Source organism: Camelina sativa, chromosome 10 (assembly GCF_030686135.1).
Source record: "Camelina sativa cultivar CO46 ecotype springtype chromosome 10, ASM3068613v1".
NCBI lineage: Eukaryota > Viridiplantae > Streptophyta > Magnoliopsida > Brassicales > Brassicaceae > Camelina > Camelina sativa.
In genome coordinates this window covers 11115714-11384588 of record NC_141889.1, presented here as the reverse complement: position 1 = coordinate 11384588, position 268875 = coordinate 11115714, and the positions used below count along the sequence as shown (strand labels likewise).

The 268875-nt window shown below is 38.2% G+C and overlaps 44 protein-coding genes, 2 long non-coding RNA genes, 1 other non-coding gene and 14 pseudogenes across 79 annotated transcripts in view; 27 read left to right on the top strand and 34 right to left on the bottom strand.

Annotated features, from left to right (window-relative positions):
- The first annotated feature begins 4249 nt into the window (after positions 1-4249).
- LOC104718654 (protein SUPPRESSOR OF npr1-1, CONSTITUTIVE 1-like) lies at positions 4250-10079 on the top strand. The gene is made up of 5 exons (XM_019230580.2): positions 4250-4853; positions 6139-7216; positions 7327-7635; positions 7717-8193; positions 8621-10079. The coding sequence occupies exons 1-5, from the start codon at positions 4393-4395 to the stop codon at positions 9770-9772; spliced, it is 3477 nt and encodes a 1158-aa protein (XP_019086125.2). The 5' UTR covers positions 4250-4392; the 3' UTR covers positions 9773-10079.
- LOC104718655 (uncharacterized) lies at positions 10034-13384 on the bottom strand. The gene is made up of 9 exons (XM_010436435.3): positions 12927-13384; positions 12636-12700; positions 12473-12534; positions 11272-12381; positions 11105-11183; positions 10900-11013; positions 10692-10817; positions 10529-10614; positions 10034-10398 (listed from the first exon to the last, which is right to left on the bottom strand). The coding sequence occupies exons 1-9, from the start codon at positions 13069-13071 to the stop codon at positions 10173-10175; spliced, it is 2013 nt and encodes a 670-aa protein (XP_010434737.1). The 5' UTR covers positions 13072-13384; the 3' UTR covers positions 10034-10172.
- Positions 13385-13852: 468 nt separating this feature from the next.
- Positions 13853-15883, top strand: LOC104718653 (uncharacterized). The gene is made up of 4 exons (XM_010436432.3): positions 13853-14168; positions 14453-14574; positions 14928-15038; positions 15459-15883. Exons 2-4 carry the CDS (start codon positions 14458-14460, stop codon positions 15711-15713), a joined length of 483 nt encoding a protein of 160 aa, XP_010434734.1. The 5' UTR covers positions 13853-14168; positions 14453-14457; the 3' UTR covers positions 15714-15883.
- A 416-nt stretch (positions 15884-16299) lies between these two features.
- On the bottom strand, positions 16300-19712 carry LOC104718652 (general transcription and DNA repair factor IIH subunit TFB2). Of its 2 annotated transcripts, none has more exons than XR_015568448.1 (15): positions 19201-19708; positions 18867-19034; positions 18696-18764; positions 18504-18597; positions 18279-18379; positions 18149-18194; positions 18015-18074; positions 17867-17930; positions 17651-17734; positions 17446-17529; positions 17265-17350; positions 17085-17175; positions 16839-16919; positions 16622-16696; positions 16300-16534 (listed from the first exon to the last, which is right to left on the bottom strand). XR_015568448.1 is itself a non-coding variant. In XM_010436431.2 (15 exons), exons 1-15 carry the CDS (start codon positions 19311-19313, stop codon positions 16397-16399), a joined length of 1359 nt encoding a protein of 452 aa, XP_010434733.1. In that variant the 5' UTR covers positions 19314-19712; the 3' UTR covers positions 16300-16396. The 2 variants fall into 2 exon arrangements, 1 of the variants encoding a protein (XP_010434733.1); XM_010436431.2 differs by having other exon boundaries at positions 17862-17930; positions 19201-19712.
- A 201-nt stretch (positions 19713-19913) lies between these two features.
- LOC104718651 (expansin-like B1) lies at positions 19914-21539 on the bottom strand. Its single transcript, XM_010436430.3, has 4 exons — positions 21304-21539; positions 20847-20956; positions 20437-20748; positions 19914-20334 (listed from the first exon to the last, which is right to left on the bottom strand). Exons 1-4 carry the CDS (start codon positions 21434-21436, stop codon positions 20137-20139), a joined length of 753 nt encoding a protein of 250 aa, XP_010434732.1. The 5' UTR covers positions 21437-21539; the 3' UTR covers positions 19914-20136.
- A 3899-nt stretch (positions 21540-25438) lies between these two features.
- LOC147936001 (ATP-dependent Clp protease proteolytic subunit-related protein 4, chloroplastic-like) lies at positions 25439-29099 on the bottom strand. The gene is made up of 8 exons (XM_087469083.1): positions 28764-29099; positions 27807-28010; positions 27598-27653; positions 27266-27392; positions 27020-27097; positions 26582-26695; positions 26379-26488; positions 25439-25669 (listed from the first exon to the last, which is right to left on the bottom strand). Exons 1-7 carry the CDS (start codon positions 29028-29030, stop codon positions 26417-26419), a joined length of 918 nt encoding a protein of 305 aa, XP_087325209.1. The 5' UTR covers positions 29031-29099; the 3' UTR covers positions 25439-25669; positions 26379-26416.
- Positions 29100-29539: 440 nt separating this feature from the next.
- Positions 29540-29875, bottom strand: LOC147936000 (uncharacterized). The gene has a single exon (XM_087468552.1). The coding sequence runs from the start codon at positions 29873-29875 to the stop codon at positions 29540-29542; it is 336 nt and encodes a 111-aa protein (XP_087324678.1).
- Positions 29876-30065: 190 nt separating this feature from the next.
- LOC109126841 (uncharacterized) lies at positions 30066-32726 on the bottom strand. The gene is made up of 6 exons (XM_019230712.2): positions 32605-32726; positions 32325-32465; positions 31894-32183; positions 31555-31724; positions 31083-31262; positions 30066-30971 (listed from the first exon to the last, which is right to left on the bottom strand). Exons 1-6 carry the CDS (start codon positions 32724-32726, stop codon positions 30066-30068), a joined length of 1809 nt encoding a protein of 602 aa, XP_019086257.2.
- Positions 32727-33489: 763 nt separating this feature from the next.
- On the bottom strand, positions 33490-36745 carry LOC147935999 (uncharacterized; annotated as a pseudogene).
- Positions 36746-38753: 2008 nt separating this feature from the next.
- On the top strand, positions 38754-39062 carry LOC147935998 (uncharacterized). Its single transcript, XM_087468551.1, has one exon. The coding sequence runs from the start codon at positions 38754-38756 to the stop codon at positions 39060-39062; it is 309 nt and encodes a 102-aa protein (XP_087324677.1).
- Positions 39063-44355: 5293 nt separating this feature from the next.
- LOC104718647 ((S)-ureidoglycine aminohydrolase) lies at positions 44356-47554 on the top strand. Its single transcript, XM_010436427.3, has 13 exons — positions 44356-44526; positions 44626-44754; positions 45215-45302; positions 45408-45484; positions 45766-45805; positions 45908-45974; positions 46110-46195; positions 46287-46368; positions 46489-46545; positions 46628-46666; positions 46799-46869; positions 47077-47130; positions 47278-47554. The coding sequence occupies exons 1-13, from the start codon at positions 44490-44492 to the stop codon at positions 47345-47347; spliced, it is 897 nt and encodes a 298-aa protein (XP_010434729.1). The 5' UTR covers positions 44356-44489; the 3' UTR covers positions 47348-47554.
- A 13563-nt stretch (positions 47555-61117) lies between these two features.
- LOC104718645 (cationic amino acid transporter 6, chloroplastic-like) lies at positions 61118-70083 on the top strand. Its single transcript, XM_010436426.3, has 5 exons — positions 61118-61642; positions 67770-67992; positions 68134-68467; positions 68647-68875; positions 69360-70083. The coding sequence occupies exons 1-5, from the start codon at positions 61291-61293 to the stop codon at positions 69965-69967; spliced, it is 1746 nt and encodes a 581-aa protein (XP_010434728.1). The 5' UTR covers positions 61118-61290; the 3' UTR covers positions 69968-70083.
- A 5686-nt stretch (positions 70084-75769) lies between these two features.
- Positions 75770-77858, top strand: LOC104718644 (ankyrin repeat-containing protein BDA1-like; annotated as a pseudogene).
- A 223-nt stretch (positions 77859-78081) lies between these two features.
- LOC104718643 (protein FIP2 pseudogene) lies at positions 78082-79944 on the bottom strand (annotated as a pseudogene). Its single transcript, XR_015568449.1, has one exon. The product of XR_015568449.1 is annotated as a protein FIP2 pseudogene (transcript).
- Positions 79945-80045: 101 nt separating this feature from the next.
- On the bottom strand, positions 80046-83103 carry LOC104718642 (uncharacterized). Its single transcript, XM_010436423.3, has 5 exons — positions 82316-83103; positions 81962-82060; positions 81466-81510; positions 81226-81363; positions 80046-80554 (listed from the first exon to the last, which is right to left on the bottom strand). The coding sequence occupies exons 1-5, from the start codon at positions 82709-82711 to the stop codon at positions 80201-80203; spliced, it is 1032 nt and encodes a 343-aa protein (XP_010434725.1). The 5' UTR covers positions 82712-83103; the 3' UTR covers positions 80046-80200.
- A 3294-nt stretch (positions 83104-86397) lies between these two features.
- On the top strand, positions 86398-89352 carry LOC104718641 (uncharacterized). Its single transcript, XM_010436422.3, has 3 exons — positions 86398-87802; positions 88365-88623; positions 88776-89352. Exons 1-3 carry the CDS (start codon positions 86676-86678, stop codon positions 88941-88943), a joined length of 1554 nt encoding a protein of 517 aa, XP_010434724.1. The 5' UTR covers positions 86398-86675; the 3' UTR covers positions 88944-89352.
- Positions 89327-90044, bottom strand: LOC104718640 (putative small ubiquitin-related modifier 4 pseudogene; annotated as a pseudogene). Its single transcript, XR_015568450.1, has one exon. The product of XR_015568450.1 is annotated as a putative small ubiquitin-related modifier 4 pseudogene (transcript).
- Positions 90045-90135: 91 nt separating this feature from the next.
- LOC104718639 (uncharacterized) lies at positions 90136-90695 on the top strand. The gene is made up of 2 exons (XM_010436420.3): positions 90136-90273; positions 90399-90695. Exons 1-2 carry the CDS (start codon positions 90167-90169, stop codon positions 90505-90507), a joined length of 216 nt encoding a protein of 71 aa, XP_010434722.1. The 5' UTR covers positions 90136-90166; the 3' UTR covers positions 90508-90695.
- A 28-nt stretch (positions 90696-90723) lies between these two features.
- Positions 90724-93354, bottom strand: LOC104718638 (beta-amylase 3, chloroplastic). Its single transcript, XM_010436418.3, has 4 exons — positions 92480-93354; positions 92171-92381; positions 91955-92065; positions 90724-91811 (listed from the first exon to the last, which is right to left on the bottom strand). The coding sequence occupies exons 1-4, from the start codon at positions 93010-93012 to the stop codon at positions 91020-91022; spliced, it is 1647 nt and encodes a 548-aa protein (XP_010434720.2). The 5' UTR covers positions 93013-93354; the 3' UTR covers positions 90724-91019.
- Positions 93355-94173: 819 nt separating this feature from the next.
- LOC109127018 (uncharacterized) lies at positions 94174-97280 on the top strand. 2 transcript variants are annotated; one of them, XR_015568451.1, is made up of 3 exons: positions 94174-94235; positions 94344-94395; positions 95565-97280. It is a non-coding gene; the product is annotated as an uncharacterized LOC109127018 (long non-coding RNA). The 2 variants fall into 2 exon arrangements; XR_002033712.2 differs by lacking the exon at positions 94174-94235 and having other exon boundaries at positions 94261-94395.
- LOC104718637 (uncharacterized) lies at positions 95512-98151 on the bottom strand. Its single transcript, XM_010436417.3, has 8 exons — positions 97870-98151; positions 97690-97770; positions 97398-97451; positions 97109-97156; positions 96931-97002; positions 96221-96829; positions 96057-96128; positions 95512-95952 (listed from the first exon to the last, which is right to left on the bottom strand). Exons 1-8 carry the CDS (start codon positions 97984-97986, stop codon positions 95716-95718), a joined length of 1290 nt encoding a protein of 429 aa, XP_010434719.1. The 5' UTR covers positions 97987-98151; the 3' UTR covers positions 95512-95715.
- Positions 98152-98990: 839 nt separating this feature from the next.
- LOC104718635 (uncharacterized) lies at positions 98991-122348 on the bottom strand. Its single transcript, XM_087469082.1, has 63 exons — positions 121948-122348; positions 121294-121397; positions 120881-121015; positions 120748-120798; positions 120564-120658; positions 120360-120477; positions 119875-119976; positions 119588-119776; positions 119336-119496; positions 119029-119199; positions 118758-118850; positions 118353-118674; positions 118157-118261; positions 117986-118081; positions 117489-117556; positions 117287-117407; positions 116996-117202; positions 116703-116906; positions 116505-116605; positions 115934-116030; positions 115671-115769; positions 115382-115537; positions 115235-115309; positions 114734-115153; positions 114298-114627; positions 114050-114181; positions 113818-113931; positions 113561-113745; positions 113294-113402; positions 113012-113155; positions 112648-112932; positions 111492-112136; positions 111212-111403; positions 111025-111128; positions 110607-110896; positions 110444-110528; positions 110079-110360; positions 109289-109648; positions 108709-109198; positions 108472-108635; positions 108146-108308; positions 107749-108018; positions 107256-107450; positions 106831-106873; positions 106596-106720; positions 105521-106408; positions 105350-105423; positions 104918-105266; positions 104733-104831; positions 104512-104664; positions 103977-104158; positions 103369-103887; positions 103089-103266; positions 102860-102996; positions 102607-102733; positions 101983-102204; positions 101549-101908; positions 101172-101330; positions 100798-101082; positions 100304-100522; positions 99989-100041; positions 99729-99837; positions 98991-99550 (listed from the first exon to the last, which is right to left on the bottom strand). Exons 1-63 carry the CDS (start codon positions 122042-122044, stop codon positions 99191-99193), a joined length of 12567 nt encoding a protein of 4188 aa, XP_087325208.1. The 5' UTR covers positions 122045-122348; the 3' UTR covers positions 98991-99190.
- Positions 99445-100139, top strand: LOC147935997 (uncharacterized). Its single transcript, XR_015568452.1, has 2 exons — positions 99445-99582; positions 99700-100139. It is a non-coding gene; the product is annotated as an uncharacterized LOC147935997 (long non-coding RNA).
- Positions 122349-123876: 1528 nt separating the features above from the next.
- LOC104718633 (uncharacterized) lies at positions 123877-127450 on the top strand. 8 transcript variants are annotated; one of them, XM_010436412.3, is made up of 13 exons: positions 123877-124586; positions 124667-124748; positions 124856-124959; positions 125059-125185; positions 125271-125365; positions 125520-125643; positions 125745-125825; positions 125928-126026; positions 126124-126309; positions 126540-126674; positions 126757-126813; positions 126899-127027; positions 127106-127450. In XM_010436412.3, the coding sequence occupies exons 1-13, from the start codon at positions 124519-124521 to the stop codon at positions 127334-127336; spliced, it is 1518 nt and encodes a 505-aa protein (XP_010434714.1). In that variant the 5' UTR covers positions 123877-124518; the 3' UTR covers positions 127337-127450. The 8 variants fall into 8 exon arrangements, with proteins under 8 accessions (XP_010434714.1, XP_010434713.1, XP_019086057.1 ...); XM_010436411.3 differs by having other exon boundaries at positions 123904-124586; positions 126896-127027; XM_019230512.2 differs by having other exon boundaries at positions 123915-124586; positions 124667-124752.
- Positions 127423-129456, bottom strand: LOC104718632 (ras-related protein RABB1a). The gene is made up of 6 exons (XM_010436410.3): positions 129362-129456; positions 129103-129271; positions 128848-128987; positions 128551-128633; positions 128120-128324; positions 127423-127787 (listed from the first exon to the last, which is right to left on the bottom strand). Exons 2-6 carry the CDS (start codon positions 129146-129148, stop codon positions 127650-127652), a joined length of 612 nt encoding a protein of 203 aa, XP_010434712.2. The 5' UTR covers positions 129149-129271; positions 129362-129456; the 3' UTR covers positions 127423-127649.
- A 561-nt stretch (positions 129457-130017) lies between these two features.
- On the bottom strand, positions 130018-131903 carry LOC104718630 (ras-related protein RABB1c). Its single transcript, XM_010436406.3, has 5 exons — positions 131768-131903; positions 131381-131520; positions 131054-131136; positions 130608-130812; positions 130018-130376 (listed from the first exon to the last, which is right to left on the bottom strand). Exons 1-5 carry the CDS (start codon positions 131811-131813, stop codon positions 130215-130217), a joined length of 636 nt encoding a protein of 211 aa, XP_010434708.1. The 5' UTR covers positions 131814-131903; the 3' UTR covers positions 130018-130214.
- A 175-nt stretch (positions 131904-132078) lies between these two features.
- LOC104718631 (glucan endo-1,3-beta-glucosidase 5) lies at positions 132079-133857 on the top strand. Its single transcript, XM_010436409.3, has 2 exons — positions 132079-132478; positions 132562-133857. The coding sequence occupies exons 1-2, from the start codon at positions 132147-132149 to the stop codon at positions 133664-133666; spliced, it is 1437 nt and encodes a 478-aa protein (XP_010434711.1). The 5' UTR covers positions 132079-132146; the 3' UTR covers positions 133667-133857.
- A 330-nt stretch (positions 133858-134187) lies between these two features.
- Positions 134188-136446, bottom strand: LOC104718629 (farnesyl pyrophosphate synthase 2-like; annotated as a pseudogene). The gene is made up of 11 exons (XR_015568447.1): positions 136295-136446; positions 136166-136190; positions 135961-136076; positions 135662-135866; positions 135498-135586; positions 135357-135408; positions 135119-135214; positions 134980-135024; positions 134800-134889; positions 134624-134695; positions 134188-134478 (listed from the first exon to the last, which is right to left on the bottom strand). The product of XR_015568447.1 is annotated as a farnesyl pyrophosphate synthase 2-like (transcript).
- Positions 136447-136643: 197 nt separating this feature from the next.
- LOC104720290 (putative F-box protein At4g17200 pseudogene) lies at positions 136644-137818 on the top strand (annotated as a pseudogene).
- A 208-nt stretch (positions 137819-138026) lies between these two features.
- Positions 138027-139952, bottom strand: LOC104718628 (putative WEB family protein At4g17210). The gene is made up of 2 exons (XM_010436404.2): positions 139638-139952; positions 138027-139552 (listed from the first exon to the last, which is right to left on the bottom strand). The coding sequence occupies exons 1-2, from the start codon at positions 139821-139823 to the stop codon at positions 138158-138160; spliced, it is 1581 nt and encodes a 526-aa protein (XP_010434706.1). The 5' UTR covers positions 139824-139952; the 3' UTR covers positions 138027-138157.
- Positions 139953-143142: 3190 nt separating this feature from the next.
- LOC104718625 (uncharacterized) lies at positions 143143-144041 on the top strand. Its single transcript, XM_010436403.2, has 2 exons — positions 143143-143509; positions 143605-144041. The coding sequence occupies exons 1-2, from the start codon at positions 143335-143337 to the stop codon at positions 143868-143870; spliced, it is 441 nt and encodes a 146-aa protein (XP_010434705.1). The 5' UTR covers positions 143143-143334; the 3' UTR covers positions 143871-144041.
- A 158-nt stretch (positions 144042-144199) lies between these two features.
- On the bottom strand, positions 144200-147030 carry LOC104718624 (microtubule-associated protein 70-5). Its single transcript, XM_010436402.3, has 10 exons — positions 146799-147030; positions 146614-146699; positions 146392-146457; positions 146114-146284; positions 145698-146024; positions 145473-145619; positions 145314-145385; positions 144813-145244; positions 144592-144743; positions 144200-144490 (listed from the first exon to the last, which is right to left on the bottom strand). Exons 1-10 carry the CDS (start codon positions 146857-146859, stop codon positions 144463-144465), a joined length of 1542 nt encoding a protein of 513 aa, XP_010434704.1. The 5' UTR covers positions 146860-147030; the 3' UTR covers positions 144200-144462.
- A 1575-nt stretch (positions 147031-148605) lies between these two features.
- LOC104718623 (scarecrow-like protein 13) lies at positions 148606-151559 on the bottom strand. Of its 3 annotated transcripts, none has more exons than XM_087469843.1 (2): positions 151331-151559; positions 148606-150543 (listed from the first exon to the last, which is right to left on the bottom strand). In XM_087469843.1, exon 2 carries the CDS (start codon positions 150447-150449, stop codon positions 148851-148853), a length of 1599 nt encoding a protein of 532 aa, XP_087325969.1. In that variant the 5' UTR covers positions 150450-150543; positions 151331-151559; the 3' UTR covers positions 148606-148850. The 3 variants fall into 3 exon arrangements, with proteins under 3 accessions (XP_087325969.1, XP_087325970.1, XP_087325971.1); XM_087469844.1 differs by having other exon boundaries at positions 151308-151395; XM_087469845.1 differs by having other exon boundaries at positions 150886-151379.
- Positions 151560-154912: 3353 nt separating this feature from the next.
- Positions 154913-158108, bottom strand: LOC104718622 (uncharacterized). Of its 3 annotated transcripts, none has more exons than XM_010436397.3 (5): positions 157530-158108; positions 156588-156682; positions 155797-156356; positions 155557-155712; positions 154913-155453 (listed from the first exon to the last, which is right to left on the bottom strand). In XM_010436397.3, the coding sequence occupies exons 2-5, from the start codon at positions 156601-156603 to the stop codon at positions 155106-155108; spliced, it is 1080 nt and encodes a 359-aa protein (XP_010434699.1). In that variant the 5' UTR covers positions 156604-156682; positions 157530-158108; the 3' UTR covers positions 154913-155105. The 3 variants fall into 3 exon arrangements, with proteins under 3 accessions (XP_010434699.1, XP_087325207.1, XP_087325206.1); XM_087469081.1 differs by having other exon boundaries at positions 157069-157745; XM_087469080.1 differs by having other exon boundaries at positions 157065-157594.
- Positions 158109-158262: 154 nt separating this feature from the next.
- LOC147935996 (LOB domain-containing protein 32 pseudogene) lies at positions 158263-159169 on the bottom strand (annotated as a pseudogene). Its single transcript, XR_015568236.1, has 2 exons — positions 159119-159169; positions 158263-158807 (listed from the first exon to the last, which is right to left on the bottom strand). The product of XR_015568236.1 is annotated as an LOB domain-containing protein 32 pseudogene (transcript).
- A 1886-nt stretch (positions 159170-161055) lies between these two features.
- On the top strand, positions 161056-161492 carry LOC147935995 (uncharacterized; annotated as a pseudogene).
- A 239-nt stretch (positions 161493-161731) lies between these two features.
- On the bottom strand, positions 161732-164940 carry LOC147935994 (uncharacterized; annotated as a pseudogene).
- A 404-nt stretch (positions 164941-165344) lies between these two features.
- LOC147935993 (uncharacterized) lies at positions 165345-166237 on the bottom strand (annotated as a pseudogene). Its single transcript, XR_015568235.1, has 3 exons — positions 165809-166237; positions 165542-165724; positions 165345-165482 (listed from the first exon to the last, which is right to left on the bottom strand). The product of XR_015568235.1 is annotated as an uncharacterized LOC147935993 (transcript).
- A 9367-nt stretch (positions 166238-175604) lies between these two features.
- LOC147935992 (uncharacterized) lies at positions 175605-176343 on the bottom strand. Its single transcript, XM_087468550.1, has 2 exons — positions 175982-176343; positions 175605-175872 (listed from the first exon to the last, which is right to left on the bottom strand). Exons 1-2 carry the CDS (start codon positions 176341-176343, stop codon positions 175605-175607), a joined length of 630 nt encoding a protein of 209 aa, XP_087324676.1.
- A 986-nt stretch (positions 176344-177329) lies between these two features.
- LOC104720288 (LOB domain-containing protein 32 pseudogene) lies at positions 177330-178479 on the bottom strand (annotated as a pseudogene). Its single transcript, XR_015567765.1, has 2 exons — positions 178427-178479; positions 177330-178110 (listed from the first exon to the last, which is right to left on the bottom strand). The product of XR_015567765.1 is annotated as an LOB domain-containing protein 32 pseudogene (transcript).
- Positions 178480-186091: 7612 nt separating this feature from the next.
- On the bottom strand, positions 186092-187259 carry LOC147935991 (uncharacterized). Its single transcript, XM_087468549.1, has 2 exons — positions 186939-187259; positions 186092-186664 (listed from the first exon to the last, which is right to left on the bottom strand). The coding sequence occupies exons 1-2, from the start codon at positions 187257-187259 to the stop codon at positions 186092-186094; spliced, it is 894 nt and encodes a 297-aa protein (XP_087324675.1).
- Positions 187260-197076: 9817 nt separating this feature from the next.
- Positions 197077-207959, bottom strand: LOC104718621 (uncharacterized). The gene is made up of 6 exons (XM_010436396.3): positions 207766-207959; positions 198405-199054; positions 198103-198306; positions 197887-197955; positions 197703-197786; positions 197077-197628 (listed from the first exon to the last, which is right to left on the bottom strand). The coding sequence occupies exons 2-6, from the start codon at positions 198903-198905 to the stop codon at positions 197443-197445; spliced, it is 1044 nt and encodes a 347-aa protein (XP_010434698.2). The 5' UTR covers positions 198906-199054; positions 207766-207959; the 3' UTR covers positions 197077-197442.
- LOC109126838 (uncharacterized) lies at positions 204439-206578 on the bottom strand. The gene is made up of 2 exons (XM_087468547.1): positions 205141-206578; positions 204439-205073 (listed from the first exon to the last, which is right to left on the bottom strand). Exons 1-2 carry the CDS (start codon positions 206576-206578, stop codon positions 204439-204441), a joined length of 2073 nt encoding a protein of 690 aa, XP_087324673.1.
- LOC104718620 (RING-H2 finger protein ATL79 pseudogene) lies at positions 207022-207647 on the top strand (annotated as a pseudogene). The gene has a single exon (XR_015569054.1). The product of XR_015569054.1 is annotated as an RING-H2 finger protein ATL79 pseudogene (transcript).
- Positions 207960-208490: 531 nt separating the features above from the next.
- LOC104718619 (uncharacterized) lies at positions 208491-210987 on the top strand. 2 transcript variants are annotated; one of them, XM_087468180.1, is made up of 2 exons: positions 208508-210491; positions 210620-210833. In XM_087468180.1, the coding sequence occupies exons 1-2, from the start codon at positions 208618-208620 to the stop codon at positions 210687-210689; spliced, it is 1944 nt and encodes a 647-aa protein (XP_087324306.1). In that variant the 5' UTR covers positions 208508-208617; the 3' UTR covers positions 210690-210833. The 2 variants fall into 2 exon arrangements, with proteins under 2 accessions (XP_010434694.2, XP_087324306.1); XM_010436392.3 differs by having other exon boundaries at positions 208491-210987.
- Positions 210988-211327: 340 nt separating this feature from the next.
- Positions 211328-212991, top strand: LOC104718618 (L-lactate dehydrogenase B). Its single transcript, XM_010436391.3, has 2 exons — positions 211328-212150; positions 212408-212991. The coding sequence occupies exons 1-2, from the start codon at positions 211533-211535 to the stop codon at positions 212849-212851; spliced, it is 1062 nt and encodes a 353-aa protein (XP_010434693.2). The 5' UTR covers positions 211328-211532; the 3' UTR covers positions 212852-212991.
- Positions 212992-215348: 2357 nt separating this feature from the next.
- Positions 215349-217117, top strand: LOC104718617 (L-lactate dehydrogenase B). The gene is made up of 2 exons (XM_010436390.3): positions 215349-216359; positions 216539-217117. Exons 1-2 carry the CDS (start codon positions 215619-215621, stop codon positions 216980-216982), a joined length of 1185 nt encoding a protein of 394 aa, XP_010434692.2. The 5' UTR covers positions 215349-215618; the 3' UTR covers positions 216983-217117.
- A 1416-nt stretch (positions 217118-218533) lies between these two features.
- Positions 218534-221409, top strand: LOC104718615 (putative MO25-like protein At4g17270). The gene is made up of 11 exons (XM_010436388.3): positions 218534-219119; positions 219258-219419; positions 219505-219623; positions 219738-219812; positions 219978-220071; positions 220179-220238; positions 220345-220413; positions 220520-220618; positions 220703-220747; positions 220917-221019; positions 221117-221409. The coding sequence occupies exons 1-11, from the start codon at positions 218991-218993 to the stop codon at positions 221191-221193; spliced, it is 1032 nt and encodes a 343-aa protein (XP_010434690.1). The 5' UTR covers positions 218534-218990; the 3' UTR covers positions 221194-221409.
- Positions 221379-223172, bottom strand: LOC104718616 (cytochrome b561 and DOMON domain-containing protein At4g17280-like). Its single transcript, XM_010436389.3, has 3 exons — positions 222290-223172; positions 221942-222196; positions 221379-221860 (listed from the first exon to the last, which is right to left on the bottom strand). Exons 1-3 carry the CDS (start codon positions 222920-222922, stop codon positions 221558-221560), a joined length of 1191 nt encoding a protein of 396 aa, XP_010434691.2. The 5' UTR covers positions 222923-223172; the 3' UTR covers positions 221379-221557.
- A 780-nt stretch (positions 223173-223952) lies between these two features.
- On the bottom strand, positions 223953-224033 carry TRNAL-CAG (transfer RNA leucine (anticodon CAG)). Its single transcript has one exon. It is a non-coding gene; the product is annotated as a tRNA-Leu (tRNA).
- An 898-nt stretch (positions 224034-224931) lies between these two features.
- On the top strand, positions 224932-228587 carry LOC109124560 (asparagine--tRNA ligase, chloroplastic/mitochondrial). Of its 2 annotated transcripts, none has more exons than XM_010436383.3 (14): positions 224932-225381; positions 225485-225553; positions 225663-225773; positions 225875-225979; positions 226249-226386; positions 226523-226603; positions 226694-226771; positions 226853-226921; positions 227014-227088; positions 227194-227277; positions 227377-227463; positions 227746-227916; positions 228000-228126; positions 228217-228587. In XM_010436383.3, the coding sequence occupies exons 1-14, from the start codon at positions 224989-224991 to the stop codon at positions 228330-228332; spliced, it is 1704 nt and encodes a 567-aa protein (XP_010434685.2). In that variant the 5' UTR covers positions 224932-224988; the 3' UTR covers positions 228333-228587. The 2 variants fall into 2 exon arrangements, 1 of the variants encoding a protein (XP_010434685.2); XR_015568004.1 differs by having other exon boundaries at positions 224943-225381; positions 227014-227081.
- On the bottom strand, positions 228559-230412 carry LOC104718614 (protein NONRESPONDING TO OXYLIPINS 2, mitochondrial). 4 transcript variants are annotated; one of them, XR_756412.3, is made up of 4 exons: positions 230095-230387; positions 229837-230010; positions 229024-229068; positions 228559-228781 (listed from the first exon to the last, which is right to left on the bottom strand). XR_756412.3 is itself a non-coding variant. In XM_010436386.3 (4 exons), exons 1-3 carry the CDS (start codon positions 230241-230243, stop codon positions 229049-229051), a joined length of 288 nt encoding a protein of 95 aa, XP_010434688.1. In that variant the 5' UTR covers positions 230244-230387; the 3' UTR covers positions 228559-228781; positions 229024-229048. The 4 variants fall into 4 exon arrangements, 3 of the variants coding, with proteins under 3 accessions (XP_010434688.1, XP_010434687.1, XP_010434686.1); XM_010436386.3 differs by having other exon boundaries at positions 229892-230010; XM_010436385.3 differs by lacking the exon at positions 229024-229068 and having other exon boundaries at positions 229892-230010; positions 230095-230412.
- An 87-nt stretch (positions 230413-230499) lies between these two features.
- Positions 230500-239487, bottom strand: LOC104718611 (protein SWOLLEN 1). Of its 2 annotated transcripts, none has more exons than XM_087468188.1 (17): positions 239310-239487; positions 239078-239177; positions 237336-238948; positions 236746-237156; positions 236427-236594; positions 235789-236120; positions 235278-235684; positions 235103-235155; positions 234927-235028; positions 233112-234814; positions 232921-233029; positions 232499-232679; positions 232300-232367; positions 232076-232191; positions 231171-231992; positions 230979-231076; positions 230500-230895 (listed from the first exon to the last, which is right to left on the bottom strand). In XM_087468188.1, exons 3-16 carry the CDS (start codon positions 238936-238938, stop codon positions 230987-230989), a joined length of 6165 nt encoding a protein of 2054 aa, XP_087324314.1. In that variant the 5' UTR covers positions 238939-238948; positions 239078-239177; positions 239310-239487; the 3' UTR covers positions 230500-230895; positions 230979-230986. The 2 variants fall into 2 exon arrangements, with proteins under 2 accessions (XP_087324314.1, XP_087324315.1); XM_087468189.1 differs by having other exon boundaries at positions 239105-239177; positions 239310-239485.
- Positions 239488-241832: 2345 nt separating this feature from the next.
- Positions 241833-243306, top strand: LOC104718610 (alanine--tRNA ligase-like). Of its 3 annotated transcripts, none has more exons than XM_010436381.3 (3): positions 241833-242042; positions 242495-242733; positions 243069-243306. In XM_010436381.3, exons 1-3 carry the CDS (start codon positions 242003-242005, stop codon positions 243075-243077), a joined length of 288 nt encoding a protein of 95 aa, XP_010434683.1. In that variant the 5' UTR covers positions 241833-242002; the 3' UTR covers positions 243078-243306. The 3 variants fall into 3 exon arrangements, 2 of the variants coding, with proteins under 2 accessions (XP_010434683.1, XP_087324077.1); XR_756411.3 differs by having other exon boundaries at positions 241836-242377; XM_087467951.1 differs by having other exon boundaries at positions 241836-242006.
- A 1379-nt stretch (positions 243307-244685) lies between these two features.
- On the top strand, positions 244686-246559 carry LOC104718609 (putative aquaporin TIP2-2). Its single transcript, XM_010436380.3, has 2 exons — positions 244686-245864; positions 246064-246559. Exons 1-2 carry the CDS (start codon positions 245487-245489, stop codon positions 246436-246438), a joined length of 753 nt encoding a protein of 250 aa, XP_010434682.2. The 5' UTR covers positions 244686-245486; the 3' UTR covers positions 246439-246559.
- Positions 246560-251078: 4519 nt separating this feature from the next.
- Positions 251079-253239, top strand: LOC104718607 (VAN3-binding protein-like; annotated as a pseudogene). The gene is made up of 6 exons (XR_015568615.1): positions 251079-251580; positions 251753-252146; positions 252231-252407; positions 252506-252555; positions 252637-252694; positions 252772-253239. The product of XR_015568615.1 is annotated as a VAN3-binding protein-like (transcript).
- LOC104718608 (formyltetrahydrofolate deformylase 2, mitochondrial) lies at positions 253206-255390 on the bottom strand. The gene is made up of 8 exons (XM_010436379.3): positions 254949-255390; positions 254755-254867; positions 254450-254600; positions 254289-254362; positions 254048-254207; positions 253798-253896; positions 253608-253694; positions 253206-253529 (listed from the first exon to the last, which is right to left on the bottom strand). Exons 1-8 carry the CDS (start codon positions 255102-255104, stop codon positions 253383-253385), a joined length of 987 nt encoding a protein of 328 aa, XP_010434681.1. The 5' UTR covers positions 255105-255390; the 3' UTR covers positions 253206-253382.
- Positions 255391-257089: 1699 nt separating this feature from the next.
- Positions 257090-259344, top strand: LOC104718606 (uncharacterized). Of its 2 annotated transcripts, XR_756410.3 has the most exons (8): positions 257090-257498; positions 257591-257761; positions 257844-258008; positions 258092-258256; positions 258352-258486; positions 258664-258740; positions 258847-258944; positions 259014-259344. XR_756410.3 is itself a non-coding variant. In XM_010436375.3 (7 exons), exons 1-7 carry the CDS (start codon positions 257304-257306, stop codon positions 259192-259194), a joined length of 1110 nt encoding a protein of 369 aa, XP_010434677.1. In that variant the 5' UTR covers positions 257090-257303; the 3' UTR covers positions 259195-259344. The 2 variants fall into 2 exon arrangements, 1 of the variants encoding a protein (XP_010434677.1); XM_010436375.3 differs by lacking the exon at positions 258664-258740.
- Positions 259345-259803: 459 nt separating this feature from the next.
- LOC104718605 (DNA mismatch repair protein MSH4-like) lies at positions 259804-264827 on the top strand (annotated as a pseudogene). The gene is made up of 22 exons (XR_015567781.1): positions 259804-259972; positions 260155-260358; positions 260442-260477; positions 260572-260684; positions 260779-260824; positions 261012-261058; positions 261159-261266; positions 261400-261475; positions 261639-261711; positions 261820-261965; positions 262066-262151; positions 262288-262427; positions 262512-262651; positions 262742-262792; positions 263078-263141; positions 263260-263403; positions 263501-263568; positions 263744-263802; positions 263894-264050; positions 264201-264253; positions 264330-264428; positions 264516-264827. The product of XR_015567781.1 is annotated as a DNA mismatch repair protein MSH4-like (transcript).
- A 367-nt stretch (positions 264828-265194) lies between these two features.
- Positions 265195-266787, bottom strand: LOC104718604 (large ribosomal subunit protein eL15z). The gene is made up of 4 exons (XM_010436374.3): positions 266666-266787; positions 266374-266540; positions 265830-266027; positions 265195-265635 (listed from the first exon to the last, which is right to left on the bottom strand). Exons 1-4 carry the CDS (start codon positions 266667-266669, stop codon positions 265390-265392), a joined length of 615 nt encoding a protein of 204 aa, XP_010434676.2. The 5' UTR covers positions 266670-266787; the 3' UTR covers positions 265195-265389.
- Positions 266788-266890: 103 nt separating this feature from the next.
- LOC104718603 (E3 ubiquitin ligase PARAQUAT TOLERANCE 3) overlaps positions 266891-268875 on the top strand; it is a 6396-nt gene continuing 4411 nt past the window's right edge. Inside the window, exons 1-6 of one of the 2 annotated variants that reach the window (XM_019231375.2) lie at positions 266891-267332; positions 267524-267699; positions 268201-268297; positions 268453-268525; positions 268612-268769; positions 268864-268875. The exon at positions 268864-268875 is cut by the window's right edge and continues 65 nt beyond it. In XM_019231375.2, the coding sequence (XP_019086920.1) occupies positions 267534-267699; positions 268201-268297; positions 268453-268525; positions 268612-268769; positions 268864-268875 (506 nt within the window). In that variant the 5' untranslated portion in view covers positions 266891-267332; positions 267524-267533. The remainder of the gene's footprint in view (positions 267333-267523; positions 267700-268200; positions 268298-268452; positions 268526-268611; positions 268770-268863) is intronic. The other variant, XM_087467950.1, reaches the window with a different exon arrangement.

The following is a 268875-nucleotide window of genomic DNA, read 5'->3' as shown; positions in this document are numbered from 1 at the left end:
TGAAACTCGCGATCATTTATTTTTTACCTGTAGTTTCTGCTCGGGGATTTGGCAAGCCGTTGCAAAGGATATTTACAAGACCCGATTCTCAACGAACTGGAACCCGATAGTAACCTCAGCTTGCAGTAACTGGCGGGATAGGACTGCATCTTATCTAGCTTGTTCTGTAGTGCAGACGACAATTTACACCATTTGGCATGAGAGGAACAGGCGGACACATGGTGAGCACTCGCAGCCTGCTTCATACCTCATTAAACTCATCGACACACAGATGAGAAACCAACTCCTCGCTATTGGTCTCATGGGGGATCGACGTTACGAGACGGGTCTGATCAAGTGGCTCGAGACTAGATACTGACTCTAAATCTTACTCTGAACTCTGTTTTTCAAACTCTCAAAAAATGATGCAATAGTTGTAAAAACGTATTTTTGCTTGGAATATAATTTAACATTTTATTCAAAAATAAATAAATAAAAAATAAAAAATAAGCTGTCCAGCTAGGATTTTAAACCACCAATAGGGATCAGACACCTAACTAATTAACTTTTTTTAAATTTCCAAAATTTTCTATATTAAGAATTATTTTAAACAACCTATAAGGATTTGACATGTCATTCATTAACATTTTTTAAATTTTCAGAATTGTTTAGAAAAAGGAAAATTTTAAATTTATGGAAATAAAAAAACTATGCACAATATCTCACATCGGCTAGAAAATTTTTAGACAATGGTTAAGAACCAATATAAATAAGATTAATATGCTTCCAACAACGGATGAGCATGAAAGCTTGATTTATCAGGCGTCCAAGTTTAAAAGTTTTATTCGGTTTGATCCAGTTTTTTATTTGATCAAGTTAAAAATTTAAAAAAATATATTATCATATTTAAAATTTTAAAAAGTTAAAATATTATAAATATTGAAACTTTTAAAAGTTCTTAGCTTTTAAAAAGTTTTTAAATATTATAATTTTTAAATTTTAAAATTTTTAAATATTATAAATATTGAAACTTTTTAAAAGGTTCAAATATTATATTTCGAAACCTTTTAAAAGATTAATATATTTTATATATTGATTTAATAATTAAATTATCTTATTTATCTAAGTTTGTGCTTTTTATTTCTTATGATTTTATAGATGAGTTGATATTCTTTCATTAATTTTTTATTTTTTATCTTATGTTTTATTTTTATGAGAAAAGAAATTATTTTGTTATTTGAGTTTGATTAGTTAACAAGTTGTGTGGTACTCTAAAAAAGGTTTTTCAGTGGAAGAATGTGAAGAAGTTGACGAGGAAGAAAAAATGGTTTAGGATATTTGAGGTCATCAGTTTGATTCGCCTCGCCTCGACGTCGAGTTAAATTCATGATTTTTTTTATCAGATTTGATTTTATAACACTGATTTTTATATTTTAAAAAATTGTGTATCTAAAATTTAATTTCTTTACTTAATACTAATTTAAATTTTTTTATAAGATAATAATTTATTACCGTCATCATTCATATATAATTTTCATCAAAATATATCAAATAAACCCACGTTGGGTTCAAAATCAAGTCTATACTAAATAAAAGTAGAAACTATAAGCTCCTAAGACTGTCCACCTAAGATTTTAAACAACAATAGAAATTCGACATGTCAATCTCCATGTCAACATTAAAATTTTGGTAAAACTAAAATTTAGTTAATTAAACTCTTTCCTTAATCTATGTAATCATAAAAAGAAAATGCATAAATATTTTTGTAAACGTTCCCAATTTTGAAATGCCAAATTATGCCAAATTTCCTATGATTATATGTTAATATCATTTTTAGGTTATATAAGTAAATTATAAATAGAATAAAATGTTAAATCGTCCATATCGGCTACATCGTTCAAATAAAAATAAAAATTTACAAATTAACAAAAACCTGTATAAATGTTAATCTTAATATAAGAAAATCTAAGTTTCTAAAAAACTCCTTAACAAAAACCTGTATAAATGTATATGCTTTTGTTGAGCCTTATCCTCCTTTCTAGTATTCAATTTCCAGAATTTTGTATATTCAGATTTTTTAGACAATGGTTAGGAATCAATATAAATATGATTAATATACTTCCAACAACGAATGAGCAGGAAAGCTTGATATATCAGGTGTCCAAGTCTAAAAATTTTATTCGGTTTGATCCAATTTTTTATTTAATCAAATAAAAGTTTAAAAAGTTTCAAAAAAATATTATAATATTTAAAAAAATTAAAAGTTTAAATATTAGAAATATTGAAAGTTCTTAACTTTTAAAAAGATTGGAAGTATTATAATTTTTATATTTTAATAGTTTAAAATAATATAAATATTGAAACTTTTTAAAAGTTTCAAAAATTATATTTCAAAACCTTTTAAAAGTTTTAAATATTATAAATATTGAAACTTTTAAAAGTCTTAGCTTTAAAAATATTTCAAAATATTATAATATATAAATTTTAAAAATTTGTTAGCTTTTAAAAGGTTTTATGAGAATTATAATTTATAAATTTTAAAAGTTAAAAATATTATAAATATTGAAACTTTTAAAAGGTTCAAATATTAAACTTAATAGAATGTTTAAAAATATTATAAATACCTCCATAAAAAGTTTAAAATTTTTAAAATATTTAAACTCTAAAAAAAGTTTAAAATATTTAAACTACATCTAAAATTTAAAATAATTTAAATAGTTAATCACTACTAAAAAAAATAAATTTTAAGAATTACTAAATATTATATATCAAAAATTTTAATATCTTGAAAATATCTTACTTATCTCCGTTTGTTCTTTATATCTCTTATGAGCTGTTAAATATGTTTTATTTTGTGTGTATGACTTTAGAGATGATTTGATATTCTTGCTGTAAAAAAATTATTTTTAAGTCTAAGAAGGAATGATTGACGTCTCAAGACATTGATTTGATGTTATTTGAGTTTAAAGAAGAAGGATCGACGAAAAGCACAAATATTGTTTTAACTATACATGTGTTCATATTACTTTTCTGCAAGTATGGATTTTGGTTTGAAAAGTTTTAATATGTGTGGATCTAACACAGAATAATATGGATGAAATTATGAATAATATGATGGTCTTCATGAATTGCACAAATTTTATGAGAAAAAAATGATTTTGGTATTGGAGTTTGATGGGTTAACAAGTTGTGTGGTAGTCTAAAAAATATTTTTCAGTGGAAAAATGTGAAGAAGTTGACGAGGAGGGAGGAGAAGAAAAAGAGTATAATGAAGAACCAGACTTTAAAAGTAACGATGAAAATTACCATAAAATTTGACAATGAAAACGACAAGAAAGAATATGAAGAATAAGAAAAGAAAAACATGAAAACATAGGTGGTAACAATCAATTAAATATAGAAAACGAGATAAATTCATGGTTTTCTGGTAGTCAAAGAAATGGTTTACGATATGTGAGGTCACCAGTTTGATCCGTCTCACCTGAACGTCGAGTTAAATTCATGATTTTTTTAATCAGATTTGATTTTATAACACAATTGATTTTTACATTTTTAAAAATTGTGTATCTAAAATTTCTTTTTTCCTTTAATACTAATTTAAAGTTTTATAAGATAATATTTCATTAAAGGTCATTAACCATATACTATAATTTTTATTAAAATATATCAAATAACGCGTGATTCAAAAGCTAATGTTAGAAATAAATGATACCGTATAAATTAAGAGGTACGACTGATTAACACCACCTCTTCGTGGAGACAAAAGGTTAGTCTCCTGATCTACTATCGCCCAGTTGTCATAGACAAGACTTTAGAGACGCTAGACGTATAGATGTGTGGCGGTATAAGAAACAACAACATGCATCGCTTAACATTCCCGAATAAAAGAATCGTTCTAGGCTGAATATGCTTGTGCTTTGTGTACACGGTTTATTGGTTTGAGATGTTGTAGACAGTTGTCAATGTTGAAGATTTGTGGGGGTTTTTTTTTTAATTGTCGACTTTTTTTTTTTGACAACAAGAGGACAAGATTGGCTCAAACAAGCCAATATAAAGTAACATTGTTTACATAAGTAAACTATCTGTGGAACTGTGCGAATTCGTCGCGCAAGATTATCTGCTTTACCATTGTGAGATCGAGGGACGTACACCAATGAAAAAGAACCAAACTCCTCTTTCATTTAATTTAATTTCATTTCATTTAATTTAAATTCTATCAATTTAACTCTTTGCTAAGTTTTTAATTAAAATCCAAGAGTAGGAGAGAAATAGTCTTTCGCCGGCCAATTTGCTGATACGAGAAACCTTGAAGGTTTCTTTTCTCGCTCTTTATAATTATATATTCAACCATGAGTTGTCAGTAAAATCATCAGAAATTGATTTGTCTCTTCTATCTCTCTATCTTCGTCTCCCATGGCTTCTTCTTCTCGCAGTTGGAGATATGATGTCTTCCCGAGCTTTAGAGGGGAAGATGTGCGCAAGTCATTCCTCAGCTACCTTCTTAAGGAGTTCGATCGCAAGTCAATCACTACATTTGCAGACCACGGGATCATGAGAAGCCACCCAATTTCTCAGGAACTTTTATTCGCAATAAGAGAATCGAGGATCTCCGTCGTTGTGTTTTCTAAAAATTATGCTTCTTCCACGTGGTGCTTAAATGAATTGGTCGAGATCCACAACTGCTATATGGAGTTTGGTCAACTAGTGGTACCAGTTTTCTACGACGTTGATCCTTCTGACGTTAGAAAACAGACAGGGGACTTCGGTAAAACCTTTATAGAGACATGCAGGAATAAAACAGATGATGAGATACAACGTTGGATTCGAGCTCTGGTAGAGGTAGCAAATTTGGCTGGAGAGGACTTGCGGAACTGGTATGTTGTTTCTGATTCCGTTATTTAAGCATATATTGGATGCTAATTGTGATTTTCATTGTTGACATTATACTGTTAAACTAGATTAGGACCCGCGTACACGGCGGGACAAATTATTTATAGTTAAAATATTTAAATTATAAGTTGTATTTATAAGTTTAAACCATATAATACTGAAGTATAATTTATTTTTTACATAATATTTGTTAATCAATTTAATTATTCTCGGATACTGATAGTGTTAACAAAATAATGAAATGATATTTTACTCGTTTAACAGCAAATTCATGATATTTTAAATTTATATAAATATCAACAAAACCCGTCCCGCTATATAACTCCGTCCCGAGATATTTTAACTCGCACTATATAATCTTAATTTTTAATATTTATTGTTTTGTATTGTCAATATTAGATTGAGTTGATATGTTATTTATTAAGGTTGTAACCATTTACATTTTATAAGATTGGCGTTTCTTATAAAGTTTAAATATTTATAATACTTAGAACTCTTAAAACGGTTGAGTATTTCTCATATTTGCAGTTTCGTAAAAGTTTAAATATATTATTGATATTTTAAAGGTCTTCTAACTTTTTTTTAAAGTTGAAATATTTATACTATTTAAAGTTTATAAAGTTTAAATATTTATAATATTTGAATATTATTTATAAAATATTATTAATATTTTTAACATTTTATGATGTTTAACTTTCTAAAAAATATAAATATTTATAATATTTATACTTTTTATAAAATATAAATATTTATAATATTTAACTTTTTAAAATTTTAAATATTTATAATATTTAACTTTTAAAAATCTTTAAAATAAAGAATCGGAATAAACCAAATAAAAGTGTTTTAAGTTTGAATGTCTGATAAGTCAAACTTTCTACTCATTTGTATTATGAATCATTTTGGTCTCTTTTATATTATGACTTTGAACTATTGCCTAAATTTTTAAGGCGATGTGGGATATTATACCCGTAATTTTATTTATCTATTGATTAATATATATCCGTTTTAAAAAAATTGTATTACATCATATGCAGGAAAAATCACAAATTTTATTAACTAAATATATTATCGAATAATTCAAAATAATTTAAATATAAATTCAAATAAAATGAAAGAGAATCATATATTTATGTTTGAATGAAATACAAAAAATTTCTTATTTTTTTAAATCTTACTTATATTTAACTGCTGCAAAAATACTAGTATAGTATAGATTTATGGTCGTCAGGGTGGTGTATGCCATAATGTTTCTCTTGTATTGGTTAGGGATAACGAAGCAAACATGGTTGAAAAAATTGCAAACGATGTGTCGAATAAACTTATAACGCCTTCAAACAGTTTTGCTGATTATGTTGGGATTGAAGGTCATATAGAGGCAATGAATTCAATCTTGTGCATGGAATCTGGGGGAGTGAGAATGGTGGGGATTGTGGGGCCTTCAGGGATTGGTAAGACCGTTATAGCAAGAGCTCTTTTCAACAAACTCTCTAGCCAATTCCACCATCGAGTTTTCCTAAATGACTATAGGCGAACCAACGGGGATGAGTACGACACCAAGTTGTGTTGGGAACAACGTTTTCTGTCAGAAATTCTTTGTCAAAAGGATTTAAATATAAATTGTTTTGGTATGATAGAACAAAGGCTAAAGAACCGGAAAGTTCTTATCGTTCTTAATTATGTGGATAATGTAGAACTACTAACGACTTTGGTGGGACAAACTGCATGGTTTGGATCTGGAAGCAGAATAATTGTGATCACTCAAGACAAACAACTTCTTAGGGCTCACAAGATTGAATATGTTTATGAGGTGGATTTCCCATCTGAAGATCTGGCTCTTCAGATGCTATGTCGACGTGCATTTGGGCAGAACTCTCCACTTGATGGTTTCACGGAGCTTGCAGTTGAAGTTGCAAACCTTGCGGGTAAACTTCCTTTGGGTCTCAGTGTATTGGGTTCATCTTTGAAAGGAAAGGACAAAAAAGAGTGGATAGATATGCTGCCTAGGTTCCGAAAGGGTTTGGACGGGAATATTGTAAAAACATTAAGAGTAAGCTACGATGGGTTACATGATGAAGATCAAAATGTATTTCTTTACATTGCTTGTCTATTCAATCGCCAGGAAGTTGGTTACATCACAAGTTTGCTCGGTGTTTCTGTTAACATTGGGCTAAAAATGCTGGCTAATAAGTCTTTGATACGTATAACACCGCACAACATTGTAGAGATGCACAATTTGCTAAAGATCCTGGGTAGAGACGTTGTTCGTGGAGAGTCCAAAAATCCCGGAAAACGTCGTTTCTTGGTGGATGCTGAAGATATCCGTGAAGTATTAAAAAGGAATACCGTAAGTGTTTTAAATTTGCGTTTCATGCTGACTAATTATGAGTTTTATGTTCAGCATGATATTTGGTGCTTAATAAATTGTTAAAGTCTTGTTGATGATATTTTTTCTAGGGCACAAAAAATGTTCTAGCCATAGATTTTATCCCATCAAAAATAGTAAAGCCATTTACTATAGACGAAAATTCGTTCGAAAGGATGCACAATCTCCGATTTCTAAAATTTTACCCGGGGTGGTCAATGGAGACTGGTGAAGTCCTATCTTATTTACCTCAAGGCCTTGTTTCTTTGCCACGTAAACTTAGATTGCTAAATTGGAGTAATTATCCTTTGAAGTATATTCCCCCTAATTTTTGTGGGAAGTATCTGGTTGTACTCGAGATGACGAGTAGTAAGCTGGAGAAATTATGGGAAGGGATTCAGGTACTATTTAAAGTTTTTAATTCTTTATCTTCAGTGTAAAATTATTATACTATACTGTTTGTGTCCCTGCTTTGCTTTCAGCCACTTGGAAGCCTCAAGAAGATGAATCTGGCTTTCTCCACAGATTTAAAAGAGATTCCCGATCTTTCTAATGCAATAAACCTCGAGCAGTTGATTCTTTGGAGATGCTTATCTTTGGAGTCACTTCCTTCCTCGATCCAAAATCTCAATAAATTGATGGAGTTAGATATGAGGGGATGCTCAAAGCTCGAGGTTCTTCCAACTGGTTTCAACTTGCAATCTCTTTACTACCTTAATCTCAATGGATGCTCACGGTTGAGAAGTTTTCCTCAGATTTCAATGAACATTGAAACACTCTTTTTAAATGATACCGAGATAGAAGAAGATTGCTTTTGGATTGAGAATATCTATGGGCTCGCTAAATTATATTGGAACGGTTGTCTGATGAGATGTATGCCTTCTAACTTCCCCACAGAATATCTCGTTGAACTGAAAGTGGAAAACAGCGAGCTTGAGAAGCTATGGGAAGGAGACAAGGTAAAAATTTCTTAAAATCCATGCATGGTCTCATTGTGTGCCTAGGATGTGGAGACTTTTTCTTAATTCTTGCTATGATGATTGATTTCTGTCCCAAGGAAACTAATGGCTTCTAATCCAAATATAGTTTTATATGTATTGTCAAAATCATAATATAGGCTATAGGTGTTAACGTCTTGAATCTTGATAGTGTTTTTGAAACGGTACTTGAACATTATATTACGGGTATTAATTTATCTGTTTTGTACATTTTAGGTCCGCACGTTTTTCCTTTTTTTTTTTTTTTTTTGTAAAGAAAACTTAAAGTTCCGTACGTTGCATGGGTGTTTGATGTAATCAGTGAGGAAAAAAAAGACTACAAATTTATTCACTTTTCAAACTCCTCTCTCACATTAATGCATTATTTTCCTTCTTATATATGTTGAAGGGGCTTGGAAGTCTTAGGCGGTTGGATTTGTCTGGATCTGAAAACTTGAAAGAGATTCCAGATCTTTCGCACGCCCCCAATCTCCAGTATTTGGTTCTCATAGGCTGCAACAGTTTGGTTATGCTTCCATCTTCAATTCGGAATCTCCATGAAATGATGGATTTGAACATGAGTGGATGCTCAAGGCTCGAAGTTCTTCCAACAGACGTCAACTTAGAATCCCTCGAGTTCCTCACACTCAGTGAGTGTTCACGGTTGAGATTTTTTCCTAAAATCTCAACAAGGATTCAATATCTCGATCTAAGCCACACTGCGATTCAAGAAGTTCCTTGTTGGATTAAGGATATCTCTGAGCTCGCTGTACTATCAATGAGTGGTTGCAAGAGGTTAGAAACCATCTCCCCAAACATTTTGAAACTGAACAGTCTTCACATGGTAGATTTTTCAGACTGCGAAGGATTGTTACCAATGGCCGAGAAGGCAACGTTTCCTCGTACTGAATTGCATACAAAGTGTTGTGAATCTCTCCAGGGTACACCTCACTCCTCCCACAATCCAATGACTTGCCTTGAAGACCAGAATTGCTTCAATTTGGATATAGATGCAAGGCGATCCATCCTACAACTAAACAACGAATATTCTCTCTTACCAGGTGGAGAAGTACCTACATATTTCACGCATCGAGCTTCCGGAAGTTCCCTAGTTTTCCCTTTACACAAGAGCTCTCTCTCTAAAGAGTTTCTGGGATTTAAGGCTTGCATCTTGCTCGAATCCTTAACTAGCTGTTGCCACTATACTCCAGACATCGAGGTACGCTGGTACTTCAGAGCCACAACCGGTATGTTTTATGTAGACGCTTACATGGACTCATGTAAGATGGATAAGCTGGCTTTGTTCCAAATTTGGCTCCCTACTAAAAATATCAATGATCCTCCAGCAGAGTTGGACTATAACTATTTGGAATTTCATTTTTACTACCGTAGCAACAGATATTTCCATGAATGCGGCATGGATAACTGTCCTTGTTCGACTCAGAGGATAAAAGGATGCGGTGTACGGATCTGGGATGTTCCTCCTTACCCGGATGTTAATGATAGAAGCTCTGAACAGTCTCCATGCGATGTAGAGTGGAAGGACATGAACATTGGATAAACTATATTCACCAGAACAAATCCACTTGATTTATTGTGCAGATGACAGATACCTTCAAACTTCTTACCATGTGACCAAACTGTGGTGAACACAGGATTGACGCTTTGACTTGGAAGTTTAAGGTACTAGTAATGTATCGTTGTCTTCTGCCTCTTCGAGCAACTTCTTATGGAGATGAAACACATCTTTGTATCTTTTCCTTTCTCCTTTTTTTAACTCTTATTAAAGAAAAATCTTTGTGTTTGGGATTTAACAGCTGAATTTTCTTTTGTATCAATCTGAAATACTGAGCAAATAATTACACACACTAAAACAAGCTCCATATTGTTAATTCTCAAAGATCAAAAAAAATTACAAGATTCTCGTGTGAATTAAACCACATATATTTCAAAAGACGATCTTAGACTTGTGATGCCACTCTCTTCGTACAGCTCTTAGGGATATGAATACTGTGGAAGTTTGGTCCCTTTGGGACAGTTGCATGTCTTTTCTCCCCTGAAGCAATAGCACAAACAGCAGGTTTGTTGATGATTGCAACTTCCTTAGATTCTCCATTCACCTGTGAGGTTTCCTTCACGGTTTCAACTCCTTTCCTTGCCACTTGCTTCTTTCTACCTAATGCAACCCTGAGAAAATGCACAAAATTTTCAGATTACATTGCGAGAAAAGGTAACTGCTACAACAAGTCAAGACTCGTTTGCCATTTTCTCTAAAGTGAGAGAATAAACATTTTCTTTCTGATCAAGCAGTTTTTACCTCTTGCTATTAATCATGTTTTCAGAGACAAGTGTAGTGGATGTTCCTCTTGGAGCTTTTAGCCGGGAAGTTATGTTTTTTTCTACCTGCAGATTGGAGATTATTATATCACCAAAAGAAACACTCACGCGATGAACATTGATATGCTTCACAAAGAACTTACTCGAACAGGCTGATGTTTTGGACCCAAGTTTTCACCATGGAACCCCATAATGCTTGCAGTTTCTTCTTTGGCAAGAGTACACTGTGGTTTCTTCTCCGTGTGTGCTTCCTTGAGAATTTGTCTTTCCTATAAAAAAATTCTACCATCAGAAATAAAATAACCAGAGTTGCATATGAGAGAATATATCTTTGATTATTGCGCATCATACATCAGTTCGAAGTCGAAAAGGCTTTGGATTCGTGAGCTTAGGTTTCGTATACTTCACACGAGTACAGGCCGAAACAGTCTTGCCGTTGAAACATTTATCTGCTGCTGTCATAACCTGGTCCAAACAAAAGCATATAAATACACAATAGATAATAGTAGAGCCCAATTAATAAGTATACAGAAGGTACATAGGCTATGCAACATACCTTTTGAGTAGTTTTAAAATTTTCTTTCTTGCCAAAGACTTTCTTTCTCAACAAAGGGTAGGTGGCTTGGTCGACTTTTCTGCAAGATTCACACAAAACAAGTATATCTGTGAGGTGATGCGTTAAAGAGAACCCAAAGTAAAGCAAGCAAACAACATTTTCCTCACCTGTTATTGTCCAAGGCTGAAGAATTTTCCTTATTATCGCCTTCTCTATCAACCACATCCGTCTCATTAGTAGCATTTTCTTTGTTCCCACACTCCAATGGTAATGCATTTTCCTTGTCTTCAATCTCCACAGCCTCACATTGCTTTGCTTTGTCCAGTCCACTCACCTCTATTACAGAAATATCTTCTCTATCGACAGCCGCTGCAATAGTAGCATTTTCTTTGTCCTCGCAGTCCAAAGCTAATGCATTCTCCTTTTCTTCAATCTCTGCAATTTGATATTGTTTTGCCTGTCCACTCTCCTTTATTACAGCAGGATCTTCTATGGCCTGGAGTTGAGCATTCATGTTAACCTTCAATGTGTTTGTTAATTCTTCACATTTGTTTTCGACCATGAGATCTTCATCTCCACTAGTTTTTTCAGTCTCTGGCAAAGATTGATTCTTAAGTTCCTTGCCATTAGCTTCATGAGCTTTAGAAGCATCAGGGGAAAGCACAGGCTCTTCCTTTTTCTTAACCCTCTTCTTCAAAGTACTGACACATTTGGTTTTCTCATCGTTCTGTTTCTGTGACCGCACAGAATCAAACACTCGGCTCTTCACCTCTCGTGTCTTTAGCGGTCTTCTAGATGGAACTGAACTCCCAGCCTTATGATTAAACCCTAAACCGTTGCTTTTTTTCTCAATCTCAAGCTTCCTCATCCCATTACACAACTTCTTCACCGAGGAAGAAAGCTCCACAGATCTCTTAAGTTTCACCAACTTCTTTGGTGATTGAAACACCAAAGCCTTCGCAACAACTCTGTTTTCGGACACCTTGATTGTTGCATTTCTCGGAGGATTCTGTACACTCCTAAAAGCGGCTGGACTATGCATTTGCTTCTTTCTCTCAGTTAACGCCTTCTGAGGAACTGATGAGATCACTGATGACTCTTTCCCTTTCACCTTTGCCTTTGGAGTTGCATTCTTGTTTGTGGAAACTACTTTTACTTCTTTTGACCTGATGACATTACCATTACCCTTCTGAGGAATGGATGAGATCATAGCCAATCTAGAAACGCGTGATCTCGAGGGCTTTGCAGGAACCGTGTTGGGGCATTTAGGATCAACACTGTAACAAGAAAAGTATGTAACACACATTTCAGTGATGATCTCTCTTAAGTTAAAAACACATTTCTCATATACAATTTGAATTTAATTACCTGAAATCCTTTCTGTAAAGAGCTTTTCGAAGACGAACACTTGGACTCCTAGCTGCCATGACCTAGTAATGTTGATTAACATCAAAGTTGGTGAATTTATTCTAAACAAAATCAAAATAAGGAAGAAAAGAATTAAAAAAAAAGTTTAGATCTTTCAGCTAACCCGAAGAAGGAATGTTTTGTAGATTGCTTCCGAATCCATGAACTCTTCATGCTTCTGATCACATCCTAAGGTACACACATTATCACCAAGAAACCAAAAACGGATCAAAACACGTTCCAATTAAAAGTCAAACCAAAAAAAAAAAAAAAAAAAACTGTTCACTAAGAACCCTAATTTAGCAATTTTCAGAAAATATCAAAATCGAATTTCCCAGATCTCTGGAATATAAATGGTATGATTCAAATTTCCGAAAGGAAAAAAAAAACAGTAAAATGTAAAAATGATTCAGACCAACTCTGGAACAGAACCAGTAACGATCATCTCCTTCAGGGCGATGATCTGGTGCGGTGAGGTCTACAAACTTGGGAGCTTCTATCGTCTCGTAGAAGTCTTCTTCGGTAAACTCGTCCACTATCATATGCTCGAATGCCTCCATTTACACTAAAATTATCAATAAAATTAGAGATTCACTGAGAGAGGAACAGAGAGTGAGAAAGAGAGAAAGAGTTGTGTCTAATTTGGTGCGTGTCTTTTTTAGCTCAGACAAGATGATTGATGAAGGAAACATTCACAAAAACTAGCCGTTAAGTGGAAAGGATTGTAATAATGGTCTCTTCTCAGGGTTACTTTCGTCACTACTTCGATTTTGAGCATCTCTCTTTCATCGTGAATAAAGTAAATCTGAAGGAAAAGGAGGATAAAGAAAGAAAGAAGAAGCAAAACCGGTTCTTTTAAACCGGCATTTCCACAGAACCAAACCAAATCCCGTAATGCAGGCATATATTTCTTGTTTCTTTACAAATTTTTTTTTTTTTTTTTTTTTTTTTTTTTGTAAACTTTACAAATCATTTTTGCTTTGTATTCTTCGACAGATTCAAAAATGATCTGTATTCAATTTAATTGATCAAAGTAATTATACCGTAATACACAACATTTCTCTTCTATTTTTTTTTTAATTAAAGACGTCAGCGATCTAAACATTCAATATTCATCGGTATTTCAACCAAAATAATTGGTTGAAATTAAAGAGTTTGGAGCCTAGTAATAAATTTTAAAATTGAAACAAATAGGAATTGATCAATAGAATTTATTTTCAACGGCTACTTGTGAGACAGTCGAGAATCAATCAACGGCTACATGTGACTGCAGAGCCGAAGCGCTAGAGAATTTTATTTTATTGGCACGACATATCGGGCCGGTTAAGCCCATTAAAGCCTGCTTCAAATTAAAAGGCCCGTTTATAGCCCACTAAGGGAGAGAGAAGCAACATATTTTGGTATTATCCCCCCTTCTAAGTCAAGCGAGAGAGATCGGTGACGGAGTTTTCTTGCCGCCGGAGCCGGAGTTCCTCATCCTCAGTCTATTGTAGAACCAATAACAGATATTTTCGATCGGAGTATCTCACGGAATCCTGAATATTTTGTTCTTCGTCGCTCGCTTGTGTGGTTTGTGTGGCAGAGTCAAGTCTTTTGAGTTATCATCTCATTTCAGCAATCCCGTCTCTGTCGATCGATAATTTAGTTCCTAATTGAGGTTCGTTTACACTTTTGCGTGATTATCATTTCGATTCCCTCTGATTTGCTGTGAATTGAACCTACGATTTTCGTCATTTCGTAGTCTTCTTCGATGCGAATGATATAGATCTATATAGTTTGATTCTATTATGTATCGGAGGAGCTTATAATAGTTATAAGCTGTCATGTTCATTTGATGTATTCATAGATTGTTTATAATGTCATCCTCAGCCAAAGTGATTTGTGATCAGAAGGGTTTTTGCTATTCATTGATTGTTTGGAATAACTCGTGATGGTTTGCAGGAAAGATGAACAAGCTGCTGGAATATGGGAGAAAAGCAATGTTCTATGTGAGAGTCCTCTCTGGGTATGAAGAACGGAGAATCCGGACTTACAGGTTGCAACTCGAAAAGCGTATCCAGCAGGTTTCTTTCTCACCATGCCTTAGTATGAATGGTAGAATAATTAAGTTGATGAAACCCTAGTTTCTGACTTTTCTTGGACCAAAGTTGATCGTATACTTTTGAAGAACCTTTTTTCTACTTGATTGAGGATGAGACATTGAAGCAGCTTGTATGTCTATAAACTTGTGTGCAGAATACTTACTTCAATATTGTACATTTGAAGTGTGATGAAATCAGATTTTCCTTCAGTTAGAGTTTCCTAATCATATATAGACTTAGGTGTTATATATGTTCAACGAGAGTTATGACTTCTAGCTTCTAGCAAGGGTACTCATGGATACCTTTTTATCTGATTCAAACCATTGGTCTTGCAGTCCCAACAAAGGAAAGCTGAGATAAACAGACTCCCAGAGCAGATTGTATTATCTGAAGTCCGCCGTATGGTTGAGGAGATGCAGAATTTGAATAAGCAGATTGAGAATACGGTTAGTCTCTTATCTTTATCCTCAGTCCCCAACTTTGCAAATTGTTTGCTTTACTCCCATCGAGTTTATCACTTTCTTAATATCAGCTATAAGCCTATATATGTACATTAAGTGTCATCAAAAATGTTTGTGATATCGTGTCTGCTAAGTGCCTTTTTGATCCAAAGCATTCAAAGATGGGAAAAAGATTTTAGTTTTTTTGGTGTTTGAGATTTTGATAGCATAACGTTTTGGAAGGAAAGACCGAAATAGCGAAACGAGACCAGTCACCAGAGCTTGTGTTTCGCAAATTAGAAAGCTTTCCATCTTTGTTTTACTTTTGTCCGTGTTAGGAGAATTTCAAGTCTTTTGTCCAAAAAAAAAAAAAAAAAAGGGAGAATTTCAAGTCTTGAGTTTGTTTCGGGTCTATTACCAATACAGGAGGCTCAGATTGAAGACTACTTCAAACCGATAGACAAGCAAGCTGGTACCATAATGGAGATTCAGCTCGAAGGAGAGAAGAAAACGATGGGGACAATGATGAACGCAACACAACAGGAAGCTATAAGAAAGATTGAAGAGGCTGAGAGACTCGCTCGGGCACGTGGAAATGCAAATATGAGTGCAGAGGCAAACACGGGAGAGAAGATCCAGGATTCAGAATCCTCAGCCAACGAAAAAGCTCAAGCAAAATAAAGACTGATCTTTGTCTTCATGTTGACACATAATAGATTCAGAGTCTCTGTACACATCCAACGGTTAAAATTATCTTACTTGATTAAGCTGAGATCGCAGCCTCGCATTTGCAGGGTTTTAATAATTTGGAATTTTGTTGACTGAATAGAGACAAAACCGAGTTTCTGGTCTGTCTACTGTCTAGCGTGCAAGAACTTGTAGAGGTGGCCCTGGTTGGATTATCCCAAATATATTGTTTTCAAATAAACATAAGATCAACTGAAGAATATTTTGAATTAAGTTATCAGTTAACACTACTGCCAAATAAGTTTGCCGTGTGCGTTTAAATGTAGAAAAAATATGACGAGTGTTTGTGCATAGTATTGGAAAGATGTGTAGTTTGCTTCAGATTGATATCAACTGTAATCTGTAAACTGTTTTACCGGTTTTACAAAACCATAAAAATGGGGCATCTCTCAGACTATATATGCATCAGTGATTTTGACATGATTGGTAGGTATATTCCTAAAGCTGGTAGCAGAGTCCACACGGCACAAAATGGGTTCCCAGGATAAGAACTAATATAAAGAAACAAGACATCTTTCTCTTTCTGCTGAAATCTTACGATTTATATCTTTTGTAGTAGCAAAACATGAGGTTCTGGTTTAACCAAGAAAGAGATCAAAATGTGAGTTCCTTACTTATTATTTGCTTTGGGTATGAAGAAACTCACGCATTTGATTGTGAACTTCAGATTTCACAACAAGTCGCATTCTCTTAGAGTCTTCCCAGAGAAGGCCTCCCCATTCCCGAGCAAAGTCACAAGCTGCCTCAAACACATCCTGCCAACATAATGTTGCACATTTTTGGTTACTGGGATTTCCTATATAACGCATTAAACAAAAATTAAGAGGATTCAAGTTTGTTACTTTTGAAGGAAATTCATCGTAGAAGTGGGCCTGGGTCATCTCGATTCTCTTCAGATCACCCTCCCAAAGCCGTATCTGCCAAAAACAATACATTTAAATTCATCAGCACAAGCCTGATATATCAGGTAGCAGAGATAGTACACACCTTTCAAGCTATAAACCAATCCTATACACATTTTAATACAATTGACACTAAATGGAAGGAGGGTGTATAAACCTGGTCTGTGACATTTTCTGGAATACATGGGACTCGATCAGCACATCGTGGATGAGCATTTTGCTGGAGAAAAGTTATGATCTGTGACAGCAAAAAGAAAGGGAAAAAAAATGATCATTTAGTAACTTTTAAGAAAAGCATCAGCAATTTGATCACCATCTTATGGACAGTATGGGTCTGGTCAAGTGTAAGCATAAGTAATTGGATGGATACTTCAAAATGTTTTTCAACTGAAACCAAAGGTACCTGGTCTGATGTGATGCCATTGTCAAATGCATTGTACAAACTTTCCTTTGTGATTGCACAAGCAATAAGGTTTGGAAGTTGGTACTCTATCCTGGAAAAATAAAGCAGCAACTACTTAGACCTGAAGGATTTCAAAACACAGATGAGTAGAGTTTCAGGTCGATGTTCAGGAGCTACTACCTCGCAAACAAACGTAAAATTTCACACTGTAACTTAGACGTTGAGTACGCATACATCCTGAAGTTTGTTTCCATCACGACGAATCCCTGATGAGGAATAACAAACAGCAATGATACTCAAAATCAAGAAGATGTTGGTAGTATGTAGAAATGGACAAGAGGGGGATAAAAAAAGGTGTGACCTCTTTTCGAGATGATGAATCTGCCAGACTGACTGATAAATTTGTAGCCAGTTTAGTAGGAATAAACCAACTGTCTTTCATTCCCTTTAATAATTAGAAAGATTAGCTCCGCTTATGATATAGTTCTATAATCTCTCTGATTTCAACTATTGCAAAGTTTTTTTCTTTTGCTATTTGGTAATATTACAAATGGTCCAAGTCTAACCTGTTGAAGTTTGACTAATCCCAAGTCTTCAAGGTCCTTGAGTGTTTTTCTTTGAACCTCTGTCAACGTATTTGAGTTATATGCCTGCAATGTGTATAAGATGTTTGAGCTCAACGAAACAATTAACAAGCTTCCAGCTAAATCAAGTAAGAGTGAAAAAAAGAAAGAACAAGAACGCTTGAAATGACTTTTTTGTGAAGTTCAATTATACCTCACCAGTAACATGGAAACTAAGCTCCAACAAAAACGAAATCAAGTCTGCTGGTTCTACATTTCGTTCCTGAACAACAATTTGTATTGGGTTATTCATTCAGCAAAATAGAGATTTCAACTTAACTAAACCTTGTTAAGGCATGATACATACCTCGGCATTCGATATGTATTCTCGAATAATGTACCAAAGCTGGGCATTTGTATCCATCAGCTGCAAATTAGGGTCAATAAGGTTACATATATATATACAAGAAACTGAAGATCACTGATTCACATATTGCATACCAAAAACTGAAAGCCACTCTCAGTTAATCTTGGGCCATATTTGTCTCTGCAATATCACGTGAACTGTGTTCAATAGGGAGGCTATATGCCACTATTATGCATCTACAGACCTGTATAATAATAACATTACCTCTGACTCAATAAACCTCGCTGGAAGATTTTCATCATAGATTCACTGATGCCAGTTAGCTTCTCACCATGACCCGAATTTATGAGTTGTAGCAAGAAACTCTGAAAAAAATTAGTGCACATCATCAGATACAATCCAAATTCATATTGAAAAGAGATTTCTTCTTTACAGTTGCTTCCATCTTACTAGTATTATCAATAAACAAAATCAAGAAAATACACAGACCTCCCATTTCTTATGGGCATAGGCCTCGAGTTCTTGTAGACTTGGAAGCTTAATGGCATTGTCGGAATTCATAGGCTCTCTAGGTAAAACTCCACTGCAAAATTCAATTTTTGGCTCATCAGCATCTTCTCCAAAAACCTAGAGAAAATATAACGAAAAAGGACTATAACATCAACGTAACAATGCCTTTACCCGGAAATAATATGTTTCTGAAGATTGTTCTGAAATGTACGGTTGAGGCTGTAACTGGTTCCCCTTTTCCTGCAAAAGTAGGATTTTTAACATCCAACGTCAAGAGAATATATAACATCTGAACAAGTCTTTAACAATGATAGTATCAATAATAGAACCAAGAACGCATACCTATCTACAATTTCTGAAAAAATGCGTAATTGAATCAGTCGATCAATAGCAACTCTATGCTTAGATGCGCCATCTGCAAGCACCCACTCCTCTATCATCGTAGAAGGTACAGGAACATCAATGTACAACATCTGCAGTACATACTTCTTTGCAAGAGGCGGCAAAGACCTGATAACCATCTCAATTAATTAAGTTCCTCAACTTGTTTTTTTTCTCCAAATGATCAGCAACAAAATCCTCTAAAACACACACTTCATAACTACTCTTACTGGTCTTCAAATCATATAAAACTAATCTATGTTTCAAAACAAAAACAGACACATAAAAAATTAACCTGAGGATGGCTTCGCAGATGAAGGCATTGTTGTAGAGCTTGTCAAGCTTGATGGCGGGAAGAGACGCCACCATGTCCATAAAATTCTTCGCGATGATCTTAACTTGAGGCATCCTTTAACCAATAGGGATTTCTACTCACAGGACCACTTCTGAAAGAGTGTACTAACTGTGAGCTTCCACTTCCACAGTGTCCACGAAATTAGGGTTTCTGCCTCAATCGACGCAAAACTAGATAAACAAAAGCATCAACCCAAAATCCAAAAACAGGACTGAAGAAGAACACTCCAAGGAAGGTGTTAAATTAGCGAGTTTCTGTTATGAATTTAGGGTTTGAATCCTCTACTGCTTGTCTCGAAGAACTCCAGAATCGATTATCACCTAGAATCGAAGAAAACTGACGAAATCGATCGAAGAAGATGACCAGGTTCAGGATTCGAAGATGAATGAAATTAAGAAGCCACCTCCGATTTTCTCCGGTTGGTTCAATACTTCAATTGCATTGTCGTAATTAGAAGAAGAACCTACGTTACGGTGTCGTTTTTATTTCTAATGAGAATTTAACGGGCCCTAGGAATACTGATGGGCCTATATGTGTGTTAGAAAAAAACTCGCGCCAATTTTGTATTCATAGCATGAAAAGAGGTTGACTATATTTATATGATTATTGACTGACCAAAAATGTAAATAATGCTTACGCTACGTTTGATCATCTGTTAAATTTAATATTTTATTACTGATTTATTCCATGGAAATCGAACTCATACAAATCATTACATTTTTCTTTAACGGATACAATACATAAACTATATGAATCTATACTACGATTGTTTTATTATCATTGGTCTAGGGGGGCATTATTTAAATATACGTATTAGCCATTACATAGAGAAACCATACATAAAAATATATATATATATAAACACTGATATGGAATTTAAGTAAGTAGAATGTTGGAGTCGTAAGTGGCTCCGGCTGTCCAATCGGCGGGAATAGCGTTTGGTGATTGGACCCAATTGATACCGGCGCTTCCGTAGACTAAGAACCTCAATGTGAGAGCACCTCTTGGTGGGTTTTGTAAATCGTGAACTGCACCAAACACTCTTCTCATACGTATCCACTCTTTGCAATCCTCCTAAAATCATGCATACACAACCATATATCATATATTAATTAATGTTTAAACCATAACATACATATACTTGTTTTGTTTTGTAATAATCTTAGATTAAGTTACCTGCCAGACTTCAACGGCGAGGATGTCATTAACACCACCAACGTACAAAACAAGGATGGCAAGATAATGAGGATTATAGCTTTTCTCATGGACCTTAAACACCAGGTTATACCCTGCGTACCGGCAAGGGATCCTCTGGTACTCAACGTCCACCACGCCGAAGGAGTAGAGCTGATTCTCTGTGCCTGGTCGGGCCATACGTCCGTACGCCTTAGGGCTTAAGATGAAGTCCGTACCATGTCCTTCGCCGGAGTCCGTAGCCACTACGTATACTCCTTCCTCGCTGCAGTGTGGTGGTATTTTGCACCTCACCTTTGTATAGTTCATTAAATTATAATATCAGGTTACTTAGTGATGGACATAGTTTAATTAGCATGATGAAATATATAATGAGCTTGAAATATATAAACCTGGTAACAAGCACCACAGCCGGTTCCATTGTTCCATAGTCGCCATGAAACACCACTCACTTCACCATTATTGATATCTCTTCCGAATTCTCCATATCCACAATGTCCTCCTGCATATATAATAGTCAATGATAAACATATTTTTATTCTCGTTAACAAATAACATTTTTTTTTTATAGAAAGTACTAGGAATTTTATCCAATACTTACAGATTATTGAAAAAGGTCTACTAACTAATTACGTAATAATGTCATACTCGAACTGATGATATGGACACTCTTAATTAATGGAATCGTTTCAATTCTATATTAAGAATTTGGATAAAGAACCTATACGTAGATAATGCATAAATTAATTAGTGAAGGTTCATAATGAGATGTTACGTCGTACTATACTAATGAAAAACTAATAATTAAGGACCATAATCTATATAGCAATAACTGATTAAAATACGTACGAGGATTTGCTTTGCAGTCCGGGCTGCCATAATAAGTAGCTCTAGAGCTAACAAAATCGTCGGATAGACAATGGAGAGGCAAAAGAACAATGACTTGAACGAGTAGAAGAAACAAAGCGTGAGATTGCTTCATAATGCTATCTTATCTATAAAATATTGTAAGATTATGTATTTCCGTTTTCTCAACAAGCACGATAGGAAAAATAATATAATTGGTATAACAAAAGATATGTGGAGATAGAGGCAAGGCTTAATAGGGTATTTATAGTTGAAGCTAGAGTGCTTATTAATATTATACAATTGATTACTATTTGTTACTTTCCACTTGGCAAAAAGCTTAAAGCTAACTCAAATTTATATTAGCTATAACGCGTACTTGCATTACGCAATTTTATAGTTTAACTTGATCGGCTCAAATGTTAAAATAAATGTTACATCATTCATATGCCAATGTAGCTGTAGAGTTGGCATCAACCCAAAAGATTCAAAATAGATATTTCTTATTATATACGCACTTTTATTCTTTGCATAGATCTTAGTCTTGGTTACCGAATAGTATGGTACTAAATTATTAAATATCAAGTATGAATATCTGTTAGTGGACTAGAACACTATCTCTTATAATCTTGTCCATTTTATCTTTTAATTGTGTAGAAACTGTAAAGAGAAAATTATTAGATGTGCTATGAATAATGTCTAAACTTGTCAGAGATGCCATTTTTGCAAAATTCTTTTTCCGGGTGCTACAACCTTAATTTAAAATTATCAAACTTTCCTCTTTCCCACCCTCTCAATTGCAAAAACCTAATCTTATCCCACTTTCTTTTATTTTTTCTTTTCATTTTATTCCATATCTTCTCATCTCGTTAGTTCTTCTCTCACATCTCTCTTTCCTCTCTTTCTTCTACAAAATTCCGTCGAACATACCAAAAAGAGCTGTTAAAGCTGTAACCTTATAGTAAAGGAGTTGAAGATTTGATGGAAGCGCCAGAGAAATCAAGAAAAACCTCCGAAGATTGGTTTCTGCAACAACAAGGCCATCAAAGGAGATGTTGACAAACTCCTAGAACTCACGATGAGATCTGATGCAACGCTGAACACATGCTGCTAGGTTGGAACTTCGAAGGACCAGATCCAACGCCTAGCCAGATTTGTCCACCACAAACTTGTCCTTCAACCTATTTAGTGGACCAGACCCGTTTTTCTTACGGACAAAACTTTTCCTTATATTAGACCAGATCCGTTTTTTGTTGACGTATGAAGTTTATTGCAATTGGTAGTTTGACATTGGAGAATTCACGGAGGATGACAATATGATTGACAAAAGAAGGTATCTCTATGGACTAGTTTTTATCTTTTTGATCCAAAGTATGCTTACTTTTGTCTATCCAACGATGTTGTCTATTAAGTTCTTGATAGACAAATTTTTTTTTAGTAAATAACATTAAGTCCATCACACTAACATATTTGTTGTCTATCACACAAGTCTAAAAACGTTCAAGATGACATTGGTGAACTCCTGAAGGACAACAATGTTACTACACAAAAAATGTATGTCTCTTTAGACAAGTCTTATATTTGGTTTAGTCCACTGCATTTTCATTTCTGGACCATAATACGCTTGCTTTTTTTCTATCCAACCATGTTGTCTGTTAAGTTCCTGGTGGACCACTTTTTAGTTTAGAACATTAAGTCCATCACACTAACATGTATGTTATCTATCTCACAGGTCTGAAGACGTTCATATTGACATTTGAGAACTCCCGGAGGACAACAATGTTACTACACATTGAAGGTATGCCTCTGTGGACCAGCTTTATCTTTGTTTTGTCCACTAGATTTTCATTTATGGACCACTTACTTTTTTGTCTATCCAACCATGTTGTCTATTAAGTTCCTGATGGACCAAATTTTATTTGAATATCTTAAGTCCATCAAACTCTTGGAGGACAACAATGATACACAGAGAAGGTATGTCTCTGTTGGTGGACCACAATAGGCTTACTATTATCTTTCCAACTCATCTTGTCTATTAACTTCTAGATGACCAATTTATTTAAAAAAATATTAAATTCATCAAACTCACATGTTTGTTGTCTATTGCGCAGACTTGAAATTGATGAATTCTCGGAAGACAACCATATTATTGACCTGGAGAACTCCACCAACTTCAATCTCTTTTATATCTACATGTGTATAAACAATGATAATTAAAAAAAAAATGTTTGCCCAAAAATTAATGATTTTTTTTTATTTTCTTTCCTTCATTATTTTAAGGGGTATTATAGTATTTTAATTCTATAACATAAAAACAGCAAATGACATAATTAAAAAGAAAATAATGAAATAGCATTTCTCAAAACTTTAATTCTGAAAATGGAACTTCTAACAAAATTCCCAATTGTAAAACCTGGAACATTGAAGACCGTGAACCATAACTATCTCCATTTTCTTATAACTGGAGATTCACATACCGAGCTATGCTATTATTTTCTGGTTGATGCATTCTCACTATATTATTTTTTTTCAAAAAAAAAAAAAAAATCTCGCTATATTGTGTATTGAAGATATATAATGGGGATTGTTATTGTAGATTTCTTATATATAAAGTTATCTATATATAGTGCATTAAAAATGAGAGTGAGGAAAATATCCAAAATATGTGATGCAATAGACAATGGTGGTGGGGGCATGTAACTTTTGGTCTAGTAAATTATCTAAAAAATGATAGGTCGTGCCTCCAAAATGAGAAGTTCATGACACCTAATACTTTTTTTTTTGGTTAAATGACACCTAATACTTAATAGATTGATTTGCGACTAACTGTTTGGTCTTTGGTGTATTGGATGCATGAACTCAATAGAATATGCCAAGCGTGCTATTTTTTGAATCACTAAGCCTTCATTGATTTTTTCACAAGAAGGATTTTCAAGATAACATTTTTTTTCCTTATCTAATAAAGACATGCCCTTGCAAGTTGTAGCCAATTATATATTTTGACAGAAAACACGGTTCGGTCATTTCCCCGAAATTGTTTTCTTCTATAGCATGTTCTTCGAGTTAGGATCCGGTAAGCCTACGTCTATACGATTTTACGACCAAAAAAAACATTTCTAAAGAGTAAGAAACACACAAGTTGCTACTAACCTACCACTGCATCTATAAAATATGGAAAATAAAAAAAAGCGCTTTAACTTTCTAAAACTCATAAACTAAGGTAAAATAAGATAAACACACCACGTAAGTAGCAGTTGCTCTTAGGTGTGTATATATTAATTTTAGTGATGTCAATAAGAGTACACATTGAGTGGTAGGATATTACCAGCAGCCTAGCTTTATATTTGAATAATAAAAAAATTGTTGTTATAATACAAGTAAGCTTATTAGGAGAAGATTAGAAAGACAAAAAGGATGCTATAAGTCTAGTTCGAATAGAAGCTAAGTAGAGAATTCACTGAACCCTTTATGTTGTTGGTTTGGTTGTAATCCACTTAATGGTATTTGATTTTTAGTCCCCTAAGGCTCCTAGATATAATTCCCTTTGTCACAGATTATATAATATCCCTCTGAATGAGATTCACTTTCAAGGGAAGTTTATATACAATCATCATCTCTACCACAAATATTTTTTTCCGACGGTGTTTGTTTACCAAAATTCAGATTAGTCTCATGAGTTACTAGAGTCAGATAAATAATGATGCCTCGAAATCTGACATGTAGAGAACCGATGACTGCACAAAAGAAAACCAATATCTGATTAGATTGAACCCTTTTTTTTTTTCAACGTTTGGTTATGATAAAAAATGCGTACCCTAAGTCTAAAATCTAAATCTAAATGATGGTTTCACTGGACGACTCATATTCGCCGGCACGTAAGGAGGAACCGGTGACGTCATTAAAACTGTTGACTGACTCATGCAATGAAATCAAATCAACATTTGCCTGTTTGTGACAAATGTGGGCTTTTCATAGGAGAAAGGGATACAAAGATAATGGGGTGGGTGGAATTTATCATAATGTCATCGCTCATTCATGCCTATCTCCATCTTATTCCAGAAACGGTACACGTTCTTGCTTGGTGTGAACACAAAGCAACATATTGGTTTGTAACACATATACACATCCGCATTAGGGGTGAGCAAACGAAATTGATTCATTTTAAAAGATTAAAAGCATATACTATTGAAATACACCAATCCATCCTGTTTCTAGGCATTTGACAAGCCTACACATATGGGTTTGTTTAGCACTAAAAAATTGCAGCATTACCAGTAACATTACTAACATGTTTCCAAGACTTTACCCCACTTTTGTGCTGGTGAATGGTTCACCGATTCCCCCTTTGATCAGTCGTCAAATCTCCAACCTGAAAAACACAGCGAAATGATAATGTCATAACATAATGATTATAACGTCATAACAAAGTAAAAACTATTAAAAGGAGAAGCCAATAGAATTAGAAGTCGAATGCTTTTAGTCACGAAAGATGTATCAATGGTTGGTGTTAATAGGCAGACAATCAAAGAGGACAAGAGTTTGAGTTTGAGATTTAATCATTTGTTAAGACAACCAACGATACGAATTCTAGTGTCTGAAGGAGCATAACCCTTGGATAGGTGTCGGCCATCAATAGTGAAATTTGTTATAATGGGCAATGAAAATGATATCACTATAAAATGGGTCCTAAGAGAGCAACAGAGGGAAATGGGAAGTAACTATTTGAACTAAAGGAAACGCAAAACTAGAAGATACGCATCCACTATAAGCATGTATTCGTCGGGTTTCTTCTATAAGGCTATTGCATGAATGCTGAAGTAATTATTATAAACCATTTGTGAGGTGTAAAAAGTATTTCGACTTTTACAGGTGTTCCCTTTTGTTAGTAAATGCTCCTACAATGGGATAATTGGTCCAAATGTGACAGAACGAAAGCAGTACATGATTCCAGAATATGTCCCCGACAAGTGTAAAATTTATGCTTTGTGCAATTATATAGGAGATTGAAGTCCAAAATGCAATTCCATAATTATTATAATCGATATGCAGAATGAAAGCGAGTAAATTTTAGCTTTAACCTGTAAATCATGGGGGATTTCGGAAGACAATCAGACATTTAAATGAGTTGCGCCTTTTTAAGGTCGGACACAACTCCTCTGTCTTGGCTACCCCTTTCATTGTAAACCACCTGCAAACGTAGCACATGAAGAATAACTCAATTGTGCTGATGGAAAACAAAACCACTAATATGTTTTTCCGATTTTTCTGTCATGCACCATACCTTATCAATGATCCCGTATTCAACAGCCTCACTGGGACTAAAATATTTAGGGCGTTTCATATCAGCTTCAATCTGCTCCGGGGATTTACCGATATGCTTTGAATACAGCTTGACCTTGAGCACAACAATACATAGAACAGAGACACACCTTTTCAGATATGTTTTATGATAAAAAGGTGAAAAGTATCGGAAAGAGAATGATAGCATGATTCCAGATTCGCTAGCAAGCACATACAGTTAAAGGCTAGTTGATGCATATTAATATGTCTGCAAGTATACACCCTGCCTACATGTTACATATATTTATATTTCCCCATATCTCATATACAACTAGACACTATTGCATAATGAAGATCAAACTAAGATATTCTATGTACATCACAAGGGTCAACACTTATTTCACTACTATGTGAACTTATATCAAGTTCATCTTCTCACCATTTCTGTCTTTATGTGCTTGATTTCTTTCCTTGCAATTTCAACATCGGTTGCTTGGCCTTGAAATCGAGCAATGGGCTACAAAGTTAACATACAAGAGAAAATATATGGATGAGTAAAAGATGCTTGAACAGAAATTAGGAATCATAAGCCTTAGTTTCTTCTAACTCGAATAAGAAATACAAAAATCTTCTATGGAAGGGAAAAGACGCCACCTAAGATTTAAAAGAATGATCAGAAAAGAACCTGCTTTATCATAATAGTTGACGAGGGCAACGCAGAGCGATTTCCTTTTGCACCAGCAGTCAGAAGCAACGCAGCTTCACCCCAAGCATTCCCGACGCAAAGAGTAAAGATTGGTGGTTTGACATACCTGAAGTCAACGAAAAGATAAGAGTTCATTGGTGCATGGATAACTGGTTGGTCTCCCAAAAATAGGCATGATATGAAAACTGTCTCCAAGTGCAATTTTAAATATTTGGGAAGGCAGTTTCATGATTCAAGTCCAGTTACCAGCACTATTAGGGAAAACATAAGTGAAAGAAGAAAGTAGTAGAAAAGGAATGAAGATTAATTACCCCATGACATCATAGATTGCAAAAGCCTCAGTATCATAGCCTAACTTTTCACCATTCTGAAATGGGAGAAGTAAATTCTCTTAAAACATTTTAAATAAATAGGTAATGATTTGTAGACTTTTCATCACTCATTTGAAACAAACCACAACTTCAATTCTACAATTCAGCATGCGTTGATAATATGAAGGGCGTTCCATATGGAAGCCTACCTTGGTTGTCCCTGTCGAGTTTATGTAAAGGTAAATAGGCTTTTCCTCGTCTTCATACTGAAGGTAAAGAAACTCTGCGAGTATCAACTCAGTAACTGAAGGTACAAGAGACATTCCCAAATATACAATTCGGTTTTTGAACAAATATGATGCCAAATCAGGGGGAGGTTGTTCGTGTGCACTTCCCTTTGAGAAAGGTATAACCTGTTGATAAGAGGGAAGCACGATGATAAGAATCAAAGAAAAAGAAAAGGCTCACCAACAGTGAATTGATCAACCATAAATTTCAGCACAACTAAGATTAGAGAAGACAGAGAAACTGTATGTGAAGAATACAAAAGCCTCCATATCCTCTATGACAATTGACAGCCAAGGATCCTGATCATAATCAGAGAACTTGATGCATACTGTAAGTAGCACACACTAAAAGAAACCTCTGCCACATAATAAGTGACAAATACTCAACTTCTTCTTTACCAGGCAATCATATAACATATAATTTCTATCAATAAACATGTACCATCTCCTATCAATAAACAACAGTAATATATGAGCATTCTTTAATATCTGACTACATATATCTAGAGTCCCTCTAAACCACAGATATCGCTGGTTCAAAACTAAGTAACAACAGCTGGTCGAAGTACGAACGACCAATACAATACAATCTCTGGAAATACACAAGCATAGAAGCACACATCTCAGAATATAAATGAATGAACATTCTCCCCCCCCTCCCCCCCCCCACTTTGCAATCTAATTCCCTATATCTAGAGTCACTCTAATCAATTGGTTCTAAACTAAGGAACAACAATTGGTGTCTCAACCAATACAATTTCTGGGAATTCACAACCACGGGAGCATAGAGCAGAAATATCAGCTACAGCCACGAAAACCTAAGAGTGGAGACCTCAGCTAATCAAGAAACGATGTGAAGAGTATAGAAAATTTAAGTACCATAGTGACAACTCCGCGCTTAGGTTTGGAGCTGGACAAATTTAACGGATTAAGCGATTGCGAATGAAGCTTAGCGCCGTAAAAGTCACTAGAGATGCTTCCTCCGGTATACGGCGAGAGAAAGCCATTAGAGAGAGAAGCTCTGAGAGACGAGGAAGAAGAAAATCTCGCTTTAGATCTCAGGTTACGTGTAGAAGACGGGATTATCGCTGACGTACGAGCTCGGAGCGTTGTGAAGCTCGTCGCAGTCGCTGCTGCTACCTCCATTTTTTCCCTTGTTGCAGAGAGAGAGAGAGTGGCCGATAGACCCCGACATTATCAGAGAGAGAGTGATCTGAATCAATTCGGGCTTCATAACATTATTAATGGGCTCAACAATAACTCAATAAGCCCACTAGTTTTAGTTTTTTTTTTTTTTTTTTTTTTTTTTTTTTTTTCCAATAACTTTATTATTAAGATTCACAAGCAATATCATTGTTTACATCAGTAATCAGAAAATTTGGACAGAAAGAATACAACATATATGGATTATTATGAACTGTCGCCGCTTTTGGTAAGAGATCTTCGCATATGTTCTGTTCTCTATGATTGAAGGTGAATTTGATGGAATCAAACGCTCAACACCATTGCTTTATTGTATGGATATGGTGTTGTAATCTCGGAGTTCTTGTATTGCCATTGATTAATTGTATGACAGTAGAATTGTCCCCAGTGAACTCCACGTTTTGAAATCCTAACGCCTATGATGATTGTATTGCCTCTAAGAGTGTTGTACATTATGCTTCTTGTATTGTAGGACGTCCTTGAAATTTGCCCATTCCGCCTTCAAGAAAGATATCTGAAGAATTCTGAATTAGCCATCCTAAGCTAGAGACACAGTCACCTTCATGATGAGAGCAATCGTAATTGCACTTCACCCATCCATAGTCTAGTGGCTTCCATTTTTGGCGCCAAGGTTGAAATTGTTGCCTAGTAGGATTCAGATCCACTAGATGAGTTTTAGTATTCCGCCATTCTTCTGTATCAAGCTTCACATGTTTTGTCGTATCATTGTGCTCAGTCGCTTTCCTGTTGATTTCCAATTTATTTTGGCTTTTCCAGATGTGCCACATTATCCAGAAGGGGAGTGTTTGATTAAGCTTTGGAATATTGGTGTCTCCATGGAGTTGTAACAGGTATCAGAGTTTATCTTCTATTGGAAGATTTTTGTTACCGAGGACATGCGTAGGTATACCAGCTGATCGCCATATTGGAATGACGTGGGGGCATGAGAAAAAAATATGTTCACTGGTTTCCAGATCATCAAAACATTGAGAGCAATACGAGTTTAACTAGTATATTCCTTCTTCTTAAGTTGTTTGCGACTCCAACTGCTCTGGAAGCAATACGCCATAGGAAATGCTTGAGCTTGGGTGTTATATACAGTTTCCATATTCCTTTAGCAATATCAGGGTTAGTAGCCAACAGAGCTTTTGGTGTGTTGTCGCCCCTTGCCAAGGATAAGGCCTGCCAGTATCCTGATTTGACAGTGTACTGTCCATCTTTGGAACAACTACAGAGATAATCATCTGCTGTTGGCGTTGAAGGGAGATATATATTGTGTATCAGGTAATGATCCCTAGGATCAATAAGCCTTTGTATCTCCATATCATCCCACTGTGGAGAAGACTCATGGATTAATAGCTTAACACTCTTCTCCATATCATTCTCATTAATCAATCTGGGCGGTCTAGGAGGATTTGTTGGAAGCCAAGGGTCGACTCCCATCTTGGTGTTGTTCCCATCTCCAATATTAAATTGAACTCCGGTGGCCAGCAGGTCTCGTCCAAATCTAAGAGAATTCCAACCATATGATGGTTTGTGTCCTTTTGTCGCGGAGAAAAAAAATCCATCTTCGAAATATCTTGCTTTGAGTAGACGATAGACAAGGCTATCTGGTCTCTTCATAATTTTCCAGATATGGTTAGCAAGAAGTGCTTGGTTAGAGAGCTTAAAATCGCGAAATCCGAGGCCACCTGTGTCCTTTGAGGTGATTAGTTTTTTCCAAGCCACCCATGAGAGTTTCCGTTTATCCCGTGTAGATCCCGACCAAAAGTTTGCTATTAATCTATCTAGCTCTGAGCACAATTCGGCAGGAAGCTGGAAGCAATTCATCGAGTAGACCGGCATAGCGTATGCCACGACCTTAATGAAAACCTCTTTACCCGCCTATGATAAGAATTTATTCTGCCAGCCATCAGTCCGGTTCTAGACCTGGGTGTGTATATATTGCAGCATCTGTTTATTTTTTTTCCTTCCAAATTGTTCTGGTAGTCCTACGTATTTGCCACCTCCTCCAATATTTGGTATGTGCAATGTATGTTTAATACGCTCTCTTGTATGATGGTAGACTCTGCTCCCAAATGTTATTGAGGACTTGTCGAAGTTGATTATCTGTCCGGAGGCTTCCCCATATTCATTGAATATCTTGAGTAGATTGACACTATTTCGGTGATCCGCCTTTAAGAAGAATAAGGATTCATCAGCAAATAAGAGATGGGAAACTTTTGGTCCTCCATTACTTATTTGAATTCCTTGGATTGTCCTAGTCCGTGTAGCTTATATCATTAAAGAGCTTAGAATATCAACACTTAAAATAAACAAGGAGGGAGATAACGGGTCACTTTGACGTTATCTCCCTCCTTGTCCTGAAGAATCCATAAGGACTTCCATTAACAGAGAAGGAAACAGAACGTACACATGCCATTATCTATTTTATCCATTGAAGAGCGAAGCCTTTCTTAACTAATACCTCTTCTAAAAATGTCCACTCAATGCGATCATATGCCTTACTGATGTCAGTTTTCACAACCATATATGAGTTAGCACAACGTTTACGAACCCTTAGTGAGAGGAGTACTTCATGAGCGATCATAACATTATCAATGATGTAATGTCCTGGAATGAAGGCTATTTGGCTTTCTGAGACAATTCCAGATAAGACATTCTTCAATCTCTTAGTTAGTTTTGGATATAATCTTATAGGTAACATTGTAGAGGCTTATGGGGCGGAAGTCCTTCATTGTTTTAGGCTCCGTAATCTTGGGGATGAGAGACAGGTTAGTGTGGTTCCAATCTACTTGCATTTCGCCTGTAAGAAAGAAGTGTCTAACTTCGTGAATGATGGCAGGGCCTACAATATGCCAATAATGTTGATAAAATGCAGCATTGAATCCATCAGGGCTAGGAGCTCTCGTCCCACCAATAGAGAATATTGCTGTTTTAATTTCCTCCGTTTTGATCTTCGATAATAAAGTAGCATTCATCTCCTCTGTTACAACATGTTGAATATTAAGAACGACAATGGAGGGAGCAGATTGAGTACTACTAGAGAAGAGATCACTGAAGTAGGTTATGGCCTCTGAAGCTATATCCTTATTCCTGTAGATCGAGGTATCATGTGGGTCTTGGACTAAAGTTATGCGGTTTCGTGCAATTCTGTTTTTTGTTATAGCATGAAAGAAGCGGGTATTGCGGTCTCCATGATTTAACCATAAGTTCCTACTCTTCAGATGCTAGAACTTTTCTTCATCGCGATATGAATTGGCCAACAAGCGTAGTAGGTCATAGATCTGAGCAAGGGTAACAGAGGTATCGGTATGTGCAACATCAAGCTTTTGGGTTAACTCTTTTATCCGAATAGCCGAATTAGTTCCATTGTTCCTTTTTCAGGCAAATAATTCTCTTCTACAATACCTGATTCTCTCATATAAAGAAAGATGTTGTGTGTCTATACCATTCCAGCTTTGTTCGACCACACTTTCAATATCAGGATTTGTACACAATCGTGTATCAAACTGACTTAACACCAATATCAGTTGTTCGTCTAATCTTATTGATGGCTGGGCGATGATCATATTCTACCATTTCGAGGTAGACGACTTCAGAGGCTGGATAAGTAGCTTTCCACTGGTCATTAGCCATTGCACGGTCAAGCCAACACAACATGATATGCTTTCGTTTCTTCCCCGCCTAAGTCATGTTAAATCCTTGGAAAGGAAGGTCGGAAACTTTGCACATATTAACCACGTTCCTGAAATCTGTGAGGCTCCAATTTTCTCGAACTCTTCCACCTCTTTGTCATGCTTATGTAAGATTTCTTTAAAATCACCACACATCAACCATGGACCATTTCTATTGACTGCAATTCGTTGTAATCGTTCCCAAAGAAAATGTCTCAGTTTACGAATTGGGTGACCATAGACACAAGAGAAGTAAAAGGAAACTTCTTTATTATTGATTTTGTAGTCGATGATTTTCTCATCAACTTCATAAAAACATACAGAAATAGTCTTTTTCGAAAGTAAAGCTAGACCACACCCAATACCCAACGGAGATACACACTCAATATAGTCATAATCTAACTGAGCAGCAACATCGCGGATGACATCATCGGGATTCTTCCTTTCAACTAGAAAGAATAGGTCCGAGGAATAAGTTGTCTTAATCCCTTTTAGGCGTTGAACTACCAGGGACCCTTTCAAGCCCCGGTAGTTCCAAAAGCTTGTATTCATGGCAGCTCCAGTGGATTATGGCTCACCGTACCTTCACCATTGGTATTTGGGTTGGTCGGAGTTCCTCTCCTTGTACCTCTTGGTGCTTGCTCGGGTGTGTCCTTTGGAATCAGAAACCAGTTACAAACCTCTAGAACTTAAGACTGACGGATATTACGCTTCGCATAGCATTGTTAAGTCTGTCGCATGTCACTGTAAACCAGAGGGAATTCAGGCTGTTCTGAAGAGGTTGATGCCTCTGTTTTCCTCTTCTTGGATGCATTTGGATTACCTTCTGCGTCAGTTGACGCCGAGCTTATTTGGCGGATGGGTGTCGGTGCCTCAGGATGTTGGACGTCGTAGCCTTCTGGGTTGTAGTCGGGATCATCATCATCCTACTCTGGTGGCGGCGGAGGAGGGTGAATGCCAGAGGGACAATTAGAGACATCATGGGTCAGCATCCCACAAAGCGAGCAGAAATTCTGGAGTTTTTCGTAACAAAATTTCAAGATACAATTCATGTCTCCAAACTGAAATTGACGTTGGAAGTGGAGTGGGGTCTCAATGTTCCACAATAGTCGTACCCGAACGCCATCGACCATTACTGCATCGTCACTGCTGAACTCTGTTTCAATGAAGTGACCCAAGGATTCTCCGATGTATGTAATCATTCGGAGAGTGAGGAAATGGACTGGAATTCCTCTGATTTGGACCCAAAACGGAATTGTCTTTAGATCAATATCAGTATGCGTTGGGTTCCAGATTTGGGTCACACATATCCAATCATTAAAGACCAAGGTCCCCGGGTTACAATCGCCGACATTGATTCCTCTGATTGGAATAAGAATTGAATTTTCTTATTCTCCAAGATCCGCCCGTAACATCGTCAGACAACGCCCCACAGCCTGGGCAGAGTGGTAAGCGGAGCATGAAGGTTTTGCTTACGGAGATTGAATGGCTTCACAATCAGACTAAATCGAGTCTCTCAAATCGCTTCTTCATACAAATCCCCTCTCTCTCATTTTTTGAAAGCCATCACTAGTTTTAGTTTTTTTTTCTCTGGAAATTTTTTGGTTTTTTCCGATTTTAATAGAAACCAAATCAAACTGGAGTAAAACTGAGATTCCCATTTTTCAAAAAAGTATACTCCCTCTGTTCCACAATATATGATGTTTTGAGGAAGTTTTTTTGTTTCATAATATAAGATGTTTTCAAGTTTTTGTGTAACTTTTAGATTAGTTTAATACTATATATTATGCCGTCTTGTTTATAATTGGTTGGACTTTTTTAAAGTAGTTATTTTTTAATATGCTGCTTTTACTCAAAACATCCTATATTTTGAAATGGAGTGAGTATAATTTTATGAGGCTACCAAACAAAAACATCTACTGGCCACTTCAGAGAATCATATGTCGTATTCTGTTTTTCCTCAGATTTTTTATAAACATGAACAAATAGAGAAAGCATTGAACATGAATCGTTCGACTAATTCCCAGCAAAAATGTGATCACTTCACTTAATCGTCTTCATCATTATCAGTAAGTAGGATTGTTTTATGAATCTATATATAACTTTTTTTTGCATATTGTATGAAACTAATCAGAACTTTGTTATTTGTGTTGATAACTTCAAAAAAAGGTCTTGTTAAAGCTTCAGAAAGCGTTGATGGGTTTTGTTCAGCGCCTTCGATTGTTGAATCATATGAGAAGACGAAACCCAATTATTGGTAAGCAACAAATCCAACTCTCTCTCACACCTCCAAGGTTTTTATATGTTTCCTTTACATCACTCGTCTTTAGCTTCGTATCATTAAAGTTTGATCCTTTTGTAAGTTAAGTTCTATTACTTTTTTGTGGTCGATTCTGCGAGGTCTTAGTGAATAGGGTTGATTTTGAATTCTAGTTAGAGAGATTAAGTTATTGAAAAGTTAGGATTACTTGAATTAGTGTTTAATCTGAGAAGGTTTATGGCTCATGCCTTGCGAAAATCTCTTAACTTTTTCTCAATTAGGTGCTGACATAGAATTATAGTAGCCATGGAAGCATTCAAGTTTCAGTTATGTGGATTGAGATTAATCATCTCTTTCTGATAGTTGTCATTTTGTGTATTCATATGGGATTTCTGATAACTTGTGTAATTGATAATTCTGCTTTTGGATCTTCGTTATGTTTTTTTAAGCATAAATGTTTTGATTCTGTTGTTTTGTAGACTTGCCTGGTTTCACAAGAAGTGTATACAAATGAGATCATGCGTTGATAACACCGGAAAGTCATGTATTCAACCCTTTACCTGACTGGTACATTACATAACACTATTTTATTTACAATACTTTTCTTCATCTTGTAGTTACTAGAGTCTGCAAGTTTTGCACTTATTTGTTTGTTTCTCAAATTTGCAAGAGAAACACATTAGGGGCATATTTGATCACACCGACAACAGGTTCCCATTTTGTTATGTACTTGCAAAAATGAAAGGTTTGGAACCAATTTATTCTCACAAACGATGAACATCAAGTTCTTGGGATTATTTTCTTATATTCTTCCATAATAGAGTTACTCTTGAGATGTCAATGTAATCTTTTAGGAACTAGCTTTGTGTCCTTGAGTGCGATGCTACACCAATCTCATTGTTATTAGAAGAATTCCTTGTTCTTGTTCTTATTAGTCGAGTGATTAAGGATTGAAGGATTTGCGGTATTATAAAGGTCAACTCGTAGGAATTGCTGGCATCTAGCTGAATTAATTGTCTCTTGCAGAAATGTCAAGTTCAAGTTTGCCTCCACAAGACAAAGAGCGGTATTGTTACTTATATGAGCTCTCTCTTTAACATATGCTTGTACTTATGATCACCTGCTTATTAATTCCTTTCAATATTTTAATTTTTTTTTCAAGTCTTGTATTTGTGGTTGAGGGTGCTCATTAGGAATATACCTACCAATCTTGTTAAGATAACTGATGTATATAGTCTGAGAGATGCCCCAAGATTGACGCTTACCACACTCATGGAGAGAAAAGTACGCTCATGTTGACTAGAGCCTTCAGAGAGAATAAATGACAAAGACATGTGTCAAAAAAACAACCAAAACATCAATCTTTCCTTATATGATATATATTCTCAAACCTTTGGACATAAGTTAGACTGACAAACGCGGCAATTGACATGAAAGACACACTCAACGTCACCGGAAAAACAAAGCATGTTGCAATTGGGACCAAGACACTTGACAAACTTCAAAAGAGGTAAAACACAAAAATTGTCAGAAGTTAAGAGAAACAAGAACGAAAAGAAAAGCTCTGGGTGAGGAAAAATTACCTTCTTATCAATCATGAATGAATAAGTTACAATATCACTGTAAAGACGTCTACTGGAGTGTCCAAGATAGAACACACATGTGTGATGGCACAAAATCAATTTCTCATGTTTATCAAAATCTGGCAAATTTTCCCCCATTTTGTCACTGTGGAGCTGCCTACAACAATACCTGGGCTCGTACGCCAACTACTAAGTATTGTTGGACATGGGCTGCGCCTAATATGCAACTCGGCCCAACAAGACTCATTAATTGTGATTTCGGCCCGACAAAATTGGGAAATCCGCGTTGGAAACCCTAGGGAGACCTATAAAGGAAGCAACATTTATTGGGATCACCATCTTGACCCCTAGACATGACCCGGAGAGCAATACTTTGCATCGTTATTTGTTATTGTTTTCTGTGTAATTCGTTTCCACTCTCTAGCTCGTCATTATTAGCTTGTTAGTTCTCCTGTGAACAGACGAGCTCGATCTTTGACTTTCTGTTAGTGACGACCTCATGTTTTCTCGTTAGTAAAAGAACTAGCTTCACTCTTTCCCTGAAACCTTATTTACTTAGCATTGTAAAATCCCCAGTACAAACAATCGGCGCCCACCGTGGGGCTAGAGTAGAGCGCTTCTTTTTGACGAATCAAGACCGACGGTCCGCATTTGCACGAAGATACAAGACTCATGACGAACTCTAATGAAGATCTCAACATCACGTCCGAACAGACAACAGAGCAACGATGGGGGCAAACAAGAACACGCATTGTCCCGCCTCTACCTTCCACGACGACCTCAATCAAAGGCTCCTTGCCGAACAACACAACCTCTCCGACAGTGCCCGACGCGCCCTCTGAACCTCTCGTCGCTGCACACGCCGAGCCTGGGCTTGTCGCAGAACAACAGGTCACCAACACTGCTGCTCTCCCAAACGTCTTGCCCACAACACGAAGGAGCGAACTCGACGACCTGATATAATTCATACTCGATCGACTCGACGACCAAGAAGTGCGTGTATAATCGTAGGATCCGTCGATAGACGCAGCAGAGAGGAGCCAACTGACAAGCAGCGGGACAGCCGGGACCGGCGGAGCGGGAGTCCCGTGACTCCAACAAGCCGAGCCGACAGTCTGACGGAGATCTCTAGGACGAAATCATACGGTGTTTAGAGACGATGGTCCATGAACTCTCCTCAAGAGTCCACCGAGCAACGAGGTCCGCTCCCAATCTTGATTGAATGCTCGAGGAACTCCAACGCTCGCCGGATCTCCCGTGTTCGCGTTCGTTACGTTAACAAGTTTAAGTTTATCCCATACAACGGATTGGATGATCCATAACTATTTTTAACTTCAATGAGCTTTGCAATTAGCCGAGCTCATTTCAGCGAAGAAGAAAACAAAGTTAGCTGCTGCCAGTTGTTTGTCGAGAATTTAGTCCATGAAGCTTTAGGATGGTTCGCCCGGCTTCCGCCGAACTTGATAGGAAGCTATCACGAACTCACCACCGCTTTTCTCCAGCATCACTCTACGTTTATGATTAGAGGTGCCTCGAATGCTGATTTTTGGAATATGTTCCAGCAGAATGACGAATCGCTTAGGAACTTTATGGAAAGGTTCAAAAGGATCGTTTCGAAGCTTTCAATAGCCGACGATACGACAATCTCTGCCCCTTGTAATGCTCTTGCTCACAGATCCCAATTTAGGGAAAACATCATAATCCACGAGCCTTTGACTTTGGACGATGCATTGCACCGCGCAAACAAATACATCGAGGAAGACGAAGTAAGGGCATCAAGAGCAAGCTGTCAAGAGTGCCGCACTCTCTAGTCCGTCTTGCTCGAGCGACGACAAATAGCAGCCCACAAGAACAAAAATCTGAGTAAGCGGTACGACACTACCCTCGCGCCACAACACAGAACCTGCCCCTGCACCAACCATTAAAAGAAACCTCGAGCCGCCTGAAGATGCAAACGCTCCAGCCCCGCGCCGATGAATTAATATGATCATGGGCGGTCTGTTCAATCAAAGCTTATCGGCGGTGACTGGAGGTTAAACGGGAGTGGTTAGCTCAAAGTACGCAGCCTACAACAAACTCGATCGTATTTACTGAGGATGACACAGCAGGTCTAACTGGACCGCACAACGACCCACTGGTGGTCGAGATGGAAATTGGGGAAAGCATGGTCACTAAAATCTTGATCGACACAGGCAGCTCGGTCAACGTTATTTTTATGGATGTGCTCATCCAAATGGAGGTTGACCTGCAGACGGTCGAGCACGATGTCCAACCTATCACCGGATTCGATGGTGACACGATTATGACGGTGGGCACGATCCTGCTACCGGTCTATGTTGGCGGAATGATGCATTGCATCAATTTTGCTATCGTCGACAAGCCGATCGTGTACAATGTCATTCTCGGCACGCCCTGGCTGCATAAAATGAAAGCAGTGGCATTGACTTACCATTAATGCTTATAAATTCCCGACCTCTAGGGGAATATTTACACTACAAGAAGATCCACTGGTAGCGAGAACCTACTTCATTATCGAACGACAGTAACGCAACGCCCGGACGTTCGCCATAGCGGACTCAGCTGAGCGGCATGACCTTTCCGATGCAACTTGTTGCGTGGGGATCGGTGCCGACCTGCCACACTTCATTAAGGACAAGCTCGTGAAGTTCCTATGTCAAAACGCCACAACCTTCGCATGGAACATGAGCAACATGACTAGAATCGATCCCAGCATAACCTGCCACGAGCTAAACGTGGATCCGACATTAAAGCCAATCAAACAAAAACGACTAAAGCTCGGTATAGAGCGCACTACCGCCGTCAACGAGGAAGTCAAAAAATTACTCGATGCTGGATCCATTAGAGAGGTTGAGTACCCCGACTGGTTAAACAATCCGGTTGTAGTAAAGAAAAAGAACGACAAATGGCGGGTGTGCATCGATTTCACTGATCTCTACAAGGCGTGCCCGAAGGATAGTTTCCCCCTACCACGAATAGACCAACTAGTCAAGGCAACCGTGAGGAACGAACTTCTATCGTTCTTGGATGCATACTCAGGGTATAACCAGATTATGATGCATAATTATGCATAATTCGTTGCCTTGCGGATAGCGGGGAGTAGACTTGCTAAAGCGAATTCTCAACTTCGCACAGAAACCTTCAAATTGCAGTGAAGTGATCTGCGTGCCATTATCGGTGACAATCTCAAGTATTTTTTGAAGAATTTGCATAATTATGCATCATAATCTGATTATACCCCGAGTATGCATCCGTGAACGATAGAAGTTCGTTCCCCATGGTTGCCTTGAATAGTTGGTCGATTCGCGGAAGGAGGAAGTTATCCTTCGGGCACGCCTTGTTAAGATCAGTGAAATCGACGCACACACGCCATTTGCCGTTCTTTTTCTTTACCACTACTGGATTGCTTAACCAGTCGGGGTACTAAACCTCTCTAATGGATCCAGCATCGAGCAACTTTATGACTTCCTCGTTGACAGCGGTAGTGCGCTCTGGAACGAGCTTTTGTCGCTTTTGTTTGATTGGCTTGAATGTCTGATCCAAGTTGAGCTCGTGGCAGGTTATGCTAAGGTCGATTCCAGTCATGTTGATCATGTTCCATGCGAAGGTTGTGGCGTTCTGACACATGAACTTCACGAGCTTGTCCTTAATGAACTGTGGCAGGTCGGCACCGATCCCCACGCAACAAGTTGCGTCGGAAGGGTCATGCCGCTCAGGTGAGTTCGATATGGCAAACATCTGGGCGTTGCGTTGCTGTCGTTCGATAATGAAGCAGGTTCTCGCTACCAGTGGATCCCCTCGTAGCGTAAATATTCTTCTAGTAGTCAGGAACTTTAAGTCCTGATGATAAGTCGATGCCACTGCTTTCATAGTATGCAGCCAACACGTGCCGAGAATGACATTGTACACGATCGGCTTGTCGACAATAGCAAAATTGATGCAATGCATCGTTCCGCAAACATAGACGGTAGCATGATCATGCCCACCGTCATAACCGTGTCACCATCAAATCCGGTGAAAGGTTGGACATCGTGCTCGACTGTCCCCAGGTCAACCTCCACTTGGATGAGCACATCCTTAAAAATAACGTTGCCCGAGCTGCCTATGTCGAATAAGATTTTATTGACCACGCTTTCACCAATTTCCATCTCGACCAGCAGCGGATCGTTGTGCGGCCCAGTTAGACCCGCTGTGTCAACCTTAGTAAATATGATCGGATCAGAGTTTGTCGTAGGCTGCGTACTTTGAGCTAACCACTCCCGTTTAACCTCCAGTCTCCGTCAGTAAGCTTTGATTGAACGGACCGAGTATCGGTAGGTCGCCAGACTGCCCATGATCATATTAATTTGTCGGCGCGGGTTGGAGCGTTTGCATCTTCAACCGGCTTGGGTTTTCTTTTAAAGGTTGGCGATGTGGGCAGAGGCAGGGGCATGGTCTCGGTTCCGTGTTGTGGCGTGGGGTATTGTCGTACCGCTAACTTGGATTTTCGTTGTCGGTGTTAAAGAAGTGGTTGTCCTTGTGGGCTGCTATTTGTCGTCGCTCGAGGTTGACGTTGATTTGGCCCTCTTTCAATTTGTCGAGCAAGACGGACTAGAGAGTGCGGCACTCTTCTGTTGAATGTCCTGCTCGTTTGTGATACTCACAATACTTGTTTCCACCTTTACCCGATGGGTCCCGGACCCACTTGTTATTCCAAGGTTTTGATGAGGACGCTTGGGGATTTTGGTTGCTAACAGCGAATGCTTGAACTTTCTTTCCTTTTTCTAATTTATCAGAATACTCTTTGTCAAGTGTTGCCGAGGCTCGTGATGCTCGTCCTGCACCTTCTCTTTTCTTTTGGCCGATTTGGAGGTCGGCGGTTCTGGAAGGCTTGCACTTGATGCCTTCTCTTCGTCTATCTCGATGTATTTGTTAGCGCGGTGCAATACATGGTCCAAAGACAGAGGCTCGTGGATTATGATATCTTCCCTAAATCGAGATCCGTGAGCAAGAGTGTTACAAAGGGCAAAGATTGCCATATCGTCGGCCATTGAAAGCTTCGAAACGATCCTTTGGAACCTTTCCATAAAGTCCCGGAGTGATTCGTCGTTCTGCTGGAACATATTCTAGAGATCAGCATTTGAGGCACCTCTAATCAAAAATGTAGAGCGATGCAGGAGAAAGGCGGTGGTAAGTTCATGATAGCTTCCTATCGAGTTCGGTGGAAGCCGGGCGAACCATCCTAAAGCTTTATGGGCTAAATTCTCGACAAACAATTGGCAGCAGCCAACTTCGTATTCTTCTTCGCTGAAATGAGCTCGACTAATTGCAAAACTCATAAAGTTAAAAAATGGTTTCGGATCATCCAATCTGTTGTATGGGATAAACTTGAACTTGTTCACATAACGGACGCGAACGTGGGAGATCCTTGCCGTAAACGGCGAGCGTTAGACTTCCTCGTACACTCGATCAAGATGGGGGGCGCTCGTTGCTCGGTGGACTCTTGAGGAGAGTTCATGGACCATCGTCTTTAAACGCTGTATGGTTTCGTCCTTGAGATCTCCGTTAGACTGTCGGCTCGGCAGTGTTGAAGACGGGGACTCCTACTCTGCCGGCCCCGGCTGTCCCGCTGCTCGTCAATTGGCTCCTCTCTGCTGCGTTTGTTGACGGATCCTACGATTATAGATGCGGGGCGGCGTCTGTGGCTCTCGTATCGATCTTCCACAGATAGCTGCGGAGGGGGAGGAGGATTCTCGTTTTGATCGGCAGGATTGCTCTCATTTCGGTGCTCGCTCCTCCTGCGCTGGAGCCTGCTGATCTGATTCTGGGAGGCCTCCTGTGCAGCTGCAATCGCCTTGAGCCGTTCGTTTGTTCGCACTTCTTGGCAGTCGAGTCGATCGAGTATGGCTTGCATCAGGCCGTCGAGTCCGCTCCTTCGTGTTGTGGGCAAGGCGTTTGGGAGAGCAGCGGTGTTGGTGACTAGTTGTTCTGCGACAAGTCCAGGCTCAGCGTGTGCAGCGACAAGAGGTTCAGAGGGTGCGTCGGACGTTGTCGGAGAGGTTGCGTTGTTCGGCAGGGAGCCTTCGATTAAGGTCGTTGTAGAGGCGGGACAATGCGTGTTCTTTTACGCCCCCCATCGTTGCTCTGTTGTCTGTTCGGACGTGATGTTGAGATCTTCACTGGAGTTCGTCATGGGTCTTGAATCTTTGTGAAAATGCAGATCGTTGGTCTTGATTCGTCAAAAAGAAGCGCTCTACTCTAGCCCCACAGTGGGCGCCAATGATACTATAACTGATTGTAGCCTAATACTTAGTAGGCTGCTCTACAATGATACTATAACTGATTCATTCATAATTGATAAGAATGTAATCTTTTTTCACTCGGAGCTTTTCTTTTGTTCTTGTTTCTCTTAACTTCTGACAATTTTTGTGTTTTACCTCTTTTGAAGTTTGTCAAGTGTCCTGGTCCCAACTGCAACATGCTTTGTTTTTCCGGTGACGTTGAGTGTCTCTTTCATGTCAATTGCCGCGTTTGTCAGTCCACCTTCTGTCCAAAGGTTTGAGAATATATATCATATAAGGAAATGCAAAACTAGAAGATACGCATCCACTATAAGCATGTATTCGTCGGGTTTCTTCTATAAGGCTATTGCATGAATGCTAAAGTAATTATTATAAACCATTTGTGAGGTGTAAAAAGTATTTCAACTTGTACAGGTGTTCCTCTTTGCTAGTAAATGCTCCTACAATGGGATAATTGGTCCAAATGTGACAGAAGGAAAGCAGTACATTCCAGAATATGTTCCTGACATGTGTAAACTTTATGCTTTGTGTAATTATATAGGAGATTAAAGTCCAAAAAGCAATTCCATCATCATTATAATCGATATGCAGAATGAAAGCGAGCAAATTTTAGCTTTCACCTGTTAATCATGGGGGATTCTGGAAGACAATCTGACATTTAAATGAGTTGTGCGTTATTAAGGTCGGACACAACTCCTCTGTCTTGGCTGCCCCTTTCATTGTAAACCACCTGCAAACGTAGCACATGAAGAATAATTCAATTGTGCAGATGGAAAACAAAACCACTAATATGTTTTTCCGATTTTTCTGTCATTTACCGTACCTTATCAATGATCCCGTATTCAACAGCCTCACTGGGACTAAAATATTTAGGGCGTTTCATATCAGCTTCAATATGCTCCGGGGATTTACCAATATGCTTTGAATACAGCTTGACCTTGTGCACAACAATACATAGAACAGAGACGCACCATTTCAGATAAGTTTTACGATTAAAAAAAATTCAAAAGTATCGGAAAGAGAATGATAGCATGATTTTAGATTCGCTAGCAAGCACATACAGTTACTGGCTAGTTGATGCATATTAAGATGTCTGCTAGTATACATCCATTGCCTACAGGTTACACGTATTTATATTTCCCCGTGTAGAAGACGGGATTATCGCTGACGTACGAGCTCGGAGCGTTGTGAAGCTCGTCGCAGTCGCTGCTGCTACCTCCATTTTTTCCTTTGTTGCAGAGAGAGAAAGAGAGAGAGTGGCCGATAGACCCCGAAACGATAACGAAGATCTGTATCAGTTCGGGCTTCATAATATCATTAATGGGCTCAACAATAAGCCCAATAGATTTTTTCCTGGAACAATTCTGGTTTGTCGATCGAACCAAATCAAACCGGACTAAAACCGAGATTCCCATTTTTCGAAAAGTATATAATTTTTATGAGGCTACCAAACAAAACAATCTACTGGCCACTTCAGAGAATCTTCTGTCGTGTTCTGTTTTTTTTTTCTCTTTAGATTTTTATAAACATGAATGAATAGAGAGAGCATTGAACCTGAATCGTTCCACTAATTCTCAGAAAAAATGCGATCACTTCACTTAATCGTCTTCATCATTATCAGTAAGTAAGAATCTTTTACGATTCTTCATATGTCTGTTTTGAGCATACTGTGTGAAACTAATCAGAACTTTCTTATTTGTGTTTATCACCTTCGTAAAGGACTTGTTAAAGCTTCGGAAAGCGACGATGGGTTTTGTTCAGCGCCTTCGATTGTTGAATCAGATGAGAAGACGAAACCCATTTATTGGAAAGCAACAAATCCAACTCTCTCTCCTTCACACCTCCAAGGTTTTATATCTTTCCTTAAAGCACTCGTCTCTAGCTTCGTGTCATGAAAGTTTGATCCTTTTGTTGGTTAAGTTCTATTACTTTTATGTTAGGTCGATTCTGCGAGGTCTTAGTGAATAGGGTTGATTTTGATTTCTAGTTAGAGACTTAGAGAGATTAAGTTATTGAAAAGTTAGGATTACTTGAATTAGTGTTTAATCTGAGAGGGTTTCTGGCTCATGCCTTGCAAAAAGCTCTTAACTGTTGCTCAATTATGTGCTGACATAGAATTATAGAAGCCATGGAAGCATTCAAGTTTCAGTTCTGGGGAGTGTGGATTAAGATTAATCGTCTCTTTCTGATAGTTGTTATTTTGTGTATTCAGATGGGATTTCTGATAACTTGTGTAATTGAGAATTCTGCATTTGGATCTTCGTCATGTTTTTTTAAGCAGAAATGTTTTGATTATGTTGTTTTGTAGACTTGCCTGGTTTCACAAGAAGTGTATACAAACGAGATCATGCGTTGATAACACCGGAAAGTCATGTATACAGCCCTTTACCTGACTGGTACATTACATAACACTCTTTTATTTTCCATACTTTTCTTCTTCATCTTGTAGTTACTAGAGTCTGCAAGTTTTGCACTTATTTGTTTGTTTCTCAAATTTACAGGACAAACACATTAGGGGCATATTTGATCACACCGGCAACGGGTTCCCATTTTGTTATGTACTTGGCAAAAATGAAAGGTTTGGAACCAATTTATTCTCACAAACGATGAACATCAAGTTCTTGGGATTATTTTCTTATATTCTTCCATAATAGAGTTACTCTTGAGATGTCAATGTAATCTTTTAGGAACTAGCTTTGTGTCCTTGAGTGCGCTGCTACACCAATCTCATTCTTATTAGAAGAATCCCTTGTTCTTGTTCTTATTAGTCGAGTCATTAAGGTCTTAAGGATTTGCGGTATTATAAAGGTCTACTCGTAGGAATTGGTGGCATCTAGCTGATTTTATTGTCTCTTGCAGAAATGTCAAGTTCAAGTTTGCCTCCGCAAGACATAGAGCGGTATTGTAACTTATATGAGCTCTCTCTTTGACATACGCTTATTACACTTATGATCTACACCCTGCTTATTAACTCCTTCCAATATTTTAAATTTTCTTCAAGTCTTGTATTCGTGGTCGAGGGTGCTGTGACACTCACTAACACATCCACTTCTTCAAAAAAATTGACGGTATGATTTGTATTAGAATAATTTACCGAAATATTCTTCCGGTTACATCGTTTCTACCCAGCTTTGATGGTGAATGCTTGCAAGATTTCTCCACTAGTTTCTTCATTTTTGCTGATAATCCTATTTTTCCTGTAGGTTGATTCATATGCATACCTACCTCCAAACTTTTATCATTCCTTGAACTGTGTTGAGTCTGCAACACTTGTTGTCTTCGAGCGAAGGTTGTTCTCCTGCCCCTTAATATGACAAGGAATTTCAGGTTTTGCTTCAGTTTATAACTTTAAAACTCCTCTTATACTGCTACATCTCTAGGTATGAACATCTTGGAAGTCACACAACAGAGCTTATCGTTGGCTCCACAGACAAGCAACCACTACTCGAGACTCCTGGCGAGGTAAGTGTGCAAAAGTTCTCCACTTTCCTCAGAATGCATCTAAAATCTTTCAACTTACATTGTTATACAAGTTCTAGATCCTACATCAGTCATCTCTGAAGATCTTTGTTACTATTACAGGTTTTTGAACTGCGGAAACTTCTTCCGATGTCCCTTGCTTATGACTTCAACATCCATGTAAGCACTTTTCTTGATCGAATTAATCCTTTCGCTTTTTTAGACGTCTAAACTTAACTACCGTTGTGCCTGTCATATGCAGATCATGGATTTTCAGCCTGGAGAGTTTCTCAATGTTAAGGTACAGAACTGTATAGCTCCAATGCTTCATTACCATATGGATCTTGATACCATCCGTGGCTCGTGATTTCCTTTCTCTTGTTATTTTTCTATTTCAATTCAGTCTTCTCATATTATTTTGCAATGTTAATAGGAAGTTCATTATAACCAACACGGTTTGTTGCTTCTGGAGGGCCAAGGCATTTATCGTTTGGGAGATAACTGGTACGCTACGCTGTACTAATAAATTAAAAGTGTGGATATATAACTTCCATAAATACACACATGCACAACCAAGATAATTAGTTTTGTGCAACGGTCATGTAATGTGATCAGAAGCATTTTACCAAAATAAAGCTGCTACCACAGCTACATCCCACTGACGATACAACTTGAGTTTCTCTTTGAATATGTGATCTTCTCTTTGAATAGGTATCCAGTTCAGGCTGGTGATGTCATATGGATGGCTCCTTTTGTTCCTCAATGGTAAGAGACTGCACACAACTCGAGTTTCTACTCTGTTTCAAAAAATTCTCAAACGTTTGCTAGATTCAAACTTTCTCTTGGTACTGTGTCTTGACTACCTGAAAGATCATTGGACCACACTTTCTCAGATAGTATTCGTTGTGTCAGGTATGCTGCACTTGGAAAGACGAGATCTCGATATCTGCTGTACAAAGATGTGAATCGGAATCCATTGTGATCAAAGATCTTATAGGACTTGGTGGGAAGTTTGATAGGATCAAGAAGATTTCTGTGTAAAAAGAAGGTTCTTTGCAGTAAAAGCCAGAACCTTGTTGTTTAGCTTTGTCTTAAAAGCCTCATGTCTACTCTTAACTACTAGCTACTCGAGTCTTACTTGTATTGGACAAAAAAAACTATTTAGAATTCCATATCTTTGTTTCAGCAACTGGGATTACTCTAGTCTACATGATCTGTATTTGCCTTGCCTCTAGTGCAATAGTGTCGACACCTTATTTTACGTACCAACATTATTTTACAGTCTCACTGAATATTTACCACCATAGTGTTATAGCACTAATCAAAGGTATATATGTATGTCCATAGTCAAACTTGATAACAAATCTTTTTCTATACTAGGTCCCAATTTTATTTGATTCTTCATAAAAACTATTAATACAATCTTTCTTGATAAGATCAATCGATATAACTTTGATGGGAGAATTATTTAAAACGTAGTCCACCACCAGAACAGCCGCCACTTCCACCACCAAAGGTTCACCACCCTTCCCTTTTATCCTCACCGACGGTGACTCTTGATGAGGTCACCACATCCCCTTTTCCTAAACAGGAATATTATGATGAGTCTACTTGTCTTTACTCGTCCTAATTAAGCTCTTCCTCTCTTTATCTCTCACTCACTACCTTTTTATAATTTACTTTCTCTAAAGCTATAACTAGTGGTCTCGACATAAGTCCATGGTTCCCACTTATGCAATAATTTAACACAAGTGTTTTGTGAATGCGTTTATGTATATGTATGTAGTCTTTAATTAAAACCTTAATTTGTGAGAGACAATTAAAAATACGAAAAAGGTAGCCTATAATTTGGAATGGCCCAAAGATTGTTTGATTAATTAGTTCATAATTAATAAACATGTTCTCCATAAAACAAACTTCTTTACAAGAATTTGTAACCTAAACATGTTCTCCATATTTGGGTGCTAGTGTCATCGACTTGGGGTTGAGAATGACTGTATTATACTATTAAACATGTGTAATAAACTAGGTAGAACCCAAATATGTTTCATGAGGAATTAGAGACACTAGAGTCTCTAATGTTATCAACGTCTCCTTTCTTCCAAAAGTTAAGATAATTCGATTATTACACCTAATCTACCTATGTATATCTTTTGACTGAATTTTAATTTCTACTCACCGGCACTAATATATCATTGTAGAGCAGCCTCTAGTGGTAAAACACAGGGTAGAATCTTGAACTAGGTCAACAGCAAAGCTAGTCATTCACGCAAGTGAGTGACACACGCATGGCCACAAGAGGGGTTAGCAAGGTAAGCTACATCACTGTCTTCAAGGAGACATAGAGTGCATTGGCTCTCAGTGGACTGAACAGAAAACTGAACAGAAAACGTACGGTCCGACGTCAAGAGCGGTTTGAGGGAGAAGATGGAGTTGTTCAATCAAAACTCTTTCGTCATCTCTACAAAAACAAAAAGTGAGAAAGCTGAGATCTACACAAAGCGAATCAACCAGGTAACAAACAGGTCCAGGGGAAAAATAAGAAGCAAAAACATTGGCCGCAGCGAAATCTGTCAAAAACACACACACAATAATAACACAAAATTGATAATCAACAAAGACAGACAAAGTGATAGGTTTTACAAGAATTTGTAACCTAAACATGTTCTCCATATTTGGGTGCTAGTGTCATCGACTTGGGGTTGAGAATGACTGTATTATACTATTATACATGTGTAATAAACTAGCTAGAACCCAAATATGTTTCATGAGGAATTAGATACACTAGAGTCTCTAATGTTATCAACGTCTCCTTTCTTCCAAAAGTTCAGATAATTCGATTATTACACATAATCTACCTATGTATATCTTTTGACTGAATTTTAATTTCTACTTAACGGCACTAATATATATAGGTCTATTGTTTTAAAGCTTGATTTAAGAACTCAAGATCGAATCAAAGAACACCTTTTTTTTATTACTTAAGAAAATTATCTCAAAACTTAAGCTCTCTCAATCTCTCTCTCTTAAATCATAAGTTATGTCACAAGTAGACATCTCCTTATATAGAAAAACCTTTGTCCTAATCCTTCTAGGAAAACCTTATGTTAGATAGCTCCTAACATACATAGTCCATATCTCTTAACCATAACTCGGTTTGGATAAGGCTTATCCTACTTCTTAAGTTGACTTCATGCTTAAGCCAACAATCTCCCTTCTAAGCTTGAAGTCCTTCTTGCTCATATCTTCCACACCAATGAGATGCCCCATTTCCTTGTACTTGACTCTTCCCAAAGCTTTTGTTAAGATGTCAGCCCTCTGTTCTTCTCCAGGAACATGCTCAACTTCGACTTGTCCGTTCTCAACGCATTCACGAATGAAATGGTACCTTTTGTGAATATGTTTACTCCGGCCATGAAAAACGGGATTCTTTGTAAGAGCAATTGCAGACTGGTTGTCTATACGAATGACCACCCGTTCGCACGGTAACTCGTTGATTTCACTGAGGAGTTCTTGAAGCCAAATCGCCTGTCTTGCTGCCTCGGTCGCGGCCATGAACTCTGCTTCGCAGGACGACAGAGCCACTGTATCTTGTTTTTGGGAGCACCATGTGACCAAGCTACCACCAAAATAAAAAACATGTCCTGTTGTGCTCCTACCATCATCCGGGTCTACATTGTGACTATTGTCACTGTACCCAACAAGCTTCATACCAGATGACAATGATCTCCTGAAAACCAAACCGAGAGTAGTTGTACCTTTCAGATATCTCAGGCAATGTTTCATGGCTGCTCCGTGTGACTCCTTTGGATGTTGCATATAACGGCTCAGTACACCTACACAATATGACAAATCGGGTCGTGTATGTAACAGATATCGCAGAGATCCTATGATTCTTCTGTAACTTGTTCCATCAATGTCCCTTTCCTTTAGCGCTTTTGATAACTTTAAACCTTCCTCCATTGGTGTTTGTGTCGGATTACAGTCAATCATTCCAGCTTCTTGTAGAATTTTCAACGCATATCGTTCTTGATTCAGAGTTATCCCTTCTTCTGTTTGAGAAACTTCTATCCCAAGATAGTAAGTCAATTTTCCCAAATCACTCATCTCGAACTTCAACGCCATCTCCTTCTTGAAACTTTCTATGATCCTAAGACTCGTTCCAGAAACAAATATGTCATCAACATACACTGCAACAAGAAGAACCTCATTACTCACCTTCTTTCGATACACTGACGGCTCCTTTGAACATTTTCTGAACTGCAACTCTTTAAGAACTTGGTTAAGCTTTTCGTTCCATGCTCTCGGAGCCTGTCTCAAGCCGTACAGTGCCTTGTGAAGCTTGTAGACTTTGTTCTCACTCCCTTCTATCACGAAACCCTCTGGTTGTGAAACGTATACTGTCTCCTTCAATACACCATTGAGAAACGCTGTCTTAACGTCGAGATGGTGTATTTCCCAACCCCTAGATGCAGCAAGGCTAATGAGTAGACGGATAGTTTCGATTCTCGCAACTGGGGCAAACACATCTTCAAAGTCTATCCCATATCTCTGCACATATCCTTTGGCCACAAGCCTAGCTTTGTATTTGCTTATAGTGCCATCAGAATTTCTCTTGAGCTTAAAAACCCATTTTAGGCCTATAGACTTTGCTCCATGTGGAAGCTCAACAAGATCCCAAGTCCGATTCTTAGTAATAGAGTACATTTCGTCTTTGCAAGCCTGCAACCAGTCCTTATTGTCTCATTAAAGTCCCTCGGCTCGTTGTCTAGACACATCAGCAACCTCTCTGCTTCCAGTTCAGCAAGTAACACATAATCATTCAGGTATTTTGGTTTTGACACCACTCTCCCTGATCTTCTTAAGACAAGCTGTCCTTGACCATTAGTGTCTTCTTTACCATTCTCAGCTTCACCTCCATTGTCATCAGTATCTGATTCTGCAATCTCCTGATCTTCGATAACAACATCCTCTGTTTTGACCTCTGTGTCAGGATTTTGTGTTGCATATCCTCCAGTATTACTCTCCTAGGTATTAACCGGATCAATCCCTCTATTTCCAAATTCTCCAAATTGGATTGTAAAGCCTGCTCCGCATGTTTCAGAACTGTCATGATTCCAATTCCACCCTCTAGTTTCATCAAACACAACATCGCGACTTACCACTATCTTGCGGGTTTGAGGATCCAGCAACCTGTACGCTTTTGTCCCTGGTTCTGTCCCTAAATGCACCAGCCTGCGTGATCGATCATCCAACTTCCTTAGGTGTGGCGTGTCTACTCTCGCGTATCCAATACAGCCGAAGATACGAAGATGACTGACATTAGGCTTTTTAGAACGTAAAACTTCATAAGGAGTTCTATCCTTGACTGCTCTAGTGGCTACTCTGTTTAGCAAATATGTTGAATGTCTAATTGCTTCTCCCCACAAGTAGCTTCATGATGCTTCATGATGCTTCTGGTCATTTCTAATAAAGTCATATTTCTTCTCTCAACAACGCCATTCTGTTGTGGTGTGTATGGAGCTGTAAGATGCCGTTTTATCCCTGGAGTGGCACAAAAAGAATCAAATTCATGTGAGACGAACTCTCCTCCCCTGTCTGTCCTGAAGGTTGTGATCTTCTCTCCCGACTCTTGTTCTACCACAGCCTTAAATTTCTTAAACTTGTTGAAAGCATCGCTTTTTTCTTTCAGCAGTAGCGTCCACATATATCTTGAATAGTCGTCTATGAGCACAAAAGCGTATCTATTCCCAGCAGTTGTGCTTGGTGTGATAGGACCACACAAGTCACCATGAACAAGTTCTAAAACTCTTGAAGCTCGGTATGAAGATGCTTTTGGGAACACCTGTCTAGTCTGTTTGCCTAGAAGACAAGAGTCACAGATTTCCTTTTCAAACTTTAAGTGAGGTGTTCCGACAACAAGCTCTCTCTGCATCATCGTTTTCATGGTTTCGTGATTGATATGTCCTAGGCGTGCATGCCACTTACTAGAATCACTCATTGTTGTTAAGCTCAAGCAGACAGTATCCTTTATCCTCATACAAACCTTATATAACCGATTCCTTGACCTTGATGCTTTGACAAGCAATTTCCCATTACGATCATACATGATAAGACTTTCTCCTCTCATCCTTACGTCACAGCCAGCTTCAGTAGCCTGTCCAAGGCTAATTATGTTGCTCTTCAGACCCGGGATGTAGTAGACATTGCTCATTGTCCTTGCCTCACCATTCATGTCAATAAGTTCGATAGATCCTTTGCCTTTTATGTCTATGCGTGAGTCATCACCAAATTTTACTTTTCCAGTGATGGTGTTGTCCAAAGCAGAGAAATATCTTCGATTCCCAGTCATGTGGTTGCTAGCCCCATTGTCTAGATACCAAGTGTTATCTTCTTCATTGCTGACTTCATACTTACTTGGTACCACCTTCTGCTCATTCAAGTAAACTACCTCATGTAACATGAGTTCATCCGCATCCTCAGTGTCCTTTGTGTCATTCTCCTGTGTTTCCTGCAGTTTGAGCAAGCGATCTGGACACTTAGAAGCATAGTGTCCAAATTTATCACACCGAAAACACTCTATCTCAGATAGATCCCTTGTTCCGCTTGCAAATCTTCCACGGCCTCTTCCTTTGAACCGACCTCCGCGACCTCTACCTCGATACCCTCCATAGTATCCACCATTGAAGTCACGATTTGCAGGTGGAGCTTGAGACTCTGAGTTGGCATACATTAACTTGCTTTGATCTTCTTGTGCCTCCTCTTCCTCAGCGATACGTTCCTCATATGTTTTTAAGCGACCCACAATGTCCTCAAAGCTTGTTTTGTTAAGATCCAATACTTGCTCAAGTGATGCAACAATATGGATATATTTCTTACGAGGAAGACTCTTAAGAAATTTCTTAACAATTTTGGGTTCCTCAATATCTTCTCCTAGAGCAGCTGACTTTGAAGAAATCTCAGATAGCTTCCCAACAAAAACATCAATAGACTTTTCATCCTTCATCTTTAGTCGGTCGAATTCTGCCATCAGAGTTTGTAATCTAGCCTCTTTGACTCGTTCTGCTCCAACATGTCTTGTTTTGATGGCTTCCCAAACCTTCTTTGCGCTATCAAGTTCGCCGACTTGAAGAATAAGAGATTCGGAGATAGATTGGAACAGTAGAGCCATCGCCATATCGTTTAAGCTAGCATCATTATCCTCTGTCTCTATGACATCCCATACTTTGTTCACTTTCAGTAGGATCTTCATCCGCATAGCCCAAACGGTGTAGTTGCTTGCAGTCAACATCGGACACTTGATTGAGGATGGACCTCCTCCGTCCTTTTGCTTGCTCGAAGTAGCCTCAACTTCTTCATTCTTCGTCATTGTTTCAATCCTCGCTCTGATACCAAATATTGTTTTAAAGCTTGATTTAAGAACTCAAGATCGAATCAAAGAACACCTTTTCTTTATTGCTTAAGAAAATTATCTCAAAACTTAAGCTCTCTCAATCTCTCTCTCTTAAATCATAAGTTATGTCACAAGTAGACATCTCCTTATATAGAAAAACCTTTGTCCTAATCCTTCTAGGAAAACCTTATGTTAGATAGCTCCTAACATATATAGTCCATATCTCTTAACCATAACTCGGTTTGGATAAGGCTTATCCTACTTCTTAAGTTGACTTCATGCTTAAGCCAACAAGGTCAACCGTAAAAACTGAAGTTTTTTTTTTCTTTTGGATTGATCAACAACTATGTAGTTAGCTCAAAGAGCCAACTAGTAAGAAGATTGTTTACATAAATAACCTAACGCGGTTCGGTGCTAGAGTCATTTGCAAAACCAAAGTCATCGTTTGCAAAATTTAATAATTTAATTCAACATTCTCTTACAAATAGGTTTTGTCAAAGGATTTATGGTTTAAAAATTTAAAATCATGGATGTCTTTTCATGTATGGCAGACCACCTTGGTTTAAATTAAGTTCCATGACATATCTAACTTTACATGTTACATCAAAATTATTTTGTTTTTATGTCCAAAAGATTAGGGGTATATACATCATATCGTTTGATATATAATTAAATGCGGAAATGTTGTTGACAATCTTATTGGGTACTTATTTTTGTTTTGAGTGTCTTTGATCACTTTCCTTTTAAATGTAATTGATTTGAACTTTGCAATAATAATAGATTTTTTTGTTTGTTTGTTTACCTTTAACTATCTTGCAACCAAACTTTGCTTAGTACTAGGCTAAACTTCGTGTGGTGGACTGGTGGGAATTTTATAGCCTAGGATAAACCAAAATAAAATTAATACAAATGAACTACCCTCTGTATGACGTACGTTAGGCACTACTCTAGCTAGGGTTCAAATAAGACAATTATATAAATGGAATAATTTGATTGTTTAGTTATCAATCGCATTGCTTGCATTAGGAGTTTCCACCATAATAATTAAGAATAATCTAACGTTAATCCAAATTACGAAACCGCAAAACGATATATATATATAGTAATGTTGTCCAGATGATTGTCAAAAAAAAAAAATGTTGTCCAGATAGTAAATACCTGTACAAATCAATAAAGAACTTCTTGTCCTTTGACATATACACCACAACCCATATGTACAATAAAGAGAAGAAATAAATTCCTTAGATGTAAAAAAGTAAAAATAAACAAATCCTTAGATGTGTAAAAGGTTGTGTGTATGAGTTAAATATAGAGAAATATACATTAGAAAAACATCATACTAAATAAGAGTTTAAACACCAAAAAAAAAAAAGAGAGAGGGGGAAAAAAAACATAACAAGCGATATTACACAATCAACACCATATATTGATATATATTACCGTCATCAAATTTTTAATTTGACCAATTATAAAACTGAATTATTACAACGTAATATTGGTTATGGTCTGATGGTCATACATTTTTGTTAATTATTACTCACTACAATCTTCACTTTGCGCAGTTGTGTAATTTAGAATTCGTTAGTATGTGATTCGATAAAACAAATTAGTAAAAATACATGTATATATATTTGGTCCATGTATTGCAAGTTTAGTTGATTTTTTAGATACAAATGAATCGTGTCCATCATCGTAAATAGGAGTTAGGAGATCGAATATTCCTACATTCGATTGTTAATTAATAGAATGTCCAATATGGCAACCTAAATTAATCATTTGCTATAACTTGTAACTTAGAAGTCTAGAACATTGAAATAGATCTTGTCATTATCACATTTAATAGGGTAATGATGATGTTATAAACTTATAATGATGATTTCACTATTAAATGTGTTTCTTTTTCTTTTCTTAATTTCTATAAAGTTTGGGTTTGTGAACTAGAGTTAATTTAAGACTATGTTTCTTAATAATATAGGGTAATGATGATGTTATAAACTTGTCATTATCACTATTTTTTTAGAAATTTCGAATACAGAGAAAATTAATAATATATTTTTCTGAAAGGTTATTTTGATATTCGAAATTTCTAAAAAAAATCTTATAATTACTTTTGTTTATTTTTAGTGAGTGGACAATATCAGGTCATCTTTGGAACATGATAGCGGTGGAGTGGATAAGTGGATTAAAAACGTTTGGTAAAGGTAAAGCTTTAACTTTGTGGTGTTATGTTCATTTACAAATGTCAAACTCAAATCTTTGATAATAGTTGTTAATCTATCTATAAAACAAGATACATATATTTGATAACAGCAGCCTTATTAACAGTTTTCAGAAGAGAGCATCTTACCACTAAAACAAAAAAGTAGGTGAAAGATATATGATCGGTTCTTATTTTTAGATATCTTAATAAAATTCTCTTGCCAATGTCTATCTATAATTAATTTAGTTATTTTCACAGTTTAAAATTTAATTTTATAATAAAATGATGTTACGAATATTATTAAGATATCCTAAAGAGTTTCTAAACCGATGGAACTGCTTTAAAGCACTTAAGACACATATTTTAATAATATTATTTAGTGTATTCAAAATTTTGTATATTTTCTTAATTTATGTAAAATATGTTAGAATGGCATTCTTTATGGATTAGAGAGATAGTGTATATAGATGTATATATATATATTAGTTTTTTTGTTAACATGGTATTTCTATTTCATTTTAATTAATACATAGCTATTTTTATAAGGACCCTTTTTATAACTTTCATAAACTTAGGAAGCAACTAGCTGAATAGTCTATTTTGAAAACTTCAGTTGCCTACATGTGTCTTCATAAAGCAGTTAATAAGTTGCAAGTACTTGTTAAAGTTTTGAGATAAAAGGTTGGTCATTTGGTGATTTGAAATCACAAGATTAATTCTTACGTTGGGGTTTGGTGATTAATTTGACCAATAAATCACTGATAATTTCATACGCACAAAGTCAAGTGACGTCATTTTGTTCCTTGATAAAATATATATAAACAGAAACACTTTACACGTCGATGACACCAAAATTTAGAATATATTCAAGAAGAACATCTCCAGGTATGTATATACATCAAAGATGGTTTCTTTTTCGGATATAAGACAAATATTTTATTTGATGATCAACAAAGAAAAAAAAAACAAATACTTTTAAGAATATTTAAGGTGATGACCCAATCAATTAGGTTAGCAGAGACTTGACCATGGTTCACTTCACTACACTAGCATTTATACGGACGACAGAGACATGAACATGTCCCACTTCATTACATACTTTACATTATACAAATATATATTCATATCTTTACAGCGTATGTGATGTGTACATATAAATAGGCAAGTGTATTTCAGCTTTTATATGTGCGTGTTACAAAACTTATCGTTCATGCTTAACCTCTGATGATATTTTTGAATAATAAAATCTTAACGTTTACATAATTTATCTTAAGTATATACCACTGTTTTTACCTGAACTTGATGGGATACATAAATAATGGCACCTGATACATACTAAAGAAACGAATACCAATTTTTTTATGTTATCTGCGAATAGAAATGCATAACAAGAATTTCACTTTCTATTGCTTTAATTTGTTTTATAATATATATTTTTGTGAATATGCTCATGAGCTGCTCCAATAATCAAATATATACCATTTCAGTATCATACGTACATACCATATATACGTACAGTAAAACCTCTATAAATTAATAATATTGGGACCAGGAAAATTTATTAATTTATATAGGTTTTAATTTCTCGATAAATTAATAATTATTAATTTATAGAAATACTTTTCTAATTTGGTAAAAAAATATTAAAAATAAATTTTAATGGTTATAACTAATATTTTTATAAAATCAATTACAATGAAAATAACAATTATTATATTTTGACGATAGCACTCAAAGATTTTTATACAGTAAAAATATCAAAAATGAACTCTAATAAAAATTAATTTGTCGATATATACATATATTTGTATAATTCTATATAATTATTAATTTATATTATTGATGGGACCCTATATTTACAAAGAATTTTCAAAAAATTAGTATTTTATTATATTATCGAATAATGTCCAAAATTACACTAGTCCTAACTTGGGATCGGAAAAATTTATTAATTTATAGGTGTTATTAATTTACCGAATATTAATTTATAGATGGTCTACTGTATCAATCATTGTACGATATATGGTGAGAACATAGAAGTATTGTTCGTTGGTTTTTAAAATTGCAAATGGAAAACAATCTTTATTAGGGGTGGGCGTTCGGTTTTTCGGTTTGGTTTCAGTTCGGTTTTTTCGGTTTACGGTTTTTTTGGTTTTATAAAAATGGAACCATAAGGAAACCATATGCAATTCGGTTTGGTTACGGTTCGGTTGTTTCGGTTTAGGGTTTTTTCGGTTTTACCAAAAATGTAACCATATAAAAACCATATGTATCACGGTTTGGTTCGGTTTCGGTTTGGTTCCGGTTTTTAACGGTTATACCATGTTTTAAAAAATTAGATAGTTGATACATAACTAAAGAATAAGCATAAAAATACAACTTAAACATAATTCAAAAAATATAATCAAAATTTAGTTTTGTAAACCCAAGTTCTGAAATAAAATCTCATACTTCACTGCATTCCTGATTGCTACGACACTCTTATTTATTCTAGTCAATCCATCTCGCACAATCAAATTCAATATATGAGCAGCACATCTTACATGCATAAATTCTCCTCCGAGTACTATTGATTCATCTCCTGAAAAGTTAACGTTTTCCTTTAAATGCTTAATACCAGAATCATTTGCAGAAGCGTTATCAACCGTGACTGTAAATATTTTCTGAATACCTCACTCATCCAAACAACTCACTAATTGATTCCCAATTGTCTCTCCTCTATGATTCGAGATAGGCTTAAAACTGATGACCTTTCTATGCAAAAATCAATTCACATCAATAAATTGAGCAGTAATCACCATATAGCTGACACTAGTAGTTGGCGCTGTCCATATATATGTAGCTAGACAAACTCTCTGCTTATACTCACTGAAAAAGCTCATTAACATAGTTTTTTCTTGGTAGTACAGCTTGACAATATCTCTAGTTATTGATCTTCAAGAAGGAATATTAAACTGAGGTATAGCTGCATTGCAAAAGTTCCTAAACCCAACCTTTTCAACAAAATTAAATGGCAGCTCATCCAACACAATCATTTTTGCTACTGCACTCCTACAAGCAATTGGACAATATTTCACAGCAGCTAAACCACCTGATTCATTTTCAGCTAAGTGTTTTTGATTTTCAGCTTCAAGAAAATTCTTGTATGCCTTACAAATATTACAGTGGCTACGCAGTGTACTACTCCAACTAGAAGCTTTCCACTTAAACATAACACTACAAAAGTTACACTTACAACCATCGGGGGGACCTTTGTAAAGCAGCTCCAAACATCTGAACGGTGACCACTTTGTTTTTTTACCGCTGGAGAAGGATCATCATTATCGGTTGCTTTCCTTTTTTAGTGGGATTAGGGTCTTGACTTGAATCTGCCATCTACGATTTTTTTTTTATAATTGATGATCAGTTGAAAAGTTTATTAATAACATAAAAAAACATGAGAGAACATAGAAAAACCTTTGGTAATTTGAGTTGCAGAACTTGCAGAGGAGGAGACGCACATACTACGTAGGGGAACAAAGAGGATGGCCACAAGTAATTATGAATATATATATATATATATATATATATATATGTTAGGGAATAGAGACCTAGGGTTAGAGTTTTGTAATTCTATAGATTACTAAGAGATCAATAACTATAAGTCCAATAAAGAAAAAAAAATATTGATATTGTTATATAATATAAAGTTATAAGTTGGAGAAACTAATTATATTTAATTTATCCTATTTTCAAAAAAAAACCAAAAAAACCAAAAAAACCATTCAGTTTTACGGTTTTTAACCAGACCAAACTTAAACCAAATGCTTAACTAAAATAAAAACTAAACGAATTTTTAGACTTAACCATAACCAAACCAAACCTATTATTTCGGTTCGGTTCGGTTCGGTTTTTCGGTTTTCGGTTTTTTTGCCCACCCTTAATCTTTATTGATGCGTGTTCATTATATTTTCATTTGATAGTTAATTACATATTTTAGCCGAATCAAGTTCAGGATAACTTAGGATAATAGCGTATTTAAATATAGTCTTAAGATCTGAGAAAGGCAAATTGAAGTCCTTTGAATTTGATTGCACTTGTGATCGTAGATAATTAATTGGTTTTAACTATACGTACGTACGGTTATCAAGTAGTTTGGTCATTTCCGTAATAATATTGGTTGCTAAAATATATACAAGATAAATATGTACGGTTATATATATATATATACAATTGCTCATATGATGACAAAAATTTTGGGTTAAAAATTCACGTCATTTAGTCGAAATGTGAACAAATGTATTTTAGCCTTTGCTTATTATAATTTTTACAAAATGTCAGAAAGTTTAATGTATATTCCGATTAATCGAATGTGTGCTCCAGAATCAAGTTCAACAATTAATGCACATATATACTAACAAATTTTTTACCTGATTTTTTCTTATAAGCTGAGTAGTTTGCTTATAAGGTATTACATATTATTAATAATTAGATGCTTTTTAAAGATAATGGAAGGATATCAAGACAAAGGATGAGCGATATACAGTATACTTTATTTCCCGTACACCCATCATCATAGTATACATTATAAAGAGAATGGGAATTTTGGTCGTTCGGGCTGCGAAAGGCTACAAATGCATGTGTTGGTTGGTCTACAATTAAGGAATGGTTATTATTTTGTATGTACTTGCGTTGACGTGTCGTCGGAACAGTGGTTTAGATATAAGGGTAATACGATAATTGCAATGTACAACTCGTGAAAAGGGACGTACAAGTACTTTCAGCAAAGCTTTTGTAATAAAGTCCGCAGTACAACCCACTTAGATTCTCCCAGTGATCACGATCAGTTTTGTGACTTTTGTCCTACGAACATGTCTATTTATCTTCTTTTCTTTTAGTATTTTCTTAAATTACTAAATAGAATACGGAATAAAAAGCTCACATTCCAAAGGCAGGGCACGAAGCTTTTTTCAGCAAACTAATCGTTTTTAGAGTCTTTAAACACATGTAACAACGAAATTTTGTTGAATATAGAACATTATTAAATTAATCGCGTATTTATGATCATAACTACAATATCTTACAAAGTAATGGACTAGGACTATTATCAAAATTTAATATTCAAAAGTAAAGAAGGACAAATGAACATAAAAGGAGTTATGATAAAGAGATTTGAAATCGAACGTTCGAAACTCAAACTAAACGAACGTTATCCAAGATCCTACTTACTAATTATATATAGAGCCAGTACTTAGTTCGCAAAAAATATATAGAGCCAGTACTCGTCAAGCTAAAGAAACGACCTTATAATTTCTCTACTATCATATATGAACTAAAGAGCAAAGAGCAAAACATGTCAAAGTACTTCCACAGCCTCTCACAGACACCACACAGGCTCAAGTCCAGGATGCTCGCTACGTGGACTCCTGATCAAGAAGTCAACCAAGTCCGCCTCCGCTCCGGCGCGGACATGAAGCGCAAACTCCGGTGGTTTGACCTCGTCTCTCTAGGCGTCGGTGGCATGCTCGGGGTCGGTGTCTTTGTGACAACCGGACCCGTCGCACGTGATATCTCTGGCCCGGCCGTATTCATTTCCTACATGGTCGCCGGTTTTTCGGCACTTTTGTCCTCACTTTGTTACACCGAGTTCTCAGTTAACGTCCCTGTTGCCGGCGGAGCGTTCAGTTATCTCCGAGTCACATTCGGTACGCAAATATAGTTATATAGGTTATTTATTTCTTTTAACAGTAGTGTTTTTATTTCTTTCTCTTTCGCTTATTTTGATAAGTTTTCTCTCATATATACTTCATACACATAATAATGACAACGGTAAAAATAAGCTCGTGGACAGCAAACAAACAGGCTAGAAACACGTTTTTTAAAGTAATTAAGGTGACATTTTTATTATTAACAAAAAAGTGACATTTTAACTAGAAAGAAGCGTAAATTTGTACGAGATTTAGAAGATTAATAGATTTCTCTAAGAACGTAATTAGAGAACAAAACTAACTTTCTTAAAAAAACATTAGTTATGGCAATTAATTAACCTTCATGAAATCAACTAATTAAATTTGAATGAAATCAACTAATTAAATTTGAAAATTTTTAAAACAATATATTCGTGAATATTAAAATTCAACATTAACTATTATCGCTCTTTATTTTAAAAAATTAACAAAATACAGTATAAAGTAATATGTGCGTTTATTTTTTCTTTTAGTACCTACACAAATTAATTAGTTTATGAGAGAAAAAAAAAGTAACTGTCAGCTGTCACAGTCAGACAGATCTAAAGAACATGGTACATGGGATACGAGATTCCTCTCTGTTCATCGTCGTATGCGATCTTTCTTCGTCAGAAGAAAAGTATCTGATCCTTCAAACGCGTACGTGTGTTGGATATAGGCTGCGCCCAATATGCTACTCGGCCCAATAACATAGATTAATTGTAATTTCGGCCCGACAAAATTTGGAGACAGTCATTAACACTCCGTCGAGGGTAACCTCGACATTTCGCGATGGAACCATAGCTCAACAATCCGCTATAAAAGGAGAGGACATTTATTGGGAAAAGGGGTCAGACCCTCGAACAATACCCAGAGAGCAATACTTTGCGTTTGAAACCGTTATTGTTTTCTCTATAATTCCTTTTAGCTTCCGAGCTCGTCATTATTAGCTTGTTAGTTCTCCTATGAACTGACGAGCTCAATCTTGACTCGTTTTAGTGACGACCTCACGTTTTTATCGTTATTAAAAGAACCAACTTCACTCTTCCCCCGAAAATCTTTATTTACTTACTGTTGTGCAATCTCCAGTACAAACAATTGGCGCCCACCGTGGGGCAAGAGTAAAGCGTTTCTTTTGACGAATCAAGACCGACGATCCTCACTTCTTCGAAGTCTCAAGAGTCATGACGAACCCCAGCGAAAACATCAATGAAGCAACGGAGCAGCCAACGGAGCAGCGATGGGGGCGAACGAGAACACGAACTCTCCCCTCGCCAAGCTCCCTGTCGAACTCCCTGCCGAGCCCAATCGAAGGCTCACTGCCAAGCACAATCTCTCCACCAGCGCCCGACGCGCCCTCTGAGCCTCTCGTAGCTGCACATGCCGAAGCCGGACCTGCCGCAGACCAGCTGGTCACCAGCGCCGCCGCTCTCCTCACTGCCGCTCTCACCAACGCTACCACTCTCTCCAACGCCACCCTCCCCTTACCTATGCAGAGAAACAGACTCGATGATATGATGCAGGTCATTCTCGATCGTCTTAATGGCCAGGAAATACGAACAAACGAATGGCTCGAGGCGATTGCAGCCGCACAAGAGGCCTTGCATAACCAAATCAACAAGATCCAGCGAAGGAGGGGCGAGCGCCGAAACGACAGCGGCCCCGCCGACGAGAACGAGAATCCGCCCCCACCACAGCCATCGGTGGAGGACCGATACGACAACCACAGACGCCGCCCGGCGTCTATTATCGTAGGATCTGTTGATCGACGCAGTAGAGAGGAGCCAAATGACGAGCAGCAAGACGGCCAAGGCCAGAGGAGCGGAAGCCCGCCGACTCCGACACTGCCACTCCGACAGTCTGAGGGCGATCTCAAAGATGAAACCATACGACGCCTAGAGGAAATGGTCCACGAACTATCTTCAAGAGTCCACCGAGCCACGAGCTCCGCCCCCAACCTTGATCGAGTGCTCGAAGAAGTCCAGCGCTCACCATTTACATCACGGATCTCCCGCGTTCAAGTTCGTTACGTAAACAAGTTCAAGTTCACCTCGTCCAACGGATTAGATGATCCGAAACCGTTTTTAACTTCAATGAGTTTTGCAATCAGCCGAGCTCATTTCAGCGACAAAGAGTACGAAGCTGGCTACTGCCAGCTATTCGTCGAGAATCTAGCCCACGAAGCTTTGGGATGGTTCTCCCGGCTCCCGCCGAACTCGATAGGGAGCTATCACGAGCTGACCACCGCCTTTCTCCAACATCACTCTACGTTTATGGTTTGAGGTGCCTCGAACGCCGATCTCTAGAACATATTCCAGCGGAACGACGAATCTCTCCGAGACTTCATGGAGAGGTTTAAAAGAATCGTCTCGAAGCTCTCGATTGCTGACGACACAGCAATATCAGCTCTCTGAAATGCTCTCGCATATGGGTCTCAATTTAGGGACGATATTATCATATACGAGCCTCTGACTCTCAACGATGCACTGCACCGGGCTAACAAGTACATCGAGGTAGAAAAAGAGAAAGACGCAAGGTCAAACCATCCATCAAAATAACCGGTCGTGGAACTCAGCCAAATCAGAAAATAACAAGACGCCATGGGCCAAAAAAAAAAAAAAAAAAAAAAAAAAAAAAAAAGAACGCTCGTCATACCGAGCTCTTTCTTCGCAAATTGAACTACGAATGGCCTGATCCGTTTTCAAGGGTACGTAGGCAGCCTTTGACAAGACACATCTATAACAAAACATAAAAATAAAAATTACACTCGCAAGAGTACATTTAATCACAAACAAGCTCTCTCGAACGAGTCCGTCTTAACGAGTGTCCAGCTTCTACATTGTCGCCTTGGCCAGGTGTAAGATTTAAAACGCGTTCCACATGGATGCAGCGGTGAAATAATCCGCACAAAAAAAACCGAGCCTAGTCTCGCATTCAGCTAGCAGGCGGTCAAGTTTGAATAAGCCAAGTTCTTAATTGCACACTCTTGCTGACCTCGGGGCACCCACAGGGTAAGCCGGACACTAGGGCCGCACCTAAAAGGTACGACGAGCACATCTCAACAACCAACCAAAAACTTGGTATTCGAAACACGTAACAGGGTAAGCCGAGAGACGTCTCGCCCCGTAAAATACATCTCAAAAGCAAGAAAAAAGCGGAGCAAGTCTCGCACTAGCTTGAGGGCGCCTGAACTAATAATCCAAGCTCAAGCTTACAAGTTCTTTCCAATCCCAAACACTGACAAGATAAACCGGACACAAAAGCCGCACCTAAAGGTATGGCGAGTCCGTCTTGCCTACCACTTTACTCCGGTAAAGCACAAAGCCTTGCTGCATATCAAACATACGCTCACATGCATATCGCCCTCATGCTCGATGCTCTCACGCATGACTCACTCGCGCTTGCCACCCTCATGCTCGACGCCCTCACAGTCAAACGCTCTCACGCTAACTCTCTCGCGCTTGCCATTCTTATGCTCACCGCTCTCACAATCGACGCTCTCACAACCGACGCTCTCACGCTCGACGCTCTCACGCTCGACGCTCTCACGCTCGACGCTCTCACGCTTGATGCTCTCACGCTCGACGCTCTCACAGTCGACGCTCTCACGCTCGACTCTCTCGCGCTTGTTGCCCTCATGCTCAACGCCCTCACAGTCAAACGCTCTCACGCTAACTCTCTCGCGCTTTCCATTCTAATGCTCGCCGCCCTAACAATCGACGCTCTCACGCTCGACGCTCTCACGCTCGACGCTCTCACGCTCGACGCTCTCACGCTCGACGCTCTCACGTTCGACGCACTAACACTCGAGTCTCTAACACTCGAGTCTCTTGGCACCTACCTACAGTTTGGTGCCGACCTCCAACTTGGCGCCAACCTACAGCTTGGTGCCTACCTCAATCTTGGTGTCGACCTCTAGCTTGACGCATACCTCAAGCTTGATGCCAACCTCTACCTAGGTGCCTACCTCAAAGGTGCCGACCTCCAGCTTGGCGCCTACCTCAAGTTTGGTGCCGACCTTCAGCTTTGTGCCTACCTGCAGCTTGGTGCTGACCTCAAAACCTTCTCCCGCACTATCACATGTGTCGACCTCAAATTGACGATCAAAGATCTTTTTGCCGCTCCCATGAGAGGACATGGAATGCGAGCGCACATCATGAACACCCATCTTAGGAGTTGACCTCGGAGCTCGCCCCAATGGTAGGACAAGCGCCGACCTGTAATGAGGATTTGCCGAACTCCGGGGCATCGCGCAACGTCCCGCTGACCTGAATCCGCCGATCTCGCGAGAACCAACCTTAGCACTCATCAATCCTTGTCCGCCGACCTCTCTTCACCTCTCAACCCCGTTCGACGACGACGATCTCACTCTCGCCGACCTCAGTCTCACTCTCGGTGGCGACCTCAATCTTACTCTTGGCGCCGACCTCAATCTCACTCTCGGTGGCGACCTCAATCTCACTCGCCTATCTTAATCTCAACCTCGACGATGACGATCTCACTCTCGCCGACCACAATCTCACTCTCGTCGCCGACCTCAGTCTCACTCTCGGTGGCGACCTCAATCTCACTCGCCGACCCCAATCTCAATCTCGCTGACCTCAACTCGCCGACCTCAAGTCGCCGACCTCAAGTCGCCGACCTCCTCTCTCGCTCATATCGCCGACCACCTCTTTTGCTCATATCGCCGATATCCACTTACCAATCTCCACTTGCCAATCTCCATCTGTCGACCTGACATCACACATGTTGGGTCGATCTCAATTTCTTCGTCACGCCAACCTCCAAAATCCGCTAGAACAGACTCACGACTAAGGCGGAGCGACCGCGCCGAGCTCAGTCCAGGAGATTGCCGAGCAACCGCGCCGAGCTCATTGCCGTTGAACCCATCTCAAACTCTCTCATGCGATCTACCGAGCTCATTGCCGCTCAACCCATCTCGAGCTCTAACTGCGATCCGGCGAGGTCGTAACCATCAACCACTTTACCGTCGAGCTCGCCTCTGATTCCCCTAAAACAATCAACGCCGATCTCGTCCAGATCGATCTCACCAGAACCATCAAATACTGAATTGAAGCAATGCTCGTAAATTAACGGTGGAAATAGTGTCGACCTCCGCTCAGAAACGGTGCCGACCTCCTCCGAGCTCAGGCAAACAGAATTGGCATTCACATCTCTACTCTCATGCCTGTGAGAACCATCTTGCCGCTCTCCAATACCTCACAACAACCATCTTCGCCGACCCCACCGAGACTGCCGATCTCAGATTTACTGACTGTAACTCTCGGCGCCCCCAACAAGGGTGATTAACCGGCAGATCCTGCCGATCACCGACCATATGCGATCTCACAATGAGAAGCTTTCTCGGCAGCGGTTGTTAGGATTTTGGATAGGAGCAACCAAAATCCGCCACCTCGATCTACGACCTACTCATTTTCCATATATTCATCGAATACTGCACTCAAAGCAAAAACCGCTGGATATTCATTGTATCTCTCAAGAAGACGAGCCTAGCATTTACAGAAGAATTATTGTAGCAATTTTGTTCCCCAGAAGCGACCCGAGGTAATCTGTGCCGAGCAGGCATATTAATAGATAATTTAAGCACGTCTGTTGATTGCAGAAGAACTGCCGCTCTCCGGACTAAGGGGGGACTATTGTTGGATATGGGTTGTGCCCAATATGCCACTCGGCCCAACAACACAGATTAATTGTGATTTCGGCCCGACAAAATTTGGAGACAGTCATTAACACTCTGTCGAGGGTAACCTCGACATTTCGCGATGGGAACCCTAGGTCAACAATCCGCTATAAAAGGAGAGGACATTTATTGGGAAGAGGGACCAAACCCTCGAACAATACCCAGAGAGCAATACTTTGCGTTTGAAACCGTTATTGTTTTCTGTATAATTCCTTTTAGCTTCCGAGCTCGTCATTATTAGCTTGTTAGTTCTCCTGTGAACTGACGAGCTCAATCTTGACTCTTTTTAGTGACGACCTCACGTTTTTATCGTTAATAAAAGAACCAACTTCACTCTTCCCCCGAAAATCTTTATTTACTTAGTGTTGTGCAATCTCTAGTACAAACAGTGTGGGCATCATGCAGGTGAATTTATCGGGTATTTTGGAGGAGCCAACATACTATTGGAGTACGTTTTGTCAAACGCGGCAGTTGCGAGAAGCTTCACGGAGTATACATGTACGGCGTTTGGCGTTTCTGATCCAAACGCTTGGAGAATTAAAGTGAATGGTCTAGAGAATGGTTACAACGAACTCGATTTCCCTGCCGTTGCTCTTGTTCTTCTCCTCACTCTCTGCCTTTGTCATAGGTACGTACTATATCTACATTACATTATCCAATCAAAATTTTATTTTGCTAAGTAATTATTTTTTAACGTTACTTTTTAAAATTTAAAATAAAAGGATAACAAAATTATTGGCCTTATTTTAAAAAAAAATAACTATATTAGCACGAAGGAGAGTTCAATGCTGAACCTAGTGATGACGGTGTTCCACGTAATATTCTTCGGATTTATAATAATCGCCGGATTTAGTAACGGTGACGGAGCCAAGGCGCTGGTAGAGCCGCGAGGGCTGACTCCATACGGCGTTCGTGGAGTTGTTAACGGAGCTGCCGTAGTGTACTTCAGCTACATCGGATATGACACCGTATCGACTCTCGCCGAAGAGATCCAAAATCCTTCCTTTAGTCTCCCCGTCGGGATCATTGGCTCCGTTTCCGTCGTCTCCGTCCTCTATTGCCTCATGTCTCTCGTACTCTGCCTCATGGTTCCCTACAATGAGGTAATGTACAATGAAATGTTCAAAATATATTTGGTGAAGATTTTAGTAACTTCAAATGTGATCACATGCATGATGATGCATCCACTTATGAGTACGAGCTAAATTAATTTAGTGGAATAACTCACTGATTGCAGGTTTAATATTACTTTAATTTAATTAAAGGTAAAAAAATGTTGTAGATATCAAAAAGCGCCTCGTACGCGGTTGCATTCCGGAAGATTGGGTGGGGTTGGGGAGGCAACGTGGTGGGTGCTGGTGCGAGCCTAGGTATCGTGGCTTCGCTGTTGGTGGCGATGTTAGGGCAATCCAGATACCTTTGTGTGATTGGAAGAGCCAGACTTGTCCCTTCATGGCTTGCCAAGGTGCATCCTTCGACTGGAACTCCCTTGAACGCCACTCTTTTTCTCGGTAATTAAATAACATTTTATAAAAATTTCTTAACTTTTAAAAAGTATATGATGGATTTGATTAACAATACTGGGAAATGGTAGAATCGGGATGTATATATTATGAAATAATTAATGTCAATGATATAATGAAAGGGAAAAAGTTAACCTTCCTTGATTACTAAAAACCATGTGGAATCATTCTGTCGTTATACAATTACCAATCAGATCATAAATTACACACCTGATTAGATCATATTGGCATATAACCTAGAATTTTCTGTTAGTGGCGTTGGTGCGTTACAACACCGAGTTCAAACCGATAATGCATGATATGTAGATTAAAAAACATACAGTATTGTTGAAAAGGGGAAAAATTACATACATAAAAATGTAATCATAAAAATTATTTTAATAATTCAACTTAACACAATACTTTTTTTTTTGAATTATTCAACTTAACACTATACTGTACTTCTAAATTCTAATAATGTGTGCGTTTTCAGGCATATGCACAGCTTCAATTGCTTTGTTCACGGATCTAGAAATAGTGATGGAGCTGATTTCACTAGGAACGCTCTGTGTTTTCTACCTAGTCGCCAATGCTCTTATCTATCGCAAGTATACTTTAACAGGCCAAAACTCACCGCTTCACACTCTCTCGTTCCTTGCCCTCCTCTCTTCTTCCGCCCTCGCGTTCTCCCTATGGTGGAAACTGAACAAACCGTGGTGGGGTTTGTTGCTATCTCTTGCGATCACTATAGCCGTCACCGTGTTTTTTCAATACCACACATCATTGCTTTCGTCTACTGCTAACAAAAATCTTCTTGCACCTATACCCTCCACATGGTCGGTGCCATTCATGCCGTGGCCAGCCGCAATTTCGGTGTTCCTTAACGTTTTTCTAACTACAACGCTGAAAAAGCTGTCGTTTCAGAGGTTTGCGATATGGACATGTCTTGTAACGCTGTTTTACGTGTTGTATGGCGTCCACAGGACTTATGAAGCCGAAGAGATGGATAGAGACAGAGTAGAGTTTGTTGAAAGTCATGTGACTAGCACGAGGGTGCAACACGATATGTTGGGCAATGTCCAAATGGTAGTAATTTCTTAAATTTAAATGTGTATATCGTATTGTTTTTTGTATGTTTTAAGAACAAACTCTTGACGCCTCACTTGATGTACGTTAATTTGTTTTACCAAGAAATTTGAGGTATATAAGCCATAATATCTCCGAGAGGCCAAATAAACAAGTTAAATTATACTTCTTCCCGGTCGTAGGTACTTCTAACTCGTGATCTTGTGAAGTGTACTTCTTCCATAGTAATGTAAGGAGTATCACTACTGGACTCACTGAAAACTCAGTCCAGCAAACAAGGTTGGGCTTCGAAGAAACAATCAAGCCCACTGCAGTTTGCTTTTTCACCACAACCTCCAACGGTAACAAGGAAAAGATCCTCACACCATGTGCTCTGCAACGTACGGAGGTAATGCCAGCTCACCATGTGGTCCAAACAAGGAACCAATTTGCTGCTCTTACCTCACCGAGTCTATGTTGTTGATGGAGACACTTGTCAGATATCCACCTACCTTTGTAATCATTAGGTCATAGTGTTTCCTTATGTCTTCTTCTATATAAAGACGGATTATGTATTCCGAAGGTTTTATCAATGAAGAAATATCTTTGAGCCTCTCTTTCTCTGTTTCAACCTAGACTTACTGCTCTTGCTTTCATGGTATCAGAGCTCTGGTAGTTTGCCTCAATGGCAGCAACCGAATCTTTTTCTTCCGCTCCTCTCTCTATTTCTCAGATTGTGACTCTAAAACTAACAGAGTCCAACTATCTGCTATGGAAGACTCAGTTTGAGTCCTTTCTCTCACCACAACTGCTGCTTGGCTATGTCACTAGCGCAATCACTCGACCGGAAGCTACTCGCTCTGTTACAGGTACTGCTGGAGTCACTGAAGAGCCAAATCCGGAGTTTACTAAGTGGATTCGTAATGACCAGCTTGTCATGGCATGGATCTTCGGTTCCTTGTCAGAACCAGCTCTGAGGATGGTCTATGGTATGCAATCTGCACAAGAGGTATGGACTGCTCTTGCTAAAAAGTTTAATAGGGTCTCAACCACTAGAAAGTTTGAACTTCAGAATCGCTTGCGTGCTTGCATTAAGATAGGTAGAACCATGGAACAATATCTTAGTGAACTTAAGCAAATCTTTGATCAGCTTGATTCCATTGGATTTCCTATGACCGACTTGGAAAAAATTCATGGTTTATTGTCGGGTTTGGGAAAGAAATATGAATCTGTCTCTACGGTCATAGAACACTCTATGGATTCTGTTCCTGGTCCGTGTTATGAGGATGTTGTGTTCAAAGTCACAGCCTTTGATGATAAGCTCAAAACTTATTCATCAGCTTCTGCTGTTACTCCTCATCTCGCGTCAAGCTGAGAAAAGTTACTTCGATAGAGGAAGCTCAGGCAACCGAGGTGGTAGATCTGGTACAGCTACAGAGGTCGAGGCAGCTACTCTACTCGAGGTCGTGGCTTTCAACAACATGGTCGCGACTCCTCTGGACAAGACAGTCAGGCTAAGACAACAGGTTCCTCAAGACCAACCTGTCAGATTTGTGGCAAGTATGGCCACAGTGCGTATGACTGCTACAACCGCTTCAATGAAGACTATGTCCAGCAACAAACCTCTCCTCTTGCTGCTATGCGTGTCTCTGAGAATGACTGTCAGAACAATGGAACATAATGGCTACCTGATAGTGGTTCTACAGCCCACATAACCAACTCCACTGCAAACCTGCAACATTCACAGTCTTATCACGGTAACGACTTAGTTATGGTCGGTAATGGGGAGTTCTTGCCAATCACTCACATTGGAACTGTGCCTCTGCAGACTCTATCAGATAAATTTCTGCCTTTGAATGATGTTCTTGTCTGTCCTAATGTGACAAAATCCCTGCTTTCAGTCTCTAAGCTATGTACAGACTATCATTGTTCCATTAAGTTTGACTCTGATAGTGTGCGTGTAAAGGACAAGCATACCTAGCAGCTCCTCACAACCGGAAACAGGAGTAGGGATCACTATGTGTTGAAAAATCCTGCATTTCAGGCCCACTACTCTACACGTCAACTCAGTGCAAGTGATGATGTATGGCACAAGCGGTTGGGTCATCCTAGTGCATAGATTCTTCAACACCTTTCCTCTTCTGCAGCAATATCAGTCAATAAACGCACCAACAAGTTTTGTGAGTCATGCAAGCTTGGCAAGAGTGCTCAACTACCATTTTCTTCTTCTGCTTTTGTAGCTAGTAGGCCTCTTGAGAGGTTGCATTGTGATTTGTGCGGTCCTTCTCCTGTCACATCAAATCAGGGGTTTAGATATTATGTGATCTTTGTTGACAATTATTCACGATACTCTTGGTTTTATCCCTTGAAGAATAAATCGGATTTCTACTTAGTCTTCTTGCTTTTCCAAAGTTTAGTTGAGACTCAGTTTACTCAGAAAATCAAGAGTTTTCAATGTGATGGAGGCGGTGAATTCATTAGTACATCATTTGTCACACATCTTGCAAACAATGGCATTAAACAACTTACCTCATGTCCACACACCCCACAACAAAATGGCCTAGCTGAAAGAAAACATAGACACTTGTCTGAACTTGGTCTAAGCATGATGTTTGAGAGTAAGGTACCACAATACTACTGGGTTGAGGCCTTCTTCACTGCAAATCACATCATCAATCTTCTTCCTACATCTGTTCATCAGGCTTCTGCAAGTGCACATGAAGTTCTATTTGCAACCAAACCTGACTACTCATATCTAAGGATATTTGGTAGTACTTGTTATCCTACACTCCGGGCTTATGGAGAAAATAAATTTGATCCTATGTCCCTGAAGTGTGTGTTTCTAGGATACAATGATAAATACAAAGGCTACAGGTAAGTTTATCCTCCTACGGGTCGTGTCTATATCAGTAGACACATACTTTTTTGATGAAAGTACTTATCCCTTGGGAACAGATTACTCAGCTCTTCTTCCTGTTGCAACTACACCACTACTGTCCACATGGCAAAAAGGGTTTAAACCTCCACAGTCTTCTCCTAGTGCAGTTTGCTTTCTACCGGAGGAATTGGGTCTTGTATCACCTGTTACAGCCGCACCTGATGTGCCTACAAGTCCCATCTTGACAACACCAGGAGAATCCTCAACCTCTTCGTCGGATTCGAGTGACACTAACACTGATACTGATGACAACAATGCTGATCCTCCAGATGCTCCGTTATTTGCAGAGAATGACTTTCCCCCTCTTGCAGCACAGGTTGTAAATGATCACACCATGGTCACGAGAGGAAAAGATGGAGTTCGCAAGCCGAATCCAAAGTATGCACTCCATGCGACACACACCACTGAGAAAAAAGCACCAAAAACGGTGGCCTCTGCTCTGAAGCACCCTGGTTGGACAGCTGATATGGGAGATGAAGTCGAGTCCTTTGTTGACACTAACACATTCTCCCTGGTTTTCTATCAGCCAGATATGAATGTTCTAGGCTGTAGATGGGTTTTTACACCAAAACTCAAGGTTGATGGTAGTTTGGACATACTAAAGGCGCGTCTAGTTGCAAAAGGGTATGATCAGGAGGAAGGTGTTGACTTCCTTGAAACTTACAGTCATGTGGTTCGAACTGCAACAATACGTCTTGTTCTTCATGCTGCAATAGTCTACAACTGGGAAATCAAGCAGTTAGATGTCAAGAGTGCATTTCTCCATGGTGATTTGACTGAAACACTGTATATGCAACAACCTCCAGGGTTTAAAGACAGTGAACACCCTTCACATGTTTGGAAGCTTAATAAAGTTGTTTATGGGTTAAAAAAAGCTCCACGAGCATGGTTTGATAAGTTTAGCTCTTTTCTTTTGAAGTTTGGCTTCGAATGCAGCTTCAAAGATCCTTCTCTCTTCATATATCTCAAAGATAATGATATCATCCTCCTATTACTCTATGTTGATGATATGGCTCTCACTAGGAACAGTCCAAAACTGATTAATGAGTTACTATAGTCGATGAATGATGAGTTCCGTATGAAAGATCTTGGACGTCTAAGCTATTTCCTTGGTCTGCAGGCTCACTATCACACCACATGCCTCTTTCTCAACCAACATAAGTATGCAGAGGAATTGCTTTTGGCTGCATGTATGGCAGATTGTGCGCCTGCTTCTACAACGCTACCACTTGAGCTCCAAAAGGTCAAGGGGCAGGAAGATCTCTTTGATCAACCAACACATTTTCGGAGTCTCGCTGGTAAGCTCCAATATCTCACTCTTACAAGACCGGACATACAATTTGTAGTCAATCTAGTCTGTCAACGTATGCATGCACCTACTATTGCTGACTTCAACCTGCTAAAGCGAATAATCCGCTACATCAAAGGCAATGTTGACTATGGTATCTCCTTCTCAAAGAATGCGGATTTCACCTTAAGAGCGTATAGTGACAGTGACTATGCGGGTTGCCAAACTACTAGTCGTTCTACAGGTGGCTATTGCACCTTTCTATGGAACAATCTCATCTCGTGGTCTGCAAAACGTCAGACGTCAGTCTCCCGTAGCTCTAATGAAGCAGAGTATCGCTGCTTGTCAGACACTACTGCTGAGGTAAACTGGTTAAGAGATCTCTTAGCAAACATTAGTATGCAACTCTACCATGCCCCAGAGTTGTACTGTAACAACCTCTCTGCAGTCTATCTCTCTGCGCACCCGACACTCCACAAAAAGACCAAACACTTTAAGGTCCACTATCACTATGTCCGGGAACAAGTTGCAGAGGGAACTATGGTTGTCTATCACATTCCAGCAAAGTACCAACTTGATGACATTTTCACCAAATCTTTGCCACTGCAGGTCTTCACTGACCTCAGACACAAACTTGGCGTGGTCTCTCCACCCACACAAAGTTTGCGGGGGGATGTCAAGAGTATCACTACTGGACTCACTGAAAACTCAGTCCAGCAAACAAGGTTGGGTCTCGAAGAAACAATCAAACCCACTGCAGTTTGCTTTCTCACCATAAGCTCCAACGGTAACAAGGAAAAAATCCTCACACCATTTGCTCTGCAACGTATAGAGGTAATGCCAAATACAGCTCACCATGTGGTCCAAACAAGGAACCAATTTGCTGCTCTTACCTCACTGATTCTATGCTGTTGATGGAGACACTTGTCAAATGTCCATCTATCTTTATAATCATTAGGTTATAGTGTCTCCTTATGTCTTCTTCTATATAAAGACAAATTATGTATTTTGAAGGTTTTATCAACGAAGAAATATCTTTGAGCCTTTCTTTCTCTGTTTCAACCTAGAGTTACTGTTCTTGCTTTCAAGTAGATCTTATTTTATTGTTGAAATCGACTTACACTTCACGAGACTCACAATAAATTATTCACCGCTGATACACTCGATCATATATTTTGTCTCTACCACTAACATTTTAATTAACTTATTTATCACACACACAAAAAAAAAAAAAAAAAAAAAAACACTCTGATCCACTATGTAATCTCTCGATCAGATATTTTATCTCTCCGACTCCAACTAAAACTAGGCCCATTACGATATTACCAATTGACCATGATAGTGGTTTATATGCAACTTACAAATGATACTAAATTCCATCAGACAAATTCTCTACACTGCTTGCAGCGACCTGCGAGTTTCCACAGCCTGAGGAAAAGTATCAAATTTACTTTGTGGTGCAAACACAAAATGGATACCCTACGTATTAATTTTTTTTAAAGCCTATGTTACTCCCAGAAAGAGATGGTCAGCCATATGTGGACTTTTTAAAACCCTATATTAATCTTTTAGTTGACCTGGTAGATATCTATATGGAAAATGAGTGGTTTAGAAAATTAAGACAATAAGGTACTCCATCTCTGCAAGGAGTTGACTGGAGACTTTTTGTTGCAGAGGCCGAAGCCTGGATGACTAGTGATCAAGCTATGGCAATTGTTGTGGATGTCAATGGGGTATCAGATATCAATCAAGATGAGAATATTTATGAGAGGTTGAAAACAGTAGCCTATGATGGGGATATCGAGAGACTGTACGGGTTGATTGCTGAAGATCCAAATATTCTACAACACTTTGATAAAGTACCCTTTTTGTGCCCTTTTTGTGTAGTGACACATTGCAGCCGTGAACGGGAAAACGCATTTTGCCATGGAGTTAATGAGTCTTAAGCCGTCGCTTGCTCTAAAGCTAAACGCTTCAGGTTTCAGCGCAATCCATTTAGCTCTGCAAAACAACCATATTCGAATGGTGAGAGGGTTTGTGGCATTTGACAGCAGCTTAGTCAGCGTCAAAGGAAGAGGAAGTACTACTGCTTTGCATCATGTTTAGTGAGTTCTTGTTTGCTTGTCCATCTTCTATAGAAGATTTGACGATGATGTGTGAGACAGCCGCGCACGTTGCTGTTAAGAACCATCAATTTACGGCTTTTTAAGGTTCTGTTGGGATGGGTCAAAATTGTATACAATTAAGATGTACAACACAGTCTACCATATTGCTGCATCAATTAATCAAACCGAGGTAGATGTGTCTCTTTGGTCATTTGGTTTCTTTTTTTCCATTACGTTCTTCTGCCGTTCAAACTCGTGCTCAGATATATATGCTCTAGTACTTGCTAAGAGCCGCTTCGTAACATCTGGGACTTTTCTTTTAACAATTGAGTTCTTGCGAAAGTTTGTGGGTTTCTATGGCAATGAGTAAAGTTATCCCATGAGTGTGTTACGTATTTGTTTATCTTCTCATCAATGTTAGGTGATGGAGTTAAAAGTCACAAGGCTTAGAAATATGAGAAAGTATAACTGATTTTACTGATATAGGGAACTAAAGATAGATAAACAAAGAGACAAGCTCTCCCTACAAGGATCCAACCCTTGTCCAATGGCTGTGCCGTCCTAAGAATATAATTCTTACGTCTCACTTTCCTCTCTTCTCTCAAACCTAAGCTCTTTATTTAAAGACAAAGCCTAATCTAGAAAAGGAAACAAATCATATGACCTTAGCAAGTCTAATGATGATGTACTCTATCATTGGGAGTCCTAATAAATTTTCCTAAATTCTGGCGGTGATGTGTGCTCGATTTTTGTTACGTAGAATCGTTAACGTAAATGCCAAGAACTTGGATGGTAAGACCACGATGGACATGCTCCAAACTTACAAATCTCCTCTTTTCCCCAAAATAAGCAGACTTCTCAACCGTGCTAACGAAAGACTAATTTGTAGTGGTCCCACAATGACTCTTGGGGAATATTTGAGCAAGAAGCCATCGTTTTTTCAGAAACGAAACTCTTTCTTGGGGCTGGCCAATCTGAGTAAGATTAGGCACACGTCTCTAGATACCAGTGACAACCGCAGTGTAATACTTGTGGTGGCTATACTGATAGACACAGCTACATACCAAGCTGGTTTCAGTCCTCCTGGTGGATTTTGGCAAGAAGATTCAAAGCCCGGAGATTCCACTAATCACATCGCTGGGGAGATGACTATGACTATCGGAGCTGCCTCATTTTTTTATGTCTTCAATGGAGTTGCCTTCTTCTCATCTCTATATGTGATCATGATCCTCATAACTGGACTTCCCATGTGGATAGTCCTTTACGGTTCAACAGCAGCTCTTGGGATTGCTAATTTTGCATGTTCAGCGGAACATTCCCATATTCGAACAGCCTATTTGGGGATATTGCAAAGGAAGTTGTGCCCTTAACATACCCAATAGTGACAGCGTGCTTGCTATCACCTCCTTATCTTTCATTCCTTATCAACCAACTTCGCCGACACCGAGTTGATTTTCCGGCGAGGTACTTCAACTGCTGATGCGTGAAGTAGTCAAGAGTATGTAAACTGTATTGGCTGGGATCAGCGCTCTCTTCTTCCAAATTTCCCCCAAACTTTTGTGTCTTCTTTGCTTTCTACGTTATGTCAGATTTGAGTTTCGGTCCCTTTGACTAGTAGTTGAATTGTGAATTGTGTTTTCCACTTTTGCATGTTCACCATTACGATATTACCAAATTGACTATGATAGTAGCTTATACGCAACTTACAAATGTCAAATGATACTAAATCCATCAGACGAATTCTCTAGACTGCTTGCAACGACCTGCGAGTTTCCACTGCCTGAGTGAAAGTATAAAATTTTCTAAGTTGCAAGGGGGATAAAGAATAAGAGTTACTTATCTGTTCCAAAAAAGAGAGTCGGTGCTAACACAAAATGGAAAACCTACGTTCATACACAAATTTCATCTTACCAAATTATCAAAATGCCAAGAATTAAAACTCAACTGACATTACTCGCGTCAAGTTTCACTGCCGTTTCTGTTCCTAGTAACTCAAGAAGACACATCTTACTACAGTCCAAAACTATCTGATCATTATACCATATGAAATCATATTATGAACCATGCATCCCGTTACTAAGAGTTCATTACTACGAAACCGGCCTCCTTGCATTTGTTGTGCTCTTTTTCTCGCTCAATGCTTCAGCAAAAGCGCCTATGATCTGCTGTTGCGACTCAAGCATCATCTGGCAATGCTTCAGCTCCATCTCCATTCTCGACTTCTCCATCTCCTTCATCATATCCATCTTCGAATTCTCCACCCTCACAAACATTTCTGTCAACATCTTAACAGAAGAAACCACTTCATCAATCGGGTCAGACTCAACTTCTGCTGCTGCATTCATTTGCTCGTGCTTGAACCTAGAAGACGATCCATAGCCATTGGAAACACCAGCGTTTCGAGGATAGCTCCCATCTTTCCTGCTGTACCCATTCCCCCGCGAAGAGCTCCTAGAACTCTGAATCCTCGGGTTGAATCCTTCCCTCTCTGCTCTATCATCATCATACTCATCATCATAATCAAGATCCTGAGAGAAATTAGGTTCAGTCTTAGTGAAGTTCTTGGGTTTAAACCCATGAGATGCAAAATTCCGATCACCAAAGGACTTCAACGGAAAACCACCACCACCGCTGTGGCTAAAATCACCAGAGGAAGGCTTGCCATGAGTCCTAAGCCTAGTTGTCTTCGGGACTAACACAATCTCATCATCCGAATCAGCATCGAAATCAGCACTAACCTTTTGGTTTCCATTGTATTTCCTTTTCAATCCAAATCCACTTCCTGAATCGTGATCTGAATCAAACTCAGACTTGAAACCACCGCTATACAATTTCATGTTACTCCTTGCCCTAGATCTAACCCCATATCCTTCTCGAGGTGAATCAGAGTAACCACCGCTAAACTTCCCAGACCTCTTCGATCTAGCCCTAAATCCATCCAAACCGTTACTCTCATCATCATGATCCACATCGGGATCGTAAGTTTCTACGGCCGCCGGAGTCACCGGAGCGAAACCCATAGCATCCAATATTGGGAACAAATCCCAAGAGGAAGAGAACTTGCCTGGCCGATTAAGAGCTCGTTGTTTTTCGCCGCGATAACGTTTGCGAAGCTTCTCGATCTTGTGTCGACATTGGATGGCTGATTTCGGGGCACCTCCTACGGTGGACGAGGACGAAACAGCCGCGGCGACGTCGTCCCAATCAGCCGCACGGAGGTTCCCACGGCGGAGGGCGAACCACTTATCCTTGTAGGCGTTGACAAGCGCAGCGGTTTCCTCGTCGGTCCAGCACGGAGGAGGAACTCGCCTAGTGGTGGTGGTGGCGACAGTTACGGCGGTGGAAGAATCGATGGCCATGCCGACGGGAGATCCATCATCGGGGATTGACATTGCGGCGGCGAAGAATAAATTAGTGAAAGTTGAGAGAACGGTGGGTAAGAGATAATAAAGAGGCGGAGGAGAGTAGAGGCGCAGGTTAGAAAAAAAGTTAGGTTAATGAAGGATTGGGCCGAGAAGGAGGTGGCCGGTTGAGAGTTGTGCTAAAGTGCACCGTGGGAGTGGGTGACGTGTGCGCACCCGACGCAACCTTCTCCACCGCCGCCGAATACGCGCGGTCGTTTTAAGAGACCTCTCTTTCCCACAATCGGATAAGTCAATGTACCGGTTCAGTGTAACCCAATGGTTTCGGTTCAAATTATTTGGACATTATAAATATATTTACTATTCAATTTCGGTTTTCGTTTTGGTTCGATGTAAAAGATTTTAATTTTGGAAGTACAGATGTATAACAAGTGAATTTTCATTTAACGGAAGTACGGAACCAAGAAATTTTCTGGCTTTTTTGGTAGTTTCTATTTATGAACAAAAAAAATTACTATAAAATTCCAACAAAGAAGAAGCAAGGACTATTTTAAGCTCATTTCTAGCTTTTCTTCTTCATGAACCGGTTTCTCCTTGTTCTTGGCCCGTCTTCATTCTCCGTACGGCTAACGACACCGGTTTCTCCAGCACAGATACATGAACGCCGTTCCAGACATCAGCTCTTGTTGGTAAACCAGCAATCGTCTCCACGACATCCAAGTCTTCTGGCAGAACAGAGCCGAATACAGTGTAAGATTGTTTCCATTCGTGGTGGTTTGCTAAACTGATGAAAAATTCTGGACCCGAGCCAACCCACGCCACCGAGCCACGGCTTATAGTTGGGCAGTGCTCGGTTGGGATCGGTGTGAACATGTTTCCCTCGGCCTGGAGGACTCCTTGAATCATGGCGTATGGTGGGCCATAGGGAGCCTGACACAGTGAAAGGATGAGACTTCCAATAAAACAAGCAGCAAAAAACTCTGTTTGGACATAGGAAGATAGGTGTGCCAGCAATAAGGTATGAACAAGCTAAAACGGAAATTGAACAGGTAAAAATCATGGCAAGTGTAGTCAATAAAAGCAATTCAAAACTAAAGAGCTAAAGCATTTACACAACAGAAACTCATTTGATCTTCGATATAGAAGATGCGAATTCTACAAGAAGAAAGGTAAGCAATCAGATGGATCAAAAGGCTAATGAGTCTTTTAAATTGACAGAAATCATATGCTTAACACATTTATCACAATTTCTACTATGTGATAACACCAGTCATGGTTCATGCCTCAAAGTACAATCAGCTGTGCCTCACATTAATATGCGAGATATCAACAAATATCTCAAAAGAAATTTCATTGGTAAAAAGGGTGACAAAGCATACTAGATACAGTCTGAAACCAGAAATGGGATTGTAGTACTACATGCGTTTCTGGTTTAGTGAAAGACAGATGTTCAATAATAAAAAGGTATAACAAGTCTAGCAAATTGTCAGAGATCCAAGCACATGGATCTATTTTCATACTTCGAGATCACAGATTTAAGAGTGAAAAGTGATTATACGTGATCTAAGAATTAAAGGCAAAATTTGTGTAAGGTCCCTTACATTATGTACATGGTCGCCTTCTGAATCCCAGTATGATCCCCGTTTCTCAGCTCGATGAAACTGGCAGCCTGCGCAGTGGCGCAGAGTTAACAAACTAAGAATGTAGTATACTGAGTGAGGAGCGCACTCAGGGTGAAGCTGCAACAAAGGGAAGCATCAGTGTCAAATCTGGAACTTTTAAACAAAAACTGGAATTTTCTCTCTTAAGTACAAAAAAGACATTATAGATAAGATAATTACTTTGACATGAATTACGCCGTGTTCCGTTTCAAAACCAACAATGCCCTAACAGAAGCAAAGTAGATAATTAGTTATTACGACAATCATTAATAATACTATCTATTTTCAAGATAAGAAGGAAAACAGAGCAGCTATCATCATCACAAAAAAATCAGAGAGACATAAAACTTGGATTCACACAACCAAACTAACATCACTCGACACAGTAATTTTGCAGATTAGTAGGAAACTAAGAACACAGTAAAAGTACAATCTTGTGAAATCCGTAACCAGAGCAGCTATTGTCATCTAATCACACAGACAAGTCAATACCAAAGGCTGAGTAGTATTCGTGGAATAGTAAATGTTTGAGGAAAATGACAACACAACGAAAGCTATAATTAGTGAAATATCACTGAAACCTACTATTTCCAGCGTTTGAAAAAACTGCATTAACTTTGAATTTGGTCGATCAATCGAGTTAGTAATCAAGACAAGTTATATAAGATCACACTACCTGGCCTTGTCCAAAGATAAGCCCAGATGTCCACATTACTTTCTCCCCACTTCCTTGTCGATCAGGCAGCAAGACATCTTTTTGCTTCTTCAACCAACACTGCACAGAGAAAAAAATCACCTCAGTCTCTGGAACTTGAACAAGTGGCGAGTGTCATAAATTCAGCATTTCTCAATCACTAATCACACACAGAGTCAAAAAGAATCACAAAGTGTCTGTAAATTTAGTAACTTTCCACTAAATTCTAGTAATTTGACGATACAAAGCGCAAGTAAGCATTTCGTCGAACACTTAACGGACGATATTGGTAAATCATGCACCAATCGATTTCGATACACAAGAATCAAACTTTACCTCTCCAAACTTAGACCCACAAGCCTCTTTGTTCCCACAAAACACCCACGAATCGCACAAGCAAGGACCATCGTTTCCGTTACACATAACTTTACACGCTTTACAACATTCCTTAGAAGAATTAAACTTAAAATCCGTCCCCCACTTCACCGCAGGACCCCAAAGCTCCAAATTATCAATCCCACGGCAACACCCGCCTCCACCGTGTACAGGCGCGGCGTGATCTGGCGACTCCTCCGTGAATCGGACCGAGGAATCAGCGAGCGTGCGATCTTGGGAAGGACGGAGGACATTAGAGAAGACAGCGTAGACGATAACACAAGAGATCAAACCTATGAGAAGAAGAGCGGTGGCGGTAAAACGGCCAGGCTCGCCGTCTTTTAATCGTCGGGGCATCGCCGGAGAGTACGAGGATTCGTTGACGAAGACGCGTGTGACGAAGAAGAAGATGCGAAAGCAAAAGGAAGAGACAAGAGAGATTTCATGTGAAAAATTTGGAATCTAGTTTCAATAATAATGAAGAGAGAGAAAGAGAAGAGAGTGTTGTTGGTGAGTCAAATCGTGGCTGCGGCTTCCGCTCTGGAACCTTTGAACTTTCATGGCAGATGCATAATATGATTGTGATTTGTGATCTCTTCTTTTGTTCTCTTGTTGCTCTTTTTGGAAGTTTTTTTTTCAACGTTGGGATGTTCAAGCAAACGAAACGCTGTCGTTTTAAGGAAACCTTGCCTTTTTACTGGGGTATGAATTACGCAATAAATCCACTAGTGTATTTTTCTTTTTTGGACAAAAAAATCCACTAGTGTATAACGCATATGAATTGGTTGGTTTCAGACTATTTTGTGCGTGTATGAATTTTATATGGTAACAAAAAGTATTTCAATAAATCATAAAATGTTTATATTCAATATGCATTTGAAAGAAAATTTGGTAAAAAACATGGAATGAGGGGGTGTATTACTATGATGGTAATTATGCCGATGACAAGTCACACGACCACATTCCACGTATCTCAAGGTTAGATAAACTCGGAAAGATACAAATGGAATCGTTTTTCTTTATGGCAGATTACTGATATAAAATGAGTTCTAAATCCACGTTGGAAAATGAGTTCTTAATAGTAATGGGCCCAAAAAAATAGTAATGGGCCAATGCGATGTTTGGGTTGTGAAGGCTAATACGTACATGGTTTTATTTGAAGGAGATTGCATTTTGCGGGTGATCTTAATATCAAAGAACAAGCTTGTTGAAGACTTTGAAGTTCAATGATGAAAAGCGTGATCTGTGAATGTAAAATTCATGTGGATCTTTCGAGATTCAAACCAAGCGGCAAACATGCATGAAGGAAAAATTCTGAGCATGCAACGTCTCAACGCATTTATTTAATATTATGCATGCCTTCAAATGAGGTTTGTTATGTTTAATTTTTAGTTTATTTTTTTTACAAAAAAAAACACATGCAAATGAATTTCATAAACCAATTCAATATTCTAGCTCTTTTCTTTCAATCGTATTCAAAAGTTTCAAAATCTATATTAGTAATCTGCATACCGGTAGAAGATCTGATCACCTATCTTGATCTAAGAATTTGCATCATCTGTCTCATTAGATATGGCACACCCAAGTTTCAAGGCATGCTCGAACTATGTGGTTAAGAGGATTCTATCTCTAGTATGTAACCTCTTTCTTTTTTCATTTGGTTGTTTTTCCGAGTATGTTTAGCTCGGTTTTGCTATCGTTGTTATGGTATCTCTATTCTAAACTAACCTATGTAACGATGTAACTGTTAAGTTTGAATATAATACCAAAGATTTAATTAAAAAAAGGGTCAAAACAATTTATCCAATTTAATCTCTCTCTTTTTTTTTGGCACACTGCAGTGAATATGATCATTGTAAATTTATAATTACACCGCACTAATCATAATCACCTTCATATAGCTTTGATTTTTTTATGTTTCTGTATGGCCTAATTCGCATATTCTCAAAACAGACACTTGGTAATATGATTGGCTAAAAAGCTCCTATATTAATTGTCCAGAAAAAAAAAGAATGTATTGCGACATTAAATTAATGTATCCACAAGAACTCTGACCACACACAACTCGAATACAAAATCAATTTGTTCATTTTAATTTATCTAATTTGTGTAATCTTCAATCTTTATCCTTTCGTAACTATGGAAATGAGAACTACGGAAGCAAAGCGTTGAGAAACACATTTAGCTAAAGAGATTGTGTACTTAGGTTCACCGTATGATATTGTTACAAAATTATATTGATCATTTAAGAAGAATGTTATATTGATCATTATTATGTTGCGTTGTATGTTCCTAATTTTATATTAAACCACAATTTTATGAATCTTTTCTCGTTAGTTTTGCTTTATTACCTTTCCATTTTCAATTAATTTACTTTATTAGGGTCAAAAGCTTTGTTACCTTTTTATCATTAGATATTTTGTATATAAGGCTTTTGTTTGATATAGATAACAATTATCTACATTGGAAAGATGCGTTTGGGGAGCCCATATTAAAAGGATAGAGAGACTTGTGCACTTTTGGATGATATATCTCTCTCTATTTCTAAATAGAGATAGATATTATTAGAAAGTCAAGTTGCCACAAACACTTATCTCTCTATTGCGATTGGATCGATATCGAACGGTGCCGTTTTTATCGTCTCGAGGCATTAGGTGATATTAGCCGCTTTGTTGCTGACACGTGGCCTCAGATGAGCAGTTCAAAGACGCAGGTGACTTATCTACCTCTTATCACTTCGTTATTACAAGACCACCCCTGCTTCTAATCTCATCTTCCTTTACGTGCACTGGAAGAAAATAAATAAAATTATCAAGTAACAACACAAACAACTAATTTGTGATGAATCTTAATATAATACAAGGCACAAAAAGTTGAAAATATATATTTTTTTAGGTGACTTATTCTCGTCTTTGAAATCTTTACTTGTGATTTTGACTTTTCTCTATTACTAATTCAAACTTTTTCTATACTAAATTCATAGATAGTACTTTTTAAAGTTAATTATTTATTAAGGTCTATTATTATTTACAAATATAATGATAGATTTAAATACACGAGAGTTGAAATTACATCTTAATCATAGTTGGACTTTCTCTAGTTTAGGTATGAGTTTATGAGTGAGGTTTTTTTTTTTTTTTTTTTTTTTTTCAGTTTAGTTGTTTAATTGTTAATTATATTTAAGAACCTTTTTCTTATTATTTAAATATATTTTTTGTTAAACTATATGGGATATTTCTTGTGTGACCTCACTTCTTGAATAATCTAATTGCTCTACGGCGAGAATCAAACAAATGTCAAAAGAAAACAACTTTTGTTAGATCGCACTTATTTATATAAGAACAATACTTCTCATTATAATTATGTATATGTAGTTGATCGTCAAAAAAAAAAATGTATATGTAGTTATGTAAAATATAATAATATACTATATAGGAAAAATACAATGAATTGGTTATGAATCAAATAATTGTATTTTGGATACAAAGAGAATAAAACAAGTTGTTGAAAATAAATGATTATTTATCGAGATGAGACCATTACCTAAAAACATTAGAATTATGCATGCTAAATATTGGCTGACTTGAAGGTTATATATATATATATATATATATATATATTTTTTATGTATAATGTTTGCTTAAAACGATATCAATAATCAATAAATAATAATTAAAATCATGAAAAGGGTAATGTTTGTAATGCTAATGGCAGACACGTAGAATTTGGACCGTACAAGCAAAACAAGAAGTCTCAATTCAACAAAAAACCATCCGGATAAACATAATTAAAGTTCATTTTCTTGCCATTTCTACAAGCAATTGACACAACAATTAGTTACCTAGAATAGTACCACTTTTAATACTCGTAGGAAAGTTTAAAGACTTTGAATTTTTAAAATTTATGTACGGCATTAAATGTTTGAAGAACATTGAATCGCTAAGTATATTAGTTTAAATTAATTAAACTAAAATAGAGTCTTTTGGGGTATCTTAGAGAATAATACTCTCTTGATAAATGACGAAAGAGATTTAACTAATCTCACATTATTAAAAACTAAACTTGAGGATCAAGTGGGAGGCAAACGAATGGCAATATCTGTAAATAAAACCAAAACACGAGGGCTTTATTTAACTAAGCTATCTTTACCTTAGCTTCAAAACTGAGCTCGTTCTTCATCATTTCCTGAAAACTAGAGAAACACAGTTTAAAGGGAACCCAACAACAACAACAAAAAAGCAATACTGTCTCTTTGAGATCACAGAAACCCTAATTTTGTTAAAGAAACCCTAATCTCTCAATCTCCAGATTCTGTATGTAAATGCATCTGAAAAATTCAACTGTAGCAGAACGGCGGTACATCGGAAAAGAAACCGCCGGTTGTTTACCTACTTCCTCCGATTCGGATCCCAAACCTAAGATTAAACATCATCATCGTCCTCTTCAGGTACCTGAGATTCTCACCCCTGACATTGGTGGGTTCAGTGTTTTCAACAATCAAGTTCAACAAGCTCAGAGCCGTCATCATCTGACGGTTGAAATCCCAGATTCGTCTTCTCGGAATCTTACTTCTAAGAGACCTGTGGTGGTTACGGCGGCGGCGGCGGCTCGATCTTCTTATCCCTTCAACGTTGACGATTTCAGAAGGCAACGCGGAAGCTTTGGTTCGATTTCGTCTTATTGTCCGTCGTATCTTTTGTCGTGGTTCTCTTCGTCTCTTCCATCGATCCCATCGGCGACTAATCAGAAGCTTCTCCGTCATGTTCTTAGAGTCCGTTTGATATGTTTCCATCTTCGTTTCTTACTTCTTCTCTCCGTGCCTCCTCTTTACATCTTCTTCTTGTTGATTAGTTTCAGATTCTTCCTTCTTTTCGTATTTTCGATTATCGCTTTTTCTTTCGTACTCTCGATCTCTCTCAAATTCGCTCTTCCTCATTTACCATCGATTCGTTTGATTATCGCTCGGTTGCTGTCTCTCAAGCTTACCCCTACCAGATCCTCGTCTACATCTCAGGAGAGTACTAAACATGTTGTTTGGTCAATTGGGTCGAAGCCTGTGACTGAGAAGAAGACTAACTCTGGCTCATGGGTTCAGAAGTACAGCTCTGGTGATGTTTACGAGGGAGAGTTTCATCGAGGGAAGTGTTCAGGGAGTGGAGTTTATTACTATTCTATGAAGGGTAAATACGAAGGGGATTGGATTGATGGGAAATATGATGGATATGGAGTAGAAACTTGGGCTAAAGGAAGTAGGTACCGAGGTCAATACAGGCAAGGGATGAGACATGGAACTGGAATCTACAGGTTTTATACAGGGGATGTGTATGCTGGTGAGTGGTCTAATGGACAGAGCCATGGCTGTGGTGTGTATACCTCTGAGGATGGTAGTCGTTTTGTTGGAGAGTTTAAATGGGGTGTCAAACATGGTCTTGGACATTATCATTTCAGGTGAGATATCTTCAGTTTCTACTTTTGCAGAAATGGTTTAGCTTAGGGTGAAGTTTTTAGTCATATGCTATTGACGTTTTAGTGCGACTGGTTTGAAATTGAAGTAAGTGTGGTTTCTGAAAAGTTAAGGCTTTACTTCTACTTTTTATGATGCTCTGTTTAGGTTCATGTCTATGCTGCTCGTGGGATGTTCTTAAAGTTTATGGCTTTCAGTCTTGAGTTCTTGATAGATTGTTGTACTGTCTAATACCATCTATTGTTGGCGTCTCTCACCCTTTATGAAGCTTGATTGTTACTGGAATTAGTAATTGCATGAGATTACTCTTTGAAAGATTCTGGCTTTCAGTTCATATTGCATTTCAACCAAAAGTTTTTTGTTGTTGTCTGTCTTCTTCCCTAGCCACGTTTATTCTTATGTTTCAGAAAATAATAAGTCTAGGAGGAATTAAGGCTCAAGCTTATTTGTTGCTGACTTGAGCTTGGATTTATACAATTGCATTCATCACTGTCTTCTCTTATTAAGTGATAGACCTATCTGACTTAAGCCACATCTCTCTTGCAGAAATGGTGATACATATGCTGGGGAGTATTTTGCAGACAGGATGCATGGTTTTGGAGTGTATCAATTTGGAAACGGGCATCGGTATGAAGGAGCTTGGCATGAGGGGAGAAGGCAAGGGCTTGGTATGTACACGTTCAGGAATGGTGAGACACAGGCAGGCCATTGGGAAGACGGAGTTCTCAGCTGTCCTACCGAGCAGACCACTCGTCCTGATTCATCGTTTTCCATCAGTCATTCCAAGGTTCTCGACACTGTCCAGGTATCTTATAATCTATCTTACTCTTGCTCATATTTATTAAGTTACGTACTATTAATTTTGTTCATCTCCTGAAGATATTGCATTTGTAAGGAATTTGAACATAAACACCCACTGAGATTTGATCCTTGTCCCTCTCTCTCTTTGATCCACAGCAAGCAAGGAAAGCAGCCGATAAAGCACGTGAAGTTGTGAAAGTTGAAGAGAGAGTGAACAGAGCAGTGATGGTCGCAAACCGAGCAGCAAATGCTGCCAGAGTTGCTGCTACGAAGGCTGTCCAAACCCAAACATTTCATTGTAGTAGTGGGGACGATCCTTTGTGAGTTCCTGTGGCAAAGATTTTGACATAATCGCAGTCATGACCATACCTTGAACTTCTCCGAAAGACACAAGAGTTAAAGAGAGACGTCTAGAGAACACAGTCAACAGAATTCGCAATCTCCATGGAGATTTTCTTGAAGGTGAACCACTTGGAACCAATGTCGAGATCTCATAAGTAATAAGTAAGAGATCTGGCTATGGAGCAAGCAATACAGGTTTACTTTTTCTTTTCCTCCCACTTGTTTTATGAGCAGGCTGGCTTTAAAGTTTAAACTGTACATAGGTTGTTGAAGAGTAAGCAATGTTGTGTGTTAACAAAAAATCTTTGTAACAAGCGTAACCCATGTAAGAGAAGCAACAAAATAATTGTCTTACTTTTACAACGTGTGAAAATAACACCTCTTTTTACTAGTTTTCCTTAGATAGAAGATGACAATGACATGAAAATGAGAATTCCAAATACAATCAACTTTAGAAGATTAAATATATCTGGTCTATGCCTAGGTTCAAGTACAACAAAAAGGGTCATACATATTAACATTCGGGAGTGGTTATATATATAACATGAAACTAGAAATCTGAATCTGCGTACTATATAACAGCCACACCATAAAAACTTGAACTGTAAATATTATATAGAAGATGAAGCAGAACCACTTAGTTGATACAGCACTGCATTGCGTCAATTTCATCTCCATCCTTAAGCTCCAGCTCATCCGGTGTATGATACTCTCGAATCCTAGAACCATCCAACAGAAAGCCAAATGTGTTCCACTCGACGCCTCTCATTTCGGTGTAATGTTCCATCAACCTAAGCAACTTAGCGTTCCTTCTCACCTTAAACACTCGAACCCCTTCCTCGTCCTGACCCTTGACGTTTAGGGTAACATGGGTAGACGACTCCGAGGCAACTTTAGGCTTTTCCCCTTCTTTCTTCACCTTACTTATTTCATAAACTTTGCTCAGAATATAAGGAGCGATCCTTGGACGAGTTGTCTCAGATCGCACCTTCGATTGCAGGGTTGAAGCGTTGTCGCCGACTTGGCTACCTTCTTCGGACATTTTTTTCTTGGCTAACAGTATGACACAATTACGACAAAAGGGTCAAATAAACGAGTTAAGAGATCGAACATTACTTAAATGGGCTGGGCTCACATATTAGCTCAGACCCATCAAGTGATTCTCTCCCGCTCTTACTCTTTTTTTTAATCCTAAGGAGAAAGGAATGATTTATCGGAAAATTCCCCCAAACAGTCACAGAAAAATGCAGAAATCGTTCTCGTTGATCCAAACGGTTGCAATCTCCGGCGTATTCTCCGCCGTCTCTTGCTGGTGAGTGATTTAATTTTCATCTCTCCCACTAGCTAGTTCCTCTTCGTAATTTCTCGTTTCTTCTCTCTCTCTCTCCATGTCTTCTATTTTAGGGTTTATACAGTCTCTTTTTATTCGCTTTCCAGGTATGGATTCATGTTTGGTAGAGAGTCCGCGAGGAAAGAGCTCGGCGGTTTAATCGAAGAGCTCCGTCGTGGAGGTTCCAATTCTGATTCTACTCCACCACATTCCTGAGTTAGGCATTCCGATTTCTCCAGGCGCTTTCGTTATCTGTGTTGCTAAGTTAGTTTCCGATTTCGATTCATCTCCCCGTGAAATTTTCCATTTATGTCACTTACGATTTCTCGAGTGTTCATGATTTTTGAGCAATTGTTGTATAAACGATGTGTTCATGAGTTAATTTAACTATGAAATTGTTTGAAGGAGTGATGCATATTGATTGAGATAAGATTTTAAGAGAAAAAAACAATGCAAATATTATTAGAGATAAAGAGTGTGAAGATGTACAAGGAAAACTCAATAGGATACACAGTTCTAACTGCAATCTAAGTGTACATCATCTTCATTTTTTGGCTTCTCTTTGCTCCGACTCTAATCCAGAATTGTGCAAATCTATAGCTTTAACACTCTACTGGTTTTATCTTTGCTTTTTTCTTTGGTCACTCTCATCTCTCTATTTATTTATTTAGCAGATTTAGGAATACAATGCAACAATAGACCACACTATATGTACCTATGTGGGAGAATTACACTAGAGCAGCCTCCTCGACATTCTCAGCGATCCTGCCTTTGACAAATCCAACATAAAGGTCACTTCCAGTTGTGTCTTCTTCTGAGAGTCTCCTCCCATGGCCACCTTCCTTCATGTTCTTAACAAACTCCACTAACTGCTGCCAATTTTGACCCTCAAATAACCGCTTGTTCATTCTTAGGTAAGTAAATGCGGTTAACCCGTTTCCGGAATCTGACCTATTTGTTGCTACCACTTGTCCGAATGCGCTCGAGTCATATCGTTCTAGCGCATTCTCCCCTGCTAGGTCCGTTCCAGCCTGCCTTGTTGCGTTCTGTACTTGCTTTACCAGACCTTCTGGTGAGCAGTTTGCGTGCTCGGGTTGCTCCCCATCTTTCATCTCCATGCAGGTGAAGTTAAGCACAACCCCATGTTTGTTGAACATCTTAGCTATTGGTAGATACCCGTCATGGTTCCTTGTGTTGTAGTATCCAGCTGTTAGCTCAGCTGCGTGTGACCTGGTGTTGTAGTGCCAGTGAATTCCGGCTACCTTTCCTGATAGCTTTGCTCCGGATCCTTGAAAGATTCCTTTTGCTGAAGATAGGAGTTGGTCTCCGTGTTCTAGTAGCTTTCCGGAGTACCATTCCATGAAAAACTTTCCATACTCGCTATTCCATGTTCCGTCTCTTCTGAAGAATTCAGTCTCTTCTGGGAGGTTCTTGTACTCGCCGGCATCATGAGGTCCACTTGTTCCCCAGTTAGTTTTCCCGATTGATTCAGCATATGCTTGAAGTGAAGATTTCATATACTGCAATCAAGAAGCATAATTTCTTAGAAGAAGCATATGGAGTATTAAGTAAGCATAAGTATACATGATCTCTCTGGTATTTGTCTAATCTCATGCCTAATGTTCTTATGAATATTAAGGCTTTTTCTGCTAGTTTAAAATACCTTGTCGTAGCACTGGAACTCTCCAATTCCGGGAAATCTCCAGGTCCCGTTGCTTTCAGGGTATGATGGGTATCTCAATTCTCCACAAGGTCCCATTCCCACTTGAATTTCCTGCAATATGTGATGATGATACAATTAGCTTAGGTCACTGTCTGTACTGCTCATATCTAATGTGAATTTGATTTGTTTTCTTTAGTAGTCTAGATTTCTGCTTACCGCAATAACTCCTCCGATGTGATTATTGAATCTTTCACGGAAGCTCCTCATGAAATCTGAGTAGACCTGGATAGGTGTTCTTCCTCTAAGGACAGGCACAGAATCACATCCCAAGGAGATATACTCAGGGTTCCTTCTACCAGATTTGTCTGTGTAGACAAGATCAGGGTTCTTGCTGACTTCTTTAAGTACCCATGGGGGCAACGGGATACTAGATTTTAAGAGAGAGAAAACAATATAGAGGATTAACTAAGCTAGAAATGAGAGACAGAGATCTAATTCGAGGGGAAACTAAAGTTGCTTCATTACCTGCAAGAGTCTCCGACGTTTCCTCCACATTGATGGAAAGACATAACGACCTGGAGTTTGAGACCGTTCTTTTGAACCATTTGAATCAGCTCCGCATAGCCATCCCAGTTATACTTCATAGGTCCATCTTTCTCTACAAGTCCCCACCAAGCATCCACCATTACACCTTCCACACCAGCTCCTTTAAGAGCCATCAAACTGGCGTTCATGGCTCTTGGTTTGTTCAAATGCCCTGACATTGTTACCGTGTCAAGCGGTAACATGACAAACACCGGAACACTAGAGTCGCTCTTGGGGTGTGGGTATGAGAGAACATGGAGCTTCTCCCATCTCTCAGTGGTTTCATTTTCTGGCGAGTAGGTCTTCTCATGAGTGAACTTCATTTCCTTCACCGAGTTCTTTGCTTGGAACTGATATGTTGGCGGCCTCATCTTCGCAAAGGTCATGTTGTTAGAGGAACTTTCTTGGTTTCTGGAATTCTTGGCATCTTTGCGTTTGATAAGAGAACTTGAGGAATTCAGTGTCAACTCCATAGCTTTCTTTTTTCTTTCTCTTGTTGAGAGATGAAGATAGAGAGAAGAGTTGTTGGTGTTTGGGAGAAGAAGATGCTGTATGTGTTTGATAGTTGATGCTGTTTGTGTGTTTACATTTATAAAGAATATTGATTGGCTGTGATTTGGGGACAAACCTTCAAAAAGTGGAGAGAAAATATCACAAAAGGTTGCTAACTTTAGTTTTTTTTTTTTGTTTTTTCACTTATCACACGGTTCTTACACCTATCAGAGTGAAAAAAGTATAAATGTCACTTCAGTAGTTACAAATGAAGATATTTTAGTTTTAGTAAAGTTTTTTAATTGTTGGTAAATTATTCCTGCAGTTTTAATTAAAGATAATTCCTTGAGAATAATGTTGTTTTTTTATTGTTCTCTTGGTAATGTAGATAAAGTGATAAACTATAAGTTTTCCTGCTCACCTTTGGCTTTGAACACATGGTTCGTGTGGCTGAAAATTCTTAAGACCTATTGATTTTAATTTGAATAAGAAGATAAGTTGCTAGGATTTTTTTTTTTCTTTTTTTAGCATGAAATTTCTTGTGGTGGCTATAACTTTGCTTTTTTCTCCTTGTTGGACTTTCCTGTAAGGTTTATGTTTTCCAACTAAGCAGCAGACAGGTTCATTGACTCATAGACTTCTAATAAAAGCTAATTTATTTTCTTTGAAATTTCCTCTCATGGCCTTGTTCATTGTGAACTTTTTTTTCCTATCATACCCATTGATATGTTTTTTCTGATTTGTCTTGCCTGGTTATGTTATTCTGCCAAATTATATGTAGAGTTTAGATTTCTTGACAAATTTTCCATTTGAAGTGCCTAGCTGCATTCTGTTTATATCTGCAATATGTTGTTATACCGAGACGACAAGACTTTCATGTATTAAGAGACCTTGTAGATTTGTGTTCAATGTGCTCCACTGAAATTGACACTATGTTGATTTAGCTCATTTGTCAAAAGGTGACCAGTAGTGTATGGAATGCTTAATAAGTAAGGCTTTGATCTTGTTTATTACACATGTGAGTTTCAAGTGTTTGTTTGTTTTATTGGAGATGCTTTTGATGCATTAGAATCCTTGTCGACTGCAAATGTTATTAGAGAATCTTTCTCTCTCTCTCTTTTTCTTGATGACTCATTGAAAGTGACAGTTTGGTCTTTATTCAGGTGATGAAGATTGCGGGTTTTGGCTATTTCCTCATCAAGGAGTTTAGTTTTCTCTTGTTTCTAATTCCCACCATTAATATTTTGAATGGTAGGAATGGATCCTTATCACCTTTGGCACCTTCTCATTTTGGCTTGTGCTTTTTATTCAGAAGGCTAAGAAGTGTAGAAGGCGGGGGCGACATTGGACATTGACTCAAACAGGTACGCTCTACTAATCCTAATTGTTTATTTTTTCTTTTCTTTAAGTTAGAAACAAGTCTTGAACTTTTTCATTCTCTATCATTAATCCTTACTGTTGATTCAAAGACTATAGTAATGTCTTGATATAAGTATCTATGATACATATGCTTGGTTTTTCTGGTTTTGCTTTGTTAACAATGATATATGCATGTTGTGACATTTGCGGTCAAGAGTTTGAAACAGACACAGACTCTTTTTTGTGATTGTAGATATCTCTAAACACTAAGGTAAGCATTGTAAGAAAATCATGATTGTGACGAGTGAAAGAATGGGTGGATGTTGATATTAGCTTTTGAGGAAAGAATCTCATATTCATTTTCGTAGATTTTTTTAAGGTGAAGAAGTTAATACTTTTTCTTGATTATCTCTGTCCATGGAAAGACTTGAGAAGTTAATACTTTTTATTATGGACTGATCATGTAAAAAGTACAAAGCTTGTGGACCTGTTTTCACACAAGCATCAGCAAAATTCCAAAATCTGTGTTGTGGTGTGGTTGGTCCCTTAACGTTGAGTGTTTCTCTGTAAATGTGTTGATATCTTCTCTCCACGTAACATACTTGATTACCCACCCAACTTCTTTTATTTCTCTCATTTTTACCCACGTCACTTCTTTTGGTCGACATCTTATTTAGGCTTCTGAATTTTCTGTCATTAAATTTCACCATAGTAAGGAATCTTCTAGGATTCGGGTGAGAAATTGTGTGATCTCATGATGTCTTGTTTAGATTTAAAATAATGGTAAAACTCATTGGTGAGCATTCTTGGTTGAGATGTGTAAATTTGATAGGGCTGAGTGAATGTTTCTATAAGCAAAGGTCAAGCTAATTCTTAAGTTGCTATATTATTAATGTAAACTGTAAAAAGCAGCTGTTTCTTGGTTTCATGGTTAGCTCAATGGTCACTGAGTATCATCGTCTGGACTTAAGTTGAACTTGTAAAACTAAATAATTCAGAACATTGAGTGTAACAGTTCAGCTTCGGTTTGTCATTGTCGCCAAGATATTTTCCTGCTTTGTGATGTGATAAGTGGAACATTCAATAAGCAAAACCAAAAAAATATCTCTTCAAAATAGAAATTATTGGAAGATATTTTCTCTCACATTTCCTCTTATGTTTGTATAATTTTCAGAAAGTAAGACATGGTTTCCCATATATATCCAAGAAAATATCACAAGAAGATATTTCAAGTCGACACATGCAGACAGAAACATCTGACAACAACAATAATAATAATTCAGTACAGTATTAGGCAGATATTTAGTTCAGAGTCAAGAGAAGTTTCAAGATTCTGCAATGGGGAACGCTGAGCCAATACGGTTGTTGCCAAGTCGGTAACATTTGACATTGACATTGTATGGACCCAACTGAATGTGGTTTTCTTCTCTGCCCATGAAGAAACACATTGTGTATAGAGCCAACTCGAACTCTGGACTTACTCCTACTAACGTACTTGAGACTGATTTTAGAACACCGTTCCACTCGAATTGGATTGTTAGCAACTGAGTCTCTGAATCAGGCTGCAGATGAATCAAAAAGTGTGATTTCTCGGTTAGTCACCTGTTCTGAAGTACTTATATGTTTGGAGGACATATGTAGCATTGGATGAAGCTGTGGTACTTACAATTTCACCGCGACGTCGGGGAAATATATAGCCTTGATAATCTACAGTTCCTTTGGCTTCCTCCAAGTAAAACTACAATAAAAGAGAGCCTCAATTTTAATCTTTTGTAAGCTTTAATGTTTAGAGATTTGGATTCATGGCAGCGAGGACAAAAAGTGGCTTACCTGAAGCCAGTTATGGAAGCCAGAGACCTGTTCCCCACCAGATTGTTTGATCTCCCCAACAAAGACATGCTCAAACGCAGAAGAAGAGCCAGAGGTACCTCCACGGCCATAGAGATCGAACCAGAGACTTGTCAACATTCTCTTGAACTCTTGGTAGCTTCCAGGAGCAACGTCCTTGATCACAAGGTACTTGTGAAGGTACTTGATCACAGCGGTTCTGCTAACTTCTTCAATGAAAGCTGATTGCTCTTGCCTCTCTTCTTCTGTGACTACTTCTTTGTAACCTTCATTTGGGTTATAGTTGTCAAGCAACGAACAGAATCTGGCGAAAGTCGGTTTTCTAAAGACTTCATCGCTCACCCAAGAGAAGAGTAATCCTTCAGCCATGTCGGCTCTCTCGTGAACCCTTTTCCCATCACCACAGTCAATTTGATAATCGTTTCCAGGAACAAGGCGGTTTGAATCGAGCTCCCAGAGTTTGTTGCATGCTTCTGAGAGACCTGAGAGCTCCAGTTGAGAGGGTTCTAGGTTTCCATGAGTTTCAACATCGTCTGAGTAGTGTTGTTCACTCGCTGGGAGTTTGTAATCTTGCCATTGCTCCTTCTGGACCTGTGGAGAGAGAGAGAGAGAGATAACACATATCAAATCAGTGGACGAATGGTTGAAATCAACGATTAGGAGTACTCCATCTTGGTGTCACAATTTCAAACCTTATGCGATTGCCTTGCAGGTTTCTTTTTCCCTACAGTTTCCCAACCGTCATTGTCCTCTTGCTGGCTCTCCTGTAATTGGAATCAAATGCAAACGTTAGATCCTTAACATGCTAAAACTGACATTAGGTCTTTTCAAGATCATCTACTGTAAAGGGTAAATGAAGTTAAATCTCACCGAGAAGTCTTGCTGCTGGGTGACTTTAGCCGCATAGGTATTCTCTTCCTGTTCCTCATGTGTGGGAAAATCAAAATGCCGTATATTAAAAGGCTTGTTTTGGAGATCAATAACTATCATTTTTCACAAGATTATCTATTTAGTAGAATTGAATACAGTGGTTCAATTGTCACTTGGAGTGGTTCCATTGTTGGTTGGTACACAAAGATTAGCTAAGTAGTATATATTTGTCACTGAAACTCAAAATGCGTTTAGTTGAATAGTTGAAAATGTATTGGTGATCCCAAACCTTATGTGGATGCCTTGTGGGAACCCTTTCTCCCTTATTCTCCCATTGATTTTCCTACGCCCCAGAAACGAAAACGCGACATTTAGATGCAACATTTTGGTGATCTTGAAAACAACTGAGTGCTATTTTAATTTCATCAAAGACAATCTAAGGAGTAATGCAGAGAGTAGAATAAAATATGCCAATGATGTCACTATGGATTCAACTGACTGCGAGTTGTACCTATTCGTATGTTGTAGCTACTATCTATTGAAATTCCGAGATTCATAAATTTGAATTTTGGATTCCTTACCTCTACATTCTGGCGTCGACCTTGCGAAGGATGAGACGATCCTCCTCCGCGATTCTGATCCTCCTCCTCACCGGAAACCACCTGTCAGATCCAGAAAAAAAAAAAGAAGATGAATCGTTCATCAGATTCAAATCCTCAAAAAAAGGGGAAAAACAAAAAAAGATGATATGGTGTACGAACATCAGCCCAAGAAGATCTGGATCTCTCGTCCCTAGTAGAGTTGTCTTCATCATCACGACCGCGACGTTCGTTTCCTCCGATAGCCACGTCGACCAAACCCCTGATTAGTCCGTCCATTGTCTCTCTCACAAGTCACAAGGAAAGGAGAGTGTTTTGTTTGTTGCCGTGTGAGAGTCGAGAGAGAGCTGTGTGATCCAGATGAATTGGTTTAGTTGGAATAATAAAGACGACGTCGCTTTATTTACTTACCTTTTATATACTGTATGATTATCATCACCACACGCGCCTCTTACACAATTTCTGCCATTTGTATGGGGACAAAGCGCGTGCGTGACTTATTATTAAAAAGACAGTGCAGATCTCATTCGTAATGGTCGTTCCACTCCTTCCGACAAAATGGTTGGTTCGTTAATTTTTAGCAAAGGCTTTATAGCTAGCTTTACAATTGCACCACAAAAATATCAATAGTTTCAGTTAGTTTTAGTGGAGGTTTTTATATATTGTGTGATGCTTAACAATGACGTTCAAATTTCAATATGACGAGAAGTATATTCTCATTTTCTTACGCTAATGGAAAAGTTTCATAAATTGTTGTTCTCAAATCTCAATTTCGATGCAAGAGAGAGACAGAGAGAGAGAGAGTTGACTCATGGCATAACTAGCGCAGCTCTCTAAATCTTGATCCTATATTTCCTCCCACACGACACGAGCTGTTTATTCTTAAGGGGTATTAGTAACTGGAGAAGAATTTAAGGGATAAGTAGCGCTTGAATCTCTCTCTCTCTAATGGTGCATGCGTCGTGTATATAGAGCTCCGCACGTTCCGGCCACAATCGCAAGGTTTTAAAACTTTATGTAACTATTAAAATATATATTAATATCACCCTGAAATTCTCAAACGCAGTTTTGAAGAGCGTCACAACACACGATAATGAGTTTCTTCTGTTCAATAACTCAATCTTCACACTAACAAATCTCGGTTCAAAATTTTAACTTTATTGTTTTTACAGAAAATGATATATGAGCACAATATATTCCATCAATAAAAGAAGAAACAATGAAATTAAGGTCTTCTGTTTCCTTTAGTTGATTACTGAAATTAAGAAGCATATACCGCAATGTAATCATAACTCTGCTTTGAGTTCTCTAACCAAGAAAATGTACAAATACATCCTCCCTAGAATGCACAAGTATTGTATTTTTATCCACAATTGTACACTTAATCAACATATAATCGCTTCCACGCAATAAAATGAAACCCAACTAAAGAAGCCCTCTTTTGTTTGCAAACCTACAATAGTTTCCCAATAGTATAAATTTCTCATTCTATACGCAAATTCTTTGCCGAATCAGATTCCATGGATCTGTAATCATCTCGAACTCTAACGGCTCTCCAGTCAGAGTCCTCTTTTGTCTGTCTCAGAGCCATGAAGTGAAGTGCATCACTCCGAACCTGGTAAATGTGACAAGCCCATGGGTACGCGTCAGGTGCCGACCAAACCTTCTGTTCCTCAAACTCAGTCTGCTCCGCCAGAGACGTTGGCATGCAATAGACTGTGTTGAGCTCTGGCTCAACGAAACCAGCCACTGCAACACATCCAGGAGAGATGAATCCCTCAGGAGCCCGCGGATGCCAGATCGATACAGGATTTACGTAATCATCTAAGCAATTTCTCCACACCTGGGAGGGGAATAACAATATTATGTATCATGGTAAAAACACATACACAGGTTTGATTGGTTTCCGTTCTATCGTAATTTGGATGCTGTGCTCTTAATAAGACGGGTTCATGGTTAAAAATGTTGTGTGATTAAATGCAATGGATTCAGGGTGAAATTAATTGATGAGAGGCACCTACGAGGTCATAACCCACTGGAAGTGCAAACACTCGATTGGAGTTATTGTAAACAGCAGCAACATTTGGGGGATGGCTACCGACATGAGCTACATCACCCACTGACACGAATCTGGCAAAAACAATAATGACGAAAACTGTTTAAGTTTACACGGTTTAATGAGGAATGCAGCTACAGCATCACCGTTAGGGTACTACTAGATAACCAATATATAATAAATAGTTTTATTTTGGAATTTTAAATCTCTTTTGGCTTTACTTACCCCTCTGGACAACTGGGTCTCCAGATAGTGCACACTCCTCCATCCTCCGAATCCTGAAAGCGAAAAAGGAAATAATTGTAAAGCAAACGTCAAAACAATTGATCTGGTGTTGAATTATTGACATCTATTGATGACAAGGGTTTGAGGTGTTGATCCTGGTCTCCACCTCCTAGAACAAGCTAGAACTCACAATTTTCGAGTGTCATCGAAAGAAATAAAATCTAAGGCAAGAAAATCAGAAAATTTCTGTCCTAACTGGTTGGTTGCACACAGATCAACCCCTTTTTAAGCTCAAAGATATAGAAAGGATTTTACCTGCTTTTTACACAAAGAACATCGACCTTTAGATTCTCGCTCACTACTCCATATTTTTGAGAAGTTGATACTATGTTTGACAAGCTTTCTATCATCTGAGACAGAGCTTGAAGAAGAAAGTTCTCTCGATTTAACAATAGCTTTGTTTTTGTATGTTTTTGAGTCTCTTCCATCAGCCTCATTCCAAGCAAAATACACATGCCTCTGGCTTGAAGGAACCTGCAATAAGAAGAAAGAAATTTCATTAGGTGTGTGTTACATTGGCACAAGCCTCTATACTAGCATAATTTACACTGGTTAGTAAGTTATGTGGAATATAAACTACAACAGTTAAACCATGCTTTAGGGTCTTTTACTATTATAAAATAGAAGACAAAAGCATATTTTGGAGTATTCATTTCAAATGTAATTTTCTCTTCAATTATAGCCAAATTAATTAATTAAAATATTAAATCTATAACTATATCTATATGTAGAGTAGGGATAGTAATAACCTTGAGAACAAGATTTTTCATGTTAGACTCATATGCTTTCCACATTTTGCGCACTACTGAACAGATTCTAACAGCTTGAGGTTCTAGTCCATCTGATTCTTCTGGCACGCTGCACTTTATAACCCGAGCAAAAATCTCTGACTTGCGAAAACTCTTGAGATGCAGTATGAGATGCGAGGGCCTTTGGCTACCTGCCTTTGCCAATTCTAACGCCATAAGTTCCTCCCAAGGCACATCCCACATGATCTTGCTGGGTTTCTTATCCATCTTATCCATATCAGAGCACTAAATATAAGCAAAAAGTCAGCTTATAATATAATTTTAAGACACTAATGGAAAACCTTCATGTGAAATCGTATTCTAGTTGGTTTAACCTGTAATAACACAACTCTCTTGTTGGTCACCATGACAATGCGTTTGTATGGAACAAGGAAATGCTCTTCGTAGCAATCAGACAAAGCGAATTTTGAGGGTTCCCTGAATATTTCTGTACAGCCAAAATGCCTACTTGCTTCTGCTAGGTGAAGAAGCATCTGCAAAACCATATAACCAGCATAATTCAGAGTTTCGAGCATGAGTGGCAAGCTTGACTAGAAGAATGTAAGTTTGAAGCTTGCTGTAATATTCTACAACATATTGCATAAGGAGACCTGAATTTAAAACTACAAGATTGAAATCTTAAATAATAGGGTAGTCAGACTTGTAGTCATGAAGTCTCACTAGTAGACAAGAAAATAAGCTGAGCCAGTACCTGGCCTATAGCTTCCTTCTCATCATATTCCCTGAGTATACCATCAGCATGAACAGCACGGGGATTTCTAATTCTCTCCAAGGCGGTCCTGTTGCTCAAAACCTCCAAACATCTGGTACAACTTGCTCCAATTCCATCAACAGTCAATGAGAAAAAATCTAATGCACCACTCACTGGTTGTACGATAAATCCTAGGAAAGCCCGTCCTACCCCATGGGCAAACCCTAGAATTCCATTTTGTCGAGCGCTCTCTACAGGCTTTGTAACAACTCCTGTTACCCCAAAGGCAACACCTTGTGCTAGGGCTTCTGTTCCTTGAACAAATGCATCACCTACACCGGTGATCCTCCTCGACCAAACCTGATTCATATTCAGACCTCTTTTAAGGATACTGCCAAAGTAATCATTTGAATATTATAGTAAGAAATATATACCTGTTTTGCCCGTAGTTGCAGGAATTGACCATCAGTTGAAAGCTCAGCAAACCCTTTGCTAAGAGAAGCTAGTGTTGAGCTAGTCATACCCAAAACATCTACTGAGAATATCAAATGTAAGGGATTGTGGATCAAATCTCTCCATATGCGATTCCCGATGGCTGGAACGATCGAACTTTTCCGTATAAACCGATCTCTGTGCATTACTCTCCTAAGATGGACCTAAATGTAGATATTGTTTTGAAACATTAGCAACATTCGCGCTCTCTATCTTTTAGAACTAAATTCTAACTACAGCAAAATGATGAAATAGCTTGTGGTGTCAGGCAATGAAACGCTTTTTAGCCCCAAGTTGTTCCATGATAGTCCAAGAAAAATCGTCTGCGCTACTTATCCCGTATTGGGAGTCGAGAGCGAACATGGCTTCTAAACGCACATGCTCAACAATTCATAATATACAACTAGTTCTCAGTTCTCACATGAACTAGACTCCTATGAAATGGAACCAGGTATCCCAACAATTAGTTCTATTACCAGGTTGTGCAGGAGGTAACGCCAAGAGAAAGATTATAATCACTATTTCATTTCATAAATGGGGAGTAACATCAAAGGAAAATCAATCACCTGAATTTTGAATGCATTTCCAACAGCGGATAAAATGGGGCTCCAAACACCAAGAATTCCGTGAGGCCTCTGAGCTGGCGCTGTTTCCAGTGAGACCTTTAGCCTTACCTCCGAAACATCTATGAGGCTGAAAATCACAAAAAAAAAATAATACATTAATTAAGTTTGGAATTGCCCGACTTGCATGCCAAAAGGGCCAAACAGTATGGACTTTGTCCCTGAGAAGGTATAATTCTATAGAAGAAAAGAATACTTTATATGTATCTCAGGATCAACTTGCGCGACACTAGAACTTTTGGGGAGACGGTCCATCTGAAGCTTATTGTAGAAGTCAGCCGACGCCCAAATGATAGGCTCGTGAATGTTTAGTCGCCAGGTATTATCTGTCACCTGTCAATTGAGTAGAAAATACATCATGTGCTTTAGATAGTATCTCAAAGTTATGTTTGACTCCATGGTGATAAACCTCACTAGAAACATACCCGTACATACACATATGGATACACTTGAATGCCATCAGTTTCTTCATTACACATTGTAATTGTCATCTTAAGCACTGGTTGATGACTATCTCCGGTGTTATCTGGTGCCAATAGTACTGGCATTAAAGTTAGAGGTAGCTGGTTATCAATCTGTAAATGGCCCAGAATGATTTTGAACCTGGAAACCATACAAAAGTATATTGATTATTCGGTTCCATCATCCCATCTATACATGAATACAGACATAAGAAGAAAAAAAAAACTTTAATATTCAAGTTACCTGCTAGTTCTTCCCTCATCATACCCAGTGGAGTAAGATACAAAAACTCTTTCAAGGTAAAAGTATGATAACTCTTTGGGTATGTGATCCACAAGAGAGATCCCCACTAGTCCCATTTCAATTATGAACTCCAGAGTGGTGGTTTTGTGTTCTGTAGGTGTCTGAGGAGTAGAATATCCATGATTCCCAACCGATGTCAAAGATATGATTTCGTTAGGACTCTGTGAAGTACTGTCATCATCGGTGAATCTAGCAATCTTGATATCACCAATTTCTTGCACATGAAAGTTCATTTCTAACTCCCTAAACAATTCAGAATCCACAACACCTTTTTCCATGTCTAGTTTGAAAACGTCAGAGCGGTGATCACTTTCAACCTTAGCATCCAAGAATTTCTGACCATAAGGATCTTCCCAAGCAAAATTTGCTGTTGTAAGGGGTTCCAACAAAACCCACGAATCTTCATCAAAACCAGATTGGCGAACACTGACGCTTTTGACAGTTGATCTATTTTCAATCCTGGTTTAAAAAGTTTAACAGAAAAGGAAGAGATAAGGAAACTGTATTGTTTCACAAGCATGCATGTCTGCTACTTGTAGAGAAGATACCTCATAGGACCGTTGCTGGGTCCAAGTCGAAATACAACTATAAAACGTGACCCTTCTTCAAATCCCCGTATCTCTGCTTTCACAAGTCTCCGTGCACCATTGTGACTCTTTAATACCAGAACAATTGTGTCCTCTCGAGTAACTTGAACGGGAAATGACCACTCTGTTTCTCTTAACCGGACCTAAAATTAAGAATGGCACAAGTAGATGATACATCATTAACATAAACAAAAAGAGATGCCCTTACCTCTCAAAATGAAAACATATGTGGTACCCAAGGGAAGTATGCATATGTTAAACCATCTAACAACATAGAGCATAATCGACTTGCATTGAAACTCAAATTTACTGCTACTAGAAGTCTCACTGGTTTGACTGAGAAATATCATGCTACGTGCCTCCAGCGGACACCTTAAATAACAGCTATAACCATTCTTTTGTTTTGTTTTTAAATCTCAGTTTTGCAACTCAGTAACTAAAGAAAAATATGGGGAAATAGCTAATGATGACGATTCTACAAGATAAGACAGCTCACCTGGAGTTCATCTCTACCACTTGGCTGGAAAACAAAGGAGACCCTCGAATCGTAAGCATGGAGTACTTTTGGTTCATCTGCACTGTTCAGTTTAATATATATGTCTTCACCGATCCTGTTGGTGAAAGTCATGAATGGTCGAACAGATATGATCTGAAAATAAATTTGAGTCAGTAAGTAATAAAAAAGAAGATCTCGCGCGAAGATAAAATGCTTGTTACCTTTGTAGGAACTGACTGGTAAGTGCAAGGTTTTGTAGATAAAAATAGCCGCATGCATTTTCCATCGGGATCATAAGCATCAACATCCAAAGATCCATCCTATTAAAATAAAGCCAATGGTCAGCGAAACTCAATTTTTGAGAAAACTAGTCAACTGAAACAAATTTATTTAATACATAACTGACCATGTCACCAAGAGCAGAAAGATCTTTTGCAGGACCATGTTGCTGATTGCCAAACTGAGATATAGACACTGACAGGCCCAGAAGTTTGAAATTCAAAGTAGAAGCAATTGTATGACCTTCATATATTTCTTCTTCAGTTACCTCCTCCAGGACTACTTCGTCATTCTTTTTGTTTCGAAATGGAAGACCAACTTTTCTTGTTTGCTTCTTCCCTGACAGATCCAGAAGTCTCAGAGTAAGTGAGGGACACCTCGCAATCGAAAACCAGAACGGAGCGTAGAGCCTGATCATCTTCGACAAAACTTTTTGCTGTTCATCGTAGTTTTGTTCCAGTATTACTTGAGCAACCCTGCTTGCATGTATTCAACAGTATGAGACCAAATAAACCAGTAAACTTATACAATTATAACACTTCAACAAAAAGAACAAGACCTTCCAGTGGCAGAACTTCTGAGTCCAATTGTCTTCGCAGGGACACCATTGGGGTGAGATACAAGGACAGCTTCCTGCCAAATTCAATAAACCTAATAAATATACAAGGGGGAATAAACGAAACGGAACACAAAATTCTGAAGGTGATGTAAGTATAGGTTCCAAACTTACATCCATTGGTAGCCACCCTCTTTGTGGCAGCAAAGAAAAATATAATTTGTTCCTTATATCGACACTATACACCTTCACAGTTTCCCCAGAGCCAAAAACACTTCTACAGCGACAAATAAAATGACCACTGGCTTGCATCTCTAGTACTGAGTACTCAGCTCCAAATGGAAGACAATTTGCTATAGAAAACGGTGATTTAACCACAAGAGTCCAATCTTGAATAGGATCCGAACGTATGTCCTTTGCAATTTCTGTTGCTTGGATGTTCAAACAGAACCACAATTTTTTATTTTCTCCAGAAGTACTGCTTATCTGAGTACAACATAGCAAGTGCTCAGATTCAGCAAGAGCCGATATACATATTTCAGACTCTGATTCACAAGCAGTCTCTGATTCCCCTGGCCTTGAAACCACAGAACTCCAAGAATATACATCAGAACCATCAGGCATTACACACTTCAGCTTCAGAACATAAGATGCAGACTGTGCCAATCCTGACAAGGGAACCGGCAACGTATCACCAGATTTCAGTAACCCAATTGGAATATCTGGTATTGAATTGACTTTAGACTGCAGGCAGAAATCCAATAGGAAGTCAGTATTGTTCTCCACCGAAACTAGAGACCTGACATTTACGTATCTGTTTCCATCCTGCATACTAACTTCACTTGCAACTACATCGTTTCCCAACCGCCAACAAGCAGCAGGTGCAGCATAATTCAGCCTCACTGTTGTCCAAGGACCCTCAATGCTAGGACTTACTTGAAGAAATCCAGATTTTTTTCCAGTGGAGGATTTGCTTTGGTCCACCACATTAGACTTTGCTGGCAACAGTATAGCACATCTTATTTTTCCACAGTTCTTTCTCTGATCCCCTTGGTTCATGCCCTGCAGGAGAACGGAAGGCAATTCATTACCGTTTTAACAAATCATTTTATTTTACTCTCCATAATGTGTGAACCCAGTAAGCCGAGAAATCCTTTACATATGCATGTAAAGATAGTAAATTATCATATTCTACACACTGATGTCTAAATCCCGACACAAAAGACATGCCAAGTTAAGGATTTTTTACCGTGGTTTCAGTTGTAGACAAGTCTAACCAGACAAGGTCATTGGCATAATTGTGCTGGTGTAGGTTGTCCTTCATATATCGTGCTATCTGCTTTAAAGGAGCCGAAAAAGTCCCAACAGTCGCACCTAAATCGTTAAAACAAAACATCGATTTATATACCAAAAATAAAAGAAACATTTCAATTCCGATATATTAGCACGTTGATATACAAGCCACAAGAACTAAAGAAACGAACCTTTTCCAACGTCTGTCACTATTAATTCCAAGATAGAGTCCTCCTGGGAAAATAAAAGAAAAATACAGTTAAGGCCGCTTCAACCCTGATCTTGAATGCCAAACCAGTCAAAATAATACTCATTATACATGTTATAGTCTAAAGTTATACAAGAGAGGGTACAAGCACCAACATCAGAAACTAAGATTTCCCAAGCTACAAGCAATGCATTAAAACTGTTTCTGCTTTTCTTGGATATTTAAAGACGTACAATGAATATCTGTGCGACCACAAGTAGTAGAAATACAAATAGAATGGTGATGGACATTAAAATCCAAAAAGAGGACCATGACAATTAAAAGAAACAGAATCCAGCAGTATTTAGGGGATACAAATTAGTTTTATGTGAACAAAGGATGATATATGTCATGGAGGAGGGAGCATACCAGAGATTCAATTCTGAAGAAAAATATTTCACTCCAGTTAACCACTTCCAGCTCAGAGGATAACATATTTGAGACACTTCCACAAGTACGTGCACTTTGCTGACGAAGCACTGATTCAACAGGGGAGGTCTGATTGGGAGACAAGCGTATGATTCCAGTGTATTGATGAGAAGATAATCCAGAAGTTCTTGGAAGCTACAAACATATCATAAACGAATGTAAGAAAACAAGGTTACTCCACATAACACCTTCTGCAACGCTTCTATGTAGAAAAAAATATTTCATAAACTCAGTAGAGAGTCACAAGGGGTGCAAGCCAAAAGATAAAAGAAACTGAAAGCACATGGCATCAAATAAACTCATCCTTCCTATAGCAGCATAGACAAGTAAAAGAAGAGGAAATAGAAGGAGACGCAGGAGAACCAGGGAGGTAGAAATATGTATATAAAGGTGCAACAACACATGTTATCATTGTTTTTAAGCAGAAAGGTACCTGCGCATCAATCACAATAACTGTAACCATTATTCTAGGGTTCCTGCATAGGTCTCCTCTGAGGTGAGAATCCAACATATTGGTCAAGACAGGAACTTTTACGGGTCTTATGTCCCCAGATGGCATCTTTACAATATCCTTAAATCCTTTGATTTCAGTTGCTCTGATATATATATCCTGCCCAAGCTTGTTTTGTGGTATTATGAAATAGTTTTTCTTCTGGTGCACCTCAATGACAGATTTTCCATTGTCAACTAGAGGAAATGCTCCCTGTAAGAAGTAGCAAACGTAAATCAAGAGAGAAAGAAGATATGACTCCTTTAAAAGAGAAGGTAAAACCGAATAAGTCTCCTTCACCAAGGAAGTGGCACACAAGAACCAAAGGAGAAGTTCTCACTCTCTCTTTATGGTATTCATTGACGTTGCTAAGACTGTTCCAACTAGAATACGCCTGGATAATTGTATTAGCATTTGAAACTGAGACATTCACATTCAAGTCCTTTGTCGATGTCAAGCGTAACTGAGAAACCGCACCGAAGGATCTAGGATTGAACTGGTACCTGCAACCCGATGATGGAACATAGCCATTATATACTTCACATTCGTCGGACTATATAACAAACAGAATAAACAGAGCAAGTCACCCGCTTCCCAGAAAGGTTTTAGACAAAAAACATTTTTATACTACTGAGTCTTAAAATGGCACTGTATTAAAAATAAAACCTTAAGAATGCGTCTGCAGGCTCAATGAAAGGCTCCCATGCTTCATATTTATCATTATATGACCTGGCCGCTAAGGAGAAGTTGATGGTTGAATTTGTGTAGTCGGTTTTGCCAAGTAATCCAAAACTTATATTGTTCAAAGATATGTTAACCAATGGAACCATCTGCAAAGTACATAGATACACCGTTATTTTTGCGCAGATAAATATGCCACACATGTTTATTTGGTTTTCTTACCAGTCCCCCGTAGTCATCAAAAAGTGCAGCAGAAAAAGTCCCAATTTCAGCATGAATGACCATGTTATCAGTCCCCCCAGGCAAATCCTGGTCTGCTAGCTTTAACGCAAATCTCCTTGGTGGTTTTTTCAAACCACTACGGACAATAAAGGTCTTCAACTCATTGCCTATGCTCCATATACTAAATGGTTCTGCCCTCTGCCAGAAATCAGAGGTATCCCACAAACTATCTTCAGCAAAATGATCACCAGCTACCATATCGCTACGAGCGCATCTTAATTTGGTGAAATCATATGGTTTTGGAGAGCCTTTACATGCAACACAACCCATAGAAACAAAACCCGGTGGTGCTTGAGGCATCCAGAAAGATATACTTTCTACTCCCCTGTGTTTCTTGACACGTCCAACAAGTTGGAAATCAACAGGGGCTCTGAGGATCTCTTGCTCGGTAGTATCATGAAGAACCACACAAGAGTTTGGAGGTTCATACCTACAAATTCACCCAAAAAGAAATTAACATCCAACTTGCCACAAGAATAGGATGCACAAAAATGAAATAGTACATCATATTATGACTTACCCACTAACAGCAATATCTCCAAAATAAGCCATCCCCTCAGAAACTATTGGTCGCCATACTGAAACTTTCTTTTGCGAACCTGAGCCCCTATTCCACCATATCAATTCAAAGGTGGCGACAGCTTCAAATCGCTGAGCAGAGTTAACAGAATTTAGTAACTGTGGCTGTGTGGGCTGAATATTATCAGGAGTAGTACGAACATCCACATAGCTGGATTCTTTTGGCAAGACTCCAGTGGATCCAAATAATATATGACGTAGCTCATATGGTCTTCCTACTAAGTTGAGAGTAGAGGGATCCGCAGGTAAGAAACTGCCAATACAATTATCCACACGCCAAAATGCTAAACTTGATTGAGAACTGCATTGTAAACAAAAGCAAACATAAAAATGTCAATCATCAACGGAGGAAATTACTTCAAACTGAATTGAGAAGCATAGACGTACTACAATGGTTATGGATATTAACCAGAATCAGAAAAAAAAAAAAAAAATCAAATGAACAAACAAACAAATTTCCACATTTAGCACCAACTAAATAAGCTAGTGTATTGGGTAAGAAAAGAAAAATAATCAGAAACCTAAAAGATTTAGAGTTCTAAAATCCTGTTTTCATTTGAGACTGTCGCATATAAATCACATAGACACAAGGCAAAACAACCTATGCGAAATGTCAGGAAAAACAGACAGTAAGCATGTTCGCACATGTCTACACAAGGTTGGGGCATGCATTGTGTCCATGCATGTGGAAATGAGCTACTCGTAAAAGTGAGAGGTTCGTAGCAGCATACATATCTGTGGAGCTGATAGCGATACAATCTCTGAGAGAACAAGGGGAAACAGAAGAAGCCAGGATGCAAAAGGCAGAGGACAGTGAAGGCGGCATACTTCCACTAGATACCACACAGCCTAATGCCACATAACCCTTTGGTGCTTCAGGGAACCAAATGGAACATGAATTATCTCCTTCATCTTTGTCTAAAGGTGACCAAATCGGTTTGTAAGATAGAGGCCTCTTCACTCTCATCAAATTGGTGTTGACAACAAGAACCCCTTTAGTTGGTGGCTTGTCCCTGCCATGAATACACTAATTAATTAACTTGAAAAGGCTCTTACGTAACCAGTTATATAGTATATTCTAGAATGGTAGACTAACAATGGTGTCAAATAGTCGCCAAGACTTGCAAAACCAGGGGGTGGATGGGGTCTCCAGAATGCATATATTTGATCTGTATAGGGATCTGCATGCAATGTAAGTAATAAGTACCAGGTACCAAAGATTATGTGAACTGAAAAATTTAAACAATAACTCGACATACTCCTGATGGTCCCAATTTTATCAAACTCTGAGCAGACGACAGTCATTTTTCTGGATGTCATCCTTAGAAATGATAAAATATCTTCTTCAACAGCTATAAACAATCTCAAGATGCTGAATGAAAAGTTCATAAATATGTTTGAAACTGAAAGGCGTATGTTAGTCTTCCCAGAAACACTTGAATACTTTACAGAGGTGTCAAAAGGTTCCAGAATTTTCACTCCATTACTCTCCATGGTTAGACCCAACGTATGAGCACTCATTTCAATTTCATCATTCTTTATGACAACCCTGTACCAAAAAAAGACAAGGAAAGATGGAATTATAGACAACAGATGTGCAAGACTTTATCAAGTTTAATGCAACTAATCATGCTTAAATTTCAGCTCCAAGAAGATTATCACAGAGAAGCCACAGACCTGCCATAAGCATCCAACTGAGCATGCAAAAGTTTGTTGGAGAGTAATGGCGTTTTAACTACGTCTTTTGATGTGTTGTAGAAAGTAAGTTCTGGGCCAATAGCCTGCAGTAGAGGAAATGAGCTTCAAACATTTAAATGGAACTTTTCTTGGCTATATAAAGAAGAAAGTTGGCCACTATACAAACCTGGAACTCAATGATCAATTCCATGGACCTCTCTGTTGAGGTACTGGGAGATTGAGAAATCAGATCTTCCTTCCTCTCAGAGTCTTGTTGTGGGGCTTTATGATATACTTCCAACTCAACCCCATCCTCTCTCGAAACAGAATAGCTGCTATAAGCTCCCAAAGAGATACATGAATCCAAGACTTGGCCATTCTGGATCAGAATGAATAAAGTGAGACAAACTAAAAGGACAACAGATATAATTACGAGTAAAAGTTTTCTAATGTAAGAACTTCTATACCTTAAAGACTATATTTCTAAATTGCAACCTTTTCCCACTTCCTACATAGATAATAGGCTCCGTACTAGGTGAAGAAAGGATGCCTCCATTTCTATCTTTCAGATATAGCGTTCCACCATTACCATCATAAACAAAGTTATCAAATTTCTCATCCTCAACGATCAAAGGACCCAGAGGGGAAAATAACGCTTCAGCAGTTTGTTGCTTGTAGATAGACTTATCCATGATAATTGCGTCGACCATATTAAGGTTTTTATCTTCTTCACTTGATAGCACACTGCCTATAGTAGGGACAAAAAACTCTACTACGGCCAGTAGAAAATCCAAAGCTACAAGCAGCTGTGGCCTTTGAATAGAAACGGAAACAAAAGTTGACAACTGACCAAATTGCGCATCAAGAGTGAGCATCGAAGGAAAGGGTCTAATATCACTCTCCTTGGTTACATGTGACTGAGTTAATCCCTGATCTTCATCAGTCAGAAAATGTGACTCTTCAAAATCTAAATCTGCAGGTCTTCCTACAGCCAGTCTGAACTCTTTTCCAGTTCCTTCACGGTTGTCAATAACACTGAATCCCTTCAACGTTGCAGTAAGGAAACCCTCATCGTGAGTATTGGATTTGTAGAGAAGCCAGCCACCAGTGATCTATAACCATACACGGAAAGAATTTTTCAGATGTTAACTCAATGTGCCATGAGGTTGTTACAGCTGTGAAATCCCTTTGAGATTAATAAGGTACATTTCTAGGACAATATAGACCATGAAACGAGAAAATGGTAACCAAAGAAATATGGAAGATGTAGAGCCCATAGAACAAGCACACGGATGATACCCGTAACTCGAAAAGAATTACACAAAAGGCTGATTTGATAAAGCCATGTCTACTAAGAAAAAGCAAAATATAGCGGAAATAATTATTCTAAAACCTTTCTGGGGTACCAAGTGAGGCAATTCCTCATAACTTACAATTATCAATGCAAAGTAATCCTTCACACTCGGCCCTCTTGTAAGAACTTAAAAAGTGCATATGCTCCCAACTTCTCACTAGTTGGTATTTACTTCTATCTCTCCTATATGCATCAGCTATGGCAGATCTACTAAACATACTCGTAGACAAAAATGACAAATGAAATAAACATGGTACATAGAAGCGGACCTGTACAGCGGCCAACGGTGCATCTCTTGCTGTCCCAGCATACAAACACAACTCCACCAGATTAATGACAACAGAAACCTTCATTGAAATCCATGCATCACCTTTTTCTGTTTGAGCAGCATTAGAATTCTCAGAAGTAAGATTTTCAGGTAACTTTCTTGAAGATGTCACAACATCACCACTCAATGGTGGCACAGTATGTGGAAGCTCAGAAATATTAGACTGTGCACACTCTGTCAAGATCTGGTATTCTCTATTCGAGAGTGCTGCTCTTAGTTCATCTATCTGATAAAGCAGAGAATTTCGAAAAAGCATGAGTAAAAAAGTATTACGCTACAGACTGGATATAAAACATTATCATTACCTCGATAGAAACTTCAATGTTTGGTGTCTGATGCAACAGATCTCGCAGAGATCTGTTAATGGTTACAGAAACCCCCTTCACATCTTGAATTATGCTTTCACCTATTTCAGCTCCAGAACCAACATTAAGGTTGATATCCATGACCTTAGTTAATGTTTTTTGGTCCAACGGAGAAAAAAAATTAGGAGAGGGTCATAAAAATTAAAATTGCACAAAAAAAGTTAAAGCGATCAACAGAATAAATCATGCTCCTCCCAATAGACAAAAAACAAGAGTCCTCACCATTACTTTCATAGTTTCAACGTGAACTGCGTTCATCTCATTTTTGTCTCCAGCAAACCACTGAAAGGTATTGCTCACAGTTATATGCACAATATCGAGCTTCAGGTAACTGCCAAAAAACAAAAACAAAAAGTAGAGAAAAGTACATCAACCACTCTGATAAGTTATGAAAAATTCACAGGACCATTAATTGTTATAACAAAAATGTGTAAATGGAGAAAAAAAAATAGGTGGGTAAGGAAAATCAAAATCCAAGCATGAACTTACTCAGGGCTATCAGTGTGCCGAGGCATGACAATTATGGGCTTCTTAAGAGATAGATCTAACTTAAGAGCAGGAGATCCTTCAATTTCGCTAGTCGTAAACCACTTCTCTGAGTCCGTAATTTGATCCTTCATCTTGACAACCCCTTTTGAATCACTTGGCACAAGCCCCATAAAGTATTCAGCAACCTACATTGTGGAGACTGAGTGTAAGAAACAAGACAAAAATTTACTCGTATCTATGCAGAGAGAATGAACTACCTCTTGAATAAAGCGATTCAGATAAACAACGCGCACTTCAGAAAGTTGTCCAGAGAGACAGTAGTCGAAACCTTCATAATCTTCATCAATGGTACTGAATGATGTAAAAGCCAACTAGCAAAAAAAAAAAAAAACAGAAAGTAAATCAAGACAGAAACTAACATCTATCCCTTCTACATAACACATTCAAATTCCACGAAGAGAAAAGTGAAAAGAAACAAACAACCAATACCTCAACAAAAGAAGTTCCTCCAGGGTCTCGCATATCACAGATCCAAAAGTAGAGATGGTCGTCCGGAAGGCTGTCATCACTGATTCGTAAATTTCCAAGACTTGCCGTAATACTGAACGAGTTTGGGAAGACCTTCAAATAAATGGGTATCAGCATAGAAAGTGCCCACTTAACTTATGAAAATTTACTATACTAAAGAAACGAGAAGAGTTGAAGTTTGGAATGCAATTCAAAGAGCATGATCACACCTTAATATCTGTCAGCAGATTGTCTTGTGATAATGTAGCAAACTTAGTTCCATTCTCATTCATTAGGAATATCTGCGCTCGAGCCATGTTCAATGCCAAGTTGAAAATCATTCTAGATTTCCCCTTCCCTAATAAACCCTTGACAGCTGCATCCCTAGAAACTTCAAATCCATCTCTTCTTGGAGAACTATGCTCTCCAGCTACCGGAGAATTGTCCTCAAAAGATTCACAGCTTGGATCCTCAACATTGATAGCATTTACAAACTCCAAAATAGCAAGAATTGTTGGCCTTCGACAGAAAAACGATAGTGTAGCTAAAGTTACCATAACCTACAAACGTCAGCCAAAAGTTGAGTGATTTAGTAAGCCTTGACTTTATAACAATGAATAACTAAGATCTCCGGACTGGAAGATGCAAAAGCAGAAAACTATCAACCTGATTATCAATGTTATCATATTGAGGTGACGTCTGATGGCATATGACTATCTGAGCCTTCACGAAACTATCCAGCGACTCAGTTGTCTCATTCCTAGTGATATTCTTGTTGTCGACAGGGAGCAACCCATCAATACGACTAAAACTAGGGGTCTTGAGAGATGTATAGTCAATGGAGTCAACCAACATTTCTGGTGCTTCATAAAAATTTTCCTCTCCTTCACTGGTAGTAGGATCATTTCCTTCAGGGCTCCTGCTCTCAGCATCTTCAAAGAATGGGACCACTTCTGAAGACTGAATAAAGGATCTTGCCAAATAACAAGACTCATTTAAACCAGAATGGCTCACCAAATCTTCTATTTCCAAAGATTTTAATACGGTCCCAATAAACATATCAGTCCCTCTCATCGAAATTTCAACCTGGTTCCACAAAGACAGACATACTTTCAGCAAAAGGAATAAGAAATGACAAAAAGATAATTAAGAAGCAAACCATCTTACCTTCCCACCTATGGCCCTAAACTCGAACAATTTTCTCTCTCTGGCAAGAAGCACCGCCATGAAAGAAGCATCATGCTATATAAACATATACTCAGTCAAAGTATGTCGCAGCTAACAACTAGAAATTAATTTATAGTTTGTCTTTACCTGATGACCATAACTGAAACATATTTTGAGTTCATCAAGCACACCGGTTACAAATACACTCTCCAACTTAGATAAATCAAAAAGATCTTTCTGTTCTGTTTCTGACTCCTCACTGTCAGATGAAGTATCAGAAAGACCGGCTATGGGAGCAGAACCCTGTATATTTGGGTGAAATTTAAAACTTCAATCAACAAAATAGCATATCGTCAATGGAACTTTTCACAGTAGACGCCCTATATATAAGTGGAAGTAAAGTTTAATATCTCCTATCAGTCAAAATTAAATTTACCGAGGCCCGATAGACAGCACCCTGCAAACGGCTGTGCCATGTTTTTCTGGAGTCTTCAGAATCAAACATCAATATCAATGCATTTACATCCTCCATAACCTGATAGGAAGAAAAATAAAAGCTGCAGAGCCAAATTTTTATTGAATTTTACAATTAACAGAATGAGATCTTAGACCTGTCACTGATGATAACACACAATCAAACATAAAAAGCAGGAGCAAACTTTCCCTGCATGTAATGAGTCAAGTAAATGAGAAGCAAACCTTCTCATTGACCCGAGAAGCATTACGAATGGACAAGACATGCTCTACTCCTCCAGCAAGCTCCACAGGAACTTTGTATATATGCTTCCCCCGTAAGCTATAAAAGATTTGTTAAAATATTATTAGATAAGAAGGAATATGACAAACAATGAAACGAACAGGTGGAATTAGAAAATGAATCAAAGCAAATAGAAATTTTAACTGCTTGATCAAACAGCATACAATTTTGGGTAATGAGTTCTTACACTAGAGTTACAAACGGAGATCAATGACACTTTTAGTGATTTTTCAGTGATACATGGAGAGCTAGATAAGCCCATTCGATACGACAACCAAGAGCATACCATTGATTTAATTTTCGAATGGCTCCGATAACAGAAAACATTGAGTACAAAAAGGCAATCATGCCGTACTCTTCCCACATGTTGATTCTCGTATTTATATACCAATAGGTTTTATTACAAATAAGGGACTTGGTCTTCATTGAGTTTGTACAGGCCATTCATTTTATCCAATCACCTAATCTTTAAAGCCGACTACCATAGCCTAATTGCAAGAGTTGGAAACACACCTGGTATACTGCTTATAAGATTTTGAGCCAGGACTTTCGAGCACGTAGATAAAAGGACCAACTAAGCATAAGTACCGCCGCTGCCACGTAGCTTCTCTTCCCTATTCATGGAATTGACAATGGGATAGGTAACTAGTGTCCAAGTAGACAAATAGTTTGCAACAAGGAAATTGATTCTGGTAAGCTAAAGGAACTGACCTTCCAGCTAAGAATAGATAACCACCCCTCGAAATCGGCTTCCTCCCATGGACGAAGAATGTGGGAGCTCTCATCATCCTTAGTTTGGAAGATTTGTGCGACTTGCATCAACCTATGGTATCGAGCCGGTGAGAAGTGAAAGCCTAAGGACGGTAGCCGCACAGCAAGTCTGGTTGATGGATACGATGGGTTTGGTCGACGAATCTACGCAGCATAACAAGCAAAAATGTTGCTACAGATCTAAAGTCTGAATTTTTTACTAAAAATGTAATTGCCAGATGTCTAAAATTTACCTGCTGAAGTTTTAGGAGTACCCCACACTTATCAATAACTGGCAAGAAAGTTACACTGCTCTCCGTGCCAGAACCAGAAGATCTTTTTGAGGATGATTGTTTCCAGGAGTAATCACCATCAACAAGTAAAGCGGACACATCACTCAAAACTAGATCAAACTGTAGATACATATCCATTTCCTCTGTCAGTTCATGCTTATAGTCATCCTGCAAATTTAAATACATAGAAATTAGAGAACCATTATTAGAAGATATTTGAATTATATTGTTAAGCCAACACTTTTACATTACCTGGGAACGGATGACCAAATTACCCAAGTCCAGAAGAAGCTTTGTAGAACGATGATTATCAGGACGAAATTCTGTTGGAATTGTTATTTTGGGTGCTGCAATATCTAAGTCTAGCAAAAACCTGGTTGTTTTGTACAACGTCATTTACTATAACAAACATGACATAAATTTGAACAAAGAGCATATGGGAGAAGGAAAAGACCGTGAATGATCTTTCAATGCTCTATTCATTCCTTCTTGTGCAGTGCGTCTAACTTCATCAATCGTTGACTGAGAAGATAAGTAAGAGGTTATAATGATTAGCGTGGTTCTCCATGGGTAATTGAATATAAGGAAAGTTCAGAGATTTAATTCCAACAGTTTCTAATAAGCTGCCAGGAACCATTATAAACCATTGTAGCTCAAGTGCAAGGAGCAGGCTCTACAAATAGTTTTGCCATTTTCGTCACAATTAATAAGTCAGATATGAAGTATTATATTAACGTCGTAAGCTTCAGTTCCAGTTTTTAAAAATAGTCGCATGAAATTCGATAGTTCAGAATACCCAGGTATCTTGTACACTATTAAAAAGTAACAGAAATTGCTACCTAAGATCCTAATTTCATCATGATGATAACCAAAGATAGTTAACAGGCTATATAACCCTAACATGCACTAGTGTTTGCCAACTGTATATACCATAGCACATAATTAACACACCTGTACAGCAGCTGCAGTTTCCAAAGCTATCGTCTGGCTCACAGCGGTACTGCTTTCGAAGAAGTTGACAATTCTATCAATGGAATCCTTTAGATACTGCAGATGGCAACACAATCAGACACATATTTGTTTTTTTTAAAAACAATTTTTCCTCTGAGAGAGGTCACATACAGTCATATAACATGGAGAAGCTTTTGCAACAAGACTCCAGTCAACTTTAGCATCAAAGGGCTTATAACAGAAGACAGCAAGTATAGAGTGAGAGGCAGGCGCACTCTGCAGAGAGAAAGACATTATTAAGAGTTATAAGATGTCGCTGATAATATATTACAGCCGGTAAAACGAAACGAATTCCACGTAAAAAAACCTCAGCAAGTAGACCACTAGGAGATGACAAGCGATATCTCCCTAATTTAATGTCAGCGATCTTTGTTTCTGGGAAAAGCTTAATGGAGCAATTAAGACCTTCACATGATAACTCAGCAAGGCATTCCTTCTCCCCATCATAAAGTTTTGAAGCACTATGCCTCATCTGCACCTCCAAGAAAGTATGGAGAGCATCAGGTTTTGCGTTGTCGATACTTAATTGCTCATCACCTTCTTTGTACCCTATGACTTTGTTTAACCGTTCCCAATCTTCGTCTGTGAATTGAACAGATTCCCCTTCACCTTCAGACACTTGAGTCGTCCTGAAGGCATACATACAAGAAACTTGAGAATAAATTTTAGGAAAAGGAGTTGGGAATTGGGAAGGAACCAAAGTAACATTTACCCTCCAAACGGCCACCATGAACTTTTAGCCTGTTGCTTCTTCGAGTAATTTTCTGCCTGTACCGACCTCTCAACAAACTTGTGCGCCAACATCCTTTACAGAAACTCAAGGAACTTAGCCACAATTAGAAATAATTAACAAAATTTCCTTATTTCTACATCATATGAAGCAGAACTCATGTACTATGACATATAAATGTAAAACAGAGAGTCTTGGATGAAATTAATTGATATTCTTGGACGCAACTAAAATTACTATTATTATATCTTACCTCCATTGCAAAATCACTTCGGAATCAAGTTCCCGATCAAGGGCCTCGATTTCTTCATCATCATCAACAACTATTCTACTAATATCAGATTTCAGCAACGAAGCATAATGGGTAACGTATCTCTTCCGTAGACGAGTGTACTTTAAAACATGCTCCCATGACATTCTCCCGCTGTCATAAAAGTAACAATCTCAGAAATGTAAACAAAAACTGATGTAAGGAACTGCAAGGAAGCGGTTTCCACAACTAATACAAATTACACAGGAAGCCAGCGCCGATCAGAAAACATATATAAAAATATAGATACCTTGCTATCTTAATTTGTTCTGAAACAACTCTGTAAGCATATTTCCACCAAGATTTTGCATCGATTTTCACTGGAACAGATGGACGGTAATGTGCATATTTCAAACGCTGATTAAACGCAGCAAAATTATCAGCAAGTTTCATGACATCCCTGTATCCTCCCTGAGAAGAAAGAAAACACACAGAGACACAATCAAGACCAATGGGGACAGCCAACTATAGATGGGTAGAAGCATCGAATGTTTTGTTTTACCTTTGATAAACAAAGTGTCACATCATCTAAGTTTACATATGCCTTCTGCAACGGTTGAGCAGTATTGGAAGATTCGTTTGCTTGAGACTTAGAGTACTTCGCATTCCCTGAGACAGGTTGCAGAATATAGAAATGCTTTCTCGTGAGGCAGTCAGCTGGCTTACCATCCTTTGTGCCAAATCTAAAAATCTAGATATTTTCACGCACCCAAATTTAGATTTTGGGTAAGAGACAATGGACATATAATTATGTTTCCACTATATATACATGACTTTGCTTGTCAATACCTGATCCCACTCAAAAGGAGTTAAAACCTCCCATGGTTTGTCAATATGCCATGTAGAGATGTCAGAATCAAGATAGAATGCAAGCCGATCAAGTTCAACAGACTGAAAAAAGGCAAAAGCAAACAGTTATGGCGAGAAAATATAAATGTGACGGACCCTTGGTTTTGTTTCTTGGCATGGGTATTCCTTTCTCAATGCAGTCAATCCAGATATTAGTTCCGTACAAAGACTACTACATAACACTAACCCTTCAAGAGAAAGGTCCAAGTCAGTCTTCTTCTGGTACTTACTACACCCACATAACCTCAACTTACTAAACTAGATTACAATAATAAACTACTTACTTACAAGCAGACGTGCATGAGAACTTAACATAAAACGCTTATAAATAAACAAAACTAAGAAACTGAGGGACCTTAAAAACAATGTAATCCACAAGACCAGAAATGTTTGTGCCAGTCAGATATTGATGAACAAATCTATACCTTGTGGATGGACTCCAGAGTCCCACCAGTAATAAAAGTCTCCTTTCCACTCTCATCAATGGTTACAGCTGAGAGTTTCTCTAGTGTAACACCAGCTGAGAACGGGTGGCCAGGATTGCTGCACATACAACATAAGCTGTTAATCATACAAATGGGTAAACAATCAAGAACAAGAAAAAAAAACTTCTGTTACAATTTAGTTACCTCTCTAGATCCTCGTATCTTATGTGAATATTTGATATTGACAGCTTCAAATTTCCAACTATTGTGTTGACTAATGATCCCATCCATGATTTGTTCTTTAAAGAGAATAAGAAAATATGGTTGTTAGTTTGGTACAATATTTCTCCCCATGTTATCTACTACGAGTAAGTAGCACTAGCCACACCATTTCAGTCTGCAGTCGACGAGCTCTTTCTACTAGTTTCGTTTCCATTTCCTATTTACCACAAAACAGAAATTGATTCAATAACTCAAAGTAGATAATGGAATATGGTCATAACATGAGCAATATATCTCACCCGTATTAGATTTCTTTTTGCCTCCTGGATAGAATCTTCACTACGTCTTTCAACATCAGTTGCGGGTTCCGCTAATACAAATATTCGGTCAAGATAAACCACTACAGGCTCCTGTCCAAGCCTGGTCCATGGTACCTAAACGATAATTTTAAAACGTATCAATAAATGGGTCTAATTGAGTGTAGAAATCCATCGGAAAGTGAATTATTGAAGAGATCTAGGCCCAAAAAATGATATTAACCCTAAAAACAATAATTAATGCGTGAAATTGAGTAAGATCACTGATGGAGACCATGACAACAAGTGAAATACTATTCATGAGCGAATGGGGTAGACAAAAGAAAAGATAACTAATGCACTCAAGTATGCATTCTTTAGGCTAGATAAGATCGGAAATAAAACACACACAACACCTTGAGTTTCACTGATCCAAGAAATCCAGCTTTAACCCTCACAGGTAATTTCAAAGCATTAAGTGCTTCTGGTTTAAGTTGCATATTTTTCAGCTCTACATCTCCTGCGAAATCAAGTAAAACCAAGAGCTATATTAACAAATGTCCGAGAAATATAACCACACTTACATTTCAATGTGATTAGATTAAAAGCAATTTCATTGAAAGGGATATGCTAAATCCTTCTTTTTCATTCAGTCATATGTTCTTCGTTGTAACTGTGAGAGGAAACTAGGCAATCATGAAATGAATAACCAGTATAATAAACCATAAAACAAAGCTATAAAGCATGCACGCAAGCGGGATGTCCCCGTCAAACTAAACAACACTAATCCTTTAATTATACTCCCACTCGTCTGCCAAAAACCCAGAAGTATGACTATTTGACTTTGCTTTCAATATCTACACGGATATAACTCGGACTAAACCCAATTCCAGAAAACTAATTAAAATCCAAGTGTAGGTCTTCAAATACGTTGCGAAGTCGCATCACACAAAATCTGACCAGTACTCACATTCGTTAAAAGGTCAAAATCGCTCTACTCAATAGCACATTTGAACTCCAATCCAGACAAATTACACAAATTCAAAGAAGAAAATAGAAAACAATCTGACCTTGCCAAACACTGATCTTAAGAGCTTCCTTATTCAATCCCCTCACATAGTTCCCCAAATACCTTTGTAGCAAGTACGCTACCTGATCTTCCAACATCTTTGAATCCTGCAAATCAAAATTCGCACAGTAATAGGGAAGAAGAAACAACAAGTCGAAATCAAGTAAATCGTGTGATATAGAAGAGACGAAACGCGTGGAAGGAAAATCTCAAGAGTTCGATTTCGATCGGACTAGAAAGGGCAACGAAGGAGACGCATGTGGGATCGTTTCCTCAAGAGCACGCAAGAGGCGGTTGGAACTGTGAAATAGTCATGACTCATGACTTGGGGGAGAGTTACGGGCTCTCTCTCAGTTAAAAAGGAACTTATAAAATATCTTTTGTTGATGACGGTTTTGCTGTGTTTATTAGTTGTCGACATAAAAGAAAAAATATAAAATACTAATTAGGGATTGACCTGAGAACTAAACTAAACCGTAATAATTCAAATTGAACCGGTGATATTTAGTGTGAAAGCAAACCAAAATTCAATTATAATATTATTTTCTTTTGTCGGCAAATTCAATTATAATTTAACCGGTGGAGAAATTTTAATACAAATAAACTAAACCGAACACAGATTTATGCAACCGAATTGGATAAATCGAATGAACCAAATTTACTAATATATGTAGTTTCTACGTAACCCTAATACGCTAATAGTACTAAAGTAGTTGATGTTTAAATTTTCTACACATAAATTATGAAACTAATAATTTTTTAACATTTTTGAAATAAAAACATCGTTTTATTATTTACTAAACTAAACACAATTCAACCAATAATAAAATAAATAGCATACTACAAAAAGTACAAATAGTCACACAAAATTTCTAAATGAAAAATAATACACTTGACATAAAAAATAAAGACATCAATTAATTTGACACAAATAATTTTTCTAAAATAAACTAAGTTATTACATGATTTCATGGGCTCTTCTAATTTTCGACGGAGCCTCTCACTATTTCACGTTGAGGTCAAAATTTTTGTTTGGGTTTTGCGATGTATGATAGGACATGATTTCAAGGATATGATTTTTCTCGTAGACTATTTAGATTTAGTGAAGATGGTTATCCGACTGGGTGACCTTCTCAACTTATCTCGAAGACATCAAGATGGATATGAAAGAGTTCTCAAATTTCTCGTTGACTTTGATTTCAAAGAATGCAAATATGCTCACGACAAGTTCGTATTCAACCGGATATGATTACTTATGTAAACACTTATGTAAACAATTCGTCTCCTAATTGGCTCATTTGAGTTGATCTTTTATGTTTTTGTTATATAAAAAAAAAAACTATGTTATTACACAAACATCATTTGTTTTATCTAAATTTGAACCAAACAAAATTAATGCAGTTAGGTGATCAAACCAAAATATAATAGTAAACTTTACATTTAAGTACACCACTTAATATGAGACAAAATATTTTTCCTAAAATAAATTAAGTTACTAAAAACATCATTTGTTTTGTCTAAATTTGAACCAAACGAAATTACACACACTTAGGTGACCAAATCAAAATATAATAGACTTTACATAATTTTCCTAAAACAAAATAATTTACTAAAAAAGGTTTTATCTAAAATTTTAACCAAAGGAAATAATTACAGTTAGGTGATCAAACTTAATTACCGGAAGATAGTTGTAAATTGTAATGTGTTATGAATTAGCTCGTAAGACTTTAAAAATAGTTAAAATTGATAAATATGTTATAGAATGAAATATATCAATCAAATTGTAAACACAGTTTATCTCATTTAATTAGAAGAGAAAAATATCTTTTTCACTTGAAACATCATAATTTTAATTTTACTTACATTTGTTTAGGTATTTCACCCTTTGAAGTTTGGGGTATGTTTGTAGATATTTTTTAAAGCTTTAACAGGGGTTCATCATCTATCACTGTCAGGTGTCTCTCACCTAGTGAGCTGGAGAAGAAAGGAACCGCAAACTCATGATGAACCAAAAAAAGGTCGAGCCCTCGTGATGGCAAATGACCAGAAGGACCAGCGTTCGAACCCTCAAACAAAACAAAATGTATAAAAATCGTTTCTTTGTATTCTCGAGTATCTCTACCACCTCGAGATCTGAAATCTGATTCTACCTTTTCGTTTTCTTTCTCAAAAGTCGCGGCTTTAAAATAGTTTCCTCCTCTCATCAAACTCGGTTTTCTAGTTGACTCATTTTCAAGATCTGGGGGGCATCTGTCATTTCTTTTCTTTATTAAAAAAGCTTTCTTCTTTCTTTCTTTTCTTTTTTCTATTTTATCCTCTTTTGTTTTTCAGCTGCTGTTCGTAGTAGGTGTAGCCCTTTACTTGCTTTTCAGCAAAAGCTGAGAGGTTTCTTCTGTTTTTTTTTTCACTCTTTTGTCTTTGGGGATCTGCGCATTTTCTCAGAGTTTATATGGGAAATGGGACTCTCTAAAGCATGATGCTTTTCTTGTCTCACTTGTAATTTTGTTGCTGAAGACGAAGCAATGTCTGTAGAAACTTGGTGTATGGTTCAGAAGAGTACTAGTTCTAGCTCATGAGTTCATTGGTACTTGGAATCAAGATGATTGATCAGTTCATTAACTTTGTAATTCGTCCTCCGAGGTACTTCTCCGGGTTCTTTTGCTCTATCAAGTCTCAACCTTTTTTGCATTCAATTGATAGCTGTTGGGTTTTCTTTACAGGGCTGAGTATGATCCTGATCAGTATTTGTGGGAGAAAGAGTTTAGCCTCGGTGGCACAAAGTGTAAAAGACAAGACTTGGAGGCAAGTATGGGCACCTAATGTTGTAGTATTTTCCTACTGTTCTCTTCAAATTGAGTTTCCTCTTGAGGTTAACCTTCTAAGTCTCATTTTTTTTTGTACTCTGGTAGCTTACAAATTCAAGGGGTCACACCTTGCGTTGCAGTCATTACATTCCCTCGTCTTCTCAGGAGGATACTCCTCTGCCATGTGTTATATACTGCCATGGCAATAGGTACATAGAGACTTGCACATCTCTTCTAGGAGCTAAGATCTTGTTTATCACTAGTTTAATAAATAAGAACTGAATCCGTCTGTTTTGGAATCTGACCAGTGGATGTAGGGCAGATGCAAATGAGGCAGTTATGGTCCTTCTTCCATCTAATATTACTGTTTTCACCCTTGACTTCTCGGGATCAGGCTTATCTGATGGTGATTATGTAAGCCTTGGCTGGCATGAGGTATGTTTCCGTGTCTTACCTTAACAAGCTTCTCTTCTCTTCTCTTCAAATATTATCTAATTGTTTCTTGTTAAACATAAGCTAGAAAGATGATCTCAAGACTGTAGTATCTTACCTGAGAAACAGCAATCAGGTGTCTCGTATTGGACTTTGGGGACGATCTATGGGTGCAGTTACCAGGTTACCTCTTGAACTAGCTCTCAGTCACACTTTTAAAAGATTTACTAGTATGGATTCGCCAGCTTTCATAAGATCTATGATCTGAAAAGTGTGTCAACTCTCTACATTCCTCGTGTTGTTCTCTGCATCATTTGATAAAGTGGGGAATGTGCAGCCTTCTTTATGGAGCAGAAGATCCTTCAATTGCTGGAATGGTCTTAGACAGTGCATTCTCAAACTTATTTGATCTGATGATGGAACTAGTGGATGTCTACAAAATCCGACTTCCGAAATTCACAGTATGTTCTAGTTCCTCACGAGAGTCCAATATAGTTCCCTTACCATTCCAATCGATGATAGCATATTCTAGACATTTTACTTTATCTCATTGTACAATTAGGTTAAAGTAGCTGTGCAGTACATGCGGCGAATAATTCAGAAAAAGGCGAAGTTTAATATTATGGATCTCAACTGTGTTAAGGTATTGTATAAGCACCTCACCCTGTTTATCTTGTCATTTGCTCCAACCTCCAAGTTAGGTAGTATGTTACCATGTTATTGAAGTTTTCGATTTTCCCCTCAGGTTTCGCCCAAGACTTTCATTCCAGCTTTATTTGGGCATGCAAGCGGAGACAAATTCATCCAACCTCATCACTCTGACCTCATTCTCAAGTGCTATGCGGTAGTTACATACAGTAATTGTGGTTATTTATTTTTGTCCAAGCATATTAATTTTATCAGTTATAACTTATATAACCAATCTTTTGGTAAATCTGCAGGGAGACAAAAATATTATCAAGTTTGATGGCGATCACAACTCTTCGCGGCCGCAGTCGTATTATGATTCAGTGTTAATATTCTTCTACAATGTTCTTCGCCCGCCTCAAATTCCTTCAGCTTGCTCTTCTAAACTTGAAAGTTATTACAGTTTGGGAGATATCAATAGCGCTACTGCTTTGGATGAGGTAATTTTCACTCTATGGTTGAGCAACCCTAAAAACAGTCTTGAGTTGCTGTCTGTTATGTTTTCTGCATTGAGGTACTAGACGTACTGCTAGAGTCACTAAAGAGGTGGCTCAATGTATATGATTGTTGAGAACTCGTGGTGGTCATCTCACACAGCAAACAAATATTATAAATTAGTCTGAACGATTATGCACAAGAATCTAACTGCTTGGCTACCTTGTACTGCCAGAGTTTTCTTTATGAGATCATATCTGGTCTTCGTTCGGCATGTATCGATGTTGCAAGTTCTTCTGCGCCTCCTGCCCCTCTAACCACAAAGCCAACAAATGAGCTCCTTTCAGAAGCCATGCCCATGACAGATACAGTATACCAGTTCTCTTTCTTGCATGAATTTCCTTTCCGTTGCTGGGTTTATTCCTTTTGATAATCGTTCATTAATGAAACAGGATGACGTGCCTGTAGAAGATAATGATCACAACATGGAGGACCCTGAAAACTTCGAGGTAACTGTGGAGCATTGTTGTCATATTTCTGTTAAAAACCCTCTGTTGCCTGGTCACAGTATGCATTTTGATTGTTAATTAGCAGGGGAAGCCTGTTGATCAGTTTGAAGAAGGCTGTTCATTTACAAGCTCCAACAGGGAAAGCTGGGGCAGATGCTCTTCACTAGGAGGCACTGAAGAAGATGAGAGTTTGACTGCTGGCGAGGGTGATCAGGTACTCTTGGAATCTGTTTTATGAAGCAATTTGACATTTGGTGAGATTGGCTTTCGTTTCTGATATGTTGCCTTCCAGATCGAGAAAACTGCTGATATAAACGTGGAACAAAAGCCAAGAGGCTCTAGTAAAGAAGAAGAAGAAGAAGAAGAAGAAGAAGAGAGGAAGGAGAAGAAAATTAAGAACGGAGGTGAAACAGATGCAAAGAAGTCTACACACGAAAAGTTGGAAAGGTTGCAGGCCTTTAGCAAAAGACTGCGGCATCGCATCCTAAAGCGAGTAAACCATAGAAGACACCGTTCCCCTTGACAAAAGTTCAAAAAATGCTCTAATTATTGTATATCTCTGCATCTCATTACGTACGCTTCTCCTTCGATTTGGCAAATGGAATCACATGCAGCCCATAACCACTTTTTACCTCCATCATATCCTTACAACTGTTTCAAATGCCATGCTAATGGGCTACATCTCTCAGATACGCAAAAAACAACTTACTTTTAGATATGTGAATAGTCATAAACCTGTATTATCAATATGTTCTGAAACCCACCAAAACAGTCACCGAATCAAATACGAATTACATCAATATAAAGAAGCTAACACATTTTTGCTATATTCCATCTCAGCCGCAGCACCCTCCTCTTTGCTTGGAGGATGCATCATTTCCAAATGACCCTGGACGTACTCCAGGCTCATTTGCCTCATTAATCATCCCATCTTGAATCCTTTTGTATATTGTTGTGGCTGTTTCAATGAATGCCTAGCCCAAAAAAACAAAAAACTCAAAACACGTCGACATAATGATTTAGACTTTCTATTAGTGACTTAGTTTTTTAGGAGTACTGGAACAAGTAAGAAGCATACAAGCTCTTCTTTCTTCACATATACTAAAGAAATAACCCCAAAAATATACTTATGCCTCTCTGCCTGAATCTAATTTTTGTATTCTAGCTATGTTAACTTTGCAAACCGACTGATTCCATCTCATAGCTGAACCGGTGGGGATACAAGAAGATACAACAAGACACTATAGAACGCATGCGAGTTAAGAGTGAAGCCTGAAAACTTAAATGCATGCATAGGGGGGCTTACCTTCTCAACATTCTGAGCAGTCTTGGCAGAGGCCTCCATGAATATAAGACCGTGCTCCCTTGCAAACTGTTCTCCTTCTTCTGTACTCACTGCCCTTTCTCCTTCAAGATCACACTTATTCCCAATGAGTATTGTCGTCATATTTTCACTTGCATGCTGTCTTGCCTCTTCTAGCCAGCTGGCTAGATGGTTAAATGTCTCCCTCCTGCGGAAACGGAGAACAACATATTGTGAGTGTCTACACTAAGACGATGACATTTTTTCGTATATACAAATCTAGTCATGGTCCCTGCTTTATCCGAACCAAAAAAATGATGACAATAAAAGCAGATTAAGTCAAGATCATGCTCAGCTCAACTAGAAATGGCTTTCATGATCAGGTCAACTCCTAATAACAAAAAGGAAAGAAGCAAGCTAAGTGTTACATGTACCTTGTGATATCATAGACAAGCAATGTTCCGACACGCCCTCTATAGTATAACCTTGTAACAGACCTAAAGGTTTCTTGACCAGCCTGTAGAAAATTTAGTCCAGACAAGGATACGCGTTTCAAACAAAAAAATTACAAGTCTAGGGCTGCTGACTATAAATGGACGCAAAGGAAATGAAAGTTGTATATATAATATAGTCAAAGTATATAAGATCAACACAAGCAGGGGGTATTTCAAGAAAATAAGATATAGTTTTGGGACGTGTAAAAAAGTCAAGAAGTAAGTTGAAAGAGAGACCGTATCCCAGATCTGGAGTTTGATGGGTTTGTTGTCGATAGTGATCATCTTAGCCCCAAATTCAACACCAATGGTGAGATCATGCACCGCTTGAAATTCCTTGTTAGTGAACTTAAGAAGAAGGCATGATTTCCCTACACCTGAAACCACATTCAAAAATCAATCCCTGAATGTTTCTTGTCCACCAAGAAAAAATTTGATATGAAATAGCATATGAGAAGGATTGTTAAGAAATAAAAGCAGAAACACTTATACCAGTATCCCCAATGATGATATACTTAAAGATATAAGCATAAGACATTGAAGTGGACAAATCTAAATCCGTAGGTGCAGGCAAAAACGAATCCCTTCTTCTCCCGATGAAGACGAAGAGAAGAGAATCACTTTGTTCTATGAATCTATGATGATGGGTAAGGTAAAAAATCTGAAAAGAAATGTCTTTAATTATACTTTTAACGTTTTTGAATCATTACATATGAGAATAGCTAACGTGTCTATATCATGAGAGCCTTACAAACTTTCCTAGATTGTGTCTAGAGATTTGCTGAGTATGATTATACAGTGATTGCAGATTAATGAGTCTGTTGTGAAGATGATACGTGCCAATTCTTTCTGGCAAAGCCATATGCTTTTCTGGTTTTAAATAAGGCAATAGCTTTTGATAAAATTTAAATATTGATTTAGATTTTTTCACATAAAAATATAGAAAAATTAACTTCTTATAATCCTTTTTTTTTAATTTTCTAGTTAGAACTAACAATTTAACAAAATTACTTATCATCAATTTTTAGTGTTTTATAATTTTAATCATAACATAGATAAAGATCTAAAAGATGAAAAAGTTTTAATGATGATTGGCAAAATATAAATAAACAAATCTATATAAAATGTGTTTTGCCTCAGGCCTCTTGGGCTTATTATATGAATCTAATTACAGTTTTTTTGTTTTTTTTGTTTGTGACTTTAGCTTTGATCTTTTTCTCAATTTGTCTTTTTGGTCTCAAGATTATGATTGAGCTGCCTGTGCTCAAATTCCCTTCTTCAATTTCATTGTCTGTTCTGACTCGCACTAAATTAAGGACGGTTGTCGACCATCGCTGCTGTTTCCAGTACCATGCAAATGGCTACATTCGTACCTCCATCAAATCGTTATTAAAAGGAACTTATATATACGCAAAACACATCTTAATTTTAGATATAAGAATAGAGATACACGTGCATTGTCAAACCGTTCCAAAACCCACCACGACAAAGTCAACAAATCGAACTCCAAAACGATTTACAAACTATTGAAAGAAGAGCAGAGACATTTTTGCTATATCATATGTGATCATTTTTACATGATGATATAGACACCTTTCCCCATCTCAACCGCAGCACCCTCCTCCTTGCGAGGTGGAACCATCTCTTCCACCTGATGGTCCTGGAATTCCTCCATATCCGACTTTGATTCCATATGACTCATTTGACACATCAAACACACCATCTTGAATCTTCTTGTATATTGTTGCGGCTGTCTTAATGAATGCCTAGCAAAAATTCACAAAACACAACTTTAGTCGAATCCATGTTTAGTATTGTGTGATTGGCAAAATATAACAACTTTGACCAAAATCTACTTTTTCCTCTCTCCCTTCTCTGTTCTCCCACTGCCTAAGTTTTATTAAGGGACACTAGAGAAAGCATGGAAGTTAAAAGTGCGCCCTCTAGAGATCTATGTCTATTCCTAAGAAACCATATTGGAAGGTATGGGGGTTTACCTCCTCAACATTCTGAGCAGTCTTGGCAGAGGCCTCCATGAAAATAAGGCCGTGCTCCTTTGCAAACTGCTCTCCTTCCTCTGTGCTCACTGCCCTTCTGTGAGCAAGATCACACTTATTCCCAATAAGCATGATCGTCATATTTGCATTTGCATGCTGCCTTGCATCTTCTAGCCAGCTAGCTAGATGGTTAAATGTCTCCCTCCTGCGAAAACGGAGATCAAAAATATTGTGAGTGTCTGCACTGAAACCGTTACATTTTTGTAACTGGTTCAGATGTTTAGGTGTCAAGGTCCCTTATATAAAAGAAGAATAACGCCGACAAATACAACTGAGGTCATTATATCAAGATCATGGGCAACTTCTAGTTATACTAGACAAAAACAGAATTTGTTTTCATGATCAAGCTATTCTTGATAACATAGAGAAAGAAGCAAATGATATACCTTGTGATATCATAGACAAGCAAAGCCCCAGCAGCCCCTCTATAGTATGACCTTGTAATAGACCTAAAGGATTCTTGACCAGCCTGCCATGCCCATATCACAGAGAAATATTAGCCAAGACAAAGGACATGAGTTTTCAACATTTCTATAAAGCCTAAGCCGCTGAGTATAATCTTGGAAGGATGTTGTGCATAGGCTATGGAAACTTCAAAATAGCCAAATAATTGTTCAATAGATGATGTACACAAATCAATCCAGGTATTCATGAAAACGAGATAGAGATCAATGATGAAAAATTCGAGAAGGTAAGGGGGCAGAGAAAGAGACCGTATCCCAGATCTGAAGCTTGATGGGTTTGTTGTCGATGGTGATCATCCTAGCCCCAAATTCAACACCAATGGTAAGGTCATGCACCGGTTGAAACCTCTTGTCGGTGAACTGAAGCAAAAGGCATGATTTCCCTACTCCTGATAATCACAATCCCAATACACACACACACACACACACACACACAATTCAACAACAATCTACAAAGCCTTTGAATCAACCCAAAAGAAAAGGTTGGATACGACATAAGATTCAGATCAATTCGCTTTTCAATTTTAGCAACGAAACATATATATATATATATATATATATATATATATGTCCTCCTGATTCATCTCAATTTCTAATGGATTGCAAGAACAAAAAAGAGAAGCAAAAGGAGTTTACCAGTATCGCCGATGATGATATACTTGAAGAGATAAGCATAAGACATCGAATTTGAAGAATCGAAAAAATCCGCAGGTTCAGGCGGATGAAGAAGAAGGAAGAAGATACGCAAGGGGAGAGAATAGAATCTATTTCTCTCTCTATAAAGACGGGACAAGGACGGTTTGTTTTCTCCAGCGAATCCAGCGATGCAATCAACCTGTGCTGTCGCCAATTTCTCAAAATCTCTGTCGTTTTTCTATTTCATAACCAAACGTCGTGCCGTTTTTATTTCAACATAAAACAGCACGCAGTCCTTTTATAAAAATAAAGCTGTAACCTTTGAAACAATTGCTATATCTTTGTCGAGCACTGTTAGAGAGAGAGAGAGAGAGCTAAGATGGGAAGAAGCGGTGTAGGTGCTGTAGCTCTCTTTACTCTCTCCCTTCTCTTCGTCTCGTATAAGATGGTGGATTCAGCAATCGGTGTGAACTGGGGAACGTTGTCGTTTCACAAGATGAGACCTTCAACTGTGGTGGATCTACTCAAGGCGAACAAGATTACTAAAGTTAAGCTCTTTGATACGAATCCAGATGCGCTTCGAGCTTTGATGGGTACTGGAACCCAAGTTATGGTCGGCATTCCTAACGAGATGCTCTCATCTTTCAATTCTGATTTGTTTGTTCAGCAAAATCTCTCTCGCTTCATCGGCAAAAACGGTGCTGATATTAGGTAAACGGTTACCATTTCTCTTTCTCTCGAGCATCTGTCTGTCTCTTTATGCTAGGATTGACCCACCAATTTCTCAATGATAGGTATGTTGCAGTAGGGAATGAGCCCTTTCTGACTAGTTATGGTGGGCAGTTTCAGAACTATGTAGTTCCAGCTATGGTTAACCTGCAACAGTCTTTGGTTAAGGCAAATCTAGCTAACTATGTGAAGTTGGTGGTTCCTTGCAACGCGGATGCGTATGAGGCTAATGTTCCTTCCCAGGGGACGTTCCGGCCTGAGCTCACACAGATCATGACTCAGTTGGTTTCATTTCTCAACTCCAATGGCTCTCCTTTTGTGGTTAATATCTATCCTTTCCTTAGTCTCTATGGAAACTCGGATTTCCCACAAGACTATGCCTTTTTTGAGGGGAGTAGTCATCCGGTTCCTGATGGGCCTAACACTTATTATAATGCATTTGATGGGAACTTTGACACTCTTGTTGCTGCTCTCACCAAGCTTGGATATGGTCAGATGCCTATAGTTATTGGTGAGATTGGTTGGCCTACGGATGGAGCAGTTGGTGCTAATCTCACGGCAGCCAGGGTTTTTAATCAAGGGCTTATTAGCCATGTGTTGAGCAACAAAGGAACACCGCTCAGGCCAGGCTCTCCTCTTGCGGATGTCTATCTTTTTGGATTGCTTGATGAAGGAGCGAAAAGCACACTGCCTGGTAATTTTGAGAGGCACTGGGGAATCTTCTCTTTCGATGGACAGGCCAAGTATCGTCTCAACTTAGGACTAGGCAACAGGGGACTCAAGAATGCAAAAGATGTGGCTTACCTTCCTTCTAGGTGGTGTGTGGCTCATCCATCAAGAGACATGACCCTAGTTGGAGACCACCTCAGGCTTGCTTGCAGTGAAGCAGATTGCACAACACTCAACGACGGGGGCTCGTGCAGCCAGCTTGGTGAAAAGGATAATATCTCATACGCTTTCAACAGCTACTATCAGATGCAGATGCAAAATGAAAAGAGCTGCGACTTTGATGGACTTGGCATGGTCACCTTCTTAGATCCTTCAGTTGGGGATTGTAGATTTCTTGTGGGCGTTACTGATAAAGGCTTATCGTCAAGTGCTGAGCCAATGGCAAGGTGGTCTATCTATCACATTTGCATTGGAGGATTGATCTGGACTCTCACAATGTAAAGTTGGGAAATTTTCAGTGTTACATTTTTTGAGCGATATAGTAGATATAGGATGGAGAAATTACATAAATATAGAGGGTCAGATGTATTTTATTGTATTTGAAATCACCTTTTGAGCCTATAAGCTGAAAAGCAGAACCATTGTTATCTCTGTAATATCTTATTGGGGTCTATATTAGAAAATCAGAACCACTACAAGTCTACAACTATACTACCTTTGTTGTCAATTTAGTGTCTAAGATGAACTCAAATCGGTTATCAAAGAGATTGTGATCATCACTATAGATTCACTTTCACTAATCTTCTAAGTGCTTCCTCGAGTCTATCTGTTACACCAGTTCCTAAAAACCTTCTTCGACTTGGACCAGATTCCTCTAACCCTGTTTTGATTTTGCAAGGTGATGTGAGCTCAAACAGCCTCCTGTCCTTCCAAATTTCTATTGCACCCTCATGTGACCGAAAATTGGCCACATTAAACAAGTATTAATGATTCTCTGATTGCACATAATTTTATTCAAACAATTGAAGTAACATAGACATTTTATTAGTCTACACTATAAGCATCAACAAGAATCTCAAATTCAAATATGTGGAAGGGGGAACAAAAGATCAAAGAGCTAAAGAAGTCATGAAACAATACATTAATGTCAGAAGAATAAATCGGAGAGAGGCCAGCGTATGTCTCTACTTCTGCCTCTTGTAGATCTTACCCAGGAAAGATTTTAGCACTGCTTGAATTTCTTTACTCTGGTGAGCTTCGATCAACTTTGTCAGCTTCTCATAGCTTTCCCTCTCATATTCCATGAACACAGCCTATGAAATATCAAGATCAAAAGCGCAGATTATGGTACATATTAGATCAGATCTCTAATGCCTCTACTTTCATAACAGATGAATAACAGTCTTTTTCTACTCCGCTTGACTAACGAAAGGTCTAAATTAGTTCTTAGTGACAAACCTCGAGATCAATCTCTTTGTAGAGAGCTTTGACCTTAGCAACGTTTGATGGCTCAATTTTACCATAGTTCTCCTGAGACATTAAAAAGTTATTCAGTCAGATTAACATGCTGTTCCTGCTTCAATCTTATACGAAAAATGATCCTTGTGCGCATTACAAAGAAAACTGATTCTCACATATAGTATCTTAGTCTGTTCTTCACTGCAGCGTTCCAATGCCTTAACCACCAACCACGAGCATTTGAAATCCTCTATGTCTGTCCCTATCTGCGTTATACAACACATCCCCGGTGAGATAAACACCCATATACAATAAGATCAGCTTCGAAAACGCAATGCGTTGGCATAAATTTTCACCTTGCCAAGTGTCTCGGGATCAGCAAAGCAGTCCAGATAATCATCCTATGGAAAAGAAAAGATATCAACTTGCTTATATTGTTCTTGTAAATCTTGAAATGAACCCATAATATGAACTCATGTATTAGTAACTAATTACCTGTACTTGAAAGTAAATTCCCATGTCAATAAGAACATCCTTCACATCAGTATGGCTTTCCAAATTTTCTCCCGCCATAAGCAATGCACAAGCAACCTGAGTACAAGAATGGATGTTTGGTAGTCTTAAAATGTGTAAATGGATATGCCTTTCACATCCAAAGCATTTCTTTTGATGTCTTGATAACTTATGTATGACTCTAAAGAGATAGAGAGAGGGATTAAAAATCTGTACTCACAGGAAGATAAAATGAGTAATAAGCTGTTTTGTACTGGACAATACGCCTATGGCTGCACGTTTTAGAAAACTATATCATCAGTCAGAACATGTTAATGCTATTTCAATGCACCATCCATTAAGAAGAGATGAAAGCTCTCACATTTGCAAGGAGTACTTGGACAAATCTTTTTCTCCATCGAAGGTAGTGATCAAATCAATCATCTGGCCACAAGCTGTTTGAAACTCTACCTAGAAACGATGTAAGAGAACATAGTTGAGATAAATTGTGAAACTGGAAAGTTAAAACGCCAATTAGATTGTTACCTCATTAAACAAATCAACGAGATCAACATAGTAAGGCATTCCCTTGAAGTGCTTTTTGAGAATCCTGTGAAATATGATTGCGAAGTAGAATCCCATCGTTAATAGCAATCATACCAACCTTTGGCTGTCTGAACCAACAGGGCTGGCCACGGCGTGTGACAGAGTTGTCCATGATGTCATCAAGCACAAGGAAATAAGCTTGAAGCTGCAATGCAAAAGATAAAAAAGAACCATTGAGATGAAAGACAAAGATAGAGAGAGAGAGTCAGACAAAGAGAGAGTAAAAGAGAAATATATACCCATTCAATACACCAACCAAGAGCACATGCGAGGAAACTCTCTTTATCTGTCAAGTCTTGACCTTGCTTCAAGAGCTTGTAGCTATCAACCACGGAGAGACCACGATTGAGCTTCCCTGCAGAACAGAACAGAACAGAACACACAAGTGTTTGATGTCAGTTGATTATGTTTAGATGAAATGTCTGAGAGAGAGGCTCCTCTCACCGCCGCGTACATTGTAGTCAAGCATCTGCAAAGAGAGAGAGTCACCAAATCAGCAAAAAAAAACTAACTGATCAAAAAAATTCTGAATTCAAATAGAAAAAAAAATGAAAGTGATTCGAGGGAATATACCCGTTCAAGCCATTGACGAGACTCGTGGGTGAATTCAAAGGAAGGATCTTGAAGCAGGTCAGATTTGAGAATAGAGTAAACGTCGAGGAACGTTGATTTCAGATCCGCCATTGATAAGAGAATCAGGGAAGGTGTGCAAACCAAATGCTACACCTGATTCAATTGTTTAATGTTCCTTCCTTCCTAGGATCATGCTTATATCGACGTCACGTGACTTTTCTTTAAATGGGCCACAAAAAAGCCCATTAAATGAGCCGACTTAGGCCTGGTTACCTCAGAATACAAGTATTATATAAACTGCGCGAGTGTGGGAAAAATAACCTAATTTTGTATTACAGAGCTTCAAAGGATGGCGATAATGTCTGATCTTTCACCAGAATTGGTAGGGGAGATTCTCGCTAGGGTTCCGATGACAACTCAGGCGTACTTGCAAAAAGTGGAAAGATTTATCCAAAGATGAGATTCTTTGCAAAGCAGCAGAAGCAAGGAAACAATTTAGGGGATTCATGATGATGGATTCTAGGGTTTGTGCAATGAAGTTTGATCTCCAAGGAATCCGAAACGAGGAAGAAGACTTTGTTGATCCATGTATAAATTAAATAGAAAAACTTGATCAAATCAAGGTATCTAAAGTCCTTCAATGCGACGGCTTGTTGTTAGTTGTCATGGAGGACAACTCGAGTCTTCTAGTATGGAATCCTTACTGAGGACAAATGAGGTTTATCAAACCCAGAGACAGCTTCCACAGAATCGACATGTATGCTCTCGGATATGACAGTAACCGTAACCACAAAATCTTGCGGATTGTGGATGATTTCGACAACCGTGACCGTGAGCACCTTTTCGGGTACGAAATCTACGACTTTAGCTCTCATTCTTGGAGGGTTCTTGATGTCACTCCAGACTGGGATATACACCGTTATCAATGCTTCGTGTCTTTGAATGGAAACGCTAATTTTTTTTCCCAAGAGAAGGTAGTAATTACAGGAGATGTAGAAGAGATTGAAATTTTTTTTACTATGTTTTGATTTCACAACCGAGAGGTTTCGGCCACGTCTTCCTCTGCCATTTCACTCTTATGTGTTGGAACTGTGGCTCTATATTGTGTTGGAGATGATCAGCTTGCGGTGTTATACCAGCGGTTGGAGTCAGATGAGGTATTGGATATTTGGGTCACCACTAACATCGAGCCCACTGCTGTGTCCTGGAGCATGTTTTTAAGAGTGGATATGAAACCACTCACTGGATTTCAGTTCGATGAAGAATATGGGAGCTTCTTTATCGACGAAGAGAAGAAAGTCGCCGTGGTTTTTGATTTAGACAGGTATAGACGGTTGGAGATCCGTCGCTACCAGACAGCTTACATCATTGGAGAAAATGGATACTTCGAAATTGTAAATCTCAGTGAAGCTCCGGATCTTGGGAAACCTGACAAGTTATATAACGTCTATGAGTTCTGTTACCCACTTGTGTCCTCTTCTAATTATTCTCCAAGCTTAGTGCAACTCTAAACCAACCAACCAGCCGGACAAAAGAGTAAGCAAGAGATCATAACTAGTCCCTTATACTATACACTACTACTATATTTGTTTATGCATCTTGTGTTTTGCTATTTATCATATTAATAAAGTGTTCGGCTTTTACAACTCTACTATAGTACTTTGTCCAATTTCACATCCAAACAAGAAGAAAACAGAGATGCCTTTAAATCTATTTCATAGACTCTGTTCCATGTTAAAACAGTTCATGTATTTACTGTTACAATGAGAAATATGAATAAATCATCAATCTCTCAATAAAGATATATTCGTATGGACATTTCTATTAGTTTCCCTAAACAACCTAAAAGCATTTTTATATCTGCTACAAGTCTTGTGGTTTCCATTTTCTTAGTTCAGCATCAACAATACAATGTGCTTCCTCTGCAATCTCTGCTTTTCTCAAGGCACCATCAATCGCCTGTTTTAACACCTCCATCTCTTTCATCTTCTCTTCCAACATCCTCTCACCTTCTATTCTGCTCTCATTGATCTCTTCTAGTTGAGCAGCAACTGTTTTCGCTTTAAACTGAACCATTCTCTCTGACTCTTCATGCTTTCCTCTCAAATCCTCGTATTCTTGCATTGATATTCTAATCTTCTTATCAGGCTCATCATGTGTTAGACTCTCTTTCTTCTCTGTGAGTACTTTCATGTCTTCCACAGCTCTTTTCTCTGCGGTTTTCGCTTTCCCCACCGCTCTTCCAACTATCTCGAGCTGTTTCACTGCTTCACCCATTGCCATATGTGTGGCTGCTGCTTCTCTCCTGAGTTCATCCACTTGCATCCTCATCTCTTCCGCTTCGTTTCTTGTTTTCTCTGCTTCACGTAAGATTTCGTCAACTTTACGACTCGCTTCTACCCATTCTCCCTCTTCAACTTGTTGTCTCTCCTTTTCTTTTCCCTTCAAATCTCTGTTTTCTCTCTGCACTCCATCTAATTCAACCGTGAGTGTGCCCACCAAGCTTTTGTATGAACTTTCTTGGTCACATATTTCTTGCATCGCACTCTTCGCCTCTTTGAGTTCACGAGCTAGTTCAATCTCCTCCTGCAACCTCTCGTTTCCCCTAGATATCTCCGCTAACTCCTCGATATCTTTCCTTAGCTCAGGGTCACAACCTCGCTTCAGATCTTCAAGCCTTTGCTCAGCCTCTCGTCTCATAGCCGCGTAAGTTTCTCTCGAGGCAATGCTCTCTTCCTTAATTTTTTCCTCTTCTTCTTTTTTCCTGGCAGCATCTGACTTAAGTTGCTCAGCAGCATCACGCATTTCCACTATCTCATGTGACATATCTTTGATCTTTTTGGAGTTAAGTATGGAAGCACACTCTGCTTCCTCTGCCTTTTGAAGTTCAGCTAGCCTTTCTTCTACGGAGATGTTAAACAGTTGTTTTAATTCAGCGAGCTCGTGTTTCGCCATGCATAGCTCTGCGGTACTCAAAATGTAATCCTGTCTTGCGCGCTCTGTTTCTTGTTTATCAGATTGAAGTTGTTCTAACCGTTGATACATGGTGTGTTTTGTATAGATGGCACATTTCCTGGAATGTTTGGTGGATTCTAGTTTAACCCTTAAATCAGCGGCTTTTCGTTGAGCAGAGTCGAGATCGGAAAGAGCTCGTGCTTTAGCTGCGACAGAGCCATCAAGACAAAGCTTGACTCTATCCATTTCTTGTTCGGCCAACAGAAGTTGTGTCTCCTTTTCCGACACATGATCGGTCGTGTCCTTAACGAAAAAAAAAAATGAAAAAATATTTAGAAACAATGTTTTTTGCGGGAAAATTGTGGAATACCGTTTTTTGTTTTAATACCTGAGAGGGGGAGGAGGAGGAGAGACGTTGTGGTTGTTGTTTCTTAGAGAAGCTAACTTGACGGAATAAACTAACGGCATCTCTAACAGATTGGAAGGGAGCACGAGTGTCAATCTCTCCCACCTCAGTGCTTCGAGGAGGAGTCTCCGGAGGCATCACCGGAGCATCCGTTCTGATCTTCGCCATCAATCTTCTCAACACAAAAAAAAAATTACGTAATGAAGCAAAGAGAGAGAGAGAGATAGAGAGAGTTTGATGTTGATCCTTAGGATCTTTTTGTCTTCCAAATAATGAACAAGAGGGTCGCCATGTTTTGCGGTCGTGTCTTTTTGTGCACTCTAAGGTCTTCCTCTATCTATTCTTCTATTTTTAGAGACAACCCACTCTTCCTCCTCTATTTTCAATTTTGACTATTGATCATCTTATTTCTTTTCTTTCATTTGTTGGGGGCATTTGGTAAACTCAAAACATCAAAATCTTGAATCCTAAAATAAGAACATCTATGTACATTATTCATTTAGTACTTAGAAATTATATATAAGAACATTTTCTTAGCATGAATAAAAAGTTATTAATAGAGGAATATATCCAACCGGCGAGCTTTCTCCAAATTTGAAATATTGGTGACCATTGCATCGTTCGAATTTGCTTACCCTCATAAGGACACATACTTTTATCTATACAATACAACTGACGTTAAACTGGATAATTGACGTTCTTATTACGATAAGAACATATTGTTTACCAAGTGTTACATGGTCATAATGTAAATTTTGCGTGCATGGATGAATCTTTCTATATATAGTAAGTTGTGCAAACCAGAAGCTGAAAGTGGAGGAGTATTCAAGCTCATCAATGGTCATCAATCATCATCTGAGATTGTTAGCGTAATACCATGCATGCATTTGTCAAAAAAAAAAACAAATTTCCTCAAAAAACTAAGTTATATACATGATAAAGAAATTAAGTTGCTTAATACATGATGCTCTAAATGCCTAAATAATTTGTCTAAATCAGTAAATTTTGGTGGCAATTGTACCCCAAACATATTTACAACAGAAAAAGGAGAAAAATATATAGAGGATATATATGAGACAAAATATTAATAAGATAAGAACAAAATCAAACATGTGAGAGAGGAGAAGGAGGGTTGAGAAGAAAAGGATAAATTTAATCTTAAAAAAATAAACAAGGAGAAATGCAATGTATGTTAGGGTTCAACTAAACCTCTTGCTTAGTTATATTCGACGTGGGAAAAAAAACCAAAAAATATTTTATCTATTTTTATTTGGACGTTTAATATCTGGTCTTTTTTTGTTGGAAAAATAATACTCAAATTAATAAAAATGTGTAATTTAATACCTCAAAAATTAAATGTTGTTATTTTCCTACTTACGATTTCTTAACAAAAAATAAATTCCAGTTTTACCCCTATTCATTTCTATTATTTATTAATTTATAAATAACATTAAGTTAATTTTTAATTTTTGCATAAAAATGTAATTGTTAATATTTCAAATAACCACTATTTTATTTCTTTTAATTCACAACAGATTTCTATTTTATTTCTTTAATAATTTTTAATATTACATTTTATTACCATTTAAAATAGAAAAACTCAAATAAATTAATCAGAAGAATAACTATGATTGTTCAAAACCGTTATCGACTTTGTTCTTTTTTTTTTCTAATCGTGATTGACTTTGTTTTGTCCATTCAACGAAAATCTCACTGTAATTCCCAAGCATTAACCAGCTGCAAGATTCTGAATTTTTGAAACCCAAATCAGAAATTTTGAATTGAGATATACAAAAAGAAGTAAGTTGTTTTGCGTTCTCTGTCATGTGAGGTAGAAGCTGTAATGTGGCTGTACCGGTGGAAACTCTATAAATCTTTGAATTGATTTGTGAAGCATCGGTGATGGAGATAACCCCATCGTCGCCACTCTGTTGCTTTGATCATATTTGGGCGATTTCGGCTGGACCAACGACAAAATCAAAGGTTCGTTGGTCGGATCCAACAAAATAAAAAGATAGATGAGTGAGGGAAGAGACATGTAAGAAAGAGACAGATTGGTCGAGATAAAGGGATTGATAGGCTCTCGTCGTTTTTCTTCTCCCACACAATTTCAGTTTTAGGGTTTATGTGTATTTGGAAATTTGGACATTAATCAGATCGGGATTTGGTTTGGTTTGATAATTATTGAATTTGTTTTTCTTATTCACGAAACATTGAGAAATCTTTAAAAAAAAATTTAAAAATTTTTGGAGAAAATAAAATATAAATATTTTTTGAATTAAAGAAATAAAATAGTGATATATGAAATATTAATAACAATTATATTTGTTTATTTAAAAACATAAAATTAATTTAGTGTTATTTATAAATTAATAATTAATAGAAATGAATAGGGGAAAAACTGGAATTTATTTTTTGTTAAGAAATCGTAAGTAGGAAAATAATAACATTTAATTCTTGAGGTATTAAATTACAAGTTTTAATTAATCTGGGTATTATTCTTCCAACCAAAAAAGACCAGGTATTAAACATGCAAATAAAAAATAGATAAGGTATTTTTTGATTTTTTTCTCTATTCAACGTGGATAATATTTGTTCTATTTTTTTTTTCTCTTTAACATTTCTGAAAACTTTTTAAGAAATCAAGCTTATTAGTAAATGTCAAAGTTATCTAGCTGAAATTAACTAATTAGTTTACTGAATGCTATAAAATGTCTTTCGTATGTGTTAATTGTGTTGATATGAATATTTTGTTCTTTTACTATTTTAAAATCTGTGTAAGAATTTTTTTTTTATATAGTAAAGTAATTCACTTCAAATTGTATTGATACGTCAAGAAAAGAAAAATAAGAAACAATACAAACCTAATCATAGAGATCGACTACAAAATAATTAAAAATAGAAAAAAGTCTAACAGACTTTAATTTAATTGCTCTTTAATATTATGTGGAAATTGTTGATCTTTGTGTAGTTATTGAGCAAATGCAATAAGAAGAAATTAAATAAATATATGATATTGATATGTCATCATACACAGACACATCATTGAATTCTTGACCAAATAAATTAAAAGAAAACACATCATTGAAATACACATTTTTGTATTTATCCATGGGAGAGATAAACTGATAACCAACCCACACAAAGATCCTCCCACAAAAAAGAGAGAAAAATAAATATAGGTGTCTTTGTTCAAAAGGTACAAATGTCTAGAAGAAGAAAAAGAAAAACAGTTGGGGCAGGCTTGAATATATGTAAATTGTGACCCCTACCTTTAAATTTAGGTTAGACTTTGGAACTTAATATTAACGAATATAGACATTTCTAAAGGAGAAACGTCGCATACCGTACTGATATTTGACCAAACCTTGATCAAATCTATTAATTTTAAATAAAATAATTAAAAGAAAATGAGAAGAAGAAGAAAGAAAGAAAGATTAGGCAAACAAGTGTGTATGTATATATATCATTAAGGAGTCAGGCAATTTGACCAAAGAAGATAAACAAAAAACAAAAGTCAAATAAAGGAAGATGGCTTTTACATATTAAAAGGCAAAATTAAGAGTCTCATATCTTATAAAAGTTCCAGCCAATCCATTCATTTTGTGTGGGTATATATATAGACACACATCATTCTTGTTTCTTTAGTTTTCCACATAGTTAGATTTGTAAAGAGAAGATGAAGTTCTTGTTAATGAGCATGACGTTGGTATTAGTGGTGGCGTCTGGGGAAGCAGCTAGGGAGAGATGGACCAGAAATGAGATGGTTGAGATGGCTGGCTACGGCGAACAAAAACTCTCCTCTGTTCTTCTCACCGCAACTCTTCTCTCTTCCTCGTCCTCTCCTATTCATGGTACGTATACTGAAATAAACCAATTAGCAATGAGTGAATTTGTTCATGTACATTATATACTAAGAAATTTCTAACACATCATCATCATCATGTAGGTGCTACTGTTGGTATCAAGTGCCATACTAGATATAGGAAAGGATCTAAATGGATCAAAGGTGTGACAGATGTGTCGGGGAAATTCGTCATCGATCTTCCTTCTCACCTCCACGCGATTCCTGACCTAGACAAGGCTTGTATCATAAAATCACTCTCTGTTCCTAAACCGTATCGATGCTCTTCCAAGATTCATAGAGGCATTCAACTCCTCTCCTCTTCTAGTGGCTCCCGTGTCTACACAGCCGGCAACATCACCTTACAATAGAGAGCACCATGTATGTAAAAAGAGATTCTAAATTAATCTTTCTAGGAAAGATCATTCATGCCTTTATGTTTTTTTATGGTTCCTTCTCACTTCTTGTGATAAAGAGAGATAGGCTTTGTAAATCTTGTTTTTTCTTGCTCTTCTTGTATATAAAATTCATGTTTTCTTCAACCTCGGATCTTCTTGCTACTACAGAGAACATACGATCCTTTTAACTGATTATATATTAGATGTAAAGTTTGTTGCGTTAACTGAACAACCAAGGCTAGACCAAAAAGCTGAGAGAAGACATATATGAAAATGACTTTAGCTGAGTTTGCAAAAAAATATATATGAATGTTTTTGTACTTAGCAGATTCTGTTTTACTTAATAGGTTCTCAAGATAATTGCTACATCATTCAAATAATTAATAGGAGACGAGGGACGATTTTTGTTTCATCATATGGTTTGCAATTCAGACATAACACACACACATCTCTTGATCTTTAGTTCCACTTTCTTATAACCCATCCAACACTCAATATGTACTGTACAACCTAAAATAAGATCACAATTCCGTAGTATATTCAATCCCATAAGCTCCTTCTTCCTCTACTGGCAACGTGGATTGGGTACGCGGCTGCACAACATAGCCATAGAAATATAAATATCAACTTTGTCTTGATGTTATATATTTCTCAAAAGAAAAAGACAAACAATGAAAGGAAAAGCTGACCAAACCTTCTTGAGCAGTTTGTCTTTCTACATTGTTTTGGTTCTTCATTCACCATTGCCAATGCGTTTTCTTTTTCTCTCGCTGCAGCTTCCCTCTTTGCCTTCTTTGTCTCAATTTCAATGGCTTTCGTTAGAGCATCCACCTTCTTCAACAACATCTGAAACAGAGGTATCTTATCTTAAGTAAGGTTTCATACAGTTGAAGAAATGAATAGAGATGAAGTTACCTTGATCTCTTCATTTTTGGCATTAATAGTACCCTCTTTACTCTCACAAAGCTTCCTTAAAGCAATTACTTCCTTCTGAAGTCTGTCATACAAAAACCCTGAAACCACATCTTCAAAATCCACATTTCCATCTTCCTCTGTTTTCCTTTTTCCATCTTCTTCATGCTGATCAGTTAATCCGTTTGTTGTAATCTTTGAATTCTCCTTTTCATTACTTTCCACAACTCTGTTAATTGTATGATCCAGAGCATGGATTCTGCCTGTATCTGAGCCTCTTGGCTGAGAGTTAGACCATTTCTTTGATCCACCACCACTCGTCAAGAATCCTAAAATCTTGCCAGATTTTTCAGTCTTTGTAGTTGGAGAGACTAGAAACGTGTTTGTGCCCTTCAAGCCATCTTCTATTGTTTTCAGCCTCAGCTTCAACCTCTCCTGTATTGATTACTTGCATTAGAAACTACACTTTTTACCAACAAAATATTAAACAATCTAAGCAATCACCTTTAGTTGGGATTCAGCCTTAGCAGTTCTTTCCGAAACAGCAAGTTTATCTTTCAATTTCTGCATTTCTCCCTGCACATAGACACAAAGTTCAACACTCATGTCTCATACATAAGCTAATCAGTATGAATAACTGGTTGTGTAAGTGCAAAGCAGTACATGGAGAAGCCTTCTCTCTTCAAGCCATTTCTTTACGGGCATGACTCGATCGTTCTCATCTTTCCATTCGTTAGCAACGGCAAGAGCCACTCTACTTGCTGATACTTTGACTCTGGCCAGCTCTCTCTCCAAGGTTCTCTTCTCATCCTGGTAATGATGAAAAAATCATGTGAGTTTCTTGAAAACAAATAAGAGAATGAAGTACAAGAAACAGAACACAATTACATTGAGCTGTGAAATTTGGCGGCGATAATCTCTAACTGCATTGGCGGCTGTTCCTCCTGCCAAGATTGCTTCCTCCAGTTCTACAATGCTTTGGGAGAGCTTCTCAATCTCCAACACTTTCTGGCGGTTGATTTTCTCAAGAAACTTGTTCTCGTCCTGACATATCTCAATCTGTCGCCGTAGTTCAAAGTTATGGTTCTGGACCTCCTCAACGATTAAAGCACGTTCAAGTGCACTTTTCAAGATTCTCTCTGCTTCAATAAGCGCCGATTCTTTTGATTTTGTCAGACGTTCCAACGCTTTCTTGTCCTCTTGAAGTGCAAAAATCTGCAAAATATCGGCGTGTAAACACAAGCATATCCGGCTTTTCACACTGATACAAGAAAGAAGTTTGAAATACAAGGTGTGTCAAGAACCTCGTGCTTGTGAAACTTGATCTGAGCTTCAAGAGGAGCTATGATGGATTCGAGGGGTAAAAAGTCATCGTCCTGTTGGTGAGTGTAAACCCTCCTAAGTGCTTCTTCTGCAGCGTCCTGAGCCGCCAATGCATCTTCTTTCTCTTCCTTCAGCTTCTTCATCTCCACCTCCTACAATCATGTCATAATCTTAACTTATTTCTAATCATTATGAATTATTTTTCATGTTTTGGCATACTCCCTTCACAAAGATGGTAGTCTTTGAGCAAAACACACACCTTTTGTTCAACAAGATTCTCAGTGGCTCCAAGTTTATCCTCCAACTTCCTTACGCTTTCTTTAAGCTGAATCACAAACAAGTAGCATAAGTAGAGCTCAATAAGCTCGAAGAAGTAAATTTAAAAATGGATAACATTGATCAAGAAAACTTTTAGGCAAAATTGAGTAAAATTATTTTAGAGGATTCTCAAGAACAGAGGAGATGATGATCATCATGTTACCTCCTTAGAGACTCTGTCTTTGAGCTCTTCATTTGTTCTCAAAGCCTCAACTTCAGCTTTAGCAGCCAAAAGCTCTTTCTCTTTATCTGCAGAGAGAAATCAAAAGAAACCAAGACTAACCTCACCATTAAGCAAATTACACATAAGGATTGATCAATAAAAACCAGACAAGAAAAAGAAAGAACCTTTAAGCTGGTTTTGCAGAGAAGAGGTGTTAGATACAAAAGGGTTTTCTCCTGCAGTCATTTTGTACTCTCAACAGCTCCTCCTTCTTTTGTTGCTGTATAGAAGATATGAGTTTTGGTCTAAACAGAAGACAAATGGAGCCGTTTAATATATACACACACACTATAAGAGAGAGAGAGAGAGAGAGAGGCCATTCCTTAAAGGAATTGACGTTAAAGGGGAGAGAGAGAGACAGAGACAGAGACAGAGTTTAAACTTAAACTTACTAAACTCTTTTACCTCATTCTGAAGCAACCGTCTCCATTTCAAACTCTTGACAGTAACCAACCCTTCCCTCTTATTCTTTCACTTTCAGACCCATTTTCAATTCATCCCTTATCTTAATTTTCAATTCTGAAATGCTTACAACTTGTTGACTTCTTCTTTTTTCAACTTATCTACTCAGTTACATAGAATTTTCACTATGGAATATATCAGACTAGAGTTGGTTTCACCATCATAATTACTGCATTCATACGTAGATTAAAAAAAATGTCCATATTTTTCATGCTCCAACATTAATGGTGTAGTAACTAATACTAGTATTTTAAAGGGACACGGTTTTTGAAACTCAATAATAAACAAAGGGATATGCTTCAAACCTTCAAATGGAAATTAAAATAGACAAAAAAAAAAAATTGTATAAGCTAAAGAAGAAGAGAATAATCCAAAAGAAGTTGGAAGAAGAAGCAGCATATGACAGATATAAAGACACTAATCATACGGATAAAGATAATTTAAATGATTGAACTAATTTCGTTTGGTGAATACCCTTTTCTTTCTTTCTGTTTTGTATTTCTTTTTAATAATAAAACTAACCATCAATATTGATTATATATCCTTGTCTTTATTCGTTTTTGATAAGGTTATATCAAGTTATATGAATGTAGGTAACAACAGATAACAATTATGATAATCTTGAAACAAAAACAAGATTAAATCAACTTCTTTTTTTTTTTTTTTGGACAAAGATTAAATCAACTTCTAAATATGTATTATCCATATGAATTTTGTGTAGTTCGATTAGTAGAAAGAGTAAGGAAGAAAGGTTGAAAAACTTGGAACAAGGAAAGCAAAGGGTGAAAAGGTGTTGCCTCAGCAATTAATAGCTTAACCGCAAAATATTGCACAAACCAAGCTTTCTTTGTATTAGTGGAAGTCACTCAATATCTCTCTTTGAATTATTAAACATAAAATGGGATTTTTCAAATAAATGAGACTCCTCCCTTCTTTGCTTCCAAGTCTTACGGTTTGGTTTAATAAGATGGAAACAATGATAGAGGATTAGACAAAGAACACTTATTAGGAAGAATAAATATAGAATCAACAGAGATAAATGACAAATTTAGGAGAAAGATTAGGTAAAATAACAGTAAGTCAAAAACGAATTAAGTAAATTGGCAACAAGACAAATCAATATTATATTTTCTTCATTCATTTTAGGTGATATTTAATAAACTAGACAAGACATATAAAATAATAACATATTACCGCAAATACTCAACATATAATATACTAGTGTATTGTTATTAAAGGCAAATAAAGGAAGCTTGAACATTATAAAAGTAAAGAATAAAATTGGAGGCGATGACCTGTACTTGTTCATTCCTTGGTTTTGTGGGTTGGTAAGCTCCTTTTTAAGACTTATCAGACAGAACCCAATCTGACCTGTAGATTTTGTCCTAATATTTTTTCACCTCACATCACAACCTTTTGGTCAGCCGCCAGTTGACTCATACATACGGAAGATGATAGAATGACGCAGAATGACCTAATCAATGTTTTGGTTATATTTCATTAGTAGCATCCCCCAACCCACAACAAGAAAATAATTTACAAGAGAAAAACAAGCACCATGTTTGGTTTGTATACATATATATATATATATAGATAACTAGTTGACTTAGGTTGTGTTACAACTTAAAACAGCATTACACACCCTCAAAAATTTACAGAGACAGATGTGTTTGTTTGTTCTCTTCATCCACTCAGGTCACCACTATCACCATAACTTACTCAATCTGGTTTGGGTTTGGCTTCCACGCCGAACATGTAGCCATGGGTCTCCTCTTCCAGAAGAGGTAGAGTGCTCCTTCACTCCCTCCCAGTTTGTAGTTTTTGTCATAACCCTTCAGAATCTCACTTGCTGCAAACGCTACGGATGTGCTGATCGGCCAGCCAGCGAACCCAGCCATCATCATTCTGACCCTCCATTTCCCCAGCACCTCGTGTCTCTCCACTCTCTCTGACTCCTCGCATGCTATCATGTTCACTATGTCTCTTGCTACGCAGTGTTGCTCTGCGCTGATCCTCTGCTTATCATCCCGTGGCCGCGCTGCATCCATCGACTCAAACATCGCTGTGTAGTAATCCAGTGTTTCCACAAACCGTGACAGGAAAGGCGACGTGTTTGTGTTTGATTCTTGCTCCACTAGTGTCACGAGTCTCGGGGAGAGGCTCTTGATCAGATGCAACAGCCTGTCTCTGTGATTTTCAACACTTACGCTCTCATCAGGCATGTGGTGCAATACATACGGGAAGTTCACAACAACAGCAAAGCCAGGTTCCACCCCAAGGTGTTCGCGCTGCACCTTGCACCCAGACATGACGGCATCGTGAAACTCAAATGGGACACCACATGACTCTGCAAACTTTGCGAGCCTCTCACCTACCAAGCTGAGCCCTCCCCCACGGGCATAGGTGGACTGTGAATCATCCACGCCAGTCACACGTAGCAACGGCGGCCCACCAGGGCGTTTCCCAAGCTCCTGGATCAAAAACAAGTATTGTGATCCCTGCGCAATCTGGAAATCGATAATGTGGACTCTGGTTTCCCCAGCTATTGCTTCCAAGATCGCAGTATTTGCAGTTGTGTATGCAAATTTCCAGTAGGGGCAGATTTCATAGAGAACGCCCATGTACGACATCAGTTCCCTTCCTGTTGGTTCATTGCATTTCAAAGCTCTGTATATATTGCTCCCAGACCCCTCAAGCCTCGCTCTAAGCCCTTCTGCCATATAAGTGCCTAAACGTTGGATTGGACTGCCTGATACCGATACCATCTGTTCCAAGACATCGAGGAATCCATACGCTGTAGCGAAATCCCCATCAGCGACCGCCCGAGCAGCCTCCACTAGCACCTCTTTCAAGTCTAACTGTGGAGTCAATGCCAAGAGTTCATCCCAGTTCCATGACTTCCCAGCAGCGGGGCTGAAACCCGAGAATTCTTCAACTTTTGTATCACCACTCAGCAGCGAGACCTCAAGTTCCCGAATCTTACTCTTGACACCAGCTTCATCATAGGCAAAAGAAGATGCCCCACTCAAGGGTGATCCATAGACGTTTTCAGGGGAAGGATGGAGATCTGAGATGCATGACTGAGAGCCCTGAGGAGAAAACGGGCTCCGGCCAGATGTGATGCTCACAGAAAGGGAGTCATAGGAAGGAAGACTACCAGAAGCAGTGGATGATTCGAGAGTAAAGAAGTTTTCTTTGGATGGGATATCAGAGAAGCCATTTTTGTCTATCGCTTGAAACTGAGGAGAACAGTAGACTTGAGGATACAGCATGTGCAGTCCAGCCGCACTGTGATGTTTCTGAGACGTTTGCATTGGAAAACCCCAGTAATACCCACCCCCCTGACCGATCTTCTTTAGCTAAATCTCTCTCTACAGTGTCTCTTGTTCAATCAAGGAGAATAAAAACCTGTCTCCATGCAAAAGATCCAAAAAGAAAAAGTTAGCTACAACAGAGTAAGAGTAAAAGCAACTATACACAGACACTGATTTGTCATAAAAGATAGACAGGTCTAGTTCTGAACTTTTCTCCAAAAAAAAAATGTATACATAACCCATTGGCAAGTCAGCTCACAATCAGTCATCAGAAAACAGATCTGACATCTTTCAGAAATCAAAGATGGGTTTTTGGTACTGCCTTAAGATTCCTCAAGCCAGAAAAAAAAAAACAGAAGATAAAAAGGTATAATCTATATATATATATATATATATATATATATTCATAGCTTCCACCCCAAAAATTGAAACCTACCACTCTTTATCCTCTCTACAAAAACCACATCTGGTCGAAGGTTGGAGTCAAACCCTAAAGCAGAGGTTTTTACCAGAATCAGGTAAACCTATTGGATTGAAACGATAAAAATCCAGGTTCCAAGTCAAGATTTTATACATTCATCAGTTTAAAAGTTGGGTAATTTTGAATCAACAACACAAGGGATACAAAAAGGATACAGGGTATAATTATCTCTTGCACCAAAACCAAAATCAAAACAAGTCATCTCCTTTCACAAACCAAAGACACATATAAAGCTAAGATTCCAGAACCCTATGATTCAAAAAGCTTAAAACCAGATAAAGAGTACAGCTTAATTTTTATGTTGAAAAAGAAGAAGCAATTGCTAAAATTTAGAAACAAGTGGAATTGAATCGTTTGACAAAAGAGAAAGGAACTACCATAAATCACCATGAAAGCTAACCTTTGAAAGGGGACAAAAGAGAAGGAAGTTTTCGTTGCATACTCAAGAATCAGCTTTTGAAGAAGAATGAGATGAGAAGAGAGATTATAAAAATAAAAGTGCAAATTGTCATGACCCTCTTGGAGTTAATTAAACACCCCTGTTTGTTTCGGTTATTTACGTAAAACGCCACTCTGACCATTGACTTTTGGACGGCACTACCACTGTTTTGTGTATTTTTAATTACTCTAATTGTTAACGTCTAATTGCTTATGAATTTAATGGAATGCGTAAGTAGAGTAATTGGGGAAATAGCGTGTGGAACATAAAAAATTGTAGAATTAGACTAATTTACCTTTGTTATGTACATTTTATACTACTCTTGTCGCTTTCGTTTTCTTTTATTTATGGAAATTATTGAAATCATCTTGTGTTTAATTTTACTTCCATAAAATATTTAATAACTAATTATGAATTCGTGGCTTCCGTGGGTTTTTTTTTTGTTGTCAACTTCACAATTAAAATTATAAACTCGCAAGTCGCAACCACAATACAATTATAATTAACGAGAATGACATTAAGTCAAACTTATGGAGTATACTTAAATTAAGTATGACATTTAAGATATAGTTACTTTCATTCACAATCATATAGCTAAGTATAAAATTTGACAAGGAAATGTTTTCACAAGGAAATTGACATTAGTCAATTTTCATATTTTTTCTTCTATTATATTTTCACATATTGTCAAGCTTGATAGATATTCTGTTTCATAATAGTTGACTTATTGCTAATGTACAAAAAAAATCTATTGGATATTTTGTTGATATAAGATTGGATAAAACCATGGTTTTTGTTTGAGGAAAGTATGTATAAGTGAGAATTGCACATATAGATCAAATCATCAAATTAAATATTTATCATCAACGGTAATCTCGATACAACGGAAACAGAAACACACAAAAGACTAATAACAACGTGCATCTAACTAGTTTCTATTTAATAAGAAAAAGAAAAAAAAAAAAGAAGAACAAGAAAACACCTAGTTTCCATAAAGAAAAGTCTCGTGCTTCAATATCATTATCCATAATTCAGTCAGGTACGGATTATATCAACCGGGAGACTAATCAAAATCTCATGTTTTAAATATTGTTCATTCTCATACCAAACAAAAAAAAAAATGTTATAAATAATGTTCATACGAATATAAACAAGAGCATTCCAATACTATATATATATATATATATCCCGACTAGCGCGTGAGTGTAAAGACGGGAGTGAGGAAGCAATCGCGTGGAAGAGCGTATAGTAGGGCTTTGTACGGTGGTGGTGGGATCGTAAAGAGGAGAACGCGTTTACGTCACATATCATTTTCATACGCCGGAAAATTCCAAAGATGAAGGACGTTCTTGGAACCTCCCAAATATCCTCCTCTGAATATCCGACACATGTCTTGTTCGTTTCTGTTTTTTTCTTAGTTTAATATATTGAAACAAGCTGATGGTGATGAGATATATTAATTGGATACAAAAATTTTGTGGCTTGCATCGCATGGAAAAGAAAGATTGTGTGTTTCGTACAAGAGAAGAGACGGTCTATAAATAGTGAAACAAATACTTTATTAAAACAACTTTTTCTTTTTTGTGTGTTTTTAAAAGACGTTAAAAAGAGAAGAGGATGAGATGTAAAAGCATGGAATTAAATCATATCTTTCCTCTTTCTTTCTAGAGATGGCATCTCCTATCTGGAAAACTAGTCGGAGTTTATTTATGTACAAACACAATTCTTACAAACCTGAGGAACAACTTTTCAAATTCAGCTCTATCTCAGAGGAAACTTGAATATTAATTATGGCGTCAAGGCCCTCAACATATTCCTCTTCTCTCTCTCAGTTTAGTTTTCAACTCTAGAAATTTCTAAGAAAATATTGCAAACCTCTTTGTATTTAAAAATCGGAAGTGGACAGGAGTACTGTATTCCCGGACCCCTCTTTTGTCCTAAAAGATCAAAAGCCAAAAAGAAAACACAAATGTAAATTAATGGCACAAGGCAACTTCGGTGAAACTACAGACTACCGTTATTCATAAAGAGAGAGTAAAGGCTTACGTAAGAGCAGGAGACGTAATCATGGTGCCCTCACCACACACGGTTACTCAGAGTAACTTACTCTCTTTGCTTTCTTAGCTTGTTTCTTCCTCACTACAAACACCATTAATTAATTGTCTTTTTTTTTTTTAAAGTCGAAGGTAAACTTTAATATTGTTAATAAACAAAAATATAATGGACAAAGTTGTTTGAGTGTATGTTTTTTTTTTTTGGAAATCTCTAAAAACAATTTTTCGTAATTAGCGCGCGAGATCATATCGCCTTATATATTTAGAATGTGTAGGTAAAACAAACGACTAATTCATCACTTGAACCTACGACATCGTCAACTGGATATCAGAATTGATGTGTAACATAACAAATAAGGATAGTCATAGAGGAAACATGGACATAAATGATATTGAGCATGAGAAAAAGAAGAAAAATTGGGAGTTGTCGGATAAAGATGAGGGAGGAAAGGAAAATGAGGTTGATTTGATGATCTATGATGGTGCGATATGTCACGAAATCTTTTTTTTTTTTTTTTTTTTTTTTTTTTTTTTTACCTTAAAACATTCTCCCACCACTATAACAATGAATGAAATTGGTGAAGATAATAACAAAAACGAGTTAGGGAAGTATTCTCAAAAAACTAGAAAACGAGACTACATTTGTGCTAAGATTTGACGACGATCTGCGTGCAGTGTGAAAGCATAAAACCTTATCAACGGCTATTTTCAGGTCTTATATACATGAACCACATTACTACTTTACTTTCTCTTCTTCTTTTTTTTTTCCGGTAATTTTGAAGTGGATAAAATTGTAGATCAATATAATTTTAGTTTGTTTTTCTCCAAATAATCGTATTATATATAAACCTACAACTATAAGAATCGTATTCTAGTTTGAGAATTTCGATGTCAAAATTTCCATCAACAAGTCATTTGTATACTAAATCTCTCAGAGAAAGAAAAAGATTATCTTAAAAAATCATTTGTCTTTTATTTGTTGGCATTTGAAGATGGAGGAAAGAAGACTTTTGAGATGCTTTATCTCTTCTTTAATTACTTTGACCTTTACTTGATTGTTTTACTAGCTAATACTTTTGTCATTTTCTCCTTTTTCCAGTCTCTTTTTTTTTTTCACTAGTCTTGTTTGAATCTAGTCTTTAATAACTTTTGAATATTCTAAACTACTTCTTTTGTAGTTTTAGTATTGTTGTATAATAGTATATACACATATACATCTAAGTACACGTTTATGTGTAGAACTCTAATCTCTCTAGAACGTTCAGTGACAATATTTTTTTCTCCCACTTTTCGTTTCAGTACGTAGTGACACATTTCCATAAAAGTGTCCATCGATTGAATTAACCATTCCCTTACGTTATACATTAAATAAACAGTTCTTACTTTTTTTTTAGTAGTGCCGTTTATCTTCACAGTTGATTTTGTATGACTAAGGAAGAAGACTAATGCACTAATCCCTCCACCATTTATCGAAATGCAACACAGAAAATTTGAACTTTTACAAAGCTCACTTTGAAATTTGAAAGCGTTATTACACCCATCACGAAACTATTCGAATCAAAAGAGAAACAATCATATAATTTGACTAATAAAACACATTTAATCTTTAACTACTTATAAAAAAAAAACAATTTATCGAGTACAGAGAGATTCAATCTCAAAATGAACAAATGGGCACAGAATCAAATAGCAGCAACGGTCTTATCCCCAAGTACCAAATCTTCTTTCTCTCGCCATACGGCATGAACTTCGTCTGTGCGAAACCGCTGTGTAAAGGTAGAGTCTTGGATCGGCGTTTCAATACCGTTAACAAATGCAAGTAGACCCGTGTAAGCAATCATCGCTCCATTGTCAATACAGTAACGATCATCCGTTGCAAATAGCTTTCCATCACGTTCAGAACACATAGTCCTCATCATGTCCTGCAAACGCTCGTTACACCCGACACCTCCAACTATCAAAACATCTTTCTTGTCACAATGCGCCATTGCTCTTTCGGTGATCTCAACCAACATCGCAAACACAGTCTCCTGCAACGTTCAACAGTCATAAATATTACTCTTAAAAAAAAAGTCTAAAACTTTGCATTCATGTGGCAAAGATTTAACATTTAAGAACAAGTGATAGCCTTACTTGAAGGGAATAGCACAAGTCTGCTGGTGTGCATTCGTTATTTTTGAGCTTTTCCTCTGCAGTAGTTTCAATATAACTCAAGATTCCGCTGAACGATACATCCATACCTTTAACAGCATACGGAAGATCAATAAAGTTTTCTCCTTTCTTCGCAAGCTAGTGAAAACACATGAAAAATGGAGTTAACATTGTTCTTTAATCTTTATAGAACAGAGATAACTTTATAGAACTGAAATCTACCTGTTCGATGTTATAACCAGGGCTTGGATCATTAGAAAGCTTCAAGACTCTAGCAAACCGATCCAAACAATTACCAACGGCAATATCAATGGTCTCACCAAAAATCCGGTACCTACCTTCACTATAAGCAATCACCTGAGTGTTCCCACCACTCACATACAGAACAACAGGATCAACAGCACCAGTAACTACTCTCCCCATCTCAATATGAGCCACACAATGATTCACAGCAACAATAGGCTTTTTCCAAAGCTGTGACAAGACCCTAACAACAATTGCTGAGACCTGCAACGGCGCTCCCATCCCAGGACCTTTCGTATAACAAATACAATCAATTTCTTCAGGAGTTACTTGAGAAGTCTCAAGAGCTAATTTGACTAAAGGAAGAACATGGTCAAGATGATGATGTGCAGTCTCTCTAGGAAGGAAACCATGACCAGGCGGTGTTATGTAAGTATGCCGTGGATTCGCTAAGATTGTACCGTCTAATGTCACAATTCCAACACCAATCTTGTTAGCTGAACCCTCAAAACCAATAGCTATCATCTTTTTCTTCATATCTACACAAAGAACAACAAATTTAGGACTAGATGAAGTAAAAAAACTGAAACTTTACTCGGAACAATCATTAGTTACAGCGTAAACGTTGACGATGATGAACAAGATTACTCATTTCATAGACTGGTATTGGTATTGAGAGAGACCCAACAATAGATTCGTATAAACCTTAAGTTTCGTCTGAAACCCATCTGATGGAAGTTATAATGTACAAAAAATCAGCTTGTACTCACCCCTGTTTCCATACATAATAGCGGAAGTCGGATTCAATTTAGTGTCTTTGTCTTCTTGTTCTTGATGAGCACCAGTAGGTATCTTAGCACCAAGACTGAAATCATGAAAATTCCAAAACTCATCAAAAAAGCACAAAAATTTCCAGAACAACAAATTAGCCTCACGCAGATCAAAGGTAAACACTTTTTCATCAAATCCTAGAAATTAGAACCAAAGACAGGAACTTTCATCAACAAGAGGGTAAAGGGTTAATCAAATCCCACAACAGATTAAAGCGAGAGATCAGAGCATATACTCTTTCTACAAACAGGGACGCTGAAAGACCAATCCTTTACTGAATCTACTAAATTCTAAACCAATACAAATACAGATGAAAACTAAAGGCATAAGAAAAAAACGATTAGATCGAAGCAAACGAGGAAAAGAGTAGATTGTAAAAGGAGAGGGAAGGAGTAGAGAGAAGGGAAGGGTCAGACTTGCATTGGTCGATGAAGACCTTGAGCTCGCTAAGCTTCGTTGCATCCATCTTTGTTTCTGAGAAACTTTACTTCCGATCGGCGAGAGAGAGATACAAAGAGTGTTTGTTTAGGTCTTTGAGTGTTAAAAAGTCTCGTCTGTTTCTTTATAAGTCTCCCGTTGCTTTCGATTTCGAGAGAGAGGTTTGGGGAAAAAAAAGGAAGTGAGAATAAAAAGGGCTTCTTCTTCTAGTATCTTCTTCTCCTTCTTTTGTTTACGGATAAGCATCGCCGGATTTGGACCGGCTATTGCTTTTATTGTTCTCGGAGAGATAAAACGGAACCGAAACGAAACGAATCGTTTCCTCTAAGATGAGAGAGCTCTAAACCCTAGAAACTCTTTTAATCCTAAACCTAGAAACAAATTCAATTCGAGGCACAACACTACGAACCATGAACTGTAGATTGAATTGAATCAAAACTAACCTGAAGCTGCGAGATGGGCGGAATCAGAAGTCGCTCACAAAGCTCAAAGCCAAACGAAATCAGACAGAGAGAGCTAAAGAAGAAGAAGACGGCGGTGGAGACGCCGGGCCGGGACCAGAAACGACGAGGTTTCAGTTTCCTTAGGACGTATGTGATACGACATCGTTTTAGTGTGAGGTTAAAAAACATATGAGCCGAGCCCTAATTTTGGGTTTTGATAAAACGGACGACGTTTGGGTTTTTAACCTAAGATATTTGTTTAGAATTGTTTAGGGTCTTGGTTTATGTCTTGATTTGGAATTGCATATATTTTATGTTTTTGGTATCAACTTGCATACACTTACGAGGGCATGAAATCAAAAAACCCTATGGAAACTTGAGTTATTGACTCATTTTACTAGTCCTGGGCAATCAGCAGAACCCATCTAAGATTTCATTCCTATTTTTTAACAATGAACATTTGATTGATTAAAAAGATCTTAACATATATTTTCTGAATATAATCTAGTGGAAGTAAATAGGAAACACTATATGAAGATTAACCAAACAACATAGATATTAATTAAACAAATATTACATAGATTTATGAAGAAATGGTGATAAATAAAGGAAAATGATAAAAGATTATTATGGGATATGGAGTTCAAAGAAAGAAAAAAACATTTAAGACATTTGACTGAAATTATTGTTGGTTTTGGTTTTTAGATAACAGAAATATTAGTATTATTATTACTCATGCATATTTCTTAGGTAAAGTTACATATGGTCCCGCAGATGATGCATATATCATCAACTCTATGACTATCACCCATCTTTCGATCTTCTCTCCTCGCGAGTTGTATGGTTAGCCTCTTTATTTTCTCAATATAAGAATTCAAAGAAGTTGATGTAGTAAGAAAATCATCTGGAATTGGAACATAAAAAAAGTTTGGCACTTGATCAGGTCCCACATTGGTTGTAAGCTCATTCTTTGCAAATTTTATATCTTGTTCAACATCATCGAGAATACTCTCATAATGTTGTACCATCCCATGAATTCCAGAAATGGGATCACGTCTACGAGCCTCAGCCGCATAACATTGGCAGCAATCTTACGTTGTTTTTCAGATACAAGACTGTTGAGGATATTTCCATCCAATGAACATCTTTAAATCTTGTATCGTTCGATGGAAAATGTGCTTTGTATATGCAATTTGGGTCACAAATTTGTTTTAAGACCCTACAGATAGCACAACGGTTGGAATTCATTTCTTTTTGTTTGGTTTTCTCCCTTATCCCCTAAATAAGAAAATTAAATGAAAAAAATCATCAATACAATATATATGTACACTTGATATATATTAAAATGATGAAAAAAAGATTTTGGTTCTTGAAATATTTACACAAATGAAAATCTAATCTCCCATATTAAAACTGCAAAAATATTTAATCATCACTTGTTAGTTGTAATGAGCAAATATCTACAGAAAAATTATATATAAAATCTACCTAACTTGAGAGATCAAATGTTTCCCAAAAATTCACATAAACATATTAGTATCACATGAATTATATAACAAATTAGTAGATAAACCGGAATTACGTAATACCTCAATTGAAAATGTTAAAAGATCTTATATCCCTAAAAAAACTGAAAGTATTGTAAATTTGAAGGATGCCTATAATGATAAATTAGTCATAGTTTTATAGCCTTAAAACTTGACTGGTTAAATCACAATTTAAGGTAAAATAGTAATATCCAATAAATATCGTACGTTTGACTTATTTATATTTGTTTGACAGTTACTATCTACCACTATTGTTATATTTGACTGTATACTTCTATTTTGCCAAGATAATATCATATTTTCCATGCATTATAATTGTTAGTCAAATTTTCATGCATTAGTTATATTTATTTATATCCTCTAAAAATGTATTGTAGTTTTTTTTGTATGTAGTATCAACATAAGATGTTATATTATTAGTTTGTCTATCACACACAAATTTGACCATTTATCCTTTTCAGTGACATTCTAAAAACAAGAAATATGAACACAATTTTAGTTTATCAATCGATCGATAATTGTTTTTATAATATTATTTGCGTCTACACACGAATTAGTTTTTACTAAATAGTATTGAAATAATATATATTTATATTTTGTTGATTTATCTATTACTCAAAAGTAAAATTAAGAATATATTGTTTTTAGCAATTATACTAACATTTAAAGAAACAAATTTATCCAAAATTACTCGGAAAAATACAAGTTACATTAATGTTATAAAGTACTAAATGATTAATGAGTTCCAGCTTTTCATATATTCATCATGATAAGAGACCTGTGTAAAATATTATAAAAGCAATTTTGAGAGTGGATACTGGATAGCTTCTTATGCAAATAAAAGAAAGAAACAAATATGGCCAACATATATTAGTTATAAGAACTAAGTTAATTAATATTAATAAAATATAGAAATATAGGCTTTAATATAGAGTGATAACACTTATAAAAGAAACCTCTATATCAATCACAGCCTGAAATATATTTGTTAAAATGAATTCCCGCACGAGATTCAGTTCCTAGTATATGTTAATGTAGATATATATATATTAAGAAACTTCTTGATCAATTCAAATTAAATAAAGAGAAAAATAAACAAGAGTACTACTTGATCAAATCACAAAATACATCAAATGTGTTTTTACTTTTCATGTGTCAATGCCATGAGAGACTCCCTTCTACTAGCGAAGACTTACATGGCAAACAATGATTAGCACACATATCTTTTCTGGCTGGAATCTTATTCTAAAAGGATGAAATAATTAAAAGTGTAATTTTATGTTGAATAAATACGTTACTCCTACTTTTTAGTTTTTGCAAGACACATTCAGAGGTTATTTACAATGATTTTATATTAACTTAATATCAAGTTATATTACTTGCTACTTTTAAGAACAGAGAATCTAATTACAATTACTGCTTCACTTAAGATAACAGGAGTATTATTTATTTATGGTTTAATTTTGGTATTCAAAAATCTTAATTTATATTGTAATTAAATTGGAGAATACTTGGAAATTTGGAAGATACATCATTACATCTCACAATTAGGTAGCTGGTTCAACTTTGTGTTCACTGTTCAATTTGTAGTTTTGATTACAAACTGCTGTTTTTGGTTTCCAGGTTGAAATTTTATTGATAAAATTTATGAAAGAATAAAGGAAAAAAACCCGAAAAATATGCTATTTTTTTTTGGAAGTTTAATACCTGTAGTTATTAAAGTGGAAGATTAATATCTGGTTTAATTTTCATTGCCTTTAAAAACCATCGTTTAATTTATAAACGAAGATCCATACGTACGACTTAACGCCTATTAAATCTAATGACGGAATCGCTAACCATGGTTAAAAAATAATCCCACGTGCTTAATTAGAGGCAACTAAAGGACACTGTTGCCCTCCTTCTTCTTCCCCAAATCGATTTCAAGTCTAAGAACCCTAGAAGCTAAAAAATTCGATTGTCAAATTTGGTTTGAGAGAATGGTGAGCCAAGGTTCAGGGTCTGATGCGAATTCGAGCTAGAGCTGGGGTCCTCTTTGCAGCACGTGTGGTAGAGTTATGACTGTTTCGAAGTCATGGACCAATGACAATCCAAGTAGAAGATTCTATAAATGTGTTGTTCATGGATTCTTTAAGTGTGGGCAGATGAACACTCACCATATGGGTGGCAGAAGGTGAGCTTACTAGAGGCTAGAGATGAGATCAATCAGCTCAAAGAATCTCTTAGGGCAATGAATGAACGAAGGGTGAGTGGTTCCAACACCGATTTGCTGAAGACAAAGGATGAAGAGAAGAAGAAGCTCGAAAATTCAGTAATGGCAGCTATTGAGAGGGAAAACATGCTTCAACAGTTCATCTTGCTGGCTTGGGTCGGTTTCATTGTTGTAATTGGGATGATTCTTGCAATGGGGAAGTAGGTTATGTTGGGGAGGTTTTATTGTTTTTGTTTTCAGTTGTTTACCGATGTATGTTTGTTACTCTCATCTTATCAATGAAATCCAAAATATTAAAATCCAATAAACTTGTAATGTCATTCATCTGTAGCCGTTAGTCAGAAAATAGTAGGATCCTACCACCAAAAAAAAACAGGATCCTACGAAAACAAAGACAACATCCAACCAGAAATCATCCTACAAGAGTTTAAAACATAGATAGATTAATCTGACTTTTTCTGAGGTCGCCAAACATCAAACACCTTATCAGACCAAGGAAACATAAAAAAGATCGACGGTTTTGGAGCATCGTCGTCCTTGCCACGACCTTTGCCTTGCGCCTTGCCACAACCATTTCCACGTCCTGGAGGACGACCACATGCACGTTCTGTACCACTTTTTTAGTTGCTGGGAGCACTTGAATGCTGCGGAATTTCTTGGTTTTGTGCAAATTGACTTTGTGCAACAGGTGTTGTCGGTTGGCTTTGAGCAGCCTTCCACCTCTTTGGTGCATTGTGGATGCTCCAAGGGTCATCATTATCCTATAGCAACAATGATATCACATTGTTATAATAAATCAAACTATCATCATACACATTTAATTCAGATTACTTACCAGACTTTTTCGTGGTCTGCCCCTTTTGCGTGGAGGAGGTAATTGGACTGTTTGTTGTTTGCAGGTTCCCTTATTGTAACCAATTTGCTTACAGTTGCTACAAGTCACAGTTTTACCTTCTCTTGTAAGCTTATTTGGATTAGTTGATGATTCACCTGGCTCCTTTATCCTATTAAACTTCTTTGGGCATCCTCGTTTTTTCCCCTTATCAAGCACTTCAATTGGTCCTTTGCCCGTTCTCTGCCACAACCTTTCACCATTTATAGGTTCTATGTTCTCCTTATATGTATCTTGCCAGACATTTGTTTGTAAATGTCCATCAACATAGCCACACATAAAACATTACATTAGTCGAGAATCAATACTTTTCACAATCTTCGTTAAGCATAAAAAAGAATTTCGAAGTTACTTACTCTTCCGAGTCATTATTGTGTTCTGTGATGACATAGATGGCATGTGGAGTAGGTATGCCTGTGAGCTTCCACTGGTTGCAAGCTTAGCTGACTTGCGGTTGGCTTCAAGTATCTCCATAATTTTAGGAGGAAACAGCGTATTACATTTCTGTGTCTTACTGGACAGCTTAGCTATGCGCTTCATGGATATTTTCCTGACTTCCTCAAGCATATTGATATCCGGCAACTTCCTGGCGTCCTTGATTGTTTGGTTGAAACTCTCAGAGAGATTGTTACACATATCCTCACAGCTAGAATGGTATCTGAAAAAGCCCTGCACCATGTACCCGGTTCTATTTTCATCAAATCCTCAGCTGCAGGTGGATCATATACTTTCAAAGCTTCCATATTATAAGTGAAATCTTCTACTGTCGCACTGTATGCGATGGCCATGAAAAAACTCTCATGTGTGTAGTCACCATAAACATTCTTCCAATTGGCATATATGTGTCGAGCACAATGCCTATGCTCTGCATTTGGAAGCAAATCCGCAAATGCATTGACTAACCCCTTCTGCTTGTCTGACATAACAGTCAATCCATCGCCAACTCCCAAATCCAAATAATTCTTCAGCTTATCAACAAACCAAGACCATGACTCATTGTCTTCAACTCTGACTATTGCCCAAGCAATTGGATAAATTCTATTGTCTGCATCCCTTTCAACAGTTGTTAGAATCTCACATTTCAATTCCCATTTCAGAAATGCTCCATCAAGTCCTATAATTGGACGACAACAATTCTTCCATGTTCTTCTTAGCGCCACAAAACAGACGTAGAACTTGTCAGATTGTTGCTTACCACTAGCCTGCGGAATGTTAACAATATATGTGTGAGTACCCTCGTTAGACCTCTTCAGCTCTCTCCCGTAGTCCCACAACTTTGCAAACTGTTGTCTCTGTGTTTGTATCACCAAATCAAACGCTATCCTCCTTGCTTTCTGGCAAATCCACTTAGAGACTGAGATCGTGTACCTCATCATAATCTCATCCTTAATGTCAGTCCAACTCAAAGACGGCCTTCTTCTTGCTTCTTCTCTTAATAACCAGCCAATTACACCTTGTTTCAATATCCTTGCTTTCCCACTCACAGCATGATTATGGATATCAACATATGTCTTCACTGACCATCTCCCTACACGCTTATCCACATAACAAAAGATCTTCCAAGGACATGTCTCATGCATGCATATCGCCCGCCAACTGTGTCTGACCCCATTTACAAAGCTTCACATCATAATTCATCTTCAATACATACATTAAAAGCTGATCCTTGAACTCCACTCCATTACGAAACATCTGCTTTATCCACAAGTAAGGCGACTTATCCTTTGAGTAACTAGCTCTTGATACTTCTCTTTCATAGTGGTCAAAAGCATCCCACTCTTCATCTGTGTCCATAGCAGGCTCCGGACGCTCAACATCCATGCATTGTCTCTCAAATTTTTCCCCCTCCTCTTTACGCATTGCATCTTCTGCAGCCTGACGAGCAGCTTCTTCCTCAGCTTGGAAACGAGCAGCTTCTACATCAGCCTCTCCCTGACCCCCAACATCAGATTCTCTATTAATTTCTTCGTAAAAAGCACTAAATAGAGGATCATGCTCACCCCAACAACTTCTTCCATTGGATCATCTCCTTGATCATGTCCTTGCTTCTCATCAACATCAGCGGTTTTATCTCCATTAATCTCTTCATCAGACATCCCAGGCACTTCAACATCACACTGCTCACCAGGTTGAGACAGAGGAAATAGAGAGGGTTGAGACACAACTTGTTGTATGAATATGTCGACTTTACCACCACTCTCAGCTTCAACACACAACGTCCTAATCCCACTATCTTTGTCTGTTTCGATAACTCTTGCAGAAGACATGTCTTTGTTTGGAAGCTTGTACCATACTTGTTCCACTACCCCCGATACTCCATTCTCTGCGCAGAATTCGTCGAAAATTGACCAAGGCATCAAGTCTGGATCAATCGACATCGCTTTATACTCTTCTCCTCCAACATAGAGAAAAGATCCATCATTGAACGTGACATTTCCTCTGAAATGAATATTGAGTTTAATTTGATCGAATCCACTGGAAAAAGAAAAAAAAAATTCATTAGGCATCGAATATCTAATTGAACCCTTAGTCAACACCCAATTAAACCCTAATTCAACACCTAATCAAATATACCCCCAATCAAACCTTAGATCAATACCCAATTGAATATATCCCCAAATTGACTCGAACCCTAACTCAACACCCAAATCGAATATATCCCCAATCGAACTCGAACCCACTCAAACCTTTAATAAAGACCCAATTGAACTTGAAACCCAACTCGAACCCTAACTCGCGACCCCATGAACCCTCTATCATGACCCAATCGAACCCTAAACATTGAAATTGCAACGAAAAATTACATACCTCATCTCTCTGTAGTTAGTACGTCGAACCCTCCACAAAATCAACCAAAATCGCAACTAATCAGACGCTCTCTGTGAAGAAAAAATCGCTTTTAGGGTTCTACACTTGAAATCGATTTGGGGGAAAACTAAAAGGGCAACAATGTCCTTTAGTTACATCTAATGAACCATGTGGGTTAATCTTCTAACCATGGTAACGATTTCGTCATTAGATTTAACAGGCGTTAAGTCGTATGTATGGATCTTCGTTTATAAATTAAACGATTGTTTTTAAAGCAAAGAAAATTAAACCAGGTATTAATCTTCCAATTTAATAACTACATGTACTAAACTTTCAAAAAAAAAATAGATGGCATATTATTCGGATTTTTTCCCAAATAAATAATAGAGAGTACGCTCGTTACACCCGACACCTCCAACTATCAAAACATCTTTCTTGTCAGAATGCGCCATTGCTCTTTCCGTGATCTCAACCAACATCGCAAACACAGTTTCCTACAACGTTCAAATTACTCTTAAAAGTCCAAAACTTTGCATTCATGTGGCAAATATACAACATTAAGAACAAGTGATAGCCATACTTGAAGGAGATAGCACAAATCTGCTGGAGTGCACTCGTTATTTTTAAGCTTATCCTCTGGAGTAGTTTCAATATAACTCAAGATTCCACTGAAAGATACATCCATACCTTTAACAGCATAAGGAAGATCAATAAAGTTTTCTCCTTTCTTCGCAAGCTAGTGAAAACACATGAAAAATGGAGTTAACATTGTTCTTTAATCTTTATAGAACAGAGATAACTTTATAGAACTGAAATCTACCTGTTCGATGTTATAACCAGGGCTTGGATCATTAGTAAGCTTCAAGACTCTAGCAAACCGATCCAAACAATTACCAACAACAATATCAATGGTCTCACCAAAAATCCGGTACCTACCTTCACTATAAGCAATTACCTGAGTGTTCCCACCACTCACATACAAAACAACATGATCAACAACACCGGTAACTACTCTCCCCATCTCAATGTGAGCCACACAATGATTCACAGTAACAATAGGCTTTTTCCAAAGCTGTGACAAGACCCTAACAACAATAGCTGAGACCTGCGACGGCCCTCCCATCCCAAGACCTTTCGTATAACAAATACAATCAATTTCTTCAGGAGTTACTTGAGAAGTCTCAAGAGCTTATTTCACTAGAGGAAGAACATGGTCAAGATGATGATGTGCAGTCTCTCTAGGAAGGAAACCATGCCCATGCGGGGTTATGTAATTATGCCGTGGATTTGCTAAGATTGTATCGTCTAATGTCACAATTCCAACTCCAATCTTGTTAGCTTAACCCTCAAAACCAATAGCTATCATCTTTTTCTTCATATCTACATAAAGAACAACAAATTTAGGACTAGATGAAGTAAAAAAAACTCAAACTTTACTTAGAACCAACATTAATTACAGAGTAAACGTTGACGATGATGAACAAGATTACTCATTTCATAGACTGGTATTGGTGTTGAGAGAGACCCAACAATAGATTTGTATAACCTTAAGTTTTGTTTCCTCTCAGATGAGAGAGACCTAAACCCTAGATAATTTTTAATCCTAAACCTAGAAAATTTTATAATCCTAAACCCAGAAATTAATTCCACTCGAGGCACAACACAACGACCCATGTAGGAGTGAATTGAATCAAAATTAACCTGAAGCTGCGAGATGGGCGGAATCAGAAGTAGCTCACAAAGCTTAAAGCCAAACGAAATCAGACAGAGAGAGCTAAAGAAGAAGAAGAAGGATGGAAAAAAAGAATAAGAAGAAGACGGCGATGTACACGCCGGACCGGGACAGGAAACGTCGTTTCAGTTTCTCTCAGGACGCTATGTTATACGACATCATTTCGTGTGAGGTAAAAAAAAAATATGAGCCTAGCCCATTTAACTCCTATTTCTGGGTTATGGTAAAACGGACGACGTTTGGGTTTTTCACCTAAGATATTTGTTTGGGTATGTGTAAAGCAAACCCCCCCCCCTCGCCAATTGCCCTCCTCATCCCGCAGTACACCACAAGCAGCGGCTAAATTCGAGTTCCCATAAGACGCACCATCCATATTAAGTTTGATCCATCCATTGCTAGATGGTGTCCACCTAATCAGATGCTTCTCTGTAGCCACCCCAGTGGCTCGGACCCGACAATTCACCTGAGAAGTGGCCACCTCCTTAGCCAAATCTTTGATGAACCGCACCCAGTCCCTACACTTACCATTCGAATCAAAGATATTGTCACACCGCCATTTCACCTCCACTATACCGCCATTGCAAACCATGTTGCCCACTATACCGCCATTTTCACCTCCACTATAACTGTCATAGAAGGGCCCATCACACACTACAGTATCCAACTAATCCACTTCTTCGGCAGCAGAGCAGCCCTAAGAGTGTCCTCCAAAAATTTCCAATGGATGTGATCATAGGATTTCTCAAGGTCTAACTTTAATAACATTCATCCTTTTCGTCCTTTTTTACATGGAGTGAACAACTTCTTGGACTATAAGGATATTATCTGTGCTCAACCTCCCCGGTATAAAACTAGACTGCGCTGGCCCATTCAACAAAGACATTACTTGTTTAAGATCGTTGTATCCTCTCTTGCTTGAGAACCTTGGCTATCAACACTACTAGCACATTATTCATTTCACTGGGCAGAATTTTTGATTCAAAGATTCCCAGCACAAACTTGATCACTGAACTTCCCACAATATCCCATCAGTGTTGGTAAAAATCAGGATTAAAACCATTAGGTCCTAGAGATTTATCTGCCCCATGCTTTGGAGCGCTCTCTCCACTTCTAAAGCTGTTAACGGTTTATTCAACACAACTAAATCTGCACAAGAAAGCCTGGCAAACCCAACCATTGGAAGCTGTTCTACCTCTTGATACACATCATCCATGGAATATAATACGCTACAGCCAACTGCTCAAGATCCACCTCATTTGTCAGCCATTTCCCATCATCATTCTTAAGGCTTTCAATTCTATTTCTCTTGTGTCTAATAACAGTAGAAGTATGAAAGTATTGAGTATTTCTATCCCCCAACACAATCCATTTCTCCTGAGCTTTCAGAAACCAGACCAATTCTTCTTTCTCAAGAACTACCTCTACCACTTTGTCAAGAGCTTCCTCCTGCAACAATAGAACATCATCCTGTCTCACCTCTGGTTCACCTTAACATCTGAGAGTAATCACTCCTTGCATTGTTGAATTTCACCAAAAATCTCCATATTCCACTTCTTTAGTTTCCCCTGCAACACATGTAAAGCCTCTGGTGTACTAATATCAACTCTCCATGATTGTGATAACAGCTCTGAAACTCCCATGTGTCAACCATGCCGCTTTAAAACGAAAATGTCTCCTTTTTGGATCTCCTCTTCCCTCGGGGCACAGCTGAACATATAAAGGGGCATGGTCCAATGATAAAAATAGCAAATGTGACACATTAGCCTTTTGCCATTTTAATCGAGCATGAGCAAAATATAAGACTCTATCCAATTTAGCAACAAAAGTTTGTTCCTCATAACCTCTCCTGCAGGTAAATCTATTGCCCTTAAACCCCATATCAATCAATGAGAGTTCACTACACCACTCCCCAAAAGCCAGATAATCAGAAGACAGTCGCCCATTAGTCTCTGTTCTCTCATCCAACCTTAGAATGGTATTAAAATCACCCCGAATAATCAGTGGACCAACCAGACCCTGAACCACTATGGCTAGCTGCCCCCATAAACCACTTCGTCGACACGCAGATGGAACAACATAAGCAACAATCAAATTCATCACCTCATTTCTAGATGTAAACGTGGCATAAATAAACTGGTTTGAATGATCCACAATCACCACCGACCCCTTAGAGGACCTCCAAAGCAGCCAAAGACCCCCCCATTCTGACTATTGGCATAAACAGGTTACAAAAACCTATCCCACGACAAATATGATCCGCATTCTTTCCACCAACATGCGTCCCAAAAACATCTAAGATATTTGTACTCAATTTCTTCAACATGTACCTGATTGTTCTGCGGAAGTTGGGTTTATTTGTCTTACGGAAATTCCAAAACAATGCATTCACCATTACTACCCAATTTAAGCTCCAAACCACTGGGGGGAAAATATGCATTAGCCATATCCGCCACTTCCTCCGGCGGTTTGCTCTGCAAAACAAGTTTCTGCTGCTCACTCTCTATAGTCTGATTCATAGTCGACGAAATCATCCTCCACCTGGCCATCCCGGCAACGCCACTTACGAAAGCTCCCCCAGTCGACCGCCACTTAAGTTCTCCACTCGGTGGTGTTTCCCCAATGTAGATAACTCAGTCGCATCTCGAGATGGACCAAACACCATATCAAGTGTGGGTCGATTTGCTTGATTGTGTCTTAACTTAGGCCCATTGGCTACTTTAGATCCAGTAGTCCCAATGGGCTTATTACCCATGGCGCGTTTATTTTTTGACCCCTCCATATGGCCCAACAGTTCGTTTCTCAAAGGCACACCAATCCCTTTTGCAACAATCTTCCCAATCTTTGACGGATTCACAACATCTGTTGTAAACTAGAGGATTTAGGGAGCGAAATCTCTTAGTCTTATTGATTAATGTCGAGGTTACAAGTATATATATAGGAGTACAAAGGCTAAAGCCCATAAAGTAATCGAGTACATAAGATAGGCCATGGGCCGTAAAGCAATGGCCATGGGCCGTAAAGCAATGGCCATGGGCCATAAAGTAATGGGCGATGGGCCGTACATGCGCGGACCGGTATATGGGCCGTAAGGCCATGTCCTAACGTACTGTGAGCGGGCCGGTCTATAGAGTCCACTAAGTGTTTTACAACACTCCCCCTTGGACGAGATGACCGTGCCATGTTGGATGGAATCGCTGCAATGTGCTTAGGGGATGCTGCCTCATTAAAACCTTACCAGGAAAACCCAATGGGACAAAACCTTGGTGAAGGAAAAAGAGTACAGCACACATTGCTCCTCCTGATCCAAACATCACTCCAAGTCCTGAAGTCTCCGCATTCCAATCTTGTGCGTGAGCTTCCTGAACGTCGATGTCGGCAATGCTTTGGTGAAGAGATCGGCTGAGTTATCGCAGGACTGTACTTGCACCACTTGAACTTCTCCGGCCTTTTGTAGTTCATGTGTGAAGAAGAACTTCGGCAGTATGTGCTTCGTCCGATCTCCCTTGATGTATCCTTCCTTGAGCTGTGCAATGCAAGCCGTATTGTGCTCGTAGATGACGGTTGCTTCCTTGCTGTCTTCTAAGCCGCTATCCGTCCGAATATGCCGAGTCATAGACCGCAACCAAACACACTCACGGCTGGCTTCATGGATGGCTAGGATCTCCGCGTGATTTGACGATGTGGCCACAAGATTCTGCTTTATCGAACGCCAAGAGATCGCCGTACCACCATGCGTAAACACATAACCTGTTTGTGACTTACCGTTGTGTGGATTTGATAGATAACCTGCATCAGCAAAACCAACTAGACCTTCATGGTTAAGGTTAGTATAAAATAAACCAAAATCAACCGTCCCTCGCAGGTACCGTAGGAAGTGTTTAATACCATTCCAGTGCGTATAGTTGGACAAGAACTATATCTTGCTAGGAGGTTCACGGCAAAGCATATGTCCGGCCTAGTGTGGCTAGCCAGGAACATTAACGCTCCAATAGCACTGAGGTAAGGCACTTCAGGTCCAAGAATTTCTTCATTGGCCTTCTTAGGAGCAAATGGATCTTTATCCAAGTCTAAGCTTCTAACAACCATTGGGCTAGTCAATGGGTGAGCTTGCTCCATATTAAATCCCTTGAGTACTTTTTCTGTATATGCCTTTTGATGCACAAGGATCCCATCATTTCTGTACTCAAGCTGCAATCCCAAACAGAATTTTGTTTTGCCTAGGTCTTTCATCTCAAATTCTTTCTTGAGGTATTCTACAGTTTGGGCGATTTCCCCAGAGGTACCGAGGATGTTTAAATCATCCACGTAGACTGCTATTATCACAAATCCTTTGTTTGCAAACTTCTTTATGAATATACATGGACTGATTGGGTCGTTCTTATAGCCTTTCTTAGCTAAATAATCACTTAGTCGGTTATACCACATTCGACCACTTTGTTTCAGTCCATAAAGCGATTTGTCTAGCCTTATGCAGTATTGGTCTCGAGTACCACTTTTACCTTTATATTCTATACCCTCTGGTAATCTCATATAAATCTCATTATCCAGTGGACCATATAAATAGGCGGTTACAACATCCATTAACCGTAAATCCAAATTTTCTCTTATGGCCAGACTTATTAGATATCTAAAAGTCGTTGCATCCATCACAAGGGAGTATGTCTCCTCATAATCTATGCCGGGTCTTTGAGAGAATCCTTGTGTTACAAGCCGTGCTTTGTATCTCACTATCTCATTTTTCTCATTTCTCTTTCTTACAAAGACCCACTTGTGTCCAACTGGTTTAATGGTAGGTGTCGTCCTTAAGATCGGACCAAACACACTTCTCTTCTTTTAAAGAGTTTAACTCCACATCAATGGCTTCTTTCCATTTAAGCCAATCTTTACTTTGAGTGCACTCTAATATGGATGTGGGTTCTAGATCCTCATTTATCTCAAGTGCTACCTTGTATATAAATATTTCATCAATGTCGACATTTTTCCGGTTCCATTTTATTCCAGACATTATGTAATTGATTGATACCTCATTGTTATCAATTCCTTCAGGTTCTTGAAGTTCAGCGTCCTGAACTTCACCTGGTACATTAATTATTTCCGCGGCCATGTCTGGTTTTTCTATAATTCCCTGAACCTCGGTCTGTTTTGCACCTTTAGACTTTCGAGGATTTTTATCTTTGGAACCTAACGGTCTACCTCGTTTCAAACGTGGTTTAGACTCTGTAGCAACTTGTTTATTGTGTTCCTTCTGAACATCAATACGTACTGGTGCATTGCAAGCTGGTATGTACGATTTTGTTACTCTCTTTGGATCAGCAAAGGAATCTGGCAATTGATTAGCTAGCTGTTGTAAATGTATAATCTTTTGAACCTCTGCATCACATGCTAGAGTTCGAGGATCTTGCCAATTTAAGGATGTTTGATTCCATTTTAATTCTTTGACCAGCTTGCTGGTCTCACCACCTATCATAGGGAATTCGGACTCAACGAATTGACAGTCCGCGTATCTGGCCTTAAATAGATCTCCTGTCAATGGCTCAAGATACTTTATTATGGTGGGAGACTCATATCCCACATATATTCCCATCCTCCTTTGAGGTCCCATCTTAGTTCTCTGTGTTGGAGCAACGGGTGTATAAACGGCACAACCGAATGTTTTGAGATGGGATAAGTCTGGCTTTTGACCCGATAATAGTTGGGATGGTGAATATATGTGTTCACTAGATGGCCTGATGCGTATGAGTTCTGCTGCATGTAAGACCGCGTGTCCCCAAGCCGACACAGGAAGCTTCGATCTCATTAACAATGGTCGAGCTATTAATTGTATACTTTTAATGAAGGATTCAGCTAATCCGTTTTGTGTATGGACATGTGCCACAGGATGTTCCACACTCACCCCCATGGACATACAATAATCATTAAACGCTTGGGATGTAAATTCACCAGCATTATCTAGACGTATAGTCTTAAGTGGAAAGTCTGGAAAGTGTGCTCTTAATCTTATGATTTGAGCCAACAGCCTAGCAAATGCTAGGTTCCTTGTGGATAACAAGCAAACGTGAGACCATCTGGTTGATGCATCGATCATAACCATGAAATATCTAAACGACCACGTCTGCGGCCTCCTCGGCCGGCCTGTCCGCCACGGCCGCCACGGCCACTACATCCTCTGCCACCACGGCCTTGGCCGTAGTGTCTTTCTCTGTGGACATAGTTGGTCTTATGGGGCAGTTTTGGCTCCTTAGACTCCATTGTAGTTTTCTTTCCCAAGTCAACCTTATTTGCTTCCGGTAATGGGGCTGTACCGGGAGGTCTCATAGCACTGTTCATCAGCAACAACTCATCATTCTGCTCAGCTAGAAGTAAACATTCAATGAGTGCCCCATAATCGGCAAAGCCTTGATGCCGATACTGTTGCTGAAGAACTCTATTGTTAGGGCTGAAAGTAGACAAAGTCTTTTCTATCAGCTCCCTTTCAGTCACCTCTTTTTCACATAACCTAAGGAGTGAGACAATCCTAAAAAGCTCAGAGTTATACTCCTCCACGGATTTATAATCCTGGATCCTTAGGTTCTTCCAATCAAACTCGGCCTTTGGAAGGAGCACCGTCTTTTGGTGCCCGTAACGGCGTTTAAGCTGTGTCCAAAGGGCGAGTGGATTGTCTATGAAGAGGTACTGGCTCTTGAGACTCTCCGCAATGTGATGGTGCATATGTTGGATACACTTGTTCTTTTTCTTGTCAGTGCTCTCAACTTCCTCATCAATGCAACCAGCAAGGCCGTTTGACCTTAGATGGATTTCGGTGTCTTTCACCCATTCCAAGTAGTTCTTTCCAGAAGCTTGCAAGGTGGGATAGTCTAGGCTTTTGAGGTTTGCCATCTGCATATAATATAGACAACCGATAGTTAGCATGCGATATTTGAGATCGAATCATGCAACAAACATTTATTCAGGTCATGCGGTATTTAAGACCGAAACATGCCTTGGGCCATGCGGTATTTGAGACCGAAACATGCCCTTGGGCCATGCGGTATTTGAGACCGAAACATGCCCTTGGGCCATGCGGTATTTGAGACCGAAACATGCTCTTGCCTATTATAGATTTCGTATGGTTTAAATTCATGAATGCAAAGACAACAAATCAAATATGTATGCATGCAACAATTTCCTTATTTCTAGATAGGATTTCCTTTTTCTTAAATTTCCTTTTAGTCTAGGATTTAGTAAATATTGTTTTTAGGGTGTTTTAGATAATTACTATAACTGATTAGGAACTTATCCTAACCATAGTTTTAATTTCCGATTTCATGTTTTAAAGTTTATAGGAACTTAACAAAAGTCTTTAGTTCAATCGGAATTTTCAACCCTTAACTCAAGTTTATCAAATTCGGTTTTTGAGTTTTAACAATCCTAGAACATGATTCATGCAGCTGAAATTTACATGAACAATTATGCTTGAATAGATCCTATCTTTATACATGATCCGGTTTCAATATGATGCATGAATGGTCCGGTTTTTAATATCCTAGAACATGTTTAAACAACAGAATATTTCTAGGTTCTTATGCATCACAACAAGCAGCAAACAACCAAATTTACTTCATAATATAATTGGTTTTAATTCTCAAGGAATCTAACAACCTAAACACCAACCGATTTTTAAGTTTTAGGTTTTAGAGATCTTAAACTTTGTTGGTTGTGTACTTGTTTGTTTTAGGGTTCTGCATGTTTAAGTCCAAATTCAGATCATAGGGTTTTAAGAGGGTTCGGCCATATTTTACCTTTCACCGAATTGGATCTGACTGGATATGGACCGGGAGCTAACAGACCTCGGTTTTAACTCTCTCTCTCGCTCTCGGACCACGAACAGGACCACGTACTAGATCACGAACAGAACCGCGAACTGGATCACGAACAGAACCACGTACTGGATCACGAACAGAACCGCAAACTGGATCACGAACAGATTCTGCGGACAGAACAACGAACAGGTTCCGCAGATCAGAACAACAAACAGCTTCCGCGGACAGAACAACGAACTGCTTCCGCGGATCACGAACAGCTTCCGCGGACAGAACAACGAACTGCTTCCGTGGATCACGAACAGCCTCCCACGAACCGCTTGGTACTTCTCTCGTCCGGAATCACGAACCACGAATAGATGAACTCACCCCCGAATACGGATCACGAATCTCGATCAAGCTGTCGATAGAAGCTTGATCACGAGCTTAAGATATGCTCGTGAACAAGGAGATCTTCGAACAGAAAGGTGTTTGATCTCGGATGGGAGCAAGAACGAAGATGGTTTAGGGTTTGTGAAAGAGAGAAGAAGATCGGCGGCTGCCTTAGGGTTTTAGGGTTTGGGAAGCGGCGGCTGCTTTTAGGGTTTAGGGTTAGAGGCTATCGTGCTGATAACGTGTTGTAAACTAGAGGATTTAGGGAGCGAAATCTCTTAGTCTTATTGATTACTGTCGAGGTTACAAGTATATATATAGGAGTACAAAGGCTAAAGCCCATAAAGTAATCGAGTACATAAGATAGGCCATGGGCCGTAAAGCAATAGCCATGGGCCGTAAAGTAATGGGCGATGGGCCGTACATGCACGGACCGGTATATGGGCCGTAAGGCCATGTCCTAACGGACTGTGAGCGGGCCGGTCTATAGAGTCCACTAAGTGTTTTACAACAACATCAACATTTTCCTTATTCCCATCACAAGGAGCAGTATCTTCCCGTATGGTAACAGTTTTCGACTCCTCTAACTGACCATATCTGTTAGACACCACAATATTCTTTGATATCTCAATCAGGTCCCTTTCCAAATTGGCCCTTGATCCCCCAGCCTTGAAATTAACTCTGCTATCTGGTTGCTCTGGTCGTCTCCTCGGTCATCCCATGATTGTGAAACCATCTCCCGGCTGTTGACTCTCCCTCACCACCGCAACTGTAGTAGCATGATCCACTTCTTTAACCGGCTCTCGCACCACCTTGGGAAAATTATGTGCTAAATACCCATACAACCCACAAGATGAACATATGTTAGATAAACCTTCATAATCAACAAAGTACCAATCCCCATTACTCAACACTGTCCCTTTCAATGGTTTCGCAAGGTTAATTTCCATGCACACCCGCGTGACGCGTGCTCTTTCAAAACTGCAGGGTATTTGAATCCACACGGATTTGCTTCCACAAACCCTTTGTTATCCCCATTAGAATCAACTGGTGGTAAAAGTTGATCGGAATATTTGATATTCATACCCACACTAGGGTCGTAACAATCTCATCCCTCAGTGGATCAAATTCCAGAGACCAATCCTTCACTATTAAGTGGTTCCCAAATGCTCGCCAAGGACCCCTGGTTAGCGCCATCAAATACTCCGGCTCAATCTCAAAACGTACCATCACAGTCATAACGCCTTTAGGTTTCCAGATCTCATGAAGTTTCCTAGTCATCGAGGTGATGGTAACATTTATACCTAACACTTTGACGAGTATACACTGCTTCCATAAGCAATTCATAGCATCCAACACCTCCCGGTCAATAATGATCTTTGGCTCCCCCTCCTCTACATTCAGAAATATCAAGTGTACTCTCTCCGTAACAAAAACATCATCCACCACCATCTATGGGATCGGTCTACCCCCTACACTGCCACCAATTACCTTACGCACCCATATTATACTTATAAAATTTAAAGTATATTGAAAAGCTGAACATATTTGTCCTTGTCAGAAAAATTTATATGGAGATTATTTTTATAGATTATGTTATTATTAAATATGTTGATTTACTTATATTGTAATGAATGATGATATATTACCCGCAAAATAAGCGATAAATAACTTCTTCGAACAATGATTTCATTATTTCTATGATGCAATTTGTGTCGCAACAGTCAAATTTATAACATATGGATTTGGATGCGCATTATAGATTTTTTTTTCTGCAACGCAAGAGATCACGGTGGACAGCTTTGTCTACAATATTTTGGAATCTCCAATAAGTTTTGTATCAATAATGTTTAAGAAATTGTGCTCTTCGGAAATTCGCAAAACCTTTTGTAGAATTTTGTATATTGTTGATTCAATGGTTAAATGACTTCCTATCTTTATATGGAGTTTAAAGTCTCAGCAGAGTAGTTTGTAAGAAAGTTTAGCTAGTTATTGTTAGAACATTACCAAAATATATAATACAAGTGAGAAAGACTAAACACTACCAAAATGAACCTAAATAATTTCTTAAGCCATTAATCAAATAAAACCAAATGAGAAAAGTTGAAGTGATGTTAATTAATATATATATCTAAGAACATGCATTTGTTAATTTCTTAGTTTTAGTTGTTATATTATAATAACTTATCATTTAAAATCACAAGATTACCTAGAAGAAAATGAAACATTGTTCTCCAAATTAAATTATTTATAATTGTAACATACATATATATACAAATGTATTCATCCTTATCCATTTAAGATCTCATTCTTATTTTTTAACAACTATTATTTCATGTGTTTTAGCAACAAATCTAGTATTTGATTGATTTAAAAGATCTTAACATGTATTTTCTGAATATTATCCAGTGGAAGTAAATAGGAAACACCGAAGATTAACCAAACAACATATATATTTATTAAACAAATTACATAGATTTATGAAGAAATGGTGACAAATAAAGGAAAAGGATACAAGATTATTATGGGATATGGAGTTGAAAGAAAGAAAAACAAAATTAAAAGACATTTGACTGAAATTATTGTTGGTTTTGGTTTTTAGGTAACAGAAATATATGTTGAGTATTATTACTCATGCTTCTTAGGTAAAGTTGCAGATGGTCCCGCAGATGTTGATGCATCATTAACACTGTGACCATCACCCATCTTTCGATCTTCTCTCTTCAAGAGTTGCATAGGTTGATTTTTTTCAACTGTGGTTAGCCTCTTTATTTTCTCAATAAAAAAATTCAAAGAAGTTGATGTAGTGAGAAAATCATCTTCAATTGGAATATAAACAAATTTTGGCACTTGATCCGGTCCCACATTTCTTTTAAGCTCATTCTCTGCAAATTTGAGATCTTGTTCAACATCATTAAGAATACTCTGATAGTGTTGTACCATCCCATGAATTCCAGAAACAGGATCACGTCTACGAGCCTCAGCCGCATAGCACAAAGAGTTGGCAGCAATCTTACGTTGTTCTTCAGATCCAAGATTGTTGAGGATATTTGCAACGTTTTTGGCTCCAAAGATTTGATGAACATCTTCAATTCTTGTATCGTTCGATGGAAAATGTGCTTTGTATATGCAATTTGGGTCACAAATTTGTTTTAAGACCCTACAGATAGCGCAACGTTTGGAATTCATTTCTTTTTGTTTGGTTTACTCCCTTATCCCCTAAATAAGAAAATTAAATGGAAAAAAAATCATCAATACTATATATGTAGATTTGATATATATATATTAAAAATGATGAAATAAAAATATTGGTTCTTGAAATATTTACACAAATGAAAATCTAATCTCCCATATTAACACTACAAAAATATTCAATCATCACTTGTTAGTTGTAGTGAGCAAATATATACATAAAAATTCTACACAAAATCTACCTAACTTGAGAGATCAAATGTTTTCCCAAAATTCCTATAAACATATAAATATCACGTGAATTATATAACAAATTAGTAGATAAACCGAGATTACGTAATACCTCGATTGAAACTGTTAAAAGATCTTATATCACTAAAAGCCTGAAAGTATTGTAAATTTGAAGGATGCCTATAATGTAAATTAGTCATAGTTTTATAACCTGAAGATGACTAGTTAAATCACTAATTTAAGGTAATATAGTAATATCCAATAAATAAGTCAAATATCGAACATTTGACTTATTTATATTGCAATTACTATCTACCATTATTTTTATATTTGACTACATACTTCTATTTTTGGCAAGATAATATCATATTTTCCATGCATTATAATTGTTGGTCAAATTTTCATGCATTAATTATATTTAATTATATCCCCTTAAAATGTATCAACATAAGATCTTATATTATTAGTTTGTCTATCGCACACAAATTTGATCATTTATCCTCTTGAGTCACTTTCTAAAAACAATAAAAATGAACGCAGTTTAGTTAATCAAATGATCGATAAATGTTTTCTATAATACTATTTCCGTCTACACATGGATTAGTGTTTTAGTAGATAGTATTGAAATAATAAATAGTTATTTTTTTTATTTATCTATTACTCAAATGTTAAATTACTAATATGAATATATTGTTTTTAGCAATTATACTAACATTTAAAGAAACTAATTTATCCAAAATTATTCGGAAAAATATAAGTTACATTAATGTAAGTTTTAACATTAAACAAAACTTTATCGTATGCCTAATTTACTCTAAATGGTAGTATTAAAAAAACATTGAGAAAGTGTTAACTTATTTTTTCTATACTCAATCTGTTTTTTTAGTTGTCGTTTTATGTGTACAATGCAACTTTATAGAATGACAAGTAACATAAAACGGAATGAGTATATTATAATGAGTAATGAATAATTGTCTCATTTTCATAAAGTCATATCAACAAATTAAATGAATTTAACTATTTTGTATAGTTACATTCTTTGAGTACAAGCTCGTGTAAATATCTTTTATGATATAAGAGACTTTATCATATATTAATATATATATATATATACAGTAATTTTTGTTTTATTTTGGGAAAAACTTTAAAATGAAAGTTTAAATTGCTTGAATCATACAAAAAAAATATCAATAGTTTTTTATATCTTAAAGTATAACCGATTTAGATCTATCATTGGTAAGTTGGATAACTCTAATACGTCATGTAGTATCAACATGACGTATTAGAGTTATCCAAGTTAACAATGATGGATCTAAGTTTAACTTACTTTCAAGAGTTTGAAATGGAGACGGTTGCTTCAGAATGAGGTAAAAGAGTTTAGTAAGTTTAAGTTTAGTAACTAGTATTAGTTACTACACCATTAATGTTGGAGCATGAAAAATATGGACCTGCAGATCAATTGGTGATAACTTGTCCTATAGGAAGGTTGTTAAAGGGTGGGGACCAGGGTTTGAGGAACGCCTGACGCACCAATAACCTACTGGTGGATTGGGATATCCACAGTGATGGGTTAGGATCGATGCCTTGCAAGGCCAGGTTGGGGTCCGTTGGGGCGGCTAGCAGTGAGGCTAGTGGGCTAGCAGTGAGGCTAGTGGGCTAGCAGTGAGGCTAGTGGGGTCCACATGACTGGTTGTTACATAAAAATATGTGACAACCCGTCCGTGGACTCCACTAGCCTCACTGCTAGCTTGCCCCCATAGGCTGGCCCTGCAGGGCATCGATACTAACCCATAACTGTGGATACCCAAATCCACCAGTAGGTTACTAGTGCATCAGGCGTTCCTCAAACCCTGGTCCCTCACCCTTTGACAACCTTCCCACAGACAAGTTGTCACCAATTGATAGGATCTATGCCCTGCAGGGCCAACCTATGGGGGCAAACTAGAATTGAGGCTAGTGGGGTCCACAGACGGGTTGTCTCAAGTGTGAGTTTAGTTAAGGGTAGATATTTATCCTTAAGATTTCATGTTATAAAACGGAGCAGTGAATTAAGAGGGTTGTGCTTGATTTACGCGTTTGCGAATATGTTGTATTTTCTTTCTTGTTCTAGTGGAATCAAAATCTGGACGTGGTCCTGGGGAGTAGGAAAAACCGAACCTCGTTAACAAAGCTCTTGTGTTATTTACTTTCTGCACTTTATTTTTTGCACCTCATCCGCATTTACAAGTGGTATCAGAGCGGGTTCTTGATAGAGATTAAGTCTAGTTTCGGGTAGATCAAGGGTGAGGGTAGTTCAGGAAGTAAGGCAGAGCTTTTAATCTGTTGTGATGAATTCATACAGAGAAGGCACGTCTATGTCAAGACCACCGTTGCTTGATTTAACAAATTACGGGTGTTGGAAGGTTTGTATGCAAGCGTTTATTAGTAACTTTGATGACGATTGCTGGAATTCGATTGAGCTTGGTTGGGAGCCTCCTAAAGTTGTGGATGAGAAAGGGGTTGAGAGTCTTAAGCCTAGGGATAAGTGGACTGCTGCAGAGAAAAAAACAATCAAGTTGTAATTCGACAGCCAAGACATCGATTTACAATGCTATTGATTCAAGCCACTTCAAGTTAATTTCTCAATATGTATCAGCTCAGAAAGCATGGAAGTCATTGGAGAATATGTTTGAGGGTACTTCAAGTGTTAAGAGAACAAAGCTGGATATGTTGGCATCACAATCTGAGAATCTAAGGATGAAAGAAAAAGAAACTGTGGCTGAGTTCAGTGCTAAGTTATGTGATATATCTAATGAGGCTTTTTCTCTTGGAAAGCAGTACAAAGACAAAAAGCTTGTGAAGAAACTGAAGCGATCTGTGCCTGCGAAATTTGAGTCAAAAAATTTTGCAGTTGAAGAAGCTCATAATTTAGATGAGATGGCTTTTGATGAGTTTGTTGGGATTCTAAAGGCTTTTGAATTAAGGAAAGCATATGAAGCTGAAGGACTAAAGAAGAAAGATGATCAAGTTAAGGAAGCAATAAAGAAGGAAGTTGACACTGGAGTAGCCCTTAAGGTATCATCTTGTGAAGATTCAATGGCTATGTTATCAAGACAATTTGCTAAAATTCTGAAATGTAAGGGCGAAGAGAAGAAAAGTAGAATGAGTGAAGAGATGAAGACTTCATCAAAGAATGTTCAGTGTTTTGAATGCAAAGGATATGGACATGTACGTTCTGAATATGCCAATCTACACAAACACAAGAAGAAGGCTTTGAATGTTGTTACTAGTGATTCTGAAACTGATTCAGATGAAGAAGAAGATTTAAAGAATTTTGTGGCGTTTACAACTTTTGAAGATAGTTCTGAATCAGCGTCTGCATCTGCTTCTGAACCTGCAGCAAAACCTGCAACTGCATCTCAACATGAATCTGATATGTGATAGTGATGGAGATGGTATGCGTTATGAAGAACTTGGTAAAAGTTATGAGAAGTTGTATGCACATTGGCTTAAGGTAGTTGATGATAATTCAGTTTTGATTAAGGAGAAGCTCAAGTTATAGGCTAAGATCGTTGAAGCAGAGAAACATGCAACAGAGAAGGAAGAAGCAGCATTACAAGCTAAATTGCAGCTTGAAGAAACTCAAAAGAATTTGAGGATGCTTAATAATGGTACAGAGAAGTTGGATCACATTCTGACTATTGGCAATACTGATAAGTGTAGCCTTGGATATGAAGGAAAAGTTTCAAAACAGGTATGGTGTGTGTTTCAAGTGGAAAAATCACGTCTGCATCAAGAACTGTGCCAGAGACTGCTTCAAAGATTGCTTCAAAGAGTGCTTCAAAGAGTGCTTCAGGGATTGTACTTTTGAAAGAGCATGGTAAAGGAATTTATGAATTGCAAAATGCACCTAGACAAGTGTTTCGACCTGTTTGCCATCATTTGAAAACGCAAGAGCTATGTGACCACACAAAGAAATAAACAATTCTCTCTTTTTATTAGAAAATAAGTTCTTACAAGGTTTTTCCTTAACTCTATTTTCTAATCCTATTCTCTTTAGCCTGCTTTGAATCTTCAAACTATTCTTTCTTTAAGTTTAAGATTCAAATGCTAAAATCTCTCAATCTATGAAGTGCTAATTTTTCTCAAGCCCCAGCCTCCCCTATTTATACTAATTGGACTTAGCCACACAATAGGCTAATTCCCAATTCTAACCAAACTAGGAATTGTTAATTTCCCTTTTTACAATTTAGGTAATTAACAATCCTCATAAAACTTCCTTTTATTTTTATGTTAAGAAAGTCTTCTTTAGTCTTCTAGAACCTTCTTCTTGCTTCTCGAGTCTTCGCTTGACCACTAAATAGATTTCCTTCTTGAACTTGAACCTGCTGATCCACATCTTGTACTACTTTTGTTTTAGTACATCATCTATGTCAATAGATGCATCTTCAATCTCCCCCTTTTTAACCTTATGCTCCTTCAAGTAACCATGATCTATAAATTGCAGCAATACTAAACTTCACACACAAACTTATCAAAAGTCTGATTGACAAACGCTTCAAAGTTTAACACGAAACAAAACATCCCAAAAGCCAAAGTCTAAATGCAAAAGAAGTTCAACATTTAAAACAAACACAAGAACAGACTAGCTTGATGCTCCCCTGCAAACTGAGACATACTCCCCCGTAAACTGATCCTTCTCCCCCTGCTTGAAGAGTATATAGGTTAAAAACCAATCAGAGCATCTTTGACATGGGATGATTCTGAGTCAATCGATGTACCACTCCGGATAAAGTCTGTAGAACACGAGCTGTATCAATCAGAGCTCCATAAACAACCTCTGGATCATTCTGATCAACTAATGGCATATGAATACTTCCAAGCTCAACTTCAATATAATTCTGACCCGGAGCCGCAACAGGAGGTGGTTCAGATGATACTGGTGGAACATAAAAACTGGGACACTCAAGAAACTTAGCAGCATAAGCCTTTCCAGTGCGAACATCTTTCTGATATGCTACAGGTTTGACAAAAACCTCTGACTCAGTTGTCTCTCGCTTCTTCTGATGCATAAGAACCTTAAAAATGGTCCTACGAAGCAATAACCACCGAGAATCATTCTTCTTAACTTTAGACAATTCAAACACCTGATCATACACCATTCTTCCAAAGTCAAAACGAATTCCATGAAAATTTTGTAGATAAGCCTAGCTCGCTGTTCAGACACATGATTCCGATGAGACGATGGTATCCAGTTATAACCCAAAATGCTGAACAAAGCTCCAAATGCAGCTGTTAAATCCTTTGGATTCATGTCTTCCCATGAGATTTTATCTTCTCCACTTAAAGTTTCAGCAATTTTACCAAGGCTAAGTAGATCAGCAGCTGCATCAGCCTATTTTCTGCTTCAGTCAAAGGAGGCTGTCGAAAAGCTCTGTTGATAGCAGCTGGAGAGAAATTATAAGAGTACCCACGAATATTCACTACAACTCCATCAGTTGGTGCTTTGACTGGAAGACTAGCATAAAACTCAGCAATTACTTCCTTAACATAGCAAGACAAATCTTCAACACAATCTGGCATATCCATTCTCTTTATCAAATCTAAATAGCCCCATTCATCCTTACATGTAAGATCCAAAGAACGTTCCTCTGTAATTCCACGAGAAATAAAAATGTTGTACCTTGATTGAGCTGCTGAATTAACCGTTGATTTAGAGCTTGTACTTGATTCCCCTGCTTTTCTTGCTTTCTTCGGTGATGAATGACTAGACTTCTTGTTTATTCTCCTTTTCTTAGCCATCCGATCGATTTGCTCTTGAACCGTAACTTATGTTGGATCTAAATCCTCATCCAAAAGTCCTACTGTTGATTCCTTCCCTTTTCGTGATTCTTGGATATGACCAGTCACTAACTCAACCGTCGGTTCATGAACCTCCACATCCTCCGGTTTACTTAGATCATCATCACAAGCAGTCCCAAATGACTCCTCATCCATGTCTGGGGTCTTCTCTGCTGAGGATGAGTCCTCCGAGTATAGAACCAATCCCGGTGCATGCGCAACTTCTTTGATTTCTTCATCAATCAAATATGGACGATTTTTAACACCATCGGACCGATTCTTATATTTTCTTCTTCCAGAAATCAACCCACTTCATGTTGCTCGAACCATTGTTGCGATTCACAATCTCTTCTCTTCAACAAGCAAAATTTTGGGGGTTTTTTTTTCCGCCTCTTCCTCTTCTTCGACAACCGCCAAGACCTCTGATTATAAACCAATAAACCCCCTTTTTATTAAAAGAAAATCCAGCCCAAGCCCATAACTAATTGATCCAAACACAAAACCCCCAACTGGTCCATTTTCAAAATAATCACTTCAACAAATCCTGAACCAGTTCTTATACCATAGTGGTACGCTTAGACTTTACAAACTCCAATGAGCTTTCTCAACATCACAAATCTCTGAAAATCTAATGCTTTAGTGAACAAGTCAGCTAACTGCATCTCAGTGGATTGATGATCAATCTGGACTTGCTTATTCTCCACAAGCTCTCTAATAAAATGATGTCTTACATCAATATGCTTTGTTCTAGAGTGTTGCACAGGATTTTTTGAGAGATCTATGGCACTTTTATTGTCACACAAGACTTGAAGAATTCCTGAGTCCATACCATAGTCTGCAGACATCTGCTTCATCCAAAGTAATTGAGTACAACAACTTCCCATAGCAATATATTCTGACTCAACTGTTGATAACGATGCAGCATTATGTTTCTTACTTAACCAAGAGATTAAGTTATTTCCCAAAAAGAAACAACCACCACTTGTACTCTTTCGATCATCCATACTCCCAACATAATCTGCATCACAGTATCCTACCAAACTCGAATTTGACCCTTTTGACATCCAAAGCCGAGATCAAGTGTTCCCTTGACATACTTAATAATTCTTTTCACAGCTTCTAGATGAGATTGCTTGGGTTTTGCTTGATATCTTGCACAAACTCCTACACTGTAGCATAAATCAGGCTTGCGTGCTGTTAAATATAACAAACTTCCGATCATTCCTCTGTATAGAGTTACATCAACATCTTATCCTTTCTCATCCTTCGTTAACTTCTTTGTCGTACTCATTGGAATGACTGCTTCTTTGCACTTCTCTAACTTAAACTTTGTCAATAACTTCCTTGCATAGGTACTTTGTGACAAAAATATTCCCTTATCTGTCTGAGTGATCTGCAATCCCATAAAGTACTTCAATTCTCCAATAAGACTCATCTCAAACTCTTGATACATATTCTCCACAAACTTATTAACCAAATCTTGTGATGTGCTCCCAAAAATGATATCATCCACATCAATTTGCAAAACCATGATGTCTTCCTCTATGGTTAGTACAAACAAAGTCTTGTCTACATTTCCTCGTTCATAACCTTGCTGAAACAGAGAGTTAGTCAACCTTTCATACCATGCTCTTGGAGCTTGTTTCAAACCATATAAAGCCTTTTTTAGACTATACACATAATCTGGATACTTTGAATCTTCAAATCCTTTAGGCTGTTCCACATATACTTCCTCTTGTAGAATTCTATTTAGGAAAGCACTTTTAACATCCATTTGAAACACCTTGAAGTTCATGATTCATGCCATTCCCAGAAAAAACGTTATTGATTCAAGTCTTGTTACTGGAGCAAATGTCTCCTCAAAATCAATTCCTTCTATCTGTGTATATCCTTGAGCCACCAATCTTGCCTTGTTTTGAACCACAATTCCATTCTCATCAGTTTTGTTCTTGAAAATCTACTTTGTCCCTATCACATTTACATTGTTAGGTCGAGGAACTAGCTCCCATACTTCGTTTCGCTCAAACTGCTCTAACTTCTCTTCCATTGCTATAATCCATGAGTTATCTTCAAGAGCTTCATTATGATTCTTTGGTTCAAGGAATGAGACAAAACACTCAAAGTAAACTTTCTCCCAACTTGCAAAATCCATTTTCTTGAAATCAATCTTGACACCTCTGGTTTTCATACCTTCTTTGAGATCTCCTATAACATCAGATGCTGAGTGATTTTTATGGACTTGCAATAATGGTTCTTGACTATTTACCGTCTCAGTTTCCGTTTTCTTGTCGGTTTCCACTTCTTCTGGTTCAATTGCAGCCATCTCCTCTGTTTCACTATCAGATTCACTTCCTCTCCATTGGTTAAAGGAGTAATCATCAAACACAACATTGACTGATTCAACTATGGTAAACAATTTCTTGTTATAAATTCTGAAGGCTGTACTACTCTCTGAATAACCAAGAAATATTCCTTCATCACTTTTGGGATCAAATTTACCTAGATAATCCTTGTCGTTCAAGATATAACACTTGCACCCAAACACATGGAAATAACTTAGATTTGGAATTTTTCCTTTCCAAAGCTCATAGGGTGGTTGAGTTCTTCCTTACATAAACTCAGTTTATGATGTAACATGACGTGTTTAATGCTTCTGCTCAGAATCTCGGAGACACATGATTTCCATGAATCATTGCTCGAGCCATTTCCTGCAATGTTCTATTCTTCCTCTCAACCACTCCATTTTGTTGAGGCGTCCTAGGAGCAGAAAACTGATGTGAAATACCATGATTCTCACAAAATACCTTCATTGCCTCATTCTGAAACTCACCACCATGATCACTATGTATCTTCTTAATTCCTCCTTTCTCATTTATAAGCTGCAAAGCCCAAATCCTGAAACTCTCCATGGTATCTGATTTTTCTCGAATAAACCGAACCCATGTGTATCTCGAGTAATCATCAACTAATACAAACGCATATTTCTTCCCAGCTAAGCTCTTTGTTTGCATAGGTCCCATTAAATCCATATGGACTAAATCCAGAACATCCTTGGATTGAACATCAGAAACTTTCTTGTGCTGAATCTTAACTTGTTTTCCTTGATTACATGGTCCACACACCATTCGATCAACTCCTTTTATATGTGGAACTCCTCGCACTATCTCATTATTGACTAGAGTGGTCAAATTTCTGACATTCACAGGTTAAGATCATCTCTTGCTGTATTGCCATTCCACATATAACAGTTGTTTCCAGACCGCTTTCCTCTCAGAACCACATCATTCTCTTCATTAGTAGCTTTGCAGTCTACTTTAGTAAATGATACCGTCAATCCTTCATCGGTTCTCCCTTTTCCTTGAATATCTCCATGACCTCCATCACCAAATGTAACTTTACCACCTCTGATTCTTCTGAAATCTTGTAGATAGTTTTGTGTGTTTGTCATATGACGAAAACAACCACTGTCAAAATACCAAGGACTGTCATTGTCTGGTTCTTCTGTAATCAACGCCATGTTGCATCTGAAGTTTACACCTGAAGTAAACCTCGTAACTCCTTTTGATACTGTTTGATATAGATCCGACTTCATTATCCAGATTTGTTTACGAAATCCATTCCAGAAAAACTTGCCTTGATATTTGAGTTTCTGAGCCTTTTTCCAGTACTTATAGCAGAAAGCTTTTATGTGCCCATACTTCCCACAGTAATAACATCCACTGATCCTATCTTGTTGACTTTTTTCTGCATCTGCTGGTGGAATATTCAGTCCTCCTGACACAAATTTGGTTTCTCCAGATGTTTGACCATTAACTCCTAAGCCTCTATGGGTCTTCTCTGTCCTTCCATAGCTTAGGATTTCATCTAGTTGCTTCGTTCCAGCAAACATGTGAATCTTCTTATGTTGAGTCTCAAGCTCAGTTTGCAATTTTGCAGATTTTTCTTTCTCTGCATCTAAATTGCTCTTCAGTTCTTCACACCGATTAACAAGATTAAATTTTTCTTTTATCAATAGCGCACTTTCTTGGCTAATCTTCTTCTCAGATTCTAACTCATCCTGCAGAGCTTTAACTAAATTAGCAAGACGCTCCTTCTCTTTTACCAATTCTTGATTCTCCTTTCCAAGGGTAATGAGTGCAGTTCGAACTTCATTATAGCTTTCAACTAATTCTTCTTCAGGTTCTCCTTCAGAGTCTGAAATTTCTTCTCCATCTACAAACTCGGTAATCCCTAGATAGGCCACAAAATTCAAAATTTCTTCTTCACTGTCTTCATCAGTATCTTCATCCATACTCATCAAAGATTTCTCCTTTCGACTTACACATTCTTCCTCAGTGTGTCCTAAACCTTTGCATACAAAACATTTGTTTTAATGTCTCTTAACTGTAGGGCATTCCCGAATAAAGTGTCCATAACCATTGCACTCATGACACTGCATCTCTGCTTTCTTCGTAAATTTGCTCTCTTCGCTAGTCTTCTTATACGATGTGAATTTTTTCTGGCCTTGACCTTGTTCCACTCTTTTGAGTACACGATCAAATCTGTGAACCAACAAACTAACTGGGTCATCATCTACTATCTTGTCTTTGGTTTCACAGACTGTTAAGGCAACACCTTTAGAAGTTTTAACTCCTCCTAACTCCATCTCATGAGCATGTATCATTCCTACTACTTCCGAAAAAGTTAAATCCTCGATTTTGTTTTATACACACAGCGCAGTTTTGTAAGCCATGAACTTTGTGGGCAAATAGCGAAGAAACTTTTAACCAATTTCTGATCTTTGTATGTTTTTCCCAAGGTCACAGCTTCCTGAGCCAAAGTGCTGATTTTTGAGCTGAAATCAGAAATTGATTCATGCTCTTCCATTCTTAGATTCTCAAAACGAGACGCCAACATGTCTTTTCTAGGGCTTTGTACTTTTGTTGTGCCCTCATACTGGATTTGAAGAATATCTCATGCTTCTTTTGCTGTCTCACACCCTTGAATTAGTTCAAATTGTTTTCTTCCTATGCTACAGTGAATAGTTGTGAGAGCCCGAGAGTTGTACTTTGACTTCTTCAGCTCTTCTTCTGTCCAATCTTCCTCAGGCTTAGCTATCCTTGAACCATTTTCATCCTTGATTGTTGGTTCTTCCCACTTCTCAAGAACAGTCTTCCAAGCAAGTCGATTTATCCCACCGATTATAGAATTCACCCTTGATTTCAAAAATCCATAGTTTTCATCGTCTAGAATAACCTTGTTGTTATTGAGAAGATCACTGTAGCTCTCCATCTTTTCCTCAGGATCTCACCTGTACTAAATCCTTACAAGTGTAAGCTCTAATACCCATTGAAAACGCAAGAGCTATGTGATCACACAAAGAAATAAACAAGGTTTTTACAAGGTTTTTCTTTATATTAGAAAATAAGTTTTTACAAGGTTTTTCCTTAACTCTATTTTCTAATCATATTCTCTTTAGCCTGCTTTGAATCTTCAAACTAATATTTCTTTAAGTTTAAGATTCAAACGGTAAAATTTCTCAATCTATGAAGTTCTGATCTTTCCCAAGACCCAGCCTCCCCTATTTATACTAATTGGACTTAGCCACACAATAGGCGAATTCCCAATTCTAACCAAACTAGAAATTGTTAATTTCCCTTTTTACAATTTAGGTAATTAATAATCCTCATAAAACTTCCTTTTATCTTTATGTAAAGAAAGTCTTCTTTAGTAAAGCTTAGTGACTTTAAACAAGCTCACTTGAGAGGAAGTCCCAAAGGTATCTTTTATTTTGTTTTAATTCTTATTCATTTATTTTATCTTATTTTCTGTTTTTGCATATTTTCATTTCTAAAAATAAATAAATAATAATAATAATAAAAGAAGAAAGAGAAAATTTTGAGCAACCTGAGGCTCCACCCGAATACGTACCCGACGCGCCTGGTCGTGTTCTCCATCGGGTGGCGAGTGGAATCCAAATTCCAGAAACCCAAGCCCACTCTCGGGGAAGCCCAAGTTGCTAACCCTCTTCTATCTAAAGGGACTGGAACCCTTCTCTCTCAGCAGCACAAATCGATAAGTCTCTCAACCCTAAAAGCTTTTTGCATTCCTACTTTCTATTTTTCTCTCAAAGGAATCGAGACTTTTCAATTTCTTGGGGACTAACCTTACTAATCTCAAAGTTTAGCTTTGCTCTCTTTTCAAGGATTCAACAATGGCACCAAATATGAAGACCTACCAACAGAAGGGGAGCAGATCAACCTCCGTCGCTGCTAGAACCAGAGGTGATGCCGCCGAAGCTCACGATTCACAAGGAAGGGGAGACGTTCCACATTCCCAACCGTTGGCTGGACGTTTCGCATCCCCAACCCGTTGCTCAACCCGATCCTCCACCCGAGCAGCCGATCGAGTAGAGACCCGTGTTCTCTGTCCCGATCCTGTAGCTATCGCAATCCGCCGATCTCCTCGACATAGGGACCTGTCTACGTCCGAGAGAACCATTACCGATCCTATGGAGGTCGATTCTGATGCCGGTGGAGGAGAACCAGAGGAGATCTAAACCTTGTGGTTAAGGAGCAGAGTTGCGGTTGCAAGAGGGAAGAGACCAGCCTCTGAAAGGGCTGAGAGGGTAGCCGAGAGAGCAGCTGAGGAAGAGAATTGAGACTCAGAGGAAGAGAGCCATGACCAAGAAGAGTAGCAGAGAGAACGCACACGCCAGGCTTCGCGGAGGCTGAAGCAGAAATAGGTGGAGACTCCGGCAAAGCTTTTCAAGGTCCTCCGCAAGATGAGCTTTGTAGGAACCCGTTTCCCTCACCGTGAAACAATGAAGCAGTTGGGAATCGCAAGAGATGTGGAGTTCATGTTCGACATGTGCCACCTGGGCAATATGATGCGAGCCAACCTCGAGGCTTATGAGGAGGAGACGATACATTTCCTCTCCACATTGCGGTTACACTGTTTTGAAGACCACCCGACCCTACTACTCGATGAGGGGATCGGGTTCATCACCTTCTCCGTGCGCAACAAGGAATACCGACTCACCTACAAGGAGATGGAGAAGTTATATGGTTTCAAGGCTGGGAGCCTAGAGAACATGTAGGTGAGCAAGGAAGAGATGAAGTCCCTATGGCTGACAATAGACGACAAGATCCCTTACAAGTCCACAAGCTCCAATTCTGCCCAAATAAAGAGCCCTTTTTGAGGTATTTTCACAAGTCCCTCGCATGCACTCTTTTTGCTAGAAAGAAGACTGGAATGTGAATGATCACGAGCTCCAGCTGCTAGATGTTGCCTTGTGTGGAGTCTTAGACAATGCTAGGGATGGTACACCACTAGTAGGAGATGTTGCGGATACCAGCATGGTCTTTGTGTTGCTCGATCAGTTCCTCCACCTTCAGTCTTCGGCAATGAAAACTGAGAGAAGAGATGGAGCTGGAGAGACCTCCATAGGAGGATTGGTCACACCCTTTTTGGTTCATAAGCCGAGGTGGCTAGACGTCGACTACCTCACATTGGCGAGGTTCCTGGCTTATGAAAACCCAAACGACATGCTGCTCTTCAAGTTTGTCCATCCAACTGTCGGAGCCACCCAAATGATCCTGCCCAACGTCGTGTGCACCAAAATCTGACTAGGGGATAACATAGATTTCACACCACCTTTGGAGGAGCTGTACAATCCGGAGGAGGAGTCCGAGGCAGGAGAGAGAAAGACGACTGGGCAAGAATAGGGAGACAACTCGGATAAGTATGATTTTGAGGAGTACGTGTGCTCTCAAAAGCAACCTCTTGGGGTGAGGGAAGCTCACAAGAGGATCAGCTGGCTGAAAAGGATGAACAAGTTCCTAGCCAAGAAGGTAAAAGGCCTCACTGGCTCAGTGAAGGTAATGGGAGGACAGATCAAGGAGCTTCAAGACAAGGCAAGTTGTGCCTCAGCTCCCACTTCAGCTTATGCACCCACATGGATGGGGAGAAGCGGACCATTGGGAGGAACCCAAGGATTAGCACCTCCAGAGCCCCACATGGCATCCTCCTACGAGCCCCAAGCAGAGGAGGGTGTCACGAGACCCGAAAGATCGCGGAGAAGCCACTCAGACGCCTATCCGATGTCCGACACGATGGGGTACACGATGCCTTATTCGATGCACCCATCGAGCACCCATCTAGGTGAATACTCAGGGCCTTACCAAATGCCGTATCAGATGCCCTACTTGATGCACCCTGCAATCGGCTATACGGGTGACCATTTTGTACCACTCCCACCATACCCGTCGTACTACCTGATGCAATACCCGATGAGCTACGCGAGCACTTACCCGATCAACCCCTCAGATACTGGTCCGAGCAGGTCATCCATGCGCATAACCGAGCTCTCTAACGAGCGAACCCCGGCGCCCGCTGAAGTCAGTGGCGACCTTGGGTACATGTTGGCGAGTATGGAGGCTGATACAACCTCCTTCTTCACCAACCCATGAGGTAACACATTCATCCACCTTTGTAAATAACATTGCATTTAGTTTTATTTCATTTTGTGTGATTCTTGGAACCTTTTTCAGACTTTTATTTACACAGGGACTGTGTAATTTAAGTTTGAGGGAGAGTCCTAGGATGTATATAACATTGTGTTTTATTTTCTTACTTCAAATTTTTGCATACTAGTTTTATTCATTTGAGCCTGCATCTATTTGCATAAAAAACCCTAAAAATTTGAAAAATTTGAAAAAATAAAATAAAATAAAGAGTGTTCATGTAGTTGCATTTTCATATTAGGATTGTGTCTAGATTGCTTCATATAGGATTGTTGCATATGCATCGTAGGGGACAATGATTAAAACCACTTTGTTTTATGCCAAACCTTAGGATTGAAGTTATAGCCTTTAGTCACAGTTCATTGTAGCTAGATCAATCTTTGGAAAAAAATGAAAAATCTTTGTTTAAAGCCTTGTATCTTTTGAAAGCTTCCTCCACTTGCTTGAACATTGAATTATCTCTATATTATTGGACTTAACTTGAATTTAAATTGTCTTGCTTATAGAATTTGAATACTTGCTCATGGTAACTCTAAAATCGGGTTAACACACCATTTTTACCAATCTTTTCGTTTAACCCGATTCGTTTTCCCTACCCTTGAACCCAAACCTTTCTTTCAAACCTTGCATTGAATTGTTGAGTGAGGCCTTTTCATTGTGCTATAGGTTGTGAAACCTTGAGAGTATTGAGAACGACAAATAACTTGCCTTGATTTAGCTAAGTTAGAATTTGAACTAGCTGTTAGGATCGATTTTGAAAGATAGGTGGTTATTCATGATTATTTGGGGTTGGGTTGTGAGAAATTAAAGAAAGAAAGTCTCTAAGGTTCGATTCAATTAGCTCTAAGTCTCTAAGTAAGAAAAAAAAAGAGAAAAGGATCTTGCTATAGTCTCCAAGGAAAGAAAAAGAACAAGAAAAAAATAATATTGGATTATTATTAGGAGTTTAGCAAAGAAAGAAAAAGAAAGAAAAAAAAAAAAAAAAAAAAAAAAAAAAGAGCTAGATGTGTAAAGTTTAGACCTTAGGGATTATAAAAAAAAAAGGGAAAGAGTTAAAATCAAGGATGTGGATAGTTTTATTCTAGGGGGTTTGATAAAAAAAAAATAAAAAAAAGGTTAATGAGAAAAGGGGTAGATTATTAAGAGTTAAGCTTTGTATGCCCTAATTGTTCTCAATCTTAGATAGTTTTCACAACTGTCTAGCATTCCTTCTTTTGAGAGTAACCCACCCAAAGAAATTGCTCAAAACCACTCTACCAAAAGCCTTACCCTTGAAACGGATTGAGTTTGATTCACCTTCCATTTGCAAGAATTCGCCAATTGCTTTAATGAATGTGAAAGAGATGTTCTTTGGAATTGCGAGTCTTTACTTTTAGTTGGATGATGAACTAGATCGATGCATGGTGATAAGCATAGAAAAATATTTGTAAGTATGTTGATTGATCTTAGCACCATTAAACTATCTTTAAGAACTATAGTTTGAATCCTTCGCTTAGCTTAAAAGGTTATGAGTCCCATTTTTGAACCGCACCCTCCTACTTCCTTGCTAGAGGACTAGCAAGATTTAAGTTTGGGAGTCCGATAACTCTCTAATTTACATGTTTTTAGCATCCCTTTTTGTCCATATCTTGCATTCTTGCATTTGCATATTTTGGATGAAAACAGGTGCTTAAGAGCCTAAAATGGGGAGAAAGAAGGTCAAACCCGAGCATGTACCCGAAGGAGGAAGAACAGCCGGAACACCAACCCGATCGAGGAGGATCTAAGAACAGAAAAAACAATCTGAGAGCCTACCCGAAGAGCAACCCGAGCACATCCTCGTGCACCCCATCGAGCAAACGCTCGTGCAGGACTGGGAAGCTAGGGTTAATAGGTTTCCATATATGAACCCCTCTCTTCTTCCACTCGCCCTAGCACGCTGCAGACCCTCAGAACAAAGAGCGAGAGCTTCTGGGAGAGATCGAGAGCGACTCAAAACTTTTTTCCACTTTTGTTAGGATTTATTTTATTTCTTCTTGCATTTTCTCTTAGATTTCTACTCTATACTCTTCTACTCTACTTCTAACTTTAATATAATGCAATTTTCGTTTATCTATGCTTTTATGTTTTCTGCAATGAGATATGAGTAGTGTAGTAAAGTTTCTAGGGATGGGATAGACAATTTTGTGTTCTTGATCGGTTAGGATGTCTTAGCTTTGATATTTGTGTTTTATAAATTCCCTTCTAGATTGGTGTCCTTAATGCTATCAATAGACCGAGAGGTTGAGGTTATATCTAAGGCGCTTTACCACCGATAGGTGTAGATGAAATGCTTGAATCAATAAATGCTAGAGATTTACTCACTTAGCCTAAGAGATTAGATGAGTAAGGGGTTTATTAACAATAATGAATCGGTTTGTATTGCCTGCTTGGTCATGTTTCTCCAACGAGAGTTGGGTAGGGAAGTGATTAAGGTTGATTGTTTCTATCACGAGAGTGTTTTAACAAGATTTTAGAGATTCATTGTCTAGGGAATATTTGCTTGAGGCATGTAGGACATCCATACTGGTCAGGAACACTTAGGAGTCGATTACCCCATCCTTAGGAGCTTTCGTATTTAGATTGTTTGCATTTTTATTCATCACTCGATCCCTTACCCGAACAGGTACACGATCACCTGCTTCGAGTATACCTTCGAGTTGTTCTTGTTTATCTAGTTTACTCGATCACCCCACCCGATCTTGTACTCGAATGCTTGCATCGAGTGCTTAGGTCGTGTGGTTCTTGTTCATTTGCTTTCTTTTGTTTATTCCAGGATTGTTAGATCAAATCCAACTATTGCTTGGCTTGACTTGCATAGTTCTGATCATATCTTAACTGCTAGCATAACAACCATTTGGATTGATAACCTTTGTACTACAACTGCATAGGGAATTGGTACCCTGGGTAAAAATCCTACTATCAATCACTTTTCCATACTTGTCAACTGGGGAAACACATTCAATTACCTTTTAATTCAGTTATTTCGTCTGTTTCTGAACCTTTTGAAATAATTCACTATGATGTTTGGACCTCACTGGTTCCTAGCATCAGCGGAATAAATATTATGTTATTTATCTTAATTCATTCGATCATACCAGCACTAATGCACCGGATCCCATCAGAACTCCACTACTTCCTTGGCAATGCCATCAAGAGAAACGCTTCCGGCTTGTTTCTCTCTCAATGGAACTACGCAACTGACATTCTACATCGCGCCAACATGACAAACTGCAACTCATGCACTACACCTGTCGAACCACGCACAAAAATTGTTGCAGCTGATGGACCACCCGTTGTCGACCTAACTCTTTACCGCAATCTTGTCAGCGCCCTCCAGTACTTGACCTTTACAAGACCGGATATCTCTTTTGTCGTTCAACAAATATGTCTCTTCATGCATGATCCCCGAGAGTCATATCTAGTTGCACTCAAACGTCCTCCGCTACATAAAATGTAGTCTCGACTACAGACTACAGCTATACCCATCAAACACGTCTGGACTCGTCGCATACACGGACGCAGATTGGGCAGGCTGCCCGTCTACACGACGCTCCACCTCCGGATATTGTGTCTTCCATGGTGATAACTTGATCTCATGGTCCTCAAAGCAACAACACACAGTCTCTTGCTCAAGTGCCAAATCTGAATACCATGGAGTCGCTAACGTAGTTGCAGAGACCACTTGGCTTCGAAACATTCTGTTGGAGCTCCATTGTCCCCTATCCAAAGCCACATCAGTCTACTGTGATAACGTTAGTGTCGTCTACCTCTCCAACAATCCAGTCCAGCACCAACGAATAATACATATTGAGATAGACATTCACTTCGTACGAGAACATATAGCTCTCAGCCAAGTTTGCGTCCTACACATCTCATCCTCTCATCAATACGCATATATCTTTACCAAAGGTCTCCACACTCCTCTCTTCACTGATTTTCAATTCAACCTGAGCATCATCTGAGATGCCGCTATGACTGCGGGAGAGTGATAAATTAAGATATTCACTAACATATTCACTTACCATATTTGTCAATATATTGCTTGGACAACATTATGTAATCGTGTATATATTGCATTGTAAATCAATAGAGAGATGGATCGAAGTCTTCTAATAACAATTTGATCCATGGTGCGATATGTCACGAAATCCATGTTTTTAGATTTTTGTTTTGTTTCATAAAAAATACATGTTTTTAGTTTTAATGTAAATCTTATGTTTGTCCCCAATTTACCACTCATGCATAACGGATAACCTAATTTAACGTAATTAATAAATACGATAATAATAATAAAGAAGGGGTAGAATTCATTCATATTGCAACCTTTTTTTGTTTTGAACACAATATTGCAATTTTTTTGAACAGGATATTGCATTTTTTTTTGCTTTAAATGTATGAAAGTGCCAAACCACTTATCTTGAAGAAACGGATAGAGTATCAATCTCTAATAAGTAATAACAACACTACTAATGAATGATTTACAATAACGTCTAAATGTAATTTTATCATGATGTCATCAAATAGGAAGAGGTGATGCAAAGGAAACATTAGTTCTCCTCACCTACTAGTAGTCTAATACCATTAGTCCATTAACATATTATGAATGACATATTTTACACATAACACTCTTCTCTTATTCAACTCAATCGTGGATCATGGCTCCAGATGGTTCTACCAAAATCATACTGCTCTCTAGAGATTGAGAGCAAGAGACGTAACACATCAAGTGAGAAAAAATGGACAAAGCTTACCTTATGAGGCACTATTTTCTTCTTTTCTTTTTTTACCTTAAAAACATTCTCCCACCACTATACCATACTTTGCTCTCTTCTGATCTCCGCCCTGCCTTTCCCTCTGAGCTCCTTGACAGCTTTACACTTTTTGCACTCGATTTGACTTTACCTCCTGTTGTTGTTATAGTGCTTCTCCCTGATAAGCTCTCTTCTGCTGAATCAACCCTCTCAAACTCCTGCACAATAGCTTAGCTTGTGAGCCAGAGACCAACAACCTGAGCTTTGTACCTCAAGGCTAAAAAGCAAGTACCTTAGGCTTCTTCTTGGTATAAGGGGTTAGACATGGATTCAGATCTTCTAGAGCCAATCCATCAGGGCTTCCTGAGCTAAATTCCTGATATGCATTTAGTTCTAGTAAGACCCTCTTGCCAAGAATTTGTTGGTACAAACTTAAGACTCTTCAAAGTTTCTAATCTTGATCCTATTTTGCTTACCAGTGAATCATAGGAAGATGTCTGTGCTTGCCAGTAACAGCTTTCTGACATATACTTGTTCGCCTTCACCTGATAAAGATGCGTTATTTCAGTTTCTTATTAGATAATACTCAAAGCTATATAGAACACTGGACTGTTGCTGCAGCAATGCCCTGAGCTTCTAAGTCCTACCAAAAGAATTACATGCATATACACTAATTAAAGAGAGAAAATTACCTCAGCAAGATCTTGAGCAATGCATTGGAGCTGGCCATTGAGTGAAATGACCTGCTTTTGAAGATTAGGAATGATCTGCCTAGCCTGATTCAGCTCCTGCATTTGGCTAATTTGGCTATCCATAGCATCCGGAAACAGAACTGCACTCTTCAGTGACTTTATCTCCTCCCTTTGCTTCAGACACAGATCCTTCAACTTCTCCACCTACCAAAAACAAATAATCCAAAATTTAACCTTTTTTAACACAGACACATTCCAAAAACCCTAAACAGCTAAACTAAGAAGGGGAAAGAAGATATTACTTCTCGGTTCTTGTCTTGAAGCTGCAATTTCAACTCAGAGATTTCAACCTCCTGGTCCTTGTTCATGCTCAGTAGCTCTCTCTCGCTTCTAAGAACCATAGAGAGAGTCCTAGTGTTCCCTTTAACCTCTGTCACAGGCTTCACCTTGTCCTCCTTCCCGAATAGCTTCCTCTGCAATGTTCCCAATGTACTCTTCCCTTTTCCTCCTCCTCTAACAGAATCAATCTTCTTGAGTTCCTCGGGAATCACAAGCTCGACCCTCTTGCTCTTGGGATTAGATTTCTTCATATCCATCAGCTTCTTCATCATGCAAGTGAGGTTCCCAGGATTACCATCGGGTTTTGTTGTTTTGGTTAAGTAGGAAGACTTGGATCTGATAATGGCATTGGATGAAACTGGCTTGTTGTTGTTCGATTTGAATTCGGCTGAGGGAGATAGATCTGAGTGTATCGAGGAAGATACGGATGATCTAGAATCGTAGGAATTGTAGCGAGATGCCATTTTTCAAATGGAAGGTTTTGAAGAATAGGATCTGTGATTTTGAATTTGAGGGAAGAAGAAGGAAGAAGCAGAGGGAATTTGGTTTTGTTTTCCTCTTTCCCCAATGTCCCACTCTCACTCTCTTCTTTTCAAATTTCGTATCCTTCTCTCTGGTCAAAAATTGACTTTTTGTCTTTAATGGGCCTAATTATGGGCTTAGAAAGTTTAACGGCATCTTTTGTGTTTATTTGAATTTTGTTCTTCTGTTTATTCAAAATCATATTAATCACTAACGAGATCATTAATTAATTATTGGCTCTTGAAAATTCAAACCAACGGAGATGAGAGCATTGTGGAGTGAGCTTTTTAGAGAGCAATTTAGGTTCTCATAGTTTCCAAGTTTGAGCTTTCTTTGTTTTTTTTTTTTTTTTTGTTTCTTTACTGTAAAGTTACATATACAATGAAGAATTTGTTCCTTTTTTTGGGGGGTTAATCTAAGTGCAATTCATAGTGTGGGCAGTAAATAGGAAAAAATCCATTTGGGAGAAGATGGAAAGAATGGAGTTCACCACAAAAAAAACCATGTCTTCCTATAATAGTCGCAAATAAAGGTTTTGTGACTACTTAGCGACTACATATGTTGGTCACAAAAAAACGGTCGCAGCGGATTAGGGACAAATATGTGACTAGTAATGAAAGTTGCACATTTCCGACTAAAACACAATAAAGTCTACTTAGGGACAATTTTGTGATCATACATAACAGTGCTATACTTGAGACGGTTTTGGAACTAATAGAAGAGTCTGGATTTAGCAACTTATTACAGACTAAAAGATAGTGGCGAAGGTGTTTTGTGCTTGGGTTGAATAATACAATTAGTCCCAAAAGAGTTGCAAATACTGTTTTAGTGTAGTTACAGTTTGGTCCATGTAGAACCTAAAGTCTTAACAGTGAGCCACTGCATCCTACAATTGCTTCTTGCTTAGAAGTAAAAGACTTAAAGATGTTAGTTAGGTGATAGGTACAAAAGGAAATGGAAGTGTAGTAGTAATAAGGAGTGAGTTAATAAGAGTTGAAATGTGAATAGAACACGTAACTGGCTGGACTAGTATGTGTATGAGAGAACTTCAAATTTTTTTTTTTTTTTTTTTTTTGATAACTGTTAATTATATTATCAAAGGAACTTGAGGTTTACACAAGTTTATATATTTAGCGACAGCCCAAAAAAAAATTAAAAAGATGAACGCTAAAGGAGACAAAAGGCTTCAGAAACTGAAAAGAGATTACATATCCGAGAATTACTAGTTAATATAAATGGGCAAGCCATTTGCGAAGAAGTCCTTTTCCTTGCTTGCTGTGTTGGTGAGCTAGAAGAATGTCTCTGATTGTTCTGTCAAGTACTCGAAACAGAGAATCAGGGGTATAGAGAACACCCCCATGAGTGCGAGTGTTGCGTTCCTTCCAGATGAGGTAGATAGTGGCTTGGGTGACCAGTTTCTTTAGAGTGGACGACATACCAGTTGTTGAACCGATAAGCCAGCTGATCAGAGTTTGCCAGGATGAGAAGGTGAGGTTTGGTTGACCAAGTCGCGTGAGAACAAGTCCTCAAAGTTGGAGAGAGTAGTCACAGTGCAGGAACAAATGCTCCCTGTTCTCTATATCTGTAGAGCATAAAACACAGGTGGCGTCTACGTTGATTCCCCAATTGAGAAGTCTCGCCTGCACTGGAAGTCTATCTCGATTTGCTACTCAGAACGTGAAAGAGTGTTTTGGAATAGACCTCTTAAACCAGATTGCCTTGCTCCATTCCTTGATCCCCGATGAGGGTCTCACAGCTTCCCAAGTTGTCTTAGTGCTGAAGAACTCCTTTCGTTGCCTTTCAGGTCCCCAGGAATAACTATCAGCACCTGTAGATTCTTGGGGGGGTCCACCATGAGGAGAGCATTGCGGATTGTTAAGAGTGATACGTTTCTGGTCCTCTGGGATGGAAGTCTCCAACCTTGTGAACCAGTTCCCTGTACAACAGTCGCTTCCCTTGGAATACCCATTAGTCTGGGACCATCACTACCAATGACATCCATCAGCGGACCCAAACAAGTCCAGTTATCAAACCAGTAGCTCGCAGTGTTCCCATCACCAATATTACAACTCAGTAAAGATTTGACCATTGGCCTCAAGGCATTGAGATATTTCCACATCCAAGAAACCCCTGAATTAACTTGAGTCGTCCAGTAGTTGTTGCTTTTGAGCATGTTCTTCCTCATCCAAGCAACCCAGATAGAACCGCTGTTCTGAAACAAAAGCCAAACCAGTTTCAAGTTAAGCGCTTTGTTCCAAACAGAGAAGTTTTTGAGGCTGAGGCCACCTTCCTTTTTAGGAAGGCAGATATCTTTCCAGGAGACTTTTGCGGTGGCCCGTTTTTCCATATTTCCAGACCAAAGGAAGGAGTTGCACATGGATTCAATATCACGAAGACAACCTTTAGGTAGAGCAAAAGCAGAAGACCAAAAATTTAAAGAGCTGTAGATCACTGCTGAAATAAGTTGAAGCCTGCCCGCAAACGAGAGCACTTTACTGGACCAAGAGGAGAACCTAGCCTTGATGTTGTCCAGGAGAGGGGAATAGTCAGCCTTCCTTGGTTTGCGATGAAGAAGAGGCAGCCCAAGATACCTCACAGGGAAGGCTCCTAAGCGGAAGCCCGAGAGTACTAGATGGTCCTGATCCTCTGGGGAGATTCCTGCTACAAAGAGCGTAGATTTATCTCGGTTCATGCTCAGACCTGATAAAGACTCAAATTCATCCAATAAACAAGCAATCTCTTGAAGAGAGTTTCTTCCTCCATCAAAGAATACCATCAGATCGTCAGCGAAGGCAAGATGGGAGACGATTGGGTCCCTGCCCAGGGGGTGATACCCAATTCTTCCCGAAGCAAAGCGCTGGCTGATGAGGTTAGAGAGAGCTTCCATGGCTATAACAAACAGGGTGGGTGAGAGGGGGTCCCCCTGCCTCAACCCTCTTCCACCTTTGAAATAACCGCATAACTCTCCATTGATGTTGACCGAGAAGGAGGTGGTGGTGACACACTGTTCCACCCATTTTATGAATTTTGGAGGAAACTGAGCAATCTCGAGAATCTTTAATATGAAATCCCAATGTACACAATCAAAAGCCTTCCTCAGGTCTACCTTCAACAGGGCACGAGGAGAGACATTACTTCTACCAAAACCTTGAACCATCTCAGAAGCTAACAGAACATTCTCAACGAGAAGTCTGCCTTTAACAAATGCTGATTGAGAGTTGGAGATCATCATTGGGAGGATATCTTCCATTCGACGAGCTAAGATCTTGGATATCACCTTGTAAATAACATTGCAACACGAAATATGATGGAACCCGGGTCATGACCGTACCGCGGTGAGAACCGGTACAATGGTACCATCGTCTAGCAGCTCGCGTAGGAGCATAAAAGTCGGTCCAGAACATCAACGCGGCATCAACCAGTCCCCAAGGATCATCGAGGAGGAGCAAGACAACGTCATCTAATGAGCTAGCATCACCAATGAAGAGCCTTGGGTGCGACCAGCTTTGGGAAGCTTGATTTGTGTGTCTTCACCATCACGCTAGCGTGAAGACACCCCTAAGTCATTAGAAGGAGCTGTACTCTTTTTCCTACTTCGGGTTTGTCCCAATGGGTTTACCGAAGGGGTTTTAACGAGGCAGCGAGCTCTAGTGCATCTCCACTTCGTTCCCGCTTGGCCCGTGACTTGGAAACCTTCATTGACAAGATAATGGGCCAAGGAAGTGAAGATCCTATCAGCCACGTCCCACCAATGACGTGGCAACCCTATCTCCTTCCTTCCTTTCCTTTATTTCCTTTGAACTCTCTTATGACCGTTGGATGGTCTTTGTTTCCTTTTGCTTTTGCTTTTCACTTTATGGCCAAGTGCATGGATCAGGTCCTGGCCACGTTTTCTAGGGTTAAGTGTCCCCTTATGTAAGCATTGCCTATATAAAGGCCTAAACCCTCATTGTAAAAGATAGACTGGAATATAGAAATTATTGGCCCAAAGATTGGATCTTTGTTCATTCCTCTCTCCCGCTCAAGTCCGGGACTTGGCTCTAGAGAAACCCTAGAAGGTTCAAGAACTGGGTTCATGACCTTCTAGTCCGACCGTATCACGGGCCGAGCCATCTCCCGTGTGTCGTCGACTCAATCCACCGTCCGTTCATCCCCATCTATACGAGAGACAAACGAGTCGAGCATCTCCTCGCGAATCTCTCTCCGTCCGTTCTTGTCGTTCCTTGTGCCGTTTCCTTCCGTACATCGCTCCATCCGCGGCGTCCGTCCGTACGCAGCGTCCGTTCCCATCCGCTTCCTAACTAGAGCCGAACGAGTCGAGTATCTCCTCGTGACTCCCTAGTCCATCCGCGTTCCATCCGCTCACTCGTCCATCCGACGCGTCTGTACGTCCGTTTATCGGCCGCGTCCGCCGCGTCCGACCATCCGTCCGTACGTCCGCTGTTCCGCGTCCATTCGCGTCCATTCGCGTCCATTCTCATCCCTAACCGAACCGCTTCTCCGATCCGCTCCGCTGTATCCTCCGTCCGTACGTCCGTGAACCACGTCCGTAGTCCGGGGTCACATCAAAATAGGTCTGAAGTTAGTCACCCTGCCAGCACCTATTTCCTTAGGGATCAGGATCAGCGCCGTCGCATTGATCTGCTTGAGCAGGTTTCCATGACGAAAGAACTCATGGACTGCTGCAATAAGGTCAGCCCCGATGATATCCCAGGAAGCTCTGTAAAATTCACCCGTGAAGCCGTCCGGACCAGGGGTCTTGTTGGCAGGCATGGAGAAGAATTCTCGCTTTATCTCAGAGTCAGTGATTTCTGCAGTTAGAAGGGCCTGGAGATTCTCTGTCAGTCTAAATGGCATAATCTCCCTTGTTCGGTCAATCTCTTCAGAAGTAAGAGTCGCAGGATGCCCTCCAATCAGGTCCTTGTAATAGGACACACAATTGAGTTTCACTTCTTCAGGACTGGGAAGACGCTCTCCTTGTTGATCAATCAGATAATGAATCTGATTCATTGCTCTGCGGGTTGCCATCACTCTATGGAAGAAAGCAGTGTTGAGATCACCACACTCAAACCATTTGATTCGGGCTCTCTGGAAAATAAACTTCTCTTCCGCGATCGCAAGAGTCATCCACTTCTTGTAAGCCAGTTTCTCTTGAGAAGCAGTAGCCGGGGAGGGATTGCTCAACAGGAGAGACTGGCACAAACGCAATTTTTCCTGAGCTTCTCTCGTGCGTGTCTCTAATCCAGAGAAGTGTTCCTTGTTTAGATCCCGAATCACTCCTTTTAGACCTTTGAGCCTTTTCATCAATGCGTACTGTGCAGTTCCCTGAGGATCCGTATCATGCCAATAATGCAACAGCCTCTGGAGGAATTCTTCATGGTGGAGAAGATAATGTGAGATCATAAAGTGTCTTCGACCCTGCTGTCTTCTTCCAAGATCAATGATGGAGGGACTATGATCCGAAAAGTCAGGCTCCTAGAACTGGGAGTAGGAAAGTGGATACTTAATCCTCCACTCATCATTAGCAAGAACTCTATCCAGTTTTTTGGCGATCGGATTGGTCTCTTGCTTATTCCACCAAGTGAACTGATTCCCTCTAAAGGTGAGGTCCTGTAGATTCGCATAGGCAAGGCATTCCCGGAACTCCTCCATTCCTCTTTTAATTCTGGTACCTCCCGAAGAGTGTTCTGCGGGACTCAAAGTTTGGTTAAAATCTCTAAGAAGAGCCCATGGTCTTGTATTGACTGACTGGTCACGGGACAAAGCGCATATCTCCTCCCATAGTTCCTGACGCCCCATACGATGATTAACAGCATACACAAAAGAGATCACGAACTCACTATCCTCCCCAGGAAGTTGAACAACACAAGTCATCATCTGTTTAGACTTGGAGTGGATCACTAACTTCACTGAATGATGCCATACTATCCAGATTCTTCCTAGCTCAGCAAACTCATAATTGGCTTCAAAATGCCAATCCGCAAACATAGAATTCACATATTTAAGAGATTTGTGTTGCCTGACACGAGTCTCAATTAAACTACCAAAAACCGGCTTATACCGCCGTAGCCATTTCCTGAAGCTTCTCCTCTTTACACTAAGATTAAATCCTCTAACGTTCCAACAAAAAGTATTGACTGTTACCATTAATGAGATGATTTGGTTGTGGCTTCTTACCATTGGAAGCCTGCGCATAGCGCCTCTCTTTTTTCTTTTCCTTCTTAGACAGGACCTTCATAAACTTGTCATTGTCATCTGGATTATCATCTTCTTCGGATGGAGAGTCTGAAGAAGAGGATTCCTCTAGAGACGCGGCATCTGAAGAGGAGGAAGACGAGGGTGGGAGACGTCTAGATGCAGCTTTCTTCATACCCGACTTGGCAGTTTTGTGAACTGAAGTAAGGCCGATGTCGATTTTGAGGTTACCTTCCTTTTGTAGAGAGACAGAGGGATCAATAGGAGGATTCTCCACTCCCTCAGAGCGACGTTTTGTATGTTCCTTACGCCTCCTTGAAGGGTTCTTTCTTTGGCGAGCCATGGGGACTTCAGCTGTAGTTTTCCCTTCATGCCTTCCCCGAGTACAAGCTTCCTTGGAGTGGGAGGTTGAGTTGCAGAAGCTGCAAAGGATTGGAGCCGTGGGACACCGCTTAATAGAGTGACCAACTCCTTGGCAGAAAGCACATATAGGGGGAAGCCACGGACTGGATACAACAATCCTGAATGTTTCTCCCGTTTCGAATTGGGCATTGACCGCTTCTGGAAGAGGCTTGGTGATATTGACTATCGTGAACACTTTCGCAACTTCTAAATCCGTGAGATTGATCGTAGAAGGATGACAAAAGACTGGATGACCAACCAAACCCGCTATGTATTCCAATGCTTCCTGGGAGAAGAATTGGGGTGGAACTCCACGGAATTCTAACCAGACTGGAGCTTCAGTTAGTTCTGGCATCACCGGGGAAAGATCTGGCTCCCAATCCGCTACGAACATAGATTGGCCTTCAATGTGCCACACTCGTTGAGCAAGTACCCTTTTGCGTGTTTCCTCGCATGGAATTCTTATGAGCACCGACTTTGGACCTTGCTTGGAGATGGTGATGTCCCTTCGCTTTCGGCTCCAAATTCCATTAAGGATGGCGTAGAGGGCTCCTTTGGAGGGGAGATTACCGTGAAACTGGCCTATAATGAAGTCCTTCCACCGGTTTTGGTTTCTCTGGACCACCATATTGGGAATTTTAACACACAACTCACCAGAATCTAGGGTAATTGGGATACCCTTCTTCTCCATTTTTCCAGAAGATCCAACAAGCATTTCCTTCCAATTTGCCAGAGCAGAAGGCTGAGTAGAGTTGTCGGTCGAGGAAACTTCCTGAGGATTTTGGATATGGGTTCTTGAGTCGCACGACGCAACCGGACTTGCAGATCTCATTGAGAGAGGACCATCCTTAATGGGGTCCTGAGTAGCAGAAGAAAGGGGGGGAGACTGCACCGGAACAGTGGTTGCTGCTCGGGAGTCAATCGCTAGCTTTGGTGGAGGCAGATCTGGGGGGATAGAAGGGGGGGGTGCGGAAGCTGAGGAGGTGGACTTGCGAGGGGATCGCTTCTTTTTAGTCATCGGAGCTGAGACGGGTTGCCGTTACCGAGATCGGCAACGGCGGCTACGAAAGGATATCGCCAAATATTTTAGCTCACAATATCGTCAAAGATAAGTGTTTAGGATAAAGATAGAAACTAAATGAGCATTTAAGATTTTAAGAAAAAAGGGAACTGTAGAGTTGCCTTGACAGAAGGGGAAAGCATTATCATGAAGAATCTGGTTTATATATAAATGGAAATGACAGATCGATGTATCAGTTCACCACCAATCCATATCCTTCATAAACTCAAGTGGTCCCTTTCTCTGGACATATCCACGTCTCCCTCCTCACAAAATAAGACCAATGCCACACTCTGGTTTGTGTGTCGTCTTCTCTTTAATGCTCTCTCTTTTGTTCATTCTCTCTATAAAACACAACAAGACATGAGGGTTTTTTGTAAGAACTTGCCTGAGTTGATCCAATGCGGCTGCTATTATCATCTGATCCCCAACCCCAACTTACCTCTACATGTACGTCCCAGAGTTGCGGCTGGAAGCCTTACTCTCATTCCAGTGACTTTGCCGCCAACGCCTCGATCCTCCTCATCATCATCTTCTCTTCTCTCGTCTGCGTTTTCTCTCTCCACGCTGCCATCCGTTGTTGCCTCCGTCCAGTCCTCCAACATGACCCTAAACCTGATCCTGACCCTGATGAGGCCTCCCTTTCGGAACTTCCCCCGACACTTGTTTACTCCCCCGGAATGAACTTGGCAGGCACCGAAGCAGAGTGCATCATTTGTTTGTCTGAATTCCAGGACGGTGACACCCTACGCGTGTTGGACAGATGCAAACATGGATTCCACGTTCATTGCATCCAGAAGTGGATCTCCTCCTCCCACTCCTCTTGTCCCACTTGCCGGGCAAACATCTTCTCCTCCCCACCTCAACTTCACTCACAGAGCATACAACTAACAAGTACAGCTTAGTCAATTGGTAGCTACCTGGTTTTGGCGTCTTGCCCACTTTTTTTCCTCTTTATTGTCTTTACCACATCACACCTTTATCATCTTTTCCAAGTTAGTCTATTTCGTTTTATATTTCCATGAAATCATAAAAATCGCACACACGCAGGATATTGATGTTAAGTCAATTTTTGTGAATCATCATATACAACGCAAAAAAACAAACAAACAAAGACCAGTGTGTAAACGAAGCAAAAATCTTACCTCATAATACAGAGGGACCAAAGGCTTTATTCAATGTCGGAGTTTCAGAAAGATATATGAGGTCTTGAATGGTGTTCTATCTTCCCACACTTGTTGGATAAGAAAGAAAAGAGCGAGGTGTTAATTACTAGATAAAATCATGGATATTGAGGGTGAGGAAAAGAATTAGAAGTTGAATGACTCACATTATGAGCATTAACTCCATTAATGGCATGGTATGATTCTAACAATAGGAGAAAATTCCAAGTGCGTGCAAAGGTCTTCACTCAATTTCTAGACCACATTTACGTGGTAACGTGATCAGAGTGGTACTTATACAATAATTCCAAAATATATCTTAAAGAATGAATACCACCAACTTATATCACCATAAACAACTTTTTCTTTCCAAATTATAATATTTCTTTTCACGAATTCGCTAGTCAAAAATTAGATAGTTGGTAATTTTTTTTTTCATTACTTATAAATTTATGGTTTATACACATATATTAATTAGATTTAATTGTTTCTCCTCACTATACTGTACATTAAAAATATCATTTGACTAAATTAAAATTAAAATTAAATTAATCATTAAGTATAGTATAGAGAATGCAAGGGAGAGACGAACACGTCAGTCGATGAGAAGAGCTGTGTCAGTGTGTGAATGCAACCAAACAGTTCGCTTTTGAACGAGTCTAACTTGAGACAAGTCAAAGCTTATAGTATATAACTTTGAGTGGAAAAAACTAGTAACTTCTTTGAAGATTCTCAACATAGAAACTCTTTCTCTGACTCTCTCCAATCTTTATAGAAGAAGACTAAACAGAGGAAAAAATAGAGGAATCGAGAGAGAGTGAGACAAATCTAGTGATGGGTTGCGACTCTCATGGCAATCTAAGCGACGCAGAGTTCAGCAAGCCGTTGCCATCGATAGGTGTCTACGTCGCTGCTGCTTCACTGCTCTGTGGAGTTGCCATGTTTTCCGATCTTATTCACGGCTTTCGCCACCGTAAGTTCTGGTTTCCTTGCAAATTCTTCTCTCTCAACGCCACCACTCTCACTTTTATCTCTGTCTGCGTCAAACTCTCCTTGGATCTCAACACTTCTATGCCTAGCCGCCAAGATCAGCTCGCTAAACTCAGCAGTAGCGTATTCGTCTGCACCGTGATGGCTAATTCCATGCCGTCTCTTGGTTTCATGGTCACACAAGATATCCTCATGAACCTCATGGCTTTAGGGATTCTAGTTATCACCGATGTTGTTAATATCTGTATCCAATTGGGCACAGGAGCCATATACGTTTTCCATCCAGAACACGCTCTCGTCATTGTACTCATGTTTTTAATGTTTATGATCTTGAGTTTCTCTGCTATCACAGTCCCGACCACAAAGCGTTTCTTGGAGCTCAAGTACAAGAAGAGATACGAGTTTGCTTTGAAGCAGTGTCCTTCGTATACAGAGAGAAGAAGAGGAGTTCCTAAGCTTAAAGAAGATCTGATGAAATTTTGGATGATGGCTCACACTTCTAGTCCTCAGTTTGTGATGTCTCGCTCTGTTACATGCACCACCACTGGTTTACTCTGTTTCTTGAGTGCAGTCACGTTGGCTGAAGCCATGGTCCGGTCTTACTTTCTTCAATCCCGGTCACTAGGGTTCTGCAATGGAGACTCTGATTACAAATGGTCAACCGCTTTGGTTCTAGTCTCTCAGGCAGCTGCAGTTGTCATAGGAACCGTTGCTCCAGCGAGCAGATGGTTTCAGGCAGTGAACTTGAGGTGTCCATTAAGAACAAAGAAATGTTTCAAAGATGAGTTGAGAGTGGAGAGTTATTGGGTAGAGTGTCTCGCTGAGAAGAAAGAACGTCCCTTGAACCTTTGGATGCTCCATAATCGCCGCAGCGAGAAGCTTGCACACGACTTAAACCGATGGATACTTGATGTTTGTATTGCAACACAGTATGGTATAGTGTTGGCTAGCAAGTTTCTCCGTTTCATTACGGTCTACTGTGTGAATAGAATCTTGCTATGTTGTTTTTATTTCACCTTCAAAAGTGATTGTGTTGCAAACGCCGAGTCCTCGGGTTCAAATCCATCAACGAGACAATTTGTTCTGCATCTTGAAGGAGAGGAGGAGCTGGTAGAGTACATGGCACGGAGCAACCGTGAGGCCACAGACCACTTGATACAAAAGGGTCGGAAGAAACAACCCGTAAACTTAATAGAGCTCTTGGAGGCAACAACTCCCATCTCACAAGGATTTGAAGGGATTCGAGATTTTGACAGCGACGAGGTCGCTTCTCTGGCTTCTGGGGAGCCACCTAATAGTTGGGCCCTTCCATTGGTAACACTGACAAGTATCGCTGCCGCTCTTCCCAATATCAAGCCTTACTCGCTGAAGAAGTTAGTGAAAGCTGTAAACGAGGCCTTGTTCTATGTCAACAAGTTCGAAAACGTCCTTGATATCGGAGAAGAGTTAGCTAACAGCAGGAAAGCTGCAGAGGTAGTATGGTTAGGAGTTTATCTCTACCATAAATGGCTCAACTTGGATCTTCGAAAACTATCCAAGCAACAAAGAAAAACATCACAAGAAGTTCTGAAAGAGCTGGTGGATACATCAAAGAAAGAGTTTACAGAGTCATGGGAGAGAAATCGGATACTGTGCATGAAGCATAAGCCTTCTCAGTGGCCTATCAAGACTCAGGCAGCAAACTCTATGTATCGGATAAGCCAAACCCTTTTGATGAAGTACGAGTCAGGAAACATTGAAACAGAGGAGACTCTGTTGAAAGATGTGGAAAGGATGGTATCAGACATAGTATCAGGATGCTTTTGTAACACGGCACAGGTAGTAGGAATGAAGTGTTTGGTTACAGCAGTGGAAGTGAGGGAAGCGTCGGTGAGAGAAGCCGCAATGCATCTGGGAAAAACAGAGAAAATACTTGAGATCGTGGACAGAAGATGCATGCCTGCTTTGCCTCATCACAAAGTGGCAAATATTGATGAATGGAGAGAGTTTTATAGGACCAATAAATCCGTCTCTTTCACTCATCCGTCGTCTCAGTGTACCACCCGTGAACTCATTATCAACCTAGAATAAATACTTTTTTTGTGAAATCTTAAGAAGTAATTACGTTGTACAAAATAAAACCCACTTAGCCAAAAATATCATTACTTTGTCGGTATCAAACTATTAAAACCAAGTTTAGCAATAATAAAGCTTCGTCTGTCGGTTGCTGTACAAGTCAAAACTATCAAAGTTGTCAACTTTGCTTTGTTGACAAGGCAAAAACTACTCTTCCAAAACATTTATCCTTCTTCTCGAAACTAATTTCTAGACCGGTGCAAGTAATAATTTAAAAGATTATTGGTATTTTAGTACATTTTCTAAACTTAATTTAAGAGACTATGTCAACAAAAGCTGTTTTTGATTTTGCTTTTTAACCAATTGTTTAATATTTAGGAACTTTTAAGGGAATGGCAAAACCATGTTGACGCAAAAAAAAAAAAAATGGTAAAACAGTGTGCTGATCCCTGTTTCCGACCAAACAGTATTTAAAAATTACATTCGGACCAAACAATTTGTCAATTAAAAAGTACAAATCAAAGGTTCAAATGTCAATTACTACCAATTATAGTATTATTATTTTCCTTTTATAATTTCGGAATTAAAGGACAGATATGTAGAAAGTGAGGTCATCTCCCCTATAAGTAACAGGTACAGTTCCCACTCACCCAAGAGAGAAGAAACAGAATCATCAAATCAAATCCCTAAAAACTACTTTTGTAATGGAGAAGAACGCATCAACTTCATCGTTGCGTGACTTAGGTCCAAGTGGTCTAGATCTAACCAGCGCCTTTTTCAAACCGATCCACAACGCCGATCCTTCTCTCCCTTCAAACCGATGTACAAAAATCTCCGTCGTCGGAGTCGGCAACGTCGGGATGGCCATAGCTCAAACCATCCTCACTCAAGATCTCGCCGACGAGATCGCACTCGTCGACTCCAAGCCTGATAAGCTTCGTGGAGAGATGCTCGATCTACAGCACGCCGCTGCTTTCCTCCCTCGGACCAAGATCACCGCTTCTGTTGACTACGACGTCACCGCCGGATCAGATCTGTGTATCGTCACTGCTGGTGCAAGACAGAACCCAGGCGAGTCTAGACTCAATCTGCTTCAGAGGAACGTTGCTCTCTTCCGCCATATCATCCCTCCACTCGCTAAAGCTTCTCCTGACTCTATATTGATCATTGTTTCTAACCCCGTCGATGTTTTGACTTACGTTGCTTGGAAACTCTCTGGTTTCCCGGTGAATCGTGTGCTTGGATCTGGTACTAATCTCGATTCCTCTCGGTTCCGGTTCTTAATCGCAGATCATCTCGACGTTAATGCTCAGGATGTACAGGTCAGTTTTGTGTTGGATCTTCAATTTTATAATATCCTTTAGTTTCAATTGGAATTAGATGATTGATAAAAGAATTGTCTTTTTGGTAAATACGGATTTAAGGAATGATTTAGTATGATAAAAATCTATGCTTTAGTGGTTTTATACAATTAAGGAGTGATCAGGTGTTTAAGGAATGATTTAGTATGATAAAAATCGATGTTGAGATGATCCAATTGGAGAGTGAAACTGGGGTTTGTTTGATTGGTTGTTTGCAGGCATTTATTGTGGGAGAGCATGGAGACAGCTCGGTGGCATTGTGGTCGAGCATTAGTGTTGGAGGCATCCCTGTCTTAAGTTTTCTAGAGAAGCAACAAATTGCTTACGAGAAACAAACCCTTGAGGACATCCACCAAAGCGTAGTTGGCAGCGCCTATGAAGTCATTGGACTCAAGGGTTACACTTCTTGGGCCATTGGTTACTCTGTTGCTAATCTCGCTCGTACTATTCTCCGTGACCAGCGCAAGATCCATCCTGTCACGGTTCTTGCTCGTGGCTTTTATGGTGTCGATGGGGGTGATGTCTTCCTCAGTCTCCCGGCTTTGCTTGGACGCAATGGTGTGGTCGCTGTGACTAATGTGCATATGACTGATGAAGAGTCTGAGAAGCTGCAGAAGTCGGCTAAGACTATATTGGAGATGCAGAGCCAATTGGGACTTTGAATACCCACATCTATTTGCTTCAATTTTACAAGTGTTGTTTTGGTATGATCATTATCACATGGGTGAGAGTGTCTATGTTGATCATTATATGTTATGTAAATGCTTCTTTATGGAGAATAATCCCAACTTTGAGTTGACAATGTGAAAATCCAATTTTGAAGGGTTGACAATGTGAGGCTATTTCATTCATTTAAATGGAGTGAAAATCCTGCCTCATGAGGAAAAATATCATTCATCACCAAATTATTGTACACTGAATTAAGTTGTCGCATCTTTTTTGCAAGGCAAATTGTATAAACTTTAATACGAGAGATATGATAACTTGTCGCTACAGACGGGAGCCTCGTAACATGTTGGCGAAGAGCTTTGAACTGAGAGTTCGATCCACATCAACTAATTAAGTTTAAAACAATATTCCTATCCTATCCTCCCCTCCCTTTGAAGTGCATGGGAGCTGATAAATGCATTTCAAAAGGAATTTTTTTTTGTTTTCCTACGGTTTTAATTCTCTCTAAGTTTCTGCTTTGGTTGTCCTTGTCAGGGGCCTCAGGACTAAGCGTGAAGGCTTTAGGAAATATTTTCTTGTCTGAGTATCGCTACTCCGCACTATTCCTCCCAGTATTGAGAATATAAAGCATATGCATTGCTGGTTTCTCAAAAAATTTCTCATGATTTAAACAATAAAAAAATAATAAAAAGAATGAGAGAGAATGACATAAGTTTATCAAAATGAAAAACTCTGAGAACTGTTTGAGAATCTTACTTGCCATGTGTCTCTTTATAATTGGACAAATTTTTTTAGTTTTAATTTTAAATATAAATAAATAACTAAAATGATTAAAATATTATATGTGAGAAACTGAGAGTGATTCTCACCAATGCACATAGTCTCAGGGGCAGCGGGAGTCGTTTCAGTTGTATGCCACGAGGCCTCTATGGATCTTTTTTTAGGAGAATGTGAGATATTATGTCTAAAATGTCTTAATGAAGACACTTTTATATAGTTTGTTATTGTTAAGACATTCATAATATAATATTAGAGAGGGTATTGAACTTGATATTTTAAGGATTTTGTAGGATTTTAATATTTTAGAACTTTTAAAGATTTTAAGTGAGTTTTTAAGAGATTTGATTGTGCTTTAGAGCTTTCATACTTTAAAAAAAAAATGAAATGTGATTTTATGAAATTTTATTATTGGACTTTGGATGATTTTAAAATTTTTTACAACACAAAAGAATAAAATTCTATACCAAAACAAAATCAGATCAAGAGTTTGCAGCTATGTCCTCAATTCATATATGATATAGTATATACAATAGTGGAACATGTCTCACTTCATATATAGAGTATCTTATCTCAGTTATGGTTCACGTTGCTCTGTTTCACCTTTTGCTGCTCAACCACCTCGACGATCGCTTCAGTTCATATGTAGAGTATCTTGCTCAATTATGGTTCACCTTGCTCTGTTTAACCTTTTGCTGTTGAACCTCCTCAACGATCGCCGCCTCTACCCCAGCAACAACAGTCACAAACGCAGCAACAACCACATTCACAACAACAGACGCGTTCACAACCGCAACCTAATGATGAATCTCATGAAATTCATGTATTTGTGATGCTACAGGAGATGAAGGACATCACTTCATCGCCACCACCACCAAAGTCTAAATCTGGTCGAGCTGATCCACCTAATAATTTATTCAATGCATTAGGAAGTGAAACTTCACATCCAAGTGGAGGAGGCAGAGGGGAACCTCTTGGTTAATGATCTCAAGCCTGGAAAGTAAAAATTGGGAAAACACCATTAAAAAAAAAATATATATATATATATATATATATATATATATAACAAAGACCAAACTAGAATACTGGAGCTGAATAACAAAGAGCAATCTAGAATACTTGAGCTGAAGCTTGTGCAAGATGTATTCTTACCCCAATGTTTACCCTCATGGTATTAAAATCTCCATATAATTCTAAAAGTATTCTATTAAATAACCTTTGATTAATTAATTACAAACATTTTTTCATGTTCCTGAGATTCATTTCTATCGCTTTTTTAATTTTTAAATTGTGATGAAATTGAAAATCCATACATAACCCAACATCTAAAATTTAAATTCAGTATAATTTATATATTTAAAACTCTTATAACTTTATACTTTCTGTAACCACAATTTTTATCAATCAATTTTAATTTATTTTTTAATTGTAAAAAGCTTAGGGAATATTATTGGATGAATGATTTGTAAATCTACACAGAATTGTAAAATTATGAAAATCAAAACAAATGGATTTTAAAATAACACGTTATTAATCTGTACATCCTGAACATTAACGTCGTCGAGATAATCTGCGATTAATAATCGGTCCGTTTGTTTTTTTGTTAAAGTGTTAACAATAAAAAAGAAGAGAAAAAGAGAGAAAAAAAGGAGAGAAAGAGAGGTAAGTTGTTAGTAAGAGCAAAAATGTAAAAGGAAAGTGGACACATAAGCAAAAAACTTGGGAAAGTATATCATCAATGAAAAGTGGGTTTTTGTGACAATACTTTAGGAGAAAGTGGATGTGGGTGTATTTTCCCTTATTATTAGTGCTGTTTCCGTCGTGAATAGACCATAGCAGCACAATCCTTATCACTTGTCGTCAATCATAAAACCTGGCATAAGCCAAATCCGTTTCGAGCTCTCTTGTCCTCAGCTTCCTCTCCATACATTCTTCTTCAATGGCAACCCTTGACATTTCAGCTTCCCATTCATCATACATGCAATGGGAACCCTTAACCTATCAGCTTCCCATTCGCCCGGCTCACAGTCACAGACACACCCAAATTCGAAGAAGAAACACTTTCATCAAATCAAATCCCTAAAATTGGTCACAGTAATGCAGCAAAACTCATCGACATCGACTTCATCATCGTTGCGTGACTTGGGCCCGAGTGGTGTTGATCTAACCAGCGCCCTTTTCAAACCGATCCGCAACTCCGATCCTCCTCTCCCTTCGCACCGATGTACAAAGATCTCCGTCGTCGGAGTCGGCAACGTCGGGATGGCCATAGCTCAAACCATCCTCACTCAAGATCTCGCCGACGAGATCGCACTCGTCGACTCCAAGCCTGATAAGCTTCGTGGAGAGATGCTCGATCTACAGCACGCCGCTGCTTTCCTCCCTCGAACCAAGATCACCGCTTCTGTCGACTACGACGTCACCGCTGGATCTGATCTGTGCATCGTCACTGCTGGTGCTAGACAGAACCCAGGCGAGTCTAGACTCAGTCTGCTTCAGAGGAACGTTGCTCACTTCCGCCATATCATCCCTCCACTCGCTAAAGCTTCTCCTGACTCTATATTGATCATTGTCTCTAACCCTGTTGATGTTTTGACTTACGTTGCTTGGAAACTCTCTGGTTTCCCGGTGAATCGTGTGCTTGGATCTGGTACTAATCTTGATTCCTCTCGGTTCCGGTTCTTAATCGCAGATCATCTCGACGTTAATGCTCAAGATGTACAGGTTAGTTCTCTACCAAAATTAGGGATTTGTTGTGTAATCGTGATTAGCTGGATTTAATGATTTTAATATGATACAAATCTATGCTTTAGTGGTTTTATACTGCAATTAAGGAGTCATCAGGTGATAATAAGTTTTATGATGATAATGTATTGTTGAGACGATCAATTGGGTTGCTGCAGGCATTTATTGTGGGAGAGCATGGAGACAGCTCGGTGGCATTGTGGTCGAGCATAAGTGTTGGAGGCATCCCTGTCCTAAGTTTTCTAGAGAAGCAACAGATTGCTTACGAGAAACAAACCCTTGAGGACATCCACCAAAGCGTAGTTGGCAGCGCCTATGAAGTCATTGGACTCAAGGGTTACACTTCTTGGGCCATTGGTTACTCTGTTGCCAATCTGGCTCGCACTATTCTCCGTGACCAGCGCAAGATCCACCCTGTCACGGTTCTTGCTCGTGGCTTTTATGGTGTCGATGGGGGTGATGTCTTCCTCAGTCTCCCGGCTTTGCTTGGACGCAATGGTGTGGTCGCTGTGACCAATGTGCATATGACTGATGAAGAGTCTGAGAAGCTGCAGAAGTCGGCTAAGACTATATTGGAGATGCAGAGCCAGTTGGAACTTTGAATAATCCATATCTCTATGCTTCAGTTTTATAACTTTTGTTTTTGTTATGATCATTAATCCCATGGATGATAGTGTTTGATCTATTTATGTTATGTAAATGCTTGTTCATGCATAAATAATCCCAACTTTGAGTTCTATTATTAGTAAAGGCGAAAACATATGATTAGCACACTTGAACGTGAGTTAGATCAATCGACACGGTTGATAATATTAGGCTTCAATGACTGCGTAATGTAGTCATATTGAAGTCATTAAAATGGCCCAAAAACCTTTTTTTATTAAGAAAATCCTAGAAAATCCTTATCAATTTTAGGGAAATTGGGAAAGTAACCAATAAAAAATAACTTTAATTAATTAACTAACTATCACCATATAATATTTTTTATATTTTATATATTAATGATAGTTTTGCCGATATGACATTATGAACAACTAAACACACATTATGACGTGCATCCCCTCTTTCTTTCTTTTTCTTTCTTTTTTTATTTTTCTCATTTTCTTGTTTATCTCTTATTTATTCATTTATACTTTACAATAAAATATAGAGAAATTCTCGTAAATCTATTCACACAAATTATTTAGATTTCATAATCTTATTTAAAAATAAACATTTTTTTTTATATTTTTATTTGATTTTTTTAATTGAACAACTTTAACTCAATAAGTAACTAAAATAATGTAATTATTTATTCTACTATCCTGTATAGAATACAATAATTTTCTATTACATTTTCTTAAAATACATATATTCTACTATTAATTTAATTTCCTTGTAACCTAATTTTAGTATGCGCTTAATTCGATAGTTTGAGTTCTCTATGTTGCATCCTTTAAGGTATAGTGCAATTTCTTCGGAAATTATTAAACTCGATATGTTAAATTTCATATGTTGTATATTTCTTATGAAACGACTTGTTTCATAATTTTTTATTTCATTTCATACCATCATTACCAGTACTATCAATATATTTTATGAAAAATGTTTTATTCTATACTATTTAGTTTTGTTCTATACTATTATTAAGGTGTTGTAAAAAACAATATTCTATATATTACATGTGTGTGTCCTTCACTGCTATCATCTCTAGTCTTTTTATATTGGCCAATGGTTATTCACTTATTTTTCTGATATATATTTCTTATGTTATATATTTTTTGTTCCATGCGTTTAACTCGTTTGCTTGGGTTGCCTATGTTTTATCCCTTTGGGTATAGTATTACCGCTACCACCACTACCACCACCACCACTGCTACGACCATAGTCAATGTTATCATTTTCACTATCATCGTTGTTTAACAAGATGGTTTGGGTTGTCTATATTGTATCACTTAGGGTATAACGTTTTTCTGTGTGGTTGCATTTATTTTGATTTTTTGTCTATATTGTAATAATTTTTAAGCTCTTAACAATCTAACATTATGAATATCAAAGATGATTTTGGCATGGAAACATCCCTTTTTATTGTATTGCGTTTTTAGCAAGACAATCGGCAGGAATATTATTTATACGTCGGCAAATATAATAAGCAAAAGTAAAACAATGATCATGTTTTTTTTTTTTTTTAACAAACTAGCAGGTTATATAAGGTGGAGCCTTAATCAAAATCCCAAGCAGGTTATCTTTCTTAATTCTTACAATTGTGTGAATTTGAAAACCAAGTTAATAAGATGAGGTGGCAGCAGCAGTCATATTGTACAAAAAAAAAACGTGTGACAATCGAACCAAATAAGCAAAGAGATCTCTCTATCTGAAAGCTCAAAACGGAGAACGCGAGGGAAGGAAGGAAGAAGAAGAAGAGATAAAAGCATAGTGAAACCCTAGTGGTGGTGGTGGATTCATAAGAGAGAGAGAGAGAGAGCTTCTTCAAAGTCTATAGGCAAGAAGGGGGGGAAATCATACAACTACGTTACGATAGGATCGTGCGTCTCAAAAGAAGGTGGTGCTGCTGATCCCAGCCGTAGATTAGTCTCCGCTTCTGGTTGTTCCGGTGGAGACGTGGCAGAGATGAGGGGTCTTTTCAAATCCAAACCGCGGACTCCTGCTGATATTGTTCGTCAGACTCGCGATCTCCTCCTCTACGCTGATCGATCCAACTCCTTCCCTGACCTTCGAGAGTCCAAACGCGAGGAAAAGGTTTGTTTTTTTCTTCAGATTCTGATCTGATTTCTCGTTGTCGGTTTCTGATATGAATGAATCAATTGTGATTCAATTGATAGAATCCTGCGCAATTTTTTGAATCATGAGGTTTGAAATTGTGATTATTGGTTGTAGATGGTTGAACTAAGCAAGAGCATACGAGATTTGAAGTTAATTCTCTATGGAAACAGTGAGGCTGAGCCTATAGCTGAAGCTTGTGCTCAGTTGACTCAGGAGTTCTTTAAGGAGGATACTCTTCGCCGCTTGCTTACATCTCTTCCTAATCTAAACTTGGAGGTAACATCTCTTCTTCTCATGATTTGATTTCAAAGACGGTATGCAACAATTCAATAAGAAGAAATTATCTTTTGTTTTTTGTTAGGCAAGGAAAGATGCTACTCAAGTTGTTGCAAATCTTCAGAGGCAACAAGTTAATTCACGTCTTATTGCATCTGATTATCTCGAGTCCAACATTGATCTTATGGATTTTCTAGTCGATGGGTGAGTTTAGGAGATTGATTTGGTTAATGGCTTTCAAATTGAAAGTCTTCTTTGAAGATCTTGATCATAAGGTTTGTTTTTATCATTCATATGGGTTTCTTTGACTTCTCTCAGGTTCGAAAACACAGATATGGCGCTACACTATGGTACTATGTTTAGAGAGTGCATCCGCCATCAGATTGTTGCAAAGTGAGCAAATTTCATATTTTCTTTGCTTACGACTTTTACATTCTATACGTTTTTATACATAAAGCGACAATCTTCTACCAAATTTATATTTATTAGAAACAGTTTACTTGTGGTGTTTTCGTCGGGAATAGTACAATGAAAGCTGCTTCTCTTTCTATGGTTCAGATATGTTTTGGACTCACAGCACGTGAAGAAGTTCTTTTACTACATACAGCTTCCCAATTTCGACATTGCTGCTGATGCTGCTGCAACTTTCAAGGTTCGGAAAACACTGCAACATACTTGGAATAACCCTGCCATCACAATATTAGATTTTCCCTAAACCACAGCGATCATAACTCCAGTTTTGTGATTATTTTCTTGCAGGAACTTCTGACAAGGCACAAGTCTACAGTTGCTGAGTTTCTCATTAAGAATGAAGATTGGGTAAGTTCTCTTACTGTATACCAAATCGTAATATATTGCTTCAAAGCATTATGTATTTGTGTTCATCTCTGACAGTGCAGTGGTATGATTCTGTTTTGATTTACAGTTTTTTGCAGACTACAACTCAAAGCTTCTTGAATCAAGTAATTATATAACCAGACGGCAGGCTATTAAGGTAGAGTAACTTAGAGGAGTGGTGATATCACAAAAGGGTAATCACGAAATAACAGTGACAGAGCATTCTGAATTTTTGATGGATTGTAATGTGTACAATTTTACAGTTGTTGGGCGATATACTACTGGACCGGTCAAATTCGGCTGTGATGACGAAATACGTGAGCTCAATGGATAACTTAAGGATTCTTATGAATCTTCTCAGAGTATGATGATGCTTTACCGGATACCTCATATGATTTTACTTGGTGTCTGGATCTGCCTAACAGAGTTAATATTAAATATAACAGGAATCAAGCAAGACCATCCAAATAGAAGCTTTCCATGTTTTCAAGGTATCTTTCTTTACTATCCAGTGAAACATGATCATCAGTCAGGCCGCTTTGAAAATTGGATAATTCGGATTTTTGGAAAGTATCCGTTTTCATGTGTATGTAATTCGAGTTTTGATAGTAAAGACTTAAAGGGCAATCAAAGTGTACTGACATTTTTGTTTCCATACAGCTATTTGTAGCGAACCAAAACAAGCCTTCAGACATCGCCAACATTCTGGTGGCGAACAGAAACAAGCTTCTGAGATTGTTGGCTGATATCAAGCCGGAAAAAGGTATGGGACTTCTGTTATGAGACTCTTGTATCGCCAGAGATTGGACCTGATTCTCACCGTAAACAAATTTCTTATGTTTATGTCTGTTTTGTGGCAGAGGATGAGAAGTTTGAAGCAGACAAAGCTCAGGTTGTGGGAGAGATAGCAGGCCTTAAGCTGCGAGAGCTCGCTTGAGCTCGCACATATGCACAGAAGCTCATGCTTTCTGTTTAATCTTTGAAAGACATTTTTGGAACATCAAAGATTTGTTGTTACTTATTTATTAGGTACTCTTTCTCTCTCTCTCTCTTTCAGTGACTAAAGCTGTTGACTGGTTTGGATCTTTTAGATTATATGAATTCACATGTACACTCGTTTAGTGTGGATCAAATAAAATGGCATTATAAATCATTAAATCCTACATCCTGAATGCAAAAAATCATAAAAGCATATGGGAACACGACGTTAAACCTACTGAAAATGGATAGATAAGCAGATAAACCATAAAAATCACTCTCTCTATGCACAAAGAGAAAAAGAAGCAAGTCTAGTGTTAATCTTAAGCATACTGAGACCGAGCCCCGTTGGATGCTCCATGCTGAGCCGTTTTAGCCTTCAGTTTCCTTCTCTTAATGACTACATACCAAGTGAAGGCTTCGAGTAGGGTGGCCACAACAGCGAGAGCAACGATGATACCTATGTAAGCATTTTTCCACTCTTTCTTGGGACTCAATATTCCTAACCCTTTGAACACATTCACCACCCCTAGGATGATTATTGTGTAGCCGATTGTGTGGTGGTAAATGTTCCAGTAGAGCCTGTGCTTGTGCTCTGGTTTTGGCCTCAGAAACATCGCAAACACCTAATGTGTCGCAGCAATTAACCGGTTAATAAAGCTATATATATTACTGGTTTTCTAGTTAATGTGAAGTGTGCAATGTACCTGAATTGTTGCTAGAGAGAAGAGCGCGATCCCGATAGCACGGTGGGTGCTATACTGAATCCCTGGTGAGTCGCCACCAAGTTTGAGACCAGTAGCCCATCCGGCAACACCAATGATGTAAGCAGAAGCCTGGCAGAAGACGTGAATATAGAACCAAGCAGGGTCTGCTGATTTGGCTACTCTCAAGTATCGAGCAATGATTGCCCCTAGTGGCATCATTATACCCCAGCTCACAGCGTTCAATATTCCATGAATCTGCTCCCCATTTGACCAAAACCAAATAATTATTCTCTGTTGGCCAAATAAAAAAATTAGGAAAGAGATGTCTCCACAAAAGAATCAACTCACGTTGCGTTTGCGAAGCTTGGAACTTCCTCCAGCTCCACCCGCAGCTGCTGAAACACCGGAGACCAGATTGAGAGTGGACATGGAGCGAACATTGTTGCCAGAAGTTGGATGAGGCAGAGGACTGTTCCCAGACATTGACCCATCTTGCCACACTGTGTTAATGGTTCCACCATTCCCCAGATCCTGTGAAAGCTTCAGACTTGCCAACACCACTATCTCATTGTTCTGGTAAGTGGCAGACAACCCAGAGACGTTGAAACTCAGATCACCTTCTTGTAGACTCGTCTGGTAGCTTTTGATAGGGGAAGTGTAAACCCTGACTGTGCCGTCTGATTGTGGATAAGCCACGATGGCTTGAGCTCCCACCATTCCAGTAGACGTAGGGTTCACGGCCCAAGCCACCCATTTGCCAGAGGTGAGCTTGGTGTGGCGATAAGCGATGTGGAGACTCCCAGTAGAAGAATCATAAGTGTAGTGGAGGAAAGAATAAAGAAAAGGTAGGTCGTTGCAGGAGTCAAAGACATTGTTGCTAGAGAATTTGTATTTGGAACATGTCTGAGCAAAGGACAGGGTAGTCATGGAAAGGGAAAGGACAAGGGAGAGACAGAGGATTTGATTGCAGAACTTCATCATTGAGATATATGATTACACTCAATGGATCAGAGAGTTTAGTAAAGAAACAGACTCAGATGTAAAGAGAAGGAGATGGTTGAAGAAAGAAGGAAGAGAGAAAGAGAGATTAAATATGAAGAGAAAAGTGTGGGGTTAGCTTTGTTGGTTAAGCTGTCTCATAGAGATCATCATAACTATTCTCTTTTCTTATTTGCTCAAATTATGCTTATTAGCTTGCTTTCTATTTGCTGTTTCTTTTTTTCTGTAGAGTGAATAAATGTTTTATCTATTAGCATATATACTTGTGTGATCTATAAAACATTAAAATCAATGGGTTAACAATAATGCTCGTTGACTTAAAGCACCGTTCTTTAAGTTAAAAAACAAGAACCTCTAGTTTACAGATTAGGGTAAAATACAGAATCTAGTTTACAGACAATTACTAGTTTACTACTAGAGTAAGAAAAGAAAAGAAGAAGAAGAAGGGTTAATAATGGTGAGGGTCAACAACAACCGGTTCACACCTGTCTCGCCTATTCTTTGTTTCTACCAACTTCTCTTTCTCTCTCTCTTTCAATGTGTATATCACAACTACTATTGGTACATCTTTAACCTAAAAGTAAAGTAAATAATTGATGGCTATTTAGAACTTATTAATTTGTCTTTTACTTACACGAATATATGTGGAACCATAGATACTTTACAAAGATGTATCATTAAAAAAAGAAATGAAAGGACAGGGAGGAGTGAATGCAGGTGAGCAACCGCACCGGTCTGGGAGAGATCCGATGCCAAGTGGTTGGGGTTTGGCTTTCTAGAGTTTTTAGTTTTTAGTTTTTAGTTTTCATTTGGTCAAAACCTCAACTGCCTCCATGTGGAATGTGGATGTTGGACCCCTTTGCTTCCACGTGTCAATCAAGTTCGTCTCATCTGGTCAACGCTGAGAGCTCAATGAACCCTCAAAACCTAAACCTATGTTCGTTTTTTGTGTGACCCTCCCACCCACTTTAATAAAAAAATACCCAAAAAGTAAAAGAAAAAAGAGAATTAGTGTCAAGAGTGGGATTTGAACCCACGCCCTTTCGGACCAGCACCTGAAGCTGGCGCCTTAGACCAACTCGGCCATCTTGACGTTTTTCTCATAACCTCTACATATTTAAATATAAAAGCCCATGTAGTAGCCGACTAGGATGATGGATGAGCATCATCATGTTCAGCAAACAGCAATAGTATATTTCAACAAACATAGTTAGTGCAATAATACTACTTAGCATTTAATATATGTCTCCATACACTTATGCTCGAGTTTTGACACACGACAGTTACTAAAACACACATCATGGTTTGGTAGTGACTTAGAGTCTCAACTTTTAAAATGTTTTTATAATTAACATTTTTAGAAACTCTTAGATAAATATGAATAAAAACAACAGAGAGATATGATTTCTTCATGCAATGTAAAGTTTTGAATCCTTGTTGACTAAGTCGAAGCTCTTCGTAAGATTTATTTTTAAGGTTTTTCTTCTTACCCAACAATTTCATCTCACACTATGTCTTGAAAACATGGTCTTATATAGTTTTAAGTTTTCACTACCTTATCGATGATGTGACATTGTGTGCATGTACATGTGATAGTTCTCAACCCATAATAACTAGTCCAAAATGAAAACAATAAATTGGACCAAAAATTATTTACCGCTTCTATCCTTATGTAAAACTAAGTAAATTCGTCTGTAAAGCTTATGTTTGTTAACTTGTTTATGTTCAAACATTTTAAGAGTAAATTTTTCATTCTGTCTTGTAGCTTGAGAATTTGGATGTCTCGATTTCTATCACAAGTTCTTATGTCAGGAATCAAAACTGTTGTACTGTATATTGTGAATTGTTGAACTCTTTCCAGTAATCCTAAACTGAACTGTTTTATGTTTCTAATTCTTAGTACATGATGGGCCTCTGGAATCTAAATGGGCTTATTTCGGGTAGCAGTTGACGGGGCGGGTTATACCAAATCGGGTCGGGTAAAATGTTCCATATGAGGGGTGGGTTGAGTTGGCGCAATCCCAAACAGTGAAACGAATTCGATTACAATGGCGGCCGCGTTTCTGCCGGCGACGACTCTCCGTCTAACTCCTTACTCTACTATCCGTTTCTTATCCTCCTTCCCTATCTCTAATGCTTCCCATTCGCTCCTTCGCCCTCTTCGCCGCCGAGTTCTCCCACTCTTCGAAGCTTTTCCGGCCAACTCTCGCCGGAGATGCTTGTGCACAGCTGTTTCCGAATCTCTCGGTTCCGGAGAGGGTAAAAAAGTTGAGAATTACGAGAAACGATTCGGGAGTAAAGTTGGAGAGTTCAGGAAGAAGTTGAAGATAGCGGAAGTGAAAGGAGGAGCTGACGAAGGGCTGAGCCGGGTCGGGCAGAGCCTTAACATAATGGGTTGGGTCCGGACACTTCGATCTCAGAGCAGTGTCACATTCATTGAGGTCATTCTCAATCTCTGTTCATTCTTTCAGATTGATTGCTGAATGTATCGTTTTGATTGATGACAAAGTTTATGGTTTTGATTTTTTTGGTGTGTGTTTGAAGATCAATGATGGTTCATGTTTATCGAACTTGCAATGTGTGTTGAATTCGGATGCAGAGGGGTATGATCAGGTAATCACTTTGACTTGAGAACAATGATTAGGACTTGGGAGCCTTAAATTCTTGAGCTTTATATATAAACCCTATGATAACACTCAAGACTATTGGGGTGGAATAATAGGTAGAATCTGGTTCGATTTTGACTGGAGCATCCGTATCTGTACAAGGTACTATTGTGGCTAGCCAGGGAACAAAGCAAAAGGTGGAACTTAAAGTTAAGAAAATCATTGTGGTACGTCTTTGCTTCTTCTACTTTGGACCCTAAAATTATAGTTCCTTGAGATTGAAAGTCTGTTTTCCTTAAAATTTTCACTTACTCCCACTTTATCATAGGTTGGAAAGTGTGACTCGTCTTATCCGATTCAGAAGAAAAGGGTCAGCCGGGAATTCTTGAGAACCAAGGCTCATCTACGTCCAAGAACCAATACTTTTGGGGCGGTAACTTTCCTTTTTCCATTACCTTTTAATACTTTCCTGATACTCCATACTGTAGACGACTCCTCTTACCTTCTTGAAATTTGATGTATCATCATCTTACCTAGAAACGTCTCTCTTATTATAAACTGTTGTCTGACTATTTTGTGTTTACAACCTCGTCTACTACTCACCTTTTAGGATTCGCTTTATAAAACTTGGCAGTGAACTTACAATCTTGTGGTAATTACCAAATTATATATTCTTAATATATGCAAAACATTTTGTTTCAGGTGGCAAGAGTTAGGAATACTTTGGCATATGCTACACACAAGTTCTTTCAAGAAAGTGGTTTTGTTTGGGTGGCAAGCCCAATTATTACAGCGTCAGATTGTGAAGGAGCTGGAGAACAGTTCTGTGTCACTACACTCGTAAGGACTCTTAGCTCTCAACATCTCAGTATTTTGTAATAACCCATTAACAGCTTGATTGTTTTCACCAAGAACTACAACTCTCAACTTCACATGGAAGAAAAAAAATTACACCTGATCTATACTTCAATTTCAGATTCCCAGCTCCCATGAGAACACCGATACTTCCATTGACGCAATTCCGAAAACAAAGGGAGGGTTGATCGATTGGTCTCAGGTGTGTTCCAGCTCCATATATTTTGTATTTTAGAATGGTAGAATATGAACTTGCAACTGTAACAAATTTCATGGATGTAATACTCCTTAGGACTTCTTTGAGAAACCAGCATTCTTGACTGTCTCTGGGCAACTCAATGGAGAAACTTATGCAACCGCTCTCTCAGATGTAAAGTTGATTCCTCAAGTAATTGTGAGCTAGATTTTGGTTAGTCTGCGTCTGAATTTATCATTTGGTATAACGTTACAGGTATACACATTTGGTCCTACATTTCGAGCTGAGAATTCTAACACGTCTAGGCACTTAGCCGAATTCTGGGTCAGCATTATTAAATTCTCCAGCCAAACTCACAATTAAATTTTTCTTACCTAAGTGCAATATACTGAAGACCTCTCTTTCTACCATATAAGATGATCGAACCAGAACTTGCTTTTGCCGACCTGGATGATGACATGGCCTGTGCCACTGCCTACCTCCAGTACGTAGTATGTTACTCTTTCACTTTATATTTCCCTCAAACTATATATAAGCTAGTCAATTTTGTTATGTCATTTAGAATTAAATTGATTTATTTCTTGATATTCTGATAGGTAAAGTACGTTCTTGATAATTGCAAGGAAGACATGGAGTTTTTTGATACATGGATTGAGAAAGGAATCATTCGTCGCTTGAGCGTATGTCCACCAATTCTCACTCTGTGATTCGGAAAATAATATTATGCAGTTTGCACTGGCTTATATTGTTATTATTGGTTTACTATTTGTCTTGTAAAGGACGTAGCTGAGAAAGAGTTTCTACAGCTTGGTTACACAGACGCCATTGAACTTCTTCTGAAAGCAAACAAAAAATTTGATTTTCCGGTAAGGGTTTTAATTTCTCCTTTTTGGGATAGATTTGAACTGTAAATTTTGGAATAAAAATGCAAAGTCGTATATACATTTCTTTTTCTAAACCAGTTGTACTACTTTTGATTTGTGAGCTATTAGTCTACCTGTTTGTGTTTTTGGTATTTTCTGTGTAAGCAACTGTGATTCCATATTCATTTCTAGTTGGTATATTCTTTAAATTGATATTATTTCATGGTCGCATGTGAGTAGAAACATCAAATGTTGGTTGCCTGATAGAGCTACTGTATGTGGCAGGTAAAGTGGGGGCTGGATCTACAGAGCGAGCATGAAAGGTACAACACAGAAGAGGCATTTGGGGGTCGCCCTGTCATAATAAGAGACTATCCGAAGGAGATAAAAGCATTCTATATGCGGGAGAACGATGATGGGAAGACAGTAGCAGCAATGGATATGCTCGTGCCTCGGGTAAGTTTAAGAAAATACAAAATACTGTTGATAATAAGAAGTTGCTGATAGTGAATGATGATGATGGTTTTGAGTTTTAAAAGATAGGAGAGCTGATTGGTGGAAGCCAGAGAGAGGAAAGGCTTGAGGTGTTGGAAGCGAGGCTTGATGAGTTGAAACTCAACAAAGAGAGCTACTGGTGGTACCTCGACCTACGCCGCTATGGATCAGGTCTTTTTCTTCTTCTTATTGTTTGAATCAAAAAATAAAAACTTTCGGAGGCCGATGAAGTAAGTGCCTTTATTGTTTGTGTGTGTGTAGTTCCTCACGCAGGATTCGGGCTAGGATTTGAGAGGCTGGTCCAATTTGTCACTGGAATTGACAATATCAGAGACGTTATTCCTTTCCCGCGCGCACCTGCCTCTGCCGAATTCTAATTATTACTTGACACTCCCAGTGCTCCACATCTCCCCCAAATTCTTGCTCTTATGTGCCATTTGAGATAAACGACAAACAAAGAACCTCAAAGGATATTGTTTGTTTCAAATTTTAAATTGTATATGTTATCTCCCTTTCTTGATTTTTTTAGTTTTCTTGGTTCTGTTTCAGTAGATTAATATATTTACTTGTCTATGTATTTTTACATACTTATTTACTGAAAAATGCAATAAAAGCTGCCAGTTTGTATTGCATTTCTCTCATCATAAGTCAAAGTACATCAGATTTTTGTAATTATTAGTCAGATAAAAGAATAACAGACACTTCTTGTCTCTAAGTTTGACAAAGGGAAGAAGAAAAGAAACAACTCATTTGAAATCCTGCCCCTTCCATGGTTTAAACCTTCATGACGGGTTTTAGAGTCACCTCGGAACTGAAAGGCCAAGCTCTAGAGCAACAAAACATAAATGATCACCGAGACTATATTAGGGCACTGATTGTGGTAAAGAGACAAAGATGGATGCATATGGCTTAATGATTCCACTAGAATATTTTAGGAACGGTTTTACGAATCATACAGAAACCAAAACTTGACAAAACAATGATAGCTTTAAACTAGACTATAAAATCTCATCTAAAATAGCGTCTCCCAAATCTAACTTGCCAGGGATCATTGGTGATAGAGCCTACCTTTAAAACAAATTGCAAACACATCTCACGTGTCATCGACTCCATCTGAACAAAGAGCATTTTATAGATTACTACGTTACTGTGACACTCTTATACACGGATCAAGAACTAATTTGCAGAAACTAGTATTCACATAATAGCAAAAACACAAATACAATGAGCAGCTGATGCAATTTGGCATTATGTTTACCAAGTGTCCAGTTCAAGTGCAGCATGTTTTCAGTTTTTTTATCCCAACTTCGTTGCCCAATCGTTTTTTTCACAGAATTCATTTGCACTAGTGTAACTAAAAAAGATGGTTCGTATAAATATGCAAGGGTCCATATGGTAATGGTGAAATTATGTGCCTGCATAACCAAGCAAATACTCATAGTAAGACACTTGACCTCAAAACTCAAATAATCCTCCACAAACTGTGCCAATATAAGCTGTTTCCTACTTGTTAACACCCAAGGATTTAATCTTACCGCACTGAGCCACACTATGCAACTAATGCGCCAAGACAAACAAAGACTTCAGGAGTACTCTACTTTCCACTTAATCAAGTAAACTAGTCTCACTCTCAAGCCAGAAATTTCATAAGGGCAAGAAGCAAAGGTCTCAAATACATTTCATTGCAACAGTCAGTCAGCTCCTAAGATCTACCTATTATTGGATCAGTTACTAATGCACATTGGAAAGCAATTCTAGTTTCAGTAACAACTATTATAGCCATCGATCAAAAGCAAGCAGAGAAGAGCCAAAATGAGATAAGTTTAAAACAAAGGAGGAGAGTAAATGCCAATGGAGGAAAGCAAAAAAAAGTGAACTCACAAGGAAAAGTAAAGAGAAAAGCATTAGAGGTCGGGAGAGGTGCAGCAAAGTGTACCCTGAGAGAGAGCTCGGCTACTCCTTGAAGTTGTGCTTAGGCACGAAGTCAACCTCGCTGCTGCCACCGTGCTGTGCAGCGGTAACAACGACTGAACACATCCCAGCTCCGATGGACACCTTAAGAGGTTGATACATTTTGTGAAAAATTGTCAGATAAAAAGGAATATTGAAATTGGGTAAATTTATAAATCGGATGCAAACCTGGAGAAGGAGAAATGGCGAGAGGGTTGAGAAGGTGTACGAAATCCTGCTGATGAGGCAGCTGGCGTAGATCCGGTGGCCGATCTGAGGGAGGATTTGAGGGAAGAGACAGAAGCTCTGTTAAACAGCTTACGACAAGCAGAAGCCATTATTACCCAGAGACAGACGAAACCACGACCAATGTGATGATACAAAGAAGGATCGGGTTTTTGTTAAGGTTTTAACCTTACCAAAATAACTTTACTTTTAAGAATGTGCAGTTCGAAACAATCCCAATTCAGAACCATTTTTAATAGTCCAAAATATTTTTGCGTGATTACGTGAATTCATAAGCTTATTCATCCATTTATCGCATATTATAGTAATAGTACTACAGAAACGGCCTTGACATTGTATCAGATGATGTCAAGAAAACAAAAGCAAAAGGGTTGATTGAAAGAGGCAAATGGAGTTAGAGAGATACTTGGGACAATAATCAAACGACATGTACAACTTCTTCTTATCTCTCTCTCTCTCTCTGATGAGACACACCCGAGTCATGAGAAATAGAGCTAGCGAGAGAACATCTGACTGACTAAAATAATCAAAAGCAAATCATTCACACCTACAAATAACATCATCATTTTTTTTCCTTCTCTTCTCCTACGTTTTACGTCTCCTTTTCCAACCAACAACGAAGTTTGATTTTTTTTTAGAGCATAAAACTATAATTAAAAACAACCTAATTAGCAGCCCACACTGCCTCTTCTGTTTCCTCCACTTGGGTACTTTATGTGCACTTGATTATGCTCCTTCACTTGCCTGCCAACCAACATCATCAACAAGTCAGCTAAACATGATTCCTTCCAAGTCATTTCACTATTCAACACTCTTTATCACATCACCTCTACTGCTACTTTTTGCTTTGACTTTGGTGACTTCTGCTGTGTGATACCGAAGGAATTTTCGTTGTCATCATCGACGATTGCAGACCTTCAAGTAGCTGCAGAGCAACACACACACACAGAGGTTTAAAACGAATCGGGCCCAACCAGAATTTAGGGACATTATGCAAACTTCAATATATATATACTTACTCTAGAAGTTGGCTGGATCCTGCGGATAGATCTACGTGGCTCCATTCCCTCTGATGTTTTTGAAGAATTCTCAGCCAAAGCTTTATCCTCTTCGATTTTGGCTAACCTTCCTGCAGTAGGAGCCACTTTCCCTCTATTAGTGCTCGAGGAGGAACTATTCTTGGAACCAGTACCATGGGAGGATGATGTGGTTTGCTCTTCCACTATTCCCTTGAATGGAACACCAGATTCAGGACCCTTGTTTTCTGCATTTTCATCAGCAGCGTCATCAGATTCCATATCTGAGGCTGTTGTACTACGCGACTCCTTGCGGGTAATTATCCTAGCAGCAGCACCCAGTTTCTCTTTGGGTTTGGGCGCAGGTTTAAAAGTCTTGGGCTTCGATATTGTTGTCTGTTTATCTCTAGATATAGTTTTCGGTGGCACTCTCCAGCTACCTATTCCAGAATTTTGGGGCACAATTGTTTTCACAGGCTTAGCTGGTTCCTTCCGTTCCCGTGTTTTAGTGCTCGCCTCTGAAATGTAGTGTTTGCTCACATCCATAAACTTCCTTTTCTTTCCAGGTTTAGGGACACCAAAAATCACTTTTGATCCTTGCTTTTGTAAACCAGTTCTCTTCATACGGAGTGGATCTGGTTTGTTCTCCTCTCTGGTACTCCTTCCAATGTTAAATGTATTCTCTGAAACACCGAGGTCAAGAACACCAATCTGAGGCGGTTTCCCTAAGTCTGGATCATCAACAATCTTTATACTCTTGTCTTTTACTTCAGCCACAGGAGCAGGAGTTCCTAATCTAGGACGCTTCTCCTTTGGGGTATCACCCTGTAATTCAAAAATCTCAGTCTTGCAAAATAGCCAAAGCATCCAAAAGAGAAGCCTTTACATCCATAAAAGGGTGAAAATACCTCATGCGACGAGCTGATGTTTTCTCTTGAACTAGAACATTCAATCCACTTTCCATCTTTCCACTCAAGAGAAGGCCGAAGATTCCAAGCTTTGATCGTCAAAGTGTCTCCTTGCGCTGCAGATTTTTTAAGAAAAAAAAGAAAGTTATGAGAACAGTAGATCAGGCAAGCAGCTTAGAGCACAAAAATAAGATATCTTCATAGGCATTGGCCTCTTCACGCACCAGGAAAATGCACAGTTACTGTATTTTCATCTTTCTTGTTCTTCTCTGTAATAACACCCTCCAACCAACTGAAGGAAAAACAAATACAAATTAAGTTTCCAAACTTCTTGGTATGAATAAGATTTCACAAACGGATTTTGTGCTTTGGTCTGATGTTAGGGAAAGAATTAAAACAACTGACTATAGAGACAGTGATTACCTGTCATGCACCCATGAGTCTACCCTATCTCCAATTTTCCAAACATGATCCCCAATAGCAGCTCTACGTCTCTTCCTGGTTCCTTCATAAGGCATGGCAGTAACAGAACGAGCAGTTCTTATTTTAGGCGCCTGATCGCCTTCGCCTTTGAGCGCTACCCACTCCTTCAGTTTATCTGTTCCTGATAAAAGATAATATAAACGGATCAACCAATCAATTAATAAAGCAATGGAGCCTCTTTGTAGACTTCAGTAATCAGTTCTGCAACCTTTCAAATAATTTTACATGCAGATAATATAATACCGGAAAGTGGGTGATTACATAGGATTACCTATTTACCTATACTAGGAAGAACTTGTGAACTAAAAGATCTATTGATGATAATAAGGTTTAAAGCAAACCATTTTGTTAAATGCACAAACCTTGTTCAACAGAAAGGTCACTGAACAACACGTAAGCTTTATCATCCTCTAAGCTCAATACATTGGCTGAGTACCATGCCGTTCTTAATCCAGGTTCTTCCTTGTAAACCTTCAAAAGGAAATTTTATATACGTTACAGAAAGAACACAATCAACTTATGGACAATGTAAATATGCAAATGTAGCACAAACCTCTACATTAGAACCCTCCTTAATGTCCTCATTATTTGTGGCTTTCATACTCTGTTGACTTTCAGTTTGGGTGTCAACCGAAAATTTTGACCCAACTTCTGATTCGAAAACCACATCATTGTTTTTAGCCAAGTCTGCACCTTTATCAATATTTTGTCCCTTTTTCTTTCCAGTAGCAGAAACTGGACCAGACACACCATCTGCGGTTTTCACAGAGCCGCCCGATTCAGTCTGCACAGTTCTGGGACTGGCAAAAGTTCCCTCACTAGTCGCCACAGTTTCTTTTTCTAAAACAGCAGTTTTACAAGGCTGCACTTCCTGAGTTTCTTGAGCCTGCCTCCAGTAATTACTTGGACCCGCCTCCACCAGCTTATTGAGCAACGGAGGATGACCCATTGAAACAAGTATTCCAGCTTGTGAAACAGCTTCTGATGCCAATTCTGCTGCTTTTACAATGGAGTCCATATTTTCAGCATACTTGGTGGCCGCTGTGGCAGCTTCAACCCTCTTCTTAGCTGTCTCTCTAGCAGCAATAAGAACAGAACTGGACCTCACCACTGCACCTTCACCCTTCCAGACAGAAGCAGGGGTACCCTGGCCTGGAAATATATTATCATTTGACTTCACGAGTCCCTGATCAGTAGCATTTGGAAGGGATGCTTCTTCCGCCATCAATTTGGCCTGCAATGCAGCATTAGCTGCAACATTGGCGGCAGCAGCTGCAGCCTTTGCCACCGCAGCAGCAGCAGCTATGGCAACAGCAGCCGAAGCTAATCTGTCTTGAGTTTCTGGCTGGAGGCCAGCATGCCTTTGTTGCTCTATCTTCTTCCATACATATTCACTGTGACTAACAGCTGCAGTAGCAAGAGCAGATGCATCCTCTGCATGCATCTTAGCCTCCTTAAGCTTATCAATGGCATCCTCTGACAGGACAGATCTCTGCTTTATTTCAGGTACAAGGTTACCACCAAAAATTGGAGATGGCAAAGATGATTTGATTTTTTTCCCGGGAAACGTAGATACCAGGTTCATAGGGACTGCAGTGATAGAAACAGCACTGGGCAGTGTGCCAGCATTAAAACCCAGATTAGCCGGAGCAGGTGTAACAGGCACAGATGTCGACATAGAAACAATAGGTGAGGCAGCTAATTCTGTCTGCTTTAGCGAATTCAAAATGCTTGGACCAGACTCCATAGAGACTGGCATCTTCTTCCGCTTCCTTGATTTTGTCCCGGTGGAATGTTGAGCAGGTGCTACAACTGTACTCGTTGGCTCAAGTGTAGGTGTCACTTTGAAAACATTGCTAGGGGTTCCACTCTGAACATGCTTTGCGCCAGAGTAATTCAAGGGTGATTCTTTCATGGGAGTCAATTTTACAGGTTCAGTGGTCGGATAGACGGGAAAACGAGAACCAACATCAAATCCACTAGTTTGCTGAGAAGCAAGCCAAGGGTTACGGTAAGCAAGAGGTGACGTCCAAGGGGTATTATGTCCAACGATATTTGTAGTTGGTGGAGTTTGGTGAGTATGCGATGAAGAAAGCAATGGCTGCTGAGTAGCAGCTGAACCTCTCTGAGCGCTACTTGATTGTAAAGTATCATGGGAAGTTGATAAACTCCATAAAGGTGATGGTGGAATCATGGGGTTTATTGTTGAACTCTCTTTCCTACTGGTGTGACCTGCTGATGGAGTCTCTGTCTTCCCTGGAATTGCAGTTTGGGTATTTAGATCAGCAATGCGTTAACAACAGCGCTGAGAAGTAAAATCTTAGCAGACCATAAGATTTTGAAATGCAAAATAAATAAATGCAGAAACCTGCACGAGATTGCAATGGCGTTTCAGGAGTAGCAACCAGCGATTTCTGAACCCTTACAGCACAAGTACGCCATGCTGTCTCCCAGCTGTCCTTCCCACCATCTAAAAAAGTGAATAGTGAACAAACTTTGTCTCAAACGTGGATAACATAACAGGTAAAGAACAAACAATCTTACCTGGACCACCAAATGCAGATATCATATAAGCTTCATCGGGTGCTGTTCCTTGGCTGCATCAGAAAAAAAAAAACATAACAATCAAGAATAAGATTGCAAGAAGTTCAAAGGAGATCACGTTCAAGTCTCACAGACTCAACAAGACTTAAGAGCATAGGACTAAGAAAGAGCTTACATCAGAGCCCCATATACAAAAATCTGTGCACGTAGTTGCACTTGTTGCAAGTCTGTAAACGGTCGACGCAGAATACTTGAGAGAGCAAAAGAGTTCAAATCCGGTACACTTGCCGTGGGGGTTGAAAGGGTTCCAAAAGATTTTAGATTAGGGCTCTGAAGAATTTGCTGCTTCTCAGTAGATTGCGATATCTGAATAGGACAAGCCAAATTTTGATTAACAGCATTTGTTTTGCCTCCACTTTGAAATTGTTGATAAGGTGTAGCCCCTTTCACACTAGTTCCTTTCCGAGAAGTCTCTTTTCCTGCAGACTTGGATGTTCGCCTGGGTTTCCGCTCAGATTTTGTTTTGGAAGACTTTGCAGCTGTTTTCTCTAAGCTAGATGTTGAAGGAGATCCAACCACAATCTGAATAAACAAAAACAAAAGCTACGTAAGGACGAAACATACAAATGCCACAGAATTCGTCTTGAACACTGATGAAAATATGTTAAGATATAAACTGGAGGTACCGGAGAGACGAGGGTAGCCTGTGAAAAATTAACAGCTTTGGAAACTTCCCCTGCTTTCAGCTGATCAGGAGTTAAGTTCATTTCACTGCTGAAGGTCTCATTTTTATTCAAGACCGGAGACCCAGCAGACGTAAAACTCAAAATATTCTGATCTTCTGGATTTTTGACACTGTTTGTCTCTATCTTATTAAGTTGATGTTCGGAAGTCTTAACAGCAGGGAAAGAATTAAGAGGATTCTTCAAATCAGTAGCAGCGTCTTCTGTTACGGTTACATGAGATTTTATGGAAGGCTCAGAACATGTCGACGCATCTCCTAGTAGGGTTGTATCACCTGCAATATCCCCAAGCACAAGTACACATTTTTGATGAGTGCATGAAATTAATTGCATGGATCTTGAAAAACAAAAGTCGTTCCAAGATCAAGATCTGATGAAGTTAGTCAGAAGTTTTTCCGTCACTGTATTCTTTTGATAAAGAGCCTTTGTACTTATATATTACACAGAATGTAGACTCTGTCGGAATGCATACATGCTACACCTAATATGTAATTCCCTAGTAACCATTGTGAGGAAAACAGAAGGAACTACAAAAATAAAAGAGGAAATTTCCTGCTGCTTCGAAGATCATACAGACTCACCTTTGGGGTGTGAAACAGGAGTCCCAGCTGTCATAACCCCACCGGATGCAGCAGTGTTATCCTCTTCCTGGCCACCGGATGCAACAGTGTTATCACTCCCAAGATTAGCCAAGGAGCTAGTGCTCGGAACTTCATTTATATTATCCTTGTCCAGAATTGACTGAGTCTCTGCCAAGGAAGAAGCAAAAGAAAAAAATATTGCTACAACATAAATCAACCGATCGAAAGGTAAAAATACCTGGTAAAGGTCTACATTGAACGGTAATATACAAAGAAACAAGATAGAGCAATTAGTATGGCCCAAAATAGAAAACGTTACCAGGAGCTTTTACAACTTCTGTTACTAGATGTTCTTCTAGAATTGTTTCCTCAGACTGCTGTTGCAAAACTTGTCCAGCAGCATCAGTATTTACAGCATCTTTTGACTCTTCAGAGCCAGGAAAGTCTTCAACAAAGTGCGTACTTTGCTGAGTATCTTCAGCATGCTTCCTAGCTTGTTGGTCCATCTGACTCCATGAACTACTTGCATCCACAGGTGGAACGGTTTGACCATTTTCAGGTTCACCCGATGAAACCTTCTCAGTTTCAGAGAATCTGCCATGGTCACTTGCATCACAGGATGTATTTACCATATGTAACTCTATTGATGAAGTGGGACCAACAGTAGGCGCTCCATCTTGACATAGAGGTTGTAATTCTTTGGGATCGAGAGAACCGTCAACCATAGTCTCTGTGGAAGACATTTAGAGGGGTTTTAACAAGTAATCATGTTAAATTCCATATGCAGCAGGAAGGTATCCCCAAAAGAAAAAGAAACGCAAAACGAGGGCTACTGAGAGAAAGATAAGGCAAGCGTAATAATATACACAGTATGAATAGTATATAAAGAGTATTAGACAATCTGATTACCTGACTTGTCCGTTGGAATGGTGTCAAATTGAGATTCTGACTCCGCCAGTTTGGAAGCGGACCCTCCTGAAACATAGCCAACAGAGTCGGACACAACGCTTTCAGATAGGATTAGAGAGCTCTTGACATCTTGATCTCTATCATTGGCAGTGGCAAGCAGTTCCATGCTTTGCTCGAGATTAGAAGTGCGAGCGCTACCTTCATTACTGTCACTCTTCACAGACAGACCACCTTCTGTAGCTTCAACCACTGATTCTGTAGGTGAAATATAAACACTTTCTGAAGTTTCAACTGCTTTTATCTGTGTATGTGTCTCAGTCTCCATCTGAAAAGTAGACTCATGTTTACTTGTGATAACTTCCATATGTTGATGACTAAGTGACTCAGGCTTCTCAATGGAAAAACTGTTTGATATAGTTGTCAATTCCCCAGCAACTTCCAGAGATGCTTTAACCGCTCCGCTAGTATGAACAGGACTGACAAGGAGATCTTCGCATTGGGTCCCTGAAACATCTCCTCCACCTACCTCAAGAGTAGAGAGAGCTTGGTCTCCTCTTTCTAGTACTGTGACATCAGATCGCTCTGTCTCCTTCAAATCAGGCTTTGAAGTTTCGTCAACATTTTCAGCTCCCACATTTTCAACTTCGGAAGCTGAGTCTGCATGGCTATCAGAATGAGCCTCAACCAAAACCGACCGTGCATCAATAGTTACTTCATTGCGATTATAACTACTTTCAATCTGGTTGCTGATAACATTTTCATCATTCGAAGTCACTGGAAGCAAAGTGTTCTGATTATTCAACTCACCACTAGAAGTAATCACAGTATGTACAGTTCCATCGCTACAATCGTCTTCCATCCTTGATTCTGCATTGACTTTTTCTTCCGCTTGGTCAAGAAGATTATCAGTTGTCTCAGTTCCTATCTTATCAAGTTCAGCAGTATCTGCGGCCTCTACTGTCGCGGTATTTGAAGCCAAGATAGTATTCTTTTCCTCAAGCGATGCCTCTTCCGCAGTGGTTGGTAAGTCATCTTTCACCAGAACCTGTTCCTGTTCAGCATCTGTCTTTACCAAAGAGGACTCTCCTGGATTATCATCAACAGATGGGCTTAGTTGTAAGTCCGTGGTTTCCTCTTTCGAATGAGTTTTTTCAAGGGATGTCTGAGCAGGCTCCATTGGTTCCTCCATTGTGCAACCTAGTTCATCAGAAGTGTCAGATTTCTTGGTAGTATCTTCTCTTACAATAACTTCGTCCTGTCCAACTGAATTCAAAAGCATTTCAACAGATTCCGACGAAGTAGCCTCAGACCATACATTATTATGCCTCGAAATGGCACAGGACTCCGTTGCAACCGAACTAAACACTATACCACTACTTCCACGAGAAAAATCCTCAATCCAGTTATTATCTTCGTTACCCTCAATACCACTAAGAAAAGCCTCACTTTCACCTAAACTGTCAAACCTCAGATGCGTGTTGAGTGTATCGTCAAAATCAAACTTTGGAAGCGGATAAGGCTGTAAAACTGGTGAGAATTTGTTGTTTGCTTCACCAGCTAATTGGAGATTCTGGTTTTGAAAGTCATTGTCATCATACTCCATGGGTTTATTTCTGAAACAAGAGACGTATATGGAAGATTCAAAAACAATAAAAGCATACCAAGAAGACCTTGGAAACAGAAAAGACTCATAATATCATGTGGAGTGGAGTAAAACAAACAGTAGGAAAACGAAAAGGTACCGAAACAAGAGTGTATGGAGACGCTACCTCCCTCCATTCGGTGACAAAAAAACCTGGCCGTCAGACCTCAGCTTTTCCCTAATCGCACGTTCATCTACTACTGCTCGCACCACAACAACACCATATACGATACGCGTCAATTATAAAAATTTCATACCCACTCAAATCCACGAAAAACCTAACTGCGTGAACTCGCTAAAAATTGAAACGGTGGTGAAGAAGTAAAACTCACCGGAAAATTCAAACAGACGGAGTGGACCTAGGGTTCCGGCGAAGAAACGAGGTTTGGGTTGGCGAGTGAAGCAGATTGGGGGAGAAGAGAGAAAAAAAATGCCCGATAAATTAAATATTCGCTTTCCTCGGCAAATGCAATGAGAGAGTCTTCTTTGTTTTAAGTAAAGCCCAAATTCTATATTTAATTAATATTAATAATAATAACGCCAGAAAATAACATTTGGAGAGGATGCTGATGCGACTCAATCCAGAGCGACACGTGTTGAATTTTCTGGATCTTGTGACTAAGATTGAATGCAACAGAAACACGCCTCCAGGTTTTTCACTTTTTGAAACGTACGCTCTCAAATTTATTGGCTAAACAGTTCCGTTAAAAAAATAATACAGATTTTTAAATGACTGAGTGAGAGAGATAAAAAGGTAAAATATTTTGTTTGCCGACCACGACGACCAACAAAGAGGTAGAAAGTTAAATGTTGAAATGACTATTGACCCACTGGTTTTACTGGAAGAATGAAGATGATTGGCTGAGTGAAATACTGAAATTGACAGTATTCTTTTTTGAGAAGATAAATTAAAATCAGATGGAGGCTTTTTTATGTGTTAACTGTTAGTAGGCATTTGACGGAAGCTTATTAGGTTAATATGGGCTTAGGAGTTAGGCCCATGTACATGTGACCCACACCATCTAGACGATTTGGAAATGGAGATGTAACATTTTTAACCAAACCAAACATGTGCTATGCAGTAACACCATCACAACCTGTTTGGTTAAATTTTGTTTGGGTATGTTGTAGTTTTAGTACGTTTTTAGAAAGTAATTCACTTTTTAGTACATTCACTATTCAAAATTATAAAAATGGGTGTGAGTGTGTGAGTGTGTGAGTGTGAGAGAGGGTGAGAGCATTCTCATCGGTACATCGGTCTCTTTGATTTTTTTGTAAAAAAAATAAAGTTTTAATCCTTAAATTTCAGAGAGCTGTGTCTCTGCCGAGAAAATATAAGACACTAAGGCTATCTTTATCGGTATATCATATGATGTGTTCTTAGACATTATAAAAATCAAAATAATTGAATAGTGGACTTAAGTTTAGGCTCATTGATCTTAATCTAGAACTGTTGTTGGACCTGATCTTGTGTGACGTGTCTCTCGCGGATTGGAAAGAATTATTTTCCAACCGAGACATTGTTTCATTTTTCATTTTGTTCAGTGTCGAAAGATAGGGTTTTCTTCTTCTCTCCCAAACGGCGAAACGACGAGAGATTTGTGTTCGCACCATCGTCTCCGATTCCGGTGTGTTTTCCGGCCATTAAAACACCAAATTCGAGAGGTAATTTCGCCTCTGTCTTGCAAGTCCAGCGATCTCCTCGTCTCCTCTGTCTCACCAAGCTCAAAGATCTCCTCTATCTCGCCAAGCTCAAGATCTCCTCGTCTTCTTTGTCTCCTCTGTCTCCTCTGGCTCGCAAATCTCATCTTCGACGATATAGACAAGGTAATCTCCGGTGATATAAACCTAATCTCATCTCTGAACTAGGTTTCGATTTAGTATCATGTTATAGGGTTTCGATTTTGTGTGTTATAAACCTAATCTCATTTCGTGTGTTGTATTGAAAATCAACCTTAATCGATTTGTATGAGTGATTTCTAATCGATTTTGCCCTCTATTTGAAATCAACTTTACACCGATAAACATTAATCAATTTTGGTTTGTTTATGAGGCTTGTAGGTGAGGTTAACCAGGACAAATTAAATCGGACAACCATCAACAACATTCCTTACTCGAAAGTAAAAGGTAAGTCAAACTCACTATATGTAATGCAATGTTCGACCATTTTGGTTTAAAGATTTGAGTGGTGTTTGAGTGATTGGTTTGTCTATTGTATAATATGTTTGAATGGTTTGTGTTTGAAGAGTGGTGTCTGAGTTTAATGGTTTGAATCGCTACTATAGTCTAATGGTTTTTGTTTGAGTGGTGTTTGAGTGATTGGTTTGAATCGCTACTATAGTCTAATGGTTTGAATCACTTAAAGATTGGTTTGAATTGCTACTATAGTCTAAATGGTTTGTGTTTGAGTGGTGTTTGAGTGATTGGTTTAAAGATTGGTTTGTCTATTGTATAATATGTTTGAGTAGTTGCTTGTAAAGTGATTGCGATGGTCTATGTTGCTTGTTTAGTTGTGATAGTGTAGACTATAGTTGTAAACTGAGTTCAATGCTTTAACCAAACCAAACTTTTTGGTTTACATATTTAAAACACTAAATGACTTTTATTTACTTCTGATTTGACTAAAATAGGTAATGGTTATTTAGAATTAAAATTTTCTAACAACACCAAACTTTGAATTGAATGATCTTCTTATTATATTATTAAATTTTAAGACCTTAAACATGTTCTCCCAATAACTAACTTCTTAACAAAAGTTCTTAACTACTGATCTTAGATTATTTTCATAATATTTATACTCTAAGAATACCCTAAACTGATCTACCTATAAAGATACCCTATACGTGTTCAAATTCTATAGGTGGCTTTTGGTTTTTTTGGTTTTTTTTTTTTTTTTCTGCATTTGGTTGTCTCTCTCTTTCGAAAGAAACCAAAGTCGAAAGGAAGAATCGATTTTTCATAATTTGATTCACAACCCATCGGTTTCCAGATAAAATTGATCTTTTGATCTTTTGATTCACAACCCATGGGTATTAATCTTTTGATTTCTGAGGAGCTAATTCTGGGTATTAATCTCCTCAGAAATCTAAAGATTAATACCCTCCAATTGATTTGTTTTATCTGTTTTTGCCGATGAAACTGGGAATTAGTCTTTAGTTAATCTACGGAATTCAGATTCTATTGAGTTGGTTTTATCTCGAATTGGTATTTAGTTGATAAGTTCAGTGGAGGGCTTTGTTCTGTTCTCTTTTGTGTTTGATGCTTGAGGACTTATTATTCTTCAATTGTTTAGTTTTGGTCGAAGTTAGGATCGATTATTCATATCTTATTCATTCTTCAATTGTTTAGTTTTGTCTTTTGTCTTTGATGCTTGAGGACTTTTTCATGCTTGAGGACCTTTGTAAGTTAGGACTTATTCATCCTGTTATTGATTCTTAACTATGTATGTTAATTTATCTTGATGCGTCTGGCCACAACTAGATAAATGAATGACTTCGAAACTTCTCTGTTTTTCAAGGAACGAACCTGTATAAGCCTATATTTTTGGGAACCGCCGACCCAAATACGGAGCTCAGCAAGCTAACTCGGGCATGTAACACTCAAAATTGTATTCGTGCTGGTGGAAAGCATAATGATTTGGACGATGTCGGCAAAGATACTTACCATCACACCTTCTTCGAAATGCTTGGTAACTGGTCATTTGGAGATTATTTCAAGAACGAAGCTATTGGATGGGCTTGGGAGCTCTTAACTAAGGTAATTAGAACCACTGCCATCTTCTTTTGCAATACCTTATCTTATGGATCAAAGAGTATATTTTTCTTCCTACACATTCAGAAAAGGGACATTTGTCTTTGTTTACTTGATTTAAGAAAATGTGCATGATTTTCATTGAACTATTATCTCCCTCCCTTCGACAGTATGTCACAATTTTTTGTAAAATGATTCTTCAGTTTTCATTAGTCTGTGCTTCTCATTGAGATATCCAGCCACAGTATTTCATAATTTTATTTTGTTATTCTTCTCTCTCCGTTGGTTTGTATATTTCACTAATAGATGATGACACATACCTCCCTGTTTTCATGCCTCAGGTCTATTGACTACCGACTGATCGACTTTACGCTACCTATTTTGGCGGTGATGAGAAAGCTGGCCTTCAACCCGATAATGAGGCTAGAGATATATGGTTGAAGTTTCTTCCACCTGGACGTGTACTACCCGTTGGTTGCAAAGTATGTTTGCTTCACTACTCCCATAAACATGATTTTGAAACCAAGTAAAATTGAACAACATTATAAAATATACTTAAAAACACATTTTTAACAAAAATTATATAAGACCCTAAGAGATGACTAATGGAAGGAGAAAAAATTAAAACAAGGGAATGAAGATCTAAACTTATATTACTGTTTTTTTTAACATTATTAAAAGTTAAAGACACTAAATAGAGATGACTAATGGGCATAGAAGAGCGTGCCTGAGAGAGGTGGGGGGAGAATTTATGTGGGACCCATTTATATGAGATATAATTTTTGTTTTTGTTTTTTTTTAAAACACCCTATTTTTAGCTATTTAGATATTTGATAATATATTTTTTTTTAATTTTTTTTTCAGATACAAAATACTATGTTTTTTTCTTTATAATATGATATGCATTTTGTTTTAGTTATTTTTAATGTATTTTATATCAAAAATGATATATGCAATGGTTCTGTACAGATGTGTGTACACATTATTAAGTGTAGATGTTTGTACAAATGTTTATACATATTTTGTTTAAGCAATTTCAAATATATTTTCATATCAAAAATGATATATACAATGATTCTGTAAACATTTGGTTTTCAATCCGTACACTGGATGATTTTTAATCAATACACTGGATGGTTTTGATCTATACATGTTTATGACTGGATGGTTTTCAGCACTAACTTGATTTCAAACAAAAGTTATCTACAACATTTATTACATATCAATTCCAACAAAAAATTTGTAAATTAAAACCATCCAGCAATAAACGTGTATAGATCAAAACCATCCAGTGTACGGATTAAAAACCATCCAGCAAAAAATATGTGAAGAACAATCATAAGTATCAGTTGTGATATAAAATATATTTAAATCATAAACAAAATACATATCAAATTATAATGAAAAAAACATAGATTTTTTGTATCTGAAAAAAATAGAAAAAATATTATATTATGAGTAACTAAATATAAAGGGTATGATAAAAAAAATATATTAATATATTATATTATTTTTTTTCCTTATCTCTCACACTTTCACGTTTACTCCCTCTCTCACGTATGGGTCCTACACCTATTTCTATAATTTCAAATAGTAAACGTATTACTTCTTTAATTTTGTTTATAAAACGTACTAAAAATACAAATAACCCATTTTGTTTTCTCTGATTCGGTTTGGTTTTAAACCAAATAGAACCAATAACACAATTACTGTATATTTTTTTTAGTGTTATAGTACCACATTGATTTCTGCAAAAGATAATGATAAAGATCATTTAGACAATAGTTGGAAGAAAGTAAATCAACCGTATTGCTTCGAACGTAAAGATTTTTGTCAACGAACTGTAACACAAACCAAACTGAAACGAACCAAACTATAACAAATCAAACACAAATTAACTTCGGTTAAAGCTCATCTAAATTTCTTCTAGTTACAAACCAAACCGAATCCAAACAAATACATGAAATGACCATATTAAGTGGAAGTGGGTGGAAAATTGGAAATACACATGTCAGGCATCGTTCTAATCTAGGAAAGAGAATTCCACTTCGTTGTTATATTGCAAATTCTTGTTAATAAACAAATTTATCCATAAACCACTTTAATATAAACAACCGCTGCCAAAATTTATTTAATGTCACCACTAATGTATATTACTTTTCTAAGATTTCAAAGTTTCCATTTCAATATGTCTTATATATACAACTGTATTTAGTGTTTGTTGTAATAGTATAATTTTATATGTTAGTATCTCTAGCACACCAACTCCAAACAAAGCAACGGTGGTATTTGATTCAACTCCTAATCCCTAGCTACTAATATTTTAGGCTTTTAGCACCTCCCAAAATTAATAAGATACAAATTCTAAATTAGCAAAAAAAAAAAAACAAATATAAAAGGATACGACCATTTATCATAATTGGTGTGCAACCGAATTAATTTAAATGCAGGATACTAACATGACAACAGACCACTCTTATCCCCACATATTATGAAATACCTTACCCATCATTTTCTTAGCATTATGCTTATTAAGTTATTAGTCGTCTTTAATCATTTTCGATGTCACTAATCCTCAAAAGCGATTAGTCTAAACACTTGGCGGTTTGGGCGGCATCAATGGTGACGTGCCACGTAGAGTAAGGCCAACAACTTCATTACCTCTCTTTCCTATATAAAGTCATACATAAACAGACCCAAAATACAGAAATAGAAAGAGTTTGTAACCAACCAAAGTCAAACACTTAGAGCTATTCAAAATGGTGAAGATTGAGATTGGAAGTTTGGGTGATTCCTTTAGTGTGGCATCTCTTAAGGCTTACTTGTCTGAATTTATCGCAACTCTTCTCTTCGTGTTTGCTGGCGTTGGCTCTGCTATTGCTTTTGGGAAGCTCACATCCGATGCAGCCTTGGACCCGGCTGGTCTTGTAGCTATCGCGGTGGCTCACGCCTTTGCCCTTTTCATCGGTGTGTCTATAGCCGCTAATATCTCCGGCGGTCACCTTAATCCCGCCGTGACACTTGGCCTTGCCGTCGGCGGAAACATCACAGTCATCACCGGTTTCTTCTACTGGATTGCTCAATGCCTTGGCTCCATCGTCGCTTGTCTCCTCCTTGCCTTCGTCACCAATGGCGAGGTACCCAAAAACAGTCGTATTTGCGTCTATAGTATTAAAATCTTGAGTTAGGTCGGATTGTGAATGTTTTGTTCAAACAAAACGACCGTGATTAAAAAAATGTTACGGCGGTTTCAATATCCGGTTAGAAAAAAATCCGGTTTGGTTTAGAAGGTTATATGGATTAAACTGAGGATGTGTTTATTTCCTGGTCATGCAGAGCGTACCGACCCATGGTGTAGCAGCTGGTTTAGGAGCTGTTGAAGGAATAGTGATGGAGATTGTTGTGACTTTTGCTCTGGTCTACACAGTCTACGCCACGGCGGCTGATCCCAAGAAGGGATCGCTCGGGACCATTGCTCCTATCGCTATCGGTTTCATCGTTGGAGCCAACATCCTCGCCGCCGGTCCATTTAGCGGTGGTTCCATGAACCCGGCCAGGTCATTTGGACCAGCTGTTGTTAGTGGTGACTTCTCTCAGATATGGATCTACTGGGTGGGTCCACTAGTGGGTGGTGCACTCGCCGGACTCATCTACGGCGATGTCTTTATCGGATCCTACGCTCCAGCTCCCACCACAGAAAGCTACCCTTGAGCAATCATGTACGGTTTAAATTTGTTTGGCTCTTGCTTTTTTTGTTGTGTGAAAATGTTTCTGTAACGGATCAAAGTTCTACTTTGTGTTGGTTAAAAATAAGAATTGTATATTTCAAAAATTTTTGGTTTTTAAAAAAAAAAAATATTTAGTACACTTTCTTGCATACGTTAATTAATTCCAAACGTATTTTAGTAAACTCATTTGACATTCGAAAAAGGCTAAAACTACCAGTTGTTTACTATCCGGCCAACTAATATTTGTGAAGTACTCCTACCGTCCTACGTACATTTTATATCATGGTATATACAAAATTCACATTAAACATATACATGAAGAATTACGTACGTTGGATTCACGTTAATAACATACTATTTAATTTAATAGCAATTTTTTCAATATTGTACTCTAAATATAGAAAGATCTCATGATATCGGATCAAAAATATCAAATAGTGAGCTGTGAGCCACACACTATCTTCACTTGAAATGCAATACTTTTGCATATTAAGAAAATAGGAACAAACTGCTATTGCCTATTGCCATTGCAACGAAATCCAAGGCAAGAATCAAGAACAATAGGAAACTTAATTTGATGCTAGTTGCTAGACATGGGTAGTCAAAAACCACTTGTATGTAAAGGAATGCTTATAATCTGAAATGGGTTGTAAAAATTACCTTATCAAATATAATGCCTTAAGTCCTTAACTAATACAGAACTATATATGTCTCATGCCACATCCATGCATGTCTCTGCAGATCAAATAAGATTAACTTATAGAAATTACAAGCAATGAGCCCTTTAACCAAAAGAAAAAAAAATTAATTACAAGCAATGAACAAGTCAAAATACCAAGGAAATTATTTATCAATCTTAGTGCTACTGTAGCGAACAATTTTAGAGACCCAAATCTACTGATAATGTAGTGCAATCACTAAATATATATATATATATATATATATATATATTATAGTATATGTTTTAAATCTATATTAACATTTTTGAAGTACATTTTGTGTTATGTCCTTTTAGTTCTGTTTATTTAAAAAGTTATTTACAACATTAACCCCTAAAAAATTTTCAAAACTAACATTGCTACAGATTTTGTTTCCTAAATATTTTACATTTCATTTCAACTAAATAAATAACAACAATCAATATGGAAATAGAAACGATCATATATTTACCCACACATTATGTTGTGTTTTGAAGATATTCTATATCTGAATACTTCACAAACAAAGAAAACAACAATTTGATTCCCATTTTGTTTTTCAAAACCTGTGAGTTTTGATTCTTAACGTAAGAAAAACTTCGATTGACATTTATTTAAATATTATAATTAACATATATAAACTTAATAAAAATTTTAATTATTACGAATATATAAAACTAAAAAAAGTTAAAAATACTATATATTATGGTTATATAGTAGATGAGTTATAAAGAAGACATGTTGAAATTAATAAAATATTATTAAATTTATGTTAACACGGGTTAAATTCTCATTTAATTAATTATCAACACTACTAATATTATTATTAGAGTAGTTGATATAAAATCAAGTTAATTTAACTAAGAATGTCTAAAATAATTAAATCATTAGGAAAAATGTGACTTAATCACATCATATAAATTACTTATTATGTATTTAGATCCCTTATTTTTTGTTATAATAACTAAAAATCAAAATAGAATCTCAAACACTAAACAAAACAAACTAAATATAACAAACAAATGGTCATGAAGTGTATTGCGGGTTAAAAAAATAATATAAACATTTATCCGCACAACAATTGGAAAATTTAGTTATTTCTCTATTTACAAAACATCCAATATTTAATAAATATATACAATATTAATATAAATTATAATAAAAATTATATGTTTGCGGTGTACCGCGGGTTAAAATCTAGTTGTTATTAAAATATGATGGTAAAAAGGAAAAAGAAAAAGGGAGAGTAGAGAAAGGCCCATTATTAGGGTTTGGATATAGCAAGAGTAAAAATATATGGCGATTTGGCAAAGTGCGAGAGAAATCAAAAGCCCTAGGCAGAGATAGATAAAAAAAGAAAAATCATCGACAAAGATGTCTTCCTCGGCACGAAGCGCGTTCGAGAATCCGAAAGCAATCAGCGCCAATGATTTCATCAAGATGGCAAATCGGGTGATCGGGGATGGCCCGCCACCGTCTCCGGAGACCATTGGACGCGCCTACGAACGAGTTTTGAATGAACTCGCCGGCGATGATATGGAACTCCGGGGTCATCTCATCGATAATGCTTCGGCTAATTTCAGGGTTCTATACAAAGGCTCAGCAGTAGATTATCCGAAACAATAAGGCTGCTGAGGAAGCAGCGAGCGGAGATACCTCATCGAACTAGGTAAGTAGCAACAAGGTGAAGGCTGTTGAGTTGGACGTGGAGAAGGAGACTAGTGAGGACATGAAGAAGATGACTACACGCCCTGAGTTTGAGAGATCATGATGTGGGACTTTTTCTTGGCTTGTTTGTTTCTTAATCGTTTTTTTTTTTCTTTTTCTGATCATGTTTGCATAATCAACTTATTAACCGGCTTATACGGGAAGACGCATATGTGATTTTCCTGTTGGAAGACATTATCTAATATATCTATGTATGGCATGAATTGTTGTGTGTAAACAAATTGCCAAACCCTTTCGATGATCCAACATGCAGTGAATTTCTTTTTAAAAGGAAACAATCTCTATCTTGGATAACTTTTTTATCAAGACTCTAAAATCTAATGCTAGCTACAAAACCTGACAAATTAAAGAAACTGCTCCCTGGAAACATTGGAATTCAGAAATTAAATAATGATCTCAGCTGCATAGTGTTCTTGTCCTGGACAAACAGAAAATTAAAACTGCCAGATCAAACAGTACATATATCAATCCTAAAGGCCTTGGCTCCATCGTCGCTTGTCTCCTCCTTGCCTTCGTTACCAATGGCGAGGTACCCAAAAACATTCGTATTTGCTTATTAAAATCTTGAATTAGTTCGGATTGGGAATGTTTTGTTCAAACACAAACGACCGTGATTAAAAAATGTTATGGCGGTTTCAAAATCCAGTTAGAAAAATTCCGGTTTGGTTTAGAAGGTTATATGGATTAATAAACTGAGAATGTGTTTATTTTGCCGGTCATGCAGAGCGTACCGACCCATGGAGTAGCGGCTGGTTTAGGGAATTGAAGGAATAGTGATGGGAATTGTGGTGACATTTGCTCTGGTTTACACAGTCTACGCCACGGCGGCTGATTCCAAGAAGGGACCATTGCTCCTACCGCTATCGGTTTCATGACTTCATCGATGGAGGCAACATCTTCGCCGTCGGTCCCTTATCGGCGGTTCCAAGAACCCGGCCAGGTCATTTAGACCAGCTGTTGTTAGTGGTGACTTCTCGCCGGACTCATCTACGGTGTCTTTGTTGGATCGTACTCGTACGCTCCAGCTCCCACCACAGAAAGCTACCCTTGATCATTCATGTACGGTTTTAATTTGTTTGGCTTGCTTTCTTTTTGTTGTGTGAAAATGTTTGGTCCGAAAATGAATGATTGAATGCGGAGAAAACGGATCAAAGTTGTACTTTGTGTTGGTTAAAAAAATAAGAATTGTGTATTTCAAAATTTCTTGTTTATTTTTTTTTCGTATATATATGATCATTGATTACACTTTCTTTCATACGTTAATTCTAAACGTATTTTAGTAAACTCATTTGACATTCGATGATGGCTAAATTAAACTACCAGTTTTATGACTATCCAACTAATACTTGTTCACAATAATAAAGTCCATAACAATCACCAAGAATACATTAGTAATGACTTTCAAATTTGTTAGAAAGTCCACGTTATATGCATTAAAAAAAACATTAGAATTCCAAATCCGAATTGCTCAAAGATAGTTATATTAGGATAAGGCCTATAATTAAAAGGCCGATTTGAATCTCATTCAAATTGCACAATTTGGGGTCTTATTGGCTGGATATACTTTCGTTTAATCAAATCGTTTGAGTACTAGAATCAAGTGATAAAATAAATAGTAATGCTAGAAAGACATTAAAAAGATCGTTAATCCGTGAAACCAACGCAAACGATAGAGTGTATTAATAGAAAAACAAAGTGGTCTCTTTTACGTATGATTATTATTTGAAGAAAGGAAGCTGGTCGGTTGTGGGGGAATGAATCGTGTGAGAGCCGTCCGCTCAGAAAGACAAAATGCTCTCAAACCAATGCATCTGTCGCCCCTTTGTGGTTTCACAAACCGTCCCACCAGATTAAGATATTACCTGAATTCATGGACAATATTCTTAACCACAATATTATCCTAATCTTTAGCCACTCTTATATAAAGAAAGAACATGGGGACGAGTTCTTGAAATCTCAAAGACTCTTACGGTGATTAAAACACTCATCCAGATTTTTATTGTAATCTATCATTGTCAGTCCGCACGTACTTTTCGGACTTGTGGTTTGAATAATTCTCTCTTTCATAGAAAAAGAAAAAAAGATTCTCTTATTGTGTAGTTTGGTTTGTGCTCTTCCTCTTCTTTTCCACCTGAGTCAACATCATCCTTTTCATCTCCTTTTTTAAAAAATCATTTTCTCTATTTTTTTATTTTAGTTTTACAGTTCATTTCTGTTTTAATTCTGAAACTCAAAGCTGGTTGGTTTCTCTGTTTTGGTCACATGGTTTGCATCAGAAACATAACTCTTGCTCCACCAGGATAATAAATACCCTCTTCTTGTCTTGTGATCCCACGTCATCTTTTCAAAAATTCGAAAAATCTTACATTTTCAATCTGTAAATTCATTTTAGGAGAAAAATGGAAAATGGGTATTATTCAGATTGGAAAGATACTTCTTCGTCTTCGTTGTTTGGATCAGAGAATATGGAGGAAGAGTTGGAAGATGGAGTTCTTAGAGCTGAAGAGCTTTTCTCATCGATTCCTCAGCCTCAGACACCTAAAGAGCCTATGGAGTTTCTGTCAAGATCCTGGAGTCTCTCTACTTCTGAAATCTCCAAAGCACTTGCACTCAAACATAGACAACAACAAGAACAGTTTTGTGTTGGCCAAAACAGTCCTCCTGTTTTGTTCCCTGTTGCTGCTGCAGATCCATTCGTGGTACGACCTTTTTTCTTATCCCTTTTTCTCCTAATTATGGTGAGCAGTAAAAGTCAAAGACTTGTCAATTATATATGGCCATTGCACCAGTTCCCAACATAGTTCTTGGGAATTGGAATGTATAAAGTATAAACACTTTTCATAGTTTAAAACTCTGGGAAATTGATTTTAGGCTGGGAAGATCTTGAACTCGGTTGGCACACGTAGAGCAGGAACATTATCCAGATGGTTTCACCACCCAAAGGAACACAGCAGTAGCAGCACAATCACCAATCTCAAGAAGAAAGACAAGGTGCGCGTTGAGAACGCTCACGTGCATTCTGCTGTCTCTATAGCGGCTCTGGCTGCAGGTTTAGCCTCTGTAACATCTGCAAGCAATTGCAAAGGGTCAGGCTCCAAGATGGCATTGGCTTTAGCCTCAGCCACTGAACTGTTAGCCTCACACTGTTTTGAGATGGCTGAGCGAGCTGGTGCTGACCGTGCACGTGTTACTTCCACGGTTAGATCTTCTGTGGATATCAACAGCCCTGGTGATCTCATGACTCTAACAGCCGCTGCTGCAACTGGTAAGGCCTTTTTTACAGCTTCATACAAGTCTTTGTGGACTACTCGATATGCATTTGATCTGACTTTGTTTAAACTGACACTAGCTTTGAGAGGAGAAGCGGCTCTGAAGGCGAGGCAGCCAAAGGAAGCAAGGAAAAATGCAGCTATTGCCCCTTTTGAGAGAAGCTTCTCTGACTCTCACTGGCCTGCAAATTTGAAGTTTAGATTGGAAGAACCAAATCTTCCATTTGAAGGCGAACTGATGCAATGTGCACGAAATGGTAGTTCTCTTCTGTCAGTGAGAGTTTGATCATTTGAAGAGTTTACTGAGATAAGAGATAGAGAGCTTAACTCTTTTTCTTTGTGCTTTAACTTGCAGGAGTGCAGTGAACTAAACGTGTCTGCGTCTATATCAACAAGAAGTCTCAGGTACAACAGATTTGATTAGTACTCATAACACGCAACACATCTCAGTTCACTTCTAAGCCAATGCTTATTATGATTTTGCAGGTAATGATCAAACTCAAAAGCAAACATGTTGGAGGGGCATTCTCCAAGAAGACCAAATGTAAGCATTTACTAATCTTTCAGTTTAGATAAATTACTTGAAAGACGGCGTTCTGAACTTACTGTTTCTTTCTGAAGGCGTTGTCTATGGCGTCTGCGATGAGAAATCAGCTTGGCCTTACAGGAAAGAGAGGGAAAATTCAGAAGAAGTCTACTTCGGTCTGAAAACCGGACAAGGTCTTTTGGAGTTCAAGTGCAAGAGCAAGATTCATAAGCAGAGATGGGTTGATGGGGTTCAGTCTCTTCTCCGCCAAGTAAATTGCTTTGAGGCTGCCAAATGCTCGCTAGGATCTCTGAGTCTCAGTGGTCACACGTGATGAAGGATCCTGTATACATTTGATTATATACATATAATCCACATTTTTGCTGTTGTGAGGTATTTGAGAAAGAGAAACCTGGTAATGTACAATGTCAGTCTCTGTAACGACTTTTGGATAAAAACACAGCAGGTTGTTCATATGATCACAACAAGTGGTAGGAATATTGCTATGTACAGAAAGACATCAGAAGAATGATGAATCTCAATTGAACTTTTTTTATTGACAATGATTCAGTTTCTGATTTGCTAAGCCAAAACATTTACGTGTAAGCTATGTAGAATCAAAAACTTATAGAGAAGTAGTATGTATATTTTTGCATGAGTGAGCATATCATATGAAGAAATGTCAGAGATTTTCATGTAGACCGTATTAGAATACGACAGTCTTTTGTATCCCATAAGGCAATACGCGCAGTTCGCAATAAGATTTTATAGCTTTCATGAGGCACTTTTTCTCGAGGTCCTCTGATTTCTGGACAAAGCTCCTCAAATTGTCTCGGTGGGAAACCCTCTCAACCTGTAAAACTCAAATTGAGACGCTTCTGTAGAACAATGCAACCCTCAGAACAAATTAACTAGTTGGAGGATGAATCACCATTTGTTCAATGATAGGTCCTGAATCAAGTTCCTCTGTAACAAAGTGACTTGTTGCACCAATTAGTTTCACACCTGCATCAAATGCCTACCAACAGAATCTAGAAGCGTAAGAGATAGGGATGAGAGTGAGACTAGATATAAATAACACAACTCATGAGAGAGAGAGAGCCATCAAAGAACTCAGAAACCTGTTTCACAGGATTTCGCCCCTTGAATGAAGGCAAGAGGCCATGATGGATGTTGATTACATCTTTTCCATAATCTTTCAAGAAGTTAGCTGATAGTAGCTGTCAAAGGAAAATGTTCCAGTCAACAAACATCATCCATGAAATTTCATTTGTTAATAAAGCTGCTGCAAAGAAGCATGACCTTAAAGAGCTAATACACTGATAAGAAAACAACTCGTTTATTTCAATTGCTCAAACGGTTATCATATACCTGCATGTATCTAGCGAGAACCAAAAAATCACTATCCTTAACCAATTCCAAAATCTCCTCTTCTATCTTATTCTGATCGGTTGTTGGCAAATAATGATAAGAGATGCCATGCCTCTGGAGAAACCGCATAATATGGGTGTTTGGAGCTCTTTCATGGTTACTGGACACACAAAATATCAGGAATCACACTAGTCATACCTAAAATGTGCATTCTGTTCGTTGATAAGAGTTATATGTAAACCTTATCACACATGTTATATCGACAGGAAGCTTCCCGTCCTGCCATCTATGTAACATTTCAACCAGACAATGATCCTACAGACAAAATTTATCACACAAGTTCAGGGAAAAAAAAAACAAGAAGACACAGAATAAAAGGATCTTTATGACACGAAAATTAACCTGTTTGGACAGTAGAAGAGCTATCTTGTATTTGGGGTCTAAAGAGGGAACTCGTACAACCGAGCTCAAAGCACTAAACTTTTGTGCAATAGTTTGAAAATCTTCATCCATCTGACTCCTCGGCCATTTTACTGGATCAAATATAAACTCACTGCCAAAAAGAATTTACCTTTTCATCACAACTAAACCCAAAAATAGAAACCTTTAACTAGAATTCACTTTAGATTAGAAATTAACCAAACGATTCTATTGAAGTAGCATCAAAGGTGAGATTTTTTTACAAATGGAAAAGTTGGGAACTTTACCTTCGAGAGTAGAAGACGTTCTTGTTTTCAGGAACAAACACATCGTAACCAAGAATGTTTCCTCCTTTTGCAGCAATACAATCTGATAGTTTTGCTACAATACCAACCTCATCCTAAAACCAAAGAAGACGGAGAGTCACACTACTAGTTCCAATTAGTTTAGTTAACATCCATGAATATTGATTGGAACGTACCGGACAATGGAAGACGTGGATGCCGGGGATGAGAATGGGTGAAACAGAGGAATCGAGGGACTCGCCGTGAAACTGAGAAGATTTAAAGGACCATTTCGTAAATGATCTAAAAGCTGTGGCGGAGAGACATGAGGTGGCTGAGACTCTTCGTATCATTGCCGCTATTTCTTCGAATCCGACTAATCCATTGTTACACCTTTTTTATCCTTTGATTCTGTTGTGTTGTGATGTGTCTGATCTATGTGTGGTCTGTTATTTCCCCTGTTATTCACATATCAACCCTGAATTTTTTTTCAGCATAACTCAAAACTCTACAAAAATAGAGTGAGTTTTACTGTTTACTTCATCAAATTAAAACAAAACTGAATTTTATTATATCATAAAAATATATATTTTATTTCTCCAATTTACAACTCGTTATTTTTTTCAAATTTGTTTTCAGAGTAGTTATTGATGAAAAAATGATTCCTTTTGTATAACATCAATTTCTAATGATAATTATTTCATCAAAGATATTTTCAAGTGTAGCTATCTCTTATTAAAATAAAATTATCTCTTTAAGGATTTTTTTTTTGTCTCTTTACTCTACTTCTGCAAAATATGAATTTTCAACAATATGTGCTAATTTGAAACAAAATACTTTCTATCAACAAATAACCATTAATCTTCCTTTCAAGTTATAATTATTCTCTTTTTTTTGTCAACTTATAATTATTCTGTATAACTTTAAAAACTAGGTAACAACCCGCACTATGTGCGAGATAAATTTATGCTGTGAAATTATATTTAGATCAAACTACTATATAATCCGCTCTTTCGTCAATCTATACAAAACTTTTTTTTTTGTTTATTTTTTTGTGTAAGAATATGTTTCACCCGTTAAATATTATAATAGTATTAAATAAGTCAATTGCCTATTATAATGATTATTGTGATAATTTCATTTTTGAAAATTTAAATATGTGAATAGTAATCAGTTTTTTTAATAGGTGAATAAATTTGGATTTTGAAAATGTTTTAGATCTAATAATGTTATAATAATTAAATCTGTTATAAAAGTAATTAAAATTTATTTTAAAATTAAAATGTTTGATTTTTTTTAATTAATTGAAAAAAAAAATTCCTTAATCATTCAATAGCAATTATGTGTAAATATCCATAAAAATGAGAGCATTAAATTCGAGCTCTCTAGCGATGACACATCAGCATTTTCATGAGAATGCTTCTATTTGATTATATAGGGGATCTTTGACTTTCATGTTTTGTTCATTGTAAATTTTTTTTTAGATGAATATAATTTTACACTCATAAAAAAGTGTAATTTAATTTCATCTTTCATTCATTACTAAACAGTATTTAGATTTTGTTTTATTTTTTGTGCACAAAACAGTTTTTTAAAACCGGCTTTTAGGACTGTTAAATGCAATATTCATGCTTCTTGGATTAATGATTCTTTCTTTTGTGGTGGAGCTTGGGTTTTGCCGCTTTTGCGTAAACACGTTGGTGATGCACTATTTCACTCGAGGAATGCATTACGGCCGACGATTAATCTTATTGTTGCAGAGCTGCAATGTATGTTATGGTGCTTACAAGGATTACATGGCTTGCATGTTGATACCTGCGACTTGTGGACGGATTGTGGTGCAGCAGTTTTGACGGTGCAGAAACCAGTTGAGTGGCCAAAGTATCACTCGATCCTAGTCAAGATCCACAGGGTTTTACAAAGCATGGAGAAGATTACATTTCATCTTTCTACTCCCAATGCTAATAGAGTGGCTAGAGAAATCGCGTGTAGTGTTACTCCGGACGGTAGCCGGTAGGTTTACCTCGTATTTAGCTCTAGGTGGACCGACGTGGCTCCATGAGTATTTCCTTTTATTCTTTCTTTGTTTTTAGCTAAAAAGGTTTGGTCTATTGCTTAACTTTACTCTTGTTAAACACGATCAAAAAAAAAAAAAAACAGTTTTTAGATAATATTTTACACTCATAAAAATATACTCAATCTTTTTACTCTTTGTTCAAAAAAAAAAAAAACTCAATCGTTTTATCCAGCAACTAGCACTTGCTTTCCAGTACACCCCACACTGCCACACTGCCACACACACGCACAAAAAATGAAAGATATCGTACTTGTATTTTTTGCCGGATATGTAGTATTATTGTTCTCTACTTTTTCCGTAAATATGACTCATCGTTAGATTCTGTCCTCTCCAAAAAGAGTCTGTAATTCTGTATTACTCAACAAAAATATCAAATTACCCAGGAAAAGACAAGTCCGTGTAATTTTGAACACGACGTCGTTCAGCCCTGCCCAAATCAAGCGAAAGTGAGTCAGAGGAGCTCAGACGTTCAGTAATGGCGGATGTTAAGGACTCAGGAGCGATTACTAGGTATGGAATCGTAGGGATTGGTATGATGGGAAGAGAACATCTCATCAATCTTTACCATCTTCGTGACCAAGGCCTCGCCGTCGTTTGTATCGCCGATCCTCACCCTCCCTCACAGCTCCTTGCCATTGAACTCGCTCAATCCTTTAATTGGGAACTCAAAGTATTTTCACTTTGTACTTGATAAAACTCATTTTGTACTTGGCGTTTGGTAAACTCAGGATTTGAGATTTTCCATCTTTTGTTGTGATCAAGGTTTTCTCGGGACACGAAGAGTTGCTCAAGAGTGAGCTGTGTGACGTGATTGTTGTGTCTTCTCCAAATATGACTCATCATCAGATTCTTATTGACATTATCAATTATCCAAAACCACATCATGTTCTTGTTGAGAAGCCTTTATGCACCACAGTTGCTGATTGCAAACAGGTCATTTTTTTTTCTTGTTTGATACCAAATCTTGCCGAGTATGATGATTGATCTAATTCATGAAACTGTGTCTGGAAATCAGGTTCTGGAGGCTGCAAAGAAAAGGTCAGATATGGTGGTGCAAGTTGGGTTAGAATACAGATACATGCCCCCAGTAGCTAAGCTCATAGAAAAAGTTAAAGGTAGAGATTTTGGTAATGTCAAGATGGTAGCAATCCGAGAACATAGATTCCCTTTCTTGGTTAAGGTATGCTGAAACAAGATGGACTCTGTGTAATTTTTTTTACACATCCTATTTTTTATATGATTGCTGAGAGAACATATCACTAGGTGAATAACTGGAATAGATTCAATGTGAACACTGGAGGGACCTTAGTGGAGAAATGCTGCCACTTCTTTGATCTGATGAGGCTCTTTGCCGGTGCAAACCCTCTATGTGTGATGGCTTCTGGAGGCATGGATGTGAACCACAAGGATGAAGTTTATGATGGAAAGGTTCATTCTAATCTCAAATTTACACTCCATCATTGTAAATGAGTCTGTTTTGTGACTTGTGAGTTTCATATATTATTTGTTTCTCTGTGATATAGGTTCCTGATATAATTGATAACGCTTATGTTATAATTGAGTTTGACAATGGATGTCGTGGGATGCTTGATCTTTGTATGTTTGCTGAAGGAAGCAAAAATGAGCAAGAAATATCTGTTACTGGTGACGTTGGAAAGGTGAGTTTTTTAAAAGTATCATGGGCTCCTTTTATTTTGTGTGTGCTTATTTATGGTCTTGGTATAATAGGATTTTATGTCTAAAATGAAAAATATAGAGCTGTGTGTGTGTGTGTGTTTTTTTTTTCATGTTGTATTGAAGCCACTGACTGCTTCGATGTTATTCCTGAAAACTAGATATTTCCAACTATTCCCAAACCACTATATACTCCTGTAACACTCTCATCTGAAGCAAGGCTCGTGCATATATATAGGTGGGAAATGAGGCAGGGAAGATGAACTTAAACTATTCTCTGACTCTTTCTTTGGAGTTGTTTATATGATTTATGAGTTTTGAGTTGAGTCAATATTTTGTTGCAGGGGGAGGCACTTGTTCCAGAGGGCATAGTTCGATTTGGCAGTCGTGCAAAAGGAAGAGAACACGATCAAACGATAAAAGCTGAGGATGAAAGAATAAAGTAGGATTGATTCATCTACAAATACATATTATCTTTTGCAGTCTCACATCACATGATGTTAAAATTCAGATATGAAGGGTTGCATCACGGGTCAAGTTACTTGGAACACCTCACCTTCTTATCAGCAATCAGAGGTGAAGGAAGTGCAGCTGTAGATTTGGAAGATGGATTGATGGCTGTTGCCATGGGAGTTGCTGCACAGCTCTCCATTGAGGAGCGCCGCTATGTAACTATTGACGAGGTCTTGTGATTTGTGACTGACAGATAAGTAAAGAAACTAATATAGAACCTTTGTAAATCTTGTATTGTTGCTGTTCATTATATGTCTGCCATACGACTGTTTATTGTAAGAAGTTAAGAACTAAGAAAGAGAGAGTGATTATCGTAAAAAAAAAAGAAAGAGAGAGTGATCAACTGTTATAAGATATAAGCCAAAGCTGCATCTTTTCTTTATTCTGTGTTTAAGCTTCTATTAGTAGGGGTTTGAACTGAACAGAGCTAGCTACAATGAAGGGATCCTCCAACTTATTTCCCTGCTTAGCAAGGGGAACTGTATGTCTGTATCAAATATACCCCTCACTTTCTCTATTATCCGGACAATACCAACGGATTCAAACTCAATTGAACCAATATAACCGATCTAAAAACCAAAATATTAAGTGACATTTTTTCAATTGGATGAAAACTTAACTTGTGAAAGAAATCGAATTTGATTTTATTTTGAATATTTAGCTCTTTTTTTTTTTTGAATCATTAACCAACAAAATTGAACCGGGAAATACTCCCTGAGTATTCTAATTGAACAGTTTTTGGTAATTTAAACCGGTTTCCGAAATAAATATCGGCGTAGTGAGTGAAGTGTCGTCGTCGACTATAGAATTCACAGTGGCGCGCTTTTGCCTTCATATTCGGAACAGTTGTACCGATTACTCATTTTTCAAATTCTGATCTGTGGAGCGAAAATGGAAGACGACGGGGGAGAGAGATCGAGCTTCGTCGCCGGCCTCATTGAGAACAGAGCCAAAGAGGTATACGGTTCCTCTATTTCGCTTGTTTTGGCAGGACTATGGGCTCCTTGATTTGTGTTCTCTTTCGGTCTCCATTTCGCGACGGCGATTTCTGGGATCGATGTCATAGCTTCTGAATCATGTCGTTCGCATGATAATTTCGATGGTGATGTTGGATTCTAAATTTGAATTTTTCTGATTAGGTCGGGATGGCTGCTTTTGACCTAAGATCGGCTTCACTGCATCTATCTCAGTATATAGAGACGAGCAGCTCATACCAAAACACGAAGACGCTGCTGCGTTTCTATGATCCAACTGTGATAATCGTTCCTCCCAACAAATTGGCAGCTGATGGCATGGTTGGTGTATCAGAACTGGTGGATCGATGTTATAGCACCGTTAGGAAGGTGAAATTGGGGGAATGTAATGTATATGTCTTAAGCTATATATAGCAGAGTCAATTGACTGTTACTATCTTGCCTTCTCGCAGGTTGTGCTTGCTCGCGGCTGTTTTGATGATACTAAGGTTGATCCAGGAACCTCTGATTGTACAAACATTCATTGATTCTTGTAGTCGTGTAGTTTTAAATGGATATGCGTTTTTTGGCTATATGTTTCAGGGTGCTGTATTAATACAAAACTTGGCTGCAGAAGAACCTTTGGCCCTTGGTTTAGACACTTACTATAAGCAGCATTATCTCTCACTGGCTGCTGCTGCAGCTACAATCAAATGGTGTCTACATCCTTAACCTTTTTCTTCAGTGCAATATCAGTTTGCTGTTTTTGAAATACTGAGTTTGGTGTTTTGTGTCATGACTCATGAGCAGGATTGAGACGGAAAAGGGTGTGATTGTCACCAACCACTCACTGACGGTATGGGTTTTGGTTATGTACAATTCTCAATTATCTGGTTGTAAAAGTTGTATATGCAGTAAATCCACAATTTCTTGCATAATGTGTCATTGTTTCTTTATGGTTTTGGTCTTACCTGTTTATTCTTGGGTTCTACCTTCTCATTACAGCTGATAGCATTTTTGTGGATTCTGTTGCCTATGTCTAGGTAACTTTTAATGGATCGTTTGATCACATGAACATCGATGCAACTAGGTAGGATTACCCCGATATTGTTCATTTTCCTAGTCTATTAAATTATGGAGAATTTTACTGTATATTGTTCTGTTTCATTGTTTACTTGATTTGATTGTAGTGTTGAGAATCTGGAAATTATTGATCCATTCCATAACGCACTTTTGGGCACTAGCAACAAAAAGAGGAGTCTGTTCCAGATGCTCAAGACAACAAAAACAGTCGGCGGGTATCTGCAAACACACTTTTTAAGAGTTGAAATTACAAATTGTGTCTTGTGAAACATATTGTGTATGAGTTTGGCATGTGAGACCTCTTTAACTCACTAGTCATTTTTATTTCATGCATGATATGTTGGTCAGGACTAGGCTTCTTCGTGCCAATTTGTTGCAGCCTCTGAAAGATATTGAAACTATTAACACTCGCCTGGATTGCCTGGTTAGTATAGTTACTATTAAGGTGTCGTATATCTTTAAGGAACTTCTAAAAACATATCATTCGTTTTCCGTTTGGTGTTAAATAAGTTGACTGACAGAGCTTGATAATTGTGCAGCTACCGGAAAACTTCCATTGTTTGATAATGCATTACTCGTAATTGCAGGATGAGTTGATGAGCAATGAACAACTATTCTTTGGGCTCTCGCAGGTTTTACGTAAATTTCCTAAAGAGACTGGTTAGTAATTAAGAGAAAAAGTGGGAAGATCCTGACCTTTTCTCATTGCATCCAATGTATTGAGCTTGTTTCTTCTCTTAATAACATCATCTCAAAACAAATTTTCAGATCGAGTTCTTTGTCATTTCTGCTTCAAGCCAAAGAAAGTCACAGAAGCGGTCCTAGGTTTTGATAATACCAGAAAGAGCCAAAACATGATTTCAAGCATCATCTTACTTAAGACTGCATTGGATGCTTTGCCTCTACTTGCTAAGGTGTTTTTCTTTCTCATTTGTTGTTAGTTTGTTCTTACTTGATTTTGCAGCTATGTCTATGACCTATCCCTAACCTTATTCACGCCATGTCTTAATGCAGGTTTTAAAGGACGCAAAGTGTTTTCTCCTTACCAATGTTTATAAGTCTGTGTGTGAAAATGATAAATATGCTTCCATCAGAAAAAAGTATGCCATTAGTGGATCTGGCTAGTAGATATTGACTATACACTTCGTTTCTGGAAGTTTTTTCCATTTCCTCCTCAAAATTTCTAAAAACTAGAGTTTCGAAGTCACTAACTTCTTTATCCTCTTTTTGTTTCAGAATTGGGGAAGTTATTGATGATGATGTTCTCCATGCACGGGTTCCTTTTGTTGCCCGCACACAGCAGTGTTTTGCTTTAAAAGCCGGAATTGATGGATTTTTGGATATTGCAAGAAGAACCTTTTGTGATACTAGTGAAGGTGAACCAAGAATTATGCTTCTTTTTGTATTATCACTGATTTTTACTTTGTTCTGCTAATCTATAATCTTGAAAACATTGACAGCAATACATAATCTGGCCAGTAAGTATCGTGAGGAATTCAACTTGCCAAATCTAAAACTCCCTTTCAACAACAGGAAAGGCTTCTTTGTCAGAATTCCTCAGAAGGAAGTTCAGGGAAAACTTCCAAGCAAATTCACTCAGGTCAAAAACGCACTTTCGTTGAAAAATTAATGTTCTATCTATATATATGGGGTTCCTGACTTAATTTTTCTTGTACGTGGTATGTTCCAGGTTGTAAAACATGGGAAAAATATACATTGTTCGAGTCTGGAACTGGCTTCTGTAAGTATATCAAAATTTCAGATGCATCGTTTCCTTGTGGCTTTATCAGTTTTAGAAGTTCAGGAAGTACTATAGTTCAGGCTCATACAAAGTTTAATAGTTGATGCAAATGAACAAAACTCCCCTTCCAAAGTTTTAATACACTGAAGACTTGAGACACCACGGATATATTAGATGAGAAGAATGAGCCCTCAAATCTAGGACAAGTAGGAGCTATGTTTATGATTTCAGGAACCTAGACACAATGTTTCATTAATATCTACCGTACAATGATCTGTTGTGCAGTTGAATGTCAGGAATAAGTCTGCCGCTGGAGAGTGTTTCATTCGAACGGAAACATGCTTGGAAGGTTGATAATTTCACATTGCTCACAAGTCTCAACTATATGTAGTAACCCGATTTATTATAATCATATCATGCTTGACTTTTTAAGGCTATTACACTAAACGTTATCTGTATGTATGCAGCACTGATGGATGCGATAAGGGAAGATATCTCTGCCCTCACACTCCTAGCAGAAGTCTTATGTCTCCTAGATATGATTGTTAATTCATTTGCTCAAACAATATCCACAAAGCCAGTGGATCGATACTCTAGACCTGAACTAACAGGTAGCTGACTTTCTCACTATCATTCCTTAAACACCTTAACTGAAATAATTGATCAACGTTTTGTGTGGAATTTAATTCCCTATATATTGTTTGGCAGAAAGTGGCCCATTGGCAATTGATGCTGGAAGGCATCCCATCCTAGAAAGCATACACAACGACTTTGTTGTAAGTTGTTCGCGCTATTTCTCACGATTCTATCTATCATCCCTCAATTTATTCTGAGAAATTCATCTCGTCCAGTTAATAAATTCCGCCAATGATTCATCAGACTATAAAGTAAATATATTTGATTTTGGGGGCCGTGCACGTTTTTTTTTTAATACAAAATTCTGTTTTGCAGTCTAATAGTATCTTCATGTCAGAAGCAACCAACATGTTGGTAGTTATGGGTCCAAACATGTAAGGGAACTCTTACTTTAACTCCTCGAGTGCTTATCAATCGTTCAGCAACTCATCGACTCATGTTTGTCTTTGTATTCCATATCTCAAGGAGCGGAAAGAGCACATATCTCCAACAGGTGTGTCTAGTAGTCATTCTTGCTCAGATTGGCTGCTACGTCCCAGCTCGCTTTGCAACTATAAGGGTGGTTGACCGCATATTTACAAGAATGGGGACAATGGATAACCTTGAATCGAACTCAAGCACGGTAATCCTTTAGACTCTGGCTCAGATTTCAATATGTCTCTTAACGATTTGTGCTGTTGATAAATCCCAACAGTTTTGATACTACAAATAGGGAAATACATATGGGGAGATGTGATATCACAATTCTGATATCTTACTTTCAATGTCACAGTTTATGACAGAGATGAGAGAGACCGCTTTCATAATGCAGAATGTCTCCAACAGGTAGCCTTGATGGAAGCAATCAATACAAACGAACCTCCCCCTCAGTTTCATATCTTAGTAATGCCTCAAAATGTAGGAGTTTGATAATCATGGATGAACTCGGGAGGGCGACTTCTTCCTCAGACGGGTTAGCAATGGCATGGAGCTGCTGCGAGTATCTCTTATCACTGAAAGCGTAAGCCTTTAACTGAGTTTTTCCCACTGCCAGAAAGCTACTTAATAAGTAAATGCAAATGTGTAATTTGTGGCTATAAACTTGCAGGTACACAGTATTTGCAACCCACATGGATAGTCTTGCTGAGTTAGCAACCATCTATCCAAATGTCAAGGTTCTTCACTTTTATGTAGACATCAGAGACAACCGCTTAGACTTCAAGGTTCTATCTGCCTTCCTCGCGTATGGGTTTGGGGTTTAGATACTGTTGCTGAATGTTACATTTTTCTTATCAGTTTCAATTGCGAGATGGAACCCTACATGTTCCACACTATGGCCTTCTATTAGCCGAAGTGGCTGGTCTGCCTAATACAGTGATTGAAACAGCTAGAACCATAACCTCAAGAATCACAGACAAGGTATTACCCAAACAATTAAAATAGGCTAGCATAAACTATTAAGCTCTTTAGCCTTACTAAACTTCTCATATATTAATGATGATTGTGCAGGAAAATAAAAGAATAGAGCTAAATTGTGTGAAGCATCACGAAATACATAGGATCTACCGAGTTGCTCAAAGGTTGATATGCTTGAAATACTCTACACAGACAGAAGACTCAATTCGTCAAACTCTCCAAAATCTAAGGGACAGCTTAATCGAACAAAGATTCTAAGATAACAACTTCTTGGAAATGTTAATGTCCTGAATAACATCTCTATATTCAAGACATGAAGGTTTATTTGAATCTTCAAGAATTAAAGTACGAGCAAATCTACACATTGGATATTGAGTAAAAACGAAATTGCCATAAAAAACAACTTAAAACTTGCACTATGGTCAGAATTAAAGTTTTTAAGACCTCAAAACTTGAAACAAACTCTTGAATGTGAAAGTCTTCCATCCCAATGTAATTCCAGAATTCCGAAACACAAATCCACACGGATGATATACCACTTAGAGCAAAACAAAACATAAAGTTGATCACCGGTAACGACGAAGAACCAAACTGTTGTTCTTCTTCCAGGTAGCCCTGCGAGAAGGACGGTTCTTGTGGTTGTTGTGACCCTTTCCACGGAGACCACGATTCTTCTTTCCTTCTGAGGTGAGCCCTCTGAGTTCTCTGTGCTTGTGCACGGGGTTGCAGATCCAGTTGATCCTTGGATCATTTCGGACAGCATTGTGTGCGGGGTCTACAAGGATAATCTCGTAGTACTTGTAGGTAGAGTCCTGAGTAAAACAGAGACAGCCAAACAGTTAATCATCCGAATACATTACACATCTATGGATTACTATTCACATGCCATATTCTGAATGTACAAAACTCGAGTTTAATCTCAACCAACAATAGATATCACGGTATCAGCCCAAAAATGCTATGAAGGATAGTAACTAGAATAAAGAGACGAGGGTGAGATGCATACCTCATTGAGCCAGTAGGAGTTAACTACCCTTAGGCCACCCAATTTGCGACCAGCACGTTCCTCAGCAACAGATCTCTTACTACGCTGGAACTTGAGCTGTGTTACTCCCTGGTTTGTGGGTTTACCATACACAATACCCTTAGGCACAGGCCTCTTGCGACCACCACGTCTGACACGAACACGGTAGACAACAAATCCCTGATAAAGAGATCCAGAAAAGAAGTCAGAAAAAAACATCCAACCGATAAAAAAACAACATAGTCTAATCTAGGAATTAGAAAAAAAAAATGTATCAATCTTAGACAGGAACAGAGTCCACAGAAGATAAAGAGCTGTTCAGTCAGAAGAATGAATCGATATAGCTGGGTTCAGGAAGTATTCTATCATATTCGCGAAAGACAAAAAAAATGCCTACGCATCAAGACACCGCTTAACCAGCAAATTAAATAAAAAAAAGGATTGATACAACATTTTCATCTAAAACTACATACGATTACTAACTTAATACAAAAAAAATGAAGAGGAGAAGAAGGTAAGGAAGGACCTGCTTGGCCTTGTAGCCGAGACGACGAGCTTTGTCGGGACGAGTGGGACGAACAAGACGAACGATTGAAGGCTGCTGGCGATACTCCCAGCACCTAACCCTCTGCAGAAACCTCATCACATCCGACTGCTTCTTCCTCCATAGCTCCGACACGTATTTGTACGCACCTATCGTCCAAAAGAAAAAACACATTTCGTAAATTCATTTCTCACAGAAACATATATAAACACCAATGAACAATACAGAAACAAGATCAAAGAGAACGAAAGAGCTGATGAGCCAAGAAACATACCCATTGCGAATTCCGGCGTCGCAGTCACTTCTTCCTTCTGATTAGGTTTCCGCTTTAAATAGATGTCTCCATGGGAGCAGCTAGGGTTTCCATCAGATTGAGCAAGGCCCTTATTGGGCCTGGTGTTTATTGGGTCTTTTATTTATTGGGCCTTTTCAATGACAGACATGAACCATAAAAGGCCCATGAGAACTTAATATATAAGAAAAAGCCGAAAAAGAAAACGTAAGAGAATTAGGGTGATACGGATACGAGACAGTTCTCAGATCAAACCCTAGAGTTCGTTCGTATTCCTCCTGTTCTACAACATCCATCGGTTTCTCCTGCATATATATACATATCAAAAAGGCTCAAGATTTCTCAAATTTTTCTCCCTCGAGATCGTCTGCAATTTCACTGTCGTTTCAAATTCTATTTCCCCGAGACGGTGGCTTTGAGAATTTCAAGAGATCTTCTGGATTGAAGCCATTCGTTAGAGTTTTTTGTGGCGGCCGGTTCAATTGAAGATTTCTACACTGTAGCTGAGCGTTATACATCCGAATCGCCAAATACGGCCGTTCTCGTTCGTCAACTTGTGGGAGATAGATTCTCGTTGATCTGATACCGTCTGGGAAGCGCGTGAGAGAGGTTTCGCTCTATCGAGTTTTGTTGAAGTCGAATCAGAGAAGTAAAGAATCAAATATATATTTTTGAGTTTTTCTTGTTGTAGTTTATACATACTTGTTGGAAATCAAATTCTGGCCTTCATATTTTTTTTTTTAAATTAAGGAAGGGCTTGGATTAAGGTTTTTTTTTTACAAAAGAGTAGAGAGATTCTTGTGTGTTTATATATATTGTATTTTTGATTCTATTTATCAGATTAAATCGAATGGCAATTTATTACAAGTTTAAGAGTGCGAGGGATTATGATATTATCCCCATGGATGGTCCTTTTATATCAGTTGGTTTTCTCAAAGAAAAAATTTACGAAACTAAGCATTTGGGAAGTGGTAAAGACCTTGACATTGTCATCTCTAACGCCCAAACTAACGAAGGTTTGTCTTCCTTCCTCCTTGTTGCTGTCTTCACATATCTGGGTTTTAAATCCTTAGTAGTCGTTACGTGTCTTATGTTTTCTAGTTAACTACGTGAGAGAATCTGGTCTGGTCTTTATCAATATTTTACTTATACAGTAGCAAAGTATTTAGATTTAGGGCATCTGCTATGTATCTGGTTGTTGCATGGTCTATCTTCTGTTGCACTGTGGTATTGTTTGGTTCTAATTGCTTTAGAAACTTCATTGTGATGTTCCTGCTACTTCCTTGTTATCATCAAACTGAAAAGTCTTGTATTTATGACACTAGCAATCAAGTTTTTGGATACTGTATTATCTTTGTGTTGAATGTGATTACTTCTGAGGTTAGACTGCTATCAATTGGTTGTGGTTGTTAGTCATTATAAAGTGTTTTACATGTAAAAACTCCTAACTACGATTCTCTCTGCTGATATAGTTGCAATATGTGGCCTTTAATATATTGTCTTTGCTGCAATTTCAGAATATCTAGATGAAGCAATGTTAATCCCAAAGAATACTTCCGTTCTAATTCGTCGGGTCCCTGGATGCCCTCGCATCAGAGTTATTACCATACCAGAGTAATTTCTGAGATCTATAACTTGAATAAGATCTAATTTCTTTAACTGCTTAGTTCAATCCTAGTGGCTCTTTATACAAAAAAGGGCATTTCATAATGTTTTGTGTGTGAATACCACTCCCTCGTGTGTAATGATGTAATATCTACATTTTGTAGGCCGAGAGTTGAGAATAAAGTGGAAAACGTTCAGGCTGATACTAACAATTTTGTTACTGCTGATATACCTACGGTGAGTTGTGGCAAATTTTCTGGGTTTCTGTTGGCATTGATTTTCCAGTACAAAACTGTTAATTCACTTCTTTATCTACGTTATAGGCTGAAGATGAATTTGATGAGTTTGGGACTGATTTGTATTCAATCCCTGATGCACCATCTATCCATTCTAGTCACGACCCTGCACCAGCCGATGATAAGATAGATGAAGAAACCAAAATAAAGGCGTTAATTGACACTCCAGCATTAGACTGGCAGCAGTAAGTAGTCTACTTTAACTGATGGACTAGAGCATGTGGAATTAGATCTTGACATACATTTTGCACAACCTTCTTATTTTCTTTCATGTTACAGACCAGCTGCGGA

What these genes read in the sequence shown, in the direction of transcription:
- LOC104718654 (XM_019230580.2), top strand. Translation starts at nt 4,393, where the DNA reads ATGGCTTCTTCTTCTCGCAGTTGGAGATATGATGTCTTCCCGAGCTTT. An exon ending in AAGTATTAAAAAGGAATACC is followed by an intron (nt 7,217 to 7,326) that starts GTAAGTGTTTTA and finishes TATTTTTTCTAG; the next exon opens with GGCACAAAAAATGTTCTAGC. An exon ending in AGCTATGGGAAGGAGACAAG is followed by an intron (nt 8,194 to 8,620) that starts GTAAAAATTTCT and finishes TATATGTTGAAG; the next exon opens with GGGCTTGGAAGTCTTAGGCG.
- LOC104718655 (XM_010436435.3), bottom strand. Translation starts at nt 13,071, where the DNA reads ATGGAGGCATTCGAGCATATGATAGTGGACGAGTTTACCGAAGAAGAC. An exon ending in ACAAAACATTCCTTCTTCGG is followed by an intron (nt 12,535 to 12,635) that starts GTTAGCTGAAAG and finishes CAACATTACTAG; the next exon opens with GTCATGGCAGCTAGGAGTCC. An exon ending in AACATGATTAATAGCAAGAG is followed by an intron (nt 10,399 to 10,528) that starts GTAAAAACTGCT and finishes GCATTTTCTCAG; the next exon opens with GGTTGCATTAGGTAGAAAGA.
- LOC104718653 (XM_010436432.3), top strand. Translation starts at nt 14,458, where the DNA reads ATGAACAAGCTGCTGGAATATGGGAGAAAAGCAATGTTCTATGTGAGA. An exon ending in TCGAAAAGCGTATCCAGCAG is followed by an intron (nt 14,575 to 14,927) that starts GTTTCTTTCTCA and finishes TTGGTCTTGCAG; the next exon opens with TCCCAACAAAGGAAAGCTGA. An exon ending in ATAAGCAGATTGAGAATACG is followed by an intron (nt 15,039 to 15,458) that starts GTTAGTCTCTTA and finishes TTACCAATACAG; the next exon opens with GAGGCTCAGATTGAAGACTA.
- LOC104718652 (XM_010436431.2), bottom strand. Translation starts at nt 19,313, where the DNA reads ATGCCTCAAGTTAAGATCATCGCGAAGAATTTTATGGACATGGTGGCG. An exon ending in ATCTGCGAAGCCATCCTCAG is followed by an intron (nt 19,035 to 19,200) that starts GTTAATTTTTTA and finishes GATGGTTATCAG; the next exon opens with GTCTTTGCCGCCTCTTGCAA. An exon ending in CAGAAACATATTATTTCCGG is followed by an intron (nt 18,598 to 18,695) that starts GTAAAGGCATTG and finishes TGAATTTTGCAG; the next exon opens with TGGAGTTTTACCTAGAGAGC.
- LOC104718651 (XM_010436430.3), bottom strand. Translation starts at nt 21,436, where the DNA reads ATGAAGCAATCTCACGCTTTGTTTCTTCTACTCGTTCAAGTCATTGTT. An exon ending in GGACTGCAAAGCAAATCCTC is followed by an intron (nt 20,957 to 21,303) that starts GTACGTATTTTA and finishes TTATATATGCAG; the next exon opens with GAGGACATTGTGGATATGGA. An exon ending in TCGCCGTTGAAGTCTGGCAG is followed by an intron (nt 20,335 to 20,436) that starts GTAACTTAATCT and finishes GCATGATTTTAG; the next exon opens with GAGGATTGCAAAGAGTGGAT.
- LOC147936001 (XM_087469083.1), bottom strand. Translation starts at nt 29,030, where the DNA reads ATGGAGGTAGCAGCAGCGACTGCGACGAGCTTCACAACGCTCCGAGCT. An exon ending in AGCGCGGAGTTGTCACTATG is followed by an intron (nt 28,011 to 28,763) that starts GTACTTAAATTT and finishes TCTTATCAACAG; the next exon opens with GTTATACCTTTCTCAAAGGG. An exon ending in CAACTATTATGATAAAGCAG is followed by an intron (nt 27,098 to 27,265) that starts GTTCTTTTCTGA and finishes TTAACTTTGTAG; the next exon opens with CCCATTGCTCGATTTCAAGG.
- LOC147936000 (XM_087468552.1), bottom strand. Translation starts at nt 29,875, where the DNA reads ATGTGGCACATCTGGAAAAGCCAAAATAAATTGGAAATCAACAGGAAA.
- LOC109126841 (XM_019230712.2), bottom strand. Translation starts at nt 32,726, where the DNA reads ATGGCTAATGACCAGTGGAAAGCTACTTATCCAGCCTCTGAAGTCGTC. An exon ending in ACAACTGATATTGGTGTTAA is followed by an intron (nt 32,466 to 32,604) that starts GTCAGTTTGATA and finishes TGCCTGAAAAAG; the next exon opens with GAACAATGGAACTAATTCGG. An exon ending in TTGGAGGAGGTGGCAAATAC is followed by an intron (nt 30,972 to 31,082) that starts GTAGGACTACCA and finishes TTCTTATCATAG; the next exon opens with GCGGGTAAAGAGGTTTTCAT.
- LOC147935998 (XM_087468551.1), top strand. Translation starts at nt 38,754, where the DNA reads ATGGAAATTGGGGAAAGCATGGTCACTAAAATCTTGATCGACACAGGC.
- LOC104718647 (XM_010436427.3), top strand. Translation starts at nt 44,490, where the DNA reads ATGCGATCACTTCACTTAATCGTCTTCATCATTATCA. An exon ending in TACTCGAGACTCCTGGCGAG is followed by an intron (nt 46,369 to 46,488) that starts GTAAGTGTGCAA and finishes TTACTATTACAG; the next exon opens with GTTTTTGAACTGCGGAAACT. An exon ending in CTTATGACTTCAACATCCAT is followed by an intron (nt 46,546 to 46,627) that starts GTAAGCACTTTT and finishes TGTCATATGCAG; the next exon opens with ATCATGGATTTTCAGCCTGG.
- LOC104718645 (XM_010436426.3), top strand. Translation starts at nt 61,291, where the DNA reads ATGTCAAAGTACTTCCACAGCCTCTCACAGACACCACACAGGCTCAAG. An exon ending in TCATGGTTCCCTACAATGAG is followed by an intron (nt 68,468 to 68,646) that starts GTAATGTACAAT and finishes AAAATGTTGTAG; the next exon opens with ATATCAAAAAGCGCCTCGTA. An exon ending in GAACGCCACTCTTTTTCTCG is followed by an intron (nt 68,876 to 69,359) that starts GTAATTAAATAA and finishes GTGCGTTTTCAG; the next exon opens with GCATATGCACAGCTTCAATT.
- LOC104718642 (XM_010436423.3), bottom strand. Translation starts at nt 82,711, where the DNA reads ATGCCCCGACGATTAAAAGACGGCGAGCCTGGCCGTTTTACCGCCACC. An exon ending in TTATCTTTGGACAAGGCCAG is followed by an intron (nt 81,511 to 81,961) that starts GTAGTGTGATCT and finishes TGCTTCTGTTAG; the next exon opens with GGCATTGTTGGTTTTGAAAC. An exon ending in AAGGCGACCATGTACATAAT is followed by an intron (nt 80,555 to 81,225) that starts GTAAGGGACCTT and finishes TCACTGTGTCAG; the next exon opens with GCTCCCTATGGCCCACCATA.
- LOC104718641 (XM_010436422.3), top strand. Translation starts at nt 86,676, where the DNA reads ATGCATCTGAAAAATTCAACTGTAGCAGAACGGCGGTACATCGGAAAA. An exon ending in CTTGGACATTATCATTTCAG is followed by an intron (nt 87,803 to 88,364) that starts GTGAGATATCTT and finishes TCTCTCTTGCAG; the next exon opens with AAATGGTGATACATATGCTG. An exon ending in AGGTTCTCGACACTGTCCAG is followed by an intron (nt 88,624 to 88,775) that starts GTATCTTATAAT and finishes TTTGATCCACAG; the next exon opens with CAAGCAAGGAAAGCAGCCGA.
- LOC104718639 (XM_010436420.3), top strand. Translation starts at nt 90,167, where the DNA reads ATGATTTATCGGAAAATTCCCCCAAACAGTCACAGAAAAATGCAGAAA. An exon ending in TTCTCCGCCGTCTCTTGCTG is followed by an intron (nt 90,274 to 90,398) that starts GTGAGTGATTTA and finishes TTCGCTTTCCAG; the next exon opens with GTATGGATTCATGTTTGGTA.
- LOC104718638 (XM_010436418.3), bottom strand. Translation starts at nt 93,012, where the DNA reads ATGGAGTTGACACTGAATTCCTCAAGTTCTCTTATCAAACGCAAAGAT. An exon ending in AACGTCGGAGACTCTTGCAG is followed by an intron (nt 92,382 to 92,479) that starts GTAATGAAGCAA and finishes CTTAAAATCTAG; the next exon opens with TATCCCGTTGCCCCCATGGG. An exon ending in AGTTCCAGTGCTACGACAAG is followed by an intron (nt 91,812 to 91,954) that starts GTATTTTAAACT and finishes TCTTGATTGCAG; the next exon opens with TATATGAAATCTTCACTTCA.
- LOC104718637 (XM_010436417.3), bottom strand. Translation starts at nt 97,986, where the DNA reads ATGGACGGACTAATCAGGGGTTTGGTCGACGTGGCTATCGGAGGAAAC. An exon ending in GTCGACGCCAGAATGTAGAG is followed by an intron (nt 97,452 to 97,689) that starts GTAAGGAATCCA and finishes TCTGGGGCGTAG; the next exon opens with GAAAATCAATGGGAGAATAA. An exon ending in GCTTCCATAACTGGCTTCAG is followed by an intron (nt 96,129 to 96,220) that starts GTAAGCCACTTT and finishes CTTTTATTGTAG; the next exon opens with TTTTACTTGGAGGAAGCCAA.
- LOC104718635 (XM_087469082.1), bottom strand. Translation starts at nt 122,044, where the DNA reads ATGTTGGAAGATCAGGTAGCGTACTTGCTACAAAGGTATTTGGGGAAC. An exon ending in TCATGGTGGCCGTTTGGAGG is followed by an intron (nt 118,675 to 118,757) that starts GTAAATGTTACT and finishes GTATGCCTTCAG; the next exon opens with GACGACTCAAGTGTCTGAAG. An exon ending in GTGGTAGAGATGAACTCCAG is followed by an intron (nt 104,159 to 104,511) that starts GTGAGCTGTCTT and finishes TCTTAATTTTAG; the next exon opens with GTCCGGTTAAGAGAAACAGA.
- LOC104718633 (XM_010436411.3), top strand. Translation starts at nt 124,519, where the DNA reads ATGAGTTCATTGGTACTTGGAATCAAGATGATTGATCAGTTCATTAAC. An exon ending in TGGATCTCAACTGTGTTAAG is followed by an intron (nt 125,826 to 125,927) that starts GTATTGTATAAG and finishes TTTTCCCCTCAG; the next exon opens with GTTTCGCCCAAGACTTTCAT. An exon ending in AGGACCCTGAAAACTTCGAG is followed by an intron (nt 126,814 to 126,895) that starts GTAACTGTGGAG and finishes ATTGTTAATTAG; the next exon opens with CAGGGGAAGCCTGTTGATCA.
- LOC104718632 (XM_010436410.3), bottom strand. Translation starts at nt 129,148, where the DNA reads ATGTCTTATGCTTATATCTTTAAGTATATCATCATTGGGGATACTG. An exon ending in TATCATCATTGGGGATACTG is followed by an intron (nt 128,988 to 129,102) that starts GTATAAGTGTTT and finishes ATGTGGTTTCAG; the next exon opens with GTGTAGGGAAATCATGCCTT. An exon ending in CTTGTCTATGATATCACAAG is followed by an intron (nt 128,325 to 128,550) that starts GTACATGTAACA and finishes CCGTTTCCGCAG; the next exon opens with GAGGGAGACATTTAACCATC.
- LOC104718630 (XM_010436406.3), bottom strand. Translation starts at nt 131,813, where the DNA reads ATGTCTTATGCTTATCTCTTCAAGTATATCATCATCGGCGATACTG. An exon ending in TATCATCATCGGCGATACTG is followed by an intron (nt 131,521 to 131,767) that starts GTAAACTCCTTT and finishes TGTGATTATCAG; the next exon opens with GAGTAGGGAAATCATGCCTT. An exon ending in AGCTTCAGATCTGGGATACG is followed by an intron (nt 131,137 to 131,380) that starts GTCTCTTTCTCT and finishes TGGGCATGGCAG; the next exon opens with GCTGGTCAAGAATCCTTTAG.
- LOC104718631 (XM_010436409.3), top strand. Translation starts at nt 132,147, where the DNA reads ATGGGAAGAAGCGGTGTAGGTGCTGTAGCTCTCTTTACTCTCTCCCTT. An exon ending in AAAAACGGTGCTGATATTAG is followed by an intron (nt 132,479 to 132,561) that starts GTAAACGGTTAC and finishes TCTCAATGATAG; the next exon opens with GTATGTTGCAGTAGGGAATG.
- LOC104718628 (XM_010436404.2), bottom strand. Translation starts at nt 139,823, where the DNA reads ATGGCGAAGATCAGAACGGATGCTCCGGTGATGCCTCCGGAGACTCCT. An exon ending in CCTCCTCCTCCCCCTCTCAG is followed by an intron (nt 139,553 to 139,637) that starts GTATTAAAACAA and finishes TTTTTCGTTAAG; the next exon opens with GACACGACCGATCATGTGTC.
- LOC104718625 (XM_010436403.2), top strand. Translation starts at nt 143,335, where the DNA reads ATGAAGTTCTTGTTAATGAGCATGACGTTGGTATTAGTGGTGGCGTCT. An exon ending in CTCGTCCTCTCCTATTCATG is followed by an intron (nt 143,510 to 143,604) that starts GTACGTATACTG and finishes ATCATCATGTAG; the next exon opens with GTGCTACTGTTGGTATCAAG.
- LOC104718624 (XM_010436402.3), bottom strand. Translation starts at nt 146,859, where the DNA reads ATGACTGCAGGAGAAAACCCTTTTGTATCTAACACCTCTTCTCTGCAA. An exon ending in GCCAAATTTCACAGCTCAAT is followed by an intron (nt 145,620 to 145,697) that starts GTAATTGTGTTC and finishes CATCATTACCAG; the next exon opens with GATGAGAAGAGAACCTTGGA. An exon ending in AAGAGAGAAGGCTTCTCCAT is followed by an intron (nt 145,386 to 145,472) that starts GTACTGCTTTGC and finishes GTCTATGTGCAG; the next exon opens with GGAGAAATGCAGAAATTGAA.
- LOC104718623 (XM_087469843.1), bottom strand. Translation starts at nt 150,449, where the DNA reads ATGCAAACGTCTCAGAAACATCACAGTGCGGCTGGACTGCACATGCTG.
- LOC104718622 (XM_087469080.1), bottom strand. Translation starts at nt 157,114, where the DNA reads ATGGATGCAACGAAGCTTAGCGAGCTCAAGGTCTTCATCGACCAATGC. An exon ending in GTCTTCATCGACCAATGCAA is followed by an intron (nt 156,683 to 157,064) that starts GTCTGACCCTTC and finishes TCATGATTTCAG; the next exon opens with TCTTGGTGCTAAGATACCTA. An exon ending in CTGGTTATAACATCGAACAG is followed by an intron (nt 155,713 to 155,796) that starts GTAGATTTCAGT and finishes TGTTTTCACTAG; the next exon opens with CTTGCGAAGAAAGGAGAAAA.
- LOC147935992 (XM_087468550.1), bottom strand. Translation starts at nt 176,343, where the DNA reads ATGGTGGTGGATGATGTTTTTGTTACGGAGAGAGTACACTTGATATTT. An exon ending in GAGATTGTTACGACCCTAGT is followed by an intron (nt 175,873 to 175,981) that starts GTGGGTATGAAT and finishes AATACCCTGCAG; the next exon opens with TTTTGAAAGAGCACGCGTCA.
- LOC147935991 (XM_087468549.1), bottom strand. Translation starts at nt 187,259, where the DNA reads ATGGTGTGTGGACCATGTAATCAAGGAAAACAAGTTAAGATTCAGCAC. An exon ending in TTCAGAATGAGGCAATGAAG is followed by an intron (nt 186,665 to 186,938) that starts GTATTTTGTGAG and finishes TTTGGGTGCAAG; the next exon opens with TGTTATATCTTGAACGACAA.
- LOC104718621 (XM_010436396.3), bottom strand. Translation starts at nt 198,905, where the DNA reads ATGGCATCTCGCTACAATTCCTACGATTCTAGATCATCCGTATCTTCC. An exon ending in TTCAAGACAAGAACCGAGAA is followed by an intron (nt 198,307 to 198,404) that starts GTAATATCTTCT and finishes TGTTTTTGGTAG; the next exon opens with GTGGAGAAGTTGAAGGATCT. An exon ending in TTGCTCAAGATCTTGCTGAG is followed by an intron (nt 197,956 to 198,102) that starts GTAATTTTCTCT and finishes CATCTTTATCAG; the next exon opens with GTGAAGGCGAACAAGTATAT.
- LOC109126838 (XM_087468547.1), bottom strand. Translation starts at nt 206,578, where the DNA reads ATGACTAAAAAGAAGCGATCCCCTCGCAAGTCCACCTCCTCAGCTTCC. An exon ending in CTATGCGCAGGCTTCCAATG is followed by an intron (nt 205,074 to 205,140) that starts GTAAGAAGCCAC and finishes GGAACGTTAGAG; the next exon opens with GATTTAATCTTAGTGTAAAG.
- LOC104718619 (XM_010436392.3), top strand. Translation starts at nt 208,618, where the DNA reads ATGGGTTGCGACTCTCATGGCAATCTAAGCGACGCAGAGTTCAGCAAG.
- LOC104718618 (XM_010436391.3), top strand. Translation starts at nt 211,533, where the DNA reads ATGGAGAAGAACGCATCAACTTCATCGTTGCGTGACTTAGGTCCAAGT. An exon ending in TTAATGCTCAGGATGTACAG is followed by an intron (nt 212,151 to 212,407) that starts GTCAGTTTTGTG and finishes GGTTGTTTGCAG; the next exon opens with GCATTTATTGTGGGAGAGCA.
- LOC104718617 (XM_010436390.3), top strand. Translation starts at nt 215,619, where the DNA reads ATGGGAACCCTTAACCTATCAGCTTCCCATTCGCCCGGCTCACAGTCA. An exon ending in TTAATGCTCAAGATGTACAG is followed by an intron (nt 216,360 to 216,538) that starts GTTAGTTCTCTA and finishes GGGTTGCTGCAG; the next exon opens with GCATTTATTGTGGGAGAGCA.
- LOC104718615 (XM_010436388.3), top strand. Translation starts at nt 218,991, where the DNA reads ATGAGGGGTCTTTTCAAATCCAAACCGCGGACTCCTGCTGATATTGTT. An exon ending in ATGGATTTTCTAGTCGATGG is followed by an intron (nt 219,624 to 219,737) that starts GTGAGTTTAGGA and finishes GACTTCTCTCAG; the next exon opens with GTTCGAAAACACAGATATGG. An exon ending in TTCTTATGAATCTTCTCAGA is followed by an intron (nt 220,619 to 220,702) that starts GTATGATGATGC and finishes TAAATATAACAG; the next exon opens with GAATCAAGCAAGACCATCCA.
- LOC104718616 (XM_010436389.3), bottom strand. Translation starts at nt 222,922, where the DNA reads ATGATGAAGTTCTGCAATCAAATCCTCTGTCTCTCCCTTGTCCTTTCC. An exon ending in CCAAGCTTCGCAAACGCAAC is followed by an intron (nt 222,197 to 222,289) that starts GTGAGTTGATTC and finishes AATGGGGAGCAG; the next exon opens with ATTCATGGAATATTGAACGC. An exon ending in TCTCTCTAGCAACAATTCAG is followed by an intron (nt 221,861 to 221,941) that starts GTACATTGCACA and finishes GCGACACATTAG; the next exon opens with GTGTTTGCGATGTTTCTGAG.
- LOC109124560 (XM_010436383.3), top strand. Translation starts at nt 224,989, where the DNA reads ATGGCGGCCGCGTTTCTGCCGGCGACGACTCTCCGTCTAACTCCTTAC. An exon ending in ATGCAGAGGGGTATGATCAG is followed by an intron (nt 225,554 to 225,662) that starts GTAATCACTTTG and finishes GTGGAATAATAG; the next exon opens with GTAGAATCTGGTTCGATTTT. An exon ending in GAATCATTCGTCGCTTGAGC is followed by an intron (nt 227,278 to 227,376) that starts GTATGTCCACCA and finishes TGTCTTGTAAAG; the next exon opens with GACGTAGCTGAGAAAGAGTT.
- LOC104718614 (XM_010436384.3), bottom strand. Translation starts at nt 230,243, where the DNA reads ATGGCTTCTGCTTGTCGTAAGCTGTTTAACAGAGCTTCTGTCTCTTCC. An exon ending in CGCCATTTCTCCTTCTCCAG is followed by an intron (nt 230,011 to 230,094) that starts GTTTGCATCCGA and finishes CAACCTCTTAAG; the next exon opens with GTGTCCATCGGAGCTGGGAT.
- LOC104718611 (XM_087468188.1), bottom strand. Translation starts at nt 238,938, where the DNA reads ATGGAGTATGATGACAATGACTTTCAAAACCAGAATCTCCAATTAGCT. An exon ending in AGGAGGGTTCTAATGTAGAG is followed by an intron (nt 233,030 to 233,111) that starts GTTTGTGCTACA and finishes TTCCTTTTGAAG; the next exon opens with GTTTACAAGGAAGAACCTGG. An exon ending in ACATCAGCTCGTCGCATGAG is followed by an intron (nt 231,993 to 232,075) that starts GTATTTTCACCC and finishes TTTGAATTACAG; the next exon opens with GGTGATACCCCAAAGGAGAA.
- LOC104718610 (XM_010436381.3), top strand. Translation starts at nt 242,003, where the DNA reads ATGGGTATTAATCTTTTGATTTCTGAGGAGCTAATTCTGG. An exon ending in TTCTGAGGAGCTAATTCTGG is followed by an intron (nt 242,043 to 242,494) that starts GTATTAATCTCC and finishes CTGTTTTTCAAG; the next exon opens with GAACGAACCTGTATAAGCCT.
- LOC104718609 (XM_010436380.3), top strand. Translation starts at nt 245,487, where the DNA reads ATGGTGAAGATTGAGATTGGAAGTTTGGGTGATTCCTTTAGTGTGGCA. An exon ending in CCTTCGTCACCAATGGCGAG is followed by an intron (nt 245,865 to 246,063) that starts GTACCCAAAAAC and finishes CTGGTCATGCAG; the next exon opens with AGCGTACCGACCCATGGTGT.
- LOC104718608 (XM_010436379.3), bottom strand. Translation starts at nt 255,104, where the DNA reads ATGATACGAAGAGTCTCAGCCACCTCATGTCTCTCCGCCACAGCTTTT. An exon ending in TCCACGTCTTCCATTGTCCG is followed by an intron (nt 254,868 to 254,948) that starts GTACGTTCCAAT and finishes CTTTGGTTTTAG; the next exon opens with GATGAGGTTGGTATTGTAGC. An exon ending in AACGTCTTCTACTCTCGAAG is followed by an intron (nt 254,601 to 254,754) that starts GTAAAGTTCCCA and finishes TCTTTTTGGCAG; the next exon opens with TGAGTTTATATTTGATCCAG.
- LOC104718606 (XM_010436375.3), top strand. Translation starts at nt 257,304, where the DNA reads ATGGCGGATGTTAAGGACTCAGGAGCGATTACTAGGTATGGAATCGTA. An exon ending in CAGTTGCTGATTGCAAACAG is followed by an intron (nt 257,762 to 257,843) that starts GTCATTTTTTTT and finishes TCTGGAAATCAG; the next exon opens with GTTCTGGAGGCTGCAAAGAA. An exon ending in GCTGAGGATGAAAGAATAAA is followed by an intron (nt 258,945 to 259,013) that starts GTAGGATTGATT and finishes GTTAAAATTCAG; the next exon opens with ATATGAAGGGTTGCATCACG.
- LOC104718604 (XM_010436374.3), bottom strand. An exon ending in TCGGCTACAAGGCCAAGCAG is followed by an intron (nt 266,028 to 266,373) that starts GTCCTTCCTTAC and finishes TCTCTTTATCAG; the next exon opens with GGATTTGTTGTCTACCGTGT. An exon ending in ACTCCTACTGGCTCAATGAG is followed by an intron (nt 265,636 to 265,829) that starts GTATGCATCTCA and finishes TGTTTTACTCAG; the next exon opens with GACTCTACCTACAAGTACTA.